This window comes from Rhipicephalus microplus, chromosome 1 (assembly GCF_043290135.1).
Source record: "Rhipicephalus microplus isolate Deutch F79 chromosome 1, USDA_Rmic, whole genome shotgun sequence".
Taxonomy (NCBI): Eukaryota; Metazoa; Arthropoda; class Arachnida; order Ixodida; family Ixodidae; genus Rhipicephalus; species Rhipicephalus microplus.
Genome location: NC_134700.1, coordinates 296,260,034 through 296,531,209, shown reverse-complemented (window position 1 = coordinate 296,531,209; position 271,176 = coordinate 296,260,034). Strand labels below are relative to the sequence as shown.

Sequence of the window (271,176 nt, the reverse complement as noted above, 5' to 3'; positions counted from 1 at the left end):
ATTTCATGCTTTCACCGAAGGTCCTCCTTTCTCTTTCTCCCTTTCTCTCTGCTGGTTCCATCCTGTCCAAGTTAGGTACATCTTCCACTCCCCTTTTCCTCCACGACGCAGAGAGATTGAAGGGCAAGCGTGCGACGAGTTGAGTGCGCACTGTAGTTGGGCAACCCTACCTCCTCGCGTTTCCTAATGCGGCTTTTTTTCCCCTTTTTCATTGCTTTTTAGAGTAAGTGAGTTGATTGCTTCTATAGGAGACACAGTTCTTGAAAAACTTGAGCTATAGTTATAAAACAATGGCATTTTTTAGGCAAAGTATTTTGTTGCGAACTGCAAGCTGCTTAGTATCTATCTATCTATCTATCTATCTATCTATCTATCTATCTGTCTATCTATCTATCTATCTATCTATCTATCTATCTATCTATCTATCTATCTATCTATCTATCTATCTATCTATCCGACTACGTCTGGGTGCTCTCGCAAAGAGCATGGAAGGGTAATATTGTTTGATGAATATGACTCGCTGCTTATGACATTAATGATGCACTATTCCGTCGAGTACATTATGAAACCCCTTCTGCCATACGTGTGGCAAGTACCCGCGGGTGGTTATGCGCCACAGGCGATTGACAGTTTATGTATACCCAGGAACGGTGAGATCAGACTTGGGTAATTTTAACACGGGAGTGTGTTTAGAGAAAGTGGTTAACGATTTAGGGTACTTGGTACTCTACTATGGGAGAGCTGGAAGCCGTCCCGAGGAAGAATTAATCACAGGAGTGGTAGTCTGTAGCTACTTCCCCCATCGTGCATAGACAAGTGTTAAGGAAGTACTGACATTAACAGCGTTGATCCGGCTAATGCAAGGATTAATGTCAGGGTCCTAGTGGGAATCGAACCCATGTCTCGGAACTGCTTTTCAAATAATCGTGAAACGTCAATTGTGGTTGCACCGCTGGCTAAACAATTTTATAAACATTACATATGTTCTCGTATGATACAGCCGTCAAGTCGGGTTAACGTAATTTGTAGTTAGGCCCATCCACTGAAGTTGACTTTCCTCCGCATTCTTCGCATAACGTCGATCTACAAGGTACGTGGGATCTGCCATTCTTTTTTAAATGCGAAGCATTTCTTAGCGAACTTGGGCGACTTTGAGCGTATCTATCTATCTATCTATCTATCTATCTATCTATCTATCTATCTATCTATCTATCTATCTATCTATCTATCTATCTATCTATCTATCTATCTATCTATCTATCTATCTATCTATCTATCTATCTATCTATCTATCTATCTATCTATCTATCTATCTATCTATCTATCTATCTATCTATCTATCTATCTATCTATCTATCTATCTATCTATCTATCTATCTATCTAGCCGCCTACGACGTTTAGCTCTCCTGGCCGTTTCGATAATGGTATCGATACCAAACTTGGTATGATATAATATAACTGTATAAAGAACATATTTGATTAGTAATAACGCGAAAATCATCACATGTATGTCACGAATGTCATGATTTACATTTCATGGTCCTGCACCTCTTGCGGTGGTTTCGTTCACATGGCATGTTGCAAAACTGCATGGTATGGCATGATTGCATGGCGAACACAAGCGACAAACCCTAACATGAAAATCACGATATGCGAGTCATGTAACAACGTGACTACATGCCACACTCATAATGTGCTCGCGGCCGCTTCGCTAGCTGCCCATATGCCAAATTTGGTATTACGTGACGCCAATGAATTTCGATGCGCGTGCTCGCCGGTGTTCATTTCGTCGCGACACGCCGGCGTTGCCACGCCAGGCGCCGGTCTTGCCGTATACTCGCAGGCGCGCGCCGCGCTGGGTTGCTTTGACGCATGCGCGTTTCCGCGCGTCCCTCCGTCGCGAAAAGAGGGAGACGCAGTGTTGTCTGGGTAACGCATCGGAATAGAATAATGTTACTCTACGGCATCGGCGCGAAATGCAGCATGTCGCATTTCGCGCCGGTTGCCCGTCGGTCCGCGCCGACGGACGCTACAGCCGTGCCTGGCGTCAGACTATAAAGTGCTCGCGTTTTGCTAACGTAGCGTCGCTGTGCCCAGCGTGCTTGCGCGTCGACGCTACATTGAGATATATTGGGCCCTTCATGATGCGTTCGCGGCGTTTGCTAGCTCCACGTATACCAAATTTGGGCGTTATGTTACGTCAATGGATGACGAAAGTATATGACTGGTGCAAACATGATAATCCTGACACGCGTGTCATGTAAAAACATGACAACATACCACGCTCATAGCGTGCTCGCGGCCGTTTCGCAAGCTCCACATATACTAAACTTTGTATCACGTGGCCTGAATAGATGACGAAGGTAAATGACACATCCAAACATAATAATCACGATACGCAAGTCATGTACGGCATCATTTAGCTCCACCGCGTAACGTTGGGCTGATTTTAAAGTGACCTATCATCATTTCTCCCTCATGCTTCGCATATAATCGATTTCCACTGTACGTAGGATCTGCCAATTTTTGTCTCCTTTTTGTTACTTCACGACGCTGCAAAGCGATGGATGCTCTGGCATATCGGGAGCTATAACTTAGTTGTAAGGCTTTTTTTAATATACGGAAAGTGTTTTGAAAGATTGACGCGAGCGATTGGAAAGTATCCATAACATACCAAAAAACTCTCTTCGTAGACTGCAAACCTCGATGAAAGCAAAGCAGATCTTTACCTGGCTTTTTTTAGGGGCGAAGCTCCTCTTACCCACGTAATCAGAAACGCTACTTGACTTGAACTTGACTTGCCACCGACTTCAATGCAGCACAAACGCGTTTCGAACACGCTACCTTTGGGCAGTTCCAAGGAAGCACAAACGCACAGAGGCGTTTGTGCTGCATTAGAGGCGGTTTCAAGTCAAGTTCAAGTCAAGGAGCGTTTATGAACGGGGGTTAGTCTAACCCTGCCGTGCGTCAGGCGTATGCGTAGTATCTCCCGAACAATGTAATAGATGGCACTGTCTCATCATTATTTATCGTTTCATTTCCTCGAGAAACACGTTAGTCAGATGGGCCTCCGTCTCTCACCTTCTAAATCACAGTTCCTATATCGTCCCACTATCCTATATCGTCCCACTAGAAGGGTACCGAAGCCTAGAGGGTGGACGCCTCCCGAGGAGGCAGATATTAGGGTACGAACTTCATCCATGTGCGAGATCCCCAGAGTTCGTTCGCTCCGGGTGCTAGGCATGATTATTGAAGCTAACGGTCAGCACGGGCGTACTATAGATAAGCTTACAGGACATGCTGAAGGAGTACTCAGACTCATTGCAAGGGTTTCCAATAAAAAAGGGGGGCTTAGCGAATATAATCTACTCAGGCTATTTCACGCGTTACTCATGAGCCATGTGAATTATGTCACTCCCATGCACAGATGGCAGAAACACAAGATTAACAAGCTGAACACGCTAATCGGGAAGTGTATTAAGAGAGTCCTTGGACTCCCAATGCACACACGCACAGAAAACCTAGCAAGACTTGGCATACACAACACATTGGAAGAAGTGATTGAAGCTCAGCAGACCGCACATATTTCCAGACTCTCGTCTACGACGGCTGGAAGGAAAATCTTGACTAAGGTCGGGCTCAGTCCGACGACTTTAAAGGATAGGACCACTCAGCTTTCGGATAGTGTGCGACAGGCTATTACAATCTGCCCTATTCCAAGGAATGTGCCTCCAACTTTCCACGCTGGCAGGAGGACGGCTCGCGCCTCCACACTTCTGCGGTACGCGCATGCGCATGAGGCAGAGTCGTGTTTTGTAGACGCTGTCCAGTACGAAGTTGACTTCAATCGCTTTGTTGCTAACGTTGTGGACCTAGAGGGACGCGTATTATCAGCCGCGTCAATCAGCACGTCGTTGGCTTGTAACGCAGAGCAACTGGCCATTGCACTGGCAATCCTCAGGTCGGACAGAGAAGAGATATTTACGGACTCGAGATAGCCCTTCGAGCTTTCTCAACTGGGTCTGTTTGTGAGGCAGTTGCTAGGGCACTTGAGGGTAAGGTGCTGACTCATCCCGTCATTGCATGGTTGCCGGCGCACGAAGGCGCCGAGGTAGGGGGGCTGGCCAACGTCAATGAGTTGACCCATGCCCAGGCGCGAGGTCTTGCCGGCCGCGCCGGGCACTGGGAAGCCGGTGTGCCGGGTGGGACCGGCGACGGGCTTGGTCTGACCCTTTCGGAAGCTGACCCACCCCGCTTCAGGGACATTCTCTCCACCTTTAACGAGATCACTAGCCACTACCAGATGAGCCGCAGGGCTTTCCCCTTGCCACATCGAAATCTCACGAGGCCCCAGGCCGTGACTCTAAGGCTTCTGCGGACAAAGTCGTATCCCACAATTTCCGTCTTCAGTAGGTACACAGAGGTCTCCCCTCTGTGTCCCGACTGTGGGGCGGTTAGCAACCTTAAGCACATGCTCTGGGCGTGCCCTTCTTTGCAGCACCACACAATCCACGGCTTGACGGAGGAAGCCCGGTTCTCTGCTTTCCTCACGAGCAACGACTGGTTTGACCAACTCTGGGCTGTCCAGATGGCCCACAATGCGGCGGTGAGGCTTGGCCTCCCTATCCCAACGTGGGAGCGGCCCGCAGTCTTGCCCCTATAAAAACGGGGCGAAGATTCTTCCGGACCCGAATAAAGTTAACTATCTATTTCCTAGATGGCATTAGTACAATAGAAGTGTGTGCACTAAAACGGACGGACGGAAGGACAGACAGACAGACAGACAGACAGACAGACAGACAGACAGACAGACGCTTCGCACCACTCAGCATCATTCACTCCGTGGATATGCTGTGATTTTTTTTTCTGGTTAAGTGTAATTTCTTGATGATAGGTTCAGAATTACCAAAGCAGGCTATTTTTGCGGTTATGAGAGAGGTATAGATAAGCTTGCAGCGGGGAAAGCTCATTGGTCTTTGCAGAAAACAATTATGTTAAAATGGGGGGTAGTGAAAGGAAGACGAAACGAAAAAGTAATGATGGCTGCTATTAACAGTCTATATACTTTGAAAAGCTGAGATCTTAAAGGCGGCGAGAATTAGGGAGGAATAAATGTTAGACAGAGAAGGAAAGATAGAGGTGGGCTATAGTATGTGTACAATCTTTGGTACACATGCTCACAGGCGCTTAGCAAAGACACTAAAGTAATCAATTCTCACCGCCTCATTGATAATACTGCTGCTCATTTGAGCTGAAAAAACCATGCAACCCTAGGGAGCAGACTTAATTCCTACACATGAATACGAAGCTCGATGGACCAATGGAACGCGAATTGACCACTTGAAGCAGCTTTCTTCCTCCTGCAACTCTGTCATCCTCGCAACTTGGGCTTGGCGTACATTATCGAATACCCACGGGATGGTCGAACCGTAGCTAAAGATATATTAGACTTGCTGTCCCAGGGCACGTGGAGATTTTATCCAGCAAGTCCCGTCTCGTCCCAGCATGGCCATCTGGCGAATACGACCGGCCCGCTCAAGGTGAACAAAGGAAAAGCGAGTCGACCGGTTCGTCACGCTTCGTGCAACTTTCCGTCTGCTTTTTTACCTGCGTAACAGCTTTCCGGTGGCTCCCCGCTGAGGAGATGCGGCCGCCCTCGAGTGACCCTCACAATCTGCTCAGGCGCTGCAACGGAATCTATACATGCAGTATGTCAACGATGTCCCCGTTGCGTCCACCCACGACGATAAGAAAACGTTACTACAGTTATCATTGATGCCGCTTAACGTTGCCTTTTTTATGTGAACGACTTTCGGCTTCGGTTTCTGGGCACCGTATTGGGGAGTGACGTGCCAGTGTACGTGGTTTGGGCACGTGACCACACAAGGCTGCGACGCGCGTCGTGCTGGGTATCGTCTGCTCTCACACACTCGTGCCACACAAGCACCAGCAAAATAAACAAGTCGACTGTCGCCACGGATAGCTGCGGCAGCCGTGAGTGATCTAAGAACCAATGCTTTGCCGGCACGGACGTTTCGGAGGTGGCGGAGGTCCCTCACGTCGCTACAGATCAGGTGTGACTTCACTACAACTCCCGCTGCACTTCCTATAGAACTACGTCAGTGATGAACACGCTATATAGTTATGAGTCTGGATTGGGAGGATGACCATTTTGGCACACTTGGGAAGTGAATTCAAATATATTCTAAACGATTACTGTGCCCGAACCTTCGTGTGTATCATCTTTGCATACATATATCAAACCCACAACAGGCTCGTTGTATAGCCACGAAATTTGGCACCACCATTTCAAGGGGAAAGCCATATGAGGCATCCGTGAAAATGTTTTTGTTAGCATTGTTTTTGATGCCTTTGGTTAACACCACCAGTTCTTTTGCACGCGACTACAACACGTCAGAACGAATGAGGCAAGTTTTTGAAACCATTCAGACACATATGCAAGAGAGAAGTTCATATATAAATTCATTTATAAATGCAAATGTTTTCCTTGGTGTGATGGGGTGTTATGTTTAAGGAAGCCACTGAAGTTGTAGAAAGTGAGGAGGACAACGAATTGGTAGACAGCAGATTAGTAAATATTTTGAGGAAAAACGAAGTGTTAGAAAACCGATTCCAAGAGAGGAGATGGGATCAGAGTATCAGAAAGCAGATAGCGGCTTTCAACAGGCCGATTGAAGAGCACACCATCACACTGACGAAGCAAATGTGGGGAAACGTCTGTTAGGAGATGGATAAGAGCATGAGTACGGCCGGGACGTCGTGAATCACCACCTTTAGATCCGGAGAGCATGAAGACAGCGTCTAAACACCAATCGGAACGAATGGTGCACCAATTTAATGGCATAAAAAGGAACTCTTAGAAGACGTTCGGAACAGATACATTAATCCCGCCGGATCTGAACCCTTCCCAGATTCCGAAGGACGGGAAAACTCAGCCGTGCAGGCCCCCATCTCCCTGGCTGAGGAGCGAGCGGAAATAAATCGGCCAAGTAGCGGCAGGGCCGGACAGAGTGACCAACAAAATGCTCCGTAATTTAGACGCCCATCGCTAACCTTGCAACGTACATGCAGGAGTGTTGGGAAAAGGGGACGCAGGAGTGGAAACTCGCAAACGTAATTTTCATTCCCAAGCAGGGCGAAAATTCGGTTTCGAGCACCTTAGGCCGATATTGTTAACGTCTTGCGTAGGTAAGCTCATAGAGCATGTCGTTCAGACGCCGCTTGATAGGTACATGGAAAACAATGTATCCTGACACCATTATCGGTTTTCGACCACGACCATCGGCATGCGACGTGGTGCTACAGCTCAAGGACGAATTTATAAACAAGCCAACGCGAGATGCCAACGTTCTCGTGAAGTTAGATGTGACAAAGACATTCGGCAATGTAAGGCACGTGTCGATCTTGAAGAATCTGACTTCCCTAAACGTCGGAAAGAGATTTTATGACTACGTCATCGACTTCGGAGAAGAATTCATCGAGGACATTAAAGTAGGAAACAGGGGCACACCCCTGGGCTTGGTGTTATCCCCCACCCTTTTCAACATTGTGGTGCTGAAACTGAATTAAAAGTTAAAGGATATTGAGAATTTAAATGGCTCTATTTACGCGGACGACTTAGCAATATGGATGATCACTGTTCAGGGTTTGAAGTTGACGATGGCATGTACGGTGCGTTTTCGTTAGGGTAGCTGGCAACCCGCCGTCGTCCGCATACCCGATCTTCGCCAGTGAGGAGACGCATTCGTAAGAGAGATAGAACGAAGGTATTTACATGATAGTTGAAAGATAGGAACTTTACAGGGATTCAGAAGATCCTGCATTATGTACAACAGAGATTCAGTTCATGATTCAGCTCATGATTCCGCTCTTATAGCCCGCCGTCTCCTTACACGGAGGTCCGAAGAAGGCGGTGAGCACTCTCGCCACAAATCAGGTGATGAAGTCTCAATGGTCCACCCACCAGAAAGGGCACAGATATTGCACCACTCGGCTAGGCAAAACGGTCCAATGGTAGCACGAGCGCACCACACAATGACGCACCCGGCCCACGCCTTGGCACCGCAGGGCGAGGAGGTAGAGTCCGGAGAGGGAAAGTTCAGCTCCTCCGGGGAGATGGCTGCTGACCCGAACGTCAGCATCGGACCACGGCTGCTACAGTTACAGACTCCCAGAACTATCTCGAACATGGCAGCCCAAATGCTCGATCCCTGAGAACGGCTTCTTCGACGCGTTCCCACGCTTCCGGGCTGTCGGTGCGTTGTGGTGGCCTCGCGTAGATTACAAAAGCTGAGAAGAGAGGTTTTCTTAATGAGACCAGCCATAGTGGCGCGATACCACGCAGTTCGAGCCCGTTCAACAAAAGGCTTGTCTCGCGAAGCTTTCGTTGAGGCCCAACTACTACCTGGAACATGTACAGGGCAGCGTCTTGCAGACTGGGCGCCGATGGGGTTGAAAGCATTCCTGCAGGCCGGCTTACGCACAATGGCGTCCGCCCAGACGAATTGCCGGGCCAAACGTAACAACAAGGGCAGTGACGGGCAAATTGAAGTCTCTCTGCAAATAACCATTGATAAATTCGTGGAGTACCTGACACCCAAAAGACTTAAATGTTCGGCCGAAGAGTCGAAAGCACTCTTCCTCATGCCCGCCGGAAAACGGCACCTCCACAAAAAGCCTGAAGTGGACACCCACTTGTACGTTAACGGCGCAGAGAGCTCTGCGGTCGACAATGTGCGTGTCCTTGTACTGAGGATTCAGGCGAACCGTAAGAACTCTGAAACGCTTGCCAGGTTAGAAGCCAGCTCCATTCAGGCATGTCATCTTATCAGACAAATAGCGAACAGGCAGACTCGTTCAGACCTTCATAACGAGTAGAATAGTGTACGTGGCAGCTTACCTAAAATTAAAGCAAGCGGAACGGAGCAAGCTCGACACCATTACCAGGCAAAGTGTGAAAGTCGTGCTCGGACATCCACCGAACACCGAGAGACTTGTGAAGCCAGGCTTATCTAACACACTCGACTGAGGGATATTGTTACTACACGACATCAAAGGCTTCGGGTCCAAAACGGGGAGAGCAATATTAATAAAAGTTGGCTACGAGCCAACGCGTGAGCAAGCGCGTTCGAAAGACATACCGGCATAGATCGGGGACAGGATAAAGATACCTCCGCAACCCAGAAACATGAACGCTACCTTTCACGAAGGCGGGCGTAAGGCCAGGGCAGAGGCATTACTATCCCGGTACATGGTAGACAGGACGTCGCGTATACAGACGCTGCGGAATATAAAAGCAAACGGAAGACGGTGGCCTGATGGCGTGCTGCACAGTCCGTGGTGTCCAGACAATTGAGGCCGAGGAATCGACCATAGCTTTGGCCATCATCCAAAACGGGCTCAGGGTGGCCATCAGCGACTCCAAAAACGCCGTGAGAAATTATAAATCGGGAAGGGTGACCAAGACTGCCGTCCGCATATTAAGCATAGTAAGAGTTCCCAGAGAGCTGATTCTACTCGGCTGGCCTCCAGATCACCAGGGACTTAGAGGGAACGAGGAGGCTGATTCGGTCGCCCGAGGTCTTCACCTACCGGTTGACCCCTGGAGCCTCCCAAGTTACCAAACAAAGAAGTGATGATATATGCACATACCATGAAATCGTCGCACACTACAAGCTAAATTGGCAAGTATGCCCGAGGGCAGACTTCTCACTGATAAAAAATAAACGAGTTTTTGTGGCTAAAGTTGCAGAGCGAGGTTTTTTCAAACCGCGCACTTTACAGCAAGTGGCACCCCGCAGTTTTCTGGTCCCAGTGTGAATTTAGTGATGAGGTACCGAGATCGGTCCACATGGTGTGGACATGTCGAAGTCAAAACTATTAATACCACATTGTAGAATCCTGGGAAGCCCTGCTTCACCGCCCTAAATTCAGCGTCCAGCGCGACATCATCAGTCAAGCCCTTGCTGCTGCCATGTACCAAGAGATTACGGCCGACAGCTATAAGGAGACGGGTCATGTCTGAAGTAATTGACTGACTATTTAATAAAGTTTTCTGCCTTGCGCGCGTCTTGGGGGCATCCAGACGCTTCTTTATTGAATCGGTTTCATGCATTCGCAAGCATGAAGTTCACGCGCTTAACCACACTTGCGATGCCACATGACCTTTGGTACTGTTCGCGCAGACGAGGACGTAGTTTTAAATGCGAAGCATTTCTTTGCGTACAGCAAGCACTTTTGGTATCTATCTATCTATCTATCTATCTATCTATCTATCTATCTATCTATCTATCTATCTATCTATCTATCTATCTATCTATCTATCTCTCTATCTATCTATCTATCTATCTATCTATCTATCTATCTATCTATCTATCTATCTATCTATCTATCTATCTATCTATCTATCTATCTATCTATCTATCTATCTATCTATCTATCTATCTATCTATCTAATCTATCCAATCTACTTATCTATCTATCTATCTATCTATCTATCTATCTATCTATCTATCTATCTATCTATCTATCTATCTAATCTATCCAATCTACTTATCTATCTATCTATCTATCTATCTATATCTCTATCTATCTATCTATCTATCTATCTATCTATCTATCTATCTATCTATCTATTTATCTATCTATCTATCTATCGATCGATCGATCGATCCGCTCACGTCTGGGTGCTCTTTCGCGATCAATCCTTTAAATCGACGTAAACCAAAATTAGTATGAGAGGGTAAGATGCTTTGACGAATATGACGCGCTCGTCAATACATGAATAATGCAACAATCCCGTCACGTACACCGTCAAACATTTCCCGCTAAATAGTGGTACATACCCGCCCGCGGGCATGTGCCAAATGCTATGGACACTTAGTAACTGTACCCAGGAACGGCGAAAACACACGTAGGTAATTTTAACCCTTCAGCGTTCAGAAAAAACTGACATCGGCAGCGTTGACCCAGCGAAATAATTAAAAAAATAGTTGTCAGGGTTTCAGCAGGAATCGAACCCCAGCCTTCTGCCTGGCAATGAAGCATTCTACCGCAGAGTCGCGCCGGTCTCGGAACTAGACATTAGTGTTCTTGAAACGTCCATTGGGATTGCAATGCTGGCTATGCAATTTTATAAATACAATACATATGTACTCCTATGAATAGCCGTCTCGTCGGGTTAACGTCAATTGTATTTAGGTCCCATGCGCTTAAGTTGATTTATGTAGCAGTGTCCAGGGCTACCATCCTCACGAGCACCAGCGCTTCAAATCAGCTTATAGCTTCTTGTGTTGCTAATACTAATGTTTCTGATCGCATCGTTGCGCAAGTGTAAAGAACTGGTTATATAGGCATCTACAACTGTTTAACACATGTCTGCGCGTTTAACATTTGCACTTACATTTAGTCTAATTTCATAACGTATCACTCAGTAAAAGATTACAATGGTCAGCTTCCTTCCGCATACTTCGCATAACGTCGATTACTGCGGTAGGTGAGATCTGCCAAATGTTTTTTTTTTTCGATTTTGAGGGAACAAATAAACGTAGAAGGTATTCATAAAAAAATAGAAATAAGGCAGCTTCGCCTTGCCAAATCTGCATGAAGTGCGGATGTGCTTGTGTCTCTTCACTTTTCTCGTTCTTTTTGTATTTTCCTGGTCTTTTTTTCTGTATTTTTGTGTGCTCACTTATATCTAATTTAAAAATTTCCTAAGTTTCTTTTTTTCTTTTTCGTTCTTTCTATTTCTCACTCACTTGCCCTTTGTTTAATGTTTTATACGGGGTTTTATTTAAAGAGCTTGGAACTTAACACCACTATTAAGGCCCTGGAAGAGCAAGAGCAAGAAATACCTTTATTGGCGAGAGCGCGCACTCGATATGTTACAGCTGGGCTGTGATGTATGCGGTGTTTTGACTGCGATATACGCCAAGCGACGACGACAGCATACGACAGCCTGGCCCCCTAAAGGGCTCTGAACCTAAACCATAAATGAGAACAGGAGAATAATTGGTAACAAGTGCAGTTTGCCTTCAAAAGCGGGGAAAAAGAAACAAGGAGGAAGAAAACGTTTGCATTTTTGCTTGTCTCACCAATTAGGGAAATATTCTTGCCGACAAAACCTTCGCGGTCAAGCAGAGTATTTTTGAGTCTTGACATTATTTATTCTGAAACAGACATTCATTTTATTGCCATAAAAAAAACACAAGCTATAGTGCCTGCGAACGCTATCAGTGTACGGAATTTACCCAAAATGTTAACATCATTTTGGCATAGCCTATACATCATAGGCCTACAAGTATAGGCTAGAATTCGATGACCTTTACCAGCCTTTCGTTCAGTGCACGGGTGCAATCTATATAGAATGACGTATCTCTCGACATTCACAAATGAATAAATTAAGTTATTAATTTAATTGGGTACAGCTACAATAAGGTACATACTCATTATTCTATTTCGAACGCTATGGGCTCTCGATGCGGCATCATTTTGTGTATTTGTTTCTTTTTTTCGTTTTCCCCTTTTCTCGATTATCTAAATTTTTTATTTTGTGATGGACGAAAGAGTTTGGTCTGCAATAATATTTAATAAAACCGCTCCGTTGCTCTATTCTTCTCAGACTTCTACCGTTTGGTAAATGTTTAGAAGAAAGTAAAGTAACACATTAAATTTACCGTAAATATCGCAGCGGAATGTAACCTAAGCACATTCCTAAAACGTCTCCCCGAATAAATATTGAGGATGTCGAGAAGCTCCTGGCCAACATCGTTTCAACGAGCTGCCGTTCAGGGTTCCTGGGATCCTGCATCAGAAATGACTTAACCACATCAAGTTTGCATCCTTTTTCATCAACCTTTCTTCTGTCTCGTTTAGTGGAGCGTCTACGAATAACTTAATGTTGAAAATTCTAATTACCTTGAGGTTAAGGTATATTGAGGTATGTGCGGCCTATTTATATGTAATCATTTCTTTACCCCTAATTTTTTCACTAGAACGCTGCTCTGCGCACAACAAAAACGAAAGAAAGAAACAAAGGCGGTATTTCAAGCAGTGACTTCTCCAAAGCGAGCCTATTTAAAAACGAATTACAGGAGAAAAAGAGGAGCCGAAGAACACCAGTGCTGTTGGCTGAGGGTAGACTTAAGGTGGAAGTAGCCGCCCAACGTATTTAGTGTGGAGTGGTGTGTAGAGCTCAGTGCAAAACAAAAAAAAAAGACTATACCACCAAGGCATGCTAGGGACTACTTCGATGAACTTACTCGCCAAATTTTGTGTATTGTTCTTAGAAGAATGAGACACGTTTTATTGCCAGCATATATGCATGTTAACACCAAATTAGATGGTGTCCGGTATGAGACAAACGGACAAACAAAAAAAACAATTAAACATGTTTCCTTTCATTTCTAGAAACTATATAAGATGCATGCAGACTCATGCAACTCCTACTGAACTGAAGAGACAATCGAACTTGCCCTGTGCAGCAGCACTAGCTATGACGCCCACCGATGCGCACTCCGTATGTTTCTGAACGAACTGGACTCCAGGCCATTTTTTATACAGAAGATAACCTTTTTTTATTGAAATAGAAAATAAACGAAGGAGTTTTTGTCACCGTTACTTGACGACGGCTACCCCTTTCCACTTAATTGGTACAAATAAAAATATGAAAAATAGCATATATACATATTGTTACCACATGTGTAATTTAGGTATGTGCACCTGTGTAGCGGGGAACATGGTGGTAGCAGAAGAGAGCCTTCTCTTCTGCTACCACCATGTTCCCCGCTACACAGGTGCACATACCTAAATTACACATGTGGTAACAATATATACAGTCCTACATGAGTGAGAGCTAAAGTTCTCCTATATGGGCAGAACAAACAGGTAGACCACACGCTCACTTTTAACTTTTGTCCGCTTAGTATTCGTCACAAATCTTCGTTTCTTCGAAGAACTGTTGCAGCACCTTCATTGCTTTGCCGTTTTTTTTTTTTGGATCGCCATGAACCTAGTATTTTATTCAACCCGAATGGTCGCTCAGGATCTAACCTATGCAGTAAGTTCTTGTTCTAGTCGCCTTCAGTGTGTGTCGTCTTTCGGACAGTCGAGCAAAAGGTGAAAGATATCCTCGTCGTCGTGGCCGCATGAACATGCTGACGATGTTGCACGATGAATACGAAATAGGAAGTGCTTTGTGTAAGCAGTTCCGAGTCGTAGGCGATGAGTGAGTGTGTCGATACGTCTTGGGAGGTCACGGTCTAATTGGTATTCAAGATTAGGATCAACAGAATGTAGGATCGATTCCTTTGTTTTGTCTGTGAACCAGGTAGACAGGCATAATACACGTTTTGTTGTTCTTAAAATTCCATTTACATCATATTGAGATACCGGAATGAGGCACGTTTGCGTAGAATTATGAGCGGTTTTTGCCAACTCATCCGCCATTTCATTTCCCTTCATTCCACAGTGACTGGGAACCCATTGAAATGCCACTCGATGATTCGACTTCGTATCTTCTGAGAGCTCTTTTAGTATAGCGTATACTATGCGCACATTAAGTGTCTTGAAGTGGCACTTTCTACACATGCCAGTGCTGCCAGGGAGTCTGTAATTACCACCCATTTTCTTGGTGTCGTTGACAGTTTAATAAAGCTTATGGCTACAAAATCGCTACGAGCTCCGACGTTGTTGAAGAGGAGAGGTGGCCCAACCGACATGCATATTCTTCGTGCGATTCCGGAATTATGAATGCTGATGTCGCTGTCTCTTTGGTGACGGAGCCGTCAGTGTACACGTGAGTGTATCCTTGGTACCTGTCAAACAGATGATGTGATACCAACTGCTGAGCGGCAACGGTTGGCACTTCATGTTTGCTGCAAAGTCCTTCTATTGACGTTTCAATAGTTGGTAGCTCAAGCAGCCATGGGGGGTAGTTTTGGTCCAGTGGCCAATGTGTCGACACAGGAAGCCGGAAAATGTACTGTTGGTACACATGGTGTATTTGCGCTCCAGCACGGTTCACAATGTTGGATATGAGCGGATGGGAAGGGTGTTGCGTGACTAGACGAAAGAGGTGCCGACATGTCTACACATTTCTAATTACTGTAAAGTTGGGTTCTCTTGCCTAGATCTGCCAGTGTCAAAGAACTTCATGTTGCCTGTGGAACCCCCAGACATATGCGTAAGCTTCGTGCTTGTAACAGCTGAAGTCGGTGTAGAGACGTCTGAGAGATGTTGTAGAAAACTGGCGTGGAGTAGGCAATTTTCTGTCGGATTAGTGCACAATGGACGTGGAGGAGAGACGCTGTCGCTGTCGAAGAAGATAACCTTCTTCGTCAGCGCGGAAAGCAACTAAAGTGCCACTAAAGACCTCAACAAATCTGAGCGACCACCAGTAAACTGCATGTGCTCCCCTGAGTGTGCTCGTGTTTCTCTGTTATTGTCTCTTCATCTGTCTTCCTTCCGCCCCCTTTTCCCCTTCCTTTAGTGCAAGTAGCAAACTGGACGTGCACTATATAACATGGAGCATGTACGGCGGCATTTTTCGGAGCGGTTACCCTCATTTACTGTACTGTTTCACGCTCACATCGTCGTCCTCTCCTCCTCTTCTGTCCTTCCCCGTTAGTTTACTACAGCTAATCGTCAACAATACTAATCGTCAACAATACCAGCTCCGTCGAAGGTAAGACTATCAAATCGCGTTATATCGAAACGAAGTGTTTTTAAGCGAACGAAATGCCCCATGGCCGTTAGGTATATAGACGCCCCATGCCTGCCTGCTTGCCTGTCTGCCTGCCTTTGCATGGTTGCTCTCGTAGCCGCTTCCTTAAAGGAGTGCTGACTAAACATTTCGAAGGACTGAGACAGATATATGTGGCACCATACACAACATTTACGAACTATCAAAGGCAACTAGAACCTATAACATATTTAAAATCAATTTTAAAGTGCACGCTGTGCGACTGAGCGAGATGTGGAGCCCCTCGCGACACCGACATCAACGCAGTGGCAATGCACACAAACCTACGTCACGCGTGTGCGTTGTCTGGGTGCTTGCGCTTCTCGTGCTTTCTTCCAGCGGCTTCACGTGTGCTTGCTGAGTTAGCTGGCAGTGCGCCGCCCACGTTACAGTTTTACGTGGACGAGGGGCTAGCTGCCGGAACGGCTCCTCTCGGTGTTCGTTGACACCGATATCGTGACACTCTAAAAACGCCTCTAAACAAATAACCATCACGCTCTCGAGCAAATAAGGTTTTCGGCTGCGATAAGTGGGCCATGAGCTACCTATTACAAAAAAATATAATAATAAATTATTAGAATAAAAAAAGAAGGTGCACATTTTTTTTTTATGTCAGTGCTCCTTTACATGCCAACAGAAACTAAATTCGGCACTCCGCAAAAAGTCAATATATAGACAGTCATGCTAGAGGTAGTGCTGGCTGCCAAATGTCGCCACAGCTGAAATACAAGCGCTTACCTTAAAGAAATGTTTGCAAACGACGGTGTTTTTGAGACCTAAACTAGGAAAAATGACGCCATTACGACTTACGGGAAGTGACGTGTAACAGAAAAATCGTCTGCTCCGCGCTCCTTGAGCTCACACATTGCGGATGCGTCCCCCCTGTGTGTGTTTGTGTGTGTGTGTGTGTGTGTGTGTGTGCGTGCGTGCGTGTGCGTGCGTGTGTGTGTGTGTGTGTGTGTGCGTGTGTGTGCGTGTGTGTGTGTGTGTGTGTGTGTGTGTGTGTGTGTGTGTGTGTGTGTGTGTGTGTGTGTGTGTGTGTGTGTGTGTGTGTGTGTGTGTGTGTGTGTGTGTGTGTGTGTGTGTGTGTACAGACTTCCCACTGGTGGGGACTCACTCGCTAGATGCCGTGTCGAATGGTTGTGCCCCCGTGATCTCCGACGACAGTGCAGCTCTGGCCGACCGGCTCGCCCTCCGCCATCTCCTGACACCGTGAAGCTCTCGCTGAGTGGTAATCCGTCTTCGGCCTTTTTTGATCGTGTCTCCATCTTTCTCTGTTTTATCTTTACTTCTCACTCTATCTTTTTTAACCGCTCCTTGCCCCCTTCCCTCGTGAGCCACTGTTGAGGTGTGGCACTCTGATGCTGACAGCTACGAGGCTCACTTTTATTTTATTTTCTCTCATTTAAGAATCACCCCACCTCCCCTCCCCCCGCCACTGGTGGGTTCGCAGTGTCTCACCCCCGTATTCAGAAACGCTGCTTGACTTGAACTTGTCTTGCCACCGAATTCAATGCAGCACGAAGGCGTTTCGAACGCACTGTCTTTAGGCGCAGCCAAGGAAGCACGAACGCACAGAAGCGTTTCAAACGCGCTGCATTCAAAACGATTTGAACGCAGGAACCAGCGATTCAGCGACAAGAAGGATTGCTCACAACGTGGGGACGTTCTGTAGTAATCGTCATATGCCGGTTGTGTCTGATTTGCCTGAGCACACCGCTAGAGCTCCGCGGCGTCTGCTTAGTGGCAGTTAGAGCGCCAAATATAAATAAATACGCGACTGCAACATTTTTCACTGTCGTTATCGTAACTTACCGTACTTATACTACGTATTTATGGCCGTTTCCGCCCAAGTAAAATTTCGTTGCATTCGGCCTTTAAGTTGGTATGCACAAAATCTCCTAAGGGAGTGTGAGTGTGTGGCGGACTTGACGGTCAGGTCATAACGTGAAAAATGTCATAAGACTTTGCGTACGTAACGAAATTCTTTGCCGTAGTCACGTGGAGAATATACCCATACATCGTAGCCTTTAGTATGGGGATATGTGCCACAGGTCATTTGCAGTATATATCAACCCAGGAGTGAAGGTAACAGACGTTGCCAACGCAGGGGCATCAAGAATGAAGGAAGCCGACAAAGGGAGAACACAGGGACGTTAACCAGAAGCACATACAGTTGGCTACCCTATACACTGCGGGATTACGTAAGGAGACAAGAAAGAGGGAAAAGGAAAGAGGGGGAAAAGGAAGAGAGACAGACAGTAAATTCACTGCAGCGCGTAGAACTTCACCGCAAGTCAGAGGTGTTCACACAAACCCGTGGTCCTCAAAAAAGAAAAAAAAAACACCAGAGGGCTTTCACTGCTTTGCGGGCTGTCGAGAGATGTGGACGGTGCTATAATAGCACCTGCAGCGCCAAAGAAAAGCAGGCATGTGCTAAGCAGCTCCTAGCATAGCAGAGCCATGTATAGTTAAGAATAACGAAGAGGTGGCAAAAAGACGTGATGAGGAAAAAAATTACACCATCTCCCACTGAAGGGTACCATGAGTATGATGTGAAGCAGCGCATGGGCTGACATAAAGTTCCGTTCAGCACGGCCACCTTGCCCGATGTTAACGGGTCCTTGCAGGTGGAGCGCACCATGAATTCACTGTAAATTTTGTTGCTGTTAACAAAGTGCTTGATTGGGCTGGTTGGCGCTGCATGATAGACGAAGAAAGTGCTTAACAGCGCAAATGACAGGAGGGAATAGAAGAGACGAGAATAGAGCGCTGAATGCTCTCTTCACAAAGCGCTCTGTTCTCGTCTCTTCTATCCCCTCCTGTCGTTTGCGCTGTTAAGCACTTTCTTCGTCTGTTGCCTTTATTAGTCTCGAACTCTTGAAGAATGCCACGCGGGTTGATCGCCACACCACGCAGGAGCACGTGGGTTCATCGCGCGTCGGGAGAATCTCGTTCCCCGACGCCAGCACGTGATTGCCGAGAGAGTGTAAGGAGGAGAGGCCTCCCACACAGCTCCTCACACAGACCTGAACGCGCTAGCGCGTGAGCGCGTTCTGGTAGTGCTTGGGCGAGCTGTAGCCGCAAGGGTGGCCACGCCGCACTCCGGATTGAGCTAGACCATAAGCTCCTTCACAACTAAAAAAGGAGGTGGAAGGGTAGACAAGAGCATAGCGTTGTGCAGTATCACATAGCAAGGGGTAGGAAAATGCGATGAGTGTGAGGAGGGGTGTTGTCTGGGTTAGAAGAGATGGCAATATAGTGAGCGATAACGAAGAAAGAGACGACAGAGAGAGGAAGATGAAGATAAATGAAGGGAGAACTGAATCTGCGTTCGCCAGTGGGTGACGCCTGCTTGCCAGTTCCACTATTTACTCAGATTTCAGAGGAAACTATCTTCAATTTCGTTTTCTTGCGAATACGAGTTTTCATAGGACATGGCTTTCGCGCTTTGAGCATGCGCTTGTCGATATCACGAGCATGTATGAATCATTAAATGATTCTGAAATGAAGAGAAAGCATGAAAAAAAAAAAGACGCTCGCTTGTATACGAGCTATATAAATTCGTGCGCGGCATGCTGTGAGCAAGGACTCGGGGGAGGAAAAGGGTTCACGTTCAGTCTCGAGAGGGACGGGGCGCGTCATCGACATGACTGAAAATGGAACAAGCAAATGCGACGTGCTCGCACGTTCTTTCTTTCTTTCTTTCTTTCTTTCTTTCTTTCTTTCTTTCTTTCTTTCTTTCTTTCCTTCTTTCTTTTTTTTTTCTTTCTTTCTTTCGTTCTTCTTACCGTGATGTGGCAAAACCGACAAAAGCAATTGGCATGTTAAAAGAGAACGCAGGGTCGCACAAAGATGTCTGACCATGAAATATGCTGGAAAGCGCTGGTGGGAGGGAACGAACGCTTGCTTAAGTTGTGGAAATAACAGTCCAAAAACGAGTAAAGACATATTCGTACGTCGCACCAAATTGTTCTCGCATAATAGAAACACGCAGACGTTCTTTCTGATCTCTTTACATTGACTTACTCGGCGCTGGAAGACTGCACAATGGCGTGGTGAATAGAAACCGGTAAAGGTGAAAGGAGAAAAAAGAGTGAGACGTCGTAATAAAAAGACCGAAGAGAAAAATGCAAAAAAAAATGTTCTGTAGCGCCGTACCTCTACCCTCTTTCGTGTGCCGTCCTTCGTGAGCCCGTATCAGATAGCGTTAACGTTGGGAAAGCTGGAGAAAGGGGGAAACGGAGAGAGAGAGAAACTTTTATTGTGTTGCTACGAGTGAGGATTACCGGAAGCAAATCTGATGCGACAGCGTGCCTAGAACTCACATGAAAAGAAAATCGAAAAGAAAACACTGTAATAACAGAAAGTGGAAATAAGATAATACTGTTTCCTCGTCGGGTTCGAAATCTGGAATTTTCGCATGCCCACGTTTTATTGCGAAAGAATAAGTGGGCCGTGTGTCTTCGACTTTCGAGTGGAGCAGTCGTCGTTGGCTGGAAAAAGGATGAAAAAACGATTTCATCGAACGAAAGACGATCGTCAGAGGCGGCCGTCTGAATTCTGCCTCGGTGCAAGGTTGCAAGGCATTGTGAAAAGCCTAGCGCAACTGCTCTTAATGGCATGATTTGGCCGCAAAAGAGACACACACAAGAAAAGGAACACTCAAACGACAAGCACAGGCGGCAGTGTTCCTTTTGAGTGTTCCTTTTCTTGTGTGTGTCTCTTTTGCGGCCAAATCATGCCATTAAGTAAATACCAACTAGGCCAACAATCAGTATTATTGCAACTGCTCTTTTTGTTACTTTCTTTTATTACACGTTGGAATTTTGTTGTGCTGCTTCCTTTATTCTACACTTCACCGTAGAGGCCGTGCTAAGGGAAGAACACCGGAAGCAAAAAACGGCGATGTTTAGGTAGTTTCTTTCTTGAACTCGATTTGTTCGCGGTCACCATATATTTCGTCGAATTTGCTCTCATCAAAAATATGCTCTTCTTGCAATCACTAATAACGTGTTCAAGGTGTTTCCATGAATATCATCATCACCAACCTGACTACGTCCACTGCAGGACAAAAGCCTCTCCCATGCTCCACCAGTTAACTCGGTCATGCGCTTGCTGCTGCCAATACCCGCTAACTTCTTAACCTCATCTGCCCACCTAACCTTCTGTCTCCCCCTAACCCGCTTGTTTTCTCTGGGAATCCAGCATTGCAACAGAAGGCGACGAAAGCTCTGTTGAAATTCCTACGCGACACCGACTTGAACAAGCGACTGTAACAGCAATGTCACACACCGCGAAAAACAAGACTGGACTATGACTGAGTGTGCGCGCGTGTGCTGCCGAATGTGCTGTTTCTGTCTTCCCTCTCTGCTCTCTTTCAACTCCCCCATCCCTCTCCCATGCGCAGGGTAGCAAACCGGCTGCCTATAGGCTGGTTAACCTCCTTGCCTTTCTTTTCCCTCTATTTTCCTTCCTTCCTTCCTGGGAATCCAGTCAGTTACACTTAATGACCAGCGGTTATCCTGCCTACGCGCTACATGCCCAGCCCATGTCCATTTCCTCTTCTTGATTCCAACTATAATATCCTTAACCCCCGTTTGTTCCCTAATCCACTCTGCTCTCTTCTTGTCTCTTAAGGTTACACCCACCATTTTTCTTTCCATTGCTCGCCATGAATGCCATGAATATCAACTGCGCTTCTATTGCAGGAGCGTCTGGTTTCATCTGCACTGCTCGTTTCACCAATTCGCCTGCTAGTTCAGAATTTAATTTAGAAACTGATACCTTATCAAGCATATACACTTGTACAGCCGCGGCCACGTCTGGGTAGAGCACACGAGCCGTCGGTTTTTGCTCTGCGGCACGAGACCTTGAGGCCGTATTGGGCTCTGACGCGGTCAGCCTGACAACTAGACCACGCATGTTCCTGATACACCGCTTCAGCAGAGCTGAAAAAGCCTCAAGCTTTCGCGCGGTGGGGCCAAAACCAGCTGCTCGCGTGCTCTATATATACACAGACGTGGCCGTGGCTGTCCCTTGTTCATGTGAATATATATATATATATATATATATATATATATATATATATATATATATATATATAATTAAGAATGAAGGAGCACACTTACGAAAATTTGATAATTGTTTACTCTACGTTTCGGCCGTGGCACGGCCTTCGTCAGGATCAGGATATATATATATATATATATATATATATATATATATATATATATATATATATATATATATTGTGAGCGCTGACTATGTACTTCATCTTCATCTGCATGACCAAACCATTGTAGTGATCATCATCGTATGTCACGCGGGCTGGCTCTCTGGCTCGTGCGCCTGGATTAAAGAAGGATAACCTGGTTGCTGCCGTACCGGACGTGGTCTCATAAGTGGTGGAGCGTGCTTTGGTTCCCACGTCCTCCTGCTCTACCCGTCACCCCTGGAGCTCCGGTCTGGTCGACGGTTGTGCCCTCAAGCAACAGCAATGGCAGAACCCAACCCGCCCACTGCTGCAACCGCTCCTTCTCAGCCACTTAGGCTTCACTACACCGTGAGTACCTCTCATCGAGACCCTCCGGTATTTTCCGGCCTTCGCAACGAAGACGTCGAAGAATGGCTCGACAGTTATGATCGAACCAGCGTTTGTAATTACTGGGACGAGGCGCACAAACTGCGCTACGTTCCTTTTTACCTCGATGGCGTCGCTAAAACATGGTATTACAACCACGAGAGCGACTTCTCCAATTGGTCGGCCTTCACGGGGCATCTCCGTCAGGTATTTGGCACATCTGCAGGATGTTCTGTAGTAGCGAAACAGAAGCTCGCAACCCGCATTCAAGGGGACGACGAATCGTTTACGTCCTACATTGAAGATATTCTGGCTCTCTGTCGCCGAGCACAAAATGACATGACGGAGGCCGATCGCGTCCGACATCTACTGAAAGGCATCAACTCTGTGGCCTTCAATGCTCTCGTGATTCAGAACCCGACTACCGTCCGGGACGTCATCACTACATGCCAACGCCTGGACGCGCTTCATTCCATGCGCCTTCCACACGTCTCCTGCGACGCTCGCTTTACCAAAGAGCATGAATTGCGGGCCCTTATCCGCACAATTGTCAGAGAAGAACTTCACGGCCTTATTCCAGGCAACCCTACCGTTGCGTCTGTCCACACACCTCCTCCCAACCTGCGAGAGATAATCAAGGACGAACTGGCATCAATGACAAGCGCTGCACATGCCCCGTCTCCTGTGCGCTTCCCAGTGCCTTCGTACGCAGAAGTTGCATCGCGGGTCCCTGCACCAGTTCCAACCGTGCCTGCGGCCGTCGGATGCGACCATGTGGCTGCGATGACAATGCAAGCGCCAAGGCTACGCCACTATTCTACATGGCGTCCTCCCCGCCCCATCTGCTTCTACTGTGGCATAAGGGGTCATATATCCCGTTTTTGCCGCCGCCGTCAGCAGGATGAACGACGTGGTTACTCAGCTTACGAGAGAGACTTTTCCCCGAGACCCGATGAATACGATCCCGCACCGTATCCATCCACCTTCCGTCAGTCGCCCTCCCCTCCACGGTCTCATGCTGGGCCTCATCCTTCTCGTTCATCTCGCCGCCGTTCTCCGTCACCGTTTCGGCGTACGTCATCACCCTTGCGTCCCGCTCCGATCTCTCGGGACTCGGAAAACTAGAAGGTGCAGTTTTTGGAGGGGAAACTGCTTGTCGTCGGAACGCTACAACTCCTCCGTCTCGTCCAGCTAATTTACTGCCTGTTTCCGTGGAAGGTGTTTTTGTTGACGCCCTTATAGACACTGGAGCCGCAATTTCGGTAATTGATCGTGAATTGTGTTTTCGCCTGCGTAAAGTGCAAACTCCTTATGCCGGTCCCATGTTATGCGGTGCTAATGACAGTCCAATTCGCCCGACCGGGTTGTGCACTGCTCGTATTCTCATCAATGGAATCCGTCATCACATACAATTGGCTGTGCTGTCTTCGTGCGCTCATCAGATAATCTTAGGCTGGGACTTTTTGTCAGCGGCGTCTGCTGTAATTTCGTGTGGTCAACCCCTCATTCGTATTACGGACACTGAGCTTTCTTCTGCTGCCGACCTTTCGTCACCCAACCTTGTGACAGCTGCGGATTTCCTCCTGCCTCCCGGACGAGAACGTGTCCTTACGATCAAGTCACGTGACATTCTAGATGGTGACGCTCTGGTTGCTCCTTGCCAGCGCTGCATTTTTCGAGGGATCACCATCGCATCTTGTTTAGTGCGGTTCTCCCGTGGGTATGCAAGCATCACGGCCTGCAACACGACGCCAGAACCAGTTCTTTTGCCTGAGGGGACCACTGTTGCCAGCATTACCGAAGAAGCACCGCTTTGTGTCGTCACTGGTTCATCGGCTTCGTCATTCTCAAAGTGTATGCCAGCGGAAGATGCATTTCCTGCTCTCAAGGCCACTTTGTGTGAACATCTCAACCCAACGCAAACGGATGCCTTGCTAGCGTTATTAATGAAGCACAAAACTTGCTTTGACGTTTGTTCCGAAGGTCTGGGTCAAACAACAGTGACCGCCCATCGTATCGACACCGACGGATCCCGTGTGATTCGCCGCCGCCCTTACCGTGTGTCGGCTTCTGAGCGCAAGCTTATAGAAGAACAAGTCAACGACATGCTCGCGCGCAACGTCATCAGGCCTTCGACAAGCGCATGGTCTTCTCCTGTCGTACTAGTGAAAAAAAAGGATGGCACGGTACGGTTTTGCATTGATTACAGATCACTCAACAAAATCACTCGTAAGGACGTCTACCCAATGCCTCGCATTGACGACGCTCTTGATACTTTACAAGGTGCCGAGTACTTTTCAAGTCTCGACTTGCGCTCCGGTTATTGGCAGATTCCAATGCACGAGTCTGATAAAGAGAAGACTGCGTTTGCTACGCCAGATGGGCTCTTTGAATTCAATGTAATGCCTTTCGGCCTGTGCAATGCGCCAGCCACATTCGAACGGATGATAAACACGGTACTGCGGGGATTAAAATGGAAGACCTGCCTTTGCTACCTGGACGACATTGTCATTTTTTCGTCGAGCTTCTCACAGCACCTGGAACGGCTAGACGAAGTCCTCACGTGTTTAGCTAAGGCCGGTCTCCAGCTCAACACTAAGAAGTGTCGGTTTGCCAGTCACAGCATCAAGGTATTAGGTCATGTCGTCAGTAAACATGGCGTTGAGCCCGATCCCGACAAGGTTGCCGCGGTACTGCACTTTCCTACACCAACCACACAGAAAGACCTCCGCAGCTTCCTTGGCTTAGCGTCGTATTTCCGCCGCTTTGTACGTGATTTCGCTACTATTGCGGCTCCTCTACACAAACTTCTGACCACGAGCGCACCCTTTGTCTGGTCGGATGACTGCGAAGCCGCTTTTCACACCCTCAAGCGATGCCTCACATCACGGCCAGTGCTTCGCCATTTCGACCCTGCAGCACCTACTGTGCTACACACTGACGCAAGTGGACTTGGCATCGGTGCTGTCCTCCTTCAGCGGAACCAAGCTTCCGAAGAACAAGTCGTGGCCTACGCGAGCCGTACTCCGTCACATGCTGAGCGAAACTACAGCATCACTGAGCAAGAATGTCTCGCCATCGTGTGGTCCATCAAAAAATTTCGTCCTTACTTATACGGCCGGCATTTCACAATAGTGACTGACCATCATGCTCTGTGTTGGTTATCGTCTCTCAAAAATTTGTCGGGACGCCTTGGCCGTTGGGTACTACGATTGCAAGAGTATGACTACAGCGTCACATATAGGTCGGGCCGAGAGCACCAAGATGCTGACGCTTTGTCCCGTTGCCCGCTCTCGCAAAGCGCCGAAGTGTCACCTTCCATCTGTTCGTCACCGCCTGCCAAAGTGACCAAACAGACGGCTGCTCCTTCGAAACAGTTAGTTGCCTCGGCGGACCTTCTTTCGTCCACAGATCTCGCCTCGCTCCAACATGCCGATACCTACTGCCGCACAATCATCGATCGGCTCACTGGCTTATCGCGTGCTCCAAACAGCCGCCTAAGACGACAACTTGCCCGTTTCAAGCTTCAAGAGGGAACATTATGTCGGCAAATTTACCATCCTCTCGGTAGCCAATGGGTTCCCGTCATTCCCCGCTCACTTCGTCTGGAAGTTCTACAAGCGTTTCATGACGTTGCGACAGCTGGCCACTTAGGATTCCACAAGACCTACGACCGCCTCAGGACTCGCTGCTTTTGGCCTGGCCTCTCCACTTCTGTCGCCAAGTACGTCGCTTCCTGCGCGTCATGCCAGCACCGAAAACGTACCACGTCTCTTCCCGCGGGGCCACTGCAACCACTGCCGTGGCCGTCCACTCCCTTTGAATTTGTGGGCATAGACTTATACGGACCTCTTCCGCTTACGCCAGCCGGTCACCGCTGGATTGTTACTGCCGTAGACCACCTTACTCGCTACGCGGAGACGGCAGCTCTTTCATCTGGTGCTACCTCTGAAGTAGCCGATTTTTTCCTTCGCGCCATTATTTTACGACATGGCGCACCGCGTGTGCTTCTTAGTGACCGTGGCAAGACATTTCTTTCACATGTCCTTGCTGAAGTCTTAAAGGCCTCTAACACCATCCACAAGACCACATCAGCGTATCGCCCAGAAACTAATGGTCTGACTGAGCGTTTTCACCGAACTTTGTCCGACATGATCTCTATGTACGTGCAACCAGATCACAAAAACTGGGACACAATACTTCCTTTTGTCACGTTCGCATATAACACTGCCATACAGCGTACAACGAATTTTAGCCCTTTTTTTCTCGTGTATGGCCGTGTACCGACTTTTGTTCTGGACACCACCTTTTTGTCCACATCTTCCAATCCATCTTCATCTCTCCCGGAAGAGTTCGCCGCTCGCGTCGCCCGCTGCCGTGAAATCGCCCGCGCCAACACTGCTACCATTCAGGACAAGAGAAAAATCGACATTGATGCGAAGCGCCGAGTTGTTGTGTTCCGCCCAGGCGACGAAGTCCTTTTGTGGACACCTGTTCGTGTACCTGGGCTCTGCGAAAAATTCCTTCACCGGTATCTCGGTCCATACACCGTCCTGGAACGAACATCTGAAGTCAACTATCGCGTTGCTCCTGTCAACGCGGCTTCTGATCGTCGTCGCCGCCACACCGAGATCGCCCACGTCTCTCGACTGAAACGATATATTCGGCGTCCCAACCCTTTCTAACTTGCTGCCCTCTTTCGCGAAGGGGGGAAAATAGTGTGAGCGCTGACTATGTACTTCATCTTCATCTGCATGACCAAACCATTCTAGTGATCATCATCGTATGTCACGCGGGCTGGCTCTCTGGCTCGTGCGCCTGGATTAAAGAAGGATAACCTGGTTGCTGCCGTACCGGACGTGGTCTCATAATATATATATATGTGTAACATAGGTAGGTAGTGACTGAAGGTAGAGGCCGAGGAAGAAGGAGAATGGAATAAACATGGCGTATGAGCCAAACCACGTCTCCCGCATCTAGCGTCACACGAGTCGACAGGATGAAGACCTGGCGGCCACTTCATCAACCGGCCACCATCTTCGAACGTCTCAGCAAGACGCAGTGACCGAACGTGGACCACAAAAGTACATCACAACTCTACACCAAGACCAGCATCATGACAGCACCATCAGACGACCTTGACATCCCCAAGTACACCGGATCAGTGGACGACGGACCCGTACAGGACTGGTTCAACCTTTTCGAGCTCCACGCTGCCGCTGCATCTTGGTCGGAACGGGAGATGATCATCAACTTCACTGACTACATCTCCGGTGAAGCATTTAAGTTTTACCTCACCCACATCTTTGAAAATGACGAATCATGGCAAAAAATCAAAGAGGAGATGATTACCCGTTTTAATGACTATGACCAAGACCTACTCATTGCCAACCATCTAGAGACAACCGCACACTATCGTCAATTCCTTAAGCAGTCCTCAATCATTCGAAAGCCCAGCGCGAATCGACAACTGCCTCAAGACGAAGTGGCACATGAGTTTACTTACAGAAGGCCATGCGTATATTGGGAAAAACCTAACCGTCAAGCGCGCATCCCTTCTGCGTGAAAGTCAGCATTTCCGAAGTCATCGCTTCAACATATGACACGAGACATCGCTCACCCTACTGATGCCTTTCATGCGTCGTCTCGCATACATGGTCCACCACCTGGTTTTCTACGACGCAGCTCTTCAAAGGCTCCTAACGGTCACTATTCGTGTCATAAGGACGCCTTGTTAATGGTATACCAGCTGACACATGAGGAAAATGCCGAACAACGCCATGACGACTCAAAGAGTGAAAATCAGTCTTCACACATTGTATCAGCTTATTTTCCATCTAGCACAATTGGGCTACCTCCTGGTTTTCCGTCACTTGGCTCTTTCGTCGCTCACAACGCCCACCTCACATCTAGCACGCTCACAATGGTCGGGATAGAGCTGCGGAGCTCGGAGAATACTCAGCCAAGCTCTGAACCTACCATCCAGATTCAGGAGCAAGAACCACTCGCAGCGAACAGCGAAGAAGAAGCCCCTGGTGATGTATCTGTGAACTCTGAAGCATTACCTTCATTACCCGAAATGCAGCACAACAGCCTAGAGACTACTACCTGCCCACTCGACACCACATTCAATTGCCCAGAAAGTCAGTGTCATGGTCAAATATGGCTGCCACCTCAGGTCTTTTCGCAGCATCATCATCAATGCCAGCAAGTCCAACAACAACAGAGATTCCAAGGGCTATACGAACAAGGACGACGACGAATGGAATCATCTTCGGAAGAACACACGCGGTTTATGGAAAGCCGTTTACAAACGTGTCAACCAAACCGACGACATATTCAAGATTTCTCGCTCGAAACAAAAAAAAGCATCGAATCCAGGATATTTTCCCAAGGGACGTCGAGTAAGCTTTATCCAGTCGAGATCAGGACTCAGGCAACACGACATACAACGTCGAGAAAGGCGCCAAACCACCATACCCTGTATTCCGCAAGGACGCAGAAATCACCGCACCAGCTTCGGTCAACAAGCACGCAAACGGGCGGCGACGCATGGGTTCCAACCAAGACAAATAGCACGACACCTGCGCAAATAATCCAGCCAATGCTTCAAGGCCATCACACCACGTTCATTCATCGCAAGAATACCGACTGTGTTTCCATCTGATTTCACGCTCAAAGCATGCTTATGTTGTCCAGAGCGCAACAGCCAGCCTCGCCCTCCAGAGCTGTACTTGATACCCCGGATTGCTGTCCTCTCCTGTGAAGCTATAGTGTGTTAACGGAAACTTCCTCGGATTTGGAATGATCTTCTCTTTTTGACAGTGCTCAGTTCTAAGCCGTGCATGTTCAGTTTTCATTTCTGTTCGTCTGACGCGGCTTCTTTCGGAGGGAGGGGGAATCGTGTAACGCCTGAATCGTGTAAGAATCGTGTAACATATATATGTATATATATATATATATATATATATATATATATATATATATATATATATATATATATATATATATATATATATATATATATATATATATATATATATATATATATATATATATATAGATATATATATATATATATATATATAAATATATATATATATATATATATATATATATATATATATATATATATATATATATATATATATATATATATATATATATATATATATATATATATATATATATATATTTATATATATATATATATATATATATATATATATCTATATATATATATATATATATAGAAAAAGGAGTAATTCACACACAACGAACGTTTCAGCACAGTTTAGTCCGACGTTTCGACCGTGGGACCGGCCTTCGTCTGGGAATACAGGGCATAAAAATCGCGCGCTTATATATGTCAATATTCGAGACCCCCCCAAAAAACACACATGCTCTTGTGTAACGAACAAGGCTCATCTGTATCAGCACAAAAACGGTTTTCAGTGATCAAAAATATATATCTATACAGCACTGTGTGATGTCACCATTTGTAAGTCATTGGCAGCTGATACGGCTTTGCGGGATACACGTGTGCATCGCGACATTACGGATGTCAAAGCTCTTTTCTTACAATAATGGTTCGCGTGTAAAATATACGCGTTGCCGATGATAAATAATTCTATTATATATATATAAGAATCGCTGTTTCTGTATACATTATCAGCACAGCGCACTCTCTGATAGAGAAGCAGACTAGCGTACACTTGTTATATTGTTGACCAATAAGCTTACGTGGAAGGAAGACACGTCAATGTGCCTGCATCTTCATTGATACCATCTGCTACAGTATTGAACTTGAATATCAGGTATGATTCCCGGAGTTCGCGATCATGGTTTGAGCGGAAACCAGATTCAAGAATGGTCGCTTTCATTTGATCGAAAGAGTGGCCCGGCATGCGAACGTGTCGTGATAGCGGTAGATGAGGGAATATATTTACATGGGATTTGTGGTTATTAAAGCGTATTCTGAATGGAGTTTCAGTATGACCAATATATTGTTTCAAACAGGCACTACATTCCAACATGTATACGGCATTATAAGTGTCGCAGTCGAAGCTACCACGAATCTTTAATTTAAAGTCCGAAGACGTGCTCGCGGCGTTTTGCGTGGTTTGCATGTGCACACACACTTTGCACCGTGGTTTGTTACAAGGTGCACAGCCACTCTCTTTACGGGTACCAATTTTAGATGACGTTAACATGTCGTGAAGGTTTTTTGACCGTCGGTAAACAACACGAGGCGGAACAGAAAAAATTTTTTTGAGATTATCACTTTCGGTTAAGATGTTGTGGTGCCGTTTCAATATAGCAGATACCTTAGGAGCTGATGATGAAAATGTCAGAACAAGGTTAGTTTGAGCAGAGCTATCGTTCCCGTCCTTTCCTTTCAGAATCTCGGTGCGGTTGAGTTGGTCAGCTCGAGTTATGGCATCGTCTATTAGTTTTTCCGGGTATTTTCTTTTTACTAGAGAACTTTTGAGCCTATTACAATTTTCAATGAAATCTGTACGGTCAGAGCACAACCGTTTAAAGCGGTGAGCCTGGCTATAGGGAATTCCTGTTTTGCAATGCCGGGGGTGGCCACTCTGAAAATGCAGGAGTTGATGTCGGTCAGTAGGCTTGCGGAACAGCTTCGTAGCAAGTTGTCCTTCGGAAATGGTGACTGTGACATCGAGAAAATTTACAGAAGTGCGCGAAAATTGGTGCGAGAACTTAATAGACGGATGGAAATTGTTAAACTTTTGAATGAAACCAAGCAGACTTGCTTCATCATGTGTCCAGACAAGAAAAATATCGTCAATGAAGCGCCTATAGTAGAGAGGTTGAAGCATGTTTTTACCTAAAAATTCGCATTCCAGAATGCCCATAAAAATGTTGGCGTAGTTAGGGCCTACTTTCGTACCCATTGAGGTGCCGTTGGCTTGTACATAGTGAATGTTGTTAAACTCAAAATTGTTTAATTCAAGGATAAGTTTCAAAAGAGTACCAAGCGCTTCTTTATCAATAGTTTTATCTAAAGGGGAATTTTCATAGGCCTTTATTACTGCAGAAATACCATCTTTATGCGGTATGTTGGTGTATAGTGATGCTACGTCCAGCGTTACTAACATTGAACCAGATGGAACATGAAGATCTACAATTTCTTGAAGGAAATGGTTGGTGTCTTTGATGAATGACGGAAATGTGGCTGGAATCTTGTTTATGAGGGAGTCAACGTAACGAGATAAATTTTCGGTAACGGTGCCGATTCCGGAAATGATGGGGCGGCCGGGATTATTCTGCTTGTGAATTTTAGGAAGCATATAAAATCTTCCCGCTACGGGACTGAGTGGTACCAAAGAGCGGACTGTCTTTTCATCTAATTTACCATGTTCTAGTAAAGACGTAAGTGCGTCCTTAAGCTTAGATTTAAATTCGCTGGTAGGATCGGAGGGCAAAGCTTTGTAAAAAGTGGCATCTGAAAGTTGCCTCTCGGCCTCGCTTATGTAATCAACCGCGTTGAGAATTACAATGGCCCCCCCTTTATCGGCTGGTTTGATGACGATGTCATGGTTTGTCGACAACTGTTCGAGAGCAACCTTCTCTTTTTTGGACAAATTGTGGCGGTAAGGCGCAGTTTTCTTATAGGCAGCGAAAATGTCGCGTTGTACAGCGTTTATGTAAATGTCAAGACATCTGTCGCGATGTGGTGGGGGTGTCCATTGTTTATATGTCGGTAGTGCAGGTCTGGTTTCATTCGGGCTTCGGCGGTCATGATAGTATTCTCTCAGACGCAAATTACGGGAAAAGTTGTGTAGATCCTTCAGAAGTTGAAACTCGTTGAAGCCACCTGAAGCGGGGCAAAAGTTGAGGCCCTTTGACAGAGCACCCATTTGTTCGTTGGAAAGAACTATGTTTGAAAGGTTTACAACGCTGCTATCTATTTGAGAAGACTGGTCTTTCGAATCATTCGAACGTGTTGCGGCGCGTTTGGTTACCTCAAATTCGCGTTCGTGCGTACATAAACCATCACGTAGAAACTTCTTCTGTTTGGTTGTGTTTAACTTGTTCCTCTTACGTTCTTGAAACCAAGCAAGTCTGCTTGGTTTCATTCAAAAGTTTAACAATTTCCATCCGTCTATTAAGTTCTCGCACCAATTTTCGCGCACTTCTGTAAATTTTCTCGATGTCACAGTCACCATTTCCGAAGGACAACTTGCTACGAAGCTGTTCCGCAAGCCTACTGACCGACATCAACTCCTGCATTTTCAGAGTGGCCACCCCCGGCATTGCAAAACAGGAATTCCCTATAGCCAGGCTCACCGCTTTAAACGGTTGTGCTCTGACCGTACAGATTTCATTGAAAATTGTAATAGGCTCAAAAGTTCTCTAGTAAAAAGAAAATACCCGGAAAAACTAATAGACGATGCCATAACTCGAGCTGACCAACTCAACCGCACCGAGATTCTGAAAGGAAAGGACGGGAACGATAGCTCTGCTCAAACTAACCTTGTTCTGACATTTTCATCATCAGCTCCTAAGGTATCTGCTATATTGAAACGGCACCACAACATCTTAACCGAAAGTGATAATCTCAAAAAAATTTTTTCTGTTCCGCCTCGTGTTGTTTACCGACGGTCAAAAAACCTTCACGACATGTTAACGTCATCTAAAATTGGTACCCGTAAAGAGAGTGGCTGTGCACCTTGTAACAAACCACGGTGCAAAGTGTGTGTGCACATGCAAACCACGCAAAACGCCGCGAGCACGTCTTCGGACTTTAAATTAAAGATTCGTGGTAGCTTCGACTGCGACACTTATAATGCCGTATACATGTTGGAATGTAGTGCCTGTTTGAAACAATATATTGGTCATACTGAAACTCCATTCAGAATACGCTTTAATAACCACAAATCCCATGTAAATATATTCCCTCATCTACCGCTATCACGACACGTTCGCATGCCGGGCCACTCTTTCGATCAAATGAAAGCGACCATTCTTGAATCTGGTTTCCGCTCAAACCATGATCGCGAACTCCGGGAATCATACCTGATATTCAAGTTCAATACTGTAGCAGATGGTATCAATGAAGATGCAGGCACATTGACGTGTCTTCCTTCCACGTAAGCTTATTGGTCAACAATATAACAAGTGTACGCTAGTCTGCTTCTCTATCAGAGAGTGCGCTGTGCTGATAATGTATACAGAAACAGCGATTCTTATATATATATAATAGAATTATTTATCATCGGCAACGCGTATATTTTACACGCGAACCATTATTGTAAGAAAAGAGCTTTGACATCCGTAATGTCGCGATGCACACGTGTATCCCGCAAAGCCGTATCAGCTGCCAATGACTTACAAATGGTGACATCACACAGTGCTGTATAGATATATATTTTTGATCACTGAAAACCGTTTTTGTGCTGATACAGATGAGCCTTGTTCGTTACACAAGAGCATGTGTGTTTTTTGGGGGGGTCTCGAATATTGACATATATAAGCGCGCGATTTTTATGCCCTGTATTCCCAGACGAAGGCCGGTCCCACGGTCGAAACGTCGGACTAAACTGTGCTGAAACGTTCGTTGTGTGTGAATTACTCCTTTTTCTATACTATCAGAGCCTGCGTGATACTTCCTATAATCCCTTCTACTTACCCGCAATGGCTCTTGTCACAACAACGTCAAAGCACATCATTTTAAAGTATCCCCAAGAAGAAATTTCTACAGTCGTCATTGGTGATTCTCAGACCAAGTACGTCCACCAGCATTTCGACCCATGTTCAAGAGGGACTCCCGCTTTCATCTCTCAAGTGGGTGCGCATATCTCCGACGTGCGGTCTTTACTTCACTTTGTGCCAGAATCCGCAACCGCCCTCGTTCTCCACATTGGTACCAACGACATCGCTTCAACAAGTGCTGCTGTAGCATTCGGAAGATACCGATCCCTGCTGGAGCACGTTATGAACGCCAAGCCTCACATTTCAAGGATTTACGCAACACTCGTTCTTCCACGCTGCCCTAACCGCCGTAATGGCAACGGCAACCTTTCATTTGTTTACCGGTGCAATATGGAAGCCACGTACTTCAACCGACTGCTGCACAACTACTGTAGGCGCTCCAAGAAAGTTTTTTTCATCGATCATGGTCTCCACTGGCTGCCCCTGACACGTGTGTTGGCAGCTGATGGTCTTCATCTAAGCTTCGAAGGTGTTGCCATCATCGCCAGCCACATTCGCGAACTCTGCTGCAAACGTTTCCTAGGAACTACATCATCATGGCGTGACTGCCCACCTTGCGAACCCCCAGAACGATCTACGCCGACGTCCCCCAGGAGGCGCCAACAAACGTCCCCTGCGGGTGCTACACACAACTCCGGTTCTTCAAGCCAAGACACAACTCGGCAAAACCGAACTGAGGCTCCCGCCACCACGGGTCATCGCTACCCTACCCGCCGGAACGCTGGTCGAGGGAGTGCCACCGACTGACGGCAGGCGCCTGCGCTTAAAGGCAATGTTTCAAGTCTTCCTTCGCGAGAGTTTTTAGAAGCTAGGAAAATTATTGAGAAAAGAGTTCGTTCCGAGCTACACGTATTCTCACTTACGAGCTACTTGAATGCTTCGGTGGTCCCGAAAGGTTTACAGATAAGATTTAAACCAGCTACTTCTGAACTTTCGGCCTCTAACAAAACCAAATGGCAAGAAGTGTTAAGTAAAGCGTCCTAAGATCTCATACCCATAATTATTGACCATTATAAATCTTGCACGCAAGACCTTCAGCATACAGAAGCTCGCCTGTTAAAGAAGCTAGCAGTGCATGAGTCTGAATGTTTAATTGCCTATGAAGAACGTAAGAGGAACAAGTTAAACACAACCAAACAGAAGAAGTTTCTACGTGATGGTTTATGTACGCACGAACGCGAATTTGAGGTAACCAAACGCGCCGCAACACGTTCGAATGATTCGAAAGACCAGTCTTCTCAAATAGATAGCAGCGTTGTAAACCTTTCAAACATAGTTCTTTCCAACGAACAAATGGGTGCTCTGTCAAAGGGCCTCAACTTTTGCCCCGCTTCAGGTGGCTTCAACGAGTTTCAACTTCTGAAGGATCTACACAACTTTTCCCGTAATTTGCGTCTGAGAGAATACTATCATGACCGCCGAAGCCCGAATGAAACCAGACCTGCACTACCGACATATAAACAATGGACACCCCCACCACATCGCGACAGATGTCTTGACATTTACATAAACGCTGTACAACGCGACATTTTCGCTGCCTATAAGAAAACTGCGCCTTACCGCCACAATTTGTCCAAAAAAGAGAAGGTTGCTCTCGAACAGTTGTCGACAAACCATGACATCGTCATCAAACCAGCCGATAAAGGGGGGGCCATTGTAATTCTCAACGCGGTTGATTACATAAGCGAGGCCGAGAGGCAACTTTCAGATGCCACTTTTTACAAAGCTTTGCCCTCCGATCCTACCAGCGAATTTAAATCTAAGCTTAAGGACGCACTTACGTCTTTACTAGAACATGGTAAATTAGATGAAAAGACAGTCCGCTCTTTGGTACCACTCAGTCCCGTAGCGGGAAGATTTTATATGCTTCCTAAAATTCACAAGCAGAATAATCCCGGCCGCCCCATCATTTCCGGAATCGGCACCGTTACCGAAAATTTATCTCGTTACGTTGACTCCCTCATAAACAAGATTCCAGCCACATTTCCGTCATTCATCAAAGACACCAACCATTTCCTTCAAGAAATTGTAGATCTTCATGTTCCATCTGGTTCAATGTTAGTAACGCTGGACGTAGCATCACTATACACCAACATACCGCATAAAGATGGTATTTCTGCAGTAATAAAGGCCTATGAAAATTCCCCTTTAGATAAAACTATTGATAAAGAAGCGCTTGGTACTCTTTTGAAACTTATCCTTGAATTAAACAATTTTGAGTTTAACAACATTCACTATGTACAAGCCAACGGCACCTCAATGGGTACGAAAGTAGGCCCTAACTACGCCAACATTTTTATGGGCATTCTGGAATGCGAATTTTTAGGTAAAAACATGCTTCAACCTCTCTACTATAGGCGCTTCATTGACGATATTTTTCTTGTCTGGACACATGATGAAGCAAGTCTGCTTGGTTTCATTCAAAAGTTTAACAATTTCCATCCGTCTATTAAGTTCTCGCACCAATTTTCGCGCACTTCTGTAAATTTTCTCGATGTCACAGTCACCATTTCCGAAGGACAACTTGCTACGAAGCTGTTCCGCAAGCCTACTGACCGACATCAACTCCTGCATTTTCAGAGTGGCCACCCCCGGCATTGCAAAACAGGAATTCCCTATAGCCAGGCTCACCGCTTTAAACGGTTGTGCTCTGACCGTACAGATTTCATTGAAAATTGTAATAGGCTCAAAAGTTCTCTAGTAAAAAGAAAATACCCGGAAAAACTAATAGACGATGCCATAACTCGAGCTGACCAACTCAACCGCACCGAGATTCTGAAAGGAAAGGACGGGAACGATAGCTCTGCTCAAACTAACCTTGTTCTGACATTTTCATCATCAGCTCCTAAGGTATCTGCTATATTGAAACGGCACCACAACATCTTAACCGAAAGTGATAATCTCAAAAAAATTTTTTCTGTTCCGCCTCGTGTTGTTTACCGACGGTCAAAAAACCTTCACGACATGTTAACGTCATCTAAAATTGGTACCCGTAAAGAGAGTGGCTGTGCACCTTGTAACAAACCACGGTGCAAAGTGTGTGTGCACATGCAAACCACGCAAAACGCCGCGAGCACGTCTTCGGACTTTAAATTAAAGATTCGTGGTAGCTTCGACTGCGACACTTATAATGCCGTATACATGTTGGAATGTAGTGCCTGTTTGAAACAATATATTGGTCATACTGAAACTCCATTCAGAATACGCTTTAATAACCACAAATCCCATGTAAATATATTCCCTCATCTACCGCTATCACGACACGTTCGCATGCCGGGCCACTCTTTCGATCAAATGAAAGCGACCATTCTTGAATCTGGTTTCCGCTCAAACCATGATCGCGAACTCCGGGAATCATACCTGATATTCAAGTTCAATACTGTAGCAGATGGTATCAATGAAGATGCAGGCACATTGACGTGTCTTCCTTCCACGTAAGCTTATTGGTCAACAATATAACAAGTGTACGCTAGTCTGCTTCTCTATCAGAGAGTGCGCTGTGCTGATAATGTATACAGAAACAGCGATTCTTATATATATATAATAGAATTATTTATCATCGGCAACGCGTATATTTTACACGCGAACCATTATTGTAAGAAAAGAGCTTTGACATCCGTAATGTCGCGATGCACACGTGTATCCCGCAAAGCCGTATCAGCTGCCAATGACTTACAAATGGTGACATCACACAGTGCTGTATAGATATATATTTTTGATCACTGAAAACCGTTTTTGTGCTGATACAGATGAGCCTTGTTCGTTACACAAGAGCATGTGTGTTTTTTGGGGGGGTCTCGAATATTGACATATATAAGCGCGCGATTTTTATGCCCTGTATTCCCAGACGAAGGCCGGTCCCACGGTCGAAACGTCGGACTAAACTGTGCTGAAACGTTCGTTGTGTGTGAATTACTCCTTTTTCTATACTATCAGAGCCTGCGTGATACTTCCTATAATCCCTATATATATATATATATATATATATATATATATATATATATATATATATATATATATATATATATATATATATACCCTCATAGTCTATAGTAGCGAAGTGTATGCACAAGAAAGACTGCTCATTGTGTAACGAAACGTTCGGGGGTATTTCGAAAGCTTTGTCACAAAATAAATATAAATTAGTTTACTTCTGAAGAATTTTTCTATTGAGTGTTTTATATAGCTGCTTAGCAAGGCAGCCCTGTAGACTATTCGCCGACAGTGGTTCTTGCTTGTCGTTCCGGCAATTGATGGAAGTTGCTCCTGATCTTGCTGACCAGCTAGCGGATTGCCATCTAATCGCACGAGCTTCAACAAGAAGCCTTCACGTGATGGCGCAAATACCAGTGTGCAGTTACAGCTTGTTCATAAAAAAAACACTGTATTGGAATACAAAATCGCCGGCGTATACAGAAGCAACAACACAGATATACCGACATTTTTGTGGATCATTGCGTATAAACACCTATACGCATGCAGAGCACACAAAGCTGTTTTAACTTTTCGTATACTTATCGGCTGGCGTAAATAATTCATTTTCATTACACTCAATAAAGTGGAATAAATGTTTCTTGAACGAGAGAACATGTGCGCCTCATAAACGCCTCGGCGTCTCTCATAATCATATGGTGGTTTTGTGACGTTAAACCCCACATATCAATCAATTATAACCGACTCAAGCCTATTGTATTGACACGTAGTGGTGACTACTATGACAGCCAACTTGTGCTCGGCAAACTAAGTAACTCAAAATACAACTAAAGCGTCCTGTTATATGATAGCGGCAACAACTGTCGTCAGCCTTCAGTAATCTGATCATCGGCAGAACGCGGCTCGTATTTAGAGCACCGATCACGCATTCCAGCGTTCTCGCTTGTGCAAGCTCACAAATTAACACGCGTACTTCACGTAATCTGAATAGTAATTCTTGAGTTTTACGGTCCTAAAACTGTGACATAGTTATGGGGAGCGCAGAAGTTGAGGACTCCGGAAATGTTGACCACGTGATGTTCTCTAACGTGGATTTAAATCTATGTACACTGTCGTTCTTTATGAAAGGGAACACGCGAACGCGTGGCCTGCATGCGTTCTGCGGCGGCTGCCTATACAGCACCATCAACCGACGAGTGAAGAAAGCGCGTTCGTTTTTGGCGTCATCAACGGCCCAGCAAGATAACGAGTCGTGGACGGTAGACAAGCGCTGCTAGATTACGTGCTTTCGCCGCTCGCGCGGCGAGCGATATCGGGTGATTACTGCAGCTTGCGCCCTGGTCGCGCACACCGTTTGATATGTTGGCAGCGGACTACGCACTGCAGTCGTGAGCAGAGATAGAGTGCAATCTAGCAGCGCTTGTCTACTGGCCATAACTCGTTATTTATATTTGGCAACAGATGATGCTGAAAGCGAACGCGTTTTCTTTTGCTGTCGGTTGATGGTGCGGTAGGCAGTCGCCGCAGAGCGCAGTCATAAAGGGCGACAGTGTAGATGTGTGCCCCGCCGCGGTAGTCTAGTGGCTAGGGTACTCGGCTGCTGACCCGCAGGTCGTGGGATCAAATCCCGGCTGTGGCGGCTGCATTTCCGATGGAGGCGAAAATGTTGTAGGCCCGTGTGCTCAGATTTGGGTGCACGTTAAAGAACCCCAGGTGGTCAAAATTTCCGGAGCCCTCCACTACGGCGTCTCTCATAATCCTATAGTGGTTTTGGGACGTTAAACCCCAGAAATCAATCAATCAACAGTGTAGATGCTCTTCTAGCATTTGGTCTCTATCGATATGCGGCCAAGGCAGGATTTGCGCGTAATCTCGGAAGCACAATCTGAGACAACATCGAAGCTCACGAAGCGTTCCGCACGGCTTGCGCCGAGTGGCCATGTCTTTTATGACTTACGCACGATGCCATCAAAATGAAAAGAAAAACAATAAAGAAAGAAGAAGAACACGAGGCAGCATACACAAGTCATTGTGGGACAATGCATCATTCACTGTGTTGACTCGCGATTGTCTAGAGTAGTGAGGAAGAAAGAACTATTGATTGATTGATATCTGGGGTTTAACGTCCCAAAACCACTATATGATTATGAGAGACGCCGTAGTGGAGGGCTCCGGAAATTCCGACCACCTGGGGTTCTTTAACGTGCACCCAAATCTGAGCACACGGGCCTACAACATTTCCGCCTCCATCGGAAATGCAGCCGCCGCAGCTGGGATTCGAACCCGCGCCCTGCGGGTCAGCAGCCGAGTACCTTAGCCACTAAACCACCACGGCGGGGCTGAGGAAGAAAGAAGGCCGGCCTAAAAAAGGAGAACAAATATATCTTTAATAGAAAAGCCATTCTATTTCAAGCATTTGTGGAGACTAAGTTGAAATGCATGATAAAAGGGCAGTTAATATAGATATTATATTAAGCAAGAAGTATCGAAGATAATAAGAACAAATAATCGCCCATCGAAAGTTGCCTGAAATGGCTCGTTTGGGTGTTCACAAAAAACGAACCATTTTACATAACAAGGTTTGTCGAGTACCCTTCGTAGTATTTTCAAGATGGCTTATACTTACTCGCATTATTGTAAAAGAAATGTTTTGGTCGTTTTTTGGTACCAAGCAGTTAGCAGAATTTTCGGCGCAGTATATTCAACACGTGCTTTCACAATGACATAGGTTTTTAAAATCACCTAGGGGGAAAAGTAAAATCAAGTGAAAATTTATGTGTAAAAAGTAGCGAAAATAAAGCAGACAATGGAAGGTAAGCACAATACAGAGACATTGTTACGGCTGCAAAATGTATGCATTTACGAGATTGAAAAAAAAAACTTTTCGTAGCGCTAGGTGCTGTATGGGATGCAAGAGAAGGACAACTGAGAAGGCACTTGTGCTAGCAGTCACATTATAACTTCAACAGCTCTTTCAACAGAAACAGCAGGAACAAAGCGTCATTGTACACCAAGATATGGTGTAATATATGTAGACACCTGTTCCATACAAAGCATCAGTGCCGGCGGTGTGCTACGCTACAGAGCGGCATCAGAATTAGTGTGGTCATCACCACATGCATTGTGGTAAGTGGTACTTGCAAGTGGCCAAAGGTAAATGTCATTGCTCTGAAACACTAATAAAAACGCAAGAAATCTCGAAAACAAAAGGCACTTGGGCAAGCACGAGATCATAGTTTCTGTCGAGACTGTCGAGTTGTTCTGCTTCACTGAAAAGGACACGCACACCTCTTCCCCGGCCGTCACTGGTGGTGCCGGCGAAAAGATAAAATTATGTTCCTGCTATTTGTTTTATTCAGGTAGCACATCGGCCACAATATACCAGCGTGAAAAGTGGATTTCTGTCAGCCAATATTGTTTCGTATGGTACAGCATGTGATCGCAGTATCTTGTATCTCCAGATACACGATACACAATCTAATGTAACGTAAATACAGATTTAGATATTCGTCTCGTGAGACGTATCTCGATACAGATATAAGATACCCAAAGAGAGTCTAAGATAGAATCTCAGATACAAGTATGTTCGATGCTGCTCAGCCATTGTATGTATGTATGTATGTATGTATGTATGTATGTATGTATGTATGTATGTATGTATGTATGTATGTATGTATGTATGTATGTATGTATGTATGTATGTATGTATGTATGTATGTGTGTATGTATGTATGTATGTATGTATGTATGTATGTATGTATGTATGTATGTATGTATGTATGTATGTATGTATGTATGTAAGACACAAAAATCATCATCATCATGATCATCATCATTAGCCTGACTAATGTCCCTGCAAGAAAAAAAGGCTTCTTTCATGTTCCGCCGGTCATGTCAGTCCTCTGCCTGCTGCTGCCACTTTATACCCGCAGTTCCCCTACCTCATCTGTCCACTTAACTTTCTGTCTCCCCATAAACCACTTGCCTTCTCTGGGAATCCAGTCAGTTAATTAACAGCGGTTTCCTGCCAACGCGCTACATGCCGGGCCCATGTCTATTTCTTCTTGATTTCAGCTATGATGTCCTAAACCCCAATTTGTTCTCTTATCCACTCTGCTCTTTTCTTTTCTCTTAAGGTTACACTTATCATTTTCCTTTCCATTGCTCCCTGTCGTCCTCAGTTTAAGCTGAACCCTCTTTGTAAGCGCCCAGGTTTCTGCTCTGTAGGTAAGTACCGGTAAGATGCAGCTGTTATATACCTTCCCTTGAGGGATGGTGGCAATCTCCCAGTCATGATTTGAGAGTGACTACCGAATGTTTTCCACCCGATTCTTATTCTTCTAGTTACTTCAATCTCGTGTTTCGGTTCCGTGGTACCTTTCTGTCCTTAGTAGACGTAGTCTTTTACAACTTCAAGTGCACTATTACCTATCTGGAAGCGCTGTTCTCTTCCTAAGTTGTTGTATTAGAAAACTTGTTCTTGATCACCCGTTGACTGTGGCGCATATCCACTTCACATGTAATTCTTCATCATCGTCAGCCACTGCATTCAGCAAAATGCACGAAATTTCTAACATGTTTGTAGCGGATACCATGATTCTTCAAAGAATTGACGAAGGATAGCATAGTGAATGCTGGCCTACTACAAAAAAAAAAAATATGAATACTTTTGGCGTAGTGGGTACCCAGCAGTGTGCTTGTGGAGGTTACCGAAACAGAGCTTAGAAATAGCTCTGAAAGGCCGCTCTTCTAGCTTTCGCTGTGACTGTGCTCTGCGTTCGCAGGCCTGGCATTTTTGTTTAATCTGGTAGGGACTGCGTGGCACCGGGATCGAACTCGTGAAGTGTAGTGTTAACTCGGGATGTGAAGTGTAATGAGCGCGCGTTCGCGCCAGGCAGAAGTCTTCTTCCTGTTTTTCTTCGAATCTGACTGTGATATCAAGCGTGGAGCACCTAAGGGCAAAATCAACAACAACAACAAAATTAGTCAGACCCACGTACCTGGGCATTGGCGTTGTGCAAAGCATGCGGAGGGAAGGTGACCGTGTTGCAATTTTATTATTTACCGATACGTCATGAAATGACGTTAAATATATGCGCCGATGTTGCACTCACGGACATATGTTGACGAGTTGCAGATGTTTATTTAACCAGTTGTTTGCACTTGCGCGACAATGCTAACTGGAACATGCGTAACAGCAGCACCACAAGCTGACATGAAGCGCTGATGCTCGGGAGGATGCTAGCCCTCCTGGGCACTTCTACAGAAATCAACTTCCGCGCATGACAACTAACCACATAACGTGGTTATTGCCATGCGCGGATTTAAGATGACGTGACAGCTGTTTGGTTGATTGATATGTAGGGTTTAACATTCCAAAACCACCATATGATTATGAGAGACGCCGTAGTGGAGGGCTCCGGAAATTTTGACCACCTGGGGTTCTTTAACGTGCACCCAAATCTGAGCACACAGGCCTACAGCATTTTCCCCTCCATTGAAAATGCAGCCGCCGCAGCCGGGATGCGATCCCGCGACCTGCGGGTCAGCAGCCGTGTATCACTAGACCACCGCGGCGGGGCGTGATGGCTGTATCAAAGTAGTACATAAGTAATGTTTATAAAATTGGGTAGGCAGCACTGCAGCCACTATTGACGTTTCACGAAGATTAGCGTCTATTTGAAAAGTAGTTCTGAGACCTGGCGTAACACTGTGGTAAGAAAGACGGGCGCGCGTGACAGTAACTTGTTGCCATGATAAATGTAGCAGTTGAAAGCAGAGCTTTAAGGTCCCTATATAGTAGGTGTTCTGTGCCTATATATATAGATAGAGGGACTTTACAGAGCTTGAGTTTGTGCTGCCATCTGTTGAGAGAGAGTGCACCGCTCTGGTAGCCGCTTTGCAAAAAAACGACGGCAGATAGCGCAGCAAATCCAGTGCGTGCTTTTGTTCGTCATTGCTCGTCCGCATCTCTAATACAATGTCTGCTATTACGATTGGCTGGCGCCTTTTCTTACTTTGGACTGTAATATTCTCCTCTGCTAGCACGGGACGGCAAATTGGGACATGAAACTTTGGAACTTTTATTTGTTCCACCATTTCATCATTTCGGACTCTGAGGGCCGGGGTCAAAAAGCCTCTTCACTGGCTTGACTAGGACCACGACCCCGTAAAAGTGGCAGGGATAGGCAAGTGTACAAAGCAATACAATAATGCAGGTAGTGAGAAAAAAAACACATATTAAGTTCAAATTCCATCACACATAGAAAAAAATTAGCTCATTGAAAAAGGGACAAAAAAAAATGCGGGACATTGCCACTGGCACAACCTGAGCGAAAAAAATTATGGTATAAAATAAATCAGACAACACTATGTCACTCAATTAGAACACTAACCAACACTGTAAAAGAATTCATAAATATTTACATATGCACACATATAGACAGATAATACAAGTGAAACAGAGCGAAAATAAACCTTTAAAACAATGTACCAACTTCAATTTCGATAAGCACATTAAAGATATACACACATGCAAGACAAAAAAGTACCTTAAGCAATATTTTTACATAGTTTGTTGATGAAACGGCAAGAAAAAGCGCAGCATCTCCTTGCCGTAGTTGGTGCGCGTGCGCGGAAGAAACCACGTGAGAACATGACGAGTGTTTTAAAAAAGGGTCCACTGGTATACGAGCAAGAGTGCCCAAAAGGTTATCACTTTTTAGACCTGTGTAATAGCGTTTTACAATACTTGTTTGACAGTAGTCTAGTAACGCTGGTCAGAGCGGACTAACGCCACTGGTAGTGGTCGGAATTAACGCTACGCAAACTGGTGATGGCGGCGCCTTGTACGAGACGCTTGCAATCAGATGGATGGATGGATGGATTTCATTGAAAATTTTGAAAATTGAATTAAATGAATTTTAATGAAAAATTTCATTGAAGTATTGAAGGATTCCACCCTCGTTTTATGTAGGGTGCAACACGGGCCGTTCCCACGTAGGAGCAGGGATGCCTAGCCTAACTTTGACGGTAGGAGTGAGAAAAGGTGTGAAAGGACAGACACTCACTTAAAACTGACGTTGCTAGGAAACTTAATCGCGGAACAGATTCGCGCATGTGCCTTGCCTACATACACCGAAGTCTAGTTACGCAAGACCAACAGGGCTGACTACAAAGTTTGAAATGAGAAGTGCCTGAAAACCACAAATGTCCGACTCTCTTTGGCCACCCATGGCCCACGAAAACCCACTAAAAACGGAAATGTAACTGTCCCAGGAAGCTTATTCATCTTCGAGTGGCATGCGGAAAACACTGACGCATGGTCTACAAAGGACAAAAAAAAATGCACCCGTCGTGCTTCGAAAAAAAAAAAAAAACGATGAATGCTTCCTGTTCCTGTCGGTAAGACACCAGCCGCCTCCCACAGTTCGGTGGCACTCTGTACACCCCCGCGCCGACAAAGTGCTTGGCATGTTTTCAATCACATTACAATTATTTCTAACAACATCCCTCATACTTTCCTTGGCATGATTGTCCGTTAGATCTCATTATTAGTGCGTCCAAAATAACAAAAAAAAAGTGGGCCCCTAAATGTACTCTTATTTCCGTCATTCAGCGAAGTTCCCGTTCTGGCAGACTTAGGTGCACGAGGGATTATTGGTCAGCTGCCAGTTAATGATAAGTTGACGTGCTACGTGATGCCAAACAGGCACATAAAGAGTGTTCCACACTCGCCATTATGGCTACTGGTGGCGCTGACTGACGCTCCACGTAAGATGCACATATATGCCCCTTAAAGTGGACGGCGGATAGCCGCCACGGTATTGACAAAGCACCGGACGCGCCATTTGAAGGTCGCAGGTTCGGTCCTAGGTCAAGGCAACTTATCTTTTCGTTCACTTTTCTGTTTTCACATTTACATTATAGAAGACCGATTAAGAAAGATAAACATTCAATGAAACCAATGTACAAAGAGAAAGAGGAGTGGAAGAGAGAGAATCAAGGAAAGGGAGAGAAATAAAATAAGAGAAGGAAGAATAATAAAGAGAGCAAAAAAAGGAAGAAGTAGATAGGGACAGAAATAAAACTTAATAAACAGAGAAAACAAACGGAGAGAGATAAATGAAAAGGAAAAGAGAGATAACAAATTTATTTTAAAGAACACCTGCTGAATTGATAAAACATAAAAGATTCGAAGCAGGACACCCTGCTCCGCATTTGCTTCAGGCTTAGCAGCACTTGTGTGAAGCTGCCTAGATATAATAATAATAATAATAATAATAATAATAATAATAATAATAATAATAATAATAATAATAATAATAATAATAATAATAATAATAATAATAATAATAATAATAATAATACCCGGGGCACTTTAAGTATTCGCCTAATACTTTTGGAAGGCTAAAACGATTTTCTTTTTCTTCTCACTTGATGTACCGATCCCCTCCGGCCCCTGCGATAGCTTCCAGCCACAGGCGCGCCCAGGATTCCCACCGAAGGGAGAAGGTTCGCCGCAGTGCCACCATCCCCAATAAGTTAATGGGCGAACATATTCACTACCCCCCTCACCCTGCTTCCCCCCTGATGAGCACGCATATATGTTTCCAGCACATGACGCGGACTTGCACAGCAACCGTTATCGGTCCACTTTTGATAAAGCGACGATTTCATAATGACGTAATGAATTTCGGTGATGTGTGACGTCATGTCAACGTCATATAGTGGCGCCATCACGTGATGACTTTTTGATTTGATTGATTTCTGAGGTTTAACGTCCCAAAACCCCTATTTGATTATGATAGACGCCGTAGTGGAGGGCTCCGGAAATTTAGACCACCTGGGGTTCTTTAACGTGCACCCAAATCTGAGTACACGGGCCTACAACATTTCAGCCTCCACTTGAACCGCTGCATTGCCAAAACGTGAGCCGCAATATGAAACAAAATGTTATTTTTCCCAACTTAGTCACAATATTATGGCAATGTTTTAGCTCCGATCACTCCTGAAGTATTTTATTATTTGATATAAGAACATATAAAACAGCATATGCGAATATATTACGGGGGAATAAATTTGTGCTTCTTATAAAAAAAACCGCTAAACATGCAGCACATTGCACTTTTTCATCAATGCAAAAAAGATAGAAAGTTAAAAAAAACATAGAATAAACTGTCAAGTCATGGAAGAATATAGCGCCTTGAGATTAAGTTAAATTTTGCATCGCAGTGATATCTCAAATCAGTAATATTATATTAATTCTTTAGCGCGACACACTTTCACTTCAATGCCTAAAGTGTGGAGCGCCTTCTTGGCAATATAAGTTTTCTATAAATATAACGCTACACCGTCAACACTGCAACACAGGAAAAAAACAGGAAGTATACAGACGAGCGCTTGTTCCTCTCCCTGGATACGCTGTTAGAACGGACTGCCAACTTACCCAACGATCTGCTCTGTGAAATATAACGCCTCAATAACTACTTCGTCTCGCATTCGCATTTACGTGCACGATTTTTTTTCAGCATGGTCAGGGGTAGTCAAAAACTGACCCCCCTCCATATATATATATATATATATATATATATATATATATATATATATATATATATATATATATATATATATATATATATATATGCCCCGCCGCGGTGGTCTAGTGGCTAAGGCCGCAGGTCGCGGGATCAAATCTCGGCTGCGGCGGCTGCGTTTCCGATGGAGGCGGAAATGTTGTAGGCCCGTGTGCTCAGCTCAGATTTGGGCGCACGTTAAAGAACCCCAGGTGGTCAAAATTTTCCGGAGCCCTCCACTACGGCGTCTCTCATAATCATATGGTAGATTTGGAACTTTATACCCCTTATATCAAATAATCAATATATATATATATATATATATATATATATATATATATATATATATATATATATATATATATATATATATATATATATATATATATATATATATATATATATATATATATATATATATATATAGCGATAGGGAGACAAGGCGTGCCCGCTTTCGAACAGCCGTCTCGCGGCTCTGACTCATTCTGCGGCACTCTCGCGTTTATTACGGGCACGATCGAAAGCAGCAGTGTAGCGGTACACGCACGAGAGACCACGCATGAAACAGAGCCTCGGTGCCAGGGACGGCGCAGTCTGGCAACCTCAGCCCTTTTTCTCCTTTTTTTTTTTTTTTCGTTTATCCGCACTCTGTGGTGCTGTCCGAGCATGGGCACCGTTCAGAAACGAGCCGCCGCGCATAGAATGGAGCCAAGGGGAAAACCACTGTCGGCCTAGCTTCTCTACTACTCCGTCAGCTGAGTGACGTTCGATTATATAGAGTTTGTATACGGTGAGCGTTCTGAAGTGTTGAGGTGTTCGAACCGCGGGCGAGCGTTGAGGAAATGGGGGAAGCTTGTCGTAAAGTTCAAGTCGACCACTTCCGCTTTGTCGATCGTTCGTTTAGCTTTCGCGTCGCATGAGTCGAGGCGCGCGTGTGACTCGCGGTTCGGATTGATTTCGATGACGAGGAAATGCACCGCGGTTGGCAACAGTGGCAGTGCTCGGCAAACACAAGACCGCTTTTGTGGACGACGACTCCGCCTCGGACAAGAGCACTTCCCCGTCACGCCTCCTCCGTAGGCGAAGATCTTGAAACGCTGGATTACTCCCGTCCTCGACATCACGGTGAGAGGAAAACAACTCTACTTCATCTTCCCTGTTTTTGAACGCCACGTTTCGTCCGTCCGCCGCTATTCTTCGCGATACTGCTTCCCCTACTTTCCCGACAACCCGTTTGCCTTCAATGTTTCGGCCAACACCTCTCGAACTTGCACTGCTCTTTTGATCAGACGCGCAGCGAAGGCGTCAACCTGCCAGCAGGTTTTGTTGTGTCGGCTGATCGAGGTAATATGGTTGGACTTTAAAAGAACACCCCATAGAGAGCTTGTGTGTAAAAAATATATTGTAAATCGCCGTGAGTCCTACCACCACAAGAGGTCATGTTAATACCAGTAGTTACAAAATTTAGCGAAAAAGACAGTGGTTTTTTTAGCCTGTCACCGGTGTGTATTGGTGTTCTCATGCGGTGCATGTCTTCACAGAGGTTTTATTATTATTAATATTATTATTATTATTATTATTATTATTATTATTATTATTATTATTATTATTATTATTATTATTATTATTATTATTATTATTATTATTATTATTATTATTATTATTATTATTATTATTATTAAATTTGTGCTTCATGAAGCTTATTCCTTGATTAATTCAATGCATTGAGTAGCGCAGTTTGAGCTAAGTTGCGAGACGTATTATAACAATGGTGTAAAATGACATCGTATTTAAAAAAGCAATGTGGAAATTAAAGCTTTTATAGTTATTTACCCTCGCCTTTTCAAATAATATACCGAAGCGTTTATTACTGTAAGATTGAAGATTACTTCCAGTAAACTATCGCAACAGAATTAATTTCTGACCATCCTTCGTTCAGGCACCTAAACATGATTCAGTGCGAAAAGGCGTTGCAAGACTATTTTTGCATTTTTTAACTTGAGGTATCTCTTTCATGGTTCATGCGGGTACTTTAAATCCTGGAAAACCCTTGGATTCGAAGAGTTTGTTTGAAGGTCTTGAAAGTGCTGAAATTTTACACATTCTTGACGCGATGACTGGTTCCATCGTAACCAATGAAACGCAGCGCGCTGACGGGTAGATTTGTCTTTTTTGATGGCTCATTCATTAAGGGGTGTTGACAGAGCTCGGGAAAATCGGGATACTCGGGCAAAACCCGATACTCGGGCAAAACTCAGCTGATCCTGCATAGTGCCCCAGCATTCAAGCTGGTCGACTGTTTCCAAATAAAACTGACACTTAGTAATGCTCATGGGTGAGCAAAACTTCATCTGTTTCCTCGGCGACACGGGACTTCTAAACAAAGCAACTTCATCCTGTCATCAATACGGCGACGGTAACGCCATAAATACATGGGCTGCATGAACCTGTGTGACAGATGGGCAAAGTATGTACCCCTCACTGATTTGACACCTCATTCCTTCGAGTATTTTTCATCGTGGGTGAATTTTTGAAAACTATTTGCAAAATATTCGGTACTTCAAATATGCGCTATGTAATTCGAGTCCGCAATCGAATAGAACGCTATTTGACTCATTAATCTAAATTTCTGAAAGTTCAATCACCCGGAGTCAGCAATGATGTTATGAAGAATGTTATGATTCACACCCACGATATGGTTTGTTAGCGGACTTCAAGCATTTCATTTTCATCCAATAGAACTGCATCAGCCAGGGGGAAACCAGTGACCTTCAGGTCAGAACCGTAACCCCTGCACGGCCGAGGCGGTCACTGACGTAGCCTTTATCATCTTTTCTTTTTTTCTATTCTTTTTCACGCCATTTTGTGACTGACTCCGTGTCTTTCGGGACAAATTACGATGGGACACTTAAAAGAGCAACGATTCTTAGGTACAGGGATTGGGTGAAGCAAGAAACAAGTCCCCGAGCTTCACTTACCTCCGCTGATGATTATTAATCAGTCCGATTATAAACCACATCGTAACAATTATTAGTCCACATTTTTGCTCCGCAATGGCCACCAAGAGAAGGCGTATTATTTCTTTTATTGGAAGGAGGGTGTGCTTAAGCACCCTTTTTGTATGTTCGTGCGTTTGTATATGTGTGCGTCCATATACACAGCTGAAATTGAGGACGACGCAGCGAGCGATGGAAACGAAAATAATAGCTGTAACCTTAAGAGACAAGAAGAGAGCAGAGTGGATCCGAAAACAAACCGGGATTAAGGAATATCATAGTCAAAATCAATAAGAGGAAATTGACATGGGCTGGGCACGTAGTACGTAGGCAGGATAACCACTGGTCATCAAGGGTAACTAACTGGATTCACAGAGAAGGCAAGTGGATTCAGGCGAGACCGAAAGTCAGGTGGGCAGATGAGATCAAGAAGTTTGCGGGTGTAAAGTGGCAGCGGCCAGCACAGGATTGACTGGCGGAACATGGGAGAGGCCTTTGTCCTGAAGTAGACTTAGTCAGGATGATGATGATGATTATGATGATGATGATGATTGTGATGGTGATGATGATGATATACACAGGATGTGAGATGGTCATGGGAGGGCCCACCTGCTGCACTACTCTATCGCAAGTATACACAAGCAAAATTTTGAAAATTCAGATATGGAAGACAAAAGGAGTTCGTCGAAACACCCCATCCACCACCCACCCCACCCCGCCTAGCAACGCCAATGCTGCCAATGTACTTTTGGGTCGTCCCGACAAAAGGTAGTGGCTGTGATCTGAATGGAGAGGAGAATAGCACACTTGAACCAGATCCTCGTTACACGGATCTCCGATAAAGCGAGGGCTTCAAACCGCTTCAATCATTTCTTTCTGCAATTTTGTGCCCGGTAGTTCACTTTAAAAAAATATAAAAAGGGGGGAGAGTGGTTCGTTCCCCTGGGCTTTATGAGAGAATAAAAAGAGGGATTATTAATTACTTGTAGCCTGACCTGATAATGCTTGCAGCCCAGACTTATTAAGTGAGCTTTATCAAAAGTGTCAATAACGTGTTTATTTAAAAAATATATATTATGAGCTAGCTTTCCGAACACCCTAGGGCAAGATTCCTGGGCCCTCCAACGCCAGAAAAGTGTAACTGGCTGAAGAAAATGAACGAATAATATATGAAAAAAAAGTAACAAAAATTACTAGTGCACAGTGCTAGGCGGTGATCGTAGCTATATATATTTCTTAACCAGCGACGTGCAAATGCGCTTGGCTAGATTCGAGCTTAACTGGCTCGTTACCAGACTCCAGTTCACTATTCAAGGAACACGCTAAATTACCTCCGATTATGGTAGGACGAAGTTATAGCTGAGCTGCTGAGTTCAAAAGCAAGAAGAAAGACGTCCGTGGTGGAGTAGCAATAAAGCTATGCACCCCCGCCCCCTTGGCCTCTTGTAATTAGGCCACTCTGTGCGTATTTAATTGGCAGTTTCGGTCCAAACGCGAGGAAATGATTAAGCTATAACTTTACTCGTATACTCCGGGACGTTCAGCGGGAGTTCTGTGTCGTACCTCGTTGGCTACATGGCAACAAAAATCACATTAGCAAAAATTTCAGAAGAATCAGTGAAGCCGCACCTAGCGTGGGTGTGCAGGCGTTGTGCGGAAATTTTAGGAGGTCATTCTTCATGGCGGTGAAAATATTCCGAAAATATTTATGTATATCTCACACGTCCTAGGAAACTGCCACACTACACGTCCCTGTAGCTATAAAAGCACCCGCCTGCAAAGCGAACAGCACGCTGGTCGGCAAGTTTTAGAACCTCTACATTTCCAAGCATTTCCTTCTCATTTGCTGGTTTTAGAAACAGACCTCTTTACAGGGCCGGTCTGTCGCACCCTGCTTCGTGCAGTAGTGTGCTGTCGTCGACTTGATGATGATGACGATGATGATCCTTGATAGTCTGGCGCACACCCACAAAGGGGGATCGGCCAAGAACCGGGCGGCAGGATCTTAACTAAAAGGCTAATGGTTTTTCAAACAAAACGTAATTTTGGGCTGAAAAAAATACAGAAAAAAACACCGAAAATTGAAAAAGGAGTATATCTGAGCAGGGAGCGATGCAGGCTATCGGATGCGATTTGAGACAGAGGTAATGGTGGGTCTAAAATGATATATAGTGTGGGCATTTAGTATACCAATCCTCTTCATCTGTACATTATCATCATTATCATGTGTTGCTCATGCATCCTCATCGTTGTCACGTAGCATCATCATCTTGGTCCGTTCATCTCAGCTGTCGGCTGCCGGTTCTTCGGGCCTAATAAAGATCTTCTAAACCGAGACTTCATACGTGGTGGAGGTGCCGGGGTCTGATCGGCGTCCGGAAAACAAGCAATGCAGTTTTTGGAGGACAAACTGCATTCCTACACAGTACTCCAATTCCTCCAGCGCGCCCTTACAATATGATTGTAGTCTCAGTTGAGGGAGTGGACGTTGATGCTTTGGTGGACACTGGGGCTGGGTTTTCTATTATTCGTGCTGATTTGTGTCCCCGTTTTCGAAAAGTCACGACGCCTTATGATGGACCAACACTGGTTACAGCCCAGGGAACGATGATTCGCCCTTCCGCTCTCTGTACTGCCCGTGTGCTAATCGACGACATTCTTCATCACATACAATTCGCTGTGCTATCCCCGTGCTCCCACGAACTCATTTTAGGCTGGGACTTTCTTTCGTCTGCTTCCGCGGCTATTTGTTGTGCACAACGTGTCGTCCATCTTACTGACACAGACCACTTGCTTAGCGACGAAACCTACAGGCCACTTCGACTCATCGCTGCTGTAGACATCGAGTTACCCCCGAACGAACATCAATTAGTCACAGTTTTTTCCAACGACGTCGACTCTGGTGACATTTTGGTCACTCCATCGCCCCGTTGCCTTAATAAAGGCATAGCTCTCGCATCAGGTGTGGCTCGCTTCAACGATGGATCAGCTGTCCTCGCTGCTACGAACACCACACCAGATAAAATTTTACTGCCGCGGGGCACTACTGTCGCCTGCGTTGCCGATCTGGAGCCTGTGTGCGTCGTGCCTCTTACCCCTGCCTCCTCTAAAGGCCATCCTGGAGATCATGCTGCTTCCTCGGCCTTTACAGCAGCCATCAACAAGGACTTGACAGACTCGCAGAAGCAGCAGCTGCTTGATGTGTTGCAAAAGCATGCAAACTCTTTTGACGTTCATTCATCCAGCCTGGGTCAGACAACTGCTACAGCACATCGTATTCAGACCGACGGAACATCCATTGTGCATCGTCGTCCGTACCGCGTCTCCCTAGCCGAATGAAAAATCATTGAGGAAAACGCAGACGATATGCTGCAACGAAAGATAATCCGACTCTCAACCAGTCCTTGGTCGTCTCCAGTGGTTCTGGTGCGTAAAAAAGACGGTTCCGTACGATTTTGCGTCAATTACCGAGCACTCAATAAGATCACTAGGAAGGACGTATACCCCATGCCACGTATCGACGACGCCCTCGATTCTTTACAAGGTGCTGAATTCTTTTCAAGCCTCGACTTGCGTTCCGGCTATTGGCAAATCCCCATGCACGAAGATGACAAAGAAAAAACTGCGTTTGCAACCCCGGACGGCCTATACGAATTCAATGTTATGCCGTTTGGTCTATGCAATGCGCCCGCAACTTTTGAGCGCTTGATTGACACCGTACTGCGTGGCCTGAAATGGAAGACTTGCCTATGTTACCTCGATGACATTTTTGTATTTTCATCGACGTTTCCTCAACATCTGCAACGTTTGGACGAGGTCCTGACTTGCCTTGCGGGCGCTGGTCTTCAAATTCACACCAAGAAGTGCCATTTCGCCAGCCGATCTATCAAGGTCCTCGGTTATGTTGTGAGCAAGGACGGAATTCGTCCAGACCCTGAGAAAACTGCTACGGTGCTTCGCTTCCCTCGCCCTGACAAGCCGAAAGATTTGCGAAGTTTCCTTGGTCTCGCCTCTTACTTTCGGCGATTCATACAAAACTTTGCCTCCATAGCCGCACCACTACATAAGCTACTTGCTTCTGGTACGCCCTTTCAGTGGTCTCAGGAATGTGAATCGGCTTTCGACAAATTGAAGAGTGCCCTCACGACCGATCCTGTACTTTCTCACTTTCACGATTGTGCACCGACCTTCCTCCATACAGACGCTAGCGGCCACGGTTTAGGAGCCGTGCTCCTCCAGCGCGACAACTCTTCGCGAGAGCGAGTCGTTGCGTACGCCAGCCGCGTCCTCTCTGCAGCCGAGAGGAACTACACGATCACCGAGAAGGAGTGCCTCGCCATCGTTTGGTCAGTGCAGAAATTTCGTCCCTATCTTCATGGCCGCCATTTCACCATCGTGACCGACCACCATGCTTTATGTTGGCTTTCGACACTCAAGAACTTGTCGGGACGCCTCGGCCGCTGGATTCTACGCCTACAAGAGTATGATTTTGACATCGTATACAAGTGTGGCAGAAAGCATAGCGACGCCGATGCTCTCTCTCGCTGCCCACTACCAGCGGCTCCCCTCAGCGTTTCCGCAATCACTTTGCACCACACGCCCTCGGAGACCACGTCCACGGCGGTTTCCTCTCTCGCCTCTATGGACCAGCTGCCTTCGGACGACCCGCACGATTTTTCTTCTCGACAGCTGGCTGACCCATATTGTCAACGTATTATAGGCTACCTCACTGGCAGTTCCCGTCCACCTAATGCGAGGCTCCGTCGCCAACTCTCGCAGTTTAAGCTGGACAACTCGGTGCTGTACCGCAAAATTTACCATCCTGACGGTCAGCGCTGGGTTCCCGTTCTACCCCGATCGCTTCGGTACGAAGTCCTCAGAGCACTTCATGACCATCCGACGGCAGGTCACCTTGGTTACCACAAAACCTACGATCGCCTTCGAAGTCGGTTTTATTGGTCAGGTATTACCACTAGTGTAGCTCGGTACGTTGGGTCCTGCACTACCTGTCAATGTAGAAAACTACCCACATCTGCTCCAGCCGGTACACTACAGCCTCTTCCGTGCCCAGCCACACCATTCGAAGTTGTAGGCATGGATCTTTATGGCCCCCATCCAGTCAGTGCTGCTGGAAACCGATGGATAGTAACAGCCGTTGACCATTTGACGCGCTACGCCGGGACGGCACCCGTCACTACCGGTTCAGCTTCTGAAATTGCTGATTTCATCCTCCGAGCCATTATACTGCGTCATGGTGCTCCACGTGTATTGCTCAGTGACCGTGGAAGGGCCTTCCTTTCACAACTAGTGAACGAACTTCTTCGCGCTTCTGGCACAACTCACAAGACTGCCTCTAGTTATCATCCCCAAACTAACGGCCTCACTGAGCGATTCCACCGCACTCGTTCTGACATGATCGCCGCCTACATTCAACCAGACCACAAGAACTGGGATGTAGTCCTACCATTCGTCACTTTCGCCTACAATACGGCTATTCAGCGGACAACCGGCTACTCACCATTTTACCTAGTTTATGGACGCTCCCCTACTTCTCTCCTGGACGTCTCTTTCTTTACCTGCCATGTGGATTCATCTCCATCCTCTTCATAGGAATACCTTTTACGGCTCGCAGAGAGCCGCCAACGTGCTCGTATAAACACTGAAGCCCGACAGCAAGACAGAAAGCTGGTTTATGATGAATCCCATCGTGCTGTATCCTTTCAACCTGGAGACGAAGTGCTTCTTTTGACACCTATCGCACACCTGGTTTGTGCGACAAATTCCAGCCACGGTTTATCGGGCCGTACACAGTTCTTGAAGAAACTTCACCAGTGAATTATCGCGTGACGCCACTTGTAGCCCCAGCTGATCGCCGTTATCGAACTACTGAGGTCGTCCATGTCTCCCGTATGAAGCCCTTCATGCGACGTTCTTTGTCCCCTTGGCTTGCCGCGGCCAGGCTGGCCGCTTTCACGTGGGGGGAATTAGTGTGGGCATTTAGTATACCAATCCTCTTCATCTGTACATTATCATCATTATCATGTGTTGCTCATGCATCCTCATCGTTGTCACGTAGCATCATCATCTTGGTCCGTTCATCTCAGCAGTCGGCTGCCGGTTCTTCGGGCCTAATAAAGATCTTCTAAACCAAGACTTCATAATATATATATATATATATATATATATATATATATATATATATATATATATATATATATATATATATATATATATATATATATATATATATATATATATATATATATATATATATATATATATATATATATATATATATATATATATAGGCAGATTAACATGGCAATCGCTTTGTTTCAATTATGTATTCAAATACCACAGAGCAGACGTCCCTGTGGCTATCACCGAATTAGATGCTCGCAAACGACAAAATTACTGCCACATTTAATTCTAATCCCAATTTTTCAAGTGGAGCTACCAGGTATCCTTTTCCGCTGATGAGAATATCGGCGACAGAACAAAAAGAAGTGATCTATCGTTTCCATTTCTTCGCAAGTCTGACATAAAGGTGACGCCTTTAGACCAACTTTATGCAAATAATAATTCAGTTGCGGAATTCTGCAACGCAATCTTGTAAAAGTAACTTCCAAGTGCCGTGTTGCACACCACTGTCTATTCCAGCGGCAACTTAGATGTGCGAAATCTTGATATTTATCCAATGAGTAGGAGTCGTATTCATGCAAACAGAGGTTTCTAAACCTTATTGCTGTCGCGTAAGCCGTATCAGGCAAAATCGGGATAAGGGGACCGCTAAGAGATACTGTGGCTAGTGCATCCGCCATCTCATTGAGATATATGCCACGATGGCCTGGTACCCATAAGAGCTGCAGTTTTTTCATGTTTGTCGGTATGAGTTGTCGAAACATGTGCATAAGTGTTAAGTTGGCTCCTGAAGACAGAGCAGCACATACTTTGAAAAAGAATCTGTAATTACGACTGCTTCGATTCGCCCAAAGGAAGTTTCCGTAGTGCCAGTACCATAGCAAATAATTCTGCTATGAATATTGGTGTGTAATCTGGGAGCCTATAACCGAAAAAGACCAGTCAAGGGAACGTGAGAAGATACCTGCCCCAGCCTTTTCATTTGATACGGATGCATCAGTCGCAATTATGTTGTTCATGTTCACATGTGCCAAGTAATCCTGCAGCCGATCATTTAACTATTGAAATCGCATTTGCTTTGCGTTAGAGGGATAAATATTCTCAAATTCTATCTTAAGATTTAAATTAACGTTTCTTGTTGAGAAAATATGTTTGATTTTGACGTTCAGTGGTTCTAGCAGCACTTGAACGAACAAGATCTGTGGGCAGTGGAATCGTGACCACCAAGTTTTTTGGCGTGAGCTCAAAGTCTTCGTCCTTTTTTTCTTCAGGTGCCTTGATGATGTTGATAATGATGATCATCATCATCATCAAAAACGCAACCCAGTGCTCTTGGCGTAACGCAGGCGAAACCACGTACAAAAATATAAAAAAACGGGAAGCAAGCGAGAATTGGGGAGAGAAATAAAAATAGGAATAAAATAAAAATGGCATGAAAGATAAAGAAATAGATAGAAAGGAGAAAAAAAACTGAAGTAAGTTGATAGAAGAGAACCAAAAACATCTGACAAGGAGAAAAAGATAGAAAGGAAGGAGTAAAAAAAACGAAAAGAAGGAAAAGCCTTCTTTTCCTCCTCTTTATTTCTCATTTTTATTATTTTTTATTTTGTTTTACATATTCTACTGCTGAATTCTTCTATCTTTTTTAAATTATTTTTTGCTTTATTTCACAAATCTTATCGCCACACGCCTCGTAGCCGATCCCCCATGGTGAGTAGTGCCATTCTTCCGGGAATCATCATCATCAGAAGCAAAGCCGGCCAAGCTCCGCACTTATGCAGGAATTCAAAACGTGTGCGTCAAATTTGCTAAGTCCAGTCGCTCACAAGGCCTCCTCGATTGTATCTTTTTTTCTTATAAGTCAACTTTCTCTCCCACCACAGTACTTCTTTCTTTCTACTTTCACTCACCCCGTATTTCCTTCGCGCGTTTTCACACGGTGAGAGAGAATTTTTCGGGATAGTTCGAATCATACTTCGGTGACACTCCCCACGCTGTTTTCTTACAAACACCTCAGTCCCTGACATATCTGTAGTGTGTTGGCTTCATATCTGAAGGACAGACACCATCATCTACCGTACCGGTTTCGAGAAGGTGAAACACGCCTCCAAAGACTTTAATTCCTTCCGTATTTGACGATATCAAATTATATACCCAATTCATATATGAATGTCTCATTACTGGCACAAGTCAACTAGTGTATTTTGTATCACTCATGCAAGATATCAACCTTAAATTTATGATATTTACAAAGAATGTCCTCGTTTTTTAATTGGGATGCAAGTGATTCTTAATTAAGATTGCAAAGTGTTGCTCTTCGTTATCACTGTTTAATTTTTCTTTACTTTCATGAAGTGTGAGGTTGCCAATCAGTTACGACCATGGTTCACTTTCCCACATTACTTTCTACAAATTGGTAAATCAATCCGCTCTTCCTTTTTATAAGGCTCCTCCTGCAACGTCTATCTGATTGATTTGTGGGGTTTAACGTCCCAAAACCACGATATGATTATGAGAGACGCCGTAGTGAAGGTGCAACGTCTATCTACCGTTTGGAAACATTTTTCAGCGGGCAAATTTGTAACCCAGTGAGACAAACTGCGGATCTCTGTTCATTGCTGCTCAGTTGTGCTTTGTGTTAACAGGCTTCCAGTAGAGAATGCTAGGTTGAAAACACTTCGCAAATTTCATTCCTATGCGCTATGTAGCACAAATGCAAAAAAAAAACCAAAAAAACGTTGGCTATCATGCCATCTTCCGAACATGAATGTCCAGTGAAACGGTATCAAACACCACACATGTTGACGGGAGTATGATTTATCATTATTTGATAACAATGACAGTGATAATCGTTTTGTTGTCGCTGTGGTAGAGAGTTATTTGTTCCGCGAGCATTTTATACATTGACGAATCAGTTCCTTTAGGCAGGAAAGTATTCACGCCGTTTTTTCTGGTCTCTTTACTATCTGTGGAGTTGCGAGACGAGTCCTTCTTTTGTATATGAAACACACATGGGGCGAAGCAAGGGCCGTCATGACGGCTTCGTGTTCTTCATGCAATATCAGCCAGTGAAAACACTGCAAGATACACGTTCAAACAAAACTATCGCCATTTCTTGATCTAATGATGATGATGTAAGAACCTTCCTATAGCGCTGTCTCGCCATACTAATTACAACGCGAACGCGGTGAAATGTGCACATTTGAAGTTTCACCATCGCACTTGCAACGGCTGGTATCAGCGTTAACGGGTGGCGAAATGATGTAAAAGCAAGCGTTCTTTTTTAATTTCCGGGAAACCCTTTCCTGCTAATCCCTAATCTAGAATAGTCGCCTCGGGGGGCTCCGCAACGTGTACGCGAAACAAATGCGACGCCGGCTTTCCACGCTCGCGAAAAAGCGATTTAAATCGAGCGATTGGCGCGACATAACGACCCGCAGTACAAGTTTTCGCACGTTCTCTGCCGCATCACAGTGCGTCGTCGTGGCAACAGCCGGACCTTCAATTTCTCTTTCTTTTACTCTCAAGGAGAACTCAATACTAGAAATATGAAAAGAAAGTGAGCAAGACTTAACCTAATGAGTGAATTGTCGGACAAGAAGTTCAGCGAGAAAACAGAAATTACGAAAACGATGACCAATCAACCTCGAAATCAGTGCACGCTTTCTCTCATGGAATTTAGTGTTCCCCCTTGCAGAACTCAAACGAATAGCTTCACGAAATATAAGTGTGGGCGTATCGCACGGAAGGGACGGGGGGTGGTGGAGGGGGCTCCTTGGGAAAACGTATTCTTTGTGCACGTGTATGCTTCGTCGTATGCCACCATTTTGCGCGTTCACGTTTCAGGGCTGCTGTACGCCGGAAGAATTACAATTGATATTGGGCAGTCCCCAGTATTCTTGATTTCTAAGAAACAAGTTAAGGCATTGTGCCCCTGCAGCCGCTCTAACCAAACTATGCTTGCCTTAAGTTTCCCACTGCCAGCCTTCTCTTCAAGCTGTCTGTAAGATAACCCATCATCGCCTCGATTCATATAATTCAACGATTCTCAGACGTCAAGGTTCGCGGTGCGTTCTCGGATTCCTCTGGTTCTATATATTTTAAACACTTAAAAGGCTCGAACGCCGAACAATACTATATGTCTGTTCTTTCCTCATCATCGCCTGTTATTGTTCCCCTTCATCTGAAATTTCAGTCTCCGAACGAATTATGCAATTCCATTTTGCAATTTTCATCACCGCAAAATATCTTTAGCAGAAGGACTTGTTCTTGGGCAAGTTGGCGCTTGATGAAAACCATAATGTAGCCCAACAACAATGGATGCAGAGAACAACAAGCGCTTGTGGTTATGTGTATCCGTTGGGACGTTTTCTTTTTTTTTTTGCGGTACATTATGCTTTTTAAAATATCTCTATTTGTGTGCTGAGAAGTTCTTATTTTTTTTTCCGCTGTGGCGTTGATCATACCTTGCTGAATATTGCCCCACCAAAATGTTTTGCCCCAGCCCTTCGAGACCATTTACTTCGAGCATCTCGAATCAGCAAGTCGTGCAATTTCTGTACGCTATGTTACTTATGTATACCATGGGGCAGAGAATATAAGCGCGAAAATAGATAGAAGCATCTTGAATAATGGACCCAAGTGTCTTGCAACTGCCTTGCACGAATTCTCTTAGCCTGCCATGAGAAGGCAACATTTCTTTACGCCGGCGAGAAACTTAATTCATGCCAGTGCTGGGAAGTTGAGGCAAAAGTTAACTATATAGAGACAAGTGAGAAAGTGATAATAAAAGACTGTTTCACGGTGGCTGTAGTGTGTCGGCTCAGCCTGTTTTCATTAGATCCACGCTGGAGTTCTTGTGCAATGGTAAGTGAAAGCTGGGTGACGCCGGGACACTGAACGTTAAGTTAAATGAAAAATTTTGAAATGAGGGTTGCGAGCAACTTTAACGACGGCCATTTGCACGTTCTCGCGTTACTGCATCATTTGTGTGCTAAATGAAAAGCTATACGGCTAGAACGTGCAATCTTTTTCCACTGACGAGAGGAGGGGTGGGGAGGGTAGGTTAAGGAACACGCATTTTACAAGTGGTAATGAGCAGCCGGCATATTAAGTACCTCGGGCTTTTTAAGGCTGCGCTGGTGAGAAGAAATATGTTTAATTGCACAAGCACTCAAAATCAATAAATTTCCATGTCGAACTTTTATGCGTTCATAGTCGCCACTCAGTCGAGGGCCGACTGCCTATATAGCTCACCTTTCTTATTTTGGAAAAGAAGTTCTTGCCAAAACTAATAATCGTTTACCTCTGTAATGTGCTTTTTTTGCTTTTTAGGACACGAGAACGTTTGTTATTTGGAAGTATAACACGTACAAAATGAATATTTTACGAACTGTGGAATAGCAACACCGTAAAGAATAAACTAAGACGTGACTTACTTTTTAAAGTAACGATACCTTAGCACTTTTAAGATTCCCCCAACAAGCTTATTTCTTCATTTACAGTCAGGTAAGAATAAAGCTCAATTAAATATAAGCCCAAATGACTGCTTAGAAACAATAATTTTCACTCCTATATTGCTCAGATTGTCTTTGTATTTGCTCACTTGGCGCGATCTTCACAAGTGAATTTGTACGTAAAGTAAAGCAGTTAGAGCCCGCGTAAGAGCGCGCGTCACTGTTTTTGAAGGAAATGCACATCGTGGGACTCTCGAACCAGCTTTACTTAACGTGGTTGTCCTCAGTAAATCACAACTGCAGCAGTACTATATGTTCGCAAACTACAAGCGCTAACTCATGTTCCTTTACTGTTCTATAGCGTAAGCTAACGCTAGCTGTATTTTAAATGTGAATGCATTTCTTAGTTGAGCTATGTCAAGCATACGGCGTTTTCCACGTGTGCGCACGCCGATAGGCATTATCTATCCGCTCTCACTCTCTCTCCTGTAGCCGCAGCTGCAGACGCGCACTCATCATCGCTCCTAGCAACGGGAGCATGTGTTGCGAGAGTGTGTAGGAGAGGGTGAAGCAATGCTTTGCCGCTCCACTTCTCTCCGTTTGCTCTCCCTGTGCCCTACTTTCCGGACAGTTATACCATGAATTTCTACTCAAGAAGCCGCTGCAAAACACCAACGCCGAGTTCTAGCCTAGCCGAGAATGCTGGCGCCCCACTCTCTCGTCCGCTCGCTCCTCACTCTCGACCGTTCACTGGCTGGGCGCCTCTCAAGGCGATGCCAGAAGTCGGTAAAGGTGAATGTCTAACGACAACGGTATACCCTCTCTCGGCGCAAGAAATGCATTCGCATTTCCCATCGATTGTCTTCAGGAAAGTGGGGGCATTTTTAATGAAATATACCTAATTGAAGCTGGAGCGAGTGCGCAGCGCCAGCTGCTTTTTCTTTCTTGCATAACAGTTGTCGTCACAAAATAGAAAACGAACACATGGCTATACAAAGGCACAAAGTACAACACTCACGCACGTCGTTCACGTTATTCATTGCCCACGCAACACCAAGGTTGATAAATCACGAGTATTCCCTCAATTGAAATATCCCCACAATACATAAATGTTCACTAAAATGCTGTCATAGCCAGTCACTTGGAAACCGTATCCTAAATGCCTCACTATTACTGCAGCAATAAGGTTTTCCCAAAGCGTTCTCTACTAAAACATTGTCAGTGAATTGTGGCTATCAGCTGCAATAACAAGCAGACGGTCTTCATTCGGTCAGAGTCTAAGGAATGAATTGTTTACCAATTTTTTTTAACACGAAAGTGTTTCATGATGGGCCTCGCCAAGACTGTATACTGACGCATTTCCGTCACGGACGTTGTAAAATAACACTACCAAATAATAAACAAAGAAAAACATGCACCAAAGAGTATGCCACCGGGCGTCGACCCCCTGACTTCTTGAGAAACCACGAAAAGCGCCCGGTGCTATACCAAATGTGGCACTGAGGCAATTGCTAGCCCCCGTACAAAACACAGTTTACATATATTTCAAACATTATTTATTGCTCCGTGCTTTCTGTTGGCGAAACTTACGTTCCTGGATATTTTTAGGAAAGTACTGTCATTCTTATTTTAACAAAGACGACGCCCCGCCCACCCTCCTCTCCCGCCTCTCGGGCCGCCACAAACATCGCGCGTGTTATCAGCGTGACATAGAATTCTTGATAGGAAAGTGGCGCGATCCGGGTTATAGGGCCGGCGCCCGCACGTTGGCAGTTCGGGAGAGGTATAGATAAGGTTTGGACAACTGGGAGAGTATAGGGTTGGACACTTTGTAGATGATATGGAGGAGGGGGTCACTACTTTCTCTATATTAAGGGGTTTTAGACGAAACGGGTTGGTGCCGACATCTGTGATTGCTCTTGGCAAAACGCGGTGATGCCACCATCTGTCATTGCTTAGGAGAAGTAACGAGGCATGACTCGGTTAAAGCATGGTGAGCGAGATTGTGCGCTGGCACAAAGCCTTAAAGGCCATGTTAAAGCTTCTCGGTAGCAGTGAAAAACCCTGCCTGAGTGAGAATCGAAGAGTCGCCAACGTAGTTACGTTCTTTGCCTTTCGCTTCGTGCTAGCGCGTTACAGCTTATTGTTGAAGTCATGCTGCTTCAACATGCACCAGCGATGTTTTGCCACTGACTGCATCGAGTGTGATAGCGCCAGCCGCAATAAGCACAGCAGCAAGGCAAGAATGTCGACGGGGGAATGTCGTGCCTTGTTGGTGGAGCGAACAGAAAACGAGCGCAACGTGGAACGCCGGCGCGCGTTCGCGGCTCAAGCTACGAATCTGCGTCTCGCGCTGCTAAAGCGCAGTATGCGTGAGCGCCGGCGTAGGTATCGGGAGCGCACATTGTTCTGTTTCTCTCCATAACTTACGATCTATGCAATGACTTTTCGTAGCGCGAGGCGAAATACGGAAACAGGAAAGGATAGACTGACAGGACTGAGCGCTTATCGTTATAAGGAAATAAATTCTTTCATATGCACCACCAACAAGCCCCCATTGCAACTCTAGTCGATCAACCCTCATTCAGAGTGTGTTCAGATGTACTTGTTGATATCATCTTTGTGCGTGCTTAACGATGCGCTGCGTATATACCAAAAACTTCAGTTACCACAACGGTTTAACCATGATCATGAGTGGTAGTCGTCACCCTAGAGACGTGCCCCTGGGCGTCAACGTGGCTGTGTCCATGTGAAACGGTGCTATAGCTAGCTGCGAAACGCCAATAGAAATTGTACGAGCTCTCATATATCACTACACAATAGGCACTACATCTATTAAGACACATTTCACTTTCGTGTTATGCAGATTCCTATGACGGAGGGATCAGCCCTGTTTTTCATTTTCTTTAATTTTAAGAACTGCACCGTGCTATATTATGCCTGCTGTCACGTGCAGAAGAGCTTACTCTATCCGCCCCTGTCAACGGCAGGGAAACGCAGCAGAAACTGCCTTATATGTCGCCAACATGTGTCGGCCTTATGAAGGTAGCTTATTGAAATGCAAAAGCGACAATATTGACGTACCCAGACGAGTGTCAGCGATGGTCCTGGTGGGAGCGCGACTGGCCAAGGGATGCGCCGCAAAACCCCCGACGTCGCCGAAACGTCGCACCCCCGGAAGTGATGACCGACCCGTTGGGAGCCCTGTGGGAGTCCGCCGGCTACCCCAGCTGTGAAGAGGTGAGTCGCTTGGTTTCTAACAGTTCTTGCCCCGTGCCTGCAACTGGCGAAACGAACGATTTGCAAACACTTCTTAAACGAGTGAACGCATTTGTAAATTGAGCTGCACTTTTTTTTCGACAATTTTTCTCTCCTTTGGTTGGCAGTTCAGTTGTACCCCTTCTGTTAGAACGAACTCCACAATGCTCCTTGCGTTACTGAAAGTAGAAAAGAGCGCGAAACTTTTGTGTCGTTTTGTGCGCCGTGTTTTTTTCTTTATTGACGCTAGTGAGGCTTGTCATGTGTGCGCTCACTCCTCTTCCACTCTTCACTTTCCATACACCTCTAACACGTGCACGATGGGATGTCACGGGGTCGTGACGTCGACAAAGGGAGCAGATTGTAGGTCGACGATCAAACTGTTTATCGGGCTGAACTTGTGGCCGGACAACGAAAAGTTAGATTACAGCAAAACACTGGCACTGATGGCGGCAGACAGAGCGCGCCGGCCGTCGATCAAATGACAAGCGGCGAAGCGCGTTTGTAATCATACATGTGCCCTCGAATATTGCAGCATTATCACTGGCCGTCGCGGAGGCTCTGGCCTAATCACGAGTGTCCGCGTCTTGCGCGCAATCTTAACAGTGTGATGTACAATAATCTCGAACAATTCTGCGCAGTTTGCGCTGAACATTCTTGACAGGCTTTGTGGGCGAAAACCGAATCAAACAAAGTGAAGATAAGAAACGCGCGTGGCAATATGCACCCATCAAATGAATAAAACCTGTTGATAAATTGCACTCCTGCCAGCATCATTTTTTTTTCTGTGTTCGCCCTACTGTATGTGCAACGATTCTTATCGTTGACACAAGTGATTGATTGATATGTGGGGTTTAACGTCCCAAAACCACTATATGATTATGAGAGACGCCGTAGTGGAGGGCTCCGGAAATTTAGACCACCTGGGGTTCTTTAACGTGCACCCAAATCTGAGCACACGGGCCTACAACATTTCCGCCTCCATCGGAAATGCAGCCGCCGCAGCCGGGATTCGAACCCGCGCCCTGCGGGTCAGCAGCCGAGTACCTTAGCCACTAGACCACCGCGGTGGGGCTTGACACAAGTGCTAAATATATATATATATATATATATATATATATATATATATATATATATATATATATATATATATATATATATATATATATATATATATATATATATATATATATATATATATATATATATAATATTACCGGTTATTGGCACCTTGAGTACAACATAGATAACAGTCCTGTCGAAGCCCGACGGTGGCTTGGATGGCTAGGCCCGGCATATCGGCAAACGAGAGATCAAATACATATTAAAGAGCTTGTGACGTAAAAAGGTCAGAGAAAGAAGACATGCAACTTTTTTTTACACTACACTTAAAGACAACAAAATGCCAGGATAAAACTAGTCGAAGCAATAATACCTAAACACGATAATATTGAGATAAGAATTGAGCAATGTTTGAGCAAATCATACCCGGCATGAAAAAGGGTAGCAAAATAGTCATGCAATAATGATGCAGCAGTGAGTAATAATAATAATAATAATGATGATAATAATAATAATGCAGCTTAGCCCTAGTACCCAGTGTGAAGAAATCGCTGAGCTGGGCAGCCTTGCTTTCTTCTCTTCTGTTATCTCTTTCTTTCTTGTTCTCTTTTACAGCTTGTGTTTTAGCTGCGTTCTGATAGTTATTGCTGCTACTTATTACTACTTCTGTTCCTACTTTTTACTTTCTTCCTATCTCTTTCTATCCATCGCTTGCTGCCTGTTTCAGTTTTTATACTAGGTGTGTGCGTTTTCGTGTTTCCCAAGCCATAGTAGCCCACACTTATTATCATCATCTAGGCACTCGAGAAACAACAGCAGGAAAAATTCTCTCTGGGGCGAGGGTGCGCTATGGCTGGTTGTGCCTGCGTTGCGCCAAGTAACGACGACAACATCCGACAGCATACATGACCCCCTAATATGCTCAGCCTTAAAGAAAAAGAAACTCTGAGTTAACTTCGCACTTATATGAACACTTAAATTCCAATTTTAAACGCAAAAGAACGTGACGCATGCTCTCGGCGCCTAGTCCTGCTTTAACTATACCGGTAGAGAAAGTTTTCGTCGCTTTCCTAAACAAGGCAAAAAATAATAAGGAGTGACTTGTACGTTAGCGCAATGCTCACTTTATCTCGCCAATCTGCTGAAGTCGTTGAACCTCAACAACTTTCAAACAAGCTTCGGCGTAAAAATTTCGAGGAAGCGAAACATTCACGTGATCTTCGCTCCCCGTCAGCTAATGTGTTTCGTTGGTAAGACGATAAGTGTGACGATAAAAAAAAATGACATAAGATCGTGAGGAGAACAGGGCGAGCCGAAGCAAATCTGTGCGGCGTGTTGCGCGGAAGCTTAATGCAGCGACCATCTCGGAATGAAGCGCATAAAGATAGCGCTGACGAATATCGAGCACTCGGTGGTGGTGGCACAACCAACGGCACAGCCTTTTTGCGTGATTTGTTGAAAAACACACGGGCACGTTCGGGCTCCGTGAAAGCCTAAAGTGAATAGAGATTTCGCTTCCGCGTAATGTCTTTGGTGCAGCCGTCGTCGAGAATTTCTCCGAGCCGAAGGGCGCCCGCGTTATCTCGCTTATGCTTCCCGCCTCCGTGCGCTATATTGTGTTTTCACCGTTGCTCCTTCCGGCTTACCAGGGCTCTACCATCGGCCCTCTCTTTCGGAGCTGAAAATTGAAACGCTCCTCTGGGCTCGTTTGCATAAACAGTGGTGGATGACGCGTTTTCTTTCTTACCTATAGTACTCCAAGCAACCGAGGAGAGAGAGAGAGAGAGAGAGAAGCGCAGCACGAAGGCAGTGTGACTTTAGTTTAGTTAATTGTCTTGCTTTTGGAATGAAATTATTGGTGAGAGTGTTTTTCTTTTTCGTTGTTTCGCTCACTCGGCACTTCATAAGTACCAAAGCGAACTCCCGTTTCAACGCGTTCTTTTAACGTGGGTTTTGACACGTGCTCAGAGGGCGAGCGAGTACGGCCGAGCGCAACGTGTTAGTTGACAGCTTTTAAGCTTCCACAAAACAAGTGCACATGCAGTATCAGAGAGACGGAGAAAGAAAGCTGGATGAGATGTCAAACCTGAAGCCCACGCAACCATGCGCAGATGTGGAAGATAACACACACACACACACACACACACACACACACACACACACACACGCACACACACACGCACACACAGGTACACACGCACACAGTGATATGGTGAATTAATAGAAAAATATCAGGTCAGAATTAGGCACACCACACGCACATTTCAACACATCTAAATGTTTATTGTGTTTAAAGTTACAGCTAGCCCACTTACCTTGCGGTTGGTTTTTGCAGTGATGTTTAAAAATAATAAAATAAATGGAAGTGTGGCATATGTTTTTCAACAATCAACCCATCTTTGCTCAGATGGACAAAAAAAAAATGTTGCATCACTTCATAATCTTCTTTTTTTTTATTCAGTAAAGCATGCCCACTGCCAATACGAAAATGCTGTGGCAATGCACGCTTTACAAAAGACCACACTACAGGAAACATTGAAAAATATTTTACAGTATACATTTACACAATATACCATCATAGGCAACCTGACTACGCCCACTTCATGGCACAGGCCTCTCACATGATCTGCCAATAATCCCAGTCTTATGCTTTCTGCTGCCGTGTTATACCTCCGAACGTTTTAATCTCGTCGGCCCACCTAACTTTCTGTCTCCCCTTCGAGCGTTTGCCTCCAGTGAGAATCCAGTCAGTTACGTTTATTTACCAGCGGTTACCCTGCCCACGTGCTACCTGCCCGGCCCATGTTCATTTCCTCTTCTTGATTTCAACTGTGACATCCTTAATCCCCCTTTGTTCCCTGACCCACTCTGCTCTGTTCTTGTCTCTTAAGGATATACCAATCATTTTTCTTTCAATCGCTCACTGCGTCATCGTTCATTTAAGCTGAACCCTCTTTGTATATCTTCAGGTTTCTGCTCCCTAGAAAAGTACCAGCAAGATGCAGCTGTTATATACCTTCCCCTTAAGGGATAGTAGCAGATTACCATTCAAGATTTGAAAATGCTTCCCGAATGTGATCAACCCCATCCTTATTCTTCTAGTTCTTTCACTCTCATAGTTCAGCTCCATGGTTACTACCTGTTCATAGTAAACATATCCCCTTACAACTTCCAGCGCCTCTACACCTATCGAAAAGTGCCGTTTTCGGCCGGAACTTCAGCGCACTACTTTAGCTTTGCGCAAATCAATTTTCACACCTATACTTATGCTTTTCGTGTCCAGTTGGGTAATCATGAGTTGTAATTCATTCCCCGAGTTACCCATCAAGGCAGTGTCATCAGCGAATTGTAGGTTTATAAGATACTCTCCATTGACTCTCATTCATAACTATGCCCAATCTAGGGTCCTGAAAACTTCCTGTAAACACGCGGTGAATAGCATTGGAGAAATCGTGTCTCCCTGCCTTACACACTTCTTTATAGGTTTCTATCGATTTCCTTATGGAGAACTATGGTAGCTGTGGATCCGCTGTATACTTCTTCCAGTAGGTTTATAGGGTTTGTCGATGCCCTGACTCCGTGGTGCCTGCCTAACTGCAGACGTTTCGACTGAGTCAAACGCCATCTCGTAATTTATGAAAACTATGTATAAGGGTTCGTTGTATTCCGCGCATTTCTCTATTACCTGATTAATAGTATGAATACGGTATATTGTGGAGTAGCCTAGGCGAAATTCTGCTTGGTCCTTAGGTTGATGGATCTCTAATGTCGCCTAATTTTATTAGCTAGTGTTTGAGTAAAAAGAATGTAGAGAATGGAGAGCAACCTGATCGACCTGTAATTTTTCAAGTCCTTGACGTCCCCTTTCCTATAAATTAAAATATTGTTGGCATTCTCTTACAAGATTTTGGTACCCTTCCCTTTAAGATACACTTATTTTTTTATTCTTTATTCAAGAGTCACCCCACATCGCCCTTGGGCGTTACATCAGGGGGGTTTACAACAGAGATAGAAATAGGTCTTCATTTACACAACATACTTGTTCTTCAGAGAGCTTGTTCCATTCAGCTACACACTTCCGGAGAAAAAAATCGCAGACATGCACGTCCTGGGCCGGTATTCACGGATTTCGTGTTTGTGATCACTACGCATGGAAACATAAAAAATGTATTTAAATAATTGTCTTTGTTTATGCCTACCTAGTTATATATTCCAAAAAAAAACAGTTCTAGCCTTAACTTCCGTCTTCGTGAAGACATTGATTTCCAATTTGATTCTTTTTTCATCATTGTGACACTGTCCATTCTACAGTACCTGCCCAGTACGTACCTGGCTGCTCTGTTTTGGATACCTTCTATTTCAGAAATGGGACTGGCGTCCGATGGATCCCATAGTTGGCAGGCGTACTCTAATGTAGGTGTAACACATGTCGTAAATGCATTCCATTTTAATTCAACTTCGCGACATCTTAGGTTTTGTTGAACAATGTTCAGCGCCCGTCCAGCCTTACCAACTGTCTCTCTGATGTGTGCATTCCATGAGCAGTCAGCAGAAAACACGACGCCTAGGTACTTAGAGACATTAACTGTAGTAAGAACCTCCTTATTTATAGAATAGTTATTTATCAGCGTTTTTCTTTCTTTCTAATGAAACACGTATGGATGCCCTTTTTCGCGTTTAAACACGTTTTCCACTGTTCACACCAATCATGTATTCTGTTCAAGTCTCCCTGTAACGCTGTCGCCTCTTCGTCATAAGATATACTTCGGTACACCATGCAGTCATCTGCGAACAGCCGTAAGGAGGACGTAATGCTCAAAGTTATATCATTTATGTATATCAAAAATAATATAGGTCCCAATACAGAGCCCTGAGGGACTCCTGAGGTGACTGTTACGTAACTCGATTTTTTGCTATTAATAACAACGCACTGCCTGCGCTCCGATAAGAAATTTTCAATCCATTTGACTCCATCTCTATGTATACCTATTTGCCGTAGTTTGTAGATAAGAAGCGAATGCTTAACCGTGTCGAAAGCCTTTCGAAAATCTAAAAATAAACAATCTATCTGGCCCTCAGCATCAATTTCACTCCTTAAGTTGTGATAGAATTCTGGAAGTTGTGTGGTGCAGGACAAGCCCTTGCGGAAACCATTCTGTACTTTAATTAGAATATTGTTCTCGGTGAGGTGACTCATGATGGCTGAGTAAATTATATGCTCCAATAATTTGCATACAATACATGTCAGGGAGACGGGCCTGTAATTCTTCACATCTTTTTTCGAACCCCCTTTATGAATTAGCACAACGTGGGCTATCTTCCAGTCGTAAGGCGATTCACTAGTACGAAGCGACTGCGTAAAGATAACGAAAAGATAAAAGGATACGGACGCAGTGCAGTGCTTTAAACACGCGAGGTGAAATACCGTCAGAGGCAACTACCTTGGTATCGTCCAATTGCTCCAATAACATTTTGATAGCAGACACGCCGAGTTCTACCTGCGTCATAGGCGACACATTGCTAGCAGCTGCCGTTATAGTGTCGGGTTTCGCTGGAAGAAATACTCAATGAAAGAAGTCATTTAGATATGTTGCCTTTGCTTCGTCATTCGTTACGATTTAGTTATTGCAAATGATTTCTGGGACGCCCAGATCACTCGATCCGCAACCCTTTGAATACTTCCAAAAAGCCTTAGGATTGGTTTTCAACCTTTCATTAAGTTCATTGACATAATTTTCCTTTGCGATCTTAGTAGGGAGATTGTAATCAAGCGTTATTTGTGCCAATCTCTCATAATAAGGTGACCAGTTTCATATATAGGCCAGTCTCATATATAAGGTGGCCAGTTTTACAGTGAAAGCTGTAATGAGATCACTTTTCGGGTCACGCGCAGTTGCATGTTGTCAGCCGCCGCCGCAGCCGGTGTCTGTAACCACATCGCGCGAAATTAGAAAAAAAGAAAACCTTGCTTGCACCTATGACACAGATGGGCTTGAACCCGGGTCCGCTGGGTGCCAGCCCAGCATTCTACCACTGAAGTACTCCGGTGCTTGCGACTTGTCAAACTTGCTTTAGGCAGGCTTGATGTCGAGAAATATATCGCGTTAATACGATTTATAAAGCGTTTTACAACAGCGAAAAAACAACCAGTCTTCGCACAATGCGATTAGCGTAACGAGAGGGCCGTTGAATGCTCCAATTCATTACAAAAGCTTGTTCTTTTTTCCCAATTAACTGTGGCGCATACCCACTTCAGCCATAATTCCTCATCGTCATCAGCCACTGCATGGGCAATTGGCACGAAATTCCAAGCAAGTGTTTAGCGCATATCACGCTTCTCAGAACAATGACGAAAACTAGCACTGCGAATGCCAGCCTACTACCCAAAAGTTTAATATTAAGGCCCTAGTGGGCACTAAGCAAGTGAGCTTGCAGTAGTTACCCAATAAGTGTTTTTAAAAGGCTCTGGGAGGCCGCTCTTCTAGCTTTCGCTGTGACTGTGCTGCGCCTACCGCGCAGGCCTGGCGTTTTTTCTAACACGATTTTCTGCCATCTTTTAGCAGGTTCGTTGTTACCTGATTCTCGCCAGTGGCTTGGCCTCTTTGCATTTCTTCTGGGGTTTTCCTCACTTCTCCTCTCGTTACTTGTAGGATGGCGAATTCTTCTCGACTATTATTGCTGCTTACGACATCATCGGTTGTTTCGGCTTTTGTACACCTCTCTGTAGAACTCCTTCACCACCTCGACTATCCTATCCACATTAGTAACGGCGTTGCATTCATTGTTCCTTAATGCATGCATCCGATTTTCGCCTATGCACAAGTTCGCCTTCATGCCCCGCCGTGGTGGTCTAGGGGCTAAGGTGCTCGGCTGCTAACCCGCAGGTCGCGGGATTGGCTGCAGCCGCTGTATTTTCCATGGAGACGAAAATGCTGTAGGCCCGTGTACTCAGATGTGGGTGCCCGCTGAACACCAGGTAATCAAAATTTCCGGAATACCCCGCTATACGGGCCCCTGATAATCATATGGTGTTTTGGGGACGTTAATCTTCACACATCAATCTATCATATCAATCAAGTTTGCCTTCACAATTTTTGGTCTCCTGTCACAGTTTACAGCCTGCTCAATTCTATTCATGTTACACCTCCTGATGCCAGCTACCTTGTGCCTATTTATTAACTTCAAAAGCTCCACTACCTCTATATTCTCAGTTGCAGTGGAGGCTTTCATGATTTGTCGTCTCTTAATCAGATTTTCCTTCTCCTAATATAATTTACCGTAGTCCTATCGAGTAATATATATATATATATATATATATATATATATATATATATATATATATATATATATATATATATATATATATATATATATATATATATATATATATATATATATAATTGATTGATTTGATTTGTGTCCCAAAACCACCATATGATTATGAGAGACGCCGTAGTGGAGGGCTCCGGAAATTTCGACCACCTGGGGTGTTTTAACGTGCACCCAAATCTGAGGACACGGACCTACAACATTTCCGCCTCCATCGGAAATGCAGCCGCCACAGCCGCACAGCCGGGATTTGATCCCGCGACGACCTGCGGGTCGGCAGCCGAGTACCTTAGCCACTAGACCACCGTGGCGGGGCATATATATATATATATATATATATATATATATATATATATATATATATATATATATATATATATATATATATATATATATATATATAACGTCGGCGTATGTAGGCGACACAGTTTCTCCGAAGGCCTGGGGCCTCGCGGTGGTCTCGGTGTAACTTAGAGGGCAATCCACAGAAATCGGTGGGGGTGGCCTGGCTACAACTTGGGCGTAGTTGAGTGGCGCAGATACAGGAGGCGGCTGGTGGTAGTCTGGAACGACCTGTGCGATTTCCTGCTGAATGGCTCGGCGGAGCGGAGGTAGAAGTGTACTTGATGGCTGTTGAGCTTGTTGTGGGGAAGCAAAAGCCAGTAGAGAGACCTGGCGGGCAACTTCCTCACGCACGAATGACTTGATTTCGGTGAGCAAGGTTGTGTGGTCAGGAACCGCTGACAAAGCCGAGAGACCAGCATCACGTGGTGGTGGTCGACGGGTCATCAAGCGCTGCCGCCGCAGCTCGTCGTAACTTTGGCATAACGTAATGACTTCTGCCACAGTATGAGGGTTCTTGGCCAGGAGCATGGTGAAGGCATAGTCGGAGATGCCTTTTAGAACATGCGTGATTTTGTCAGCCTCGGACATGTTCAGGTCGACTTTCTTGCACAAGCCAAGGATGTCCTCAATGTAACTTGTGAAGGACTCGCCGGTCTGCTGTGCTCGTTCACGTAAACGCTGTTCGGCCTGCAGTTTACGAACGGCAGGACGGCCGAACACGTCAACGACAGCGGTCTTAAAAGCGGACCAAGTCGGGAAATCAGATGCGTGGTTGTTGTACCACATTCCGGCCACACCCGCGAGGTAGAAAAACAGGTTGCCGAGTTTACCTGCGTCGTCCCAATGGTTGGGGACGCTCACGCGTTCATACATGGCCAGCCAGTCCTCGACGTCGGTGCCATCCGCGCCGGTGAAGACAGGAGGGTCGCGGACGCGGGGGACACCGGGATGGCGTCGGCGTAGGAGGGAGCGTTTGCTGAGCGGCGTCCTGGTGCATGGTAGAAGGCATGGTATGGGATCGAAGCTCGAAGGGCATCGAATGCGAACCAAAGATGTTTGAAGGGGACAGCACCTCCACCAAATTGTTAAGACGTTTATTGGCGGACACTCGTTGATGATCCACGACAGCGAAAGTCAATGCGGGGACCGACTCTCTGCACGAGCTGCTCTTCTTCTTATGAAAAGGGCGACCCACTAGAAGGCACTGGAGAGGACGACCCACTATTTGAAGGCTTTGCCACAATATATATATATATATATATATATATATATATATATATATATATATATATATATATATATATATATATATATATATATATTCATTCATTTATTTATTTATATTGAAAGAATATACTACATATTGTTACCCACGAATAAAACGCCTCTTATAAAAAAGGCTATTTATTCAGGGCGAACTTGTGCCCGTAAACAAAGAAAAACAACCTTCCTCTCAAAATGCTCCTCGCTAGCCGCACGAACGTCTTTGACCTCTTCTTCTCTCACGCAGCCGCGAACTGATCTTCCTGTTTTAGTGCGTGGTGGGGTGGCACGCACAGTCTACCGGTGCATTGCGCGCTTTGCTTGTTATTTGTTTGGCGGCATTTACAAACGCAGGAAGCGGGGTGCGTCGCCAGAAAATGATGAGTAACCTGCGAAAATATATATTGTAAGTGAAATATCGACGTAATTTATTAAAGGGACAATAAAGGCAAATATTAGGTCAATATTGATGGCTGAAATAGTGGTCCTGAAATCTCGTAGTGCAAGTTTTGTGCCAGAGAAGTGCTTATTTTGATATAAAATCACCTTAGCACACTTCAACTTACCAACTCAAGCGGAACCTTTCACGTCACTGTTGCCTTACACAACGTGGCCCGGCTTTACTGCGCTGCCGCCGACAATATAGTTGCAGCAGAATAAACGTAGCGGGAGCGAAAGCAGCAACAATGGCCAATGAACAATTTCCTGTTATGGCCTCGAAGAAGGCAGGCATGCTTGTTTCAATTGGGCCTCGCTAGATAACACTACCTGTTCAGTTTGATCTAAGTTTAACCCGGTAAAAATTGAACCTTTGAACCACTCGCGCCATTCCTCAGCATGCTCGGCGGTTCGTTTTTACACGAATCAAACAGAAACAAGGATCATTTTATTACGTCTCTTGATGCAAGGAAGGTTCTTTAGTTAGTGTAGCTAGTTCGATTACTAGTGATTAATTGTATGTGGGAAGTCTAATGGCATCGGGATCATTTTGTGAATGTCCTACTCGCTGAGCATGTGTTCTCGTGCATTTACATTAATTGCTCGGTGATTGGGGCGCTCACTGTGATATTGTGGTCGTTTTAGACGTTGTCACACATTGAAGTTTCACTGTGACCTAAATTGTTATTTGATTTTAGTGTCCACCTAAAATGACAACTGTTTATTTTGTCGACGTTTCGGTCGAAACGTTGTCGCCACGTTGACAGAATGAAGAGTTCTTGTTTTGAAAAAGCGTGTCTTGTGTTTAAATACGCATGCAAAGTTAGTTACGGCCTTTTCTTGGCTCGCGCGCTTGAGAATCTGCCTATATATGGACACCTGTCTTCTGAAGTAATGTAACGAAACAATAAGGCAGATCACGTAGCAGACAAACATATATATGAATATAAGTAAGAAGCAATCATCATATTTGATTGGCTGTTGGGCGGACAGCGACAAAAGTGAAATACGTGGACGACGACAAAGACAGCAGCTCAACTGTTTTTAAAGTTTTAATTAGTCTTATAATAATCCGGCTCCAAAAAAATGTGCGTAGCCAGATAGGTGCGAAAAAAATTTTTTAGAGTTATATGTTTCTCTTTAGTGGATGACCTGCTGTGCACTGTGAAGTAAATACGCAGAGTAAGACGGTTCGCCTTTAGTGATCAACTCGTACATCATTTATATCGCCATAACCAATGTTATCCCCGTGTTTTGAACGTTATTCTTTAATGAGTGAAAGCAAACTTATTAGAGTTTTAAAGATGTATGTCCTTCATATTTTGCACTTTCTTGCCTTAAATTTGAAAGTAGAAAAGCTTTCAGAGACGCGTTTACTAGATGACGATGTCACAAGACCTTAATCTTATCTTCTCGGAGCACACGAAAAAAACAAACGAGCTGAAAAAGAATGATTTCGTAAATCTTTTTGATATTCAAAGAACTTGAAATCAAAAATAACAAAAAAGAAAAGGGTAACTCGTCTATAGATATGCAGGCGAAAGGCACTTCGGTAATGAAAACGTTCAAGTCATTGCACGTCTCGCTTTTTGCGCGCTACGGCTGTCTACTTGTGCATTTTCTTTTCGGTTGTTACGTCATGCGTTGAAAAAAAGAAGAAGTTATCTGCGTGACAGAGCATCCACGTGGAGAAAAGACTCACTCGAAAAAAATGAATAAAATAGAAAAGAAAGAGAAATGATGATATCGCAGGAAGAAAGAATATCTCCTCACTGAGAACAAAGAGCGCACGACAGGACCATCGCTCCCGGGGGCTTTAGGCCGGGAAGGTCGCTTATTCCCTGAAGATACTTGTGCGGAGAACAGATTGTCAGTGACGTGATGAATTTCTTTCTGGACCTCGGTTGCTGAACTCTCCTCCCGGAGAGCTTTCAATCTTAGTTGCAACTCAGCTGCACTTCTAAACTTTCTTTTCACTTTATTTGTGCGTCGCCGTGCGCGCTGTGGTCCACTTGAGTGTGCTTTTGATCTCTGCAAGAACTTCGAAACCCAGGTGTCATATATCATGTTATGAGCGTCTTTTTTGTGTGTGGACTGAATTAGCCATATGGTGGTGAGAGCGAACAATTCATAACTAAGATTTGTAGTGCAGCTGCACACATGACAATTAATCAGCAAAACTTATAGAGCTCAGTCAGACTCACTCATGAAATGTATTTTGCGCGTATAGCTTTCTCAGATTCAGATTTACCAAAATTTTGCTGTTACGGACTAACTGGGGCACGAACGCCCGAAAATGTTCTTCGACCGGACTCACTCGGACTCAAGTTCACCAAAACACTATTCACACTGACTCACTCAGATTCACACTCATGGCTGTGAGTCCGAGTGAGTCAGCTCAAGAGTCCTTTGGCCTATAGTTAGCTTTCCGACCATGGCGTCAATGCTTTTTAGCACCAATGTTTCGTGTATTCGGTGTTCTTCTTGGTGCCTTTTGACGATAGTATGTCGAATACGAGTTACGAGTGCTCGCGAAGGAGTAAGGTAATTTTTCTAGAAAGAGATGACAACATAAGCACTTATCAAGAACTTCCCTGGAAGAGTATAGGCGAAGGGAGGTCAAGGCACTCCTACGTAGGTCACGCCTCCGATCAATATATATAGAAATTTTGTATGAACAAGACTGCTTTTGAATACGGGTGAGCAGACTTGGGTATAAACATGGCCTTAGGTAAGGCTAATAGTAATGCTGAAGATGTCTAGATAGAAACATAGGTCGGTCAAACCAGTGCGATTCCCTCAGACTCGCCAAAGAAATATATCTTGCGCTTTGGGCTCACTCAGACGGCTCGATCTGAGTCTTAGTGAGTCCGAGGGAGTCAATTCATGAGTGAGTTAGCCGGCCTACGCAGATGGCAAAACATTTTAAACGCCCTTTTAAGTGGCGCCAGACAAGAAATATAGGGGAGGAGAAATGAGATACGCGAAAGGACAGGAAGGTTAGCCAGTTCTTACACCGGCTGGCTACCTTGTGCTAAGCAAGGGGAGTAAAATATGACGAAAAAGAGATGTTACAGAAAAGTGACAGCTTTCCCGCAAAGGCGAAGCGATGAACGCGATAGCAACGAATTGGAAGGTCACGCACAGAATGGCAAGCACATCGAAACGTGTCCCGCGTTTCTCACGCACAAATGACGCACAGAACGTACTCACAGGTACAGGTGAACGCGAATAAGCGTCTCCGTCGTTACTTCGCTGTTTCTGAAAAGCACATTTTTCTTAAACGGAAACTGTGCTACGAGTGCAGTGACCATTGTGCGCCCAGAAACTACAACAGAATCGTTTCGGTGAAAGACCAAAGCGTACAATTTTCCTCACAGCGAGATAAGCGAGCGCACGCGAGAGAGTCTCTCTGTGCGGGGAAAAGTACGCGTGGAAGATGAGAGCGCGAGCCACCGCGTCGTGACGATCTGGCTACGCACGATCATTGACCATTTGGCTGGTAATTCTCCTAACACGATCGTAGTTAACGATCATAGCGCGATCTGGCTGGTAATTCTGCAAACACGATAGTAGTTACCCCCCCGAGATGCTCATCACCAGCGGTAAGTGGTAGATATAAAAAGCTCTCCATTTCAACGGTGAAGCAGCACCTCACCATTCAGAAGTCGTACGTTTCATTCTCCACGCCGGACTATTTTGATGGATTATTTTTCTTTCTTGCGTTATATATATATATATATATATATATATATATATATATATATATATATATATATATATATACGATGAATAACGGTGACGCCGACGCCCACATTGACGGTAAGTTCACACTGAAACATCCGCTTTCTACAGCGACCGAAATTCTCCTGCCGCCGAAACGCAGCGTCGTTCGCACTGGACGCGCCCCGCGCCGCCGAATATGCCATCTACTATGGGGCGAACGCGGGATGGATGCGCTGTCACCCGGTTGTTGTCGCGGCTTGCAAACGCTACTACGCTATCCGGTGGTGTATACTTCGACGATTCTCGTACGCAAAAAGCAAGAAAAGACAGTACTGCTTACTTTGTTGGCAAGTGGCTGTCTTGTAATGCACGAAGAGCAGAAAAACCACCGACGCCAGCGGCGTTTTGGGTTTGTTTTGCTCTGCAAGGCCTCAACAAGCTCGGTCACGCCAACAGCAAGCTCGGTCACCTCTTTCACGAAATACGGAGGCGAAGTAGGCACAGAGTAGGTTAATCTCCCGTTAGTTTCAACATTCAGTTACGTGCACTGCGGCATAACAAGTGAGTAGGGCTTGGCCGCCATTTTTCAAAATTCCTTGACTAGCGCTCCTATTGGTCCGCGGTGACCGATTCGGCGGCAGACGCCGCAAAAATCGGTCCGAGAGCGATCGGCGCGGAGAGGGCCCTTTCGGCGGAACTCGCCGCCGCCGAACCGGATTCGGAGCACTTTCGGCGGCCGGAATGCTCAGTGTGAACGTGGCCTGACCCCGGCGGGAAAATCCAGCCGAGAGGGCCCATATAATTGCTCTCGCAAAAATAAAAGACAGAAAGGAAATACAAAAGATGGCGAACTAGTAAAAACAAAGTAAAGATAATACGGCGATATATAAGGTCTGTGAGGCCAGGCTGACATATCCAACCTATAGGGACGCAAAAATTTGCACATGGTACGATTATATAGCTACGTATGTACCTAGCGAATCGCTTGTCATTAGGTCATCTCGAAGAGAAATCGACAGAGAGGCAACTGCTCCTGTTTTGACGGGGCGATGGTCTTTAGCACTACTTCAAACATTCTGTAGAGACCTTGAATTTTAACGAATAAATAAAACTAATGAACTCAGCTACGACAGAGTTCAGTAGTCCGAAACTGCTCGATATATCCTAAGAAATTCGAGTAGATATAAACTGCGGGTGAATTCTTACTGTCTTAGGTGCTTTAACAAAACCTAAAGCCCGATATACGAACGTTTTTGAATTTTGGACCTTTCTTGACATGATCACATTAGGCGACAATTTTTCTTGAAACTATCGCTATGTAGAAGCTCTAGTTTCAACATCAAAACCATAATGTTCTCAATTACATAAGCGTCACAAGATAAAAAAGTAAAATCTCATCAAAAACAAAGTAAACGACTCGAGTAATCACGGCCCCTCTGAGCACGATACGCCTCCTCTGGGCAGTTTGTTTTGTAAGACATTGCGGTACTGGTTGTTGCTGAGCTTGTCCACAGTGCAGTGCTGTCTTGATAAGAATAAAAGTTGACTATATGGCCAGTTTAGCTCAGAAAAGAAGGCAAACGAATCGGGAGATGACCTATACCAAATAAAAAAAATGAAACTTTGTTCTAAATTTTCCCTGTACAGTTGTGCGGATAGATCGAAACTGGCCAATTTCGCTCTGTGAGTCTTAGCCTTTCTGCGCGATGTTCGTTATTTCGGGAAGTATTCACACGAATGCACCTAACTTATCTACAATGAACGCAAAGCAGGCATGTGGAACATAAGTTAATTTAAAGTTAAAATAAGAAACACCTTGGAAAAAAATAGGCATGAAACAGATATAGCGTTCCTTGAAAAAAGTATATGTGTTCCTTGAAAATGTTTTCTCAGCAACGTCAACACAGCACCCTGGAAAGAGGGTAACGAGCCACCTAGCCAAAAACAAAGAAATAAAATCAATAAAGGTTGCCTCGAGGTTGTTCATTCTCAACAGACCGCACGTTTTGAAAGCTCCTTGTGCGTTTCGAACAACACGAGATAGCAACGCCAACATAATGTCCTCATGCATTTAAAATCCATGCGTGTTTCCATGCCTATGCGAAGTTTCTTACGAACTCCCTGTCACCCAGAAAATATTTAGCGAATATGCATCTTTGTTGTGGCAGCGTCAACTTTGTCGCGTTCAGGTTATTAAATCCTTCAAACATTTACGCATGAGACACATACACAAAATAAAGATACGAGACGATGTACAAGCGCCAATTACTAACAAACGTTTATAGAGAGTTTAAATAGCTTCCACATACGATAACCGTATAAAAACTGTGATGAAATTTAAACTAACGGGATAAAATCTAAGAGTTTGATATGAAAGACAGCGTACTTCATAATAATAACTGGGGTTTAACGTCCCAAAATCCACGATATGAATATGATGAATGCCACAGTGGAGTGCTTCGCAAACGATGACCATTTGGTGTGTTTAAACGTGAGCTGACATCGAAAATTATGCGATCCTTAACCATTTCGCTGTCATCAAAATGCGACCACCATGGCCGGCACCAAACTCGCCACCTTTGGAGCAGCAGCTGAGCACCGTAACCGGAGAGAGCATTTCAGCTTTGCAGAGTTTCGAGGTCCAACACTGCGTTTCAAACTTGCGCACCAGCTTCTCTTAGCGTTGATGATGTCAAAAGCCTTGCTGCCACTGCTCCCTAGTCCAACGTCAGGCCATGCGACTCTCGTTTTCTTCATTAATGTGGCTTAATTGGCATCAATTAACATAACAGACAGGTGATGGGATGACCGGAAGATCAGGAAGGCTAGTGAGTGCTAAGGTGCCTTCGGAATATCGATTACTCGCAGTTCAGTACGGACAAGTATTAAACGCTATCTATCTCGTTTTTCTTTGCTGAAGTGAAGAGGTTTTCCCACTCAGCTCATTACTTCCTCCTTTGCCTCAACATCTTCACTTACTTTCTTACTGAAAGTTGCAGTATTTGGTGTTCGAAATACATTCGGTACTATTCGTAACCCATTGCTTTTAGCGATCGCTCAGTCGCAGAAGCAGCTGGGAAATACGAAATATTCTGGATATTGCTATATAGTGCACCTTGGCTGAAGGCGTCGTACTGGCATATTTCTTTTATTTTCTCCAAGCGATGTAACTACGCACGCGCAATATCGCAAGGCGCTATGACTACGAGCTAGAGGCGATAAGAACAGAGTAAGCTTCAAGTTCGAAATCTCTCGTCACATCGCCACCAATAGTCGCCATTTTATACGACGACTTGTGGACCTAACTTTAGCAGTAAAATGAACAGGCGTGCATTCCTGATAATTCTAAGAAGTTATCGGCAACATTTACTGACGGCATATACGGACACTGCCATTGATTGTTCGTTATCGGCGGTGCACAATCGCGAACATTACGTTAGCTAACAAAATGGTATTAGCCACCGTGGCTAATACGATGTCGTGACTTCCAATACGGCACCAGTTATATCGATTAGCGACATGTTAGTGATATTGAACTATTAAAGAAAAAAACATTAGGACCATGAAAGACGTCGTCCAGTACATAGGCGCGAAGGTAAATGACACATCGAAACATGATAATCATGACACGGAAGTAATGTGCGGCATCATTTACCTCCACCTCGTAGCATCGTGCTAATTTTAAAGTGACATATCAAGCTTTCTCATTCGTGCTTCACATATCATCGATTCCCACTGTACGTGGGATCTGCCATTTTTTTATTTTATAAATGAGTCAAGTAAAACCTAAGCAAGACGCATTAAATTTGTGGGTAACGACATCGTTCATCATTCAATAGTCGAGAAATATGCGTTGCGCGCGCCGGAGTATCACGCTCGTTACTTCGCGGTCGTCGCGAAGCAAAACTCGCGTATAGGCGAATTTTTGTAGTAATAATCGAGAGAGAAATAAATAAAAGGAGGGAAGTTAATCTAGAAGAACTGGTTCGCTACCCTGTACGGGGGTGGGGAAAAAGGGTAGGAAAGAGGATAATTCTCAATGTTGTTTTGTAGGTATTGCTACTATCCTAACAAGAGAACGTTAAGCAGAATTTATATCGAACTCTTGTCACGCATGATGCAACGATATCATTATTCTTGCTTTAGTCATGTCACCATTCATGCATTTTTCAATTTTTTTTAAAGGAAATGGAGTATTTCATCAATAAGTCTGAATTTATTATTGCGAAAAGAGAAGACTTTGTCTTGTGAATATGGCGTATCTTTTTCCTGTAGTCACTTTGGGTCTTGTTCTTGAACGACCGAATACGGCAGAAACAACAGCAATAACAGAAAAGAAAATGTTCAGTTCCTTGTCAAATGGTAACATTATTATCATCGATCTACAACTTTTATAACAAAACTCCAATTTATTCTTATGTAATTTTCACGTCGCTTTATTTTCAGATGAATTCTTTAACTGACCTTCCCACGACCAGAAACTGAAGTTTTGTGCCGGAAAGAATGCGAGAAAACCATAAATAATGTACATTCGATTTGCTGTCCACTATTTATTATCAAACTAGAGGAGTACGCTAGACTTTCTTTTTGTTGTTTTTCAGTTGCATAAAAAAGAAAAAAAAACATTTACAAACCCCTAATATAGTAGAAAACGCAGCCGGTGCTTTTGGTGCCGCCAATGGACCTTTCCAGAAACTGGCGCGCGCCCCCTACGGCGGCTGCAAAGCATTATGGGAAGCCGGAGCGCCGGCGGAGTAACGTCTGCGTGCGAAAGCGTTGGCTCACCCGGTTTCCCGCAGCGTGCGGGCGTACGAACGCGTCGTTGCGAGAATATTGCGAGTACCAACCATGTTTCATTCTGCACTCACGAAAAAAAAAAAGGCACAACCTAGAGCAACATGAAGCCAGCAAACACTAGTATCCTTGACTTAATAATGACCCGGGAAAGTGCTCACGTACCCGCGAAAGAGCGCATTGAATTAGAAACTTTTCTCGGATTTCGCGGCGAGTCCTCTGTGCTTCTTTGATCGAATTTCCACAAGGCGGAAGCTTTTTTTTTGTTTTATTGCCAGTATGAGCGTTCAGCTTCATTATTGATACTTCATGTCGGGCACTATCACTCGTGATATACTTTCGCGCCATACGCAGTGCAAGACCGTGCACTGCGCGAATGACAATGAATGTCGAAATCCCACCCTTATAAATGGGCTCGAGCCCCACTATGCTGTGTAGGTTTGAACACTAATTGCCTTTTTCAAATGTTGCGTGTCAGAAAACCTTGCACTTTGGACGCTGAGAGTAGTAAAAAAAAACAATTACCAGCGTTTTCGTAGAGCGGATACTACTCATGCAGTACTTGTTTTCATACAGCGTAAAACATGCTATCGCTGCAGTAATTACACGGTGTGCTTCATGTGTAAAATCCCAGCCCTGTAATCAGACTGAGTGAAGACAAAGACATACTAACAAAGGTTCAACTTAGCTGCAGCATCGAAGCCATGAAGTACGTAGCACCAAGCAATGAACAAATAATACAATTGTTGGGGTTTAATCCACCATCGGCGCTTCGCCGATGACATTGCATTGCTGAGTAACTTGGGGGACGAATTGCAACTCATGATTACGGAGCTAGACAAGGAGAGCAGAAAGGTGGGTCTTAAAATTAATCTGCAGAAAACGAAAGTAATGTACAACAACCTCGGCAAGGAGCAGCGCTTCGAGATAGGTAATAGTGCACTTGAAGTTGTAAAAGACTATGTCTACTTAGGGCAGGTAATAACCGCAGAGCCGAACCACGAGACAGAAGTAACTAGAAGAATAAGAATGGGGTGGAGCACATTTGGCAAGCACTCTCAAATTATGACAGGTAGTTTGCCACTATCCCTCAAGAGGAAGGTATATAACAGCTGTATCTTGCCGGTACTTAGCTACGGAGCAGAAACCTGGAGACTTACAAAGAGGGTTCAGCTTAAATTGAGGACGACGCAGCGAGCAATGGAAAGAAAAATGGTAGGTGTAACCTTAAGAGACAAGAAGAGAGCAGAGTGGATTAGGGAACAAACGGGGGTTAAGGATATCATAGCTGAAATCAAGAAGAAGAAATGGACATGGGCAGGGCATGTAGCGCGTAGACAGGATAACCGCTGGTCATTAAGGGTAACTGACTGGATTCCCAGAGAAGGGAAGCGGGTTAGGGGGAGACAGAAGGTTAGGTGGGCAGATGAGATTAAGAAGTTTGCGGGTATAAATTGGCAGCAGCAAGCACAGGACCGGGTTAACTGGCGGAACATGGGAGAGGCCTTTGTCCTGCAGTGGACGTAGTCAGGCTGATGATGATGATGATGATGATTAGAGACGCCGTAGTGGAGGGCTCCGGGAATTTCGACCACCCGGGGATCTTTCACGTGCACCCAAACACATGGGCTTCAAGCATTTTCACTTCCATCGAAAATGCGACCGCCACGGTCGGGATTCGATCCCGCGACCTGCGGGTCAGCAGCCTAGCGCCTTAGCCACTAGACCACCGTGGCGGGTAAACCATGAACGAAACGTCCGGTGACTTTCGTGTGTTATCACATCCAAGAAACGAGTACGTGTGTCCACCGTTTTCTTTATTCGGCATGTTCAATGATAATTAATGTTATTTGCGACAGACAACACAGTCTAATGTGCGTGAATGAAAGTCAGAGCGGTAAGACGTGGCGTTTGTTTACGCCAGCCAAAACCACTTTCGGCGCGCGATAAAAGCATGCGAAGGCGGGAAAGCGTCGTCCGGTTTACCCGCAGGCGCTCCGCTCTCCCATAATGCCCCAGGGATGAGCCACCAGGGGAAGGTGAGGCGCTGCGATTACTGGAAAGGACCATGACATGTCACATTTATTTCGCCTGCTGACCCGCAGGTCGTGGGTTCAAATCCCAGCTGCGGTCGCTGCGTTTCCGATGGAGGCGGGAATGTTGTAGGCCCGTGTGCTCAGATTTGGGTGCACGTTAAAGAACCCCAGGTGGTCGAAATTTCCGGAGCCCTCCACTACGGCGTCTCTCATAATCATAGAGTGGTTTTGGGACGTTAAACCCCACACATAAGTAATTAACGTTGATTTCGTGTTCTGGTCATATTGGCTTTCTTTTGATATTCTGGATGAAGGTAAAATGTTTGATATTATAACACTATAAAGCTGAAAACGCGCGAAAAAGAAACTCCGTCGTAAGACTATGTAGTTGGTGCTCGCTGTCGGTATGTGTGAGAGAAAAATGCAAACCAAATATAATTTAATGAGGAATGAAGTGTAGGGGTAATAAGAACGCATAGGCAGACAAGAAACGATATAGACAGCTGAGTTACATTGGCCAACGCTCGTCTGTGGAACTCTCTCTATCGTTTTTCGTCTTACGCGCTCTTATTACCACTGTAGTTCAAGTACAAACTCCCAGTGTTTCTAAAAAAAAAGGAAGTAATCGGCGTCGATTATGATCTTCGAATCGCATCTTTTTTTTGTTCACTTCAATATTATTCGCGCAGAAACATCACCATAGCATCGGTGCTATTCTGAGCTTTTAATGACAGAGACCTTTCATGGGTGTGTCTTAATACTCACCACAGATAGCTAATGACACAGCTAATCAATATCTTTTAGTTTTTAACTCAGAACAAGCCTAAAAAATAAAGGTTACGTTTGTTTATCTTAGCTTTCTCTTCACGACACGAGGTGGCACCTCATCGCGTTGAAGCTGGCATTTCTAGATATCAAGGGAGCTTACAATAGTGTGATTCAAGAATACTTGCGAGGAATAATGGACGCACTAGATGTGGAAGATGGAATAACTAAACTTCTAAAGGATATCTATGAAAGTAACAAGGCAGTTATCAAATGGGAAGAGAAGGTATCTGAACCTATACAGACACAACGCGGGCTTCGACAGGAATGTCCGTTGTCACCTTTGTTATTCATGCTATATCTCCAGGGACTAGAAGCCAAATTAGAGGGGAGTCGACTCGGATTCATCCTCTTTTTTGCCAAGCAAAAGAAACAGATTGAACAGTCATTGCCAGTATTGGTGTATGTGGGTGATATAGTATTATTAGCCGACAACAAGGAAGATCTGCTGGGATTGATAGACATCTGTGGTAATGAGGGAGATAGGTTAAATTTGAAGTTCTGGAAGAAAAATTGGCAATCATAATTTTTAGTGATAACAAAGGCAATGAGCATAAGATACAGGAAGTCACGCTAGAAATAGTGGATACATACAAATATTTAGGCGTACGGATAAATAATGGAGCTGAGTAACTAAAGGAGCACGAAAGACACGTATTGACTAAGGGTAACACGAATGCAGCTGTAATGAAAAATAGAGCACTGTTGAACTACAATAGGTATGACGTTGTGAGAAGGATTTGGAAAGGTGTCATGGCCCCAGGTTCGACGTTCGGTAATGCGGTTTTGTTTGTGCATGAGATCAGAGGTTCAAGCAAGATTAAAAATTAAACAACGTGGCTTAAATAGACTTGCTTGGGAGCACACGGGAACACCCCGAACCAGGGGTACAAGGTAACGTGAGATGGACATCATTCGAGTGCAGGGAAGCTAGCAGCAAGATAGAATCTGAGGAGCGATTGACAAAAATGGGAAAGTAGCATTTGGCTAGGAATGTTTTCAGCCATTTGTACATGAAGAATGTTGATACTAAATGGAGGAAGCGAACTCTAAAATTGTCGAGCAAGTATTTAGACAACAGCAGAATACCAAGCCCAGAGGAAACATCGGTTAAGAAGAAGGTGAAAGAAACAGAGAGGGACATGTGGAAGGTGGGAATGCTTCCGAAATCATCACTGGAGACCTACCGAACTTTTAAGCAGGAAAGAGCAAGGGAAAAGATCTACAATTCTTGGGGCAGTTCTTTGCTTTTCGAGGCTAGAACGGGAGTATTGAGGATGAAGACGTACCGAGCCAAATACGAAGACACATACACGGTAGGTAGTGCGTTTAGAGAGGAGAAGGAAACGGCTGAACGTTTGATAATGTTCTGTAAAGGGTTCTGTATAGTCCAAAGATAATGGCACGGATTTTTTCAACGCATTGGGGTTTAGGGACAGTGAAGGCAAAATAGACTTTAAACGTGTAAAATTAACCAGACGGAGTTCAATTGATTGGTGGCCACAATCAAGGCGCGAGTGAAATTCAATCCTCCAACACATAGCAATAGTTCTTAACTTTATAGCTAGGTGGCGTGAGCCACCGCCCGATCTAAAGAGCACAGCCGGATACATGCATCCATCCATTCAAACATCCAGCCATTCAAACGTGTTTCATTTCTCAGGCAACATGGGCTCGGTACAGTTTTTTAAGCTGTCTGCGTAGACTGTCTACGATCTGTCTTAGAATTGGAACACAGCCCATGTATTTATTTAAAATTTTTATGTCCAATGCACCAAATTGATGTGAATTCTGTACGTTCACCTCGACAATCGTGTGAATGACATATTGCCTATTTTCGTGAAGCATATATATTTTAAAGACATTTTGTGTTAAACAAATTCGTAAACAAATTAACCAATAAAGAACAGGAAAAAACGACTGTAGCGGGATCCTCCATTAATCTATGGGTGCTGAGATTTCAGTGCACCTAAATTCGCACCAGCATTTGAAGGCAGCGGAGCCTACGGAGGACCGCCAGCTTCGGTGCGGCCAACATTGCTTTTCCAAACCACCACGATAGCGCCGTTTCCAAAAAAAAAAAAAGAAACAAAAAGGGGAAAATTGAAAAGAAGCTGTGCAGTTGCTAAATTTCGCAACCATGCTCGTCAGCGAGGTCAGTTACGAAATTTCTTGGTTTTTATTTAAGCGAACAAAAACGAAAAGGTCTCAATTGTCACGATATTTCCATAAGTGTGTGTGTGTGTGTGTGTGTGTGTGTGTGTGTGTGTGTGTGTGTGTGTGTGTGTGTGTGTGTGTGTGTGTGTGTGTGAGAGAGAGAGAGAGAGAGAGAGAGAGAGAGAGAGAGAGAGAGAGAGAGAGACATTACAGACATGATGAAGCCCGCAGCCTGAGCACATTCAACGTACGAGTCCAAAAGCAAGTAAACAACATCCGCCAATGTCCAGGCACTACCTCTGCCACCAATCGATGTTAATTTGCCTCTCTTTGTTTTGAAAGAACACATTGTAACTTTTCTGTGCCTTTTTTACCAATATACGCAACTAAACAAGGCGTGCCTGTAAGAGAGAAATGCTGGAAGTGTTACCGTTCGTGAAGGCCCACCCTGTGTCGCGCCTGGAGTCGCAGTTTTTACGCTATTATTTCGCCATCGAAAAAGTTCCGCGTTTTGAACGACTAGGATAAGTTGCCAGCTGCGGAATCGCGCGTAACATCCACAGCAATACAACGTGTAAAAACAAAAGGCCTATCCACCATACCGAACCGGCGAGACCATACTTTGCGCCGTGGTGACTCTTGGATGACTGGTATACCTTTATTTAATTTTTGTTTCTCATTTATCCGCTGGTGTTTATCCCGTTCATAGCAATATACATGGTTCAGCCGGGGAGCTCGGCCTACGTGGCCGAATCCCCAACATGGAACTGCAGTAGATTACAGCGAGAGCACATGAGAGAAAAAATAGGAGGAACGGAAATAAGGTAAACGGCGTGACAGAGCCTGTGGGGGGGATAAATCGCGATCAAATGCGTTGCGGGAGGCCTTCGTGCCGGCGGCTGTGACGTCTAATGCTCATAAAATATGGAACGTTGAGCCGCCTGCAGCCGGGCGAGACACGCCAAAAACTACCGCGCTACACGCCCTACACTGCCGATAGTGAACTTACACACTCCGCGTAATCTTCGGAGAATACCGACGATCAAAAAAAAAAAAAAAAGGGGTGTTCTGATGGTTTCTGTATATGCCACACGATCGAACGAGTCTTGCGGGAAAGCATGCTTTACTCCTCCGAGAAAGACTAAATAGTTACAGTGCCTAAGATATGGCGTATACATAACACCGGCCACCATTTTTTCTTTACTTTTCCATCTGGTAGAAGCAGTGGTGCGATCTTAATTGTTTTTGGCACTAGGCTTAGCTTGAAAGTACGGGCGTTCCTGCGCAACTGCGCTGTGCAATTTACTGAGAAAGGAAGGAAGTGTAAAAGTCACTTAGGCTGCGTAGCAATGGGCCTTTAGATCTGTATAAAGAATGCGGACTGGAGCGATTTGGAGCGAAAGTGGTGTAATGACATGGCGTATAATAACCTACGTGCCTACACACGTATGAACATGCGATTAAGAATTACATTTGACGAAGAGGGAAAGAGAGAGATCTTCATCATTTTTTGTTTGATAATTTTTTCTATACTTGTTCATTTCAGTTCTGCAGTGCTTATAGGAATAAAGTAGCCGTAGTGACGTAATCCTGAACTTCTACACAGCAGGATAGTTAGAACAGAACAGAATAAATAAAAGGAAAAAGTGAGACATGAAGGAGAAAAGGTATGAGTGTTAATCAGACAAGCATCTTGTTTGCAACCTGTGTTAATAAAGGGGAATAGTAAATCGGAGAAAAAATAGAGAGAAGCATTGCAAGTATAGTCGAAAATTAGCATGTTATCAATAAGCAGGTATTCTAAAGTATGTGTTCAATCTATATTAGACTGCAAAACAGTGGCAAGCACAGTTCTTTATAATAGTTAAAGTGGACTTTCGTGAGCCTGTGACACCTGCCACCGTGGAGAAGAGATTGGCGGTACGAAAGAATGCTTTATATAAACAGCAGTTTCGCTTATGAGAGGAAGGCTTGATTACGGGCTGCTTATGAGTCCATGCCAGCGGTTTTTAATAAAAGCCGCTGGTTTTGCCCCCGTTCCCCTGGCTTGGCTCCGCGGGTAGTTGACTCCCCCTCCCCTCCTTACCCTCCCTCCTTTCAATTTTTTCTTCTCCCCCCTTTATTTCTTTTTCTTTTATTTAAAACAAAATCTTTTGGTGCTAACCCTATTCATTTTCCTTTTAATTGGATTAAGCCCGTTATACCTAGTGGCCCGGGCTGGGGCCTTTTTCTTTTCCGTTTTTCTTAAATTTCCCCACCATATTACATGTCTTGACGCAAAGCATTGAGCTAGCTAAAAAAAATTTGAAATTCCATTTGGAAAAAGTTTAGTATACGTTAGAGTGGTACTGGCTCAGGCTTATTTTCAGGGTATTCTCGGTACAGTTAGATGTGCTTCTCTTAAGAATGTGAGAAAGACGTAGTATACCCCTGTCCACATTTCTTAAAAGGGGAGTGGGTAGTTTTGCGACAAATCCAATCGTTTTGTTGTTACTCAGCCTCAAAGCGTTGGTACGCAACTAAATAACGTTGCGAACCATTATGGAATAATTCTTTTTGTGCCGGAACGGAAACGGAACAGAACTCTTTGCGACGAAACGAAACTAAAACCGAAACAAAAACATTTAGTTCTGACCCCCTGGTGTGTGCGCAGGCACTACGTCGCATCACAGTCGCATCACAGTATTATTATTCCTTGAAAACATCACGCCGGCGTATACCTCGCAGGGCTATGTAGGTCCCCCTGCTTCCTACAAAATTCTTTGTCTACTCCCCATGTCTCTTACTGTTATTATTTTTAGACCAGTAGTTGAAACCACTGCGGGTATGAGAAAACACTCGCAAAAACACCAGCGCATCTAAGGTAAAGGTTTCCGGTAAAGGTTTCCTAACTTGCCACTGAAGAGTAAAATAGTTTATTTAGTTTGAATAGTAGTGCGCGGTATAGGCGCACATCTTCATCTCAATTGATTGGCGATATTGAAAGAAAGAAATGATTTATATTCTGAAATATTGAAAACGAGGTCAATTTTGGAAGCTGATCGCAAAATTGCCGGTTTTCCCTCTGGTCATTGATACAACTGGCGCAAGAGCATGGACGCTTTGGATACTGCCTTTCACATAAACGCGCACATTGAAAACATGCTTGAACTGTCTAAGTATTCCAGGCAGCCACTACACTTGCTTATACGTTAAGAAAAATGTTATTCGGGTAAGTAATACCTCACGCCTATGGTATACGTTAAAGTGGACCACAATAATATATTTTGTTCACTGCTTCAATTGTTTATAGCCAGATGCCCTCCATTCCGTCGAGCTACGATTTCTAAAAATTCCGCCTTAAAACTATACTTGACCGATAACTGATGTCCAGATGTCCGGGGCTCGTACTTCGGACTACCACGCAATGAAACCTGCTTTTCACTGGCCGCTAGACCGGATGCTGGATGTTCCTTCTGCAGCGAAGAAATGTGAACCTCGGAAAAGCATCGCAATCGACCTACAAAGCAAACGTTGCGTGCCGTTTCGTTTCGGCGCTCCGTCGGTTTTTTTCGTAGCCGCGCCGACTTTTCCCTTCTCTTCCACCTCCCTTTTTCGCCTTCTTTCCCTCTTGTCGTCCCTAAAAGTGAGACGGCGCACGCGCGTGCGTAGCAACGCGGAGCCTACTACGCATGCGCAATGAAGACGGGTGTCCACGCAAGCAAGTGGCGTGACGCACAGTGAGGGAGCGTAGCCTAGCAACACTGCAGCGTGGCGAACTCCACTTCCGGAGCTCGATGTTCTTTCGGGACCTCGACTGGCCGTCACTAGACGGCGGTGTGAACCCTCTCGGTGGTTTTCCAAAGCTTGGTGAACCTCTTTCGATCTATGAAAACTTTATCGAAGTTATTTTTCTCCCAGAGATGGCGCTGTGGTTAGTGTGCTTTCCTTAGTGCAACAGTTCGAGTGCCCGTTTCTGGTGTTCACGTAGGGCGAATCTCTCTACTCGAGCCATTGATTGGAGGTACCGGAAGGTGGGGGGAGGGGGAGGGCTGAGCCTTAGCGCCATTCCCCGTTCGCTGCCGCCACTCTTCTGAGAATCCGCCAAGCGCTCAGCATCATCCCCATCTCTATCACTGCTCTCGAGCCTCCTGCACACGCACGCACGCTTCGCTTTGGCTTCTCCGTCGAACAGAGCTGACTCACGGCAGAGCGGTTTGTCTGCGTTCTTGAGTGACTCCTTGTTTGCTGGTGATCTCGCGACGAAGACGAGGATCTCTCTATAAACCATAGGCGGAAGCAACACACCGATTCCCAGGATCTCCATTTCATCGTCGTCTAAGACAGGTAAGCAATTATGTGTGAAGTGTGAAATGAAAAAAAAAATAATTTGGGTCGAGAGAGTGCCCGATGACTGCCCCGGGGGAAAGGCCTCGCTTTCGTCGCCTTGCATTCCAAGCTGTTCTCCTGTAGTTAGTCGCCCTCAAAGTTTAATATTTTCACTCGTAAACTGCAGCTTTTTCGCTTGTTAACACTACGATGAAGCGCACTAGGTTCATGCGAGGGTGGTCCAGGTGGGTTAGGCTCGTTACAGAAGGGCATGCAACTTGGACCTAGTAATTTTGGAGAAAAACTTATGTTCGTTTCACATTTTGCATGCAACAGTGATGCAGATATAGTTAGCTATCTGTGGCAGCATGTAATGAAGCAAAATTTTATTAATCAGTAATACATGTGCCGCGCTGTTCACTTACTGATCGGAAAAGTTCAATATGTAAAAAAAAAATGGAGTGTATGTGCTGTTCACTTCGCATGCTCTTTGCACGTGATATGTTAATGTGTGTTTACGGATAAGGTGTTGAGAATATTTTTGCGCCGGTTTTCGTCGAATGGCGGGGTAGGTAACAAATGTGAATGGAACACATTCGTTTTTTGGGGCCTTGATGAAGCGCAGTGATCATTGACTATAAAGAACTACAATGAAAACGCCTAATTCAGACGTACAGTAACCTATCTTAGCTTTAGTTTATTGGTGATCTGCTTCTTTTTCACGTAATATTATGCCGTGTGAGATTATACCACCTCGCAGTGTCGTATGCCTACGAAGATATTTCCAAACTTTTATGGTTATCAGCGATGCCATTTTCATTACTTGCATTTCATGTCATACTTATCATTTCGAACTTCATTATAGATACAAGAAAGATTTATTTCAGGCTTTAATGCTGATACATGTACGCAAGTTGAAGTACCCTGTCAAATCAGACGCCCTATTATCTGAAGTTTGAGAAAAGTATTCAATAATAATTTCATTCTTTCTTACTCTCTATTTTTAACTTCCCGCTACTCTTGCAAACATACCCTTCAGTTATAATCCTTACGTAACGTAGAGATTGTGGGCTCTTGTCACGGAAATCTAAGTCAAGTATATCGATGAGAAAGTGCGAGAAAAATGATGTAGCTCGCACTAAGTCGTGCAATGCTTGAAACAGTGACGATGGACGAATTTGATGTCTATTCTGGTTGCTTGTATGTTGTAGCTAGGTTTTTATCGAGGTGATGCCAGGTTGCCTATATATAGATAGCTGCTAGGCTTTGAGCTATGTTTTTTGTTGATTGTAGGTCATTTCTGGGCTTTAGCTAGTTGTTGTGAGGTTGTTTTTAGGCTATTGGTTGTTTTTGTTAGACATCAGGACAATCCCGCTTCGTCGTTTGAAGCCTTGTTCAACTTGGGGCAGGCCTTCTTTTCTATTTTCTTTTTTCCATTTTTTGCACGCTTTTCGCGTGCACCTATTCACTCAGCAGAGTGTTCGATTGACGCTAGCGCCTGCTGTGCTCGGTAGTAAGACTTGCTTAGTTGTTGCGGCGCATCCCCACCCGAGAAGTTGCGCGCGCAATAGCTCAAACATTTTTACCGCAGAGGAAGAGAATGCATGCCTGTTCCTGATGATGATCGTTTTTGTGCATATTGTATACGGCGAAGTTTCTACGGCCAGGTTAAACAGCTTAGCTATTAAAATGAACAAAAGTAAGTGTGATCTTTTCGTTGGATGCCTATTGAAGCACCTTACGTTAGAAGCCCATTGAAGTGCTTATATAGCTCAAATCTAAAAAGCAGCAGCTATATTAGAGTTACAAATGTTTGTTTCAGATAGCGCGAACAAAGAAAACATGCACGTTGATTACATTTTTGGTTTTCCTAATGTCGTTTTATTATTGCTGTAAAAAATGTAAGATACTACAGTAACAATAAATAAGTAACTCGGTAGGGCTTTGTGAAGTATGAAGACGTTGCTATGGAGATTCACTGTAAGAAAGAAAATTGTATAGATATCTAGAGTTTTTTCAACTGTTTTTTTTATGTTCTACGCCGACAAAATGCGTAAAATTTAGCGACACTATATTATAGCAACATGGCGATTCGTCCTAATTGGAACACATTCATCTTGAAATGTTTGCGTAGACACACGGGGACACAGAAAAAAAACACAAACGGGTGCAATCAAACAAAAGTTTTTTTTTTTCAAAAACATTCACTGAATACCCCTCAGATTTGCGCCATCTCATCACCAAAAATATTTGAACTGCGCACATATCACAACTTACGATCACAAGCTCATTGAACACCGGACAGGAGCGAAATTTCTTTCGCTAGTAAACAAACGAAGGGCGGCTAAGACACTTATCTTTCAGCTTGTTAATAAGATAGGCTTCCATTATTTCTCTCGAAGTTCTGTTTCCATGCTCATATTCCAAGGTAGTGTTGTTAAAACAAGGAGAACATGCGCCCTCATTGTAATGCAGTGCTAACTGTGTATTGGGGCGACCTTTCAAACTCGACATATGCTCCCTTAGCCTCGTGTTAATACATCTGGCAGTCTGCCCTATATATACACAACCACACGTCAGAAGTTAACCACATTGTGTGCACATTCAACAAACTAGAACTTGTATATTGTGCTGCATTCCTTATGTACACTGCTCGCTTTGTCACAATTCTGGTTGACCAACGCGCACACTCTTCCGATTTTGTTTTTGCCCGAAGACACCACGTTTACATCGTACCTTCCAGCTGCCCCCCCCCCCTTTTTTTTTTATTCTGTGCGAAAGCCCATGTACATAAGAAATTGCTACCACCTTGGATCTAGAACCCTTTCAACCCACTCGTTTAGAAAAATTGCGCCCGTTCGTGCTCTTTTCTGTGTTCCCATGTGCCTGCACAAACATTTCAGGATGTATATTATAGCATCGATAATAAATTGCTATGCTCGATTTTGAACCAACTTCTTCATCGAATGAAAAGTTATTGCAGCGCCAGAGAAATAAAATCACGACATATCTATGGAGTGAATGATCATGAGTGGGTCAAAGCGTCCGTCAGTCGGCCCGCGCTTTTGTCCGTCCGTTCGTTTTTGGTACCGTCCATCCGTGCGTCCGTCTATGCGTCCATCCGTCCGTCCATGCGTCCGTTCGTTCGTCCAAGCATCTGTCTGTCCGTCCGTCCACGCGTCCATCCATCCATTCGTCTGCTTGTCTGTCTGTCTATCTATGCGTCCGTCCATCTAGAAAACACTTCAAGTACCGCCATCTCGCAGATTTTCATCATATATCCATCATATAAAGTACCGCCATCCAGCGGATATTCCAATGACTAAACGAGAGGGGGCTACCTACTACTACTACTACTACTACTACTACTACTACTACTACTACTACTACTACTACTACTACTACTACTACGATGACGATGACAACGACGACGACTACTACTACTATACATACTTCATGGATGCACGACCCACGGGTTAAAGAGCTTCGCCCCTAAAAAGTATAGCTTCGCGACGCCTCCGATGCTGCGGTAGTATTCATTGTGAAACGTTCCCGCAAACGTACCGCGGTAGCATAGTGCGTAGCGTCAGTTCGTCTTTCTGCAGTCGCGTAGAAATCTGGACTAGAGAACGTTGACAACGTGGGTAGTGCTTTGGCAATGCGCCGTTTCTTTAAGGAGACGCGTTGCTACTTCTACACAAGCGTACTCCGAGATTACATAAATGTTTGAAAAAAGTTGCATCTTCCCTTGTAATCGCTCTCATGCGATTAAGTGCGGAGTCATATTGCTTCTGTATTTCGCTCAGGCGTTGGTGCAGGTTTTCATTCACTGGAGAGGACTGGAGAACAGGGGATGTCCAAAACCAACTTTAAGATGGTGAGCGACGATAAGATGACCCAGATGCTCTACTAACAAGAATGACAATAATAACTTAATTTGCGTACAGGTTAGCGTTCTCACTATCGAGTAACATCTATAGCTTAAAATAATTGCTAGGGCTTGCCACTTGCAGTACGCTGGCGCTGCGCACACTAGCTTCAATACGTTTAAGGGGGTGCCACAACTTGTACGAATTTCTTGGACCTGCGCATGATTCTGTTTGCACAGTGTAGATTTTACTTTTGCTGAGATCACTGGCTCTGTACGGACTGTGCACTAATCGTCAAACGTTTAAACAAGAATAGAAAGCGACGTTTAAAAACCCAGAGTTACCCTTAATGATGTAAAATGTCAAGAGAGCCTGGAAAAACCGAAGGTTGGGAATGCTACAAAGGTTGTACGCTGTGACACTTATGCGTGAAGAGGCGACGTAAGTATAGGAGAACGTGAGTATAAACGGGCGATGTGAAAATGTATTGCAGCCTTAATCTTTAGTGATTTAAAATGCTTGCACCAAAGAAACAAGTTTTAAGTGCCTAGCGAGTGACTTTAAGGATGCGATATTGGTTTGGCACTTACTAATGAAAATATAGTGACAAAGTCATACCTGCATACAAGTTTTAGTAATACTTAGAAAAGATTTAACGCCTTCGGTGTTATTCAGGGAGCCTAGCGAAGCAAATAAGTAAGCATATATACAAGAGGCCTCAGCACATGAAGTCATTTTCTGGTTATTGAGTAATAATGAATTTCTTATGCGAAAGAAGCACGGATCGGCATCAACTTTACAACCATATGCGTAGTTTATGTTGCGGCCCTTACCAAAAAGGACAGGGTTGTCCACACGAAGCGTCCTCCTACAGATCGCTGCCGAATATCGTGTAAATATCATATTAGGACCACCGCTGAAGCGAGTCAACCCTGTCAGAACAGCACAACCCGGGAAGACGTATAACTAAGGGTAAAGTCCAAGTATATCGAAATCCTCGTGAATGACGCTTTTTTTTCGGTGCACCTGCTGATTATAGAAGCGCTATCTCAGGTCGCAGCCTGTTCCAAAACATCTCGCCTGGTTAATCTGCAAAAGAAATACGGCTCGCGAAAAAGAGCCCCCGGCGCCACATTGTGCGACGCGCATTCGTGACCTCTGACACATGCTCACCCAGGCACAACGCGGGCAACGCACCGAGATGCAGACCGGCGTGCAAAATTGAATCTTCCAGCTGGTAGCAACAAAAAATAAAAAGAAAAGGCGAAGCAAGAAAGTAGATGCGCCTATGTGAGCTATTTGATTTGCTTCGTCCCCGAAAGAGCTGTAGTCGGAGTGGTATAACGGGAGCATAAAGCAAACGTAAAGGTAGCGAAGACTGCCAAGGGATTCGGGTATAAAGCCGTCGAAAGAGGATGTAGAGGGCTGGAAGTGACTGAATCCCTCCATCCGGATGGAGCATGCGTTACCAGGGCAACCTCAGCGTGCAAACAGAAAGTGAATCGAGCTCGCATTGCGAGCAAGAATGGTGGCAGGTTTCGTAGGCGACGACCAGCACACATACACAGCTGCTTCACGCGTTGCGGCCCAGCTTCGTCATCACTTAAAGCTTCGAGAAGCCTCTCCGGTGGAGACGAAGAACGAGGTCGCGGTAGTGCTTCTCGAAATTAAAACGTGTCTGGCTACGACGGATTCTCCGAGCTCCTATGGGCTTCTAATCTCGGGAGGACGTTCAAATAAAAGGGGCCTGGCCGGAATGACCATTCAGAAAACACCCAATGCCTTCTAAGAGCCGGTCATTGGAGCGGCGTACGTGCTCCTCCATATGTCTTCGCAGAGGGGTGGAAGCCTCGGAAGAGATTGCAACGACGTGGCAAGAAAATGCTGCTGGGGAGCAATTTGTCTCGTCCTGGTGCTTCGCGGTGTGCAGGGCAATATAACGGAGAACTCCTTCTGACGAGGTCCCGTTAGACGACTCCTCATTTGTGAGTACGTATCACTCTGAAAAGACATTAATCTTTAGTATTTCTTTCAGCATCATTCAGACTGTGTTCTAGAGCAGGCCGCGCTCTTTAGAGATAACCTACTATATCCGAGGGTACAAAGTTTTCTGTTCGTCTAAACTGTCTCTCGATGACCTGTCTGTTCGGTAAAACGTTATATGGTACCTTGAATACCAACAACGCCCATCACCTATTCTATGTTTTTTTTCTATACCATTCGTACATCAATGATCCCTTGATCTCGAGGTGTAAGTTCTTTTATGGTAGCTTTGGGCTTTATCAAATGGAACGGAAACGCGAATGTAAAAGTGAATCATTCGGATGCAACGATGATGTCTATGACAATTGGCTGAATAGCCAAGTCAGGTGAAAAGACACCAATAACATCGACGACCCATTTCATTACGTACTAGACCCGAATTCAGACTGCAAAGTGACTGAGATCATATAAATGGTACAGCGAGACGGACTTCGGTAGAAACCCATTCGGCACAGAGAACACTCCTGGTGGTGTCTTCTGCAAGTATGCTTCGCCGAGAACCAGGTAGTGAATGAAAGTCGACCGTGTTCGATGTGAAAAACAAAACCTGTGAACTACGCTTCGCAGCTGCACCACCTACGTAGTGTATAGCCAATACGGTAATCATACGTGAGATTTTAAATCCCAAAACCAAGATTATGATTCTGAGAGATGCCGTAGTGGAAGGCTCCGGAAATGTTGACCATTTGGTGTTCTTTAACGTGCACTGACATCGCACAGGACCTCTCCCATTTCCCCTTTAGCGAAATGGGAGCTCCACGGCCGAAATCAAAGCCGCGCCTTTTGGGTCAGCAGCCGAGCACCCTAGACACCGAGGCGGACTATAGACCAACATGTTGTATATGAAGTGGCGTTGGCGCCAGAAAATTTTCAAGCTCGTTTTCTCGAGGTACTGGCACGAATCAAAACCAAAGTAAAGATCGGATTCAATGTGTTTGGTCTCCAACTTTTTTTATTTATTCTACAGCATGATAGCCAAACGGACGTGCCTGTGGTCAACTTACCTGCCTTCTCCCTTTTGTTTTCTTCTTCATCTTCCTTCTCCGCCTCTTTTTCTTTTGTTTTTCTCCAGAACCAGTATTATTCAAGCGCTGAAGTTGTGTGGTTTTTAGAGCTATATCACACTCTCCCTTTTTTGTTAATTTCACGCCTTTCTTCAGTTTAAAGTTATCTCTTAAAGCATTTTGCTTCGTTGCGTGCAGCCCCCCCCTCATTGTCGTATGAAATGCGTGGCTGGGCGCAGCGGCCTTTGATATTACCATCATAAGTCATCCTCAACTCTAGCAGCTTTCACTGCCACAAATTCACACTTCGCACGAAACCGCGAATTATTTCAGTAACTGTCCGCGTTAGCGCTGTACACGCGGCTTGCGCTGGCGTTTCGCAAGTTTTCACACACTATATCCCAATCCCCTCCTCTCAGCCAATATAAATCCGACGGGATCCGTGCACCGTGGGGAAGGCGGCTACAGCTTTCCGCCGTTAATCTCCTTCCCTCACAGCACCCGCCTCCACGCGCCATATTTCCCAAGGGCAATCAGTCTGGATAAACGAGATGACTGCATTGAAGCGGCGCAGTGCCGTGACTCACGCTACGGGCGCGGGAGCCCGAAATGCCGCAGATTTTGATCCCCTCATGTAGAGTGATGTCCCGGCGCGCCATCGCGCCTGAACCCATCTCCAGTTCTCTCCCTCATCCATTCTTCTAGCTCCTAGCTGGATGCGTTATCAGCCAGAACACACTAGTTTCATTGTGTTCATCTCTCTTTGCGTCTTTTGTTCCTCGCGCATTGTTCATCCTCGCTTTTCAGCTCAGTGATCAGGCGCAAGTTCTTGACACTGCAAAGCCAGCCGTGGGTTGTCTTAGAAGTGTGGCAGCTTGGGCTAGTTGGTATGGCATGACGATAGTTATAGCGCGAGAACAAAACGACGATACAGAGACAAGAAGGACACGAAAGACACGAGCGCTAACTTCCAACTGAGTTTATTGCGCAGAGCACGAAAATATATAGAGGAGACAGTGACTATGGCACAAGAGCAGAACATGAGTAAGAAAACCAAAAACAAACAACACAAATACAAAGGCACTGAAAAACAGCACAGAAAAGCCTAGAAGAAACCGAACCAGAAAGGTAAAGCTACCTGCCCGCACCGAATCCTTCGAGGAACCTGTGTTCCTTCTTGGACTAAGCCACGGAGGGCTTGCTAATCCAAGGCACTTGTTAGCGTTACGTGCCCGCACCGAATCCATCGAGGAATCTGCGCTCCTTCTCGGACAAAGCCACGGAGGGCTTGCTAACACAAGGCACCTGTTCGCGTGCCTGTGCAAACATTTACGAAAATAGACGCGTCGCCGATAATGAGGAGACGGGATACACGACTTAGTAATAATATGCGGGATGCAAAGAGTACATTTAAACCATTATGAGGAGGAGCTATCGTCGACATTTGTTCTACCCAAAAGAGGCCCTTTATAAACGTGAAATGTAGGCTTCAGTTACTGATGGGCTGTACTATTTCGAAAGGCAAGCGGAGAGAACAACTGTTGAAATAAACCTCTTAGCTTTTATTTTCGTCAGTATTTGTGCCATGATGGAAAGCAAGCAATGTGTTGCCTTTTTATGGTAACCGGTGCAGTGCCACATAAGCGAGGGAGGTGGGAAGGAAGGAAGAAAAACAAGAGAGCAGGCAGGTAGGTTAGCCAGGCAAGAGCAGGGGGTAGAACAGTTGACGTTAAAATTTGTTTCCTCACTACTGTGCTATTGGACAAACACCGCTGTGAACATGTACCAACAAAATAATTACAAAAAAGGAAAATATGAGGAGCTATCACTTATTGCATGAGATATATGAAACGAGCGTCGAAACAGCAAATGGCAGATCTGTGAGTCCCGATTTTTATTGTCTTTCTGCTTTAGCACATACCAAGCGCTGACCTTTAGCCAAGTCCTTATTCTGCACAAGGGAACAATATGTGCACATGGGTCATAAAAGGATGTGTAGGAGAAAACAGGCGTGTCAAGATATCTGTTAAGAATTCCGAATAAATAAAACACCGTTACCCGCGCGCAAGATAAACAGGTTCCTTGATGGGGAGCGCTATCGAAAGCCCACTCAAGCACACATCACATTTTTCATCGATGAAATGGGCCTCATATATTACACGCGGTGGTCGGTCAACATGACGCCTTAGTATTTTGCATTGATCAAATATGGAATGACAAACCCATGTGAAGCTGTGCGCGGTTAAATAGCTTCCTCCAGAACCCTTTATTAGAGAGAGAGAAAGAAGTAAAGAGAAGAGATAGGGATGCTTAACATAGAAGAACTGTTTTGCTACCCTGTACATGGAGAAAAGGGGAAAATAAGAGTTGAAAAGAGAATAGAGATAGAGAGAAATAAAATAAATGAAGAAAAAGAAATACATATGCACACACATGCAGGGCGTTCCGATCACAGTCGTTTGGAGAGAACGGTGGAATGCAGGAAGCGCAGGAGCGCCTTCACATCCTTCTTCTGCGACATGAAGTCCCGTTGGTATAGCACGGGATTCTTTCTTCTGAAAAAGCCCGGCTGTCTAGTTGGTCGAGTGCATTGCACAGCGACTGTATCTGCGAGCTGTAATGCGGGAATTCGGTGCGAAAGAATGTAAGAAAGGTAGGGGGTTCACTATATATATAGACTAAGTTCAGTTTTCTACTCTACACGTAGAGAGAGGGGGATAAAAGAGTACGAGAAAAAAAGAGGAAGGAGGAGATGGAGATTAAATTACAGTGCTCTCTAAGGCGGTCATTTTCCTCTCACACATTTTGTCCTATGGAGCAACGACCGCATGGAGGGGTATCTTTTAGGCATGTTTCTTATCGCACGCATGATCAGGTGACAAAAAGGTGTTGTAAGCATGAGTGTGCATTGAATAGCATGCCTCAACAAGGAACTTTTACATCTCTCGTGTAAATATCGTTTTCTTTCTTTCTTCTGAATTGTTAACTGACGCCTTGTCACGTATGTTTTCTCCTCCACATCTTTTCATGACCCATATGCATATAATGTTCCCTTGTGTGGAATAGAGTTTTGGTTAAATTTCAGTGCTTAGTTCATTCCTGTCCCGCGGTTCGCACTGTCTCTCGTTTCCTTGAACGCGTATGCCCCCGTGAATAAGTGAGATATTCGTTTTTTTTCTCTCGTAAGATAGCTTCGGCTTTGTCTACGAAAAGCGTACAAATCAAATGCAATCAAGTCATCGCGGGCAGTAACACACACATCCGTAGCACTTTCTCACGGCCACGCCACTGGTATCGACACTCGAATCATTCCCAGCTCACGGACGACGAACCTAATCGTGACATTGACCATCGCATGTGAAGAGCGACTCTAGCGCGAGATGGTCGTTTTTCGTCTGCGTGTGAACGAATGACGGTGCGGGGGACAAGATTGGGCGTTTTGTCATCATCCGGTGCACCGACCGGATAGAAAGCAGGGCCCCTCGCCCGGCAGTCAGTTCGGAGGGGCCTATCCCCGCACTTATTTTGTCATTCTTTGCAACTCGCTCCCATTCGCCCACGGGAGCACGTGGCGTTGACGTTAGTATAAGGGAACAGGCACTGCGCCTCGCTTTGCTGCGCGTCTGAGTCACGTGCGACGCGTCCTCTTCCGTGGGACGCTGCCCCTGAATTTCATCCCTCCTCTGTATATATCGTGCACGCAGGCTTAGCATGCCACCAATTTTCCTGCGCATCGCACCGCTCGTGCTGCCATAGCGTCGCGCATGGTACAACACCGGCGCGCCGCCCGAGGTGGGCTTTTCCCCGCGTGCGCCACCGCTCTCACGCTGTTCTCCTCTTCCCTGCGGGAATTGCTCGAGTGTGGTTTCACAGACAGGGAAAACGCCGATGGGTGGGATGGAAGTCTTTCCTTCTCTGAAATGTTGTAGCCACACGATGCTCGTGCAGGCGCTCATTCTGCTTATTCTCAGTTGCAGCCGCGGTGTATGGTTGCAGCACAGACGAGACTGCAAACCTGCAGTTTCGAAAAACTTGGAGCCAACGAGTAAAGCGAGGCGCGTGCCTATTTGACCTACTATTTTTTCTATCAATTCAGTTCTATTGCGGTCGCATTGTAACCTCCTTCCTAAGATCTTTGCATCCAGCGTGCCGGGAATTTCACCTTCACTCATGCGTTTAAGCAGTGCAAAATTTCTGTTACGACGGGCAGCAACGAAGGTCACACATTAAACATAGAAATATAACCACGAAACCTAAAAATGTAGTGTAGCAGTGTGAAATTGACGTGCGCGTGATGAAGCATCAGATTGATATTGGGTGCCCCCGACTCTTTAGATCTGAGTTCCTCAGGACTGAAATGAAGTTTTTGTCATGTTATGATACATCAGAATATACAACGCGTACGGATGGGGGAGGAAGGGCACATGAGTGGAGGGGGGCAAGACTGCATCCTATATAGACTTGTAATAGAGAGACACGGGGGGGGGGGCACTGCAATGAACCTTCGACCCTCCTGAGGGGCAACCATGCGCACGCCGACATCTATTGAAAAACGACGCCTTCATACATGCCCGCGACCGGTGCACCCTCGTTCCTGCACAGTTCTGCCATGCTACCACCACCGACATCTGTAACTCGTAGAAGCATCGCTCATGAAGTTTAAAGCAGGCGCACCCCCAGACGTCACGATGCTTTCTCGTTGCCTCGCGCTGAGGCCCTGCATCCTATGCGTTAACGCGTACATGCGCCCACATCTACTCTGAACAAGGACATCACAACGAGTCTTGCGGAAAGCGTATATTGCGCAAACGCATGCGTCGTAGCGGGCAGCACCTGTACATCTGCGCAGTGCGGAGCCCATTGCTGCACACGCGCTCAATGGACCATTTTCGGAATGACTTTCAGGCTAAGTCGGCCAGTAGCCGATCGGCCATTCGGTCACAGCGTCGTGTATAGTGAATCTACCGGAGATGCTGCACTATTCAAGCGCTTTAAGCTATCTGAATGGTGATGTGGGTGGAGTCATACTTTGAAATTGAACTGCCCGAAGACGAGCTGTGATGCAAGCGTTTGAAGGTTTGGGGTGATGGTTCTTATTGTTGAGATTTGTTTCGTTTTTGTTTTTCGGATCTGAAGTCAGTAAAGACGGCACCCCTTGTTGGGCAAACCTGCGCCTACAAAAAGTAAGGCTCACAATCTAACGATGGCGACTGGTAGTCTTCGATCAGTAATCTGATCACCGGTGAAACACGTCCTGTTTTAGAGATGCCTTATCGAACATTCTGGCGTTATCGGTGATGCTCGTTGTAGATGCAGAATTAACTCAACTAGTTGCGTCATGCACGGAATAATGCTCCGAATGGACTAAAGCAATCGCGGAATTTCCCAAGTATGGCGTAAAGCGAACTGGGAGCGCGGATGAACACACACAAGAGGCAAAACAGAGGCACACAGCACGTGCTGCATGCCTCTTGTTTGCCTCTTGTGTGTGTTCCTCCGCGCTCCCAGTATGCTGAACAGAAATGAGCTACAAACTAGCCCTATCCTGTTGCTATGCATTCCGTAAAGCACACGCTACAGTTTCGACAGCAGGCATTGGAAACGTGAAGTAGAGCGGCAAATTCGTGTAGGAGGTATAGCCCCACCCTCGAAACCGGCACGGGCCTTGATAGGCCGAAAGCCATGCAAAACGTAGCAGGCTTTAGTGCGTAAACAAAAATGGTTTATTGCACAGCCGAGAGAAAGACATAACCAAGCTATGCGTAACACAGATTGATTGATTGATTGATTGATTGATTGATTGATTGATTGATATGTGGGGTTTAACGTCCCAAAACCACTATATGATTATGAGAGATGCCGTAGTGGAGGGCTCCGGAAATTTCGACCACCTGGGTTTCTTTAACATGCACCCAAATCTGAGCACACGGGCCTGCAACATTTCAGCCTCCATCGGAAATGCAGCCGCCGCCGACGGAATTTGATCCCGTGACCTGCGGATCAGCAGCCAAGTACCTTAACCACTGGACCACCACGGCGGGACTATGCATAACACAGAGAGCAGCATGCAGGAGAAGTGTTAGTTTGTTATATGGACAATGCTATATTCCCGATTCAAGTACACGAAGCAGTGTTGAAAGTAGGTGGAGTGATGAAATTGAAAATGGTTCTCTGGTGCACGAGATTCACCTCTATCTGCTGCAGTTCCGACTACGACAGTGATGATCCTCTCGACTCAACCTAACCACCATTTACAATATTATGATCTTTCTCTTCTCTTCGCCCGATACCTAACGACTACTTTTCCGCACATTTGCTGAAATGCCACGCTGATTTTCGATCCTCATGCGCTGGCCGTCGAGTCACGTTTTGATATATGTGTCTTTTTCGGGACTTGAATGGCCTATTTCTCTTAGAGTTCAAATTTTTTTGTTAATTTTCCGTGAGTGTATGTAGTAATACGCACATTATTGTCGGTGTGTTGTACTGTACTCCGAATTTGTGTAACGGGTTTGCTGACGAATTTTATTGAATTCCGTTGTGATTATTTTCGTTGATTTTAACTTCCTCATTATCAACTGTGATACCCTATCTGTATCAGCAAGCGACAAGGTTGCACATGCCTTTCTACCGGCTTGCCTTGATTTTCACTTAGCACAAATTATCACAGAGCCAACGTGATCTACACACGCTACCACCAACATTCGTGATCTGGTTTTAACAAATGATCGTAAGGCTTTTTCTAAACTATGTCATCATAGTGGTATTTCCGACCATGATTTCATAACTGGCTGTATTAATAATGGCGTGCTTGAAAAAAATCTACGTCTAAGATGATCAGGTGTTACAACAGGGTTAACGTTTATCAGATGAATCTTGAATTAGGTTCCTTCTCTGAACAGTTCATAGCTGAATGTTCTTCCCGTTCTATTGAACGGAACTGGACGCTGTTCAAATGTTCCCTCACTAACCTTATTGAGGGGCACATACCAACCATTTCAAATAGAAGCAGCAAAACTTCACCTTAGTTTGACGTGCGATTGTGAAGGGCCAACAATAAGAAAAAGCGTTTGTATAGGCTGGCAGTTGCTAACAACCTACTAGCTACATGAGAAACCTACAAAGAAAGTGATAGGAATTATGAACGAATGCTGAAATCTACACGGCGTCAGTTTTAGGGCAGCGTCTTACCCACCATGCTTACTAATTACCCTCGTAAATTTTGGAGCGTAATTGACACACATTCACGTCCTGAATTATCCTTAACGAATTTTATTGGTGACCAACTTGATGATTCTCATTTTGCTGAAATTCTCAACAAAGCTTTCTCGTCTGTTTTTACTCGAGAAGTCTTTCCTATTTCCCTGGTTCCCAGTCTACCCTCTAATTATTGTATGTCTCCAATTATCACTTCTGCAGATTATATTCTTTCCTTATTAACTAACTTAAGATACTCTATATCTATAAATATTTTCAGCTTTAATAACTTAATTCTCAAAAAATTATCTTGTAGCATTTGTCCAGTTATTTGCGCACTTTTTTCGCAGTCATTATCATGTCGTTTCTTCCCTCACGACTGGCGCAGAGCTAAAGTTATACCTATCTTCAAATCAGGCACTCGCTCTGACCCCCTTAACTACAGACCCGTTTCTTTGACTTGCACTTTCTCATAGCTCCTCAAACATGTTGCCCCGCCATGGTGGTCTAGTGACTAAGGTACTTGGCTGCTGACCCGCAGGTCGCGGGATCGAATCCCGGCTGCGATGGCTGCATTTCTGGTGGAGGCGGAAATGTTGTAGGCCCGTGTACTCAGATTTGAGTGCACGTTAAAGAACTCCAGGTGGTCGAAATTTCCGGAGCCCTCCACTACGACGTCTGTCATTATCATAAGTTGGTTTGGGACGTTAAACCCTACATATCAATCAAATCAATCCTCGAACATGTTATTCTTTCACAGATTATTAATTATCTCAAAGATCACAACATCATTTTCAAACAACAGCATGTTTTTGCAAAGGATTTTCTTTGTGAAACTCAGCTTGCAGGATTTACTAGCGACCTACTTTCCTTCATGGACATCATATTTCAGGTTGACGCCTTATTTCTCGACTTATCGAAGGTATTTGATCGTGTTCCTCACCACAGATTACTGCTCAAATTAACGCATCTCAGCATTGACTCTCAGGTCGTAACATGGTCGTAACGGACTTTATCTCCTATCGCATCCAATTCACCTCCGTAAACGGTACTAACTCTTCAATGATGCAGGTCACATCCGGCGCACCACAAGGGAGCGTGCTTGGCCCTCTACTATTTCTCGTATTTATCAATGGTTTACCGAATAGCATTTCTTCCTAACTTAGACTTAGACTTAGAAATTGAGTACCCTTAAGCCATATGGGATCCGGATCAAGCATACATCATTGACAACATAGAATCCCCGGAAAACCGTGCTGCTCGTTTCATTTTTGTGACTACTCTCGTTTCACTAGCGTCACTGCCTTAAAAGCTCGTGCTGGTTTCGTTAACCTTTCTCATCATCGAAAACTTGCTCACTCATCTTTTTTTCACAAAATCTATCATCATTCATTGCTTCATGACAATTTTTTTTCAGTCACCCTTAACAATCTTTCTTCGCCGTGATCACCCTCGGAAGCTCAGATAAATCAAATACCATACCTCGTCGTTCACTAATCCGTTCAGACCAAGAACCATCATTGAATAGAACCAGCGGCCTCAAAGTACCGCAATAGAGAGGAACATTTCAAAATTTAATTAACCGTTAAAAATTGATAATCACGTTTAGCATTTTTTGCTGTTCTCAATCATTCAATTCATTTTCTATTTGTAATCTTTCATTGTGTAATGCTGTTATCTTTCGATGCGTTTTCTTTATTTTTCTATGTTTCCAACAGATGTCGGGTTAATGTGTTGCTTTTTTTATTGTGTATATGATATGTTTTTGTTTGCAATTTTTTAATGCTTGTTCTGTAGCCATTGCATTATTTTTTTTACCCAACTCCCTATGTAATACCATTCACTGAGGGCATTTAAGGGTTTCTTGAAATAAATAAATAAATTTATGAACGTAGGGTGAGAGGCTTGACAGACGAAGTCAGGCGCTTAGAGAACGTATAAAATCGTTCTTATTCGTATCTTTTTCTTATATATTTGGCGTCTACTAAGGCCTTCCATCAACCACGTTTTCGTTTTACTGCAGTCGCGTGGCGTTTGCATAAGCCACCGCCCTCTAGTAGAGGTTGGCCAGCGCCGTAAAGTATGCAGGAGAACGCATTCAAATAATGGCATTCGCCTGTTGGCGCCTGCAGCCCCGCGGTCGCTTCTCCCTTGTGTCTCGTGTTTGCAGAGAAGCTGCATTTCGCTGGTTGCCGTTTCACTGCGCTTGGTGCTGTTTTGTCACTTTCATTCGTTACTTCTTTCTTCTTCTTGAATGAGAACGTGCCATCGCGGCCAGTCTCCAAATGAATAAATTAGCAGTAGCGCTATTGTTGCAAGAGCGTCCGGCATTTTGTTTAGGGGGGAGCGTTCTTTGCCCGTGTTGGCACCAAGCTCGAACAGGGACACTTAAGCAGGGGGTAAAAAAAAAAGGGGTGGGGAAAAAAAAGAGGCGTTGCTGTTCTGCATAAGTAAAAACGGCTACGCGGAATTTTATGAAGAGAGAGCAGACCGCTAATGTTCACTTTCGCGAGTGGTTTTTCTAATTTTCGTATCTTCTTTACTTTTTTTTTTATTTTCAGACTTCCGCAGAGTTTGCGCTAGGCTGTGCGTGTGGAGATCCCATTTAAAGTCGGCAGTTCGTGAGAGTTTATTGAAAATTCTTCATCTTGATCTTTAAAACATTTATCGCTGAAGACTGCCCTACTTGCATGCTCACACAACCCTGACAATTTGTATCACTTACGCTGACCAACGTCTTCGGTATATGCGCCCTCATAACTGCAGCAGAGAGCGCGTGTACAAAAGTAAGAAAAAAGAACGAAAATAAGGGCACATATTGACCCGTAACACTATGCATAAACGCAACAGTCTGGCCGCAATTAGGACGCTTCAGTCTTCTGTTTCTTCTGTACGGGCTTTGTTGGAAATAAATATCTCATGTGCTAACAACCAGTGGCTTTTATCGAAGCAAAAAAGAAAGCAAAATGTAAAACCACTCATGAAAACACAGATTTTTGACTGCTTTCTGCTAAATGAACGATTTAGCTAGCTTTTTTGTGCTGTTTTTAGGGCGAGTGGACTGAAAGTCGTCTGGCGTCGTGGGAATGCGCTGTAGCAGCGTGCGTGCAGGTGTTCGACGTGCACATAAATGGTTCGTCAAGGTTTATCAGCTGCAATAACAGCAGTGCTGAGCTGATCAGCAAACGAGAAATGAGGATGTGCTTCCATGGTACTTTTGCAGGAAATCACAGCGAGTGTCACAACAAAAAGTCTCGATTGCTTTCCCACCAATGATCGCAGCTTTGTGCGAGATGTCAAAACCTTCCGCGAGCGTATGGATGATAAATGGCATTTGTAGTCAAAAACAGGTATTCTCACGTGTCATGTTATGGCCTACCATTTCGTTCGAACTTGATGTTCTGTGTGCAGATGAAAAAAACCACGACCTGTGACCTTTCGGAAAATTTAGATCGTTTCGAAGTTTAGAAACACCTGCACGCTAGGCTATTCGTTCGATTGCGGTCAAGAGGATGGAAAAGTGACTGCGTCGCCGCAGCAACAATATCGTGTAAGTATGATAGCAGCCAGGATTAAGCTTCCGTTCAGGTGCTCCTTAATTAGCGGCAGCTTCCGCCTGCTCTCAGGACTATGGATGGATGATAAGGAGCTTTTATATAGTTTATAAGTGTTGTTATCCATTCGTTTAACACAGAATAGCTTACGCGCGATTTGAAAAGCAGCCTCAGGAGTAGCCCCAGTTCATGCTTTGAGGTCAAGTTAAGCCTTTGTGCTATATAGCCAGAAAGTCTTAACTGTATATGCGTTATGTCAACATTGGTTGCCAATACGTGTTAGCTTTAAATTGATTTTTTTTGCTTTTTTACCTTAAATCTGCTGTGCAGCGATAAATTTTGTTCCTAAAGAAAGTTCTTTACAGGTGTATCTATAAAAAAAGAGCCATTTTAGTTCCGATAGCAAGCTGAATTGTAACCATTTTTTTAGTACGGTGCAAATAAAACGAATATTTCTTGAAGAGAAACAGGAATCATCGCTCATATTTTTCTATATTTGACTTGCACGGACCATCCTTGTTTTTATAGTGTACCAATTGCTATTCCTCGATCGTATCAACTTCCCCCTTTTTTCACGACGGCGACGTAACAGGGATGTCATACAGCGTCTTCTTCTGGACCCGTTGTTGCTCCTGCATGCGACACTATGGCATGAATGGGGTGGTGGTGGTGCCGCTTAATGGACACCACCTATATATGACGCGGTCTACACACAAAGACTTCGCCACGTTCCTTTCTGATGAGGGTGAGCTGCGGCTAATTGGATCCGCCAGCAGAAAACGGGAGTCACTTTCGGCTCTGAGAATGGTCCAACGCGAAGTTCTTCGATCGAGGGTAACGACCCGCCTTCCCATACTCCCACTCTGAGCTGTCTTGTGAAGAATCGGGATTGTTGTTAAACTTCGTGTTTGCAATCTTCTGAGTGTGAACTCGTAGAAGCGGGTGGATCTTGGTGGCGGGGCATCGTGTTTTGTAGCTTCTTCTAAGTTGGCCCTTAGTTGTGGCCTGCATTGAACTTTCGCTCGGTAGTTGCCTTCATGAGTCTCAGCCATCGTTGCAGCCTGCTTCGAGCCGGCATCCCCGAGTCGTTCCTTGCTATGAAGCTGCAAGGCTCGTTGATGAACTAGTCCCGGTATATTGGTGTGTCCAGGAAGCCAATGAACTCGTACCCGGACTAATCGTTCTTGAAGTTGGGTGGCATAGTGCAGGTTGTGCCTGGCGTACGCTGGTTGCTTTTTTCTAGTTTGGAGTGTTTGAAGCACTTGCTACGAATCCAGGAATGTGAATAGCTTTTGGCGATAATCTTGTTTGATTGTTCAGAGCTTCCGAACTAGCGTACCCACCAGCTGCTTCGGGTAGCAAGCAAGACTGAGCAATAAAAAATGAGGATGCTTTTCTCCTGAGAACCTGCAGGTTCTAAATGCCCCTGTGTTCGAGCCTTCTAAAGCGCATGAGGCATCCATGCAGATTATATCTTCTTCTTTTCATATACTTTTAAGGTGTTCAATATGCCGCAGAGCGTAGTATGGCCTCCGCTGATAGTCTGAGGCTTGGCTCATATGTTTTCGAAGCGCCCGATTATCTGTCACAGTAATATCTTCCCATCGCGGAATAGCGGGTAGAATTTGAGGCAGGTCTTGGTTGCTTAGACCTAGCTCGTTTTTGATGGTTCTTCCAGGGCGGGTTAGCTTGAGGCGCTCAGTTTGAGCTGGGTGCACGTTAAAGAACCCCAGGTGGACAAAATTTCCGGAGCCCTCCACTACGGCGTCTCTCATGGTTTTGGGACGTTAAACCCCACAAATCAATCAAATCAATCAGTTTGAGCTTGCAGTGCAGGTTTTACATAGTCACGTAATGGAAGAAGTAAACCTGTTTCGTACAGGTCTCCGTCTTTGGTGTATTTTGGGAGCCCTGTGGCGATGCGAATGCATGATTTGTTGATGCATTCAAGTTTTTCAAGCTGGGTTGGTGTCATTGACAGGAAGGGTAGTCCATTTAGGAGCCTTGAGTAGACCAGCACTTGTGCGCGCCTTTCAGTTTGAACTTTAGACAGGCCCCATGCACAATTTGTCAACTTTCGCAGCACTCTTGTCTGTTTCATCGTGCACAGCGCTTTTTCTATCCAATGACTGGATAGAAAAGGCGTTTTGTTTGTAAATTATGCCTAGTGCCTTAATGTGCTATGTGTGCTGTATGCTTGTGTTGTGTACAGTAAGTTGGATTTTATCTCGAATAAACTGCTGCTTGCTGTGGTTTGTGGGTTTAAGAACAACTACAAACTGCGTCTTTTTCGGTGAAACCTGGAGACCTTGTCTATCAAGGAAAGTGTTGATAATGTCAATTGCATTTTGGTGTTGCTGTTGTAGCGTAGAGATGTCTCGCACGTTACACCAAATTGTAACATTGTCGGCATAGATTCCCGCCGAGATGGACTGGACATCATTTCGAAGAAAGGCAAAAATGCGCATTGTTATCTTAAACGGTGTAGGAGAGAGAACGGCTCCCTGATGTGGAACTCCGATTTTTTTGGAGTATGATTGACTGGTCAAAGAGTCTATTTTTATAGAAAACATGCTGTTCTGCTGAAAACTCCCGACATAATTATACAGCATTTTCCCAATTAACAGGCAGTTCTGACAACTCTCGTAGTACAACTCTCACGTAGACAACTCTCACGAGGCGCCAAGCCAAAAGACTTCTTTACGTCAATACCTACGATGACTTCAGACATAATTATACAGCGTTCTACCAACAGGCTGTTCTGATAGCTCTCGTAGTATATATAGTATCATGGTGGCACCGAGTCAAAACCTTCTTTACGCCAATACCTACGATTGTGCTTGGCCAATATGTGGTTACCTAGTACGTCTTCGTATAGGCACCAAAGTGTGGCCTCAGTAGACAGATGGGGTCTGAAGCAAGTTTGGGTCCAGTGATAATGCTCCCCATTTCATAGCATCCATGTGAGGCGTTTGTTTACCATTCGCTCCATCACCTTTCCGATTGCTGAAGTTAATGAAATTGTCCGAAGGTTACTTGCAGTATTCAGAGGATTTTTTGGTTTAGGCAGTGGTATATAATTTGAATGTCTCCACTCCTTGGGAAGATTGCCATCTTCTCATACTTTCTTGATCATGAAAAGAACAGGGATTACTTGACTCTCTGTCAGTTGCTGTACATGTTTATATGAAATCATAACAGGGACCGAAGCAGTTTTACTATTTGACTCCTTTAGTGCTATTATAAGTTCTTGAATCGTGAAAGGGGCATTCATTATGCCGTTGCTTTTTTTTTTTTGCCTCTGGCCACTTTGTATACTTCGGATGCCTTGCCGGTTGTGGAAAAAAATGTGTCGGCCCACGTATCAGCTGTGGCTGAAGCTGATAAAAGGGAAGCCAGACAGAGTTTTTCAGTGGCTGTTCGAGTTTTGCCCTGGCCTTCTAGTGATTTAACAATGTTCCATAGCATTTCATCATTCATCCGACCGGGTAGTTGGTTGCAGCAATCTTGCCACTGTTGCCTACGTAGTTGGCACGCGTAATTCGGTGCTTGTATTGTAAGAAGCTTAAGCTTCAGACGATTGCGAGCTGATTTTTCAGTCGTGTATGCATGTAAAGCAGCTATGCGCGCCTGCCACAAATTAAGGAGATGCCTATCGGGTGCAGGCTTTTGAGGAACCTTTCTTTAAGTTTTGCTTGCCTTCCTTGTTGCTTCTCGTACATGTTTTGTAAGTTAGTCAAGCGTGGTAGTTTCAGTGTATCCATCCATATAGGACCCATACTTGCCCCCAGTCAATAAAGGAACACTTCTTTGACAGAGTAAAGATTTCGCCCCAAGCAATCACAATTGGTTAATGGTCGCTGCGAATATTGTCGGGCCATATGTCCCAGTGCACACCTTTGGTAGGTGCCTAACCCTCGTGAGGTCCGACGATGTATTATTCTGCTTCGCGCCACCAATCCTTGTGTATTGGTCTAGCGTGTTGTGAAGGAAAAATCCGGCGTTTTCTTGAGTTGCTTTCATTTGGAAGAATCTAGTGAGTATCACCAGAAGACGCATGGTGCGTTGAAGTCTCCCAGGATTAAAGCTGGACCTTTAGTGTCTATTCTACTGAGGGGGATTTCCACCTTACTTGATTCGGGAGCGATGTAGCAGTTTACTGTTTTGTACGTCTAGCCCTCTATTTCGCCACAAGTCTGAATGCACGAGAATGAAAATGAAGAAAGAAGCTCATAAACCGCCGGAAGGTTCTTTGTATACGTAACACATCGACCCGATGAAAGGCCATGCAGCATAGCCTGGTATGGGGCAACATTTGCTCGACTCCTGCACGCAAATGATATCGGGAGTTTTTAAGGACGATAGCCTTTTTTGGCGTACTTCGACGCGAAAATTTTGGTCTGTCGATCCGTTTGACTGTCTGTTCGTTTGTCTGTTTGTCTGGCGAAACGATACTCGAAATGGCCAAAATCCAACCCCATATGCAGCACCCACCAATATTGCTCAAGCAGGGTCCGAAGTTTCACGTTCATACTTGTACGATTGTCAAATAAAGAGGCACAATAACCACACATTGAAACTCTGTGGTGTGTCTTTCGTGTCTTTTTATACTAGAGATTACATACACAAGTAATTGTAAGTACCGTGGCGTCTATCACGCTGCGCTGACAATGAAAAGGCAAGTGTTTCCAACGCTTCGCTAAGATCACACGGGGTTGGCACCTACCCGTCGCTTTGCGTCTATGCCTTATCGCCTCCGAGACGGGTGCGCAAGCCTCGCGCTTGCTATATCAGTGGCCATCCTTCTTTTTCCAAGATAACTGCCAGATAGCGCTCATGTCTCACGTGCCTCGATGCGACCGTTCGCCTACACTGCTCGCATCGAAGCCCTCTAACGCAGCGCCTCCAGAGTACCATTTACCAATTTTTTTCACGCAGAACATCAAATAAACGTTTTGTTCATTCTCTCCAAACGCAAGACTATCGTCTTTTGATGGCATTTGCAGTGAAACATGCAAATACAGGGTCGATTTTTTTTCTAGAGCATCTATGATGTAAAGGAAGTCATGAATTTCGTTGGGAAGGCGTCTCACGTTTCACTGAATAATCACAGGCATGATTCTGAATCCTTGGTTTCTTCTTGATCTGCACTGGAAGTAGGCCTGCGGCGTTTGTTACTTTTAGGCGAAGTTTTCGGTTCGGGTGTCTCTATACACATTTTCACAGGAACGAAAAAAACACCGCCATGATGGGCTGTTCGCGGGAGTACAAAGGCTAAGGGTGCAGCGTTGTCAGTGCATTTTCGAGGGGACGCGCCAATTTGCACAGCCCAAGGAGGGCTACGGTGGCGCCCAAGGAGGTGTTTATGAAAAGGCGAATAATCTGTTGCATGGGCTGTAGTAGCTATGCAGCGAATTGTTCGAAGCGACGCTCGTATTGCTCATGCTTGGAGGGGGGGGGGGGGGAGGGAGTGGCCCTTTACTAAAGGTTAGCGCGCCTCTGGCAGTGTTTTGTTCTTTCAATTAGATAATAACAGTTTTAGGTTAATCAATACTTTTCTGCTGGTCACTGATAATTTGCAGATACTTCTTCTGGGTGTTTCGTAGTTCCACTAATTCTTGCAGAACGAGTGGATGCATCTGTGATGCAGGCGAGGCATTAGGTGGAGACTGTGCGTTGTGCATATGTGCTGGGGGCATAGAGAAATAAAGAAAGGTGAAGAGTGGACACTCCCGTAGACCCCAGCGGCCCAGTCGACCCTAGCACACCTGGTGGTTGGTGAGAGCAAGTGGCGTGCGCTTCCTGTTTCGGTTTCACAGGCGCAAATTTTGAATTTTTATTTTTTTATTTTTATTTCGATTAAGTTATAATAAAGAGAGATGCTAGTGATAATTCACTACGATTTTATTCATCGCGCTTGTTCTTGTTCTTTTGTTCACCTGTTCTTTTGGAACAAGTGATCAATGTATATATCAGTCAAAGAGACAGAGTATCCGCAATGTTTTATTCAAAGGCAAGGTAGAGTCTGAGAATATAAAAAGCACAATATGACGAAGGTAGACAACAAATGCATCTCGCCTTACAAATAAATTGTAACAAATATTGTAACAAATACAGAGAGAACACAGACAACGCACACATCGCTAGAGTTGGCAGAAGCCGAGAAGCTGGTGAAGTATGACACACCGGGCCCGTGGGTAAGTAAGGGTCTATGGCAAAAACACAGCGCACAATGCTGAAGAAGAAGGAAGAATGACATATACACAGCAATGAAGTCGCGAATCACGCCTGGGGTTAACCAAAATAATGCATAGAAAAAAAGAGTGCACAGAAACCACACGACACAATATAGCAGAAAGGCAAAGCTGCAGTGTGCTGGCTGTGCTTAAGAACAGCTAGCCCAAAATCAAAAAAAAAAAAAGCAGACTTGATGCCTGCTTGTCCTCAGAAAGGTAGGGCTTTGCAGCTTGCTCACTACGTGAAAGACAAACTTTGTGCTACAACACTGGCAGGTCTTGTGGCTCTTCTTATCATCAAAAACTTAAGATCCCAAGTGATTTGCGTCTGGGTGTTGTTGTGACGCTTGCGAGCTAAAATAGATTGTAGCCATCACTTATCCAGAATTGTGGACCTTAATTGGTGTTACGAGAGCGGTATTACGGGGCTAATAAATAGCAGAAGGAAACCACTTTGGCTCATTATTTTTCACAAAGGCTCTACATCGTACGTTATCACTCACAATCTATATAAAAATAAAATGGCAGCGACCGCAGCCCCATCAAACGCTACAAGTTTGGGTATTCTTTTGAAAATTTTGATGGGCGAGATGAGGAGGTTGATGAGAAGCTAAAATACAAAAAGCGTGATAACGTGAACTGTGCCAACTTCATACTGTGTTCCTTACCCGCTCGAAGACATTTCAACAAGCTGTTTTGTTATCGATATATTACTTGAGCTGGAGAGATAAAACATACACAGTGACCAAGCTACCCACAGTAAAGTGTACAGTTCGCCCGCATTTGCTACAAAAGTACAGACAGGATACCCAACATTCTTTTTAAGGTTATGCAAATCACTTCGAGCGAATACACAGTGTCCCTACTCCTCATAGCGGGTAACCAAAACAATGTATGCAACGAATGAGTGGTTAGTTTAGTGAGGCTGTCTCCGCAGTCTTTTGATAGTTTTCCGCTGTGCTGCTACTTTGGCTTGCAGATGTTTAATGGTTTGCTTGTACTTCATTGATGGAGACATTGTCGCCGGCACAAGGAACGCACTGCAATAAACAAAAAAATTGATGTAAAAGCGAAGAACAACTAATCCCATACGAGCACTTTGCTCGCTTTTTCAGACCCAAGGTGCACAACTTTCTGTGGTGCAAAGTTTTCGATTCCACTACCTAAAAACAAACCATTCACAATGTTGACAATGCACAAAAAAAATGAAAATCACTGAGAGCCCACCCTTACATTTTGTAAGTGCACACGTAGTGTCCTTTTGAGGATAGTTTCCTCAGAATGTCCTAAACATAAAATAGCACATTAAAAACAGCTGCAATAAAAGCATCGTCACCATTTTCTCTAGGGCACTCAGACGTGGAGCTGTTGGCGGAGACATCTTCTGGAGGGTCTTGTGAAGCTTGTTCAGTGCCTCGGACAGTGCTGTCGGAACAACCTTGCGAGCGGCCTGCGGAAGTCTCAATATCAATCCACTCTGGTGTTGAAGTGAACATACAACTTACCGGTCACACAAGTTCCTTTTGTGACAGCTGAACGACTGGTTAAGGTTTTCTCCGGCAAGAGGAATTCAGCAGAAATTCTTTCACCAGCTACAAGGGAGCTGCCACCTGCAGAGGTTTGGTCAACGGTCAATTTGGGTAAAAAAAAAGAAATCGCGACACTGAACGCACCCTGTTCATCGGGGCACCTCAATGTGTGGGAGCCGCTTTTTGAAGCCTCAACCGCAGGTCCTGAAGAAATGAAATTACGACAATGTGTCAGTAAGAGGCTTAAAATAACACACACTGAAGCTCATCCGCACCTTGCAGTGCAGCTTCTGCAGTCATGTCACAGTCACTATTTGAAGCGACGCTCAGAAAATCTGCATATATGTGCAGTTGGTACAAGTTACAAAGCTTGTAGCATGGGGAAACTTAAACAACTCTTTCAAACGCATAAATTGGTAGAACGTGGAAGAAAAGAGAAGGCACCAACAAGGAAACAAGTAATTTGTGATTTTTGGAATTATCAACAGTGCCAGCTTTCACTGATGAAAGGTACAGATGCTCGCGTCCGTGGCAGACGCAGCACGCGTCGCCTCGGCTTGACGCCGTGCCGCCTATCCTATACTGCATACGTTGCACAATGTTCCCGTCTAGCCGCCGCATAGAGCCGCAAACTTTCTTTTTAGCGAACCTCCCCGTCCTTACAAGCTACAGAAAAAGGTTACAACTGCGTGAATGAGACGCCACGTAAGAAACAAACTCGCACACACGAAGCGCAACGTGTGTGTGTGCATCTTTCTATGTTTGTTGCATGGTGTCTTATTCGCACAGGTGTAACCGTTTTCTGAAAAAAAATGACCGTACAAGACCAACAACATGTCATTCAACAAGCTTCGCTTGAAAACGTGCCTCACCTGTTATCTCACGCTTGAAAACGCCGACGCAGCCGATGTTGACGAAAGCGACGAAAGCTTCTCGCTGTCAGTCTTGCATGGGCTTGTCGCTGGGTGGATGGTGTTTATGACAGTACGACTGAAGAAAAATAATCGCGTAAGGTGTGTTCAATAAATTGTTTTTATGTATAAAGAACATACTTAGTTTGGGCGTATAATTATTATTTTGTGAAAACAATTCTGTTGCATTGATTATAACTATTTTTTTTTTTGCGCTTGCGTCCTCTGACGTTTGGTGAGAGCACTAGTTGATTACGTAATCGTGACGCACTTCCTGAGGCCAGGTTTCGCGGAGTGTCCTCTCTTGTCTTCTTCTTTCTCTATGCTGGGGGAGGCTAGCTGCGTCGGAGGCAGTGTTGCAGACGGCGGGCTCGTCTGCGGTGTGAGTGTTATGACGTCATCCATTGGTGGATTCGGAGTGAGCCACGAACTCTGCGCCGGAGCACCCAACTCCGGCGGAGGGCAACAAAAGGGAATCTACTGATGAAACACACACGCTCACTCTGGAGCAACTGCAGGGTCAGAATGGAACGCGATGCACGTGTCTCTCTTCTTGCTCTAGTGGGCATGCTGGGCACAGTGACGCTGCGCTAGCGAAACATCAGCTCTGTCGCGAGGCGCAACTGACGCGACCAGCGTCCATTGGCGCACTCAAAGTTGGCACCGTTTCATGGCACGGGGCGTTTGCGACTTCCAGTCGAATCCACCGATTTCTTTCGGAGAAGAAAAAAAATTGCCCGCAGCTTCCCTCGGGGGAACACTGAGGAGGATGCGGAGCATATAATTGGTTAACGGGGTGTTAAAGTGCGACTTACTTGGGTCGATGGCTAAATTGGTTAACGTGGTTGTGAAATGGGGTGTTAAATTGCGACTTACTTGGGTCGCTGGCTAAATTGGTTAACGTGGTTGTAGGAGGGGTGTTAAATGAGTGAACACGTACGACACGTATGCGAAAGGGCGGTGTTTATTTATTGCGACGAACTTTGAGCACGATGGCTTTTTGGTCGGTAAAGTGAAGAGTGAGTGGATCGGGTTGCAGCGGTCGTAGGTCGAATCCAGTGCTGCTGCTCGACGCTGACGTCTCTCAGCGGCTTCACGTTCTCTAAGTTGAGCATCTTCCGCTCGACGCCGACGTTTACGTTCGGCGTCGCGAGCTCTTCTCCGTGCTGCCTTGTCCTCGGACGACGACTTGGTTGCGGTTCCGCCAACACTTTGGCCGGCGCTGGTCGAAGGGACGTCGATCATTGCGACCTCGGACGTCGACGCGCCGTACAAACCAACCGACGAGCGGCAACTGAGCGAGCGAGCACCGACCTTGAGTATATATACAGCGCGACGGCGCATGTACTGTCAGCTGTCGAATGTTCGAGAAGGGGGAGAAGCGCAACGGCGCATGCGCGCGCGTCAGCTGCCGATGTTCTCGAAGCGCGACGGCGCATGCGCGCGCGTCAGCTGCCGATGTTCTCGAAGCGTGACGGCGCATGCGCGCTACATTATACAGCTAGCGAATGTTCGTGAAGAGGAGAAGCGCACGCGGTGTGTAGAGGAGGAGGAAGGGTGCACAGATGGTGGAGGAGTGAAGCGCGCGTGGTGTGTAGAGGAGGAAGGGATGCACAGATGGTGGAAGAAGGAGGAGGAAGCTTGCGGACGGCGCCGCACTACAAGCCTCGAGTATTAGATGCTCCGCATCTAAAAGTTGCTCCGTTCAGTTGATCGCGTGACGGAGGTACTCCAGTACTGCCAATGCAACAACATGGAGCCAATACAGGGAGCCCTCAATCCGCCAATTAAAGAGACTTGATCCGCATGAAGCAGAAGGAAGTATTACCGGAAGTGCTCCGAATCTGCCAATGGATGACACCATAAGTTGATTGGTTGCAACAACGGAAAGTTTTGTTCCTCTGGCTGTTGCGTCTTCCTGGTCTTTTTGCCTGATGCGCATCGGTGTGGTGAGGAATATGGCGCTGCTGGCTTGTGTGGTTTGTTCACTCGCTTACGAAGAGCAGCAGTAGCTGCTACTACTTTTGGACAGTCGGGTGAGTGCGAGTCATGGGCTCCACTGTAGTGTATGTATTTCAGAGTACAAACAAAATTCTGCGCATGTTTCGTATGGCACTTTGTACAAATTCCTGTGTCCCTTTTCGGGGCTGTGCAAACGTCAACTCTGTGTCTATGCCTAAGCAGTTCAAGCAGGACGTTATCTTGGGTCTGTATTTGTGCACAGGGAAACGTACTGATTCGAAAGCCATGTATTCTGGCAGGTTTGAACCGTTCAACAAAATTAGTGTTGTATTAGACGTCCAGAGGGGGCATGCTGACACAATTTCGTAAGTAGAACTTTTCAGGCCTTGCATTAACTGCTCTTCAGTTAATCCATTGATTCCTTGAATTACGCCTCTTATGCGCCCTTCACGAAGCGCTACATATGTATTAAACTGCACGATTCGATCGTCAATGATCAGAGGCTCCAGGTTCAGCAGTAGTTGTGGAGCTTGCTCTGTTTAGCAATCAACTACTGCTAGGTTAGACTTAGTGAAGAGCCTGCAGTGAATGTCAGACCCCTTAATTTGAGGAAGACTTAAACGGAGCCTATACGCAAACTGGTATGGCGGAATCTGGGCTATGGTAAATGCTTTAGGCCTCCACATTATGGTCTCAAACAAGGTCTGTGGCTGTGGTGAGGTTGGTGGCTTGGGTCGCGACAGTTTTCAGTTCTAGACTAGAGTCCAGCTTTCCTGGTCGTCCATAGCTGTATGCTCGTATCCCGCATGGCAGTGAGCAAAAAGATGCGGGCTTACTTGGTTTCCTGCGGTAGTCGAGCCGTTTGTTGGTGTGTCACTCGCTAGCCCTGAGCGTGATGATCCTTGGATAGAGGGGCCCCCTGGCTGGCTGTTAGAAGCATCATCAAGTCGGCTGAGTGGTTGAAGTCTTGACTGGGCGATCATTTCCTCTCCTCGGTGGACTTCCCTACAAGGGGAGGCGGCATGGTGATGAGCGGAACAAGAGAACCGTTGACGGACGCCAGAAGCGTTCGTTACAGCAGCGCGTCGCGACGACCTCCCAGATCGTCGGTCGAGAAGCGTCTCGTCTATGTAGCTGTAGGTAGCCATTAAGGTTCCTAGATGAAACAAGTTTCCAAGGTAGCTTCACTCATTGTTCTCGAGCCATCTTCCTCACTCTCTCGCTTACACCTCCTTTTTTCTGCCATCTGTGTCTGTAATTGGTGCACGTGATCTTGGAAATGGCTGGTGGTGTTTATTATTATGCAAAAGGTTCAAAACGTGTACCCATGCGCATTTAGCGGTTCAGATAAGATATCGGAGTTACGCGAACAACTGAAGAACAGTATTAAAAAGGCCAAAGATTTTTACGAACACGTTCGTCTTGAAAACTTTCTTGAAACTTCGCCAGAAAAATTTGGCGACACATTTCGCCAAAGAAGAAAGATCCTTCTATTCTGTCAATCGATGGTGTCCTTGTGACAGATAACGCAGTAATTACTGAAGATCTTAATGCTTATTTCGGTTCTGTATTTGTCGTTGACGATGGCCGCGCACTGGAATTTAGCAAATCTAATTATAGCGGACCTATGGATAATGTGTCAATATATGAAGAAGGCATACTAGCACTATTGTTAAAATTAGACGAAAAGAAATCGTCAGGCATGGACGGTATACCAAATGCATTTTTAAAGTGATATGCTAAATGGTGTTCTAAATATCTATGCCTGTTGTTCAAGAAATCCCTGTCTAATGCGGATCTTCCATGTGACTGGAAGTACGCGAAAATCACGCCAATCTCTAAAACAAACGCGTCATCAACTCCATCATCATATAGACCGATTTCCTTATTATGCACATGCGCGAAGGTACTAGAGCACATAATTTTTAAACACGTATCCAATTTCCTTGAAAACAAAGGCGTAATTGGTTCCTTCCAGCATGGCTTTCGGCGTGATTACTCTACAGTCACCCAGCTCATCGAAACTGTCCACGACTTAGCAGCAGCCCTAGACAGACATAACCAGGTCAACATTATATTTCTCGACTTTGAAAGGGCATTCGACCAAGTCTCACATCGAAAATTATTATTGAAGTTAGAACCAATACTCAAGAACACCAAATTACTAGCCTGGATAGAAGCCTACCTCTCATGTGGACGACAAGTCATGGCCATTGATAATGAAACTTCGCGTGCCATTTCAGTCCTTTCGGGTATCCTGCAGGGCTCTGTTCTTGGTCTTTTTTTTTTCTTGTATACATCAATGACATTGTTCGGAACATACGCGTTAAAATAGGGCTCTTTGCTGATGATTGTATTATATACCGTGAAAAAACCACATCCCATGACCAGATATCATTAAATAAATCTTTGGACCAAATTCAAACATGGTGCACAAACTGGCAAATGACCATAAACAAAAAGGAAACTGTCGCAATGACAATTAGTCGAAAAAAGCACCCTAATACGTTTTCTTACTGTTTTGATAATGAACCTCTGGAAGTAGTAACTAACTATAAGTATCTGGGAGTTATCATTTCTCACGATCTTAAATGAAATGACCCCATTGACTACACACATAGAAAGGCAATAAAAAAAAACTCGGATACTTAAGGAGTAAGTCCTCTCCAGAAGTTGAAATATTAGCCGATAAAACATTTATTCGGCCACTCCTGGAATATTGTGCCGCTGTTTGGTATCCATACACAAAAAGAAACATTTTAATATTGGAAAAACTACAGCGAAAATCAGTTAGGTTCATCCTTAATCAATACAGCTGGGAAGCACCAGTAACATCGCTTCTATAGAAACGGCTGAGCTGGAAAAATTAGAAAATCGCCGATACCGCGAACGAATGAAACTATTTTACCTTCTTTAGCATGGACACTTAGGCATCAAAAAGGATACATATCTAAAAGACTCCCAACGGCGGCCTACTCGGTCCCTTCATGATAAAAAACTAAGCGACTTCTCTAATCACACCAACATTTTCCAGTATTCTTTTTTTTTCCGATAACTGCAATCAATTAGAATTCCCTCCCTTCAGCTGTAGTGGAATGCCCGTCGCTATCATCCTATCTACAGGCCCTTCAGTCCACGGGACATAGCTCTGACATAGTTTTAGATGAACCATGACGCTTTTTTTTTTCATATGTTCACGTATTCGTGTTTCACTGGTTATTTAAATATCTTGCTGCTTTGCTTGTATGAATTCGTTCTACTCTTCTTCTTTTGCTGTTATTATAGCCGCAATGCTTCATATGTGTTTATTGTAACCTTTTTTTTTTGTACTCATTGTACCCACTGCTGCCTAATGTCTGAAGATCAGACCGGCAGTATTGTAATAAATACAACAAGTATGGCTCCAGCCGGATTATCGCTGTGACCAAAGACGAAATCATAGCCAGAACATGAACTGGAGCGTTTCAGTCAACACCACCTAAACTTTTCTAGGTGGTGTTGTTTCAGTTGGCACCAAGTCGGCCAAGATTGTTTCGCGGTACTCGTTAAATGCAATCTCAGAGTTTTTCAACGATGCTGGGTTGCCGTAAAACAACAGAAAACAATTTCACTCTCTTCCACTTACCTTGTACTATCTAAAATGAAGTGCATTGTGAAGTGTAGCTATTAAACATTTCACGCGAACGCTTTTGCGCCACTCCATCGACGTAGGTCGACGCGGATTTTATTTGTCGGTTTCTATTGAAACGCCAGGAGCACGTCTAATGCGCGCCTAGTGCGTGCATGTCAGTTGTTACAAATACTTGTGGGTATGCACGTAGTACACAGAACAGCTTGTAATCAACGCACCTTCAGGAACGTTTCATCAAGAAGAAATGCCAACTAACATCAGCAGCGAAATCACGAGCCAAGAGCCAGGAAACTAAATTTAAGAGACGTAATCCAGCACGTGCTTGGCATCCTGGAACGCCAGCGGCCGAAAGCGGCACCCTCACGGTTTGATGCGAGTATAGGTTGTTGCTCCGGGACGTCCTAGCACGCTAGACTGTTCCTTTAATTCATTTACCTCTTCCTTTTTTATGCCGGATCAACAATAAAGTTGTTTCACTCACTCACGCTTGACCAGTTGAACAGAACGCAGAATCAAGGAGCCGAAACGCGCTGCTTTGGGACACCTCTCCAGTAGAACTCTTACTTTTCAGAAAGATTCACGCACCGCATCGTAATCACCTGGCATCGCGATTATCAATTTGGACACATTAAAAAAAAACCGTCATCACAGTACTGCTAGTCAAACATCCGTACCAGTCTGGCCGTAGTTTTTTTTTTCTTTTTTTGCGTGTGCACAAACGGGTTGTAATCACTGGCCACAACTTGAACGCCCTGTGGTCTCTGACAGAATTCAGCAAGAAGCGCGTTCACTGTGTCACAGCGCGAACAAAATGCATTCAAAGAACTGGACGAACTACGATGAACGATGCGAGACGCCGTGGCTAGTGGTGTAAAATATAGAACTGCATAACGTTGCCCATTGAGTAACACACATCCCGCTTGCTCTTGTGTTGTACCGTTTATGTTCATAAAGGTACCTGTTTATTCTACGACTCATTTTGTTCTATTTTATTTCATTTACATCTATTCACCGTAGCAGCTGAACCCAAACATTCGCTTTTTGATGAAAGTTTTGAACCTTCTAGGTGGCGCTCCAAAAACATAGGTGAGGAGGAAAGGTAAAGGTGTCGCTACCTTCGAAATTTGTTTCATGTAGGGACCTTTAGCCATATCTCGTTTCGTTCTTCGAATGTCCGCTAGATGGCGGTGCTTTTATATAATGAATATGTGATGAAAGTATGTGATATGGTGGTGGACGGACGGACAGACATACAGTCAGACAGATAGACAGGCGGGTAGACGGACGGACATACGAACAGGCGGACGGACGAGTGGAAGACAGATTGACAGACAAAGAGACGAATAGATGGAGGGATGGACGGACGGACGGACGGACGGACGGACGGACGGACGGACGGACAGACAGACAGACAGACAAATGTACAGACAGACAGACAGATAGGCAGACAGACAGACAGACAGACAGACAGACAGACAGACAGACAGACAGACAGACAGACAGACAGACAGACAGACAGACGATTCACGGTTTACCGATAAAACCTTCCGAAGCTTCGCCCCACTGATCATCACTCAGTCCATGGATATGCTGTGAATTTTTTCAGCTTCACGACGCATGTTTCGCACAGCAAGAAACCGGAATGAATGATCCGAGAAAACGCTCAGGTTCATTCATACGGAAAGGCGAAGCAGGATTTCAAAAGGGCAAATCTTTTTCACCCGCACGAACAGATGTTTCTCTGCTTCATCGCTTCGAACGCGCCTTTGTTTCGCGAGAATTTCAGGAATGACTACCGTTGATACGGCGAAAAAAGAAATAAAGGAAAAAGAAAGAAAACTAAATGTGAATGTAGCGCGTATCCGCGTTTTCGCTTCTGTGCACAAGCGCTTACATTTTTCATTTTGGCTTTATTTTGTACAAGAAAAGGTCATCGGTATACAGCAAAGGGCATTTCTGTGTGCCTCTGAATTTTCGCTTAACCGAACAAAATGCATCTCACTTTTCAAATTTTTATGCGATACAGATATGCTGGCTATTGGTGTGGCCGGTCATTTCTGTTTGTTTTATTTGCACATATCAAGCGTACTGATTGTTTATCCCAACTCTTTCTCCCTTCACAATGAAGGACAAACCAATACACAAAAATGAATAAACATCCACGGGTTTCAGCGAGCGTAGACAAGCGAAACGCTAGCAACGCCGGAGTAGGGCATCAAGGGAAACGCACCATAGCGAACTATGTGCAAATGGTCGCACTCCGTGTTTCGTTCGGAGTTTGTGTGTGAGTCAGCTGCACTAGCAAGTAATTTGCGTACCGCGAGACTCGAAATGGCACAAGATTGTGCTGGTTAGTTCTTTCTTTCTATCTTTTTGTTCTATCGTAGGTGTTTGTTTCGTTTAGGTTTAGTATACTTAATAAGGCAACTTCACTCGAACGACAATAAAAAAAATGAGACCTCAGCTGCCAGCATGAAAACTGCGGACGTCTGGAATCCGAGAATTGATAGGAACGATTCGAGCCGATGCCACGTGTGCAGTGCACAAAACTGCAATTTGTTTCGTTTTTTTTTTTCTTGGAGAGATCATCAGCGTCATTGGGGAGCGGTAAACAGGCCGGGACAACTGGTGTTTCGGGTGAGCTATCCCATTCACGTTTTTCATGAGATTTATGTGCCGCAAAGAGTTATGGCAAGCACATATACCTTTGCTTTTTACTCAGCAGCAGTGCTTGGTTGACTATTACGACCACGATACTAAAGAAAAGCACGCGTTTATATTTTGGCGTAGGCTTACTCCACTGCTTAAAAAGCAACTAACACATGTACCAAAAGCCACGTTACAAATATCTGGTTCACTGCAGCATCAACGAATTTAACTTTGTATCAAGAGAAAAAACCGCGAAATGCGAGTTTTTTTTTTTTCCGCTTAAAAGCCGACCGGAATCATTTCAGTTGATGTTTCATGAATGATGTCGAGAGTGATTGAGCATCCTTCGTTAATCACGCGTTCTATCGCTCTTTCTCAAAATTACATTAATGTGTTTTGTCACAACAATCGTCTATCGGAAACGTGTCTTCTTGTTTAGACCGCAAGCGAAAGTCATGACAAACAGACAAAAAACATCCATTCATGGTACTAGTACTTGGGCTTCGCTGACAACATGTGACTCGGGTGATTGGCTTCATTGGTGTCGGTCGCCGTGCCTGGCCTCCTGGTTCCCTGGCAATCGAAGCGATTGCATCCAAATGGCGTTTACATACAACATTTGGAGAGGTAACATTTGGTGAAAGTTAAACAATCACAAATAAATCGGAATATCCAGTAGTGACCAGGAGTGAAGGGTAGACTTTGAATTCTCAATTTATAATTATTCTTGCCATATAATGCAGTGGCTTTGGCGTGGTAAACCACGGTGCGTGCATGCGATCACGAGCTGGATTCCTCCGTTGTGCTTACTGGTATGCTGATGTCGTGTTTGTGCGTAAACGTATTGATGCCCTTCTTCTAATGCACCCTTCTGATGAGTAGTACGTTGTTCGTGAAGCGTCGTTACAATGCTACAAAATTCAATTTTTTTTACAACTTTAGGGCCGCCTACAGACAAGCCGTCACGGGTATATATATAATTGTAGGCCGTACGCTACGCGGAAATAATTGACCTAGAATCCACCATTCCGAAGGCAACTTTGTTTTAGGAGCCGCCTAATTCAGTGACTGGCGGAGACCGTAATTTGACCTGATTTGCCCCCTGCATGCGCGCGTTAATTCTAACCTTAATTTGACTAATAGTGCACGTGTATTATCCCTGCAAAAGCTGCAATACTACGGCTGCGTGACATGTGTGCCATGACCCACTGTCATTCGACCTGCCCTGCTCTTCTCGTTTCGCTTACATTTCCTGGGCGTTCCTTTTGTGCGCCGCTCGGCGTTCCCGTTATTCCTCTTTCCGTTTCACCATACTCCGCGGTGATCCACTTATGCATTCTAGAACCACTTATGCGTTCTAGGAATGTTCACCTTCCCTTTGCGCATTTAGTTTTCGAGTATTCCTCCTGACTCCGAATTCCACGCATGGGACAGTCTTTAAAACGGCACCTTTGGCGCGTTGCGCGAAAATAATTTGTTTTCGTTAGTGCTGCCTCTTCCAGTGGAAACGTCAGCTTCAACGGGATAAGAAGGAAATACGAGCAGTGACCCGATAGCGAAGCCGTTATTCCCCGCGTGAAAACCTCAAACCAAGAAAAAAAAAACGTAAGGACGGGATCTCCTGGTCTTTCGGCAGCATCATCAGGGGAAAAACAAAAAGGGGACAAAAAGGCAGATTTTTTTCTAGTGACCCGGAAGCATACCGTTCTTTTTTTTTCTGTTTTCTCTTCCGGGAAAGCGCCCGGGTTTTCCGGAAGTAGAGCTCGATCGGAGCTGCAGTTGAGTTCTTTCGTTGTGGCGCCACCATCGGCGGGGGGAACGACCGCGCGCCTGTGACCCGGACTCGGACTCAGCCACGCTCAAGATGGAAGGCTGGAGAGGGCGTAAGTGGCAAGAAAGGGGGAAGAAAGGTGCCAAACGACAGTTAGCTTCCGACAAGGTGAGAGAGAGCTTGACAGCCACTGACTAAACACAACGTGACAAAACAGAACGACACCACCGCACCCTTTCACACTCGGCCCTGACACCCCATTTTTGCATGCCGCCTTAAAAAAAAAAAAAAAACGATGACTAACGCCGGGCTGCCGGCGCCTTTTTGACTAAATTGTCACAGAGATGTCTCTTTTCGGAGTCCCTCCCCTGTGCTTGCATAGAAACCGCGAAAGACTGCACGCTACCGTAGGTCTTTCAAAAAGTCACGAAGAAAGTCGTACATGATTTAAGAGGACAAAGCTTGTTTTCCACGAAGGTGACTTGCCATTAACGTAAACAAAGAGGCAAAAAAATTCTAATAATAAGGAGAAACACAGCCGCAGATCAGGGACCGATCGAATCCCCAAAACTTCTATTTCATAAGTGCATTCTCCAATGGCTAAGCCACTTTCACTAATGATCGCACATTGTGACTGGCTAAACTATTCTGCTGAACACTTTTAGTGTAAGACGTGCTTGTGAATAGAATCCCGGTAGTCAGTGGTGGTGTCTGATAACTGTGAATGGTTTCGTACTTTCGTATGTATGAAACGCGGAATTCAGACAGCGCAATTATAAAGAACACTATTCTTTGTTGTTCTTTTCGTTGATGTTACATCATTTTTTATTGAAGGAACTGCAAAGGCAGCATATTAAATACATTCTGAAGTCTTATCAATACACTGAGAATATTACTTAAAAAGTAGACTACGTTGCAATAATTTTTTACACGTGTTGTAAAATGGCGTTTACAGCGATACTGCCACAAGGAGCGTCGAGTATATAGTCCCTCTTTCGTACGCCAGAAAGAAATAACTAGAAAATGTGCAAAGGAGAACGATAAACGCTATTACAGTGTGCGACTTTCGTGAATTAAAATAAAGGCATTATGATCTGTAGTTTGCATGGCTAAACCACCATATATATATATAGGTTTATGAGGCGTAGCGCAGTGCGGTTCTGGATCAGTTTTCGCCACGCACAGTTATTTGAACCTGTGTACAAGCATGGATGCTTTGCATGTCGGTCACTTAGGAGCGCGGCCAAGAGTTGGACCCGCCTCACCTAGCTCAGCAGCGCATCAACTTGCGTATTTCACTGCACCTAAAGTTTGGTGTACTCGTATTCGATGTGTTTCTGGTACTGCAAAATGTTCGCCCAAGTCAGAGAAGAAGAGGTAACTATGGTGAGGAAATGCGGGGACGTTAACGAGGAGATCTGTATTCGGTAGGCCACCATGCTCCTCGGAAAGGTTAGTAAAGACATAAAGCGTAGAGAAAGAGAAGAATGAGAGAGGACAAAATCTAAGTAAAAACACATACACTCTCAATGTAGATCAGCCAAAGGCATTGCGAAAGGAGCGCGCCGAAAGGAGGGTCACTATTTGCGCTGAAAAGGAGACGCCCGCAGCACAGGACGTGCGCCTGCAGCCTGCTAAGACGGGCAGGCTATTCTGCACGAAATATCACACTATAGTGCGCGCAATACCGAGAGTCTCTTTAGAAAACTATATTTTAATGAAAACCAGCAGATAATGAAGCGAATGGAGGTGTAGAAAACGTCGATTGCACTGTTTTAAGTGTATTGAGATATTTATGATACAGATGGGGAAAAAGTGAACGGAAAGACAGCTTGCCGCTGGCAGGGACCGAAGCTGCGACCTTTGGAGGTCGAAGGTCCGAAGTTGTTTCCACTTTACTTTCTTTACATATAATTATTACAGTGCACTTAAAACAGTCCAGTTAACTTTCCCTACACCTTCCTTCGTGTTATTGTGTATTGCAAGGCGCTCATTAAGGTTGCGTGAAATAAACAAACAAACAAACAAACAAGCCCTCGAAAATTCCCTTCCTTCTGTCTTCTGAATACTATAAGGGATTCACGATGAGGTCAAAGGAAAAATACTTTGATTTGGGCGTGCTGTTTACACGCTTAGCTGCGGAAACACAGCTTAAAAAGTGACAGAGGAAACATGATACACCGAAATGCGCTCGTCCAGTGTACCATGTTTTGTTCGTCTCCATCTTTTAGCGCTGCGAGTGCCCACGCGCCGGGAGGGCCGCTGAGAAGGCCGGAGGTAAACGGTAAGGCGCACCGTGTCCTTGCCAGATGTCTGGACACGGGCAATAAGAAGGTTTTCCTCACTGCATGGCAAGTTTGGTGACCTTGTAGTAGGGCCAGTTAATTCTGAATGGCGATGGCGTCATTAGCGGCTTGAGCCGCGGCTCACAATACATAAGAACAGCACGTATGGCCGCAGCTAGTGCGCCTTAGCATCATTACCGGGATTCGAGGCCCTCACAAGTGTAGCATCATCGGCGGGAGCTGGTACATTCACTGGCGCTGGGAGGATGGCTGCCTAGTTGCTTTGATTGCCACCGGTAAGAGCATCACAAAAAAGCAGGCCTTCTCGACCACTGCACTGCCTCGCTTGTTGGTGGTGTTAACGGTGGTCTTAGCGCGCTCCAGAGCTTGGCGGCGAGTCACGGAGCCATCTGAAGTGGCGCTTATGATGGCGACCTTGCGCTGGACCTGCCAAGAAAAACAGCGTGGTTCGTTCGCTGCGTGGTTGCCGTTCCAGTTGAGGCAACGTCGGTGCTCTGTGGATCGAGCACGGTCTCTTGAGGTAGCTGCTGCGATAAGAGAGGCAGCGCTCGTCAGTGCAAGTTAGAGTAACTTAATAAGTTGCTGTATATGCTACCTTTGTGTAGCAGAGTTGCGCATACGTTTTTCTCGCGCCGCTCACGTCGCTATTCACCCAGCGCTATCACGTGGACCCAAGTTACGTCAAATGTTCAATTCACGCGGCGAAGCCAACTTTACATGCACGATGGCACGGCGGTCGCGCGTTTTATGGCCGCGCCGACTTCAGTCCCATCGTGACCACCATTAGGGTATTTGAGTTTGTACGTATACTTCTTTACGTTACCGTGTTATGGGATAGAATCTGCGCGTGTGCAGGTCTTTACAAAACGCAAACATTTGCGTAACGTAATCTACCCGCCGGATAGACTTTACGTTTGCGGCGCTATCTCGAAAATCCACTTTCGTTCGTAGGAACTCGCGATATCAGCAATGCGGAAACTCCAGACACCAAGTCAAAATCAGCTAGGGTGCGAGCGCCAATGCGATTACAAATTTTCAGTCCGATTACTAAAGCTAGACCGGCCAGAGCATCGAAGCCGCAAGCGTGTGAGCCCCCGAGAGACTGAAAAGGTGGCGCCATCTAGCGGGGTCGAATGAACCAGGCAATCACAAGACCGCTAATGCAGAAACATTTTGCATCGTATATCTGGCGTGAAAACCACCCAGCGGCGTTATTATGATTAAGTTATCTTTCGAATCATTTTCACCTGATTTGATTAATTGTTGAGTTTAACGTCCCTGCTATGCGGTTTCTGCGATGCCGAGTAGAAAGGGGTAGGAGCCTCGTCAAGCTGCTAACATGGCAGCTTCCCCCTCCCCCATCATTGCGTTTTCCTTCCGCAATTCTGTAGAGAACATGCTCAATAAACTGAATCTGAATCTGTAAACCAGCATATCATTATGAAAGACGCCGCAGTGGAGGGATCCGGAAATTTTGACGACCTAGGGTTCTTTAAGGTGCACGTAAATTTAAACACATAGGCCTAAAGCATTTTCGCTAACTGCAAGAGCGGAATCTTGCTTAGCGCGCGCTGATAAGCCTACGGTACACCACCCGCGCCGAACAACGCGCTGTATTTTTCTCCTGCGAGCCGTTGAACGCAATGGCGGACCTATGCACAACTCTGCTCACACAGGGAACATAGAGAGCACATACAGTAACTCTAGCATAGGTCACAGTGGCGTGGCCTAAGCAACCGCAGCGGGCACGCTGAAGTGGACGTGGCAAACGAGGACGGACCGGCCTCCGCAGCTTGAAGACAGGTACCTCCTGTGGAATAGTGACGCCCTCAAAGGTCAGGGTGAGGTAGTTTCTTCGGCGGACGCACGAGACAACCGGGACGACTAAAATGTGGTTGGCCGTGATACCATCAGCGTGAATGTCCGTGTCAACACCGTAGACAATGCCCACTTGCACTTGACGTAGGTTTCACAGGTCTTGTCCACTTGAAGGAGCGTTGAGGTGCCTGTGGAGGGTCGCACACCCACTTCCACGAGGTTGCGTCGCTATTTGACCCGGACGCCCCGAGTGACCGGAAATCCGGGGAAGAATGCCACGATGGCTTGGCGAGACACGACAAGAAAGTTTGTTTACCTCACCACCGCTCAGAAGAGTATTCTGCCGCCACGTTTTCCCACCGCTGAAGGAGAGGCAGGGGGCTGAGGTTCGGAAGAGGTGTTGGGCGATGCAAGCAGCGAACAAGAATTAAATGAACATGGTGCGCACAAATAACGGCAAACGCGGGCCATAACGCAAGATGGACCGATGTCAGAAAGCAGCGTCGTTTTAGATGCGGAGCATCTAATACTCGAGACTTGTAGTGCGGCGCCGTCCGCTAGCTTCCTCCTCCTTCTTCCACCATCTGTGCATCCCTTCCTCCTCTACACACCGCGCGCGCTTCACTCCTCCACCATCTGTGCACCCTTCCTCCTCTACACACCGCGTGCGCTTCTCCTCTTCACGAACATTCGCTAGCTGTATAATGTAGCGCGCATGCGCCGTCACGCTTCGAGAACATCGGCAGCTGACGCGCGCGCATGCGCCGTCGCGCTTCGAGAACATCGGCAGCTGACGCGCGCGCATGCGCCGTTGCGCTTCTCCCCCTTCTCGAACATTCGACAGCTGGCAGTGCATGCGCGGTCGCGCTGTATATATACTCAAGGTCGGCGCTCGCTCACTCAGTTGCCGCTCGTCGGTTGGTTTGTACGGCGCGTCGACGTCCAAGGTCGTGGTGAAATGAATTCCAACGAATCCACAAACACAATGATCGACGTCCCTTCGACCAGCGCCGCCCTTTCGCATACGTGTGTACGTGTTCACTCATTTAACACCCCCTCCTACAACCACGTTAACCAATTTAGCCATCGACCCAAGTAAGTCGCAATTTAACAGCCCATTTCACAACCACGTTAACCAATTTAGCCATCGACCCAAGTAAGTCGCACTTTAACACCCCGTTAACCAATTATATGCTCCGCATCCTCCTCAGTATTCCCCCGAGGGAAGCTGCGGGCAATTTTTTTTTATTAAACTCTCGTTAACGTCGAGTTTCAGACCTGATTCGATGCAAATGATGTTTTTGACAGTGCAGAAAAGAAGTCGCTCGAAGGATTATGACAACTATAGTTTCTAAAAAAACCGCTTGTTTAGTTATGACCATCAGTCGGCAGAAACGTTTGTTCCCAGCTAAGCACGACATAAAACAGTCGTTTCCGAAACAAACTCAATTGTTTGGCGAAGGTAGATGTAAGAAGGATAATCAAGCATCATGGGTTGAAGGGCCTCACAATGTCTCTCATTTAGCTTCAATGTTCCAAGATCAAGATCTTTTAAGAAACATCGTGTATCATTTTTCTGGCCAAAGAGTGCCGTCATATTCCTACTCATACAAAAATACCGCTTCTCGCGTCTGCTAGTGCAAGAAGCCGACAGCATTGCTATAAAATACGACATCTCTGCTACAGTTTTATCGAAATTCAAGCACCCATTCTCTCTTCAAGTGTAAAAATATAAGCATAAAAAGGCGCCTGCTAACAATTCACCAAATCACCGCTGCTTTCCCTGTCACTTGCGCAAAATAAAGTTGGGTAAAGAACGGATCACGATAACAACATTCGTGGCATGCGATGCGCCTCCCGAAAGTGTGGCGAACACAGGCCCGTTTTTTTTTTTTTTTTCAAGGCTGAAGGCAACAGATGTTTCCACTCAGAGCACTTCTGAAGATGGCGCCAGAGGATAAGGCTCCCAGGCATCTGAAGCAACTGTGGGTGTAGCGGGCTGTCGTGTATCTATGGCGAACGTGGCGCCGAGATTGAGACTGGCAAACAAACAAATCGAAAAGGAGGTTTTTCAGGCAACGTCTCGTCGCGGTTGCATGGAGAGCACGACACGCATGACCAGCGAGATACGTAGCAGATCGATATGCAAATTAGCGAAGTGCCGGCCGAATCTATTACAAAAGACGCGCTTTGCGTCAGTGCATGCGTAATTGCAGTGCTCACAGGAAGTATACCATAACATCCGAGCCAAAAGAAGTAACTAAGAACGCAGTGCTGTTGTTCAATCTCGCAGAAAGCCTTTCATGGCGAGGATTTCCTGCTTTTCCTTACGACGTTACGCTTTCGCAAAAACTATCATTATCATGAATGACCTTTCTAGCATGTGCGACTCTTATCGTCCTCCTCTGATTTTCTTCCTAAATATGTGAGCCCGGTTCGTGGGATGCAACAACTTGTTGAGAAAAAAAAAGCTAGAGAAAAGAAATAATAAAAATACAGATACTCAAATACAAAAACAAGACAGAAAAAAACAGAGAGCAATACAGGCACCTAAACAAAGACGAAAAGAAGAGAAATAAAAGCGAAGAAGTATAGAACATAAAGAATCAAGAAATGTGGAGCAAAAAAAAAACGACGACAATAAATAGACAAAAATCAAGATAAACAAGGAACGCCACCCAGCTACGTCGTTAAGCTTGGCGCCATTAGTACTAATATGTGTTGATTTTATTCTTTTGCGTCTTTTTTAGTTTTAATTTTAGTCAAATATCTCTTGTTACTGCTAAAGCTGTATTTTAAAGTAAAACTGTGGTGAAATATCAGTGCACCTCGTCGAAGTCAATAATGATGAGTGGGCGAAGCAGTAGGATCGTTCGGTGTTACCGTGAGCCACCCGTGACATCGCCCACTCACGTGTGGCAATGTGTGACAAAGCGTTGTAAAGTGATATGCAGTGTTTACTGGTCATAAACGGTATGTTGTGTTGAGTTGTGCGTTTCGTTTTACCTTCAGCGTTACGGCTTTGAGGTGCGTGAAATGTATAGGGCCAATGGTTCCACTATGGGATCTATCCTGAAGTTGGCAAAGGCCAGGTATATGCACGTCCCCGTGGTGGTTGTAGGTTGCTTCCAGCCTCCCGCTCCTTACCTCCGTTTTCATTCGTGGCAGAAAGAGAATGTTCCATGGTCGTCCTCGTTAACGAGTACCTTGCATGTGCTAACGCACTTACTTTTCGCCGTCATCATCACAATGGTCATCGTCATCGCCATATCGGACTACGCATGACGGACAAGCCTGGAACATAAAAGACATCTGCCCCGAAAACTAACCTTAGGAGATTTACTCACTGAAACCACGATATGAACACAAGACACGATGTAGTTTGGCACCCAAGAATAACTTCGACCCCATGGAGTTCATTGACGTGCACCGCAATCTAAGCAATCCGTTGTTTTAAATGAGAAGCATTTCTTAGCGAACTTCGGTGACTTTGAGGGTATCTATCTATCTATCTATCTATCTATCTATCTATCTATCTATCTATCTATCTATCTATCTATCTATCTATCTATCTATCTATCTATCTATCTATCTATCTATCTATCTATCTATCTATCTATCTATCTATCTATCTATCTATCTATCTATCTATCTATCTATCTATCTATCTATCTATCTATCTATCTATCTATCTATGCGCTTACGTTTGCGTGCTCTCGTGGTCACCCCCTTAACATGGCGTGAACCAAAATTAGCATGGGAGGGCAAGATGGTTAGAAGAATATGACACGCTGGTCAAGACATTAATGATATTTCAATCTCGTCGCGTACGTAGTCAAACACTTCCCGCCAGACAATGGCACATACCCACGGGCGGGTATGTGCGGCTGGTGATTGAGGCTTAGTATCTACACAGGGACGACGAGAACACACGTGGGCAATTATAACGCGCGATCGTTAAGAAGTAACCGACATCGGTAGCGTCCACCCGAGGAATGCAACGAATAAATGTAAGGGTTCCAGTTGGAATCAAACCCAAGCATTCTACGTGGTAATGAAGCATTTTACCACAAAGCTACGCCAGGTCTCAAAACTACTTTTCAAAAAGACGCTAATCTTCGTTAAATGTGAATAGTGGTTGCAGTGCTGCCTACCCAATTTTATAAACATTACGTATGTACTTTTTTGATACAGCCGTCATGTCGGGTTAACGCCAATTGTGGTTAGTTGCCATGAGCTGAAATTGATTTATGTAGCAGTGTCCAGGGCCGGCACCTTCGGGAGCATCAGTGCTTCATATCAACTTCTGGTTTTGCTAATACGCATGTGCCAGTTGGCATCGTTGCGCAAGTACAAAGAAATGGTTATATAAACATCTGCAAATTTTCAACATATGTCTGTGCGTGCAACATTTGTACATATCTTTAGCGCCATTTCATGACGTATCACTCAGTAAATAATGCAACGTGTTCACCTTCCCTCCGCATGCTTCGCATGACCTCTATTCCTAGGTATACGTGGGATCTGCCGAATTTTTTTGCTGTTTGCTCAAGTAAAACTAAGACCGCTCTGGCCGTGAACTGAAGACGCCACCTCATGTATATCAAGAGCTAAGCTGTTTGAGCTAGCCATGACCCGTGCGACCTGGCAGACAACTGCCATCTCCAAAAGTGGGCTTGTGCTACACAAATTGAGTACATACCCCACCTAACGCCTGATCCATTAAACATTAAGGCTGCAAAAGTTAGCCCAACATATTGTTGCAAAGCGATAGTAGCGAGTCGAGGAGTGCGTACAACAAGAGATTGCACACGGAGCCCTCCACTACGGCGTCTCTCATAATCATATGGTGGTTTTGGCACGTTGAACCCCACAAATCAATCAATCAATCAACGAGAGATTGCACGGCAAAGGCAACGATGGCTGCGAGAAGACCCTGAAACGATGCAAGTCCTACGTCATCAACGACGTGTCCTTTAATCTGTGAGAGGTGTGAACGCTTGGTTTCAGCGCGAGTTTTCTCTGTCACTGGAGTTTCGTCCCCCCCTTCCCATCGTGTTGTTTCTGTGCTTATCTGCGGTCTCACTTAAACCTCCGTTTGCGACATAGAAACAACCTATCAACAGCCTATAACCAACCGAGAAACAAGCTAAAGAGATGAAGTGTAAATTTAAGTGCTATAGTTTTCTTTGTTAGATACAATGAGAACGAACAGACACTAATGCCAAGTAAAGTGTATGCAGATTAGAAGCAATCGCATTGCGATTGTGAATAAAAGTGAATGAAAAGATTACTTACCACCGACCGAACCGGCGACCACCGAATAACTCGTCCGATTCTCTACGGCGGTGGTCATCCCGCCCCGTCCATTTTATAGGGTATATATACGCGGGAGCGTCAGTCAGCGCCGCCATTACAGTGAGCTGAAAGAAGCTACATCGCCAAGCTAAAGCCTTGAAAGAGACCACTCAAGATTCGCCTCAAAAACAGTCCAGTTTTGCTCTTTCAAGCTTTCCGTGGCTCAGGGCAAGCTTTGCCTTTTTGATTAAACCATGTTATAAACGTTGAGAGCTGGTCTGTTGCAGTTTCCGCAAATAATAATAATAATAATAATAATAATAATAATAATAATAATAATAATAATAATAATAATAATAATAATAATAATAATAATAATAATAATAATAATAATAATAATTTGTCCTATTAGTGTTGCATGATAACCGGAATATAAAAGCACTGGTGGCACAGTTTTGCTGAAATAGTGTTCGGTGTCCCATGATTCGATACTGACAGCCAGCATCAAGACGAATGAGCCAAGTAATGTAAATAAATAAATGAATATCCTTGAATAAGCACACTTTTAACCACCATCAAACGACCATAGCGACAACTTCGATTTTAAAAAGTAGGAATATTTGCGCGAGAAAAGCATTATTTGGGAGAGTTCATTTAAGAACATTTGCGCCTTCAGACTAGTGCAGAACACACATTTTCTCTACACACTCTGCCGAACAAGAACTATACGTAGCGGCTGCCATTGACAGGAATGACAGGGCGCGACGGAGTCAGAGAAAACGACGCGCAGGAAACTGCCTGTCAACTGCTGTCGCAGTAATCGCTGGAAGTGCAGCGGCGTGACGTGTGTCAGGGGCACAGAACTGCGAACAGTGCAACGGGAACCCACTCAAGTGCACCTCCTTTTCACAGCCATAATGCCACCATGCACCCTCCTCTGCCTTCACGCCCATCATCATTTCTCACCAATTCTCCCTTCGTCTACACATTATACTCATTGGCTGCGGACTTAGTGGAAGGAAAAGGCTGAAAACTATACAAGCAAACGATAACCGAGACAAAAAATCAATACTCGATCGAAGTCTGAGGACAGCGCAACTTTCTAACGATACCTCAGAGTACAGCGACTGGAGGGATGGTTAAGGTTAGTTAGGACATTGATTTAGAATGGCGCCATAGTTGAATCAGAATGCAATGAACTTAGCAGGTCAGACACGACAAACATTGGACACCAACAGAGATGGTGTTTTCAGATGACAGTCAATGATCGTCATGTTTTGTTTGCTTTGTTCATTGTGATACTGCGCTGCACGTGTAATTTACCTTGATCGCAGATCTGCGATCAATATAAACTCAAACAAGCTCGTCGAAGTGATCTTTGAGAAATGTTAAAAAGGCATCGGGATGTTTATCAGCACAGTGTACTATCGTATAAATCTTTCCACAACGTCAACGTTAATTCGTTTGATCGCTCAATTTTCTAATATCATTTCTATACAATGTTTCTTCTTTTACAAGATTATTATTATTATTATTATTATTATTATTATTATTATTATTATTATTATTATTATTATTATTATTATTATTACTATTATTATTATTATTATTATTATTATTATTATTATTATTATTATTATTATTATTATTATTATTATTATTATTATTATTATTATTATTATTATTATTATTATTATTATTATTATAGTCGAACATTGACATCTTGAAGGGAACAGTGAAAAACAAGCTATGTATTTAGTTTAGTAAATGTTGCATTATGTGGTCCAGCATATGTGTAAATGATTTCACTAGGCTCTGCTCTGCTGACAATAAAGCTTTGCCTTCAAAATGTTAACTCCCGCTTTGTGCTGGAGGCTGTACTCTTCACTCGCCCACTGTAGGCGCACTTCTCAGTGCTTCGTGAGTTTTGCAACTGCGGTGGTTTTCGAAAGACGAAGGCGAGCGAGCTCAGCCCGTAAATAGATCGTAGGACATCAGACAAAAAGATGTGAAGTTACGTTGTGGCATAGTTACACTTGCGTGTAAAACGGTTACTTGGGTTTCCCGCATTTCGATTTTCTGCGCAGAACAGAAACCACGCCGTTCCCTTGAAGCCTCTAATACACACTAAAGCTTAGCAGTCTCAAGCCGAAGCGAACGTTCTAGATTAAACATCACCTTTACGTGGGATGTTGCTGGAATGTTTGAAGAATGAGGCTCTGCTAGAAAGCTGGCTTACAATGTCTGTAGAATGATGGTCATTGCTGACGTGTTTTTCGCGCCGAAAAAAAATTATGATGTGAGTCTCTGACGTGCAATGATGACAATAGACTTAAACCAAAGCAAAAAAAAAAAGGATAACTCGAAAGGAACAGCAGTAGAGCGCACATGCTGCTCCTAGTTGGGAAGCAAATACGAGCAAGTTTGGAAAAGCAGGGACCTAAGGGAAATGATCAAGGCAGACTGAACAACTGTTTGTTGAAATATAGAGAACAATGAAATGAAGTAGACTCTGCAAAGCAGCCAGACAAAGCCTTGATGGAAAGACTGTCACCTGGGCCGCGGTGGGCTTTCTTTAGAGAAAGCCACAGCTCGGTGCCGTGAGACCGGATGACCTCGCCGCCATGCAGAAAAGCGCCTGCAAAGGCAGTGTTACCAAAATGGAACGCACTAATGCGATGGAAAGAGGCCGAAATAAATGAATTGGCCCAGGAGAAGGAGCACAAACTATATAACTAATGAACGAGCAGTGGTGAAGAAGACGACGAAAAAAAAAAGAAGGGGAATGACAAAACGAGTACAAGTTTGCGGAAGCTGGTAGAAGACGTCCCACTAAGACCAGTATACCTTAAGAAAACAGAAAAAAGAAAAATAACATACGTGAAGCGCCGTTCGCGGAAAGTATGTGGCGCGAAGAGCTGATCAATGAAAGAGGTCGGAAAGTAGATGCTTTCGAAAGAAGGACTGGGTTTACTTCAGTGCGAAAGACGCGAATAAGAAAAAAAAATGAGACAGTAAATTAAGCTCAGGAACGTAAAAGGTCATAGCGGCAATATAGCAATATAAAGGGCCAATGAGCTATGTACTCAAAAAAAAAAGTGGTGCAAAAACCCCATAAATGTGAGACAGCGGTAGTACAGGGCGCGGTGCTTGAAAGACAACGCAAACACAGCAGCGCGTAAAAGAAAGAAACGAGGAAAGTAAGGCACGACGCGACAAAGAGGAGCGAGATACGAAAGGACGACGGAGCGAAGGACAGAGATGAAAAAAGATGAACCAGCAGAAAACGGGAGAGAGAGTGACGCAGGGCCTCTTTCCTTCAGCGTCCTCCTCTCCACCCTCGCGAGGGCTAGGCTCCCTGGCTTGGCAGCCATTGGAAACAGCCGGGGCTGCGGCGAGGAGCTCCCGTTGGCAACCGCCGTCGTCGCCGCCATGTGAGCGAGCAAAGACTGCGTTTGGCTCGACTAAGGGCTCTCCTCCACTCGATCGGCCTTTCAGGCAACGGTATGGACGCGGATTCAACGTCCAGAGGTAAGATCATGGTGTGTGCGATCTCTCATACTGCTCGGTTTTACCGAAGCGGCGAAACAACTGCTCTCCAGCCGACGGAGGAGAAGCAAGTGGTAGCTGTGATCGAGGGCGGAACGTCTTTCCGCTTCCACCTCCTTACTTCCTTCCTACCATGCCGAGACGAGGTGCGCTTATGCCGCGCGTCACCCCTACACTTCCGTCTCCCATTGGAAAGAAGCCCAGTGGTGCACTGTGAACGGTGACGGCTGGTTTCGTGTCCATGTGTTGTGCGAGGATGGTGCAATGTGGAGAAGTTGGCTTGCGCTGGCGGTCGCGTCGAAGTCCGCCCACTGCCGCCCGCGCGGGGCCTGCGCGGCTCTGAGCGAGCGCGCACCGCCCCATCAGTCTCGGACTTGTATTGCTCACTGAATGTAGTGTTCGAATCTCTTTTGTGTATCGAATCGTGTAAAACGCGAGGCCAGTACGCTGCCCGAGCATGTCAAACTGTTCTGGTTTTGCTGGTTATTATTTTGGTTGCCTTTGTGAGACGGCAAACATACCCTATGCCACTTTGAGTCAAAAACAAACCGGGTTTCTATGTTTGGGGTAAGCTTGAAATATATTCACTAATATGCACTGAGTTTCACTTCCCATCATAACTATCTGGAGTAGTAGGCTGGGCGCTTTCTAGTAAAGCTTTTCGCTCTGATTCACAGCTTCGCAGTTCTTAAAAAAAAAAAAAAAGAAGAGAGCAGGCTCAACAATTGAGCTTCTCGCTACAGGGACAGCTTTGTTTCTTTCTCATTTGGCGCGGCACATCTTTTTTCCTGCGACGCCTCACTGGGATGCCTCTTAATTTTCTATCCCGACTAAGCGAGCCCTCTGGGGGCGGACTCTGTAATGTGGTATACGAATGCTACGGCATGCAGTCTCGAGCTGCGCGGTTGAAGTGGCTGTGGGTTCTGTTTACAGAACGACCACAGCTGCAGAAGCCCTTGTGATAATGGCACAAATAAGCCCTCATGGGTTCGCAAGGTTGCTTGAAGTCTTTCGTTCGTGGTGCAACCCTCTCAGCTCTTCCTCTGCCATCTAGTAACGGAGATTATGAAATAGGTGTGTATGCACTGGTATTATATTATTCACCGCTTAAGCATTCCATTATTTCTCTAGTCTGTTGGTACTAATGGAAATAATGTTGAAGTCATATAAACGCCACCGTGACATTACGTTGTGTTTCCGTACCTACACAAACTTTATGGCACTCACAGTGCGCAGTTTCAGTTCGTTTTCTTTTTTTTAACTGTTTCACAGCCACTCACGTTATTTGCTGCACTTTGAATATATATTGGGTTTTTTTAAAATAAGATATTAACGATGAAGTCGTGTCAACCTTGATTAATGTCCTTTAAAATTGTGCATGGTGTGAAATCAACGCAACCGTTTTGCGCAATTGATTGTCCAGTTGCCATATACATCACGCAGGTGTGTTTATATGGCATCGTTTCTTTACTGGTTAAGCAGTTCCATCTTTATGTTCTGGCAATCTCAACCTACTTGAAAGTATTGAACCCAACTGGCAACATACACTATGTTGAAGTTAGTGACATGTTAAGACGGTACGTCAGTTTTCCTCATTAACTCGATGAACTAACATACAGCAAAAACTTCTGCCGATGTATATATAAGCTGCGACTCTGATTTGTTGTAATGCCAAGTAACAACATATGTTCAAGAAATTTACACCATCTTGCGACATCACTTGATTAACGGTCAGGTTAGTAACATCTCACACAATGCTGTAGTTGTACAGAATCACATTCAAGCCATTACAGGTTACAACATTTCTTTCATTTCGGGGCGCAAGCATCCTTCGCTCGAACTCCGAAAAACGGATAACTTTTAACGATGTCACCTAGATTTTGTTACGCTGTCAAGCTGTATGGAAACTGATCGAAACCTACCGAAATATCTCCGTTGGCGGAAGACATCCATAATATAGCCCACATTTTCAATAGTGAATGCATCCCACACTGTTCCCTCCTCCTTCTCCCGGCCTTTCGCGTCGAGTGAGCCCCTACTCGGAAGATTCGCCGCAAAGCGAAATGCAATAACGGCGAGCCACTTATTACGGCGAGTCTCTCAATTAGTCATCCCAGCATGTCTGCCCGCCAGAAGCGGATGTGAGAGGCTGTGTTTGGGTCGCCGAGAAAGCGCTCGTCTAAAGATAGCGAGAGGCCTCGGCTGCCTGCCTCCTTTTAAGAAGCAAATAAGCATCACTGAAGCACGCGAGGAGCTCTGAGTGGGGTGGGTTCGCACGATCCACGATCCACCATGTGTGTAGTGCTGATAGTAGCTTCGCCCTGGTTACCGTATGACAGCCCTGTCAGCCCTTCTCCGCCTCTCTTTCAAGTTTCTTTCACTTTTGTCTTCAGCGTGTCCTTCTTGATGTTCGCAAACTCTACTCATTTCTCTCCACTACCAGGCTTCGTCCTTTTTCTGACATTTTTAGCATTGCTTTTCAGAAAGCAGTGCCTCTTTTCTGCAGATACATGACTCGGTGGGCGTCCTGCGCATTCTTCCTCATCGCGTTGAACCACTCCATCTGTCTATTACTCAATCCTATTGAGTAGGCAGTAACATCATTTACTGATGAGGTTAAATGTGGTTGAGGTGCGGAAAATAACATTAACTTCATCTATCTATCTATCTATCTATCTATCTATCTATCTATCTATCTATCTATCTATCTATCTATCTATCTATCTATCTATCTATCTATCTATCTATCTATCTATCTATCTGTCTGTCTGTCTGTCTGTCTGTCTGTCTGTCTGTCTGTCTGTCTGTCTGTCTGTCTGTCTGTCTGTCTATCTATCTATCTATCTATCTATCTATCTATCTATCTATCTATCTATCTATCTATCTATCTATCTATCTATCTATCTATCTATCTAAAGTAGAAAAAATGTACAGTTAAGGATAAGGTTCGTACTCTATGGTGGCTGATATTCACAATAGCTAATTTCTCTTTATTTAAGATAGACAGGTGGCTTAGTTCCAGATCTATTTTATTGAAATATTCTGCATGAGAAAAGCGACGACGGACGGAAAGAGTAAGACAAGATGGTTCGTGATGCTCCTTTTCCGTGCTCTCAATCTGCCCAACTCTAAAACACAGAATCACCTGTTTTTTCGTGATTTAATTCGTACCTGACACGTTTAACAATAACAGTCTTCCTATATAATTCCGATGGGTGATGATCTTGCATTTGTAAACGAAGGCACGAGCAAATTCAGTTCGATTTCAACAGGAGTACTAATAAACGGGGTATTCATCGACAAAAATCACACAATGGTAAGAATAAATAAACCTCGATTTAAGAGCCTTTTTCGGGGCACAAATGTGTTTTCTTAATTAAATCCCTTGCTCAAAAACTCTTGCATTAAGGTTGTTCTTTTTGTTTTTCATTTCACGCTGATTACATAGTGTCCAAAAGCTTATTTTATAAAAAAATTGCCCGCAGCTTCCCTCGGGGGAACACTGAGGAGGATGCGGAGCATATAATTGGTTAACGGGGTGTTAAAGTGCGACTTACTTGGGTCGATGGCTAAATTGGTTAACGTGGTTGTGAAATGGGGGTGTTAAATTGCGACTTACTTGGGTCGATGGCTAAATTGGTTAACGTGGTTGTAGGAGGGGGTGTTAAATGAGTGAACACGTACACACGTATGCGAAAGGGCGGCGCTGGTCGAAGGGACGTTGATCATTGTGTTTGTGGATTCGTTGGAATTCATTTCACCGCGACCTTGGACGTCGACGCGCCGTACAAACCAACCGACGAGCGGCAACTGAGCGAGCGAGCGCCGACCTTGAGTATATATACAGCTCGACGGCGCATGCACTGTCAGCTGTTGAATGTTCTCGAAGCGCGACGCCACATGCGCGTCCACTGGAGAATCAGGAGAATTGTAGATGTCGAACGCGGTGTGTAGAGGAGGAAGGGTGCACAGATGGTGGAGGAGTGAAGCACGCGCGGTGTGTAGAGGAGGAAGGGATGCACAGATGGTGGAAGAGTGGGCGACGGCGCGACGGCGCATGCGCGCGCGTCAGCTGTCGAATGTTCGAGAAGCGGTGCGGACGGCGCGGACGGCGCACTACAAGGCGCGAGTATAAGATGCTTCCGCATCTAATATAACAAAACAAAATGTTCACGTTCTCTTCTATGGGCGTACAGTGCGCAACCATTTCCTCGTGTAGCACAGATAAAAAAAGAGAAACGCTTCATTTCTAAGTTGTCAGATCAAAAGTACAGGTGCCCACTGAGTGCCTAATAGCGTCATCTACAACGTTCAAGAAAAAAATTACAGCATGTCCACAGAATGAATGATTATGAGTGGGGCGAAGCATCTGTCAATTTGTCTGTGCGTCTATTCATCCGTCCGTCCATCTGTGTCTGTCTGTCTGTCCGTCTGCTTGTCTGTCCGTACGTCCATACGTCCATCTGGTGAACACTTCAAGTACCGCCATCTTGCTTCTTTTTTATCATATATATTCGTCATATACAAGTGCCGCTATCCAGCGGACAATCCAACGACTAGACGAGAGTATGCACCACATTTCTGCTGTCAGCGGTTTGCCTGTACGTCGGTGCGTCCGTCAGTCCGTCCGTCCGCCCGTCTCTCTCTAGTGACCACTTGATGTACCACCATCTCAGATCTTTTCATCATGTATTCATCATATACATGTATTGTCATCCAGCAGACATTCTAAGGACCACTCTTTCGGGTATGTGCAACCGGTGGTTACGCACTATACAACGAGGGACGCTCAAGCCATGCCATAAGGAGCTCCGCCCCTAAAACTTAGGCAACTGGGCGATTGCGAAGTAAGGGCGTATGCAAATGCACGTGTAAGGAAAGCAATATTCTTGTATTATTTCCTTCTGTCTGACTGAACAATTCAAAATGACTATTTAAAACAATAGCATAATCGGTTTTAAACACTCAAACAATAACGTTATTAAGAGTAAGATAATGTTGATTGCAGCACTCAGATGACATTACTAGAACTGGCGCCCAGGCGTTTCTCATTTCACTTCTTTATAAGCGAAATTAATTTCTGGCCCCGCCGTGGTGGTCTAGTGGCTAAGGTCGGCTGCTGACCCGTAGGTCGCGGGATTGAATCCCGGCTGCGGTGGCTGTGTTTCCGATGGAAGCGGAAATGTTGTAGGCCCGTGTGCTCAGATTCGGGTGCACGTTAAAGAACCCTACGTGGTCGAAATTTCCGGAGCCCTCCACTACGGCGTCTCTAATAATCATACGGTGGTTTTGGGACGTTAAACCCCACATATCAATCAACTAATTTCTAACGTGATTCACTAGTAAATGTCCTTTACGTCTTTATTTATTTATTTGTTTATTTATTTATTTGTTTATTTATTTTTCTGCTCAGCTGAACACAACTCGTGCATCAAAACGTTAACACTGCTCCTTATTTAATGTTTAGTCATACCATCTCGATTTCGCAAGGGGTACTGTCCAGAATAGTAGCAGCAGGCAGTCGATCCCGAGGTTTTCTCAAAAACTTCCACTACACTTCTTTTAGTATATGTGTCGTTGCAAATAGAAAATGAAACCCATAGGCCCGTTCACTGCGCAATTGCAGCTTGTGTACAAGCAACAAAGAGGACATCTTAGAATTACACCTTTGTTTTGGGGTGGTAGATGCATGCACCATGCATGACATGTTAACGATTCAACGATTCGGTAGTTATCGAGAGCAATCGGCGTCTCGTGTTCACATCTTAAGTCATCCAGTTTGTGCGGTCACGCATACGTATGCTTGGTTCAGATAACGGGGCTAAAAATACGCTGTCGTTGGGCTGGGTGTATCCGTCGCTTCTCAACCTGCTTAGTCAACGCAGCGATGGCGACGTGTATGCTATAGCACCTGCTCGATATTGAAAAGCAATGGCAAATCAGTTTAGTCCGCCAAAGTGCAGCTCGTAAAATATATTTTCATTAACGTAGAGGAGAAGGAGTACCACTATAAGGGAAAACTCTACGAAAACAATGAAGCCATGCAAAAAAGGGAGATATTATTCTACACGTAACTTGTGCATACACTAACGAAACATCAAAAACAAGTAAAAGCAGGGTATACATCGTACAAATGAGCACTAAAATCTACTTTATCTCTGTGTATCCGAGTGTAACAAGTTAAGGAAAACTTAAAGTGGATCGAGTTATTCACATTTCAAAGCATGCCATGCATGCATGCGCGCTAGAGTGGGCGCATGGCTATAGAAAATGGAAGCCAAAGCATCACTCCTTGAATTTGAAGCACCTATTGAGCCTCATTACGGGGGGATCAACAAGGCTTAATCAGTCTCGTTTTTTTTTTTTCGCTTTGTGCTGTATCTACTCTTCTATAGAAAAAGCTGCCGGAACACAAACTCAAGTTTTTGGTTCTTTGATTTAACGCATGTGTTTTTTTTTTTACTGTTAAGCAATAGGCTGCGTCAGAGTTGGCATTATATATCCGTGACATCATGTCAAACTGCTGCGCGGGAACTTCCCAAGGGCGTCAACTCTACCATTTAACTCTTGCATGTCTACTGACCAATGTCGGACTGATAAAAACTGGTCTTTTGAACGAAATGCAATATAGGAAGACATCGTAAGGTTATATGTTTCTTTTGGCCAACGGGTTTGCAGATTCGTCATTGCAGAATATTACAAGTAGCATCGACATTGAGACTGCCTGTAAAAGTCACATGGTTCTGAGTGACCTAACGGAGATTCCACTCAATAAATGAGTCTTCCTACTTTTGTATCCCTCCCCCCGAAAACAACTGTGAGTATGTGACAAAAATACAGCTACGCAATGCAATGATATAGTTTGAAACATCCGTCCTGTTACGCATGTTACGACCAAAAGCTGTAAAGACACCAAACCGGTGGCCTTCTTGGTTAGTGGCGTTCGAGACTATGTATTGTGGGATATAGAGAACAGAGACAGCACCCGATCCTGGGCCAACTGTTGTTGTTGTTGTTGTTGTTGTTGATGATGATGATGGTGATGATGATGACCTAAATTGCATTTTGTACTACATCGTCCTCTACTTGTCTTAGCTGTTAAAGAACCCTAGGTGGTCAAAATTTCTGGAGCCCTCCCTTACGGCGTCTCATCATCGTATGGTGGTTTTGGAACGTTAAACCCCACATATCATACTTGGCTTAGCTTCCCGCGTGCCCGTACATCGGTGCCTTAGTCATCATACTCAGCCATGACTGCGAGCCGTTAGTGTCTCTGGAGGATGGCTTTGCCTGAATCTCAGTGGTCGTTCCAGGCAACCCTGGTTACCCTGGTTGTATCGCAGTGGTCGGCCTCGACCAAGTGGCAGCGTCAGGTGAACTGCACAACATGTTTCTAGCAGGCGTAACTCCCTTTGTCGTTGAGGTCGAAGTTGTCGGCCATGCTGGCATCCGGCATAGACAACTGCTGATCACGACACTGGCGGGCGCCATTGATTGTAGCGTGGTGGTCGACAACCTTAGCCATGCTGAGGCTTTGCAATAAAAGCTGTATTTTGTTCTATAGCTTGCGAGTGTGGACGTGTCGAGGTATTCGGAGAACTCGAGTTTCATTTTCCCAGTCATGAAAAGGCCTATAAGCATGAAATATCAGCGGTAGTTCTAGTGGGCGACACTGACTGTTGCGGCAAAGTCGCAGACCAACCCGGAAACGCCGGAGTCGGTCCCACCACCACTGGCGGACCGAGCTGCAGCCGGATGCTCTGCGAGGCATCCGTGTGAGTTCATGGGCCATTCCTCGAAATGCGATGCGACGCAGTTCATGGTCCGGCAGCAATCCCCGGAAAGAACTGCTTGGTGAAGCGGTAAAGAGTGCATTCTGTTACGATCATGATCTGGTAGGATTCAGTTGTCTGCCACGATAAAGGTGAGCGCCTTCATGTCCTCAGACAACGACGAGCGGGAGGGCAGTATCTCCTGAGGAAGATCTGGCCGTGGTATTCTCGGGCTGAATGCCGATGGAGAGTCCGGGACCTGTGGAGGAAAACTACGGCCACTTTGGTCAGGGTCAGCAGCAGGAAACTCCTCGATGTATTCCGTTCATGAATTGAAACGAACGATTGCAGCATCGAGGCTGTACCAATAGTGAGCTCCATCCTCGGTGAAAGTCTCGAACACGCTCAAGGCACCGGGGATCCTGCCGAAGGTAGCTATGAGCTTGGAGCTCCCCTCAGCCCAGGACTGCTGCTTCGCGCCTTCATACCGGTGCCACGCCTCTGCATCATATGACCACGCGGTCCATTTTTGAGGCTCCATCCAGGCCTCGCGGACTGCTATGGCGTTCATATGCATGGTCGCTACGCAGTCGTCAACGTCGTTCTCAAAGCCGTGGAACTCCGGTATTTGCAAGCCGACTTGCGATGGCGCGGGGACAAGTGAAAATCCAGAGATCACCAACGTGAAGTGGTCCAGCTGGTCTAAGAGTTGTAGGAGGGTATGCAGGAGCTCTCGGCGTTGCTCGGGCGGGCTGGCCTCCAGGTCGTGTGAGGCGGCAACGTCCAGCATGGCGTCGGCAATGCTCAATGCTGGCAGGATCGTAGAGAGCAGCGCAGAGCTCGCCGCTGTTAAGGCATAGACCGTGGCTCGGAGTCGCGCGATGGTATGCCGCAGTTGCGCGGCGCTGTCCCATGATCCGCCTTTGGGGCCAACGGCGAGGCAGGTCAAATGGGATGTGGAGGTTCTGCTCATGGTATCAGGATGTTCGTCGGTGGACGCTTAGACAGCACCCTTCGGGAGCTCAGGTGTGGATAATATCCTGAGGGAAATGTCCCCACGGGAAGTGTGAGCAGAGTTGCCGGGCAACAGGAGGCCGCTCGCTGTCTTGGCGGTGCCGGGATACGCCAAGCAAGCCTGAACGGCGTCCCTCTGATGCGCACGGGTTCCTGCTAGGTCGTGCCCTCGAACCACCGAAGAAGCATTGAGGCCGTCAGCGGATGATTCGGTGAGTAGTGGCCGAGTCGGGAAGTCCATGATCGAGGAAGCGTGGACGGCGTTCCTGATGGAGAGACCTGCGCTGCAGATGACCCTCGAGGACACGGACAGGTTGTCTTTAGCCGCGAGGTTCAGTTGTCGAGCTGCGTCATTGTAGTGAATAAAGGACAGAGACAGCACCCGAGCCTGGGCTAACTGTTGTATTGTGAGCTTCGCCTTCATTACAATGCTTTATTATTCCTTACAATGGCACAGCCGACACTATACATTCAAAAGAGTGGTCGGCATCAGTGGATCAGAAACACGTGTGCTTGGTTGCGGATCCGAAAGTTGCGGAATTCGATTCCGGCCGCGGCGGGCGCATTTCGATGGATGCGATGTGTGAGTGACCAATATACTGTACAATCTCAGTGTACGTTAACGAATGCCAGATGGTCAAAATTTCCGAAGCCCTCTGATACGGCGTCCCTCATAACCATATAAACCGCGCATATTATTCTAATATAGAAATGGGTGAAGAAAGCCGGTCGCACAGCGAATTATACTGTATACTGTATATTCACCGCATTAAGCGTACTTGTAATGAAGAAAAATGTGCGTACGCTTAGAAAAAGAAAAGAAATGAAAGACCAATTTTTTTTTTTCTTGCGAGGTCAATATTGTCTGGCATAGAATGTCAGACAGTGCTGTCGGGCATTCTCAGGCCGCGCTGCCTTATGATTACATTGAATAGGAGCCTGGAAACTTTTGACCACCCATGTACATGTAACAGAAAGAAAAAGAGGTATAAAAGGTGTTTCACGGGAATATTATCAAGATAGAGTCGTCCCATTACGGCCGTGAATTACCAATACATGCGCGTACGCAAGCGGTATGCGTGTGTGTCACCTTCACGTTCTTGTCTCTTCGCGCTGTCATTCGTTCAGTATAGCTAAACAGGAATTTCACTCAAAGTTCTAATTGCTAATAAGCACGCCCCTTCCACTCCGAATAACACACACGTGCGTATACAGTTTCTGCTTCGTTATACGAATCAAGGTGGACGATTGGGCGAGTTGGTGATTCATGATCGACGTATGTAACTGCGCGGTAGTAAACACGGACGACAAGAAGATACAAGGACAAGCGCAGACTATCAACTGAAGGTTTATTTTTCACAAACAACATATATATGACTGAAACAGAAACAGAAAACACGAAAATCTACAAAAAATGATGACTTAGCACTTAACAATCGACAAAACGTGAACGTTTGACAAAAGCAGATTCAAGGACCATGTGCGCCACTTGCCAGATACCGTAGCTCTTTATCTAAAAGAGCTAACGACGGTTTGCTGACGCAGTGTTCTGGTTCCCGTGCCATTTTTTCCGCTTCGACAATCATACGGGTATGATCGTCTTTGTGCCTGAACATTACGACCGTGCTTTCGAACTGCGCAAGGCAGCCACACCTACTGACGTGCTGAGCTAAAAAACCCTCATTGCCAGTGCGCACATTGCGTGCGTGCTCGCGCAGGCGCTCATTTAGGCATCTCCCAGTCTGCCCGATGTAACACGCACCACAAGATAGCGGAATTCTATAAACTACATTCATGTCACATCTGACAAACTGGGTTTTATGCCTGACAGTGCAAGCTTGTTTGGGCCTATTGTTTACACATGTCATTTTGGCTAGCTGAGAGAGCTTGTAAGGTGCCGAAAAAACGACCTTTACGCCCATGCGCTGTCCGAGCTTTTTTATCTTGTGAGATAGCTGGTGCTTGTAAGGGATTACCGCGACTTTGTCACGTTTGCTTTTGTCTCTGTCATTAGTGCTCTCTCTGCTTCTGGGCTTTTTCTTCTTTTTTATTGTTTCTGCCACAGAAATGAGAAGCGAATCCGGGTAGCCAGCTTCTTTCAGACGCTCAACTTGATTTTGGAAGCTTGTTTCCATCATATGGAAACATGATCTGTCCAGGGCATTAGTGAAGCAGGAGTTCACTATGCCTCTCTTAACCAATTTGCTATGCGCTGATTTAAAAGGCAAAAGCGGTTTCATAGCGCGAGGCTCATACATCCAGCATGCGTGATTCACGCTGAACAAAAGTCTCATGTCTAGGAAGCGAATCGAGTTTTTCACTGGGAGTTCATGGGTCAGTACGAGTGGACTCAAGCAGTCACTAAAAACTTCAATGACATCAGATGACAACCCCATTACTCTAGCAGATTCACACTTAAAAACCACCAGGTAGTCGTCGACGAACCTGAAAATCCTCACAACTTCCTGGCAACACAGCCGCTCTTTCAAGTTCCTGTCGAACTTCGCAAGCAACAAATCACTCAGAATCGGTGCAATCGAAGATCCTATTGACACGCCATTATTTTGATAAACATCACCGTTCCATTCTACATAGGTAGAGGTCAGATAGGTAGCTAGCAGGTCAAGAAAACTGCTAACACTGACACCAGCTGCATTCTGGAACATTACGACCGAAAGCACGGTCGTAATGTTCAGGCACAAAGACGATCATACCCGTATGATTGTCGAAGCGGAAAAAATGGCACGGGAACCAGAACACTGCGTCAGCAAACCGTCGTTAGCTCTTTTAGATAAAGAGCTACGGTATCTGGCAAGTGGCGCACATGGTCCTTGAATCTGCTTTTGTCAAACGTTCACGTTTTGTCGATTGTTAAGTGCTAAGTCATCATTTTTTGTAGATTTTCGTGTTTTCTGTTTCTGTTTCAGTCATATATATGTTGTTTGTGAAAAATAAACCTTCAGTTGATAGTCTGCGCTTGTCCTTGTATCTTCTTGTCGTCCGTGTTTACTACCGCGCAGTTACATACGTCGATCGTTATACGAAACGAAGGTCGTAACGAACTTGGCTTGCGATGAGTTACGACGAGCTGTTTTCGTGTCCGTGGTAGGCACGATATTTTCCACGCCTAGCGTGCACGAGTAGTTCTCAACAACCTTGGCACGACAGGCAGCGCGTATCTGGCCCTAATTCTTTCTCGCTCGAGACGACGTCCTGGCGTCATTCCGACGGCGTCCCGCTGACGACGGAGGAAGCAGCGAGACAAACTGCAAAGTGTGCGCGAGGCGTCGCGTTTTAGAGTCTTATACGAGGTGGACTCGTCCGGAAATAGTTCACCTCCTGACGCCACCGGTGTCGTGTATATCGTAATTGCATCTACGCGCGCGCCTATTACTCGGGGAAAGGAGGATCGGCGCACTATTTGGGGAGGCGAGGTATGCGTGCCTCCCTGGGGGAAGGAACGAGATGTATACAAACAGACCGCAGCTGACAGATTGAGAATTGCCAGCCGGGTGCACAGTTGGGAAATACAACTTTGCAGTGTGAGGCTCGAGGAGCTTACTTCGTGATTTCCTTCTGCTAAAGAGCTACACTTGAAGCGGTGGAAACCGCGCAACTATGTATTTCAATCACAGTAAAGTTATTTCTATCACAATTAAGGTATGGCTATCACAATGAAGTTATTTCAATCAATCAATCAATCACACCATTCCTCGTCTTTACAAAATTTAAACAGTATTAAGGCTGTTTTTAATACTAACAAACAATCCTAACAGTATTAGGACTGTTTTAACAGTATTTTAACACAACTTACATTGCTTACCTTGCTTAAGTTTATACACTGCTGAAAATTTATTTATTGTGTTCTGAGAAACACTTTCTACCGAGATACTTACAATTCATTTAAATATTTACAGCATTCCATAACTCCTTACTTACTCATCACACAACGCTGTCGTACAATAAATGAAATCATTCTTTAAATGCTTTTCAATCAAATAATAATAGCGTCAACGTGTTGTTCATTGAGTGTGCAGTCTCCGCTGTTCTTTTTAGAACATTTGCTTGCGTCATTTTTTATGAACACGCACATGCTGAAAGGGCTGACGGTGTTGAGTTATATAATGATGATCAGCACAAAACATGTCCCGACAGTTGCTATTATTGGGCGCAGAAGGGTCCAATATTCACACTTGTTTACGCTGATACCGCCACGAGGCGCTCGTCACTTTCAAGATGGTTAATCATGTAAGACGCAGGTGTTCTTACAAAAAGCTTTCTCTTGAGCTGCATGGGCTGCAGAAACCCGCGACGTGCATCTACTCGCTCGGAAGACAATGCTTTTTTGTCACACTTACCCGGCGCTGTCGTAAATATTACACGCTTCCTCGACCCATCACCTATTCTCCTTCCTACATGGAATGCGCAGACGGAAAGCACAAAAACATTTTCAGCCATATGTCAGAGAAGATGTAGTGCGTTGTCCTTCGGTGATGGGTGGCGATATTATTATGCAAACACGCCTCCATTTGGACGCGGCACATCCTGCGTGGCGTCTTCAAAGCACAAGCGACATCCTTAGCACTGTTAACGCTAATAAACAGGCTGCCCGTCTGGTAATGTTAGTTTACAATGGAGCTGATTAAGGTAACCCGAGAAAAATATCATAAAAAACGCAAGCGTGACCGTGCATTCGTATTTTGAACGTAAAAGCCGCCAGAGTGATACGTGTTAGCAGAGAGGCTTTGGTTTATTAACTGTTGTTGCCTACTTTGAGCATGCTCAAACCCTGCGAACCAAAGCAAGTGCTTAGAAGCGCGGAAACTCCAAGAAGTATAGAAAATTGTGCACGACTGCTGCTTCTTCCACTGTTTTTCTAGTATACTCGCTAGTTCACTATTTTGGGGGTTTCACGTTCCTAGACGACGATATGATAATAGAGAGGCACTGTAGTCGAAGGTTCCGGATATTTCGACCATTTGGTGATTCTTAACGAGCACCTAAATCTACGCGCGTGGACCCTTCTCCGTCGAAATGCCGCAGCGTCAGCAGTCACGCACCACAACCATCAACGCGGTAGGTTTACAGTAAAATAGCTCTTTGCGGACAAAGGATATCCATCATCTGTGCCCCGTGTCCACTCAAGCTGAAGCGCTGTCACCCACATATAAACGCTCCGGCACGCGGGAAGTAAAAAAAAAAGAAAAAAATACGCATTTTCAGAAAGTGAATGAGGCCGAGTCGACGAAAATATTCATGTCCTATAAGATCCATAATTTCTACGCCACCGACTAGTAATCCGCCTCGTGCGCTGCTGTCTTGAGCGATGGCGCCACCAACGGTGAACGGTGGCGGAAAGCGGATGTGCGCGCTACAGGTAGCGCTACTAAGCGTGCAATGTTTGCCTTAGTAACCGTTTTTCTTTGTTTTTAAATTCAGCTTATATTGTGTTTTGATATTTTCACTGCCCACGCTGCTCCCCTAGACAGTCATGATGTCTGTTACGTCGATTGTTCTATTTCTTTAAAAGATACAGACAAGCGCGGTATAACACATGCGCTTCCAACGTGCTTGCGTTAAATTGTTTTGCGAGTTTGATTGATTGATATGTGGGGTTCAACGTCACAAAACCACCATGTGATTACGAGAGACGCCGTAGTGGAGGGCTCCGAAAAAGCACCAAGTGGTAAAAAATAAACATGAGTGCTACGCGTCTCAAATTAACGCAGTATTGTTCTAAATCATATAGAGCATATCAGAATATATTTTTTCTGATCCACCAAGCTCATAAATTAATAAAGATTACTTAATGAACGTTTTTAAATTGTGACTCTAGATGAAAAATTTTCAGTACAAACCTTGTAGCGCTCATCCAGAAAACATCAAATTTTCCATCTTCAGTAAGATAACTGCGCTACTTGATTTTTTCCAGGTTTTGTTTAGACTTCCCAAAAATTCAAAAAATACCACGCGATTGTCGCCTAACACGTGGCGTTTTCAGTGTCCCCAAATGGAGTTTGAGAAATTATCAGACCGCTCACGTTCGAAGGTCGCTTGAAAAGACTATCGGTGACTAACGTGGACGTTAAGCGATGGCTGCATGGTAGCGTTAATAAGAGAAGAAAAAAAAAACTACGCCGAAAAAGTGGTCGTCACGTGCGAATGCGATATAACACTGTAGGCAGTATTCCACGCAGCGTCGGTATTTGTTTTTTTTTCTGGCTAATGATAAATCTGACGGAGAGAAGAGGGTGACATTGTGATGAAGATTGATAGATTGATATGCGGGGTTTAACGTCCCAAAACCACCATATGATTATGAGAGACGCCTTAGTAGAGGGCTCTCGGAAATTTCGACTACCTGGGGTTTATTGTGATGAAGGAAGGCTATAGTAGAAAGCACGATGGTAATGATTCCAGTGATTTGGAATCTTTGTCATAATTTCATCGTATTACGTGCTATTGCTGTTCTGGATTACTGCCGCGCGGGCAGCCCTTGAAGGAACACGAGAAGAAGCCATACCACTTTCGAGGATTGATGCTGCCAGTAATCTTCGACGACTTGCGCGTGAAATCACGTTTTCACTATGGTGCCCACCAAGCATCGATACGAATCGTCAACACCACCTGTCCTCTTTGATGGCTCTCCGCATGCCCACTGGACTCGATCGAAGAGAAGCCACCCTTCTTCATCGCTTATGGCTAGGAGTGGCATTTACAAAATCTTACTCCTTTGTCATGGGAATGGCCGACAACGCTCTCTGCGATGCCTGTCATTGCGAAGAGACGCTACACCACATCCTGTGTGACTGTCCATTGTATGAAATCCAGAGACAGTCACTGGCGTCTGCTTTTGCGCGCATCGACAACAGCCAAATGTCTGTGGACACTATTCTGTCAAGTGCCCGAGAGAAGACCTTGCAACAGAAGGCGACGAAGGCTCTGTTGGAATTCCTACGCGACACCGACTTGAACAAGCGACTGTAACAGCAATGTCACACACCGCGAAAGACAAGACTGGACTATGACTGAGTGTGCGCGCGGTGCTGCCGAATGTGCTGTTTCTATCTTCCCTCTCCACTCTCTTTCATCTCCCCCATCCCTCTCCCATGCGCAGGGTAGCAAACCGGCTGCCTATAGGCTGGTTAACCTCCTTGCCTTTCTTTTCCCTCTATTTTCCTTCCTTCCTAGATGCTTGCAAGCAATGTGGTACGGTTGACTGTGGGTTCAAGAGTAAATTGCTTGTACTTGGTCTCCATTTAGAATATCTTGGTTGGTAGTTGTCTGTCAGAGCGCAATGCATACATATAAGCAGGACGAATAAAAAAACATTCACCGCTCTAATAGCTAATTCTTGAAGAAAAGGAAAGATAGGTTTTAGAGATAGATCAGCCTAATCGAGATCTAAAGTACTTTTATTGAGACGTCATTGACAGTTACATAGCGTGCTCAAACAGCCCTCCATCAGCCCCTATGCACAACCTACACCGAGTCAACACATTTTCTGTCGCGTGTCGCAGCAATCCTGGAGTAATTAAGTGGTACAAATCTGCTATTTCAGACTTCAGCCTGTCTAGCGTTGTCGTCACTTCGGTGTAGACACGGTCTTTATTGTATCTCAATAGAAAGAAATCTAACAGAGTCAAATCAGGCAACCTAACGGGTTAATCAACTAGTCCAAGCCAGCTTATCTTTTCATCAGGAAAATCCCGATCAAGCCACGTTCGGGTCCGCCCGCAGCTGTGCAGAGGAGCCCCGTCTTGCTGGAAACATGTTCACATGCTGCGCTCGAGGAAGGTTGCAGGTGAAGTCACTCAGTGGGCCATTTAGTATTTCCCTGACGTAGCGTTCTCCGGTGAGTGTTTTGTCGAAAAAGACCGGGCCGACAACTTTGCCGTCGTAAATGCCGCACCAAACACTGAAAGACCACTGCACCTGCTGTTGTGACTGCAATAGCCAATGAGGATTTGTAGCGCTCCAGTAATGGCCGTTGTGAAGGTTGACTTAGCCATTGCACGAAAATCGATCTTCGTTGGACCAGATTATGTTATTCAGGAAGCCGGGATTATCTTCTGCTCGTATCAAGATCCAGTTGCAGAAGTCAAGACGTCTTTGAAAATCTCTCTTCTAACTGCTGATGTAGGTGAAAACGGTAAGGCTGAAGTCCTCCGCACTCGAATCTACACCAAACACTACTGCTGGAATGGCCGGTTTCACCACTCACGTCGCGCACGCTTGCGTGTGGATGGGTTGCCATGAAAGCGAGGATGTCTGTTCTAAGCGACTCATTCACACCTTTCGTGCGCTCGCGCGGCTTTCTGAACGTGCCTGTTTCCTTGAGAGTTTCGTAATTGCGCACCAATGTCGAACTATTTACCCAAGTTTCAGGGTGTCATCTGCGAAAAAATAACCTTGCCGCTTCTCTGATGTTTCCGTTTGCTCGGCCGAGGGCGAGAGTCATATTCGCACGTTCTTCATTAGTAGAACGCATCGTTCCAGACTCTGTTTTTCGATTGTCGAAGCGTGCCCGAAAAAAAAAAAAACTGCGCACCACGTATTCCAGTCGTGCTTTTTATATCCTTCCTTCATCACTATTTCACCCTCTCGCCCTCCGTCGTGTATATCGTTAGCCTGAAAAAAAAAAATCAGGCGCTATCTCGAATGCTGCCTACTGTCTCGTATCGCATTTGCACGTGGAGGCATCATTTTATTCAAATTTTTTCTTATCTTTTTTTCTCTTCTATTTTTTAACGGTACCATCCTACCATCGCCTAACGTCCGTCGTAGCCACCGATGGCTCGTTCTAGCGACCTTCGTGCATGAGCAGTCTTTGACAATTCTACGAACTTACATTTGAGGGCACTAGAAGCGCCACGCGTTTGGCGGCAATCACGTGGTATTTTTTTAATGTTCGCGATTTTTACACAAAGCCTGGGGAAAAATTAAGCAGCGCAGTTATGTCAGTGAAGATCTAAAATTTCATTATTTCTGGATGAGCGCTACAAGTTTTGTATTCAAGATTTTCATCTAGAGTCACTAATATAAAAAGTTTATTAAGTAATTTTTATTATTTGCTGAGCTTTGCGTATCGCATTATGACATGCTCTATATGACTCAGAACAATAGTGCGTTAATTGGAGACGCGTAGCTAATTCTTTATCACTTGGTGCATTTTACCTGAAACATCCTATAGATAGGCAACTTACAGCCTCCCTCACCTTTGTAAGAACACTACTGCAACTACAATTCAATATTAACCAACGCAACGACAATAGCAGCACACTTGTTACCGCACACTGGTGTGAAGTAGACGCGCAAGGTCAAGCGTCGTGTTTCAACTGTAGCACCATCGTGCGCGTACAGTAACGTCGTATATGTTGCCGTCGTACCAGCGGTGTACCCACTATTGGATTGGATAAACTTTTATTTGGTCCTCCAAAACACAGATCACTGTGTTGCGGGCAGCTCCCACGTGGGGACTGAGATGCCAAGCTCCTCAGCCGCCTCGCGGGCTTGGTAGACAGCCCAGAGCTGATCTGCCAAGGACGAGCTGCGGATTGCCGCCTCCCATCTGGCAGAGGTGATGTTCGATAAATGAGCGAATTTGGTGCACTGCCAGAGCATGTGTTCTAATGAAGCTATTTCCCCACAATGTGGACAAAGATTACTTGGGTATGTACCCACTATGTAGCACCTGTTTTCCTCATCGCGCCAGCAAACTGCAGCGACGCCGAAAGCTACACGCACAGCTGACTGTCAAGGAAAAACGCGGTCTAGTAGGAGACCATCTTGCACAGTGACCAACGATCAAAAGTGCACGTCTGAAGCGCCTGAAGCATTGCCATTGATGGGACGACAGGTCTCGCATCTTTTCATCATGTATTCATCATATCCAAGTGCCGCCATCCAGCGGACATTCTAAAGACCGGGAATGTGTTTCGGGAATGTGCCACTGGTGACTACATACACCATCGGAGGATGGACAGATCCACACCCTCAAGAGCTTCGCCCCTAATATTATGCCTGCTGCTTCTTCCGTTGCTTTAGGTCGTTCTGGCAACTCGTGTTTTCTCTTTGACGCCGAGAAAACTAACAGAGGCTCCGAGCGAAGTTCCTTTATTTCCAGCGTTCAGCTGTGCAAAAGCAGTGTATTGAACGACACGCAGTCGCTTACAAGCGCCGGTGGGTGAGCGCTAAGGGCGCGATGTGTGTCCAGGCTCTCCTGTGGTAGGCCGCACGCCGCTTTCGATGGCGATCGATGGCCAACTACGATGCGCCGCCACATTTGTCACGCGCCAAGGAGGGTCGCTTGTCGCCCCGAACCTGCTCATGACATGTGCGACAACATTTAGTAGAGCACACATCGTCTACGTCTGCGCTGCATGCACACGTCTGTCTGTGTGTGAGAGAGAAAGGTGCATGGATGTCTGTGACATCGCACTTTTTTTTTTAATCGGCAACATCTCATTTTTCTTTAAAACAGCATGCAGTAAAACATGCGCTGTTTCACCAACAATCAACGTTCGCGCCAACACCGTATGGACAAAATACTAGAAAATTATATAGGTCACTATAATCCCGCCCATATAAATGACGCTCCGGCAGAACACACTCAAGTGCGCGAGGCACAACTTGATGCGCCGCGGTATACGTTGACAACAAGCCCTATACGAGGCAAGACCACTGTCTCGCTTGGAAACAGCTGCAGTAGCTACGCCACTATGCACGTCCCCTCATCACACAGACGGCGCACCGCTGTTGTGACGTCATCTAGTTTGCGCCGTTGCCATGGCTACGAAAGTCGGCCGCCTTTCGTCTCTGCTCTCCTCCATTCATGTCTTGCTTGCTTTTCTTCTTTTTTCTTTTTTTGCGCCGCCTTTTGTCTCGCGTATCGCGCAGCTGATCTCCAGGCGCTTTAGGACTTTTTTTTTTTTTCAGTTTCGCGAGCGTGTACTCTGCCCATGCGTGTGCCTCATTCTCGCCCTTAGCCTTGCTTCAGTGCGTGTGGATTTCGTTGTGTAGCAAGGACTCTTTCTTTTGTGTGTGTGTGTGTGTGTGTGCCCTTTGGGTGTGCTTTGTTTCATAGCTGTCAGATGAGAGCACTGTCAACCGGTGATAAATCCCAGGCGACGCTGCGTGTTCGGAGCTGTCAAGTATGCGCGCTTTTTCCTGGCAAGTTCTTGCGCAAGGACGCAGATGTATGCGACGCAAACGCCCCGATAATCTTCTTCGTCCCTTTTTTTTTTTTTTTAGTCTAACCTCTTGTACTATTACAGCCGGGACGATGGGCGGAGACCACCTATGCCTTTAGGCAGGGCACTCCGAGTAATGAAGCAATAAGCGGACGTGGTGGCAGGCCAGCTATGATTGAAAATAACGATCTTTCAGGAAGCATGAAAGTGATAGATAACGGTGACGAAAGAAGTGATATTTATGCGCTCATATATTGCTTAGGCAACCTTCCCATGATGCTTGCCGGTGAAACTGTGCCTTGTAATAGCAGCAGAAAACGAAGCAAGATCCTACCCTTGCAGGCGTAGAGTATGATTTATTCTAGTGGAATAAAACTAAAGTGAGCGTCGTAGCAGGCGTTCATGACATCTTATGGACTTTTGCCAAAACACAGACATGTCTATTAACGCTGGGTAGGTTTTGTTCATCAGAGCGTATCTGCTGGCTCTTCTAACTTACACGTGCGTGTTAAATGGCGTTATCAAGCCGAGAAACGTCAAAATGGACTGTAACCGACATCTTTACGGCTGAAGACAAGTTCGCGTCAGCTAATTAATGTACTTTAGGGCACCTGTGGGTGAACAGTCCTTTGTTCTACGTATTTTATCATAGCTCGGCGTGTCATCAGTGACTTACGAAATCGCTTATTGTTTGCAGGACTTCGCCGCCATGAGGCTGAAGCTGAACGTTCCACTTCCTGAAGAGAAGTGCCTCCTGCGCAGGTATGTTCCACGGCATGTTGTACGTACGCAGAGCTCAGTCTCCGATTTGCTGACTCTGAGAATATCGCTGTTACGGTGACGCTAGTTGACATGAGATGCCGTAGATTAACACATTTCCATTAGATTACCTGGATAATCGACGTATGAGTGAGCAATACACGAACATCTGACTTTTCTTATTCGGTTTATGGTCTAACGAAGCTAGCCTTACGTATGACAAACGTAAGCCTTCAGTGAAATGTATCAGATAACATTTTATGCTAAATCTCCTGAATTTGTCACTGTATATATATAGTGTTAAATTGAGCTATATATAGCTGGTTCCTCATGATCTAAAAGTAACAGTATAAAAAATATATATTTGACGGAAGTGTATATGTTAGTTCTTCCGTCGTTGTTTTATTATTTTTTTGAACTGCTATTTTATGATTATCACATTGGTACACATCCACTGTTTAGGCTGCCTTCACATGATAAAATTGTATATCAATGGTATGAAATCATCTCGTGAGAACCGTCACATGCATTCGTTTCCCACACTTGTTTATACATGTATGTGTAGTTGATATTCCCAACTATACTATTTCTGTTACTCTCTTCCTATAGGAGTAGGCAGGTATGGTGCCGCTTTCGGGGGGATGATTTTATCTTGCTCCCTGCATTTTGTGCTTTGTATATATGTTTCTGAATGTTTCATATTTAATAATAATAATAATAATAATAATAATAATAATAATAATAATAATAATAATAATAGTAATAATAATGATAATAATAATAATAATAATAATAATAATAATAATAATAATAATAATAATAATAATAAATGGATTATTATTATTATTATTATTATTATTATTATTATTATTATTATTATTATTATTATTATTATTATTAGCGAGTTCAAAAACGCAAGTAAAGAAATTACTCGCGGAGCTGTAAAATCACATGGTCTATTTGTATGCCATGTATGCTATGTGTCCCTCCTTTGTGCCTCTTTTTTATTTACTGCCTGTAAAAAAGTAATTGTGTTAATAGTTTGTCTGTTCGTTGGTAAGGAAACAACAATAGTTTTGTTACCTTGTATCCACATCGTTGTAACCGGCTCTGCCGATCCTAGTCGCACAAGTCCTGGGGACTTAGACAGGCCCGTTTCTTTGTATTTCTTATGGATGTGTACAGTAAAGTATTATTATTATTATTATTATTATTATTATTATTATTATTATTATTATTATTATTATTATTATTATTATTATTATTATTATTATTATTATTATTATTATTATTATTGTTGTTGTTGCTGTTGTTGTTGTTGTTGTACCACTAGTTTGCGTTAATATGGCGGTGAGTTGATTTCAGTCGGTGCTGTACTCGAGCTTCAAATGCTCACATAGACCGCATGGTGCGTGCTTATGCCCTTCAAATCTTTGAGCAGCGACGTTCGTTCTCTTACTCCTAAATTTATACTTAAGCAAAAAATTTGACCGATGCAATGAAAACAGCCAAGCTGCTGCCGGAAAGGCTTCGCAACAACCAGAGGGAGGACAACAGGCAATAGTGAAATAGCGGCTCAGTTGAAAAACATGGTTCGACCCTCCGCCATAGGAATCGGTATAACACGAAAGTGAAACTTGTCCTTGCAGAAATAGTGTGTTTAGAAAAAAAAAAGTGGGTAACGATTTAGAGTTGCCCCGCCGTGGTGGCTAAGGTACTCGGCTGCTGACCTAGTGTACCTAGTGGCTAAGGTACGCTAGGTACCTAGTGGCTAAGGTACTCGGCTGCTGACCCGCAGGTCGCGGGTTCGATTCCCGGCTGCGGCGGCTGCATTTCCGATGGAGGCGGAAATGTTGTAGGCCCGTGTGCTCAGATTTGGGCGCACGTTAAAGAACCCCAGGTGGTCAAAATTTCCGGAGCCCTCCACTACGGCGTCTCTCATAATCATATGTTGGTTTTGGGACGTTAAACCCCACAAATCAATCAACGATTTAGAGTTATAAGTACTGTACTATGTGAGAGCATAAAGCCTGCACCCCGTGGGCCTCCCTCTTGATGAGGCCCTTGCATGTTTGCTGCACAATGGTACAAGAGAGCTTGCAAAATGTTTGTGGGCGCTAAAGCACCGTTTCACGTCAACGCATGCCCTCACGTTGACGCTTGTACCCGGCAACATCTTTCTGTGGCAGCACAGCCAAAGCTACAAAGCGCAAGCACACCTTTTTTACTACGCTTCTGCATGTAGTCAACGAACGCTAACTTTTATATACTACGTAGCTTAAGGGTAAATACAAAAAGAAACGAAATAAATATTATCTATAAGATTGTTCGCATTCTTATTAGAAAACTTTCACCGCGCAAGATTTCTGTCCTTTGCTATTTCTAAATTTTTGTGTGTCTGGTGTCCTTTCAACTTTTTCCTGCCCCGGTAAACAACGGTGTCGTCGCTCGGTTGCAGCAACTTCATATCGGAGCTTGTCAGCGAGCATGAGTGCATGTTCGTTAGGTAATCTGTATTCATCGAGCTAGTAGAAACGAAGACAGTGGTGCGTCGTGAAATTTTCTGTTTCAAGAAAAAGCAGATTGTTTTTGCGTAGCCTATTGTTTGCGTTGAGACTGGCAGCTTTAGCAACTTCTATGTCACTTTTAATTAGATCTGTGTCGTTTGTGCTAGAGTCAATTGCTGCAGTATGTTTTGTTGATGTAACCAAAGTTGCACGGTACTTCAGTGACGAGAGCAGTTTTTCTTGCACGGCATGCGCACTCTTGAGGTTTGCTAGCGCGGAGCGAATTTCCTTTGTGTTTCTATTTTCTTGATTGCAGTTAGTACGGGTTCTAGCTTGCGCATTCCAGTTGGGTCGGGATTAGGTTCCACATCACCACAAAGTAGTAATAGTACTGGCACAAAAATTTCAAGGTAACTACATTGCGACACAGACTGAGTACGCGCGACGCCATTTAATGTCATAGGGGCATGACACCGTAACTAAGAATGGATCGTTGCTACAAAATTCTTTTGAGAGACCAATGTAACTAACCTGGAAAGTTAGCAGTGGTGTAAGCATTTTGGGGCTTGCGATGTTCGCGCTGCACAGTGCTCGCACTGGTTATGGGTCTGTCGCCAAGTTCAGTGGATCGCCTGGTAGATGTATGTGTGATGGCGTAGTCCATGCTGAGCGGACGCCAGTCGCTCTGACGGAAGGGCCACAAACAGGGACAGGCTGCTTGACAGCAGGCTAATCAGCATCTGGAAGGTTAGTAGTAGTGTAAGCATTTTTGGGCTTGCGATGTCTTGCCCCGTCTGAGCTGTTATGCAGATCCCTTCTAGGTCCTACGGCTAATGGCGTCGTCGATGGGCAGCGTAACCAGGCGAAGCACAGTGTTCGCGCTGGTTATGGGTCTGTCGTTAAGTTCAGTGGATCGCCTGTGTCACACCTGTCCCGTTTATTAGGGAGGCGATCGCCGGGCTAATTCCAAGAGCCGAAGTATCGGCCCCCCGAACCGCACCACGAAAGCGTGGACAATTTAGAAGTGGTCCTTATTGGTGCGCCAGCGGACGCCGGCTGTGGCCCAAAGAACAAGACAGAGCCGAGAGTTGATAAACAAACAAATTATATTCTCAATAATGGCAGATCGAAAATAATACACAAAAATGCACACTCCACAATAGTTACATACAATACGTCACCAATCAGACAACGTACTACACAGTACAATCAGCCACACTCAAAACAACTGACACAGACAACAATACGCACTACAATGCAGTCGCATGCATTGAACAACCAAGACACTTAAGTACTAAAGAGATAGAAAACCTATTCAGCCCAAAGTCCTTGGAACAAAAGTCTGAATGATACTCTTCCGAGAATCACTCACTCAAAGTCCAGCGTTGTTGTCGTTCCGTAGTTCTCGAAGTTTCTCTTCCAGGAAACCTCGCGTCCTCAAATGGCCACTCTCCAAGCTTCAAACTTCTTCGCCGGAAATCCGTCGGCTTCACACACGCAGCTGTTGCCCGCGTCTTCGCTCGATAGCGGTAAACCCACGCTCTTGCCTGTAGCTCGAGCCGTCCCTACGGACCAAAAAACTTCGCCGACTACACGGCGGAATCTCTACGCACTCTGGCGCTCACTTCCGTCTCCTCCTGTTCTGTCACTACGGGCAGAACCTTCGCCGACTACACGGCGGAATTCCTACGCGCTCCGGCGCTAACGTTCCGTCTTCTCCTGATTTCTCGTCTCGGCTGCTCGGTTAAATACCTTGCGCGCGACTTTCCAGATCTTTCTCGTCATTTCGTCGGCGCGATACGCAGCGAAGGCTGGGGAGAGGCGAGACGGTTTGTCTGCCCTCCGCGTCGGATGACTCAGCTCGGTCTGACCCCGCCCCGTTCGTTCGAGAAAAATCGCGGTCTTGCTGGGCCGCCGATGTGGGGTGAGGAGGATCGTCTGCGAAGCCGTGGTTCTGCGGGGAGAGCGCGCGCCCGGGAGCCCTGGATGTTTGCTCTCTTTTTTTTTTCTTTTTACCTCGCGGCGTTTCTGCCGCCCGTTGTCGCAAGGATTTGGCGGCGCGCTCTTGTTTAGCGCTCGTTCTGTGACACTGCCCCCCACTTTAAGAATATTATCTCATAATATTCAAAACCACACAAACGAGCGCGAACAGTCACCACACATTCTCACAGACTGTAACACAATCCGTCGCTCATGACACTTCACATTCACAATATATCACTCAATACAATCGTACATTGTAGTTCAATTCCACAACACATGAAATATAGCCACAGGTACATGCCTACAACACTTCATCACACATTCTAAACAATACAACCGTACAAAGTTCTGTCTATTCAACAATTATACAACACTATACATCACACCATCGCACAGAACACTGACTCACTCGACATACACTTGAGACACAGGATAACAAGAACATTAACTCAACATATGTCACTCAGCCCTGCCGAACACATTCTGATTCCACCTCAGCACCTATCTTGAGTACTTCGAACAGCGCTTGCGCCCCTTTTTGCGGTGCTCGCTCGATCTCTTCTTGTGCTTCCACGTTCTTTTTCGGCGAGCCCTTTCCAACGACGATATCTGAGGCGTCGTCTCAGCCATCGTTGTCTCTTCCGACACCGTTAACGCGTCATTACATTCGACGGGTCCTGTCTGTTTATTTACCCGCTTGATCATGCCTCTACATTTTTCCCGGCTGGCCAACTCCGTCTCCTTTACACTGTCTGTCGGTTGAGGTTGTGCCGACGTAAGTCCGGTTGCTCGGCCCGTGAACTGATTCGACACGATCGTCTTCTCCTTCGCTGTCTCTTGCGCCGCAGCTTCACCTTGGGCTCTAGTGAGCTCCGTCACGGGATGTTCCTCCACTGTATCTCGCGGCCGCTGTGTTGGCGAGGGCTCTATCTTCGGGTCTTCTCCCAAACATTCTGGATCACTTGGCCCTCGCGCCCCGTCGATGTTTCCGATGACCAGGTCATACAGGGGGGTCGTCATGCATAAAGCAGTGACCTTCCCGCTGAAGTACGGGGTTTCAACCTCAATTTCTGCTTCGGGAAGCATCCGGACCGTACGGTCAATTAGGCAAACCGGTTTCGTTCTGCCTGTCAACTCTCTTTCCCGTACCAAATTTCTCCTCACGATAACCGTGGAGCTACCGGTGTCTCTTAGAACCGTAATCTTCTTGCCTGCAATCTTTCCAGGAAGCGTTGGCATTCCTTTCGTAACACCGGTTGGCTGTTTTGACATTACAGCACCCACGATAGGAATTTTCTCCCCATTCTTCAACTCTACGAATCCATCAGTGACGGCCTTATTATCAGATTTCGGTGCTGCTTGCACACAGGATACCTGGTGAGTTTGACTCACTCCGTTACGACAAGCGTCTGCTTTGTGCCCAGTCTGACCACACTTAAAACATTTCACTACCGTAGGGCTCGTAAAGATCGTTCGACAGTTTTTCGCGCGATGACCCACTCGGTTACACAGAAAACATCGCTGCATGCTCTCTGGTGCACGCTTCTTTTCTTCAGGAGCCAATTTCTTCGAATCATCGGGACAATCCTTCTTGACCTTGGCCAAATTAGTTCCTCTTTGCGCTTCTAAGAATTGATCAGCCAATTCAAGCATTCCTTCAAATGACTCCGCCTTCCTCTCTTTCAAATACAGCGACAGGCTTGGGTGGCAACTAGTAAGAAATTGTTCTCTAATTAGGAGCTCTCTAAGCTCATCGTACTCCTGTGCTGTCCCTGAAAGTTCAATCCATCTGTCGAAATAATGGCAAAGTCGGGCGACATACTGCGTAGCCGTCTCCCCGTCAGCTGGCTTTCCTGTCCGAAATCTGTCCCGGAATCCTTCCACAGTGAATCTAAATCGCTTCAACAAAGCAGCTTTCACCTTTGCATAGTTGGCTGCATCGGTCGGCGTCAGCCTACCGTACACACTGAGCGCTTCACCACTCAAGCAAGTACTCAAAGCAGTTGCCCATTGATGTTCCGGCCAATTCTGGCTCTTCGCAATCGTCTCAAATCGGTGAAGGTACGCGTCAAGGTCGTCCTTCCTTTCATCAAACGCCACGAGCAACTTGCTTGGGTTCAAGCGGAAGCCATGATCTTCCCGTTCGCTGCTTTCAACTCTAGGTTGGACGGGAGTTTCACTTCGCTGTTGCAAACGGAGCCGTTCGAGTTCCATCTCGTGCTGCCGCTGCCGTTCCCTTTCCTCTCTTTCTTCTTTCTGCTGGCGCTCTTTTGCCTCTCTTTCTTCTCTCGCCCTTTCGGCTGCCAACTTTTCTCGCTCCAGCTCCAACTTCAATTGCTGCTCTCGTTCTTCCTTCAGCTGTCGCTCTTTTGCCTCTCTTTCTTCTTTCAGCTGTCGCTCCTTTGCTTCTCTTTCTTCTCTCGCCCTTTCAGCGGCCAGCCTTTCTCTCTCCACCGCCTCTTTCTCCTTCTGGCTTACCCACTTCCGGAGTTCGGCGCCAGAAAGACCCATCTTATCACCAAGAGCAACTAACTTTTCGAGATCCATTGTGTCTCGTAACTCGCAAATAAAACCTTGCCGCGTGCAAAAAGTATCTGCCTAAATCAGTCTATCGGAACACTCCCCTGCACTCGTTAACGAGAACACTGAACAACACACAAAATCGTTCCGATAGCACTATCAACAACTCGAGGCTCTTTCTCACTACTTTGGACACACTGTGCACCAAAGGTCCTGACTCGCGGACGCCAGATTAATTGTCACACCTGTCCCGTTTATTAGGGAGGCGATCGCCGGGCTAATTCCAAGAGCCGAAGTATCGGCCCCCCGAACCGCACCACGAAAGCGTGGACAATTTAGAAGTGGTCCTTATTGGTGCGCCAGCGGACGCCGGCTGTGGCCCAAAGAACAAGACAGAGCCGAGAGTTGATAAACAAACAAATTATATTCTCAATAATGGCAGATCGAAAATAATACACAAAAATGCACACTCCACAATAGTTACATACAATACGTCACCAATCAGACAACGTACTACACAGTACAATCAGCCACACTCAAAACAACTGACACAGACAACAATACGCACTACAATGCAGTCGCATGCATTGAACAACCAAGACACTTAAGTACTAAAGAGATAGAAAACCTATTCAGCCCAAAGTCCTTGGAACAAAAGTCTGAATGATACTCTTCCGAGAATCACTCACTCAAAGTCCAGCGTTGTTGTCGTTCCGTAGTTCTCGAAGTTTCTCTTCCAGGAAACCTCGCGTCCTCAAATGGCCACTCTCCAAGCTTCAAACTTCTTCGCCGGAAATCCGTCGGCTTCACACACGCAGCTGTTGCCCGCGTCTTCGCTCGATAGCGGTAAACCCACGCTCTTGCCTGTAGCTCGAGCCGTCCCTACGGACCAAAAAACTTCGCCGACTACACGGCGGAATCTCTACGCACTCTGGCGCTCACTTCCGTCTCCTCCTGTTCTGTCACTACGGGCAGAACCTTCGCCGACTACACGGCGGAATTCCTACGCGCTCCGGCGCTAACGTTCCGTCTTCTCCTGATTTCTCGTCTCGGCTGCTCGGTTAAATACCTTGCGCGCGACTTTCCAGATCTTTCTCGTCATTTCGTCGGCGCGATACGCAGCGAAGGCTGGGGAGAGGCGAGACGGTTTGTCTGCCCTCCGCGTCGGATGACTCAGCTCGGTCTGACCCCGCCCCGTTCGTTCGAGAAAAATCGCGGTCTTGCTGGGCCGCCGATGTGGGGTGAGGAGGATCGTCTGCGAAGCCGTGGTTCTGCGGGGAGAGCGCGCGCCCGGGAGCCCTGGATGTTTGCTCTCTTTTTTTTTCTTTTTACCTCGCGGCGTTTCTGCCGCCCGTTGTCGCAAGGATTTGGCGGCGCGCTCTTGTTTAGCGCTCGTTCTGTGACAGCCTGGTAGATGTATGTGTGATGGCGTAGTCCATGCTGAGCGGACGCCAGTCGCTCTGACGGAAGGGCCACAAACAGGGACAGGCTGTTTGACAGCAGGCTAATCAGCATCTGGAAGGTTAGTAGTGGTGTAAGCATTTTGGGGCTTGCGATGTCGTGCCCCGTCCGAGCTGTTATGTAGATCCCATCTAGGTCCTATGGTTAATGACGTCGTCGATGGGCAGCGTAACCAGGCGAAGCACAGTGTTCGCGCTGGTTATGGGTCTGTCGCTAAGTTCAGTGGATCGGCTGGTAGATGTGTGATGGCGTAGTCCACTTCATGCTGAGTGGACGCCAGTTGCTCCGACGTAAGAAGAGTGTAGTTGCAGTGGTTCACCGCTCCTTCTCTCGCCGTTCGCTCGCTCTCCTACATGCGCCCCACTTTCACGTCTGCTCGCGCCTCACTCTCGATCGTTCGCTGGCTGGGTGCCTCATAAGAACATCCGGAAATGTGTGCTCGAGACGTATCTGTGAAACGCCAACGCCGAGCCGGGAACGCTGTTTGTTTTGTTCACTTCATAGTATTTTTTAAGCGTGCACACTAGCTACTAGAGCTGGAAACGCATACCGTGTTGTTTCTCGCGACACAAGAATGCCACTCGCGACGAACGGCGCTATTGGCCGGCTACAGCATTTTAGGGCCGAAGCTCCTTATAGCGGCCCCCGTTTGTCCCTCGTAGTCGTAGTACTAGTGTATAACCAGTCTTACATTTTGACCTGCAAGGTGGTGCCGGTGGGAGATTTCTTCTGTGCGTTGTTGAATAATAAAAAATTCGCAGCGTGCGCGTTAACTAAAAGCCGAACTCTCCTGTCTCTCATTCCCCCTTAGCAGCCATTGTCATGTACATTGAGCACTATCTGACAAGAAAGGGTTCTACGTTATACTCGCTGGGCGTAAACTGCTTAGTTTTAAAAAGGTTTAGCGAGCGTTGGGCCGCAGTGCCACGAATACAGTGAACTAGTATATACCATGAACTCGAAGTGGTTAAAGGTGGGAAGTAGACACGAAGCCCAAGCCGTAAGAGAGTGTGCGTGTGCCTCCTCTCGTTCAGTCCTTGGAATGTCCGCTGGATGGCGGTGCTTCTTTATGAGGAATATATGATGAAAAGATGCGAGATGGTGGTACTTGGAGTGTTGGATAGGTGGACGAACGGACACACAGACAGATACGCCTGGACGGACGCACGGATGGCTGCACGGACGAATGGACGCAATAGACGGACGCAGGAGCGCATGCATAAACGAACGCAGGGATGGACGCACAGATGGACGTGTGGACGCACGAACAGACGCACGCACGGACGGGCGGATGGATGCAGGGGCGGCCACACAGACGCACGCATGGACGGACGGAAGCAAGAATGAAAGGACGGACGGATGCTTCGCCCCACTCTCCATCATTCATTCCGTGGATATGCTGCCATTTTTTTTTTCTTTTCTATGGCTGCATGGTGTAAGAAAAAAAGAAAACATTATTCTTCTAACGCTGGGTTCTCACGTGCGAAACGTCATCATGGACGCTACGCAATGCATTCGCATTGCCTCACGATTCCCTTCGGAAAAGGGGGAGGGGGCATTTTTTAATTTTTTTTTTGCCGAGGTTAACGTGCCCGACCTCGGCTGTCGTGGAACGAAGGGTCGTGGGTTCGACACCTATTGATAGATATTTTTTTGTTGCTTTCTGATCGTGCGTATTTTCTCAACGTCCTTTCCGTAACGGAAATACTTCATTGAAGTCTTGAAGCACCCCGGCATTAATGTTAAAAAGAATACGAAACAAAAGGCCTTCTTCAATGCTATAGATAGAGGTATACAAACAGACTTTGTTGTTTGGAGATTCTTTGGCTTTAGAAAATATGTATATGTTTGTAACGCGAAGAGCGTCTCACTTTTTGCCGCTTTTTCTGCAGCCGCCACGTGAGCCCTCGATATGAGGACCGACTGAGGTCCTACAGAGGCCTGTCAGAGCGCAAGTCTCCGCCGAAAAACTTCTTGTGAGTACACCGATGTGGAGATTTGGTTTGTTAGAACATGTAAGGTTACGCATTAGTGATGCGCAAATATATTTCTCACGCGCTCGAACTTGGATATTGAACGTAGTCGTGTTCAGAACAAAAATAGAACAGTTTAGAATTACTTTCATTCGCAGAAATACTGCACTTTTTGAAGACAAGAGTCATCACTTAAATTTCTAACTAGATAAAAATATCGTGTTGTGTAAAGAGATGATTGGTTATTTTGCTCGCCGAGCTTTCAATGGAGAGTTATTTACTTTCATCATCATACATTTCAGTCGTCTATGAATTCCTCCTAAGAGATTTTTAAACTTAGGTAGACGAAGCTTTTTCTTATGAAGAGCCACCATTTGTAGTTGGGATAAACATGGGTTGAATCAGCGTAAAATAAAATAAGGATAAGCTGAGTGAAGAGCACCAACGGCTCGAGCACCCTTAGTCTACAGCGTGGTCTCCAGATATATATTTTAGCGTACGACGCAAGTACAGCCGTCCAAATCTTAAACTACCGTGCGTGAGATAAATTCTTTTTTGTGTGTTTTTTTCATACGACTAAATTAAGTCAGCAAGAGTGAGGGCAAGTCTGTGCCACAAAGCACACGTCAACAAAACAACATAATGCAACTTCGTTCCATGATGTGGGGCTAAAACAGAAGAGTTGCCACTTCTCACATTTGTTAAAGGATTTAGGCGGCTGCGTGCTTGTACTTCAGTTACGCAGCAGTAACAGTGTGGTCACCACTTAGCTTAACACGGCGACACATTTCTATCACAACGGCTCGAACGCGCTTAGCGGTGTTTGTGTGGTTAACTTTCTGCACAATGCTGCAGCATCGCAGATTGATCTTGAACCCTCTCTCTCTCTCTCTCTCTCTCTCTCTCTCTCTCTCTCTCTAGATTCCGAACTTCACCATGGCCCCAGGAGCGCAGCACCGCCTGCGACATGGGCTCACCGGATGCCGACAGCGTCCGTGCCATGTCCCTCTCGTCATCTGAGCCAGAGGACAGAGACCTCTCGGACCAAGACGAGGAAGAGTTCGAGGACACTAGTCCTCTGCTGGCTGCCGCCAAGGCCAACATACTGGCCGGAGACGACTACGGCTCGGGCTCGGAAAACTCTTCCACGGCGTCATCATCTTCAGACGAAGAAGAATCGTCTGAGGACAGTGGCCTCACGGAGATGAACGATGGAGCGCTTTTGAATGAGAGAATCGAGCCCAACAACAACTTCATCGACTCGGTATTTCTGGGAAGTGCGGACACTCGTTTCGTAGGCGGCCAGGACGATGAAGTGACCATGAACTTTGTCACGGCTGAACCCGTAACCGCGCTCATGGCCAACGTGCTGACGCTGAACGTGGGCTCGTCGCCCACATCCGGCGACTACAACGACTTCAGTCCCATGAGCGAAGGGAGCACGGCGTCCCTGGCCTCGTCGCTGACGTCGTCGTCCATGATCGGAATGGCGTCGATGACGTCCTCGACCATGTCCGTGGATTTAGTGAGCAACGCCAACGCCTTCAGGGACGTCGCCTGGACGTCCGAAGACAGCTTCGTGATGGACAAGGTGAAGAAAACGGACGCCAACGTGCGTGAACGTGCGGCCGTGGAGGAGTATGGGGACCTCAAGATGGTCAACGGCGGGGACCCGTTCGACCCGGAGGCGCTGACGCCGGATGCCGAAGAGTTCTCGAGAAGAAGCAGGAGGAAAGCGTACCGCGACGAGGGCGTCAGACTCCTGCCGGACGTGCTGCCTCCTCTGAAGATACTGGAGGAGTGCGAGAACGTGTTGAGCTCCGCGGCGGTGACGAAGGCCGAGATAGACCAGCAGAACGCATCTCGGCGTAAGCATCTCCTGGAAGGTGGCACCGATAAGCTTCCCTCTTACAGTGTAGCGCCGGACTTAGACGCCTCACTTCCGGAAGACGTGTCCAGGTAAGCCCTTAGTATCTACTACACCAAAAATGAGCTGCGCGTGTATTCAAAAACTTATAGTATACTGCACGTGAGAAGCGACTACTCATGGTACACGTGCGTCTGTTGAAGATATACCACGAGGTGGCTTTGCCATCGCGTAAATATATCTATTGATAAGTAGATCAATAGGCGGACAGTTCTATATTTCCGGAGGGGGCGAGGCGCCCGACTGGTTCCTCCACATCTCTCTCTCTCTACACACACACACACACACACACACAATATATATATATAAATATATATATATATATATATATATATATATATATATGGCATTATTGTCTGTTAGATCTCATTAATATTGTGCAAAACACGAAAAAACGAGCCCTTAAGTATACACTTGTTTCCCTTATTCATTAACGAGGGTCTCGTACTGGCAGACTTGGTGCCTTTAGGTTGTATACGGGGGACTATTGGTCAGCTGCCAGTTAGTAATAAGTTCACGTGCTACGTGACGCCAAACAGGCTCATAAGGAGTGTGTCACACTCGCCGCCATGGCTACTAGTGGCGCTGACTGACACTCCCACGTTTAAATTGACATAGATACCCAATAATGTGGCGGGGGGGAAATATGCCGTGGTAGCTCAGTGCTAGAGCATCGAAAGCGTTATTCGATGGTCGCAGGTTCCGATCCTTCCCACGGCAAGTTATTTTTTCACCCACTTTTCTTTCTTCTCATTTACATTACAATTGGCCTAATAACTTCCCCTATACCTTGCTTGGCATTATTGTCTGTTAGATCTCATTAATATTGTGCAAAACACGAAAAAAGGGTCCTTAAGTATACACTTGTTTCCCTTTTATATATATATATATACATATGTATATATATATATATATATATATATATATATTGGCTATATATATATTGGCTTTATATATATATATATATATATATATATATATATATATATATATATATATATATATATATATATGGTGTCCCACATAACTTGAGCCACGAATTTCAAGGTGAAAGGCACTTAAAAGGCAAATTGAACGAAACGCATACTCGCACTAGCCTGTAGGTACTTAGGTACTTAGGCTATTTTTTTATTCCTCCCCATGCTAATTCATTATTAATTCTTAATTACCTTTTTTTAATTATGGGCTGGGAACCCAAATTATGAACACTAAGATTTAGAGCTCTTTCAGACTATAGTGCGTCCAGTACGATACCTCTCGCGCTGTTTTTTCCTCGTTGTAAAGAAAGCCTGCGAGATGTGTAAAGAAGCCGTGTGACGGACCTCAAGCGCACTGCTATAGGGCTGCTATAGGCGTTTTATATATATTATCGGCACGACCAGGCTATCGAAACGTTGGCACCAGTGACACCCTGTGCTCCAAACATTTTTCATCTGCTCAAGCTTCCATCCTCCAAGCTTATCCCTTTGTTGTTGTTTCAACATTGCTCAATGTGTCTTGTACATATACAGTGTGTCCGTCCATGTTTGCTTATTTATCTTGCAGTTATCGAGCTCTATTCCATTGATTAGGGTTTTATTACATGGGCTGCACAAATGTGTCGTTCGTTTTTTAGTACGTTTCTATTATAACCGGCCAATGGCAAAGCGCTCGTTTTTTTTTTTTGTTTATTCACCCACGTTCGCAAAAGGCACGCAGTAATTCTTAAGGTTTACGTAAGAAAAAAAAAAGAATACCATCAAGTATAACTCTGGTTATATCGAAAGTGGTGGCACCCAGCCAATAAAGAAAAAAAAACACCCAGGAAACGTCAAGCTTTGTGAAATATAAGTTCAACGTAGTAACGATTCGTTTGTAAGTATAGCTTGCCCGCGGAACGTTGTTGCCACGGCAATAAGCGGCAGTCACATGCACGCGCATCCGCAGGTGGGCTCTACCGGAGAACGTGGCCAAAATTTTCGACAAGGCCGAGCTGACACGCGAGGCGACCACGTCTGCCGCGTCGCTGCTCAATTTCACCCCCGAGAAGGTGCGCCGTTCGCGGCTCTCGCTGGCGCCGACGGGACCAGCTGCGAGACACGCCGACGGCCGCCAGCAGACCTCGCGGTCCGCCGGTACGAGCTCGGTCGCGGAACGCCGTCGGGGCCGGGCGTCGTTGTCTCCCGAGCGGTGCGGCGACTTCGACGTGTACAACATCGAGACAAGCATGCCCACCATCGACTGGGAGGCCATGGAGAGGCACCTGAGCCGCGCCGCCAAGGAGGACGACTGGCTCGCTAGGGTGAGAACTCTACTCGTTCACTCTACTGCGTATTCATAAACGTGTGCACAAGAAATCCCCCCTGAACACCTAATGGGGTAGGGGTGGAAGAGTCATGTGCACACCTCTATTTAGTCGGACATGTCCCGTCATCACTGTAGTACCGTTATTGTGCAATGTTCAGGGTCAACTTAACGGTAACTCAACTTTGGAGTTATGGCGCGCGGTCGTTCAGTTTTCTTGCGACTGACTGCAGCGGGAAACAAGTCCCGTGCTCGCTGCTGTTAATGGCGCCCTTCCACTAAGAAGTTCGCACGGGGCAGTGGCGCCACTCAAATGGAACAGCTCGAATGGGACAGTAGCACGAATTAATTGCACGAAAAGGCCACCTATTATGAGCCTAAGCACAGTCTGGGACACTTCAAGAACGTTGTATACCTTAGTGAGCTAAAACGCTAAGCTCCCTACAGTGCGCCATCATCCAGGCGCATTTATGTAATAAGGGCGGCTGGGCGCATTGTTTAAAAGAAGCAATATCATACTTGATTAAATTTATTCCACAGTATAGAAGTTTAAAACGTCTCCGAATGACGATAATGTGCAAGATTCACTACGGTCACTTAACAAAACTAGCTACTAAAACTTGGAAAATAACGGGAAGGTGGATTAGTTGGTTGGGGTTCATAAATTGTATGGGGCAGCGTCACGACGAATACACGAAGGAGAAACGACACGACAAGTGAGTTGGTTGTATATTAGGGTGATCACATATCGGTAGTGAAATGCATCCCCGATGCTATGCTCGTTTGATCAATACAAATAACTGCATCCCGTACAGTGTATGATTTACGTTAAATGGTATGCACGCATGATCTTCTTGGAACACTTGATTTTGAGAAATTCAGCAGTTTTGCCCAGAGGACGAAATATCTAACGCGTATACGCTTAAACTTCTTCAATGTTATTTCTTGGTTTGTTTTGTACCTATAAAGTGAAGCGAGGCTTAGGTAAAAATTAACCCTAAAGCTTCGCCTTTAGGAGTTGAACGCGATAGCGACGGCCTGTTCGTAGTGCGCACTTCAAACGCTTAGTGCATGAAACCTTTTGGAATCTCGTAAGCACACTTGCTTGGTACCCACTATAGGGCATTAATATTAAAAATATTAGGGTAGTAGTCCGGCATTCGCTATGCTAATTTTCGTCATTCTTCTGAGAAGCATGGTATCCGCTAAACTATTGCAAGGAATTTTGTGCCAATTGTTCATGCAGTGGCTGACGACGATGAGGAATTGTAGCTGAAGTGGGTATGCGCCACAGTTAACAGGGAAACAAGAACACGCTTTTGTAATGGGTTGGAGCATTGGACGACCCACTGGTTACGCTATATATTCGCATTGTGTGACGACTGGTTGTTCGTTCGCTGTTTTAAAACGCTTTATAGGTCGTATTAACGCGATTTCTTTCCCGACATCGAGCCTGCCTAAGGCAAGTTTGCCAACAAGTCATAAGCACCGGCGTTGCTCAGTGGCAGTCTACTGGGCTGGCACCCAGGGGACCCGGGTTCAAGCTCCACTGTGTCATTGGTGCTAGTTTTTTTTTTCTAATTTGGCGCGATGTGGTTACAGACACCGGCGGCGGCAGCGGCAGCGGTGGAAAACTACGGCACTGCTTGAGACCCGAGTTGTGATCTCATAACAGCTGTCGCTGTAAAAGAAATCGCTCGTATCTTTGTCCCACCGCGGTGGTCTAGTGGCTAAAGTACTCGGCTGCTGGCCCGCAGGTCGCGGGATCGAATCCCGGCTGCGGCGGCTGCTTCTTCGATAGAGGCGAAAATGCTTTAGGCCCATGTGCTCAGATTTGAGAGCGCGTTAAAGAACCCCAGGTGGTCGAAATTTTCGGAGCCCTTCACTACGGCGTCTCTCATAATCGCATGGTGGTTTTGGGACGTTAAGCCTCACATATCAATCATCAATAAATATTTATCGCTGTATTTTTATTGCACTGAAAAGGTCGTGAAGAGTGGACATTCGCCGTCTATTTACGATCACATAAGACGGCTAGAAGTGTTCTGTTTGCGGTCATGCTATGCCAAACGTCCCAGCCATTTTGGCGAGTATATAAAATCCATTTGAAAAGAAAAATTGTGCTGAATTACTGAATTGAAAACAGTGATACGGTAGAATGTTTCGAGAGAAAAATATTTTTTGTCACGTGGCTGCCGTTTCCCGAAATTTTGTTTGGGGTTTGTTTGTGCAAAACTTTATTTACAAAGTACTGCTCTTGCTTTCTATTCCAAATTCAATCTACATGCTGGGTAGATGTTCTTGTGTAAAGTGTTTGAAGCTCAGTAATATTAGTGCAATCTTTCTGGCACATACGCCTCCAACAATTTAGCCGAAATGTGGTATTTTTTGTATGGTTTCTTTTGCTATAATTTACTTTGTATGAATATCTGAGCATTGAATACTTACTCTACAGAAGGTATATTTTGAAGGGAAAATATTTTGAGCCCTCTCAAGCTGCTAAACTTCACGAGAAAAATTCACACATTTCGCAAAATTGTGATTTCTGTCCGCATTAAGACGCAATTTGCACCGTGTGGTGGTCCAATAAATAATGACCTTTATTCTTTTAATTGAAAGCATATAGCAGTTCTTTTTATATGGGAAATTCTCTTATTAAGTTTTTGTTTTAAGGAAGAAAATAGTTTTCGAACTTTCCCATTGACGGCAATGGAGAATTGCAAGGCGACAGCTGTCGTATCACTAAATGGGAAGTTAGGCGCAAATAGGAAAGTTCAAAAATTATTTTCATTCTTAAAACAAAAATTGTAATAATAAGATTTGCCATACAAAAAAAATTGGTTATTTGCTTTTGATTAAGGTATGAAAGTGATTTTTGTTGTACCATCACATGGTGCAAATTGCGTCTCATTAATGGACAGAACTGGCGATTTCTGATAAATATGCGAATTTTTTTTCGTAAAATTTGGCAGCTTGACAGGTCTCAAAATATTTTTCCTCAAAATATATATTCTGTGGAGTAAGTACTTACAACTTAGATATTCATACAAAGTGCAGTATTGCAATTGAAAAAATGCAAACATCACACATTTTGGTTGTAGGCGTGTGTGCCAGTAAAATTGTATTATTAGTACCGATCGTAAAACACTTTGCACAAGCACATTTACCTAACCCGTAGACCAAATTTGGCATAGAAAGAAGGAGCGGTACTTTGAAAATAATTTTTTCCACAAACAACATCCAAATGAGATTCCAGGAAGTTCAGAAGGCAGCCACGTGACCAATGTTTTTTTTTTCTCTTTTCGAAATATTCTACCGCCTCACTGTTTTCAATACCGTAAATCAGCGTGATGCTGTTGTGTTTTCTAATACATTTGAGATGGTCGCCAAAATGGCTGGGACGTTTGCCGTGGAATGACCCTTTGGCGATAATTGTTATACGATAGTTGCTTGGTCAGATTACATTTACAATTTATACTCACTTCCGCTTGAGATGGACAACGTTTAGTTTTCAACAATAAAGTGCCTACACTTTGAACATATCCATCTCTACAAAACGTACCCGAGGTCCTAGCGCAGCGCATTCCGTAGAGAACAAATCTGCAGGAACAGAAATATTGTTTTATAAACTTGGGATTGGAAGGCTACTCAGAGGGCACGTCTTCTGAAGCCGACACCGTAACTCTCTTGATTATTGCAGTGCACCTCAAGTGTTCATCTACGCTCAGGCGCTTAGAGTCCTCGGGAGGCCTCTCATCCCAAGCTCTGATCGAGACCAGTTTGTTTCAGTTAGCCGACGAACTGGTCAAACACATCTACATTATATGACGGACGGCCGTAGTTGTTGTACGACACAGGAGACAAAAAAAAAAGGGGGGGGGGGGGGATTTCTCGCGACCAGCCCACTTCGTCCCACGTGAATGCATAAATGAAAAGTGTCGTCAGTCATTTTTCATTCATGAGCCGTCATGCATAAAACATGCCGGACTATACAGTAATTTCCAAAGACGGGACAATCGCAAAGACCGGTCGCCCTGACATCACCCGAAAGGACGCTCCAACCCGTCATCATGCGTACACAGTCCGAAGACAAACATCGGCGGTGAAGATTCTCGGCGGGAAATTTGCGACGGAGCTCTCTCTTGTGTCCGGCCGCATCTTTTCGCCCATCACTTTCCCCTGCGGGGGCGTGATATTTTTATGGCCCTCTATCGGTCGTTCGGGCGGTCCCTTCTCAGCGTCGTCCGCAAACGGATGTGTGTACGCCGCCAGGACCCGCCTATCTTATCGGTCGCGCTAGCCTCTCGGGACACAATCACAGCGCGGCTGCGGAAGTTCTGTTGCTTTCGGCAGTGCGCCATTCGTGTGCATGGCAGCACAAGAACGCTTCTCAGTTCCGAACGGAGGCCGCGCGGTGTTGCATTGTCGCCGACTTTTATGTCCCGGAGTCCCGTGGGGCGGCGGCATTGCATCGTTCGACTGGTGCTGTCCGACCGTGAGGCTCTTTATATAGAAAGGACTGGCGAGCATACAACGTGCTCGCTTGCTTATCGCCGGTTATTTCGTGTTCGCACACCTTCTGACTACGTGCTGAAAAGCGGCGCCCATTCCCATTGATCCGAGGAGGTCACAAACGAGTGGATGAGATGACGAGCTACAGCGATAACAGTCCGTCTACACTCATCGCGAGATGTCCGAAGCGAGAGATACGTTGGTAAACAGCAGGCGTTATAGTAAGAGCCGCAGCACACTCACAGCAAAAGCTAGTAGAGTGGCCTTTCAGAGCCTTTCTAAACACTCATCGGGTAACTGCTACAAGCACATTTGTTTGATGCCCACTAAGGCATTAATATTAAAAATTTTAGGGTTGTAGGCCGCCATCCGCTATGCTGTTTTTCGTCATTCTTCTGAGAAGCGTGGTATCCGCTAAGCTATTGCGAGGAATTTCGTGCCAATAGTTCATGCAGTGGCTGACGATGATGAGGAATTATGGGTGAAGTGGGTATGCGCCACAGTTAATAGCTGAACAAGAACAAGCTTTTTGTAATGGGTTGGAGCATTGAACTACCCACTCGTTACGCTATTCGCATTGTGCGGTGACTGGTTGCTCTTGCGTTATTTTAAAACGCTTTATAAGTCGTATTGACGCGATTGCTTTCCCGACATCAAGCATACCTAAGGCAAGTTTGCCAACAAATCTCAAGCACCGGTGTGGCTAAGTGGTAGAATACTACAGGCTAGCACCCAGTGGACCCGTGTTCCAGCCGCACTGTGTCATTGGTAAAGCTTTCTTTTTTAATTTTGTGCAATGTGGTTACGAAAACCGGCGGTGGCGGCGGACAACTACGGCGCCGCGCGTGACCCGAGTTGTGATCTATCTCATAACAGCTTACGCTGTAATGATTGGGGATTTAACCTCCCAAATCCACCATATGATTATGAGAGACGCCGTTGTGGAGGGCTCCAGAAATTTCGACCACCTGGGGTTCTTTAACGTGCACCCAACTCTGAGCACATGGCTTTACAGCATGTTTGCCTCCAACGAAAATGCAGCCGCCGCAGCCGGGATTCGATCCTGTGACCTGCGGGTCAGCGGCCGAGTAGCTTAGCCACTAGACCACTGTGGCGGGTGTAAGCAGCAGGCAGGCTAACGATGTTTTGGCTCGGTTGGCTATTCTGCTTGAGAGTTGGTGGAAATGGGGAAGAAGGCAGCTACGAAAAATGAAGACTAAGGAAAAGAACAAGAAGCACAAAGAAAGAATCTTAGAAGTGGTGGCTAACATGTCTGTCGAAACTTCGACACTGAAGGAAAAGCTTTCTTTTCTCCTTCCCGCCAATATTCCTTCGTAATCTACTGACCCGAAATAAAAATTAATGCATGTATAGGATCGTTCTATGTCCTTGGTTGCACTAGACATTCGACTTAACGAAAATTTGTGAACGACTATTTTGTGTGCCAGGTAATGAAGAACCAGCCTAACATTTACAGGAGTTTCAATAAAGATTATTATCTTTGTTTATAATAAAATTACGTGTAGCTCTTGAGTGCGTTCTTAATGGGGCAAGTTATGCCTTGAAGGCAACCAGAATCTCTCTATTTTATTACAAGCGAGAACAGTAAGTAGCTTCTTTAGACATCGTAGGTAGGTAAAATTTTTAGATCTCATTCATGAAGCCCAACTTGCCCTCACTCGGACTTTTTTCTTTTTTATTATGGCGTCATAGACTTGTCCTTTAGGCATAATATTTTACGCAAACTCGCCAAAATATTACTCAGTTAGACTCTCACGGCTCTACCCGAGTTTGAGGGTGTCGACTCACGAGGTCCTTACAGTAGCTTGCTATTAACTGTTTCGTCCAAAGTGTCAGTGCTTTGTAACCCCAGTAGGAATTTTTCGAATAGAGCCCTAAACGTGTGGCCCCCCCCAAAGCTTTCTGCGTACGCTATAGCATTTGGTCAAGCCGGAGATAAGAGTATTCGACTAGGTTTTCATTCCTATCGATTGCGTCTTGCGTTTCCAGCGCCACCACGTGTTAAAAAAAGAAGATACAAAAATTCAGGTAAAACCTACCGTCCAGTAATACCAAATTCCTTCAAGTGGCGCCTTGTCGTGTCCTAATGCAAAAACAAGAAGCGTTTCAAAGTCAAAAATCAACTTTTTTTAAATAACCACGCCTGCTTTTATCAGCCACGTTTATCAGCTTTTATCAGCCCATAGCATGCAGATAATCATCACTTCAGTGCGTAATGCCATGAGTGCTTGTTGCAATAATTTTTGATGCAGGCTTTGGGTCAGCAATTTTGACAATTCAGGAATCAGCACAATTCTAACTGCCTCCATAGTGGCATAAAAATGAACGATTTCCTCGTCCTTTTTACCCTCACGAGAAGATCTGTGGCATCTAATCCACATTTGGCGCTGTTCTTTCATTAGCCTTCTTTTTAGACCTAGGGCTACAAGCGTGTATTCTATGCCCTTAATCTGGCACAGGAATTTGTCATCCATAATTCAATAACTTGCTCTCTGTAGTGTACAAGCTATTTACAAAGGTAATTGCTAACGGAGTAAAGAAAACATTAGAATTCAATCAACCAAAGGAACAAGCAGGATTTCGAACAGGCTACTCAACAATCGACCACATTCATACTATCAATCAGGTAATAGAGAAATGCTCAGAATATAACCAACCACTATACATAGCGTTCATAGATTACGAGAAGGCGTTTGATTCAGTAGAAATATCAGCCGTCATGCAGACACTGTGGAATCAGGGCGTCGATGAAGTAAATATCAACATCCTGGAAGAAATCTACAAGGGATCAACTGCTACCATAGTGCTTCATAAAGAAAGCAACAGAACACCAATCAAGAAGGGTGTAAGGCAGGGGGACACAATCTCCCCAATGCTATTTACCGCGTGCTTACAGGAGGTTTTCAGAAGCCTAGAATGGGAACAGTTAGGGATAAGAGTTAATGGAGAGTACCTTAGTAACCTGCGCTTCGCCGATGACATTGCATTGCTGAGTAACTCAGGGGATGAATTGCAACTCATGATTACGGAGTTAGACAAGGAGAGCAGAAAGGTGGGTTTTAAAATGAATCTGCAGAAAACGAAAGTAATGTACAACAACCTCGGAAAAGAGCAGCGCTTCGAGATAGGTAACAGTGCACTTCAAGTTGTAAAAGACTATGTCTACTTAGGGCAGGTAACAACCGTGGAGCCGAACCACGAGATTGAAGCAACTAGAAGAATAAGAATGGGGTGGAGCACATTTCGCAAGCACTCTCAAATTATGACAGGTAGATTCCCACTATCCCTCAAGAGGAAGGTATATAACAGCTGTATCTTGCCGGTACTCAGCTACGGAGCAGAAACTTGGAGACTTACAAAGAGGGTTCAGCTTAAGTTGAGGACGACACAGCGAGCAATGGAAAGAAAAATGGTAGGTGTAACCTTAAGAGACAAGAAGAAAGCAGAGTGGATTAGGGAACAAACGGGGGTTAAGGATATCATAGTTGAAATCAAGAAGAGGAAATGGACATGGGCTGGGCATGTAGCGCGTAGACAGGATAACCGCTGGTCATTAAGGGTAACTGACTGGATTCCCAGAGAAGGCAAGCGGGTTAGGGGGAGACAGAAGGTTAGGTGGGCAGATGAGATTAAGAAGTTCGCGGGTATAAATTGGCAGCAGCAAGCACAGGACCGGGATAACTGGCGGAACATGGGAGAGGCCTTTGTCCTGTACTGGACTTAGTCAGGCTGATGATGATGATGATGATGATGATGATGAGGAGGAGGAGGAGGAGGAGGAGGATGAATAATTCAATAACTTCAATTCATTGTAATTAATGACAGATGTGATAAGTCGTCCAGTTTTGGAGAGTTACGGGCCTGCAATAGGCACTGGCTAGCACGTATGACAGCACTTTTTTTGATTAATTGCTTTAGAGTTTGCTTTAAGAATAAGCGCCCGGCATATTTCTACAACCAAGCCCATCTTCTGGCAATAAGTGGAACGCCATTGGCGGTTATTGATTGTGGGATTTACAAACGTAACCCATGTCTAAATACCCATTTAACACATGCATGCAAGTACGAGTGCTCGAATGACACCAACGCGCGCGGACGCCGTCTACGCTGCACCAGGCATGGTTTATGCTAGGGCTACCGTAAGTAGCTCCCACAGTCATGTACACTCACTCTATTCTGTTATAATGCCGAACGTCATCGCATATGTAAGCAATGCACGAAAACAGCGAACAGAAGCGAGGAAAAACAACGCAGCGCGATGGCCGCAATAACGCGTGTCGTTGGAAGTCTGCTATGTAGAACTTTCCCCGCTACCCGCGAGGAGTGTCCTAAATAATTTGAATGAACACCGCGTACGTGCTGTCAGCGTCGCGCCATATAAGTACCTCAAACTGTATTGTCTTTAAGCCAACAAAAGCCATTTTATACTGTGCGGTTCTGTACAATGTTTTTTTTTTCTTTTCTTCTTTAACGTTTTTACCTGCAGAAGCACGTTGCACACTCGAGCATTGATAGAAATGTTATGACAGCGCAGCCTAAAGTGCATCCTAAAACGATATCAAGCACTTTCAGCAGTGCAGAGACAATGTGCGATTAGCAACTAATCGCCCTTGATAAGTGGCCTCATCACTTATTTTTTGTGTGATGCAGGCGCTCACACAAACGTGCATAGCAGTGTTAACTCGTTAAGTGACATCTTTAATTGGGTGTCTGCAATCATTTTAGTAACGTCTGTAACAGCCCAGCGAACGCATGCTACAGCGGCTGGCAGCCTACTTCCGCAGAGCTGCTGCAGACCCCCAGCTGGCGCTGTGTAATTACTACCTACGATAACAGTACACTCACCGTTCATAGACGCACGCTGTCTGTGTCTGCAGTTCTATTAAATATAATAATCTGAGCGTAACTTCGAACACGGAGCCATGCGGGACAACCACCGAATATGCACATGTTTGCTCGAACTCGGAGCTACCAAGACCCGCGATCAACGCAGCGCATTCCAAAGACGGATAAGACAGAGAGAGAGAAGGAGGAGGCACTGGCGCCACAGCTGTGGACACAACCCTCCCCCGGCTATCGTGGCCGTCGCCGGAGCAACCCTGGCAGGGCTGAGCGGGAAACCCGCCAAGATGACGCCGAAAGGCAAAGACGGCTTCGACACGGAAGGCAATCCAAAGGCGCTTCAAGAGAGTTCTATGAGTCCTTGTAAATGGCAACTCTATTTCCCACCAGTTGCGCAGCGGCGTGGGTTAAGTGGTAGCCTCGCGTTCTTTGAGCATTTTCACGGAATGCTACTCCAGTCGGCGAACATTAGTCAAGCAAAACTTATAGAAAACAGAGTGCAACCTGGAACTGTCAGTCGGTCGGTCGGTCGGCCGGTCGGTCAAGAACTTTATTGAATGGTCCTGAGGAGTTTAAGCCACCAGGGTGTCCACAAGGGACATTCTAACAGCCGCTACTGTATACTACGTGACGCCCGAGTCGGGGCGAGAACGTTCCGCCAGTTCTTGGGCCCTCTGGACTGCCTTTTGTTGGTTTCTGGGACTGGGGCTCCTGAGTGCCTCCTCACGGTTGGACTCGCTGGTGAGAGGTCCTGGGGCTCCTGAGTGCCTCCTCCCTGTCGGACTCACTAGTGAGAGGTCCTCGAGGTAACGTAGGACATTGCCAGAGCATGTGTTCGAGGGAACAGTACACTTCTGAGCAGTCTCGGCATTTTGAATCTATGTCTGAGTTGTAACGGCTGAGATCGGCCCCGTGATGGGTACGATCTCGTTCGTAGCATGCGAAAAGCTACCTCTTGCGCGCGTTCGAGCTTTGCATGTGGTAAAGGGCATTGGCTTCTATCGTTTCGGTAGTGGGAGGTAATTTCATGAAAGGTGGGCATACGATCATTAAACTGTACTTCTGGGCCCAGCTCTTCGGTGGCTGATTGAAGTCGCGGCGGGTCGGTTCTCGCGCTCGATCATGAGTCATTTCGTTTAGGTTGGGTTGCTGTATACGTGGACCTCTTTGCCCATGTGGCCAGGAAACCAAGAGAGGTAGTGCAAGCCCATGCATTTGCGTGTTTGTAGAATGTGGGCTGCTTCTCGAGCGATGTTTCCGCTTTCGTAAGCCCGAATGGCGGCACGAGAGTCTGTGAAGACATATATAGGTGTTTGAGGGGTCGACCATCGCTAAAACTATAGCAACCTGCTCGGCTATGGCGCTCGTTGCTAGCCTAACCGAGGCGGCTGAGCGTAGGGCTCCGTTGTCATCTACTACCGCTAGTGCGAAGGTGGAGGATTTATTGTATTGCGCCGCATCGACGAAGATGGTAGAGTTGCGATTCGCAGCGGTACGGTTGAGAATCGCGTGAGCGCGGGCCAGGCGTCTGCCTTTGTTGTGTTGCGGGTGAACATTTTGCGGAAATGGGTTTGACATGTAGGTAGCGCGGACAGCTCTGGGGACGGGTATACTGCGCGTTCAAGGTAGGGATGTGGGGACATGCCAGCACAACATTTATTTCGTCCTCGGTGGGCTTAGCGAGAGAGCGTCGCTACACGTTGAGGAATTTCTTCTCGCATTGTCCGTGTCTGGCAATCCGTATATGGTTGCCGAACTGAGCTAAGTACGTGTAGCAAAGGCAGCGCACGTTCTTGTTAAATGCTGATAATAATATTAACCATGGTTGTGCAGAACCGAAGTTACAGCTTTCCGTGTGACTCGGTCATAACCCACGTCCTCGACCGTGGCAGTGCCACAGCTTAGCTCATCAGCTACCACGGCAAGTGTGTAAGCGAAGATGAGGCACGAGAATGTGCAGCTGTTTTCCATGTCATGAATTCCCGTGTACAGTGCGTTCTCGACCGTGGCAGTGCCACAGCGTAGCTCATCAGCTACCACGGCAAGTGTGTAAGCGAAGATGAGGCACGAGAATGTGCAGCTGTTTTCCATGTCATGAATTCCCGTGTACAGTGCGTTGCCCACCGCCCTTCCTTAAGCCGCCTCTCATGTAGACGCCCAGTGTGAACAGCTGTGGGACGTTAAACACTATGAAGCAGAACCCACACACACACACATGAAATACACGGGCGCACACATGCATGGGCTGATACACACGCACACACATACACGCGTACACACATACGGCCGCACACAAACGCGCGCGTGAACGCACACATGCATGGGCGTACCCACAGGCACGCTTACACAAGCACGGGCTACACATACACGCGCGCGCACACATGCATGTGTGAACACACAATCGCGCTTGCACACGAACACATCCGTGGGCTCACGCACACAAATACACATACTCAAGCGCACATTATGTGTGTGTAATCGCCATAGCAAACATGTAGCATGTAACCAACGCTAAGGAAAGCTTTCGCAACTTGGATTGCAGTTAATTGCAATTACGGACAAAAGGCAATTTGCCTCTGCTGGAATTCTGCTTCCTTTGGAGAGCACCTTCATTCGTACTAAGTCGAATAGGCCGTCATTTTGTGCAAGATCCACGCATTCGTACAGTAGCTACGCTGCTCGGCCGCTCATCCGAAGGTCACTCGTGGGTTCGATGCCGGCCGTGACAGCCGCATTAGTATGGAGGCGAAATGGTAAAAGCTCATGCACCGTGCGATAGATATCAGCGCATGTTAAAGAATACCAAAAGGTCAAAACCTCTGGAGCTCTGCACTACGGCGTTCGTGATAATCATATCGTGGTTTTGGGACGTAAAACCCCAGCGCAGGGAGGAGAGAGAGCCAACGGCGAGAGGAGCGGTGACGCACTGCACCTACCCTCTCCTACACTCTCTCGCACCACATGCTCCAGGGTATAGGAATGAGGATAAGCGCGCGCGCCCACGCCTGTTGCTACGGCAGAGGGCGGTGGCTGGATCCCGACGGACGCCTGACTTAGCCCGACTCTGAAATACAAATGCATTCGCATTTAAAATTTTTACTGTGTATGGCGCTGTCGGGCGTTGCAATTCAGCGACGATGGTTGGTGGCTGCAACCCCTCTTGCCAATGGCGTAGCCAAAGGGAGGTTGCAAATTCAAGCCCTCTCGAAATTTTTAAAGTTTGCTTGCTTATGTATACTCGCACACATACAAACGTACGCACGAAAATACATAAAGTATGATTGAACCGCTTCCCCCTTCCCGAAAAAAATTATGGCTACGCCCTTGCCTCTTGACACCCCCAACCACAGGATTTTTACATTTTGTACGCTGTGCGGGTACGTGTTTAAATAACCTTACCGCGGATTCCAAGAAATTTTGCATGCATGCACGCATAAACACACGCCCCCCCCCCCCCCCCCACACTTCCAGCCCTACACACATGTACGTACATATAAGCACCAACCGTGGTGCAAGAATAACTTATTCTTACACCGTGCCCAAACCCAAGATTTTAAAGCCAATAGTTTTTCTTGGGGAACTTCGGCGCAAAAATTTTGGTCTGTCTGTCTGTACTTTTGTCTGTCGGCCCACTCTTAACGGAACCGGGTACATGAAATGGCCGACCCCATCCACAGTGCCCACCAATGTTGCTCAAAATTTAGCGTTCATACTTGTGCAAATGTCAATAAGTGATTATTGCGCAAAGCTGGGGCATCATAACAGCACATATATTCTGCATGTGTATCTTTTACTGGAATAAGCATACATAATTTTAAGGACCGTTGCGCTTATCACGCTGCGCTGACCACGCAACGCTTGCACAAAAAGGTGAGTGTTTCCAACGCTTTGCTAAAACGCGATGGTGGTGGCACCTACCCGTCGCGCGTTCCACACCTTATCACCTCTGAGACGGGCGCGCACACCCGTCTCAGAGCCACGCGCTTCGTTTTCCCAGAACACTGCCAGATGGCGCCCATGTCTCACGTGTGACGTGCATTGATGCGCTCGTTCTCCTCCGTTGCACGCTCGAGGCACTCTAACGCAGCACCTCCAAAATACAATTCACCGATTTTCTTGCGCCGAACATCAAATAAATTGTTAACTCTCTCCACATGCAAGACTATCGTCTTTCGACGACATTTGCAGATTACATGCAGACACGGGGCCAATTTTTTACATGGCGTACGTTGTGCGGTATGCTTAGACCACTCGACCATGGATCCCCAGGAATTTTACAAGTGTACACGCACGCATGCAACCACACGCGAGTGTTTGATGACACCCCCCTTTCCGCTCCCTACCTCGTAGAAACATTTCTGAATTCACCCCTGCTGCTCGCTAATTACTGTAGACAGAAACCCCAGCAGATATAATAATTAAAGCCAGCCGAGCCTTACCCGGAGCAGGCGTACGTGTTTGTGGCTTTCGGCATACCATGGGCTCACCTCATACAGAAGCGGCCTTGGCAGTTCAAATGTTTGCAGACACGACGAGGATACATGCAGTCTTTCCCCACGTTGCCTGTGCCACGTGTTGGGTTGCCGCGCTCCCTGTCACCACCCCACTTGACTGCTGGGCGAAAAAATGGGAAATGAAACACAGCTGGTGGCTCAGAATTTCTCAACTGCAAGCAGCGGGCGCTAGAGTCGGGTGTTGCGGTCCTTCTGAGCGAGACTTGGTGCCATTCCGAGCGCGTTCTTTCATCAAGAGCGCGCGTCGTCGTCCAATTGAAGGGTCCGCAGTTTTGTGTTTGGCCGTCTTGGAGAGAAGCCAAGGCTACGCTGCTGTTGCTGCTGCAGCAGCGACGACTAAGGGGCGGAGATATGTGTTTGGGGGATGCGGGGGGTGAAACCCCCAGCCGGGCGCTGAGCGAGAGGAGTGGAGCATTTGCGATCGCTGCTAACTTTCAACGCGCACAGCAGCAGCCTTCCCTCTCCGGACTGTGCCTTCTCCCAAGTGATTCACGTCCGTCGAGTGTTTCCTTCCAGGGCTGCTGCATGGCGGCGAGCGCACTGGGTTTCAACGTTTGCCGCTGATCAGTCAAGCCGTCGTCGGAAAAACTTGGCTCCGGTGCGCGCGTTTGTTGCAGACTCCGTTCCCGTTCGTTTGTCTGCAGCACCAGTATGCGAGTGCCAAGCCGTCTCGTTCTGTCTGTTTGTGTTCCTGCTTCGCCTGTGAAAGCTGTACAGTGCTTGTGCCTGGATGAAACAGTACGGATGTGACGCTGCGTCTGGGGAGGCGTGGTGAAGGCCGACGTGCTCTCAATTTCCGGCACACTTGCAATCCGTTGGGGCGCGAGGCTTCGATCCAGGTCTGTCTTCAGTGCATACGGAGATGTGGGTGCTCTGCGGCGGCTGCAGCTCAACCAAACAGCTACATTATTGTTGAATCCGATGACTGTTCTTCAAAGCGAGTGACAAGAGACCGCAAGGAAATGAAGATTCGCAGAACCATTACGCCAATGAAAAATTGTAACTTCTTAAAAGTCGCTTTTTGTTAATCGTCCCGCTTTCAAGCGCCTTTTGTACATTATCCTAGGCTTCTTGGCCTGAATTGGATGAGCTTCCCACCTACAAGATAACGAAAATCTTGAGAAGATGTCATTGTTGCGGACTGCGTTGTGTTTAGCAGCACTGCGTGAATGACGCCGATAACACACTACCGGCCGCCAGCCAGAAATCCGGAGTATCAACCTGGAACGTGTATGAGATTGTAACTCCTCGGCTGCCGAGCCTTCTTGGGAAGCCTGACTCAACAGGATGTCAATACCTGCCCACAAGCTGTCGCTGCAGCACGCGCGCTAAGGGTGAGCCGTCTGTTGACGTGCATCCCGTGTGACACATGGCCGTTTTTTGCTCGGAGAAGCTGTCGCAGCGCTCCGGCCGACAGCGATAAGGAATCGGCGTTCCGTTTCCACGAGTTCTCTGTCCGCGTTGGCAAGTGTCTCCGAGGCATACACATTCGCTCGCCATGGGATTCGGACCGCGTGCGGAGACAGCGACGATGACCTCCCAAGACCCCGTGCCCTTGATCTCAGTGGAAAGCAGCCAAGAGGACTCGCGAAGAAAGGATTCGCCTCCGAGACCCAAAAGAGCTCCGCAGGAACTGCGTGGACTTCTGAGTGATGTCGTGTATGTGTCCTCGATGTACCAAATCTGTTTCGCTGACGTTGAGGGCCACTCATCAGAGGAGGAAGATGTAGAAGGGCTAGAGGAGGTGAGTGGTGCATGATTGCTCAGCTAACGCGGTCACCAAAAGAGTGGCTACTTGGACTGGTTAGTATTGCATTTTTAAAAGAAATATACTTTCTTAGTGCGCAGGGAACGTTTTCAGAAGGAAGATAGAGCCGAGAGTTAGAACAGAGCGCACACTTACAACCAATTTTATTGCACAGTTGGCGGGAATATATATACATTCAAGAGGGTGACGAGATCACACACACATAATAAAATGAGAAATGGTGGCGCATGCGCCAGACCACCTTATTCCAACCTTGAAATGACAACCTAACTGAGAAGATATATACTCGTATTCATTATCCGACAGATTGACTTGTCCTTTCATCTGTGTATTATCTCCTCGCCCTCGTGAATGTATATATATATTCACACCATCTGTGCAATAAAATTGGTTGTAAGTGTGCGCTCTGTCCTATCTCTCGGCTCTATCTTACTTCTGAAAACGTTCCCTGCGCACTAAGAAAGTATATTTCTTTCGAAAACGCGGTCACGTCAAGTGGTTCCGATAACGTGTAAAAAAACAAAAACAAAAGAAAGTGGGTACGTCCCGCACAAATGTTCTGTAAAGTCGCACTGTAACACTTGCCTTGAAATATTTAGACATTATAGAGCTTGCACTGATGTTTACCTGTCAAATGTATGAGGCAAATAAAAAATACGTTTACTGTGAATTAATGAATGAAAACATGCATGCTGCAAATAGACGCTGCAGTTTCAGATGCAGTCCGAGCAAGATAAGACTTTGTATGCAGGCCCGGGCCTCGACCTCTTACTTTATAATGTTTGACCAGTAACTATGTCTCAAGCATAAGCCAACATGATTAAAAATAATTACGCGAAACTAGCTTGTTAAATGCCATAATTTAGAATGTACATAAGCATTGATAACACAAAGCGAACGTAGCTTTCTGAAGCGAACTGAGGCCAAAATATATACGGAATGCATTGCAGTATCGAAAATAATTTTCAAGTGCTCCAGTTTACGTTACAAAGACGTCGAAATGTAAGTGCAGCATTTGATACTGAATTGTAAAGTTGGTCATTACATAAATCATGCGTCAGATACCCTAGCTGTTAAAGAAAATGCCACTTCATATTAAGGTCGAGCTATGTCTTTCCACTGTTATATATTCGCTACTGTCATTGTAGGCATAACTTAATTGGGAAAACAATTATTCATTCTTGCTATTACGTTGCACGTAACAGTTGTACGGAAGGAGCAGTACGCCGCTCGCAGCTAATGTGCACATTAATTTTAGTTCGTCATTGTTTGTTAAGTATACTTCTTTGTCGCCAAGTCGTACTTTCAGTTAGTTACACTGAAAAACATAACGTAGATGAACGCATATGTGAGAATAATACCAATCGAAGACATGTTGTCTTAGTTGAAAAAGATGGATGATGCTCGATGACCCTGAAGAGGACGCGCTGCCCTAAAGTTACGCGGCCTTGGCATGTGATGCTATTATATTCTGCGTTAAAATAGATATACTTTACTTTTGCATAATGCTGTTTTATTTTTGTAATGTAGCGTAAAGAATGCGGCTGGCAGAATTCGCTGACATACTGCTCGCAATGTATCAAGATACACGATTTCAAATCTCGCGGCATTTACGCTTTCTTCGAGTCTTTGCAAAGCGATCGACAGATGGCGCGATATCTTACGCCACATTACGCCATTCCTGTTCATGCGCGGGGTCGTTCCTGCAAGTTTCTTTTGTTCGCGGACAACTCAAAAATAACTTTCGCTTCACGCTTGCGGTGCGTGCGTTTGAAGTATCGAGACCGCTCTTGAGATGCGTAACGTTGTGCGCGAGCACGCTGTTTGTAAGCTGTGTGCACTGACTGTATCGGTTGTGTCGTGCGATGCGCCGAAGGATCACCAAGACGTTCCATCAGGAGAAACGCCCGTGTAGAACGACCTCAAGTTGACGCCCACTTGTCAAAAATAGTGACCTTTTGACCCACCACCCTGTCTTCGGTATCTGTGTTTCTGTGATACTCTGTTCGACTCACATCATCGAGCTCTCTCTCCCAACTGACTGGTAGAAATGCATCGAAATGTCTGGCGAGCGACGGGAGTTCGTGCGAATGCCTGATCCCACGCATCAATCCGGTGGCGTCTTGTTTCAACACCCCCTCGCCTTTTGGTCGCGTACGGGCGTGCGTCTGGTTGAGATCCAAGTTTTGCTGCTTGGATCGGAAACCTTTAGTTCTTTTTATATACTGTAGTCGGCGCTTTTCAGCGGCGAGAAAAATCAAGCGATGAAGAGCGTGTTTGGTGGCGTTTGGAACAAGATCGAATCCGGCAGGTCATTTCTGCCGGCGAGCTTACGATACGATGTGATACGGCAGCAGGACTTCGGTGGCGTTAGCTTAAGTTCGAGAAGCCTCGAGGCGGAACCCCCGTCTACGTCCGCTTATTCCGACGAGGAGGACTCTTTGGAGGAGCAGTGGCAAGAGCCGTCACGGACGGAAGCAAATCGCAACGAAGAAGACTGGAATTTCTTCGACAATATCGTGCAGCTACTCGGTGATGCCGACTCCATCGAGGTAACCGGAAAGCACTAGCATGCAAAGCAGCTTTAATTATGGAAGAAACCCTTGCGCGTCTGAAGGAGGTTTTGCTCTCCGACGAGATTTTGTGCTTTTGCTCGCGCTTCCTCGCCGGCATGCTTTTCTGTTTCTTTTTTTTTGCTTGAACAATTAAAGGACGTGGTAAATGTATGATTTCATACGTATTTTGGAATTTGCCGATTGTTAAAATTTAGTTGTCGCGCATACAGAGCTGCAGTTGCTTCTCAAATATTGAGAGGTGATTCTTCTAATGCCTTGCGATAGCGATTCAGACCAGAGAGACTCTCATAAATGCCTGTAATATATCTCACTGTAACTGTAGTTTTGATGGCTCAATAGCCTGTGCTGTCAGTGCTGATTCATGTTTCGCATTGCACAGTAAGACCAAACGCTTAGTAACTGCTTCAGTAAAGCGCTGCTTAAATATAAAAAAAAACACCAATGAGTGTATTTCACATAATAAAAGTGCACAACCTACAAGGAGTCATGCCATCCTTTTGCATTACCAAATTTACTGTTCTTTAGAATTTAATCAGAGCTCTTACATGCGCCAAACACAACAGTAGGGTGGGTAAAAGACCATGGTCTCATTACTTTACGAGTGCCGCTTCTGTTATATTTCTCATATGTAGAAGTGAACATGGAAGTCACCTCAAGCCATCAGCTCCAATACTTCTGTAGAAGAATTTTTCAATGGAAATTTATGTAAATGGGCGCCAATTTATACCATCTTATTTTGCCACCTCCACAAGTGTGTTTGGAAATATTTATTTTACCACTCGGCAATATGTTGCACTGTGCAGCAACATGTTAGATGAAAAAGGATTCTGATTATGTGTATTCAAGGAAGCACATTATATGTGGATACAGTTTTAGAAGTCTGTGACAGTTTCTTCCCAAAGGCAGATGCAAACAAGTGAGCACCAATGGGCGTGCACTCCCGGCTGATGTCATGAGTCAGATGGCCCTGAGCCCACCTTTAAAGAAAAGTTGCCGAATCCACGAGTGGACTTTTTTTTTTTTGTCGCAGAGGCGATCGGTTGCTGTGCTTCAGTCAGCTATGAGACTTTTCCAGATTTCTCAAGTTGCATTCAACTATATTATTATGCCAAGAATTCAAGCGCTTGACATTCCGTAAGTTCTGTGTCACATGCAGGAGTTAAATAATGAAAGACAAAGAGAGAAATAAAATGGTAGGCATGGAGGTCAACCGTGATTGTAGTATTTCGTTCGCTATCCTGCACTAAGGGGAGAGGGAAAGGGAAATAGATGGGAAGGAAATTGGAGAAAAAAGTAGATTCTTAAAAAAAAGGAGGTATAGGGTGAGAGTACAATAGCCTATTCAATTCGCCACTGCCATGCAAAAGTTCAGTAAGGACTTTGTTGATTTTGAGTGGGAAGACAGTTTGTGTCTAGGCTTTTCAGCAATAACTGTTCTGATAGGAATCTCGTCAAGGTGAGCCTGTGAAAAATAAAGGTGTTGAGGGCAGTACTGTTATGTGAGAAGTGTGTCCTGGAAAACTTGAGGAGTGCCTAGTCTGGTTATTCCATGTTAGTTTGTTTTCGTGTAGAAGCACTACAGCAAGTAGACAAAGATGGATATTGACAACCATATTTCTTTAGGTAGGAGTGCATGTGTAGAACTTGCTTTGCAGTGCCCCTAAATCTTCTAGCCTGCTTGTGCCCTCACTGGTCATTCAAGGGCACAGTTTAACTTCGTCTTACAGTTTGCTTTCATTATGATAAATAATGTCTGCAGCATAGACATATACAAAAAGGCCTTGGGATTGTGATTCCATTTGATCTCCCCAAAACGACTTGTGTATGTTAGTTAAGAAATGTGGACTCAAAATTGAACATTAAAGAGACCGACAACTGCCCAGAACATGATTATGAGATGACTGCACGGATAGAAAAATTGTCCCTCGTAGTGACTCAAACTAACCCTATTTTTCTCATGAGAAGTGGAGTTATATTTTATTTCTTCATTGCAAATCACAAAAATAGCCTGTGGCACCACCTAGTGGCAGAAACTTCACTTATCCAAGCTGCCCTGTCACGCGACCGTAAACAAGTGTACGTGGTCTACAATTTTCCCATTAGTATTGAAATATTGTTTGCTATTTATAGTAAAAGATATTACTCCATAAAGATGTACTTATGGCGCTGCCTTCGCATGATGTTATGATTCCGTGCTCGTCAGCACGTCTTGAGCAACTTTTCTACATGCTCATGAAACTGCGCACGAAGTTTTCAGGTCGCTCTGATTTTGAAGTGACGTGGTTTGTTTTACCTACACTTTGTCTCAGAAATGATGTGCAGTGACATTTTTGGTGACTTGACTTCGCTCATGTGTCGAGAGAGTAACGACAGCGGGGCACGCCATCCACGACACAGGCGCATCAACCTTGGGCACAGGTGCACGCAACGCAGTACAAATACAGGGATGCTGTATAAAGCCACATTGTCTCATTGTAACAGCTTGTTTTTTTAAAGTAGTTGCAAAGCTCAGAATAAATGTGGTTAAGCATATTTACAGGAACTCCTGCGAAAGCAGAACAATGACAGCATGCACACGTTGCTAGAAAGGCTACTGGCATCGCTATCAATTCTCAGCCTTTTTGTACAAAAAGGCACGTTGGTGTTCCGAGCCTTTCAAATAGAAAAATACTGCTTATAAAATGACTACGTTCTTTTGGGAGTAACTACTACAGCTGTGAACTCTGCAAAGAATAAGCTTTCGGTTGTAAAAAAAAAATAACTTGGTCGGAAAGAAGCAGTTGTCGGTTCCTTTAAGCGAGGACCCTCTCAACTCTCGGCCATCTTGTGTTTTACTTGTTTTCTTACGAGAGTCCTCTTGTTGCTTTCCTTGGTCCACCCCTGGTTGTTGTGTAATAGAAGTGCTCTCATTTGTTTCAATTAAGAACTGCAGCCATGCTAAGCCTTGTTGTAGTTCAGTTCTCTTTCTTGTTTTGGTTTGTTCTCAGTGACTTCACAGGATGCAATGACGATATGTATCATCACACTTGCTTCGCCAAACATTCCCCTCAATGATTGGTTATACAAAACTTATTTCTTCCAGGTGCTGCTGACTGTCAACTGAAGCGCCTGCATTATCTTAATCTTTTTTTTTTTTTTTTTTTGCAGAGACGCAATGACCGTGAGGCGATTCGACAGAAGTTGGCCATGGACACAGATGTGGAGGAGTCCTTTGGTATTGAGCGCACCAATCGCAAACCAAGTCTTGCTGTGAGGCTACAAGAAAGCAAGAACCTGCAGATCTGCTTCATGAATGAAACTGCTGCCGAACTGGACTCTTTAGAGCTATCCGGGGAAGCTGCACGGCCCCATGATGACAGCAGCACTCAACAGGCCACAAGTCAGCAAGGGAGCGCCAACACTTCTGTCGGGCTCCCCAATGGACTTCTGAATGCAAGCTCTGATGTCTCCCTGCTGCAGGTCAGTGGCCCAAAATAAGTTTTGTTTCTTCTTTACTTGACCTCATTTTGACCTACCTTACTCGAGCAGCAAATTTATTTTAAAACCTTTTTCTCTAAAAACTGCTACCCTAAGCTGATGGTACATGAATTCGTCTTGCATGAATTATTTCTATTAGCTGAAAGTTCTATTCTGAGAGATCTAGGCTATGTACAAAGTGCTAAACAAAAGCCCCCAAAATGTATGTTCACACTAGCAGAAGCTGCTTTCTGCTAACTTTTGACACCTGTCGCGGTAGTGTAGTGGTTATTGTGTTCACTGGTGAGGTCCGGGGTCCGGATTTTATCTCAGTCATGTTGGTGGCCAGAATCTGGAAGGAATTGGAACGCAAAAATGCTTGTTTACCATCAGTGAAACCAAGGGAGTCACAATTACCCTTTAGTACCCACTACAGCATTCATTGCAATCACATTGTGGTTTTGGCGGGTAAAAACACGAAATACAATGACCAGCCATGACATACGTTGTGGTGGGGCTGTGTGCAACTTCGACATCAGTAAGTCAACAACTGTTTACAGCAGCATATGTTCACCTGTTCCTAGAGGCCTAGTCAGGAAAGGGCACGAACACCACATACTCTTTCTAATGTTTCTTTCTACTACAGTATAACACCTAATGTAAAACACCAGTCTAAAACATCTGTCCACCCAACACCAACTTCATGTACCCAAAAGATGCCCCCCTCTGAAAAATATCCCTGGTTACACCAATGCCTGTCCTGCCTTATCTGTCGCGAAAAGCAGAGGATTTAAAATGAGGATCTGAAAATTAAATCTTGTGTGATTTTGTGCTTTCCTCTTGTGGTGTTGTTTAATTTTTGTTTTGAGAACCTGTGGATCTACACCAACTAGTAAATGAGTGCAGAAAGGCAGGCTAGTTTGTACATCCTCAAAAAAGAGATCAACAGTGCAAACATGTGTGGGACAAAGAAAAATAAGCCATCCTCATGTTTTTTTTCTTCGTCCATTATTCGCACTGTTATTGTCTTCTTTGAGATATTACCAACTAAAGCGAGATCTTAGTGCAATATCTCAGACAAGCCCAATCTTGGAGGACCAGCTCAACAAGCAGATGGTAGCTACAGTGGGCTCCCAAGAATTGAAACTTGCTTAAATGAAAATGCCTCATTAACGGAACTAAATAGGCTCATATGGCTGTATTTCTATGTGTTGCGCAGTAAAATTCATCGGTTAATCGAAACAGTGTTATTGGTCACTTACGGTAAATGGCACAAACTCTAAACACAGCATTGACTCGCTCATGTCAAAGGTGGTCTCACAACCATGGCAACACCTGAGATCGAGATAAGCCAATCCGGTAGCCATTCTCACTTGTGGCTGTCGCAGCCAAGTCGGCGAGTCAATTGTGCATTAGGCCTATTTGTGCAGCGAAATGCGGTGGATTACGGTGTTATTTCAGCCTGATGGAAAGGAAGCAGCCGCACCATACACTCTCGTTTGAAAAAAAGCTTCGAATTCTTCAGGAGCTCGATCGAAGCGGCCTGCCCAAGATGGAGGGGGCGAAAAAATACATCCCGAAATCGATGCTGTCGCGGATTTGGAAAGACTGAAAATATTGAAGGCACAGTTAAGAACGGGACCTTTACATCTAAATGGATGCGGATGCAGATGACGCCTTATGAACAACTAGAAAAGCAGAAAGCTCGAGATATCGCCATGCAAATAAGTGTTAAGAACTTTGTCCTAAGCGACGCATGGCTCAACCGCTTCAAAACACGCCATGGCCTAGTCTTCAAATCAATCTCAAATGAGAGCGGTGCAGTCAACAGGGACATATGCACCGACTGAAAACAGGGGTGGTTTAAGGAAATTTTGATGAGCTTTGAGCCACGAGACGTCTTCCCCGTTGACGAGATGGGTCTTTTTTATAAGGCACTTCTATCAAAGACTCTCACCTTCAAAGGCGAAGCCTGTAGTGGAGGAAAACGCAGTGAAGATCGCATCACTGCGAACGTGGGTGTAAACATGGCAGGAGATGAGAAACTGAAGCTGTTGGTAATGGGAAAATCAAGGAACCCACATTGTTTCAAAGGCGTTCGACACCTTCCCATTGCGTACCATGGGAACGGAAAAGCGTGGATGACCATGGCCATTTTCAAAAACTGGCTTCGGGAGGAAGACGCAAGATTTATGAGGCAAGGCGGGAAGGTTGTCTTCATTGTGGATAATTTCCCAGCCTACGGTGAAGTTCAAGCACTCCAAGCCATCACTCGGGAGTTCTTGCCAGCCAATGCAATGGCAGTGATCCAGCTGATGGATCAAGGGATTATTCGGAACAATAAAGTTCATTACCGCAGACAATTGCTCCATAAAATGCTGCTTAGAGCAGGCAGCGGGAAATGCTACAGCATAGATTTATTGGCAGCCATCCACATTTTGGCTTGTGCCTGGGAGCAAGAGAAGGCAACAACGATGCACAGATGCTTTCACCAGGCTGGCTTTCAAGCGCAAGGATGCAGCACCTGTTGAAAAAGGAAGCCCTGCTGATGCCGACATTGAGACAGCATTCAGTCAGGTCGTACACTCTGCCCCTTTCACGCTGCAGGACTATGAATCAATTGATGAAAATGTTTGTACCTGTCGTGAAGAGACTATTGAGGAAATGATTGCCGAAGTGCAAGATGAGGATCAACCTTTGAGCGATGAATGTGAGGACATTACTGCCAGTGCAGTGGTGCCACCAGACCGATCAGCTAAAGAGCCTGTTGAACTTTTGCAGTGCTATTTCGAGCATGAGGCTTGTCCAGAAATTCTAGCTAGTTTGTCAGGCATGGGTGTGTACCTTGTGAAAAAAACCACTCAAGCTTGCTGAACAAACCACTCTTCACTCCTTTTTTTTTTTTCTTCTACTCATCCTCATGAGTAAGGTGAGGTTTGTGCAAGTTGAATAAAGGTCTTGGTTCACTAAATAAGTGTACTTTGCTTGAATGAAACTTCTGATAAATGCAACAGTTTTATGGATCCCTTTCAAGTTCCGTTTAAGAGGAGTTGACTATCCTTCCGTTAGATCAGTTCAGTGTTGCAGAGATGATCTGAGACAAACCAGCTTTTTTTTTTTAAGAGGGGCATGTTGTGTGAAGTTCAGTAGTAGGCCGCATGCATGATTCAAAAGTTTTCAATATACTACTCTTCGTTTCTTTTGTGCCTCCTGGCGGCGTCATTCGCTGTGCTTTGTGGGACCAGATAGTGCACAGCCAGCATCTGCTGGGCAATCATTGTCAAGTAAGAAGGCAATTATCCAAAGTGCACCACCACATCAGTTTTTGCTGCATAAACTATTTTTATGAATAAACCGTTACTTTATAATTTAAGCAGTAATGTATTAAAAGAATAAGTTAGGTATAAAGCAATGTTACAAAGCCAGTTCAAACACCATGACTCTGTCATGAAATGGATTTCAGTGACTATAGTATGCTTTTTGTCACTGCACACTGTCCTTTCTTATTTTTATTCATTTATTTATTGATACTGTCGATACCATCAGGGATCAATACAGGAAATGCATATTTGACTTGTTAAATAAAAAATGCAGATATAAAACATTAAATTACGGGGAAAGAAGATATTAGCAGTTAACAAGGTAAACAAGGAAACATAACAGTACATCATAATACATCCTAATACAGAAAAATAAAGCAAGGAGGCATACAAAAGAGAAAACTGAAGTAAGAATACAGTGATGTAAAAAATGGTGCTAAGAAAACGAAGTGACAGTGTGCATGAAAGGCAGAATTTCGGGTACAGTATATTAGCAAAAAATTAATACATAAGTACTCCCTGCCTTCTTCCTTTTTGTTGCTTCCCTTCCTAATAAATAAGTAATGGGGAAACAAGTACACTACAACTGGACAGCTGTAAGCTGATCTTCAAGCAATGATAAGGAGGAGGATAGTGACGCACTTCTTCTTACGTTAGGGTCCAGCCTGTTCTATTAACGTTTCATTGAAGGAAAAAATGAATGCTTATGAGTTTCTGTATGAACAACAAGCTCATGTAATGATAATGCATGTTTGTGTCACATTTGTCGTGTTTGTTTTAAACATAAGTATTTGAAAGTTGTCAATCTTTACATCCTTGTGAATTAAATGATACATCATTTTTAATGGCGCAAGCTTGTCTCGGTTTTTTAAGGTGAGGTGCCTGTTTTAGCAATACTGTGGGGGAATGTTTTAGTCTATATTTATTGTAAATGTATCTTAGTGCGTTTCTTCGACTGCTTCGAGTTTGTAAATGAGTTTTTTGGTGGAAGTAAACCAAAAAATTGTTAGTGTACTCCAAAGTTGATCGGACAACGATTTGGTATGCTAATAGCTTTGTGATAAGGGTGTGCTACTCTCTGACGTACTTTAAAAAACACAATCTTTTAATGCAGTTGAGGTGACGTTTGCATGGCGTTCCCATCTAAAGTCATGGGTTAGTGTTAAGCCAAGGTATTTATACTCTCTAACTGTGCTGAGGGTGGCGCTACCTATAGAGTAGTTAAAATTGGACGTGTGTTTTTTTACTCGTTATAGATGGAACAGCTCATTTTTGATGTTCAGTGTCAGTTGCCATTCTTTAAATCATTTGGGTATTAAAGATAAAAAGTGGTTTAATGCAAGATGGTCCATATAAAAATAGATTACTTGGTATAAAACACAGTCATTAGCAATGAGCCTCACGTTGACAGGAATATTACAAGGTAGATTGTTAATGTATATGATAAATAGAATTGGAGCCAGAATGCTTCATTGTGCAACTCCAGAATTTTCGCTAGATTTATGGGAAAGCTGACTTCTACAAACTGTTTGGTCACTAAAACATTTTATGCAAATGACGATGGGCCCTTTCCCCTAGGTTAGTTCGAGTTTATAAATTAGTTTATCATGTGATGCATGGTCAAAAGCTTTTGAGAAGTCTAAAAGGATAAGATTAATTTGTTTCTGTATGTTGACACTCAGTGATACATCGTGTTCAAGAAGTTGCGTGACTGTGGTGACACCTTTTCGAAATCCTTGCTGACAGGGTGTTAGTATTTGTTCCTTTTTTGAGATGTTTGATTATCTGCTTTAAGATGACGTGTTCTAACAGATTGCAGGCTGCGCATGTCAGTGAGATGGGTCTGTAGTTGGAGGGTTTGGTTTTATTTCCTGATTTATATATAGGGGTTACATTAGCTGTTTTTAGTCATTAGGGAGGGTTTCTGCGGACAATGATTTGTTAAATATTATGAATAAGTACTTCGCCACCCAACCAGCGTATCTGCGAAGGAATGCACTTGATATAGTCAGGTCTTGATGATTTTTTAGTCTAGTTTGAGCAGCAACTTAAGTATGCCTGCTTCTGTTATTTAAAGCTGATCTAGAGGTTTTGATTCAGAAGGATATGTCTGTGGTAGTGTGCCATCATCCTCGCTGAAGATAGAGCAGAAGTACCGTATTTACTCGATTTTATCGCGCCCTCGATTGTAACGCGCACTCGGTTTCCACGACAAAAAAAAAAAATTATGACATCAATTGCAACGCGCACCCATTTTTCTCGTTGGCCCGCACAATCACACCACTTTGGAAAACGACTCCTTTCGGGAGCGTCTTCCATTTAAATATGAGGTACGGGGGAAGCTTGTGCCTATCTGACGTGCAACGGAGCATTGCCGTCACTCTAGTTTTACTGTGGCCCGATGTCAGCATGCGAACTTGCTTCGCCCCCTTCTTCTCGATGGTTGTGGTGCCAGGCATGTCGAAGTAAAGAGGCGTCTGATCAGCGTTCCCGATTTGTTCAAGCAGGTAGCCGTTGTTGTGCCGCAAGTTTAGGACGAACCTCTGAAAACTGTGAAACTCCTCCGGCAACTTTTGGCATATGCCCGTTCGCCTTCGGAGGGAAAAGCCTTTACTTTTCATAAAGTTAGTTAGCCAGCACCTGCTCGCTTTAAACTGGCTCGGCATTAGCCCTTTTTCTAAGGCTAACTGCATAGCCTGCACTTGGAGCAGTTTTGTCGTCACGGGCCACTGTGCCGCTCACTGCTCAATCACATACTCGCCGAGCAGCTCTTCAATTTGTGGAAACCGACCCTGCTGTGGTTCACTGAAGCCTTTGCGTGAATCTTTGCTGTCGACAAAATTCTGCTTTTGTTTCCGCCAGTCTCGCACGCACGTTTCGGGAACTCCGAACGACCGCGATGCGGCTCGATTTTCATCCATCTCAGCACACGCGATGACTTTTCTTTTAAGAGCAGCATCGTGGTACACTCGTCGAGTTTTTGGAGTCGGCCCTTCCATGCCATCGATGCTAATGCACTACAAGATGACAAACTCCTCAGCACACGTACGAAGTGCCGCACATGGGAAACACATAGGCAGAAATGGCCGACTCACGTAGGGGGCGGCTATTTTGGAAATGCCGATGGCAATAGAATGACCGTATTCATTTTTTTTTTTTCGTACTAGATTCTAACGCGCATGCGATTTATGAACTCCCTTAACCGGAAAAAAACTGCGCGTTAGATTCGAGTAATTACGGTAGTCATTGAGCAGGTTAGCAGACTTTTCGTTGCCTACATCTATTCTTCTGTCATCATTGCAAGTTTTTCGGTTTATTTAGTTCCAAAACTTCGCTAGAACTGACTTCAAGAAGTTTGTGAGTGTATTTGTGAAGTAGGAGCATTTGGCTGTCTTAATTTTTGATTTCATACATTCGATTGCCATGCTGAGATTGTGATGTTTTAATGGGTTGGTTTTCAGCAGTTTTCTTATCCTCCTTACTTTACGTTTGACGTGTATAACTTTGTGCGTTATCTATGGATTATGGTTATAAGGTTTCTTTTTTCTTATTGGCATGTACCTATTTATACAATGAAATATGATCACTTCTAGCACGAGTCACAAGACAATGATGTCCGAGCAGTTGTTACAATAAAGTTCCACAAACGATTCATACTCTTTAGCAAGGTGATCAAGTATATTAGTTTCCTCAGCTTTAATGTAGTCGGGGTATGCGATTGTTTCTTGAGGGATCACATTGTCGTAAATGGGTACTTCGCCGCGGCTGCCTAGAGTGCCATCAACTGACAGCTAAGGTAAGCGCGTCTGCTTTTGGCTCAATCCCCCGTTGCAAGACCAGAGCACAAGCGTAATCTAGCATCGCTTGTCCAATGGCCATGACTTGTTATTTTGTTTGCCAATAGCGGAGGTGTTTTCTTTTACTGTTCGTTGATGAAAGTAGAGGCAGGCGCTGCAGAGTGCAGGCCTCGTGCTCGCGTGTTCCCTTTCATAAAGGACTTTGTGCATTGCAGTGGCTTAGTTTCTCTACTACAGTCTACAAAGCATCATTCAAAGTTTGTCTGCAGTGATTGCGTCTTGTCCTTTTTAAGTTCACTATGGGACTTTTCATGCTGGCAAATGTTTCGATTGCTGGTTAACATGTTTGTGAGGGTAAGGAAAGACATCGAAAGTTCAAGGCAAGCAGGTTGTTCATTGTCTCCCCCTCCACATTCAGGACTTTCCCTCACAGCCTGACACTTCGCTGACTGAAGCTTTTTTAACCTGCAAGTACAATCGAAACCTACGGTATGTGTGCTGTCATATAAGAGACACTGATATCGCAGACAAATGGGTATAAGAGGCACCAGTGTGCCTGCATAAATACAGGGGTTGATAAGAAAACATACATGTGGCACCCTGCTCATATAATAGACAAGAGGTTCTCCCCAGTGCATGTCTTTTATAAAGGGATTCAACTGTAATTCTCCTTTATACTCATGTGTAAAGGATGAGAACTACACATGATTTCAGACATGTTCGGGATTCACACAATCTAGCTAATTAACGATCCATACATCCACTATTTGGTTCATCTTACAAGGGACAATGGAAGGTTTTTTGTAGAGTTGATGTGCATCAATCAGAGGGCACTATGTAGCTTTAAGCCAACTGCCCAGTGACCAGCCATGGAGGTCCAGTGGTTACAGTACTCAATTGCTGATCTGAACGTCGCGGGATCAAATCCCAGCTGTGGCCCCTGCATTTTCAATGGACGTGAAAATGCTTGAGGCCTGTGTACTCATATTTAAGTGCACGTTAAAGATCATCAAAATTTCTAGAGCTCTCCACTACGTTGCCTCTCATAATCATATCGTGGTTTCGGGACATTAAACTCCGGTGGTTATTATTACAATTATCAGCCGCCCAAGCTCACCAACATTGACCACCTGGGGTACAGTGAAAATGACAGGGCATGCATGTCTGCTCTCTAGTTTAGCTGTGGCCCCATTTAACTTCCTAAGTAGCTATGTTGTGCATAGTGATGCAGACGCCATGCATGGAAAACTTCAGTGCATGGCGTCTGTGCTCAAAAAACATGTTTTTTATGCAGTTCATGGTGCGTGTCATTACAGGATTGTACCGTATCGGAATTGTTTCACTGGTGTAGCCATTACATGTAGCGATATGTGCATGCTGCAGACGAAGCCAGCCCTGTGCACGAGCCCTCCAGTCAGGCGGGCCTCACACGAGGAAGCTGCTCCCAAGCGGCCATCTTTCTTTTTCAACCGGCGCAAGAGCTGGCGTCAAAAGAAGACTGATGGCAGTGGTGAGCTCAAAAAAGAAGCCAAGTCCTGGAACGGCGAGGACTTTGCCACTCGCCAGGCACGGCTTCAGGCGGAAGCCAGAGCAGCGCTGGCACAAGCCAAGGAGATGGCACGCATGCAGATGGAAGTGGAGCGACAGCAGAAGAAGAAGTCGCCCATTGCCGACATTGTGAGTGCTGTCGGGCTGTTTGGTTCAATGGTTTATTCATTTTGCTGTTCTTTTCTTTTTATTTAGTCAATCATTGAGTCGGTCACCTAGGTACTCTCCAACAGGTGCAGGAAAAAGCAAAATAGGAAGACAGAGTATGATTAGGTATGCAGGAAAATGCATCATGAGAAATCAGCATTAAGGGGGGAGGCTACCCTGGAGACCGAACTTTTTTATTTTTTAAGATATCTGGATGAAACTTTCAGGGGTTGTTCACTACAATAAAACTAGCACAACTGCCAAGTTTCACGAAGCTGTGTTTCTTAGTTCCAGAGTTATTGAGGTTTAACTGGGTGCTTCACATGGGTGCCTGAGGAAGAGTCGTGAGAAATCCCAGGACATAGTAGAAAGCTGAAATTCATTGTGGTCATTCCTTGATAGCTATCCCAGGGCGCTACAAAGCCGTTTTTTTTTAATTTCCCCCCCCCCCCCCCCCCAAATTTTCACGCAACTTTGAATTTGATGTAACCAGTAATGACCAGATTCATCAAAAATTAATTGTTTATTATAAAGTAACAGCACCAATTTTCAAAAAAAGGAGCTTGTTACGCCCTTGCAAGGTCATTCAGGAACAGAATAAAAAAAAACGGCACACAAATCTGATGAACGGTTTTCGAGTTCTTGCTTTCCTCAGCACCACAACCAGCAAAAAAATCCATTCTGAGAAAACAGGCCGAGAAAGTTCAAAACACGTGTTTTCTTCAAAAAGCTCCAGCACAGTAGCTAGAAGTGTCCTGGCGCACTCTTTTCTTCTTTTGCCTGGCCTCCATCTTCTCTTGGTGTCTTTTAGAATTCTTTTTTAGGCGTAAAGCGTCTTTTTCACGAGCTCGCTGGATGGCCAGATGACCTGGTTGAAGTCCAATGGAGTCCGATATCACTTGGGTTGCTTTGCAGCAGCCGGCATTGTAGCGCAGCACTGCTTCATGCAGTGCTGTTTCTACCGCGATCAAGGATGAGTGTTGTTCCTTCGGCATCAGAGACCACAGAATGGAGTGGAATGATTCTGATGCATTTTGCGTCTTCGCTCCCAGGCAGCGCTGAAGAAGCGACTTTTGTGACAGTCTTTCGTAGATGGGCAGCATAGCTGCAGCGACATAGTCCGGTAGGCTGTGTTTATGTTTTGGCTGTGGCTCACGCTTTGCCTCTGCAGCTCTATGGCGGCACCACGATTGAGCCCCCTCTGGGCAAAGTTCATGGTGAGGGTCCTGGTCAGTCGATGTGACGTGGTGATATGTTGCCATCACTGCACGCTGCATGGCTGTTAGGTCAGTTGAATTGTTTCTCAGGGCCCAACCATAATATCCTGTCAGCTTTTCAATGAGGGCTTTAGTCAGCTTCCCCTTCCCACTCAGTGGCTTATCACTTTTCTGCACAATGTTTCGAAGAGCACTTCCAATCCTTTCCTGAACATGGTTCAGACGTTCTTCTTTTACAATTGGCACTAGCCCGTACACATTCTCTTCTGTGAGGGCAGCGAAGGTACGGCTGTCTCCGTCGGACACAAGAGTGGTGTACCGCAGGCCATGCTTGGATACAGACCGCCCAAAGAGAGTCAAGCCTGCCTCCACTTCCATGCTTCCCGATTTTGCGTCTGTGTTTTTCTGGCAAATGTGGTGCTTCTGCCAGCTTTCGTATGCTGCATCTCCAGGTTTGGGCCCTGTTTGGCATCCAAGGCAGTGGTTTGAAAGAACTACAGCATCCAAGATGAGACCTGTAAAGAAGTCAATTACCGATCACACTCCGATGTGTGATGTGTGACCCCGCTTATGCCATGTGCCATCGTACACTACGGTGGTGTCCTTGCAGAAGCTGGGGTCCATTTCTTTATATGTTTTGATCACTGCTGTGGCAGAATCAGCATAAAACTTCTCCAAAGCGGTGGCCTCTGGCTTCCTGAACGTCTCTTTCAAGTGCTTTTGAAACGTCTTGTGGTGAAGACCTCTGTAAGAGACGTTCATGGCAGCCCAAAAGTCATTAAGAGCTGTTTGCCCCTTGCCTATTTGCTTTATAGCCATTATGGCGCGGACATTTACATCGAAGGCCTGCGTGTCCTTTTTGCGGGGTGATGTCCATAATTTATCGACGGTGCCACAAGAGGCGCACACGACTTCAAGTTTTGTTGCAAGTCCAAGCTTGGTGCTCTCTCGGACAGTCATAGCGCCTTTCAAACATTCTTTGCACACTGTGCGGCTGAGCACGACGTTAAAGATGTTCATTTGAACGAGCGATAAATGTTGGCCCTCACTTGTCACTGCAGGTGCAAGAGCCGGCTGCATCAGTTGAAATTTCTTCTGCGTCGCCGGCGTAGACTCGAGTTCAGCGCGAACGGCGTCACGACGTTTCGCATTCGCATCGATTTCTTCCTTCGTTAGGAAACGCGTCCGCAGATGAAGCGACGGTCCACTCACGCTCGATGGCGGCACCGATTCAGACGAAGTGCTGGGTCCGGCGATATCAGAAGCACTCGGTGTCACACTGGATGGCATCGATTCGGAGCACGTGTCGAGCCCGGCGATCTCGGAAACACTCGGTGCATTTACTGCTCCAGCCACACTCGAGGTGTCGGATTCTCGACTGGCGACAGCCGACAACACAGTTCCGTCGCTGCAAGCGTCTACGCAGTCGGCACCCGCAGCAGAATAGCGGAATTTCGATGATCGTACAAGCCGCATAGCGCGCCTCCGCGCACCGGACTTCCGCACTGACTTCGGCTTCGTTGCCGGCATCGCCCGCAACAACAAAGACGAAAGGCACAAAACTAGTGCAAAAAGAAAAAAAAAACGAGAGAAAATGATCGAAAAGATAGCACAAGGCGAAGAGCGGCTCGTAAGCAGACGTCTGTCGAGGCGGACGGAGCAGAGAGCAACAACGAAGCGAGCGCGCTGGACGCGCCACCGAGAGCAGCGACCGCCCCCGCTGCTGCACAGCAGCCAATGGCGGGCACGGTTTCTCCCGCGAGATATGAATGCGCTGCTCTAGCCAATCAGCGCTCCGCATTGCATCGCGGGAAAACGCCAATAGCGTCTCAACTGTGCTGCCGACGCCATTTTGCAAGGCGGCGAACGAGAGAGAAAGAATTCACGGTCAAAACAACACCAAGATGGCGCGGGACGACCGCATGGTCCGGGAATGGCGCGCGCGCAAAGTTTGGTTTGATTTCGGGATTTGCGCCTGTTTTGGACGCCGCGGCGGCCTCGAAAATAGTATTTTTTTTTTGCACTTTGCGGTTGAATTAGGTGCTGATAATTACAGAATAGGTAGCTTATGAGACATACAACCCAAAAATGTGGTTTTTCAAAAACCGACTTTTTCGCGATTTTTCGGTTTTCAAGGGCCGCGTCCCCCCTTAATTGTGGACCTAATGTTTTGCTTCTTTGTAATGGAGATGAAGGACACATCTGCTTCATTTTCAAGTGGTGGCACCATTAGAATAAGGTGAGGTGTACATGCATATTTGAGATTGTTTTACAGCGACAGCTGTTATGAGGTCAAAACTCGGGTGACGCATGGCATCGTAGTTGTCCGCCACCGCCGCAGGTGTTCATAACCTTTCACAGGAAATTAAAAAAAAACCTAGTACCAAGAACACAGTGGGGGCTCGAATCCAGGTTCGCTGCGTGCTAGCCCATTATTCTACCAGCGAGCCACGCTGGTGCTTAGAAGATGTTCGTAAACTTGCCTTAGGCAGGCTTGATGTCGGGAAAGGAATCGCGTTAACGTCTTAACTGCTCATTTTTCCTTTTCAGTTTCCAGTCAAAAAGTGTGTATTTCTTTTATTGCTGATTTCGAATCTGATTTTACGAAAAAAGTAGGTAGTTGATGATGAAAAATTGTTTTCCTCACGTACTTCGTCAAATCAACAGAATAAAGTTTATTTTTGAACAATACATAAAAACCAGCTACCTGCTGCTTATGAAATTGAAAAACCTTATAAACCAAACATTTACAGATGCCACATCTTTCTTAACTTCTATAGACTAAGCATCCTTGGGGTATCTTACTCGGGAAGTTTCAGGGCTGCGTGGAAAATTTCAAAACGTGGAATAATGCAAGGCGGCTTCACTGGCCGGCACTGGCAATGTTCGCGCTCCAGCTGTCTTCGTCATCACCGAAGCAGCTCCTCAATTCACTGTCATCGCTGTCTTCACTTCTGGCACACAATAAATACCTTTTCCCGAATTGCCATCACTCCGAGTATGTTGCTAAAATAATTTAGCTTTTTTTTTTCGTGTTCACGAGCCAGTTATGCATGTGTCGCTGCCACCGAATGCTGTCTTTCCCTACGAAAACCGCAGGAGAAAAATAAATCCTCAAGAAAAAGCTGCCACCTGGTGGATGACACGCAATGTTAGCTGTAAATGTACGCTTCTTCACCTGAAAGCTAGAGGGGAGTATTTATTCTGCAAGGGCGAGTTCAACTTGTCTGAAGCAGTTTGGTGACAGTTTTGGCAGAATGAGCTCTGCTCGTTCAAAGCAGTTAAGGGTTTTATATAAGCAATAAAGCTTTTTAGAACAGCAAAAGAACAACCATGCATCACGCAATGCTAATAGTGTAAAGAGTGGGTTGTCCAATGCTCCAACCCATTACAAATGATTGTTCTTGATCACCTAATAACTGTGGAAATACCCAATTCAGGCATAATTCCTCATCGTTGTCATTTACTTAATGAACAATGGGCACAAATGTTATTGCAAATTTTTAGCCAATACCATGTTTTCCAGAAGAATGACGAAGGATAGCGTAGCGAATACTGGCCTACTATCCAGAAATTTATTATAAATGCCGTTGTGGGTATTCAGCAGGTGTGCTTGCAGCAGTTACCCAGTGAGTGGTTAGAAGTTAAGAAAGGGCTCTGAAAGGCCCATCTTCTAGCTTTTGCTGTGACTGTGCTGCGCCTTTCGCCCAGGCCTGGCCTTTTCTAACACGAAAGTGTTTTATGCCAGAATCCACCATGGCTTTGCTGACTTACTTCTGTCTGAAAAGTGATGTTGAAAAATATATACTAAGAGGTTGCAAAGAAAAGAAGGCCAGAAGGCAAGCATTTGTCGCACGAAATTAAACCAGCAACCTCTCGATGCTGGGCGCGCGGCGATAACCACTATGCCACGAAGCGTACAATGTCTGGAGTGCTAATGGCAAGCCATTTATATACACCATACACTGTTTGGTAATCCTCTGAGCTTCGAAACTTTAGTGCGTTTTCGTTACCAGTGGCAAGAAGGCGCGGCGAGCTCACATTGGGTTTAGCATTGGGCGCACTCTTAAGGTTGTCGCCTCCACGGAGCGTGGTCTCTTCTGCATGCGTGCTTAACAGACTCGCAATTCTGGAGAGAATTAAGGTCACTTTGCACACTACTGCGGCCGCATTTACGAAAGTAGCACGCTGCTTACACATGATGCAGGAAGAATTGTGACAGCTGTTCGGGCTTGTCCTGTGTATACTTGTGTGCTCGCTTCGTGCATCTTTTTTTCTGTTTGAACAGCGCGCTTTAAGTGTCGAGCTGGGACAGTTGTTAGTCGGAGCATATACATGGAAGCACATTTATTATTGCGATAGCAATTATATGGACACTCTCGGCTGTATTTCGCCGCCGGCGTTGGCGTCGATGTCATGCACCCTATATGTATACGTATCTATATATATGAAAAGACAAGAAAGAAAAAAAAAATTCAGAAAAACGACTCTAGTGTGCAAAATCGAATGTGGGACCTCCACGTAAGGAAAGCAAAGCGTTAACCACTTAGCCACCGAGGGGTACCTCCTTCGTCGTTCAAACTGCAAGTTATTTATATCTACTACTTACCACTGTTGGCAGGCATCTCGGGAGGGGGGGGTTCTATCGTGTTTTCAGCATTATCAGCAAGATGGCGCAATGAGAGTGCAGCGGCTTTCATCTCGCGCGTACTTTGGCCCACGGAGAGGAGGAGAGTAAACGATCTTTAGCGCGCCTGTATTTCCCGGCGGAGAGAATCATATGTCTTGGCTGGCGCTGGGCTTGCACTGGAACGATTCTGTTGTAGTTACGGGGCGCACAAAGGTCACGGCAATCATTGCACAGCCTCCGTTTGCGAAAAGAGCGTGTTTTTGAGACACGTCGAAGTAATAACTGAGATGCTTATTCGCATTCATCTGTACCTGTGAGTATGTTTTGTGCGTCATTTGTGCATGAGAAATGCTGGGAACATTTTGATCTGCTTGCCATCTGCACGTGACCTTCCGATTTGTTGCTATCGCGTTCATTGCTTCACCTTTGTGGCAAAGCTGTGACTTTTGTAAAAGCATCATTGCTTGTCCTTGTTGTTTTGTTGGCGAAGGAACAGTCATGCATAGGTCGGCAAAATAAATGGAACTCACTCAGGCTCACTAAATAAATATATTTTTCGCTAAGAACTGACTCGGACTCAGACCCGCCAAAATTTTGTTGAAGCAGACGCACTTGGACTCACACTCGCGAAATATCTCTCAAACCAAACTCAGTCACACTCGGACTCAAATAGACTCACTCACTCAGAATCACCAGAATATAACTTGACCGGACTCACCCGAACTCACTCACTGAAATATTGCTCAGCGAGGCTCACTCAGGTGTCACAGGTCCCGTTGATCGGGAGGCGATCGCCGGGCTAATTCCAAGGGCCGAAGTATCGGCCCCCCGAACCGCACCACGAAAGCGTGGACAATTTAGAAGTGGTCCTTTTTGGCGCGCCAGCGGACGCTGGCTGTGGCCGAAAGAACAAGTCAGAGCCGAGAGTTGATAAACAAAACAAAATTATATTCTCAATAATGGCAGATCAAAAACAATACACAAGTATGCACACTCCACAATAGTTGCATACAATATGTCACCAATCAAACAACGTACTACACAGTACAATCAGCCACACTCAAAACAACGGACACAGACAACAATACGCACTACAATGCAGTCTCCTGCATTGGACAACCAAGAAACTTAAAGACTAAAGATATAGAAAACCTATTCAGTCCAAAGTTCTTGGAACAAAAGTCTGGATGATACTCTTCCGAGAATCACTCACTCAAAGTCCAGCGTTGTTGTCGTTCCGCTGCCCCCGAAGTTTCTCTTCCAGGAAACCTCGCGTCTTCGCCCCCGAAGTTTCTCTTCCAGGAAACCTCGCGTCTTCAATTGGCCGCTCACCAAGCACCAAACTTCTTCGCCGGAAACACGTCGGCTTCACACACCCAGCGGTTGCCACGCGTCTTCGCTCGATAGCGGTAGACACACGCTCTTCCTGTAGCTCGAGCCTTCACCCCTCAGGTGGAAATCCTCTTCTTCTCCTGCTTTGTCACTACGGACAAAACCTTCGCCGACTACACGGCGGAATCCCTACGCGCTCTGGCGCTAACTTCCGTCTTCTCCTGGTCTCCCATCCCCGCTGCTCGGTTAAATACCCTCCGCGCGCCATTCCAGAAAATTCTCATCATTTCGTCGGCGCGATGCGCAGCGAAGGCCTGGGGAAAGTGCGAGACGGTACGAGGGCCGTCCGCGACGGATGCCGTAACCCGGCATCACCACGCCCCTTTCCATCGAGAATCTTCTAGGGCCTGCTCGGCCGCCGACGCGAGGAGGCCCGTCGGCGAATCCATGCTTCCGAGGGGAGAGGGACGCGCGCCCCGGGAGTCTTTGGATGCTTGTTTTCTTTCTTTTCTTTTTTTTATCGTTGACCTCTCGGCGCTTCGTCGCGAGAATTTGGCGGCGCGCCCTTTTTTGAGCGCTCATTTTGTGACATCAGGCTCAGACTCAGGTTCCCCAAAATGTTTGTCAACAGGACTCATTCTGACTCGAACTCCCCAAAATTTCTTGAAGTGGACTCACTAGGACTCTCAGACTCACCAAACTGACACAAGTCACTTGTAACTTTAATGATTGCATTGTATTAATCCACAATTTACACTTCTGGAGTAACATCATTCGATAAAAAGTGTGCACCAAGTAGTTGAAGTATGCACTACAGGTAAGGGATATCACTATCGCGTTCAACTCGAAGTTTGGTTTCTTCAGTTTTTCTTTTTCAGCTACTTCTCAATCTAGAAGTGTGCCTGTGTAATTACACACTGCATTTGGCTTTTCTTGATCTAACAATTTTCAAAACTTATATGGCATGTATATGATGTGGTGACTTTCTTTTGTGAAGTGTCAGTCTAGGTAGTCTTTAGTGGTGGCCATGTAAATTTTATTGCTTCCACTGCATTCTAGATGTTCATGTTTCTCTGTGCTACAATTCTACTTCCAAGAAGCTTTCGGAGCTGAGTTGAATTTGCACATTGTTATGTTCCAGGTTGGAATTTCTTTTCCTGACAGCCGCCATCGGCTAAGCCGACAGATGCTGAATGACATGAACGTGGCACAGCTGCAAGTGATTGTGAATGACCTCCACTCACAAATTGAAAGTAAGTTCTGTGTGTCTGCTGCACTTTTTAAAAGTGTTGTTCAGATTTTATTAGCAGCAACAAATCTATGTTATGGGTACCATAAAAATGGCACTGAAATTAAGGTATTTAGTTGGCCCAATTGAATGGTATGGGAAAACATTTTGACAAGTTAAGGTAAGCATCTGCCGATTTATTTCTCTGCAGTGAAAAGCTTGTCTTTGTTAATATTGGCATATTATGTAAGACACATTACGAAGACAAGGTTTTTATGGAATATACAGCATAGCAACCGTCTAAGCCAGTGGTTCTCAAAGGGGGGTCTGCGAAGCCATTTCTATGATCCGCGAAACCTTCACCTGCATTTTTCTTTAAGCGTGAATGCGCCACGTATTAATTAACTGTCCAAAATGAAGGGATGTGGCACGTTAGTTTGATGTTTTTGATAGCAATAAAAGGCACCTGTTGCATTTCAATTTACCTACGAAACCCCCCTCCCTGCCCTCTTCTGCAAGGGGGCCTCCATCACTTCCACCAGTACCCAAGGGGTCCCCGACACATCCATGGCCGAGAACCACTGGTCCTAGCGATAAGTTCTGCGTTTTCCGAGCTTGTCATTTAACACTTCAGCAAAGTTTTTCATGTCCTTCTCTAGTGCACAAACTGCACTGTTCGTCCGATTACAGAGAGGATGTGCAGTTCGTGCTTCTCTCTGCACAGCACACTCCTAAGGTCAAAGTTTCTTGGTTGCAGTCGCATGCGTTCTACATTCTAGCAGCGGTACACCATCACGTAAAGAGGCACCATAACAAGCATTGAATAGTCATGGCAGTCTAAACAGAGTTTTCAGGGCTACCACAATGGGTGTACCGAGCATCTGGCTACTTGTGACATGGAGCATGCTGTGGTTCAACCAAACCTCTGCAAAGTGCAATTGAGCCTATTAAAGTGCCCCTGTCATGTAATGCATGCAATTCACATGGTTTGACACCTAATGCCATACCATGCAAGCACTACTAGCTGGAAACTTGACTCCTAATGCGATAAGATAGTCTCCTTTTGTGGCAGCTTGCGAGTACTGTCACAGGCAATAGCTGACTTCTATGATGGTCGACACTACCACCAGGGACGGCTGGCTGGCTGTTGAAATTAAGGCTTATGTGGTAAATAGTGTTTTACATCTGCTGCTATAGCTGTAAGCGTGGTTGGCTCATAGTATTCCCAGGGGCAATTTTGTGTGAATACACTTCCACCCAAGCTACTCATGCATCATGTGAAGCAGCTCCAGCTTGCAGCCGGTTGTCTGTTCATCTGCTTTCGTTCTTTTTATATATATCTGTAGTTGTTTATGCATTAAAGGGAAATATAGCTGCTAATTTGTCACATGCTTTTCCTGACTAAGTTTCCAGTTCTCTCTGCAAGGCTATCACAAGAATCCTCATTCACTAGATATATCTTGAAACACCAAGGTTTGGCTAATGGTAAGGAAAACAAATGAGAAATATTAGGGCTGTTATCTTCAAAAAATGAGCAAATTTGTGGCCTAATTCTTAGTGATTGGTGCTAAAAGCTCTTTCATATTTGTGGTAAATAGTACTTCATGATTTCAATAATAATGAACAGGGACACCTCTTTCATTACTTACAAAGTCACATGAACTGCTGTCTAGGCATGCTGAAAGAGCTTGCTTATCGATGCGCTTGACTGCTTCCTATTTTTATAACCTCGCCAAATTTCTTTCAGTAACTCAGGTTCTATTCTCCTATTATGCAACATGGTGCGTAAGGATAAATTCTGCTCTAGAACTACTCTAATGTGTTTTGTGCTTTTACTGCATCTATGGTGTATCAGTATGAATTTTTTTGTGCTCCATTAAATCAACTCCCTTTTTTCTTGACTCCTTGGTGTTTTAATAAATGTTGTCTAGCTGTTCATAACAGGATGCAAGAGCAATCACTGCAAGAGGACCCATTAGTAACCTTTTGTTTTAACAAAGCAGTGTGTATCAGTGGTGAGATCTGAACTGGAAGATACTTGTCGTCTACAAACTTCACCTGTGCTACAGGAGACGAAAACTTGGACAATCTATGCGCAATTTATATACATATGTGTGTATTGTTCATTTCCCCTTCGGGGCTTTCAAATATGCATGCCAAAAACTCCTTTTATCAATGCCTTGTTTTTCATCCTTTCTTTTTTCAACAAACCTGCTTAGAACTTAGTTTTCGTAATCATGCTCACAGTCTTTCAAAAACACCATTGTAGCCTTTGGAGAGCCATGTTCTGCGCATACTCCTCTTATGTTTTTTTTTCTCTGAAAATTGTTTAATGCTGTGTAGTATATAACACATATCGTGTAGAAGAAGACAGTCATCTTGTATAGTGGTATCACATCAATTTTCATTCCAACATCAATAAATCGTTTTGTTTGCAGCTTCATGTCTCCTATGCTTATACCAACACTACTGTGATGGTAGCTGCCCACTTTGCTGTTTCTTTCATTTTTTTCAAAGTGATTTTGAAATAATCTTATCAATGACTTTATTCTTTTCTATTATTCCTAGGTCACAATGAAGATCTGGTCAAGTTTTTGCTGGAGAGAGATGATCTTCATATGGAGCAGGACTCCATGCTTGTTGATATTGAAGACATGACAAGATACTTGTGAGTAAACCTTTTTGTTTATGTTAAGCATGCGGTCTCTGCTGATAACTTTATGCTTGAAACCTTTGTAAACTCTTTATGTTATATGAAAAATTGAAGATTACCAGCAATGTTTGCCAGTATAGCTCAAATTACGTGGTCTCTCCTGGTACGTAGAGGTGGACAGAACCACTGAACTATGAAGTTTACAAGAACTGGGTGTAAAGACTTTCTGTCTGCATCTTTTCCACACTTTGTAGTTTCGCAAGCTTTTACTAAAGGGTCAGCCATCTTGTTGCACGAGTGAATGTCTGCTGCCACAGCAGTTCATTGCAGTGCATATCTTAGGTGATGTTAACTTGAGAAAATACCAGTCTAGTGAGACTGCCATTTTAAAGTTGAATTTTCGGCTTCTGCATAGTAAAAGCCACAATATTATGATGAGGCACACTGTGGTGAATGGCTGTAAATTAATTTTTATCACCTGATGTTCTTTAACATGCGACCAAACATTAGCAAGCATGCTTTTTTTTTTTTTTCAATTCACCCCCAATAAATGCAGCCATCATGGCCAGTAATCGTGTTTGAACCCACATTCTTAGCAACACGACATCATTCAACCACTCTGCAGCCACTGAGGGTGAACACTCTGCTTTAGGTAATAGAAGACACCTGTCACAAATGCATATTTAGTGCAGCTTCTTAGCATAGATTTTTTGGCTTGTACAGTCTTCGAACGATTTTCCGGACCTGGTGGGGACCGCCAAACAGTCTCAAATATTGAACAGTCTAAAAAATGGTTATGCCGTGAAAATAAAGTTTATTTGGATTAAAAAGGCCTAACAAAGATCCCCAATAACGCTAAGCTGCATGCTGTTCTTGGAGACGAACAAATTGGGATTTATTTTGGCTACGGTAAAATCGTTTGCAAGTGCGTTGGCAATTGCTGCCACTGAGTTTTGCGGGCGGCAAAGTTGGTGGCTTTATGGAACCAAGCAAACAAACCTTGATGCTGGTCGCAAAAAGATTTGTGCAACATCTCACCTGGTTAGTGGGATTTAACAACACGGTCAAGGCTTCTTTTACCTGCACCGACACCACATGGTACGTGAGCCTCCAGCATTTTGCCACCATCAAAACGCTACCGTCGTGGCTGCAAGCGAACCCGCCTCTATCAGGTCATTCGCTGAGCACCGTGACAGCAATCGTGAACAGCAGCGAGCATGTGACACGCAAGATGGCTCACTCTTGACACACCACTAATACGACCATGTGCACAATGACGACCAGAAAAACAAATGCCCAGGAAAAAAAAGCAACCTACCAGCATAGTAATTATGACAGTTACACTGACCGAAAAAGAAAAGTTTTACCGTTTTGCTAGTCATGAAAGGTCAGACATGGCCTTGAAAACTAGAAGGATGTGCGTGCTTTCAATGTTGGAGGCCACACAACTGGTCATTTCAAGCCGAACACGACCAAGCCAACAAGAATTTCAACATGGCAGCTTTCAAGATTGAGTAGCATAGCTAAAAACAAATGGTTTTGCCCGTAAAATCAAACTTTGGAACATAAATTTGTCCGAAGAATCGATCACGAAAATACATCACTGCAATAGGAACTTTGACGGTGCATATGTGGAGTCCGAAATACACTCAAACCTCGTTATAACAAAGTTGAAGGGGAGCCACAATTATTTCGTTATATTAGTTATAACAGTTTGTGGCAGTGTGTACTCAGATGGTCGCACACCTACAAGCATGCAAAGAAGGAAACCGCCTAGCGGCCTGATGTACCGCTACGCGACCACGCATGCGATGGAAAGTAAACACAGTTGAGTCTCATTAATTTGAACACGCTTAATTTGAACTTCCAGTTAATTTGAACTCTCGCTGTGGTCCCATGAAAGCTATGTGTATTCGAATCGGTGAAAACATCATGTAATTCGAACGCGCAAGCACCAGCGACGGTTAATTCGCACATGCCGTGCTCCGAAAATGCTCTCAGCATCTTGCCCAAACCCGGGGCGGCATTTCTCAATGCTGCACGCAAAGAAGGAAAAAAAGAAAAGCAAAAAAAAGACTGTGGCAGATTGTTTGCTCTTTCTCAAATGCGATCTGCGACGCGCCTGTGCCACGCTTCTCTCTTTTCTATCTCTGCACGTAGAGACCCTTCTCCTTTAAAGGACACGTGCGGAGAGAGAGAGGAAACAAAAAAGCTGTCGCGGAGGGTCCTCCTTTCTCTGTGAAGAGGGTAGCAGCGGAGACGCAGTTGTTGCCGTCGTCTTTAGAGAGCGTTCGTAGTGGACTTAGCCGCGCGCTACTATGCTTCGCAAACTACATGCGAAATTGATTGACTCGCTGCAAGGCAAACGCGTGCAGACCCGCATCACCGCTTACTTCAACTAATGACGGATGTCCTCTGATTTGTGAATAAATGTAAGTCTTCTGAAGCTTACCTATCGTGTGTTGAGTGGGAGGGAAATCGCTTTGCACCACGGCGCCGCTTCTTAGTCATGTGACACGCTGAGCGCTTCCTCAATCCTCTCCACTGGCTGTGTGAGGAGGAGGGCTCTCTCGGCCGCGCATGGCGTGGCTGTAAGGTCGGCGCGGGGATTTTGAAATAGCCGCGCCCAACGAGCTTCAAACTCCGCAGAAAACGATATACTTAACACATAATGGTAGTTTTTTATAGACTATTTGATTGACTAATTTACTTCATTATATCCATTTACCAGTCAATTTTACTTCGTTACATTGAGGTTTAAAATGTATTGTTCTCAACGGAGCTTTCAAGGGGAATTTCATTTACTTCGTTATATCCATTATTTCATTATATCCTGTTTAGTTATAATTAGGTTTGAGTGTATCCAACAAGTCCGAATTTTAGGAGTCTGAAAAATCTGTAAGCGACTGTGGTAGTGAGACAGCCAAATGAAATTTCTTAAGTTGTTATACTAGGTAAAAAAAAATGGAGATATTACAATTCTATGCATTGCTGAGGGCTCAGATTTGGTATTTTATTTTATTTATTTATACAATACTGCAGGCCACAAATGGGCCCAAGCAGGAGTGGGGGTGTTACAGAGCCGTTAGAACAATTATACAATCTTTGGCGAGGTAAAAACAATAAACAGGACAATACAAAATATTTTGAAAACACTGTAAAATATTAATACATAATTTTACAAGTCAAACATTTGATCAATAGATTTCAGCACATTGTCAGATGAAAGAATTTCATGAGGGAGGTTATTCCAGTCGGTTATAGTGCGGGGAAAAAAAGAATACTTAAAATTGTTAGTGCGCGCTGTGATAGGCGAGAACTTTGCAGAATGGTAATTCCTGGTGGGACGCGATGATAACGGAGTCAGGAAGGCCGATGTTTCGAGTCTGATATTCCCGTGTGATAATTGGAAAAGAAATTTTAGCCTATTCATTTTGCGTCAAGATTCCAAAGTAGGGATTTTATTCATCTGCATTAGTTCTGTCGGGGAGTCATAACGGCGGTATTGGTTGTAAATTAAGCGGACGGCTAATCTTTGGATTTTTTCGAGATTGTCAATGTCTTTTGTAGTATGTGGATCCCAGACTATGCATGCGTATTCAAGGCATGGTCGTACTATTGAGTTATACGCAAGAAGCTTTATGTTCGCAGGCGAATTTTTCAGTTTATGTCTTAGTAAGCCTAGTTTTCGTCGTGCTGAGGCGCATACTTTAAGAATGTGGGAGGACCATGTTAGATTACTAGTAATTGTAACGCCAAGATATTCAAAGCTATCAGTTCGCGAGATAGGAAGACCATTGATTGTGTACTGATGTTCATATGGTTGCTTTTTGTTAGTAATACGCATAAATACGGTTTTCTCAGTATTTAGTTTCATGTCCCAAAGGTCGCACCAATTATTTATTGCGTCAAGGCTATCGTTTAGAATTTGCTGATCATTAGAAGAATTAATTGTGCTGGATAACAAACAGTCATCTGCAAATAATCGTATTTCAACGCCTTCTTTAACACATGATACTACATCGTTAATATAAATCAGGAAAAGTAATGGTCCCAGAACACTTCCCTGGGGGACGCCGGAGTTAACAGGAAGGAAGTCTGAATGAGAGCCATTTATATCTACAGATTGAACGCGGGAATGCAGGTAAGATTTTATCCAGTTTACGATTGTAGATGGAAGACCCAGTAAATTAAGCTTGAAAATTAACTTTGAATGGGAAATTCTGTCGAAGGCTTTACTGAAATCTATGAAAACTACATCGGTTTGGTCTGATTTGTCAATTACAGCAGAGAACAAATGAATAGAAGTGATAAGCTGAGTAGTGGTAGAAAGGCCCTTACGAAACCCATGCTGAAATGGTGACAGAATATTACGCTCATCTAAGAAGTTCAAAATGTAGTTCGAAATAATGTGCTCCATGAGTTTACAACACGACACAGTTAGTGATATGGGCCTATAGTTTGTTACGATGGCATTATCTCCTTTTTTAAACACTGGGACCACCCGGGCGATGAGCCAGTCTTTCGGGACAATGCCTTGCGACAAGGACGAGCGAAAAATTTCAACCAGGAAACGTGCAAGTGACTCGGCGTAGCGACGAAGAAATACATTAGGGATGTTGTCTGGGCCACATGATGTTTTAGATTTGATATTAAGAAGCATGGCAAATATGCCTTCAAATGTTATGAAATCTGGATCAACCTTAATACCGTTATCATTTGAATTGGCACACACGGACGGGTCAGAAAACACTGAGTGGAAATAGCGGTTAAATTCAGTCGCGATTTGCTTAGAATCTTGAATAATCTCGTCTCCGAGCTTAATACATTCGACTAATTTTTGTTTCTTAGGCTGAAGTTTGCGCCAGAGTTTTGCCGGATCACTTTTTAGGAACTGTGGCAGGGTCACCGAGAAGTAATGAAGTTTAGCTGCGCGTATATTATTAGCAAGTGTATCTTCTAACTTTTGAAACAGCGGGCCTTTCTGTTGCCGCCTTTTCGTTTTCTTAACCTTGCGCGTTAAATGAATAATTTCTCTGGTTATCCAAGGGTTTCTGTGGTTTGACTTTTTAGCTTTGTTTGGAATGAAGTTTTCGAGGCAAAACTCACACAGCGACCGGAACTTTTTCCACAGATAATTAGCATCATTGCCTGAAAAACCGTCGAAAGACAAATCGAGATAGTCGAGAATAGATTCATCATTAGCCCTACTAAAGTCTTTAAACATTTTTCGCTGTAAGGGCACCTGGTCGGATATATCTACTACAGAACATGAGAAAAGGACAAGCTTATGGTCGGACAGACCGTATTCTACAGATACATATACATTGGAGAAACTTTTACTATGAAAAACGAGATCAAGAATGGATGCCGTATTTTCCTGAACGCGTGTTGGAGTTCCTACTGCTTGATCAAGATCACACGCCAACATAATATCAAAAACAACTTGATCGCTAAAACATGGAGAGCGTAACTTAGCCCAGTTGATGTTCGGGAGAGTAAAATCACCGGCAATAATCAAGTGGTTTTTGGAATGCTTGAGTGAGTAATCATAAAGCTTGGTTAAAAATTCTACTTCTGAAGACGGGGGACGGTAAACGGCAATTAAGATAATTGTATTTCCAAAAACGTTTAACTGTAGGCATAAGCTTTCATGATCTTCTATTTGATCTAAAAGAATAGTGGTTGTGTGAGTATTCAAGACAACAGCGACACCACCACCTCTATTCGGTCTATCTCGTCTAATTGTTTTGTAGCTTTCCGGTACTATATCTTCATCAGAATGATTATCGTTTAACCAAGTTTCCGTAAGAACGGTGATGTGGGGTGCGTAGGTTAACAAGATACTTTCGAGTTCCACAGTTTTGCTAACAATGCTTTGAGCATTAATATTAAGGAGGCGCAAATTTTGATTACATCGGCGAAGGGCTTGTCATGCACTAACTGTGCTTGAAACTGGTGTCGGCTTTGGAACGGTTAAAACCTTCACGCGCATGTTCTTGCTATCGTCCCACATAAAAGTGTCGTCATCGATCCGTAACTTATCGTGTACAAGATATGGCTTTTTCCCATTCGCTTTGTAAATTTTTCCACTTTCCCACAGTAGTTTACATCGACGCAGTGTGCAACGGGAGTAATCGTTTTGAATGTAGATTTCAGTTCCTTTGAGTTTTTTTGCGTTTTTTAATATTTCTTGTTTTTCCGTGAAGTCCTGAAAATACATGATTACGGGACGATTTCCAGCTTGTCTACCAAGTCTATGTATACGACCAATCGAGTTGCAGGATACATTAAGTTTTTTACAAAACAGTTCATCCACTACTTCTTTTCTTAAGACGGCCTCAGTTTCGTTGGGTTTTTCAGTGAGGCCGTACACTATTAGGTTTGATCGCCGACTACGGTCTTCAATATCGACTATCTTCTCCGACTGATCTGCTACCGATGTTTTTAGTTCATTTAAACTTGTATCAAAGTTATCGATCTTGCAAGTAGATTTGTTCATGGTGTTAAGAAGCGTTTCTAGGTTAGAAACTTTTTGAAGGACAGCTGTGAATGTTTCCCGTTGGGCGTTTTGTTCCGATTTTATATCAGAGATACTCTTCAGAATTTCTTTCTGCCCTTCCAAAACCTTATCTAGTATTTTTTGAATATCGGGTCCAGGGTTTGACTCAATATCGCCACAGAGCATAAGTTTGCACACAAAAAAACAGTCGTATAAAATACCGAGGCAGGTGCGTGGGCATGGCACAACAACCAAGAACCTGTTGCTTGAACAAACAGAAGAATGCGTACAACCAACCTGCATAACGAAGTGACAGAGCTTGGTAAGCATTGCTGCTTGGTGCATTTCGCCATGCCCACTGAAGTTGAACCGCTGAGGGCCGGAGTTTATAGGTGCCAACGATGATGACGTGACGTCACAGAGCGTAGCGCCATGTCGTCGGTGACGGCAGGGAAGTTGAACCACACGTGCACTGGTCCAGTTGTGATGAATGGTGTGGCTCGCTGAGATAAGTTGATTTCCGGGGAAAAGACGGGCTCTTGATAGCTGGCGGGCTCGAAGAACAAGCCTCCGAGAAGGACTGCCTGCATAACGAAGTGACAGAGCTTGGTAAGCATTGCTGCTTGGTGCATTTTGCCATGCCCACTGAAGTTGAACCGCTGAGGGCCGGAGTTTATAGGTGCCAACGATGATGACGTCACAGAGCGTAGCGCCATGTCGGCGGTGACGGCAGGGAAGTTGAACCACACGTGCACTGGTCCAGTTGTGATGAATGGTGTGGCTCGCTGAGATAAGTTGATTTCCGGGGAAAAGACGGGCTCTTGATAGCTGGCTCATGGCTTGGTAGCTGGTTCATGGTCAGAATATTTCTGAATAGTTATTCATTCATTGACCTCTTGCTTAGAATTACATCATTATGTGCCTAACTACTCCCACTGCGTAGCAAATGCTTCTCCCAAGTTTTTCTTGTAGGTTTCGTTGTGACTGTGCTCTGCATTCTGCACAAGCCTGGCATTTTTTTTATAGTGGTCAGAAAATGCTGCCAATCAGTAGTCAAGGCTGCTGTGAACATGCGAGCAAGATATTATACCACAGCATGCAAGCTGGAATTCATAATCACCGTCGCAGACCGATTTCCCGGACCTGGCGGAGACTGTGAAATAGTTGGAAAAATCGAACAGAGTGAAAAAATGGTCCAGCCATGAAAGTGAAGTTTATTTCGATTATAAAAACCTAAAATGAATTTCCAATAATGCCATGCATCATGCGTTTCTTGGGGACGAGCAAGTTTGGTTCTTTTTGGGCTACGGTAACGTCGTTGGCAAGCACGTTGGTAATCGGTGCCACCGACCTTTGTGGGCCGCAAAGTTGGTGGCTCCATGGAACCAAGCTAACAATTAAACTTGATGCCGGTCGCAAAAAGATGCATGCAACATGTTGCCTGCTTGCTGGAATTTGACAACATGGTCTAGGCTTCTTTTACTTGGACCGCCGCCGCATAGTTACGTGAGCCTACAGCACTTTGCCACCATGAAAACACTATACCGTCGCGGCGGCGATTGAACCCACGTGTTCCAGAACACTAGCCAAGCACCGTGATTACGAAGTGCTACCGAGCGATTGCGAACAGCAGCGAGCATGATATGCAACAGCAGCGAGCATGTGATGTGCGCAATGGCTCAGACACACTTGGACACGACTAACATGTGCACATGCGCAATGAGGACCACAAAAACAAACACCCAAAAAATAAATACAACTTACCGGCATAATAATGATGATGATAAGGTTGACTGAAAAAGAACAGTTTTGCAATTTTTCTAGCCAAGGATGATCAGACATGGCCTCCGAAACTGTAAAACTTTTGGCGCCCTATCTTGGAAGCCACACAACTAGCCACTGCAAGCCAAACTGTACCAAGCCAACAAAAATGCAACATGGTGGCTTTCAAGATCGAGTGGCATAGCTCAAAACAAACAATTTAGTCCGGAAAATCGAACTATGGAACTTAAATTTGTCTGATAAATCAGTTGCGAAAACGCATGAATGCAATTGAAACCTTGGTGGTGCATTTGTAAAGTTCGAAGTATGCCACAAGTTTGAATTTTTGGAGTACGAAAAATCCGTCGGTGACTGCGATTCTCAAAGCCAGCTGTAAATCACTTCCTCTTTTCTCTACAAATGATGTCATATACTCAAATGACCGTGCCATATAACCAATGTCCACGACCGTTTGCTAATTGGAGCATCGTGAGCTGCGTAGTGACCGCTGCAAGGTGCCACCACATTCCTGCATGCGTGCCGACTCTGAAAGTAAGCTGGGCGGTCGAAACAATAATCAAAGGAAAGGGCTCAACATCACGACTCACATTGACGAACGGGTGCATCTATGATTGGGTCTATGTGGAGCAAAATGTATACATGTGGCGCAGGTTCAATTTAATATCTGGTACTAGCTCTATCATTTTACTTGTTGCTAAGACATTTAGGTGTACTTTAATGATGCTGGATGAAGGCCACACACAAAGGACACTCTAATCGTTGCACAGTCTCTGTTTGCGAAAAGGGCGCGCTTTTCAGACACAGCGAAGTAACAACTGAGACGCTTATTCGCGTCCATCTGTACCTGTGAGTACGTTTCGTGCGTCATTTGTGCATGAGGAACACGGGGAACATTTTGATCTGCTTGCCATTCTGTGCGTGACCTTCCGATTTGTTGCTATCGCGTTCATTGCTTCGCCTTTGCAGCAAACTTTTTTTTGTAAACTTGGACCTGACCCTGCTATATTTTTTCTATTTGTAGGGGAGCCAAAAACATGAGTGCATCTCGTGACGGCTCGTCAGTGTCCCTCTCTCATCCGGCAAAGACAATCCCATAGAAAGGAAGAGAGACGCACCTTCAGCTCTCAGGGGTGCCAAGGGGCATGCCTACGTTGCGTTTTCTATTATCTATTGTTTTTTTATAGAGCAAGCTCTCTTTCATCCTTCTTTCCTTCTTTTTTTGGCCCATGTCACAGAAGGCAGTTGCTGAAACTAACAAAACTCAAAAACTTTGCGCACAGAGAGCTGGTACTTTCCTGATGTCCTGAGTACACCGAGGTATGCGTTCACTGTTTTTAGTTTCACTGTCTCTAATATTGTGTGATTTCAGGTGGGTTTTCATTGTTTGCTGTCATGATAACTGTGAGCGGACAGCACTTTAATAGGAAGAATATCATGTTAGCATCTTTGCTCCTTGGGGCCATGTTTTTTATATGATAATGCTGCTCTACAATATTGCCAGGCATTAGTCACTAGTTTTGGATAAATAGCAGTCTACTCATTTTGTGTTGGAAGTTTGCAGCTGCATAGCGCAACTCTCTTTTTGATATTTTTTTCTTTAGGACCATTTCATTGTAAATTGCACTCTGTAAATTCCAAGGTAGAGTGTAAGATAGCGCATTACATGTTTAGTTATTGTTCTGTGTACTTTGTGCAATGTTTGTGTGAAGATGCACTCATAGGAGTGTATTGAGAAGTAACACTTTACATGATTTGGTCAGGTTCTTAGAGACAGACTTTACGTATGGCTTTTCGAATTTTATGGAGGAGATTGTGCCATACTAACTTTGTGCCCATAATGAGGACCACTCTTGGCATGCAAGCAAATGTGCATTGCTGGGCCTGTTTTCCTAAAGGCATCCTTCCACCTCGCATTGTACATAGATTTGCCGTTGTGACGTATCCATTTGTTGCTGGCAGTCCTAAGCGTCAGTCACGTTGAGGCATTTTCTGTTGTGTGAAATGCTTAAAGGGCTAAAACCTGAAATACATGCCAACTCGCTACTGTTGGGGCATGAGCAGGAAGTTCAATATTGCCATTTCAACTCATCAGGGATCTACGTGAGCATTAACAGCTTGTGGACAAAGACAGAAGAGCGATGTGAGACAGATTAGCTGAGAGTTAGCAATGTGTTTGTTCTTGCTCGTACGGCACTGGATTTTTACTGCTCATGCATGCAGGTCTGCCTTGACATACAGCAAAGGTACCCTATCACTCTAAAATGGAATGACACGAATATACTTGATAGACGGGTATGCTCCCTCTGACGTATCTTGAAGACTGAGTAATTCAGGATAACTTGGCATCATTTGATTCTTGGCAGCTTAACAGCCATGTCACTCATTTGAAGCATTTCTCTAAAATCTAGTAGTTTTACAGAAAAGTGTTTCGGGGACCCATTAAGCTATACTATTGCATACTGTCAAAAGTGTGCCTAAAAGTAGGTTTTGTTGCGATTATTTGATTTCATTTGTGTTTTGTTCAGACTCTTTTTTTTTTTTTGCTGCCAGAGCTACTCATATATGTATTTGAAAAACACTTTCTTACCATCTCATTATGTTAATTATGCTTGAAATGCAGGCACATTGTATTGATTGCACTGTTTATGCATTACAGTAGACTCTTTATGAAGCAAAGATGAAGAATGTGTGAAAGATTTTAAAAGCTGAGGAGTGTTCTTGAATTGTCTAGCGCTTCAGCTCTTAGCAGGTCTTGTCTTATAGGAAGTTCATTGAATACTCTCCTGTATGATATCGCTTATTGACGAAGAAAGTAGGCTACTTATCTCTGAAAAGTGGCATTTGTCTTTTTCGTTTTCACTTAGTTCAATAGATGTATGCTCCTATCCTCTCTATCAACTCGTTAAATGTCTTTGTTTACGGCCCTTGCAACATTTTTCATTACATACGCCGAAGGTTTGAGAACTGTTGTGTAGCAGTATCACTAAGGAATGCTTGCTTAGACTTGGCTTAAGTATGCAAGTCATCTTTGCATGTTCGTGAAGCACTGTTTTTCATTTTTAAATGAAATAGAGCCTGTACTTGAAAGAATTTTAGAGTGTTTGAACTCCACAGACATCAAGTTGTTGGAAATGAACGAAACCAGCAGCGTAATGATTTATTCATTTTAAGTTCAAGCTAATCTCTGTTTTAGAACACTGGCCTGTATAACGCTGCACTTTACTGCACTTTATTCCATGATGTTAACGTGATTCCAAAGCACAACTTACGACTGTGTAATCTCCGTGTATAATGTGTTGTTGCTTCTGGTGTCACATTTCTTGTAATGGCACACTACTCACAGTATACTGCTAGACTTGTTATTTATATGCTCGTTCCTGGCATTGTCTGGAATTAGGTTGCAGACAAACTGGCTTTATTGACTGCTGTGTGCACTGAAAGCCAAGCTAGGATGCTTAGCCTCCATTGTACAGTACCTATATTCGGCGTTATCCTGTAATATTCAACCTACTCTAGTGAAGTCTTTGTACAGTATGTACACCTGGGAGTTATTCCGCAAGCCTCGGCATATTTTAGCGGCTCCAACATTTCATTTCGTTGCACTTTAAGATGCCACAGAAACGACATGTGCATAATTTGCTGTATGCTGTGTATACCCTATTTTTGTGTTGTGTTTATCTGCATCCTTGAAATGAAACCATGGTTTCACAAGTGCAATCAGCTCCTTTGAAAGTTAAGCAAATAGATAAAATCTCAACACCTTTTAGAGCCTACAGAAAAGGTTGAGTGTGTGCCTGTGATACCAGTAAGCAGATGCAATGGCTTGCGAAAATTGTGAGTGTTGCGAGTTGCAACGGTTATTAATCGGCATACATTTTCATTTTCTCGGCTTACATTTTGTCTGGTCATAATTGATCCGGCCTTTAAAGACAATGAAGCAATGAAACTCAGTTTCTACTTTTTGGAGAAAACAATGAAGCCACCAAAGTGTGGTAATATAGAAGCACGCTTGAAACTCGTGCACTGTATTTTTTACATTACACATAGTGCACATGAAGAAGCTTGCATTTGGTCGAGAAAGTGGACCACACATCAAATAAACACACAAGCAACTCAATGTGCCCGAGTAAAAATGTGGTAAGTTACTCAGGCCTGTATGTCAAATTCCTACACTAGTGAAACTAGAAATATCACTCCCAGCAACTACTAGGGCATTCTCTAAATGAACTCACTAATTTGACAAGCAAAACACATAAAGAGTTGAAGCATTTCGTCTTGTGTGCCCCTCATCTCTGCTGCGTGCTCGCCTGTCGAATAAGCTGGGACACTCTGACGGAACACTGACATGATATCCACCAGGCTGCTGCTTTTATTTTAACGCCCATGTACGTTTTTGCAGGTGTACAGAGAAGCAGCCTACACCAACAACGCTTGTGCAACTTGTGTGTTTGTATGAAGCTTCTCCTCCTGTACCACTAACATGCTTCCACACACTCCACACTTCTTAGTGCCGTTTGTGAAAGCACAGTCCTTCTGCTTGTGCTGCTGTGTGACACATCGTTTGTACATGTCTAATACTTGCTGTACTCATTCCCACTGGGATATTTTCTCCTTTTGTATGCTCACTGATTGTCCTAAGGTGGATGAGTGTGTGCTGCTTTGTGGACGACGTAGAAAAGGACACTTGTCTAGTTTCCGCAAAATGTTATGTGCCTTTCGGAAACCTAATTTTCGTGTCAAGGGAGTTGGGGGTTATTGTTTCATTTCAATTAGCTTTATGTAAATTTTTGTCTTTGCTGCTTTATTTTTCAAATGGGCATTGTATCTTCGCATGACAGATATGCTTCATTTTCATGTGCACATAACTTGCAAGTGCCTACATTAAGGAAAAATTGTCATGTAAGTAAACATGCAAAAAGTGTGCTGTGCACGCTGTGTCTTTATATCATGACAGTGCTGTTATATTATCCTCAGCTGCTAGTTCAGCTATGAAGAGATAATTGGCATTTGCCAGCTTACTGCAAGTTCTGCACTGGAAACATAGCACGTGTCATTGCATTTGCCTGCAGCTTTTAATACATTAAAAGGTTTTCACAATAGTGTTGCAGCATGAAGTCATCAATGAAGGCAACAGTTGTGCCATTCCTTGTTACACATTTTGTTAGTTGTTTCAGTGGCATTGTGGGAATGTTCTCGATGTGCAGTCATTGTGTTCACCTGTACTTGATTTATATTTATTATTAAGCCAAGTGGCTCATGAAAGGGTTCATATTCCTTTTGAATGCTGTCTACGTAGTTTGTATATGGCTAGGGAAAAAGAGCAAGAGTGTTTCTGCAGCAGTTTCATTTTTGTGCAGTGATGTATGTCTATGGAAAGAGCTTCGTTAGTGTGCTTGCCCTGTGGCCTGTGCACATTTATGGCGGCCTAAAAGCTGTGGATTCAATAAATGTACCTTTAATTTAGGAATGAAGTACTTTGATCTCCATTCTTCTTTATCATAAAAAGTTATTGGCTCATGATTTTCAAAACTGCAGAAACTAGGCTTCATGCAGTAGTTAATGCAATGGGTTACTGTCTTGAGAAAACAGGAGCAATCACTAAAATGAAGCTAATTGCTATTACTTTTCTCCCAAGTTTTATTTTCTTTGTACAAATATATCAATTAGAAGAAGCTGACTTGGCTCCTTCAGTGTACCCTCTGAAAGCCTTCGAACTTCATTTTCACTGGTCTTCATTTCTTTTTATTGGTCGTATAAAGGCATTAATAGCCATGCTGAAAACATTTATTGAGCAGGCTAGAAGACAATACAATGTTTTAACTTATAAACACATTGAGCACAAGATCGTAGTTGCTCTATACATAGTTTCATGCTTGCATCTTTGTATTTTGTAAAGTATTGGCTCTCTGAGAAGGCGCTTCTATTTGGACCAGTGAAAGACTGGCGAAATTGTCTGCAGTTGATTTCTTGGCGTCAAGTTTTGTTGTCACTATCGATCAATATATCCCTCTTCAACCCCGCGACCAGTGTACTGGACGTAAAAAAAAAAACGGCTCAGAAAAGCAAGCATAGCTAAAAGTGGAACTAAAACCATTTTGGCAGCTTCTGTAAGGGTCGGGCAATGTGCTTTTAAATGTCTTTCCTCCTTCAGTCCCATGTTTTTATCAGGGTGCATCCACGTAATGGCGGCATCCACGTGGAAACACGGGTGCACAATGTGGTCAAGTATGCAAAAATGTTTTGAGTTATGTTGAAGCAATTCAAATGATTTGAATCGTGTGAGCTGTCTCATGTCTTCTTGAAACATTCTTACAGTAAGGCAGATTTTGCGATCAGAAGCTTTCTGGTAATAGGACAATGAATGTATGTCCAGTACAGTGGACACCAGGACGCATTTGGCGCACGTCGTGCTAAACATGAAGAGAAAAAAGAAAAAGAAACGCAGCGTCAGATGACAATATTGAAGCACAGCCATTAAATATCAAACTGGGGCATGCTGGGAATCTAACAAGAGCATGAAGCATGAGGAAAAAGCGGCGTCTGATGAGGTCGACTTGAGGGCGCTACATGCGCTCCCTCTTAGGTTTTTTCCCCTTGGTGGTGCTGAAAGCTATGTGCAACGGCTAACCATGAGAAAAATTTTCTTGGCTCAAATTGAACTATTTGGGTTTATCATCATGAGATTATTAACCTTCTGACATGGCCAAAAGCAACACTGTCAAGGAAGATAGCAGAATGTGCGTAACCATGTGTGTAACAAAAGAATTCCAATTCATTTTACTAGACTGTTGTGAAAACCATTGTCCTTATGTCTCGTTTATTTTTTTGTAGGCTTTTCAGTGGTCTCTTAGCTAGAAAACAATGTTAAAAACTGTTGTTCTACGGGGGGTCGGAAAGGGACGGGTTCTGCTCTGATTTGGATTTGCCTGTCAGAACATTCCTATCCATGAGACTGGTGCACCGAATGACCTTGGGCGTTATGTTGCATTGCTACGGGATTATTCAAGAACTCAAAGGCTGCACTGACATTTACAGCTTCGTTCAACAATACTGTAACTGGTTACATTAACTTCGTTACTGAAGTAAAAAGGATCAGGTCAATCTATGCAACTGTGCAACTGCTGAAGATGCAATTGATTACAGCCGATTGATTGGATTTTGTTTGCTATTTCCAAGCCTGTGTCTCACAAACAAATACATGGTACACGGGGAGTATGAAAAGTGGGAAACGTTCGCGAATATTTGAGCTGGACTCAAATTGTATACTTGGTACCAATAAGTTTAGATGTCTTGACATGACACAAAATTGGCCCATGTGTAATAATAGTGGGCCCGACAGGTAACAATGTTGCTCATAGAAAGTTAACAGTCCAAGAACATTACATATTGCAGTTCTTGTCCGCTGCGCCTTCTGCAATTGGATTAAAAGAAAAGAGGACCTTGACGTCCTGAAAAACTTCTCACTTGCGAGTCCTGGAAATGATTAGCAGACAGTACAATAAAATTCTTATGAGTGCTCATGCAAACTGTCCAGCATTTTTCTGGGGGTTTATATGTCTCAGAATTTTGTGCAATAAATAAGACATTTCTGTAGTTGATTATACAGCTTAAATAGTAAGGAATAACACCAGGGATGGAACGTAATGTGGCTATGTAACGGCGAGCTACTTACCATTTGATTGGCAAAGCAAGCATAAACATATCATTAGATTCATTCGATTCATTTCAAATGAGCATAAAAATCGAGATTACATTTCGAAAGAAAGCGAAGGAATCACAGAAGTTAAAATACAAAGAACTAATGCAATTGACATGTGAATTGTTTAGGTAAATCCATTATTCGATAATGATAGGTATATTTCAAATTGTCAGATCAGATTTTAACACGAGCATCTATAGCACCGGCACAGACTGAGGGAAATATACAAAATAATACCGGGAATAGGCCTGATTATAGGCAAAGTCCAAGATGATGCGTTCACCGGCTGTCATTAAACTGAAAGGACCGCACTGGTGACTTTAACTCGGTCAACAAATCGCGGAGACGCCCATTTGCACTATAGTTGGACACGACTTTAGAAGTCAGTGGTGTTTCCTGCCCAAAGGCGGATGCACACAAGCCTACACCAATGGGCGTGCACTATGCACTGATATCATGAGCCGTATGGCCGGTAGCCCCACCTTGGGAGGAAACATTGCCGAGTGCATGAGCGGTTAAAACGTATTGGCAGGCTCAATTGTAAGACATTACAGCATAGGGCAGCGCACAGCTCATTACACAAAGAACACGCACTCAAAGGCAGTGCTTGTGTGGTCCCTTTGTGTGCGTATTTTTTGTGTGACCTAGCTAGTGTGCACTGCCATATGTGGTAAGGTATGAGCGGCACTGTTTCTTTAGTTGCGGAGGTGATCGGCTGCCGTGCTTCAGTCATCTAAGCTAGGCGTCTTCAGCCTTTTTGCAGGGGCCCTGCAACGCTTTCTGAGCATGGTCAGAAAACGCTGCCAATAGGTAGTCGAGGCTCCCGCGGGAACACGCGAGCCAAAGATTGCGCAGCACGCGGCCTGGAATTCACAATAAATTGTCAAAGTTAGCTAAAATTTGCTTTCTCTTTTCTTCGAAAAGGACGCTACAAGCTTAAAAATCGCTCGTCACAGCCATTGTACCAGCCATTGGCTGATTTGAGCATGGCGTGCTCGTTTGTTACTGGGGCAGCCGCGGGAGGTCGCGACTTGTCCACGCGTGCGTGCGCGATTGCACTGAAAAGCCGCCTATTCGAAGACAAAATAGAGAAAAATGTGCTCAAGATGCGTGCGTTACGTATTTTTTTTCTTTTTCTCCATGTCATTCATCCCTTCTTAGCTTGCAGCGCTTTCGTTTGGATGAGAGAAGAGAAAATGCAGTTGCAGCGTGCGACAAATCGATTCTAAAGGTTTTCGCGGCGTTGAATTCGTGAAACAATAAGCTTATTTAGCGAATTCCTTCCATGACTACTTGAAATTTCGAGTGTTGCAGGGCCTCTTTAAGTTGTCTTTGACTGTGTGCATGCACACTATGCACTGCAATGAATGTACACCAATTGCCGCTGATGTCGGCTATAGTTACTGTATATGCTACCTAATGTAACTAAGTAACTCTAATGTTGGCTGATTTGGGCACATGTACTTTATACCGGATCCCACGTTCATCGGATAATCTCGAAGGCCATTGCGAACCACGCTCACAAATACGTCTGGTTACACTGATCGTAACCACGAAAGATTGGCGGAAAATTAGATTCTTGTATTAGAAAGTTTCCGTCAAACGTTCCCGCAGCCGAGGGCCGTATGCAGGACCACAGCCACAGAGGCATACGCAAATGTAAACCAGGATTAATTCATTCATTGACGCAATGACATAACCATAATGAGTTTTCACAGTCTGATCTTAAGAATCACGTTTTCAGGCTGTGAAGAAGAACATCTGGACGTAACGTACGATGTCGAGCATAGTGTCCTGGTACCGCACTTTATACGCGAGACACTTCTGCTGGTGAGAGCGTGAAATAAAGAAATGGTAAGAAATCAGCTTTGTCGTGGAAGTGTGTAGGCGCGTTTAGTATTCCGTATACAATGTGTCACGGGGTATGCTTTCGAATAGGCTCTTGATCATTTCCTCTGTTCGATGGGCTGCGCGCATTGTCCTACTACTATATGCTGCTATCACTAGAGTAGTTTACGGCACATCTCGCTTTTCTCAAGCTATATAAACATGTCGAAGGCTTTTATCAACTGTGTGCTGGAACCAGCGGTAAAGTTCTGCTAGCAGTGGCGCACCAACTCTTTCGCGGGGGCCCGGTTATGTAATACGTCACCCGAGATATGTATAGGTAGTTGTAAGGAGGTATCAATTCGTCTGTGGCAGTATTACTTTTTTTTCATCACAGTCCGTTTTGTCTAGGTGGTAAATGCATCGATTTGAGAAATATGGAGACATTATAGCATAATCCTTTCTGGAGACTTGTACCGGGCGAAAGAAGGCTGATAGCCGTCGTTGAATTGTATTTCTCTGCTATCCTGACTCGTAATTTTACGTTATATCACGTACGAATATTTATGAGGCGGTCAAACGAATCACAGTTACTCTCTATATAGATGACAGAGTGCCCTCGTCGTGTCACTGAAATTAGGTACGTGAGAAGTAATTTTGCCGGAATAAAGGCTTCGATTAGCCGACCTTTATTCACATGCCATGTATTTCACAGTGAAAGTGTCAGAGCTGTCACCGTTTCCTTTTTCGTCATTTGAATTTTGATTGTTTTGGTAGCATAACGGCAATATCAGTGTCGTGGTTATTTACTCTATTCTCTCAACTGCACCTAAATCAACAGGTCACGCATGCAGCATAGCGGCGTCTTTATAACGAAAACTAAGTATTCGCTGAGGTAGCCTACTGAAGAAAGAAAAAAGTGCAAATTTTCACTCCTACGTAACCCCACAGTGTTTCATACAAAGTACATCGAACTCATAACGCGTGTTGCGTACTTCTTGAACAAGCAAAACATTTTGATGTTGGTTCTTACATTGCTCAACATATCCACTGAACACCGGAAAACGACCACAAGTGACCAAAACATTCCTGTAACCAGCCTGTGGTCGTCGCTGAACCGGCGACGTTCAGTCTAGACATACTCAAGACGCATGGAGTGCACCTGCACCCTCCACCTGGTATCCTGCTTCTTCGGCTCGACGGGAGGATTCTCGACGTGGCGTTAGAATGAAATGCAGTGCTAGTTTCATGAAAAGAAAGAAAAGGCCACCCTTTTAATTGAGTGTAACCCGTGAGCGTAGAACGTGGTACTCTTCTGACTGCGCTTGGTAATCAGACTGTCATTTTCTTTTTTCGCCAGTTCCCTCCATACTGTAAAGCCTGAAAATTTCGGAATAGGTTTCTAGCCCATGCAGATCTCTTGCAGAGGCATCGTAAATATAAATGCTCTAATATGGGCGACGCAAATCTAGAGCAAGAAAGGCCATTTGAGAATATATGCGCCCAAGAATTGAGTTTACCTTTCGTACACCATGACCGGACATTCCCAAACGAGTGCGAAGTTATACAAAAGCGCCAAACATTTTTTTTTTTTTTCTCGCCACATGCAAGCTTCTTCGCTAGCGCGGCATTCTTTTCAACTATACGAAGGAGCGCCGCGGTGCGGAGAAGAGAGCGGGCCACGCCCACCTCTGGGAACACGCTCTCTCCGTGTGATTGGGACGGCCAGAGAGAAACCCGCCGAGCAACGGCCATCTCGGGGGCCATGCTTTCAGTAGCGAAGGTCGCCAGGTAGTGGGAAGCTGGCATGTTGATTGAGGTGAAAATACGCACCTTTTCAACGGTGATGTGTGTCGTGATCAAATAGTACTGAGCAATGGCAACTGATTCAGCCGTTGACGCGCATCGTGGTTAACAACGACATACTCTAAGAGTCTGGGCTTAGATTCCTGGATCCGATGCGGGTTAGTTTTGGAAGTATTGGATATTTTAGGTAGGTTGTACCAACGTTTCTAGACTAGTCTAGAAACGTTGGGTTGTACAACAGGAATCCAGTTAACATAACCCTGTAGAGCTGTAACATATAGGCTGTGGGGAGACTCCAACTCTGTTCGGCAAGGAACCTGAAGAAGGGACATGTACGTAGCTGTAATGCTGTTGAGGTGGCATTTAGAACAATTGACATGAAGCCACAACGCAAGGAAGCAAAAAAAAAAAAGATAAGTCCATGTGCATCATGATTCGAGCCCATTCTTTTCAGTTTTACTTCCAACACGCCACTTTCAGTTTGAGCGCGCGGCCACATGACGCCCCCCCCCCCCCCCCCGCGGCGGCCACGGTAATAAGTGTGCAGCATACGATGCTCAAATCAGCCAACGGTTACGGACTTTCGAGTATATGGCTAGGTGATTTGGGAATATGGCCTCATTTATAAGAAGAAAAGCCAGTGATATCTAGCCGACTTTGAGAATTATTTGTAAATTCCAACTTTTCGATTAATATATTCCCCCTCAGGATCAGCATGACCACTGATGCGCTTAGACGGCCGCCTGTCTAAACAGGAGAATAGACGGAAGAAACGTTTTTTTTTTGTTTACGTATGAAAAAAAAATAACTGTAAAAAGGAAGGCTACGTTAGCACCGGCTTTGCCGTCACCATGATATTGGTGTCCAAAAAACGCACAGAGGATGAAAACAATTGGCAAAGAAAGAATAATAGCAAGCTGTGTACTGTCAAAAGCAAAAAGTTGGCAGGGCGTGAATTGTTTGATATAGCTGAATTCCCACTTTGTCTGGGAATGTAATTTTGAAATAAATGCTCCACGCCATACTTGACACTCCAGCCTGTCCAATCACCAGCTTGATTACAAGCATTAAGCACTGATAGAACAGAAATTCGTATTTGTTGTGGATATAACGTCCCGCCAATTTTTGCTGTTGATAGTACATGTACGATATCTGAAGTCTAAAGAATAGGCAGTGTCTAAGGGTGGAGTCCAATATACTTACAGGGCTACCGCTGATAGAATCCGTACAGATATTTTTTATATACTTAAATATAACTCGGAAGAACGGGGAGATTGGCCAATGTTTTGACCAGCTGACTGCACCGTGGTGTGGAAAAGAAGTAAAAGGAGTAAAAAAGAATAGCGAAGAGTAATTAGAAAGAAAGAAAGAACAACAAAGAAAAATGAAAATAGGACACTGCTTGAGTTCTCTTTAACATTTTCGCATAATGTATATATAGCTGACTACATGTCGTAAACAGAGGTAGTACGAAATTCCATGGTCGCTATACGGAGTTGACAGCACTGTTGTCTTGAACTTCAAGAGACGTACAGTGCCTATTTTCTTTCGCTTTGCGCATCATAATGTTTTTTTAAAATTTAGACTATCTTGTCTTGAAATATTTTCATAGATTCCTTCTTTGACTAAATAAATGCGAAGCATTTCTTAACGAACTTCGGTGACTTTGAGCGTATCTATCTATCTATCTATCTATCTATCTATCTATCTATCTATCTATCTATCTATCTATCTATCTATCTATCTATCTATCTATCTATCTATCTATCTATCTATCTATCTATCTATCTATCTATCTATCTATCTATCTATCTATCTATCTATCTATCTATCTGTCTGTCTGTCTGTCTGTCTGTCTGTCTGTCTGTCTGTCTGTCTGTCTGTCTGTCTGTCTGTCTGTCTGTCTGTCCGCCTACAACCTTTAGCTCTCCTGGCCGTTTCGATAATGGTATCGATACCAAACTTGGTATGGCATAACATGACTGTATGAAGAACATATCTGACTAGTCATACCATGAAAATCATGGTAGATGTCATGAATGTCCCTGCAATTTACCCTTCATGGTCCTGCAGGTGGTTTCGTTCACATGGCACGTTGCACAACTGGTATTGTATGACATGATTGCATGGCGAACACAAGCGACAGACCCTAACGTGAAAATCGTGACATGCGTGTCATGTAACAATATGACTACATGCCAAGCTCATGATGTGCTCGCGGCTGTTTCACTAGCGTCACATATACCAAATTTTGTATTACGGTACGTGAATAGATGATGAAGGACTGGTGCAAACATGATAAGCATGAGATGCGTGTCATGTAACAATATGTCTACATGCCACGCTAATGAAGCGCTCGCGGTCGTTTCGCCATCTTCACTTATACCAAATTTCGTATTACGGGATGTGAATGGATGACGAAGGTATGATACTGGTGCAAACATGATAAACATGAGAAGCGTGTCATGTAACAACATGACAACATGCTACGCTCACGATGCGCTCGCGGCCATTTCGGTAGCTTTACATGTACCAAACTCGGCATTAAGCGATGCAAACGCACGACATGGGTAAATGACACATTCAAACATGAGGATCACGACATGCGTGTCACGTAACAACATGACTATATTCCACACTCATGATGCGCTCGCGGCCGCTTCCCTAGCTTTACACAGGCCAAATTTGGTATTACGTGACGTCAATGGATGACGAAGGTATGTGATTGGTGCAAACATGATAATCATGAGATGTGTGTCATGGACAATATGACTACATGCCACAGTCAAGGCGCCGATACATTTCGACGCAACGCGGTGCGTGTGCTCGCCGGCGTTTATTTCGACGCGTCATGCCGGCATTGCGACGCCAGGCGCCGGTCCTGCCATATACTCGCTGGCACGTGCCGCATTGCGTTGCTTTGACGCATGCGCGTTTCAGCGCGTCCAGCGTCCCTCCGTCACGAAAAGAAGGAGACGCAGTGTTGTCTGAATAACGCATCGGCGCGTTATGCAGCATGTCGAATTTCGCACCAGTTGCCGTCGGGAAGCGCCGACAGACACTGGTCGCTAGGGAGCCTACATGAACGGCCGTTCATGTAGGCTCCCTACTGGTCGCACCGGTCGCGCTTGGCGTCAGACTATAGAGTGGTCGCGTTTTGCTAACGTAGCATCGCCGTGCCCAGCGTACGCGCGCGTCAACGCTACATTGTAGTATATTGGGCCCTTCATAATGTAATTGTGGCCATTTTGCTAGCTCCACATATACCAAATTCGGTGTTAAGTGACGTCAATGGATAATGAAAGTATACGACTGGTGCAAAAATGATAATCCTGACACGCGTATAATGTAAGAACTCGACAACATACCACGCTGATAGCGCGCTCGCGGTCGTTTCGCTAGCTCCAGATATGCTAAATTTGGTATCACGTGGCGTAATAAAATGACGAAGGTAAATGACATTCAAACATGATAATCATGAAACGGAAGTCATGTACCTACACCTCATAACGTTGTGCTGATTTTAAAGTAACATATCAACCTTTCTCATTCGTGCATCGCATATAACTTCAAGTAAATCTGTTCTTCTTGCAGTGCTTGAACCATTGTTCAAGACTATAATATCTGCGCAAGCGAGCAACCTCGAGCGTTAGTATGATACGCGGATTTCTGTAAAAATTATTCACAAATAAGGTTTGTTAGAATGTGTCACCATCATACAACCTGCGAGTTGCACAGCCTGCCGCGTTTTCCACATCATTTCCAAATCATTAACCCTATGCTATGTTAGCTTCTTACGACGTCGACTAACTCAGTGACAAGGTTTTTAGCAGTAAGCACGCGCACACCGAAGAAAATTCTGTTGCCCGTCGAAGTAATATAAGCAAGCCTATGCGCACGCAACTATCGGTTAATTAAAATGCCAAGGTTAATGTGACAAACGTAGCCAGTAGCAGTTTTATTGCACTTCTTCGCCCTGTCGACGAACCGACTGCAAGGATTTCTTCAGCCAGTCCTTCCACGAAGCATGATGTTTCGGGCGTAGCGCATCATGGCGAGGGCGACTCTGACGTCAGAAGGTAAGCTGGTCCGCATGCACTCCTATGAAGTCATCGTAATGAAAGGGTTGTTTATTACTTTAATGCAGGGACAAAACAAAAATTCAGAACATGGAGAGAAATATTGTCAGAATATTGTGACCAAAATGGAAAAAAAATAGCGCTTAGACTCATATTGCGGCTAAATTTTCACAGTTGATTGATTTATATGTGGGGTTTAACGTCCCAAAACCACCATGTGATTATGAGAGACGCTGTAGTGGAGGGCTCCGGAAATTTCGACCACCTGGAGTTCTTTAACGTGTATCCAAATCTGAGCACACGGGCTTACAACATTCCCGCCTTCATCAGAAATGCAGCCGCCGCAGCCACGATTCGAACCCGTGACCTGCGGTTTAGCGGCCGCGTACCTTAGCCACTAGACCACCGCGGCGGGGTTAAATTTTCGCATTGTAGCGATCGAAGTAAAAACAAGGCTAGTGTATTTTTGCATAGCATTCATAAAGATTTAGAAAAGTAAATTTTGTTTTAAAGTAGAAAAAATATTCCATCGGAACCACAAGATAGTACGAAGCTTGCCGTTGCCTCACCTTCACTGCATAGCAAGTTAGCGCGAGGTTTCAGCGGGGCTTTTCGCTAGCGAATAATGCATGTCGTACAACTGCCTGTCTTTGTGTTTGTAAATTTATTGCATAAAACATGAAAAATAGTCAGTAGTGCTTGTTTTATGAAACGGTATCTTCCTCCTAGGACCAATAAAGAGCAGGTTTACTTCGAGCCTTTTACCGCTCCTCAGTCTCCGTGGGGGGGGAGGGGGGGGATAAAATGCAGTTGATGGCTTGCGAGGCAGTATTGGGGCGTTGTGTCTGGCTTCTGATAATTATTACTCAGGCTATTTATAATATATATCGTGTAATGTAAGTAAGTATAGTTTGCCTAAGCTGTGTTTAGGATGTTGCAAACAGGCGCGTAGCCAGAAATTTGTTTCGAGGGGGACAACATCTTGATTTCGGGGGGGGGGGGGGACCCCTTAGGATGGCCATTTTTTCTCCCTAAGCAATGGCGAAAAAAATATAGGGGGGGGGGGGGGGCACGCGCCGTGTGTGCCGCCCCTGGCTACGCCCTTGGTTGCAGTCCAATGAGTGATCGCTTACGACTGCTGTGCGTGATGGCATGATGGGTGTACATATTGGAGTTATAAGTGACACGAATTTTCCATTTTCGGTTGTCCTATAAACTTATAATTCGTCTTTTTAATGGCTCTAGGCTGTTGTAAATGTTACCAGGATGACACTTTACCAGACGGGCTTTTAATTAAAACATTTGCAGCACTTTCGGACCATTATGAAGGCGGGCGATGAAAAGTTTCCCCAGAAATAGGGACCGTCAGGAGACGCACGACATACGTCTCGCTTGATCTACGCGACAGAGTGCCTCAGCAAGAGGTGGCTTTTCCAGTCACGAGTTGTGCGTGGTGGACGGATGTAGATCAGGTAAAACGGGCTGAAACCGGTGGTGTCATAGAGTGCAGTATTGTACGTGTATGTTATAAACGCTAAAATTGCGTCCCGGTTTTGTGCTTTTAGTTTACGTAGATAGCAAGCATGTTAATGAGAGACTTTGCGCTCAGTGACTGTGTTGGTTTGTGGATGGTACAAAGTGGCGTGCCAAAACTGGGAAGACCTGAGAAGCAGCTCCTCCACGACGACGTCTACAAACTGTCGGCCGCGATCACTGGTAATGGCGCGAGGGGACCCATGCCGGAGGATGATGTAGCGTAAGAAGTCCTCAACGTGGTCAACCGTTGCGATGGTGAGCACGGCGGTTTCAGCATAACACACACACACACACACACACACACACACACACACACACACACACACACACACACACACACACACACACACACATGCAAAGTGGTTCCAAGAGAGAAAGGAAAAGAAAAGTGAGCCCCGTAACTGCCTGCTTCAGCGAGCGACACATCAACAGTAGCTGACAAGGGATGGGGGTGAGGAGGGATTAAAATGATAGAAGTAAAGGTGTAGAGAGAGAGAAAGAGGCATGACGTGGTAAGCCAGAGAGCGCCGACATATCGAGGGGATAGGAGAGTTAGGAAAGATGAAAACATGGTCACAGGAGTCCGAGGACGGGGCAGCACTTGCGAGAGCTCTTGTCGGCGTCAGGAGGTGGCGTAGAGCAAGTCCAGTCGGTCAGAGCTACACTGTCGTCGGAGGTCGGCGTCAGGAGATGACGTAGGGCGAGCCCAGTCGGCCAGAGCTACGCTGACGTCAGAGATCGCAATGTCACAGCCGGTCGGTACGGAATCCAGCGAGCGAATCCAGCGTAACGCGTGAGGTTATCGACGCATATCACAATCCGGCGGTTTCTAGTGATCGACCGAGGAAAACGGCCCTTTAAGTCCATACTGACGACCTCAAAGGGAAAACACGAAGTTGGTTTGGAATGAAGTCCCTCTGGTGCACTAGTTGGACGTTTGTATCGTTGACAATGCTCACAACTCGCGACGTACTTACCTGTAGCTTGACGCATGCCTCGCCAATAGAAACGTTCCAACGCACGGAGGTAGGTCCTGGCAGATCTCATATGGCCGGACGGTGGGTCGTCATGCATAGCTTACGGCATGGTGAATCTCAAAGATTTAGGGTTAACAAAAAGTAGGCGGGTCCCCTTTGCAGAAAATTTTCACATATAAAGAATGCCATCCTGTATAACGAAAGACGACTGACCCGGCTTCTCGACGGCAGATGAGCAAAAAGAAGCAAAACTATGACTTTTGCGTTATTCAGCAGGAAATGTAGCGAAATCTGGAAACGGTGGGTCCAGAGCTGCCTGCCAGTTGTCGAAATTGTCGGTGTCTCATTCCGTCGCGGGAAGGGGAAGCCTTGAGAGGTAGTCAGCGTCTGCGTAACGGTGGCCCGTCTTGAAACACACATCCAAGTCATATGTTCTTGCAAACGTAGAGCCCTTCGTGCAAGGCGGCCGAAAGGATCACGTAGACCAGTGAGCCAACAGAGTGTGTGGTGGTCTGTGGCGATGGAGAATCGGTGGTTATGAAGGTATGGTTGAACTTTGCGCACTGCAAAAACGACCGCCAGATATTCTTGCCCTGTAACGATGCAACTGCGTTCAACTTTGCTCAAAGAGCAGCTTGCGTAGGCAATGGAATGTTCAGCGGCTCCATGACGCCAAACTAGACTGTGCCGATGGTAATTCCACTGGCGTCACTGTGCACTTCAGTTGCGGCTGATGCGTCAAAATGGCGAAGAATAGGCCTGGAAGTTAGTCAAAACTTAAGCTCAGAAAATGATTCACACTCTGCCGTTCACTGGAAGCGCTAATCTTTGCTGAGCAGACGAGAAAGGGGCTCAGACACATCAGTGAAGTTAGGCACAAAGTGCCGGAAATATCAGCACAGGCCCAAGAAGTTCAGAAGTTCTCGTATTGAATGTGGTTGAGGGAAGCTGCTCACTTTGTTTACTTTATGTCGATCAGGTCGAACGCCGTGCCTGCCTACGAGATGTCCAAGGATTGTAGCTTAACAGTAACCGAAAAAGCAATTTTTATTTCAAGGTTAGGCACGCTTTCTTAATGCATCAAGGCGACGATTGTATTCGTCAAACGTGCGTCCAAAAATTACTGAATCGTCAAGATAGCAAAATCATATTCACCATTTTAAGCCGCGAAGTACTGTGCCCCTAAAACGTTCAAATGTGGCAGGAGCATTGCATAAATCAAGCGACATGATATTAAACTTAAGTAGGCCGTCTGGAGTTGTAAACGCCGTTTGCTCCTTGTCTGCAGAGTGCATAGTTATTTGACCCCGATGTCATGTTGACGGACGAAAAATATGAGGCTGAGTGTAGACAATCGATGACATCGTCAATACGAGGAAGTTGGTATACATCTTTTTTTTTTTTGTAACTGAGTTCAGCCGCCGGTAATCTAACCATCTTTCTTCTTTACAAGTATAATGGGCGCTGCTCAGGGGCTAAACGACTCCTGAATAACTTTCTTTGCTAGCAATTCTTCCACCTGCTGCGCAATTATTTTTCGCTCAGACGGAGATACTCTGTGCGCTCTCTGGTGGATGAGATAAGCAGAACCAGTATTGACAACATGGCGAGTCCATGAAGCTGGTATAGAAATGGCTTGGTCATTCAGCGCGAAATCGTAGATGGAAGCATGCTTGGAGAAAATTCGCACGAATGTTTCCCTCTTCTCTGATGGCAAGGAGTTACTTGCCATACTCAGGAATAGGTCATCAAAGGGGTACGCTAGATTGGATGTATCGTTTTTGTCGTCGCTAATTACCGCAATGGTAAAGTTATCTCTGGCATCTAGTTCAAACACTGCCATCCGCATTCTGCTATAGGCCAAACAATTGACTCAAAAAATTAGTCAATTACCCAAAGGAGGGCCTTTGCTGCTGCTCGTGGAAATTACACAACGTGGTACAAACACAATTTTTCGCGCAGCTCAGCTGGATCGGGTCACCCATGACAACGACGTTATCGGCTGCGACACCACAAACATCAACAGGCAATCAAACAATAGACTGCGCCGGCAGAATTATGTCCCCAACGACGGCAATAGTCTATTGGCACTGCGTGGGCTCCTCACAAAATGTGGACAGTGAAATTTCACCAACACCGCAGTCCACAATGACACCACATGCTTTACAGGGGCCCTGCAACACTTATTCAGCATGGTCAGAAAACGCTACCGATCGGTAGTAGAGGCTCCTGACAACACGCGAGCCAAATATTATAGCACAGCACGCGGCCTGGAGTTCACAATAAATTATCAGTCATCTAAAAATTGCTTTCTCTTCTCTCCACAAATGGCGGAAAACGCTCAAAAACCACTCGTAGTCCATCTATCAGCCATTGGCCGATTTAAACATGGCACGCTCGGTCGTTACAGAGATCGCCGTGAAATGCCACGACTTGCCCATGCGTGCACGCGCGATCACACTGAAAAAGGCGCGCATTCGAAGAAAAGACAAAAAAAAGTGCTCAAGGTAACGAGGTGCACGTAACCTATATCTTTTTTTTTCCCCTGTCATCCCTCCCTGCCTAGCGTCCAGCGCTTTCGCCGGGACGGGAGAAGAGATAATGCAATTGCAGAATGCGAGAAATCTTTGTGACTCATCCACTCGCACTTGACAGATCCTTGAGATTTTTGCGGCGTTAAATTGGTGAGGCAATAAGCCCTTCCAGTGAATTCACTCCATGGTTACTTGAACAAGGGCTTCAGGGCCTCTTTAAGAAAGTCAATCCCTAGGATAACGTCGTGAGTAGACTTGTAAAAGACTGCAAACTCTGCCTTGAACAATTTTGCGCCTAAAGTAACAGATACAATACACACTCCCACTGGACGCAACGCTTCTACACTCACTGCACGAAACATTGTGCTATTTTCCCACGAGAACATCATTTTCTGGCCGCATCAACTTTTAAACCAATAATCATAACAGAAACAGCTGCTCCCGTGTCGACTAAAGCTGACGTGGGAGCACCATCTGTGAGAACGCTGACCTTATTGCGAAACATGGAAACTTTGCAGGGTAGCAAACCGGATGTGTGTCTGGTTAACCTCCCTGCCTTTCCTTGCATCTTTATCTCTCTCTCTTTCTCTCTTCGGGGGGATGTCTTCGTGCAGTGAAAAAAGTCACAGCTTTGCCGCAAAGGTGAAGAAATGAACGCGATAGCAACAAATTGGAAGATCACGCGCATAAATGGAAAGAAGATCGAAACGTGTCCCGCGTTCCTCACACACAAATGACACACGAAATGTATTCACAGGTACAGATGCAGGCGAATAAGCGTCTCAGTTGTTACTTCACTGTGTCTGAAAAGCGCGCCGTTTTCGCAAACGGAGACTGTGCAACGATTGCAGTGACCTTTGTGTGCCCGGTACCTACAACAAAATCACTTCAGGTGAAGCCCGAGGCCAGCGAAGACGTACGATCCTCCCCTTTTCCCCACCGCAAGATAAGGGCACGCGAGAGACCGTTGCTTCCCTGCTCTAAGCGGGGCAAAGTACGCGTGAGAGATTAGAGCACACGCCGCCGCGCCATGTGGTGACGCGCGCTCATTGCGCCATCTTGCTGGTAATGCTGAAAATATGATAATTCGGTAAGTGGTAGATATGAATTGCTTGCCACTTGAACGTTGAAGGACGTGCTCCTCGGTGGCTCAGTGGTTAACGCCTCGCACTCACAATTCAGAAAACCGACGTTCGCTTCCGCGCGCCAGTCTTTTTCTGTTTTTTTCCTTTTCTTTTTGCACTTTCATATATATATATATATATATATATATATATATATATATATATATATATATATATATATATATATATATATATATATATATATATATATATATATATATATATATATATATATATATATACGGTTAGTGAAGCTGGCGGCAACATCCAGCCGAGTGTCCATTTATATATTTGCTATCGCAATAAAATGTCCAGGGACCTCACGTCCATCGGCTGCGGTGTTTACTTTCCCGGAGGAAAAGGCGAGGTGAGATGTCGGCGCCCTGGTGGTGGTGGTTGACGACGGCGGGAAGTCGGTGGCGTCACGCACGCTCCGACAGATGCAGGCGAATCACTGCTGTAGTTTGGTGGGAAGCCGTTGCCGTGGTACTTGTGCGGCGTGGGGTGCGGCGTGGGGTGCGGGTGGTCGTTCATGCAGTGGGATAGGCGCACGACAGCGCTCTGAGCAAAAGCGACCTACATGTCCACAGATGCTGCAGTGCAATCACACAGGCGGTGCACGCGCGACCGAATGCACGCGCGACATGCGGCCGAATGTATACAGCGGGATCTCCCCACGCTCTCATGTAGGGAGCTGACCTCTGGGCGCAGTCGTCTCGCCGCTCATGATTGTTCATATGAAGACACGGCTGCTCAGGTGCCCTTGAGTTGTCGAAGCTCGCAGCATCGATGGCTACAGGCGGGTTGTTACAGTGCAGAAAAGCGCGACGAACACATGCTGTTGACGTAGCCGCAGCGTCCCACCGATCGACTTCTTCACGCATTATATGCCGTGTTGACGCCATATCAGTGGACAGAGGGCCAGGTCAATGCTCGCGACAGTGACGTTAGGAACCGACAAAACTTTGCCGACATGCGCCGAGCTTAAAGTGCCTCGAATATTCGGCAATCTCGGATGATGTCATTTGCCGACTGTATGTCATCCTTGCCCATGAGGCAGTGATAAATGATTGATTGATTGATATGTGGGGTTTAACGTCCCAAAACCACTATATGATTATGAGAGACGCCGTAGTGGAGGGCTCCGGAAATTTAGACCACCTGGGGTTCTTTAACGTGCACCCAAATCTGAGCACACGGGCCTACAACATTTCCGCCTCCATCGGAAATACAGCCGCCGCAGCCGGGATTTGAACCCGCGCCCTGCGGGTCAGCAGCCGAGTGCCTTAGCCACTAGACCACCGCGGCGGGGCAGGCAGTGATAAATGTCCTCAGCGATTCCTTTGAGGAGATGGCTGACATTAGCCTCATCTGTCATGAGCAGGTCTACAGACTTTTGCGCAACTTCAGTACTTCCTCTATATACATCGTGCACGTTTCCCCTGGGACTTGAGCGCGTTGACTCAGCGTCTGCTCGGCGCGCTTCTTTTTCATAGACGGGTCGCCAAAGCACTTCATCTTCTCAACGAAGTTGCAGGCCCATGTGGTCAAGTGCTCCTCGTGATTCTTTAACCACATCAATGCAGTTCGGTCAAGAAACAGTGGTACGTAGTTCCGCTGGCTGGCGGTGTTCCACTTGTTATATATATCACCCGGCGGTACTGCTTTAGCCCTTCCTCGACATCTTCCCCAACTTTCTCAGATAAGGTGCGAGGCTCCCTATAATGTTGCCGCGGAGTGTTGGGCGAAGGCGGCGAGATGTTCTTGCCGGGGTTCATGATGGTTGGCAGTGAAGGAAGGCCTGCGAGTCTGCGGCTTCGACGAAGCTTCACAGAATGCTCTTCTGTAATTCTTCCTGGTGCCTTTAATGCGTTACCCAGCGCTCTCCGCCAATGCTGTCACGGTGAGGGATGATTATTTTACAGGGCGAGGTGATAGATAATCGCGGAAGTTCTTGTTCATCTATTTCTCGTGGCGCATACCCATTGTGGGGATCCGCCAAGAATTGAGTGGCTTTATAAAATAATCGCAGCTTTAGAATAGTGAATGTTATATAATAGAAATATAGCAGATCACCAAGGAACTTGTATTGCTTGATTCAACGCGCACAATTATTTAAATAAAGAAAATAATTTATCCCTAAGTTAGAGCACTAGTCTGGCTTTTGCACGAATATAATGTTGTAGACACGTTAGGATATTAATGCAGATTAATTAGTCAACCTATGAGTTACATCAATATAGTCCCTGATAGCCACGCATACTCTCGCACTGGAGAACCCATAAATGGAGGCTCCAAAAGACAAAACGGCAGCCACAGATAAATCCGTACCAATACGACATAGATGTACTTCTAAAAGAGTTTTTCGTATTGTAGTAAACCACCTGCAGGTCAAAACGAAATGATCTATTTTTTTCCTATTAACAACAGAACGCGCACAGTGGCAAATGTGCCTCAGCAAACCTCGTGTTGATGACGATGCTCTTGAAATATTGGCACCTGCCCACTTAGGGGGATTAGCCAAGAGTCGGGCGGATCATACATTATAAACCTGTTCGCAACTTTCACAGATGGTGGCGTCGCCGAGCGGCATCTGTCGTAACTGCCGTTTGGGGGATGCCTACGCAGCCAGCCCATGCCATCGTTCAGTCGGCTTCAGTTTGGCCGTTCACTGGTGCTTTATATTTTGTCACTGGCGATTTCTACTACGGTTAAGCTAAATCCGGACAGGTACTGTGAGCTGTAGTAGCAATGGTTTACTCTTTGTTGTTTGCTTGCTGAGCTAGAAGAATAAAAAAAAATATATGTTGGATGCCGCTTTGCAGACGACGTTCAGTTAAAGTCGAGGTTTCCTGATTTGCACGAGCATGGTCGCTCGATCTTTCCCGGCCGTAGCACGAGCAGCGTTCACAAAGCTGTGCGTGCATTCCTTCACACCGCAGCAGACGATGTGCCCGGCGTTCAAAACTCCTTTTCCTTCTATATACGCCGCACACGTGTTTCTAAACACGCAATGGGGGATATAATACATGCTAAAGTCAATGACCTTCTCAGCAAACCCTTGACAACACGGTGGCTGCAGCCGAAAATACCACGCAGTTCGAAGCGACGGGCCCACCGGTGGCGGCTGCTGGCGCGCTGGCTGCATGATTCCCCAAACGACAGCCATGTTGGGCTTGCACTTGCGCCCTCTCCAGGCGGGGAAAGTTGGGAGTACAAATTTAGATTCGGTACCCCACAGCGCAGCCTTGTGATAGCCCAGTGAGAATCCAATTGCCCTTTCTCCTTCTCTTCTAGGGTTTGTTCGATGTACGGCATCAATATATTTCTTGAGTGACTCGGAGTTAGTTTCACTCATGTTTGCCGACTTACTATTCTATAAATTCATCTTCAGCATTACCGTGAGCCTTACCTGATTTCATGTTTATGCCGACGTATACTGACAAGTATTCCAAATCAATATCGTTAATACACCATTTCAATATTTAATAATTAGAGAGGTGTAATACGTAGAGTAGTGCCTTGTACTCCCCATCCACCAATTCCTCCGGGAGCTTCTTCATAAATAAATCTTATGTGGTCATCTCTTTCATTTAAAATGTCCTTGCTTGTTTTCAGCCAGTCAAAACTCGTAGTCCAGGGTACTATATCAAAGGGCGCTAGGAAGAGAACCGATGGTGTGAGATATTGGTTTTAAATACTATTTCCGCCATAATATAAAAAGCTAATTCTAGACTTACGTACTCATGAGTCGACTCACTCAGACTCAGATCAAGCCGTGAGTCTGATTCTGTGAGCCCGAATGAATAACATTTAGTTGAGTTTGAGTCCCAGTGAGTCCAGTTGAAGAAAAGTTTCGTAAGCGTGAGTGCGAGTGAGTCCAGCACCGAAAAAGTTTGGTGAGTCTGAGTCCGAGTGAGTCTTAAGCATGAAATATATTTCACGAGTGAGTCTGAGTGAGCTCCACGATTTTGCCGACATCTGTGTGTGACAGACAGACAAAGGAAATGTTGAGGCTTCAACTCTTTTTAAGAAGTGAGCTTTTTATAAGGAAAGAGATCACTGTTTCTGGCGAAAATAACCTACCGGGAAGAGTATTGATGAATTGATGTTTACTAAAACGTGCCTCAATGTTGAGGCTTCCCAAGGGAACCTGTAGCACATACGCGCACGTCGAGCTCTAAATGTCCCAACAAACCCCACATATCAAAATATGGTGGTATCTTGCCACCGGCAAGACGGAGGGTTCTCGTATTTACGTTCAAGGCATATCATTCTCTCCAGCAATCTTTTACATCTTCTTCGAATTGTCAAAGACAACTGCAAGGCGAAAAAAATGCATTTCTATATATCCTTGATGTCACTAAATTGACATTATATGGGGTAAAGCACGGTTTACGGACGATTACTCACGGATGCGGTACCCGGAAGTTCACCCGCTTGTCATGATTCACTTTGTGGAGATGCGTGTGTTTTTGTTGTTTTTTTCAGGAGCGAAGCTTTTTAGATTCGTCGGCATCGAAGCTCCTTGCGCCGGGACAGCGCGGAGCACAACAACAGGTGCGCGCTCCTGGCACAGCGGGAACGCAGGTGCAGCGACAAATGGCTCGTGCTGGGCAGCGCACACTCACTCGCTCATTCATTCCCGCCACCGGGCACGACAGGTGCTCTACCCAGTGTCCACCCTAACATGCAGCGCACACTCACTCGCTCATTCATTCCCGCCACCGGGCACGACAGGTGCTCTACCCAGTGTCCACCCTAACACCTTCATGAAAGCCAGCAGCGAGATATGGCACATAGACATTGGCGTCTCATGCTAAGTAGCTTATCGCCTATCAGTTGTGTTCATATATGGAACTACCAGTGTTTACATGTACGCGTGTAAACACTGGCGAATGCAAGCTTCCCTTCGCCATATACAGGTACGCTATAAATAATGATAATTGTTAATGTGCAACGGCCCCGAACCGCTATATGCGTAGCGAAGGGCTCACGAAATTTCGACCATCCGGGGCTCTTTCACGTGCACCTGAATCCAAGTGCACAAGCCAAGCATTTTGCCTTCATCGAAAGTGCCGCCGCCAGGATTCCACGTGCGGGTCGGCAGTCGAGCACCGTAACAACAAGACCACAGGGAAGGGCCGTGAAAGAATCGCAGGAGTGATTTCGTGACTCACTTACTTGCGCATCCGGTATCAATTCGCTTGTAAGGTGCGAGAACAGATCCTAAAAAGAAACAATATATTTAATGAAACATTCGACATAAGGCATCTTATTGTGTGCAATCAAACTTTTATATGAGTCCTACGTGATTCTGTCTGCTTCGATGGACGACTTTAAAAGTAAACGTGCTGCCATATCAGCGAAAACTCACAACGTGGACTTAGCCAACGCCTACCCTCTATGGATGTCACAGGCAACGTCGGGTTACGACTATATGCAAACTTCGTAGCACGAATAGCAACTGCTTTATTTAAAATGAGACCCTTTTACTCACCGGCCGTATTCCTTTGGCGAAGCCCAATCCTCTGCCAATGCATTCGGCCACTGCGTCGCGAAAAGAAGCAAGGTGCTGCGAAGGTGAAATGACAGCCATTTTTAAACACCAGCGATGGGCTTACCGCTGCTCTCAATCGACTATTGTTTGGACTTCATCCTATCAGCATAAGAAAACGGCAGAAATAAGTGTCACGCGCACATGGTCAGCAAATTCACAAAGCGAAAACTCACAGTGTGGTCCCTCGCCCGAGACGACTAGAAGGCGAGAGCTTGTTATTTTCAGTCGGTGTATTCCCCGTGCGAGAGCTTTCTGCTTTGCCAAGCTAGCATGGTTTTTTCTTGCCTCCAAGATCGAACCGTTTTTGACCAAGTGAGATAATATCTCGTGACGTCGTCTCGTCACATCATGATGACACCACAATTACCGTTCATTGCGTCATAATGTCGTCACGGGATGCCGTAATTGATGACGCCATCTTATTTGAGGCACGTGAATATTGGCCCACAGCATGTGCTTGGGAACCAGGTCGCTTTTTACCATAGAGTCACATACCTCGAAAGGAATCTGGTGCTGCGATCATTGCACGCCCATGGCAATTATGGGAAGTTCAGACTTCGGATTGAATCACGTTGGCTAGTGAACTGTCTACATATTCTTTCTGCAGTTTCCATTTCGTTCTTTGCACTTCGTAGGTAGGAGGTGTGGGACAAAGCACTGAAGCCGTGCCTTTGTTTTTCAAAGGGGCTTGTAGCGCCATCACCGTCATCATATTCTTGACCACCACGCCGCACCTCTCGCGCAGCTGAGGCTCGCTCGAGCTGCGTGAGAACAGAACGAGCACACGCGCCAGGTGTGTCGGATGCTGGCAGTCGCCTCAGCTCAGTTTCCGGCCTGAAATAAAGCGGCGAAATCACCACCGCCACTTCGGCCGCCTTCACGACGTTGTCTAACATTTTTCTTCTCTCGCTCGCCTCAGTGGTGACACGTAGAACGCGCCCTTCGACGAGCCATCGGCTGCCATCTTCCTGCGACTCTGCCCGCTAGTGCCGCTGTTCCAATTGACCTATCCCAAGGTATGGTTTATGCAGCTCGATGCCGTTCTTGTGGTGAATGGCGTCATGGACCAGCCACTGATGCATTTCGTTCTCCTCGATGCTTTTTCGGTAGATCTGCGTCATCTCGCTGCCACTTCAAACTCCAGCCTACAGCTGTAAGATGACCTCTGCTCGGCGGTGCTGGCCTCCTGCGACCTCATCTACCACCCGCTTCGGTGGTCCCTTGACTTCCCGGTTTCCTGCGAATCCCAGCAAGCGGTATCAGCCGACCATCATCCCTGCCTTGACCGCGACGTAACCACCCCTGCTACGACTCCTTCTACCTCAGATCCGGTCGCAGGAACACGACGCTCCTACTTTGACTGACCTCACCACCAAGAGGTGCGTCCCCTCGGAGCCCGAGAACGCAGGTCCGTCGCACGTGCCTGCCACCTGCACGTCTTCCTCGACCTCCTCCACCCGAGACAACTCAGGTAGGTCGGGCTCCACGACGGCAACCTCGCCGCACGCCTTAAAGCCTGCCTCGACTACGGACATCGTCACGCCCGCTATTCGCCGCCGATTGCGAAGGCATCGCCGTCAACGATGTCTCAAGGTGACTCTCGACCGACCTTAACGCGCTGTACGTCTTGCAACCAGCCACTATCTACCTCGATCGCTCAGCTGAAGTTTCTGCCCGCCACATGCTACGACCGAACTTCGGGATGCTGCTACAATGACTGAGGACTACGTAGCAGCTCCTTCACCAGCTGAACAGACCGCACCTTTTGTACCACCCACGCAGGCAGACAACAACCAGACTGACAGTAGAGCCCACGCATTCTGGGTCTCATGACCATCCTCCGGAGTCTTTGAAGGGCGACACACAATGCACCTTGAATTGAGACATGCCCCTCGCCACGGCACAGGCGTCCACTGCTTCTCCGCAGCGCATCAGCCAACCAGTCACTGTGGACCAGCATGCCTGCCATGACCTTCATGCGCTTGTTCGAGCACAGCGTTTTTACGTGCGTCGACTCGGCCACCCGCGCAGGCACGGCAGTCACACTGTAACGCCGAGGTCGGTGTTTCGTAGACGGCTGCGTCCGCATCGGCACAGTCAGCCAACTGCTTCTTGTCGACCACCTTGTCAGCGCCATGTGCGCTGTTGGAGACTTCGCCACGGCCGTTACATTTCAGTCCTCGGTCATCATGGCTGCGCTTTGATCCATCAGACCGCTTCGCCCACATCGCCGACGCGTGCTCTTCAGCGCCTTCCCCCGGCTCTAGATGGAAGCACCTTTGACGGCCACATTCACTTCAACCACCGAATTGGCTCTCGAAATATCCCGCCGAGTCGTCGTGAGACGGGCGTGTATATGACCGCAGCGACCCGGCGCTTTCATCTCTCTCCGCTGCGTTTCTCCCAGTGTCGGCTACCAGATATTCACTGGTTCCCGATGGTCCCTGCACGTTGACAACCTAGACTTTCCAAATGAACACTTTATGGATTGTCTTTCATGTAGATATTATCTGTTGTTATTTATTTGTTGTATACCACGGCTGCGCTGACGTATGTCCGTCACTGATGTGACGATGTCAAACATATTGCAACGAAGATGCGTGATACGGGGCGCGGAAGAAGAAGAGTATAGTGGAGCGTTGCTTGGACTATGTGGTTGGGTGAACCAGACTTGGCCCGTCTCAGAAGTACGCCACTCTGTCTCAACGCCAATTCACCTCATCTGTAAATGAAGACAGTCACTCGCAACAATATAATATCAGATTTCAAACAAGAAAACGAGAAGAGGTTACGTATAGTGTGGTGTCGAACAAGTGACCTCTTGATTCTCAGCGCGCGACGCTAACGACTACGTGTAAAAGCATACGTTGCTGGTATTAATAATGGCGTGTCATTTATATACAACATGTATTGTTGGCCCTCCTCCGAGCTCCGCAACTTCAGCGAGTTTTCGTCACGAGTGGCGAGATGGCATGACGGGCGCGCACGGTGCCATCATGCGCTTTGCTATGCGCGACCGCCTCCACACATGGTATAGGTGTTCTCCGGCGTGGTGGCTCTTTCTCTCATGCGCTTATCTCGGGATTCAGGTGTTTGTACATCTTGTGCTTTCACCGCAAGTTTGCTTTGAATTTCCAGCGCTGAAAGAGAGCACGAATACCACTTCGCTCGCTGCCGCAGTCGCGTTTGCGAAAGGAGCTTGCTGTTGACACGCGAAAGAGTAAGAATTGTGACAGTTGTTCGCACTCATCTTGTGTTCTTGTGCGCCTATTTCGGGCGTCTTTCTGTTTGAGCAGCGTGCTTTAAGTGTGGAGCTGCGACAGTTCTTTGTACGAACTCACCCTGTGTAAGCTCATTTCGTGTGTGCTTTCTGCTAGAGGGGTGCGCTGCAAGTTTCGAGTTGGTTGCCGTTCTTCGCGTGAAATTGCGATTTGTTGGTGTAACATTCAGTGCCTTGCCCTTTTGGCGAAACAAGGCACAATACACGCTTAACTACCTCTGTGAAAACACGTTTCAATTTCCTGTTATACGAATTCCTAAAGAGAGGGATCAGTCACGTTTTTAAAGAAAATCATCCATCACGTTTCATTTGTATGACCTGTACATCATCGTCATCATCATCATCATCATGTCTACGGCCACTGCAGGCCAAAGGCCTCTCCCATTGTACGCCAATCAACCTGGTCTTGTGCTTTCCGTTGCCACGTTATCCATACGAACTTTTTAATCTCGTCGGCCCACCTAACTTTTTGTCATGTCCATTTCTTGTTTTTTATTTCAACTATGATATTCATAACCCGGTTTGTTGCCTGGCCCACTCTGCTCTCTTCTTGTCTCGTAAATTTACACCTATAATTTTACTTTCCATCGCTCACTGCGTCGTCCTCAATTTAAGCTGAGTCCTCTTTGTAAGCCTCCAAGTTTCTGCTCTGTAGGTAAGTATGCTGGCAAGATGCAGCTGTTATATACCTTTTTTTTTGGGGGGGGGGGGGGGGGGGTTAGTGGCAGATTACCATTGATGAATTCAGAATGCTTGACGAACGTTATCTACCCTATCCTTATTCTAGTTATTTTACTCTCATGGCTCAGCTCCGCGGTTACTACCTGTCCTAAGTAGACATGTACCTTTACCCAGCGTCTCTCCGCCTACCGCAAAGTGCTGTTTTCTGCCGAGACGGTTGCACATTAATTTAGTTTTGTGCATATTTTTTTCTGGCCTACTTTTCCGCTTTCCGTCATTAGTTCTAATTTTACTTTACAGCGACGACACCAGTGTCAACTCGCTCAGCAGTGAGGAACGGCCTCAGGACGACTTTGAACTCGTACAAAGACGTAAGGTGAAGCGCATAAACAACGGGTCCTCCTTGGCTTCAGGCAAGTCTATCATGATAACTATATACTCAGAAGACCACAGTCAGTACGATTATTTTTGTATCAGACCTTGCTACCGATAACTTGAAGTGACTCCACTGAATATCTTTCTCGGTGCTTCTCGAGGCGGTGTTGCCAAACGGAGTAAGGAATGTGGGACTGAACTCGAAAAAACAAAAAAATGATCTTGCTATCGACGTTGCACACGAGACTGCACTGTGCACACTGAGCAAAATTACGAAATTTGATGACATAAAAGTTCGCTCGTACATCCCCTTGAGTCGTGGTACCACTACTGATGTCATCTATGATGTCGACATCTCTGTTTCGAACACAGACTTGACCAGTCTTGTGAAACCATGTGGCTGAGGGCATCAATATTATACACACGTCTAACATGGGCACATCTCGCTGTATAAAACAAACATACAAGGAATAAACTCTGCCCTCGCATGTCAAGGTGGGCCACTTTCGGCATCCTGTACGACCGTTCATTGCAAGGCCCCTTCAACGCCGCAAACGTTTCAGGTTTGGACACGTGAGCGTCGTGTGTCAGAGCACAGTAATTTGCTCGCGCTGCGCCGAACCACACGCTACAAACTCCTGTGCCGCCACGGTACTCAAGTGCCACAATCGCCTCGAGTCCCACGATGCTTCGTCAAATGACTGCCCCATGATACAGAAGAAAAAGGACTTTCTTAAGCAGATGGTGCCAGACCAGTCGTCTCGTCGGGAAGCTGTTGCTTTCGTCAGAATGCGGCGCTACCGACGCCGTAGTGATTCAAGGAACTCTGTGACACGTAGTTCACAGGTAAAATGACCTCCTTTGCTTGCTAGAACATACCTGTCCACGTCAATTTCTGTGGACAGGTCCACACCAGAGCATACGGACACTGATAATTGGCCGTAATACTAAAGATGCAGCCAGAGCCGCAACCACAGTCATAACCACAATCACAGTGAAAACCACAGTGCAATACATAGCGAATCGAATGGTCGCAGCAGACCGAACCAACATTGACCAAGTCACGGTGGTTAACTATGACATGCCTCAAAGAGACCAGAAAATCTCTGTGACGCTACGATATCTCATGGACACCATATTTATGCTTTTGAAAAAGCTGAATACTCCGTCAGCCCAAACGGCCCCGACACTGCTGCAGGTTCTCAATCCAGTGTTTTCAGCGCTTCATTAGTTCCCACGGATCGCCCATGACCCTCTCCAAGGCCACAATTTTCCTGTCGCATGTCTGAATGCTGAAGTAATGTTGGTTAGAAAAGTTTCCGGCCTCAGTGACCGACTGACTGTACATCTTTGGGCGTGAAGTGCTCTCCTTCTCTCCTCTCTTTCTATTTTTAACCCCCAAACTCCTATCCCCAGTGCCCGGTAGCAAACCGGACGCTCATCTGGTTAACCTCCTTGCCTTTCCTCTTCTTGTTTCTTCCTCTTCCTTCCTCCTCCGCCACCTCGACTATCCTTTCCATATTGGCTATGATCTGTAGATATGGACATCTTTCCTTCTTTCTTTTTCTTTCTTTCTTTCTTTCTTTTTTTCTTTCTTTCTTTCTTTCTTTCTTTTTTTGTTTTTTCTTTCTTTAGTGAGATGGAACTTGCTAGAACCTGTATGCTTTAGCGAGCCACGTGCAAACCTCTCCAGAATAGTAAACATCGATGATAGATTATTCACACGTGAGATATTGAGGTCATGCTGACAGATCAGGGCCCCATTATCAGCAATGCTACAGTGAAGCGGATCACGATATTCTGAGCGCGAAGGAAAGACCTGGGTCCTCGCATTAGAGTTAAGTGGAGATCGACGGCCGCGTTGAGGCGTTCACAAAAAGTGCGCCGTTATACATCCCAAGAAACGAACACCGGTTGTTACTTTTGGTCAGTCTTGAGTTTCTGTCGCATATATAACTCTCTTGAAGAACACACACTATCTGTCTTTCGGAGAGTAGTGACCCAGCGAGGACTGTAAAATGATCTCCAAAAAACCTAACGTGCATCAGTGACGTACACATGCACGTTCGAAAAAGTGAATATTCGCAAAAAGACCCAAGAGATAGCTCTTTTTTTTTTTCTTGAGGTGTAAGGTACTCGGCAGTTCACGAGCAGTTCGAGAGGCGAATTAGTTTTTATTTCATAAGCACTTCAAGAGACTAAGACATGGACCAACAGGGAAGTAAGCGGTGGTGCCGTATCTTCCCTCTTTGGACACTGTTCGCCTTCGGAAGGTTGTAAAGATTTGTACCAACTACTTCGTCTTTCGGTCTTACTCCAATGAACTTCTATGCAATTCTCGAAACAGCTGCCACAGGTAATACCTCCAGTAGTTTATGATGACACGACAACAGACGCAAAAACACAGCTCGCTGTAATCGAAACAAAGACGTGGCATCGATGCGAAGCTAACTCCACCGTACTGTTGTTCGTTTTTTTTAAGCTTAGGATATCTTGTTCAGCAGCACAGTTTCATCAGAAATCTGCATGTTACGCTTCGTGCAGTGAACGTGTAGTACTAAAACTGTTTGCTGCGAAAGGCGAACATATTATAGAGCGGCACTTTGCACAAGCCGCTGTATTACTACACTTACCGCTTTCTTTTCTTCATGCCACGCGTAACACAGTCTTATTCCCATGCATACTACGGGGAAAACCTGAAATTTCAGAAAATGTAACAACTGAGCATCGCGAATACACACACACTGTGCCAAGAAGTTTGAGGGACACTTTGTAAATTCCGAAGTGTGTACGGCGAGAGCCTGTGTTAAATTCAGCTGACTATACCATGTTGGGTTTTGAGGGGCTGGTGTTCGCGTATAGCGTTTGGTATTGGCCGCGTGCAGTTACAGACTCGCACTCTATCGAACGTGTCTCGATTTCGTGCTAGACAAGATACAGCAGCGCTCTCCCCGTAGGACTTTTTGCTGTTATCGCTCTACAAAACACGTCACGGAAGCACCCCCGAACACTTCTGGGATACATTCGAAGTGAAATATGTTTTTAACGTTAATGTATTATTTTCGACGAACAGTATTTCAAACATAGTTTACGGTTGCTATCTTTTTGCAAAAAACTCCCAAGCATTTCCCCGAGGGTGAACATGGTTAAGTGCGAATACACGGGGTGATGCTATGAGAGGTATTTATTAATTCGCACTATTATATTTATTATTCACACTATGGTGCCTTTATGGTGTAATGGTTCCTGGGAATCGCAATTTGATCACACGGGGGAGTTTACGTTAACTCACTGGCGAGTGCCAACGGATTTTAACTTTACTCCCCCTCACGACCCGCTCTCGACGGGAGACTGAGAGAGAAGGCGGGCGCGCGAGAGAGAGGGGTGCGCGCGCAGCTGCAGCGAGCGAGGAGAGCGGAGGAGCGAGCGAAGGGGGAGGGTATAAGGCGCGTTACTGACACCGATATCAGCGTCGCGTCCGTGGCTTATTCGGTAGAGCGTCGCGCTGCGGCCCGCCAAGTCCTCTTTCTTTTAAAGATAGAGAGAAGACTGCGGACGCCGCCGACGGCGGTGGATGGTTTGGGGTCGCTTATAAAGTGTATTCACACTTAAAAATGAGAGCGCCTGCTTAACGTGGTCACAGCGATGGCTTCTTGCGTGACATGTTGTCAGTCGCTGAGTGCAAGCTGCGGCGATGGCGTAGTGGTTAGAGCATCCGCCTCGCATGCAAGAGGTCCGTGGTTCAAATCCCGGTACCGCGCAGTTCCCAACCGGATTAAAAAAAAAATCCGCGTGTTGATGGAACTGCATTAAGAGGCCTGGGGTGCGGCCTCACCGGCGAAACACCGCCGAGAACGCACTCCCTCACCAGAGAAGGATTGGCCACCCTGGTGCAGTATCTGGCCCCTACCTCCCACATGCTTACGTCAAATAACTCACGGCCCTCAGTCCCCAGCAGCTGCGAAGCAACTGACCACGGCGGTGGTCAGATCTGCAACGCAGCAGAGGGTGCTAAGAATCTCTGGATCCGGACAGGCCGCCATTGGAACCTGAACTTGGCAACGTTTAACGCTAGAACCTTATCTAGTGAGGGAAGTCTAGCTGTACTAGTCGAGGAGCTAGAGGGTGTTAAATGGGATATATTAGGGCTCAGTGAGGTTAGGAGGTGTTATGCCTGCGAGTCCACAGCGAACGGCCGTGCCTCTGAAAAAGGCAATCTGTGTCAAGGCCAGCCGCGAGCCCGCCTGACGCGATCAACAACTCAACGGCGTCAGCACGCCACGGCGCCTTTCTGTCGCCACGTGCAATGAGTCAGCGCACGTGCAAGCGAGCCCGTCGAGTAAACAACTGGCGTCTTCATGTCTGGGGGTCTGACGCGGCCCAGCGGCGACCCCATTGGAGGAGTCTGCCCTGACGACCAGCGGCGCTTCTGGTTGGACATTTGAGTAGGACCCGGTGCATATAAAAGAAGCCCTGCGGCGCGTCGCGATCGGCGGTCCTAGGTGAAAGCTGACATGTGTGTCAGAGCGGACCCGTTTGAGAGCAGACCTATGTGTTAGAGAGGAGAGCTCGGCCCTTCGAGTCTCTGTCGGCCCCAGTGCCGAATTTGTAACGCCTCTGTATATATGCTGTACATAAACCTTGTTTAACTCACCGTCGTCTCGTCCGCTCGTCTATCACCTCTGCGCAGAAGCAGTCGCGAGCTGAGAAACCTACGCTACCAAAACGGCTGGTGACCTTCCCGGCGGAGTTCGAAGCAGTGGCGCCTTCGGGACCGTCTTGGCGTCGCCGTCTTTCGAAACAGTGGTTGCAGCGGTGAGATTTCGATGCGCCCTTCGTAACGTCGTCGGAGGCGCGCGTTTCGTAACAGAGGACAGATGAGGCCTATACGGTGCTACAGAATGGGCACGTTCTTTGCTACAGGGGCTTGGCAGACAGAAGAGAACTGGGAGTGGGGTTCGTAATTCACAGAAACATAGCTGGCAACATAGAGGAATACTATAGCATTAATGAAAGGGTGGTAGGTATCGTAATTAAACTGATTGAAAGATACAAAATGAAGGTAGTACAGGCTTATGAGCCTACATCCAGCCATGATGACGCTTCAGTTGAAAGCTTCTATGAAGACGTGGAATTGGCAATGAGTAAGGTAAAAACACAGTATACTATAGTGATGGGCGACTTTAATGCAAAGGTAGGGAAGAAGCAGGCTGGAGACCAGGCAGTAGGAGATTATGGCATCGGTACTAGAAACGCCAGAGGAGAGCTACTAGTAGAATTCTCAGAACGCAATAATTTACGGATTTTGAATACCTTCTACCGAAAACGAGAAAACCGCAAGTGGACATGGAGGAGCCCTAATGGCGAAAATAAGAACGAAATAGACTTTATAATGAGTGCACACCCTGGAATCGTGCAGGATGTGGAAGTGATTGGCAAGGTACGATGCAGTGACCATAGAATGGTACGGTCTCGAATTCGCCTAGATTTGAAGAAGGAACGACAGAAACTGATACGCAAGAAGCCAATAAATCAGCTAGCACTGAGAGGGAAAGTACAGGAATTCAGAGTGTCGCTGCAGAACAGGTACTCGGCTCTTAGTGAGGAAACCAACCTTAGCGTAGATACAATGAATGATAATCTGACGAGTATCATTACGGAGTGTGCAGTGGAAGTTGGAGGCAGGGTAGTTAGACAGGACACTGGCAAGCTTTCCCAGGAAACGAAGAACCTAATTAAGAAGCGTCAAATCATGAAAGTGTCAAGTACAACAGACAAAATAGAACTGGCAGAGCTTTCGAAGTTGATTAATAGACGTAAGGTATGCGATGTAAGAAGGTACAACATGGAGAGAATTGAACACGCTCTGAAAAACGGAGGAAGTGTCAAAGCATTGAAGAGGAAACTTCGGATAGGCAAAAGTCGGATGTATGCACTAAGGGACAAAGAAGGCAAAATAACTACCAATATGGATAGGATAGTTAAAATAGCGGAGGAGTTGTACAGAGATCTGTACAGTAGCCGAGACAACCACGACCTTAATACTATAAGAACTAGCAGTAACCAAGATTACACCCCACCAGTAATGATAGAAGAAGTCAGAAAAGCTTTGGAGAGCATGCAAAGGGGCAAAGCTGCTGGTGAGGATCAGGTAACATCAGATCTGCTGAAAGATGGAGGACAGATTGTGTTAGAAAAACTAGCCACCCTGTTTACGAGGTGTCTCCTGACGGGAAGAGTACCAGAGTCTTGGAAGAACGCTAACATCATCCTAATACATAAGAAAGGAGATGACAAGGACTTGAAGAATTACAGGCCGATCAGCTTGCTCTCTGTAGTATACAAGCTATTTACAAAGGTAATTGCTAACAGAGTAAAGAAAACATTAGAATTCAATCAACCAAAGGAACAAGCAGGATTTCGAACAGGCTACTCAACAATTGACCACATTCATACTATCAATCAGGTAATAGAGAAATGCTCAGAGTATAACCAACCACTATACATAGCCTTCATAGATTACGAGAAGGCGTTTGATTCAGTAGAAATATCATCCGTCATGCAAACACTGCGGAATCAGGGCGTAGATGAAGTATATATAAACATTCTGGAAGAAATCTACAGGGGATCAACTGCTACCATAGTGCTTCATAAAGAAAGCAACAGAATACCATTCAAAAAGGGTGTAAGGCAGGGGGACACAATTTCCCCAATGCTATTTACCACGTGCTTACAGGAGGTTTTCAGAAGCCTAGAATGGGAACAGTTAGGGATAAGAGTCAATGGAGAATACCTTAGTAACCTGCGCTTCGCCGATGACATTGCATTGCTGAGTAACTCGGGGGACGAATTGCAACTCATGATTACGGAGTTAGACAAGGAGAGCAGAAAGGTGGGTCTTAAAGTTAATCTGCAGAAAACGAAAGTAATGTACAACAACCTCGGCAAGGAGCAGCGCTTCGAGATAGGTAATAGTGCACTTGAAGTTGTAAAAGACTATGTCTACTTAGGGCATGTAATAACCGCAGAGCCGAACCACGAGATTGAAGTAACTAGAAGAATAAGAATGGGGTGGAACACATTCGGCAAGCACTCTCAAATTATGACAGGTAGATTGCCACTATCCCTCAAGAGGAAGGTATATAACAGCTGTATCTTGCCGCTACTTAGCTACGGAGCAGAAACCTGGAGACTTACAAAGAGGGTTCAGCTTAAATTGAGGACGACGCAGCCAGCAATAGAAAGAAAAATGGTAGGTGTAACCTTAAGAGACAAGAAGAGAGCAGAGTGGATTAGGGAACAAACGGGGGTTAAGGATATCATAGCTGAAATCAAGAAGAAGAAATGGACATGGGCAGGGCATGTAGCGCGTAGACAGGATAACCGCTGGTCATTAAGGGTAACTGACTGGATTCCCAGAGAAGGGAAGCGGGTTAGGGGGAGACAGAAGGTTAGGTGAGCAGATGAGATTAAGAAGTTTGCGGGTATAAATTGGCAGCAGCAAGCACAGGACCGGGTTAACTGGCGGAACATGGGAGAGGCCTTTGTCCTGCAGTGGACGTAGTCAGGCTGATGATGATGATGATGATGAGTGCAAGCTATGTGATATACATAGAGTTGACTGCCTGTATAACCTTCCAAAGCCAGTGATCACACGGGCTTGTGGTATGAGCGCCGCCATGCAGGTTCGTATATGATGGTTTCGCTTTTGCTACGTGCGTTTTTGCGCCATGCATGGCTTGAACTTTTGGCTGCAAGAATATGAACTTTTCTAGTACACAAACAACTTGTGCGGACTCTGTCAGAGCAGTTAAAATTTTTTTTAGAAGTACAACTTCGGCGTGCCTATGAAGACTTGTCATATCCCATGCCGATAATTCAACATTTTTTGTGTTTTTTGGGTCAGAATTAGTGTATGTTCCAATATCATTTTTGATATCCAACCCGGGTCTACTGCATGCCAAATTTTTTCATATGTCGCCTCGCACTGCATATTGATTAGCATTCTAAGCAAACAATTTCATTTACCAAAGCATCACCACTTTGAGATTGCTGGTGGAAGGAGCAGTGGTCTACGAGGCCACGGCCGCGGGATGAAAAAGTGTTTCATCCAGCGGCCACGGCGAGGTTTTGTAGCAGCATGAGTCTCTGCTGCGGCGGCTGCATTTTCGGGGAAAGCGAAAGTGCTCTTGGCCAGTGGGCTCAGATTTGGGTGCACATTAAAGAACCCCAGGTGGTCGAAATTTCCGGAGCCCTCCACTACGGCGTCTGTCATGACCTAATGGTGGTTTTGGGACGTTAAACCCCACATATCAACCAAGCCAGGGCGCCGCAACTTGCCGTTCACTGGTCACATATCGCATCGCGGGGTGGTCCGTATTACGTCATGGGATGCCTTCGCATACAACAGACCAAATTTGTAGCAGTATCAAAAAGAAGGCTTGCATTTAAAAAAAGATATGTGCATATCATTCAACGTCCCCTAAAACGTGCAGAGTGAATTTGAGCACTGCTGTTTCTATAAAAAGTAGTATTTTGAACCACCCCACTCGGCAAAAAATCATTAAGTCCACATTAGCATTTGCCATGCCACTCAATCTCTTTGAAGGATTCAAATGTGGATGAGGCAAGCTGGTGACCTTAAGGTCGTGGTCCCACTCCGGCCGCAATCACTCCGCCTTTTACGCATTGTTTGCGGATGCGCTGGGCTCACTGCGCTTAACAAATAAAACCTATTTGTGCTACTTCAGAAAGCTTATTATCTCCTCTTTTTAATGACATCTGCTTCTAATGCCTGGTCAGAAGCGTTAATTAGTAGCAATGAAAATAGTGTGAGCAACAAAAGCATTTTCGCTGTACAAGCCTCTGTTGTGCTGCGAGTACGACGAAACTATTCAACGTAACAAATCGGAATTTACTGTGCATTTAAACGAAGTGCCATTCAAGGTTTCTATGAAGAGATATTGGACATAAGTTAATTAATAATTTATTTACACTCTATTGAAAATGGGCTAAATAATGAAGGTTTGTGTAGGAATATCTTTTTCCATTTCATAGCAAAATCATTATATATAATGACTGTGTAGATTACATTAGACTCATTTTCCATGCGAAGTCGCTTAGTGCTCTGGCGAAAACTTGATGAATTAATATTGTGTCAATTGGGTGGTTTGTGGCTGTACTTGGTCACGAATTACTGATGAAGCGACAAAACTGTACAATCTCATTTTAAAAATTGTGCATAGGTGACGACTGTATGCAGCTTTTGAGAGAAATGTACCGAGAAAATCGAGTTTGCATAGAATGGGATGGAATAAGTACCAATGACAGCGTTGAAACTAACAATGGGCTGAGACAGGGGTGTTCTTTGTGCCCGCTGTTATTCATGCTGTACGTGGTGCTGTACATTGGGTTTAATCTGTGACACAAATAGGCTGGCGTGATGGCTGAGCAGAGGCTTCCAGGTCTATTCTATGGAGACGATATTCTCCTATTTGCAGGCAGTCACGACGACATACAGCGGCTGGCAGATATATGCGAAAAAAAAGCAAGACTCTAGGGCTGGGATTTAGTGCAACAAAATGTGGATTGATGGGATTCAATGATCCCAACGACCAGGGGGTCTCAATACAGGGCCAAGAAATGCCAAGGGGAAGCGAATACAAGTGCCTCGGAGTATGGGTAAATGAGGGAGATAGATATATGGAGCTACAGGAAAACACATCGCCAGTGAAGAAAAAGAGGAATGCTGCAATAATGAAGCACAGAGCGTTGTGGGGATACAATAGGCAACAAGTCCTTCGAGGTCTGTGGAAAGGCGTAATGGTTCCAGGGCTTACATTTGGGAACTAATTGGTGTGCATGAAGTCAGAAGTGTAATGAGGAATCTGTAAATCAAAGGACTGCGGGACGCCTCGCATTGGGCGCTCACTGGAAGACGACGAATGAGGCCGTAAAGATATATGGATGGGCAGGCTTTGAAGTTAGGGAAGCTCAGAGCAAAATGAAATTACAAGAGACATTCCGCTCCGTAAAAAAAATGAAAATGCTTGAAACAGCAGAGCGCAGTACGCTCACTGCCATTTAAAGGGGCCCAGCAACAATTTTCGAGCATGATCAGAAAACTCTGCTGATCAGTAGTAGAGGCCTCCGACAACACGCGAGCCAAATAATATAGCGCAGCACGCGGCCTGGAATTTGTGGGGGTGCTGACACCCCCTGTAAAGTCGTTTGTGCTGCGTGCGCACGTGTCTCGCCCAAAATACGCATTTCGGGTGACAACCACCGGGCGATAGATGGCGTTGTGTTCGCGTTGGGCACCACCATCATCATCATGGTTGTTACAGCGGTAGCGCCGGCAGTGACCACTGGCGGAAGCAAGCCTTGGTGGCGGGCGAGAGTTGAGCGAGTCTCTTCTGCGCGTGGAGGTTGCCGCGAACGGTTGTCTATAGCGTGGGTCCTCGGCGCGTGGCACCGCGTGCCACTTGTCGGGGACCCTCGTGGTAAGTCGAGCGTTGGCGACGCCGCCTGGGTGTGTTATTGTGTTTGTCATGGAGTGTATGGTCATACTGTGTACGGATGTCTTAGGTTGTTAACGATTGATGAATCGATTCGGCGGACGATATCGTCGTTCAAAAGTAGTTAAATAAATGTGTGTGTGTGATGATGATGACTTGTGGGGTTTAACGTCCCAAAACCACTATATGATTATGCAAGACGCCGTAGTGGAGGGCTCCGGAAATTTCGACCGCCTGAGGTTCTTTAACGTGCACCCAAATCTGAGTACACGTGTGTGTGTGTGTGTGTGTGTGTGTGTGTGTGTGTGTGTGTGTGTGTGTGTGTGTGTGTGTGTGTGTGTGTTTTGCTGTACCGACCAGCTCCGCTGTGTCCTTTCACTTCAAGAGCGTGGCGTGGTGCTCTTTCGCCATTTCGAGACCTCACACTGGCGCCCAACGTGGGGCTCTTGGAGCGTCGGACGACAGTTTTCGCGGTTCGGTACAAGCTTTTGTTAGAGTCGAGGTAGAGTAGGCCTAGGGGGATTTTTTTGCTAGCATCGGTGGCGTGCTTTCTTGAAAAGCGAGCAGATTGGTTCTGTGACGTGTTTGAACTTGTCGGCGCGTTCAGATATTTTTTTTCTGCTCGCAAGGGTTTTTTTTTTTTTTCTCGTGGGTTTTCAAGAATGTTTAGTTGAATACAAGAGCTACGCGGTCTGCATCCTGGGGTGAGCAAGGCGTAGAGCACGTGGTTTGTAGGCCAGGCCCGAAGCGACGGATTACGGAAGCCTCGTGGGTGGTCCGATTTTCTGCAAATAGCTTGTTCTATCTCTTTGGGCTCAAGGAGACGGGCGTCGTTGCTGTCTTGTATTGTGGATGGACGCCGGGACGTCGCGACACCGCCTGCGGCGGTGGAC

The 271,176-nt window shown here is 45.4% G+C and overlaps 2 protein-coding genes across 5 annotated transcripts in view; one reads left to right on the top strand and one right to left on the bottom strand.

Moving 5' to 3' along the window:
* Positions 1-48,451: 48,451 nt before the first annotated feature.
* Positions 48,452-229,452, top strand: Schip1 (Schwannomin interacting protein 1). 3 transcript variants are annotated; one of them, XM_075865322.1, is made up of 11 exons: positions 48,452-48,716; positions 65,273-65,424; positions 163,728-163,792; positions 174,153-174,236; positions 175,155-176,192; positions 178,087-178,441; positions 199,824-200,135; positions 208,633-208,926; positions 217,265-217,376; positions 219,920-220,019; positions 229,310-229,452. In XM_075865322.1, the coding sequence occupies exons 1-11, from the start codon at positions 48,563-48,565 to the stop codon at positions 229,383-229,385; spliced, it is 2,742 nt and encodes a 913-aa protein (XP_075721437.1). In that variant the 5' UTR covers positions 48,452-48,562; the 3' UTR covers positions 229,386-229,452. The 3 variants fall into 3 exon arrangements, with proteins under 3 accessions (XP_075721437.1, XP_037268105.2, XP_037268104.2); XM_037412208.2 differs by lacking the exons at positions 48,452-48,716; positions 65,273-65,424 and adding an exon at positions 93,499-93,743; XM_037412207.2 differs by lacking the exons at positions 48,452-48,716; positions 65,273-65,424 and adding an exon at positions 142,893-143,034.
* A 14,111-nt stretch (positions 229,453-243,563) lies between these two features.
* The window catches only part of LOC119159449 (uncharacterized), a 116,340-nt gene continuing 88,727 nt past the window's right edge, over positions 243,564-271,176 (bottom strand). The window contains exons 3-6 of one of the 2 annotated variants that reach the window (XM_075865310.1): positions 262,400-262,462; positions 255,371-255,445; positions 255,055-255,099; positions 243,564-243,721 (exon numbers count right to left, since the gene is read on the bottom strand). In XM_075865310.1, the coding sequence (XP_075721425.1) occupies positions 243,626-243,721; positions 255,055-255,099; positions 255,371-255,445; positions 262,400-262,462 (279 nt within the window). In that variant the 3' untranslated portion in view covers positions 243,564-243,625. The remainder of the gene's footprint in view (positions 243,722-255,054; positions 255,100-255,370; positions 255,446-262,399; positions 262,463-271,176) is intronic. The other variant, XM_075865314.1, reaches the window with a different exon arrangement.

Excerpts from the sequence above, each read along its gene's own strand:
- Schip1 (XM_075865322.1), top strand. The coding sequence starts at position 48,563 with ATGCACCGCGGTTGGCAACAGTGGCAGTGCTCGGCAAACACAAGACCG. Across the intron at positions 178,442-199,823 it reads AGGACGACTGGCTCGCTAGG|AGACGCAATGACCGTGAGGC; the intron begins GTGAGAACTCTA and ends TTTTTTTTGCAG. Across the intron at positions 200,136-208,632 it reads CTGATGTCTCCCTGCTGCAG|ACGAAGCCAGCCCTGTGCAC; the intron begins GTCAGTGGCCCA and ends TGCATGCTGCAG.